The sequence below is a fragment of the Alosa sapidissima genome, chromosome 2, assembly GCF_018492685.1.
Source record: "Alosa sapidissima isolate fAloSap1 chromosome 2, fAloSap1.pri, whole genome shotgun sequence".
In the NCBI taxonomy this organism is placed as follows: domain Eukaryota; kingdom Metazoa; phylum Chordata; class Actinopteri; order Clupeiformes; family Clupeidae; genus Alosa; species Alosa sapidissima.
The window spans coordinates 5832187-6088619 of NC_055958.1; the positions used below are offsets into that span (position 1 = coordinate 5832187).

At 40.9% G+C, this 256433-nt stretch overlaps 6 protein-coding genes across 15 annotated transcripts; all 6 read right to left on the bottom strand.

Annotated features, from left to right (window-relative positions):
- Positions 1 to 29159: 29159 nt before the first annotated feature.
- fkbp7 (FKBP prolyl isomerase 7) lies at positions 29160 to 31187 on the bottom strand. Of its 2 annotated transcripts, XM_042084496.1 has the most exons (4): positions 30930 to 31187; positions 30601 to 30752; positions 29695 to 29822; positions 29160 to 29426 (listed from the first exon to the last, which is right to left on the bottom strand). In XM_042084496.1, the coding sequence occupies exons 1-4, from the start codon at positions 31139 to 31141 to the stop codon at positions 29262 to 29264; spliced, it is 657 nt and encodes a 218-aa protein (XP_041940430.1). In that variant the 5' UTR covers positions 31142 to 31187; the 3' UTR covers positions 29160 to 29261. The 2 variants fall into 2 exon arrangements, with proteins under 2 accessions (XP_041940430.1, XP_041940431.1); XM_042084497.1 differs by lacking the exon at positions 30601 to 30752 and having other exon boundaries at positions 30930 to 31050.
- A 226-nt stretch (positions 31188 to 31413) lies between these two features.
- On the bottom strand, positions 31414 to 34545 carry LOC121687971 (acetylcholinesterase collagenic tail peptide-like). Its single transcript, XM_042067225.1, has 13 exons — positions 34468 to 34545; positions 34323 to 34364; positions 34205 to 34231; positions 34030 to 34101; positions 33784 to 33849; positions 33680 to 33706; positions 33541 to 33585; positions 33405 to 33440; positions 32631 to 32711; positions 32423 to 32519; positions 32188 to 32315; positions 31927 to 32049; positions 31414 to 31658 (listed from the first exon to the last, which is right to left on the bottom strand). The coding sequence occupies exons 1-13, from the start codon at positions 34468 to 34470 to the stop codon at positions 31632 to 31634; spliced, it is 774 nt and encodes a 257-aa protein (XP_041923159.1). The 5' UTR covers positions 34471 to 34545; the 3' UTR covers positions 31414 to 31631.
- Positions 34546 to 37120: 2575 nt separating this feature from the next.
- On the bottom strand, positions 37121 to 191653 carry LOC121703967 (titin-like). Of its 7 annotated transcripts, XM_042084448.1 has the most exons (199): positions 191448 to 191653; positions 188949 to 189052; positions 188512 to 188715; positions 188051 to 188338; positions 187706 to 187803; positions 187397 to 187611; positions 186913 to 187177; positions 185249 to 185485; positions 185045 to 185140; positions 183949 to 184206; positions 183583 to 183648; positions 183228 to 183486; positions 183066 to 183141; positions 182724 to 182945; positions 182483 to 182625; positions 182205 to 182356; positions 181888 to 182115; positions 181532 to 181773; positions 180731 to 180951; positions 180450 to 180614; positions 180182 to 180350; positions 178358 to 180060; positions 177976 to 178257; positions 177604 to 177870; positions 177247 to 177519; positions 176576 to 176839; positions 176222 to 176482; positions 175766 to 176026; positions 175412 to 175675; positions 172004 to 172264; positions 171647 to 171907; positions 171286 to 171546; positions 171061 to 171202; positions 170800 to 170968; positions 170482 to 170713; positions 170003 to 170287; positions 169718 to 169828; positions 169435 to 169623; positions 166989 to 167027; positions 162832 to 166557; positions 162121 to 162399; positions 142549 to 142839; positions 142073 to 142360; positions 141740 to 141856; positions 141340 to 141613; positions 141079 to 141247; positions 140896 to 140967; positions 140531 to 140798; positions 140403 to 140429; positions 139846 to 140055; positions 139655 to 139732; positions 139536 to 139562; positions 139328 to 139384; positions 139183 to 139230; positions 138726 to 138782; positions 138202 to 138273; positions 137748 to 137819; positions 137454 to 137534; positions 136629 to 137090; positions 132256 to 132333; positions 131767 to 131808; positions 128620 to 128673; positions 128139 to 128540; positions 127762 to 128031; positions 127345 to 127620; positions 127117 to 127256; positions 126850 to 126976; positions 126473 to 126739; positions 125985 to 126257; positions 125489 to 125752; positions 125239 to 125378; positions 125013 to 125139; positions 124634 to 124900; positions 124253 to 124519; positions 123707 to 123973; positions 123453 to 123592; positions 123136 to 123262; positions 122451 to 122593; positions 121766 to 121889; positions 121294 to 121560; positions 121107 to 121204; positions 120612 to 120780; positions 120249 to 120515; positions 119872 to 120138; positions 119509 to 119787; positions 118901 to 119309; positions 118668 to 118792; positions 118311 to 118577; positions 117841 to 118110; positions 117386 to 117685; positions 116979 to 117281; positions 116707 to 116894; positions 116483 to 116597; positions 116102 to 116389; positions 115832 to 115983; positions 115575 to 115722; positions 115300 to 115477; positions 114970 to 115091; positions 114570 to 114857; positions 114154 to 114450; positions 113864 to 114050; positions 113642 to 113757; positions 113230 to 113529; positions 112825 to 113124; positions 112628 to 112733; positions 112297 to 112493; positions 111880 to 112185; positions 111508 to 111786; positions 111106 to 111405; positions 110694 to 110996; positions 110185 to 110577; positions 109781 to 110083; positions 109382 to 109681; positions 108979 to 109275; positions 108572 to 108856; positions 102835 to 103128; positions 102434 to 102733; positions 102038 to 102346; positions 101757 to 101947; positions 101233 to 101662; positions 100518 to 100826; positions 100254 to 100435; positions 99565 to 99694; positions 99167 to 99466; positions 98753 to 99073; positions 98351 to 98647; positions 97948 to 98247; positions 97514 to 97828; positions 97286 to 97434; positions 96995 to 97145; positions 96581 to 96862; positions 95966 to 96268; positions 95553 to 95855; positions 95152 to 95433; positions 94716 to 95015; positions 94300 to 94602; positions 93904 to 94212; positions 93525 to 93806; positions 93141 to 93440; positions 92732 to 93025; positions 89652 to 92618; positions 89238 to 89558; positions 88865 to 89149; positions 88457 to 88762; positions 87854 to 88321; positions 87494 to 87769; positions 86991 to 87290; positions 86594 to 86896; positions 86193 to 86492; positions 85811 to 86098; positions 85033 to 85335; positions 84646 to 84948; positions 84245 to 84550; positions 83862 to 84149; positions 83484 to 83774; positions 83082 to 83369; positions 82381 to 82971; positions 82191 to 82295; positions 81870 to 82067; positions 81475 to 81771; positions 80788 to 81375; positions 80402 to 80704; positions 62785 to 80271; positions 62088 to 62675; positions 61696 to 61998; positions 61299 to 61595; positions 60916 to 61203; positions 60494 to 60793; positions 60113 to 60415; positions 59681 to 59986; positions 57792 to 59558; positions 57339 to 57632; positions 56956 to 57240; positions 56554 to 56853; positions 54318 to 56429; positions 53901 to 54203; positions 53488 to 53793; positions 53101 to 53391; positions 52707 to 53006; positions 52317 to 52622; positions 51899 to 52210; positions 51517 to 51798; positions 50827 to 51420; positions 50349 to 50636; positions 49912 to 50211; positions 49523 to 49825; positions 49051 to 49353; positions 48349 to 48933; positions 47960 to 48259; positions 47562 to 47861; positions 46861 to 47436; positions 46456 to 46761; positions 45762 to 46355; positions 40489 to 45641; positions 40237 to 40393; positions 39596 to 40113; positions 39343 to 39496; positions 38644 to 38941; positions 37121 to 38464 (listed from the first exon to the last, which is right to left on the bottom strand). In XM_042084448.1, the coding sequence occupies exons 2-198, from the start codon at positions 189037 to 189039 to the stop codon at positions 38646 to 38648; spliced, it is 82527 nt and encodes a 27508-aa protein (XP_041940382.1). In that variant the 5' UTR covers positions 189040 to 189052; positions 191448 to 191653; the 3' UTR covers positions 37121 to 38464; positions 38644 to 38645. The 7 variants fall into 7 exon arrangements, with proteins under 7 accessions (XP_041940382.1, XP_041940388.1, XP_041940385.1 ...); XM_042084454.1 differs by lacking the exon at positions 162832 to 166557; XM_042084451.1 differs by lacking the exon at positions 136629 to 137090.
- A 29225-nt stretch (positions 191654 to 220878) lies between these two features.
- On the bottom strand, positions 220879 to 235693 carry ttn.1 (titin, tandem duplicate 1). Its single transcript, XM_042084461.1, has 4 exons — positions 235506 to 235693; positions 222303 to 234318; positions 222031 to 222218; positions 220879 to 221907 (listed from the first exon to the last, which is right to left on the bottom strand). The coding sequence occupies exon 2, from the start codon at positions 234271 to 234273 to the stop codon at positions 224470 to 224472; it is 9804 nt and encodes a 3267-aa protein (XP_041940395.1). The 5' UTR covers positions 234274 to 234318; positions 235506 to 235693; the 3' UTR covers positions 220879 to 221907; positions 222031 to 222218; positions 222303 to 224469.
- Positions 235694 to 239466: 3773 nt separating this feature from the next.
- On the bottom strand, positions 239467 to 240593 carry LOC121687978 (titin-like; the record flags this gene model as incomplete). The annotated part of the gene is made up of 1 exon (XM_042067238.1): positions 239467 to 240593. A coding segment is annotated over one exon (1098 nt), but the record flags the coding sequence as incomplete, so codon positions are not given.
- Positions 240558 to 252430, bottom strand: LOC121703979 (titin-like). 3 transcript variants are annotated; one of them, XM_042084492.1, is made up of 3 exons: positions 252274 to 252430; positions 242041 to 242139; positions 240558 to 241549 (listed from the first exon to the last, which is right to left on the bottom strand). In XM_042084492.1, exon 3 carries the CDS (start codon positions 241509 to 241511, stop codon positions 240594 to 240596), a length of 918 nt encoding a protein of 305 aa, XP_041940426.1. In that variant the 5' UTR covers positions 241512 to 241549; positions 242041 to 242139; positions 252274 to 252430; the 3' UTR covers positions 240558 to 240593. The 3 variants fall into 3 exon arrangements, with proteins under 3 accessions (XP_041940426.1, XP_041940427.1, XP_041940428.1); XM_042084493.1 differs by lacking the exon at positions 252274 to 252430 and adding an exon at positions 242242 to 242254; XM_042084494.1 differs by lacking the exon at positions 252274 to 252430 and adding an exon at positions 242210 to 242224.
- Positions 252431 to 256433: the final 4003 nt, after the last annotated feature.

Sequence of the window (256433 nt, forward strand, 5' to 3'; positions counted from 1 at the left end):
AGACCCACACCAATGCTCACCTCTGTTGAAAAGTTTGATGTTGTTTTTACAGGTGCTTGGTATGTGCTGTGCAACATTACATACCTCGCATTTGTCTCTAAGCATGCCACACAAATGGTTCTCCTTCTACCATCCCTGGACTTCATCAGCCCTTTCTCAACAAGCAGTCTTTACAAAAGTATCCTATCCTAAGGAACAACTTCACAACACCCTTCTTGCAACAGAAGACCTCCAGCATAACTTTATGAGCTCATGTGTCTGATGTCTATCAACATCAACTCTGTCAGGCCAATTACATCACATCAGCACTATTATGCAGTACGCGACAATCAATATACCACAACCACATGCTCAAATGTAAAAACTCAATTTTCTGAAAGAACTTTGACTTCCTTAAAATGTAAGAGGAATTTCCCTAAGTGCCTGATCTAAATGTCAATAAGACGTCAAAAAACATTTTTTGAAAAAGCACAATGTTTGTGTTACAGAGTGTAAAATAGATGTGAATAACAATTAATCATTTAAATGGCTGGTGAAAGGTCACGCCTCCCAAGAGGTGTGTACATTCTAGAATCTAATGGATGTGGGAAGCTAAATCTCTTCAGCAAATCAGACCTCTCAGCTCAAAGTAACTTGCATAGCAAGTTAGCATGGGATTCCAGAAGATGAGTATACTGTGTGGCTCGTAATGAACAACTGAATGGAATTCTAGGCGGTCTTATAACGGATAGCGAACATAAGGAATTTGAACTTACAACAAAAGTGTGACTACATCCCAGCTGTATGATGTCACATCAATTAACACATAAAACAGACTCCTAATCAACATACACAGATACAAATCTAAAAAATGATAGAATTTAATAAAAACTTAACCCTATAACTCAAATGAACATACTAAATTCCAGAGTAAATACTTTCACTGAATCCGCCCACAAGAGGTATTCAGCAGGACACTTGATGATATTAATGAATCCTGGTTTATGTGTGGAATAAATGGTAGTGTAAGGGGTGAATTTTAGTCTGAGTTTGTTTGTGAGGGAGGAAATGAGATCCATATCTGATAGAGATTACAAACTGCCCTCTTATTGGATGGTCAAAGCTCAGGGGTTGTGGGGGTGTTGACAGTTATTTTGGCCAGAGCTCAAAACCAGCCTTTTGGTGAGTGACTGTGCACAATGATTAAAAGAGTTTCAGCTGGGTTTCTTTTTCCATGTGGTGCATGTTAATAAAGAACAGGTCTTAAGTCGATAATTTTCGCTGAAATGATCTGAAACTTTTCACTCTGCTTTGCTCTGTATGGCTTCCATTAATCTATCTGCACTCTGCCATCTCACGACTGTGTCCAATCTGTAATACTTCTTTATTCCAATTCTGTAGGCAATTCATTCAAAGGCAATTCATTTAAACAATTGTAACAATATAATATCACAAGGTATTCCATCACCATAAAAAGCAAAGGGAGATGGAATCAGCACAAGGAGACTTTACACTAAAATACCCACTTTCATGGAGCCATGCATTTTGAAAAAAATATGCCTAGTTACCTAATATGTTCAAAACATGACAACAAAGGATAAATACCAGTTCTTAAATCATGTTAGGTTACACTTTTGTATTGGTGTAACAACCTACCATGACAAAGTGAAAGAAGGACATGAAATCAATTATTTTACAGATTTAGATATACTTGCATAAGCTACAAACAAGTTGCACTGGTCATTGAATGAATTATTACTACTACTATTAATGTTATTAACGGTGGAGTCAGGGATTTTAGGCTATTTCAATAATTTGTTAAATCGTCCATAATTTGTCTTGTCATTCAGCCTCCTCACGACCCGCTAGCTGCCCATTCCGTGAGTACACTGCGGCCCAGGCTCCAAAAACTGGAATCAAAGTGAGGGCAGCCTGTCCCCCAAACTAAAACAAAACCCTGTGTGAAGTTTCTCTGGGAATACTGAAGGGAGGAGTGAGCTACCTCATCATTTGGTCCTTGGTTAAAATATAATGTATATTGTTTTGGAAAAATATGTTTCCTAATAAATTTAAATGTAAACGTAAATATAAACAAACACAACTTCCTTTGCAATCGCTGACTGCACCTTTAAGTGAAAGTTTTCTGGCTGCCATCTATACACGGGTTTCCCGTTTACCAACAAAACTAGATGTGTGCGCAGCCGTGAGGCAGAAGACGCTTGGTGGCCGTCCACAAAGTTATAAACTTAACCTAAATAGTCGGCTGCTGTAAGCTACAATCGGATTTTATTGTATACCCCTGTTGTCTCAATGATAATAACATCTCATTTCAGACTATATTTCAAAGTTTGCCGTTCATTTGCATTATTAATATAACATCGTATTTTGTCATTTTTGGCGAAGACATGCATTCCGTTAGGGATATTGAACATATGTAACATTCTCTAACCATCGTGATTTCGAATTGGTGCAGTTTTCAGCACAAAAACTCATTTTATTCTTTTGCTCTTTTGCATTGCTCTATGCTGTTCTATGGTTTCTGCCTCTTGGTTGCGCAGGCATGTTTTCGTGACGTTGCATAGAAATCCATGTATAGCCTACATGTTCGAGCCATATTGAAAAGAATCAACCACAGTTTAGTTAACACTGTGTTAACTGTTAACACTGATTCTTTCAATGGAACATCATCTATTAAAATACCATATAGGATTTCGATCTGTAACATGTTGGGTGAAATGTAAAGCCCATAGTGTACTATGTGAGTACCTTAGTTCAGACCGCATGTGTGTCTTCGGGAAAAACTGAGAGAAACTAGAGGAAACAGCTGTGACCCATGTTCTGCGAGTGCTAACAGAATCAGGTGATTTACTTTCCATCAGACAGCAGCATGGGAGACTCCGGCAGAGGTAGAGGAGAAAGGCAGCTGTTCTCCCGTTGCCCTGCCCATAAATGGCGAGGCCCCTGGCCAATCTAAAACCCTAGCAGCAGGGCCTTGCAACGATCAGTTTTATATTCACCGGAGGGAGAGAGAACGGGGGAATGGTAGGCTTTTGTAATGCTGCTTCTGGCGTGCCAAGGATTGGATCATCGGCAAAATGTAGCCAGAAGGAAGGTAAAAGCTGCACGAGCTGCAGAGACCAGGATGAATCATAGCCTCCTGTTCCCTGCTTGTCTGCACAGTGTCTGGTTATACTGAGACACTCGCCATAATTTTAAGATTGACCCAAACTTGAAAGTATGTTCCACCAATTGAGCACACAAAGAGGGTAAAATAATTTACCTTCAGTGAAAGATGTAGCCTAGTGTTGATAATTCATCCAGGTAAGCTATAGATTGCAACTACTCAGTTGTTAGTGTAATGGATGCAAGCTAGCATACCGGATGATTCTGGAACGTTAGTAAAATCTCACTCCTCGACGCCTCAAGAGCAGCCTGGGCTTTTAGCTTGATTGTCAGCACGCTCGACGTCTGGGTGTGTGCAGGGCTGAACCGCGCAGGTTCCACACAACGCAGGTTACATTAGGCTATTGTTCTGGTATAGGGAACTATACATTGGTAAGTCCTTGTAAAGACTATGGACTGTTTTCTCTATTCATCAAGTTGTGGGCTTACATATCTACACAACTTTGTCCTTGTTACATTAGGCTATGTGATAACCTTGATTATGTCCACCAGCACCAATTCATACTAATTCAACCAACAAAGGGTGGGAGCCTGTACAAACTGTGTGCTCTGGCAACATCAAGGATAGGTAATATACTAATTCAACAAAATAAGGGTGGTCGCTAAACTAACTGTGGCTTAGGATAGGTAATATACTAATTCAACAAACTAAGGGTGATTGCTAAACTACCATAACTGGGCTTTTGGCAAAATTAAGGTAAAGTAAATATTTCAATTTCAGTTTCAATTTAATTGTACTTATAGAGGGCTAAAACATTACATATGTCTCATGGCGCTTTACAGAGTGTTAGACAATCAGAGAAAAGGGAAAAAAAGAAAAGAAGGCCCATCGGTAACAGGAGCGAGGAAAAACTCCCTAGAATTGGAGATACATATATTGTAGGAAGAAACCTCGAGCAGATCCACGACTCAAGGGTCTGCCTAGGGTCAGATATAGGACAGTAAGGTCTGTATACATGACAAATGCATAAGTATATAAGTAAATATACATACAGTTATGTTATACAACTAACCTGGGAACTATTATAAAGTAGAACAGGTTTCTTACTTTTGATGTTTTTCCCCCTGAAGTTCAAATTCATACATCTTGACAGAGGAAAGAATGAACACACTTAGATTGGAAAAATAGAGATTGATAATGTATTGAACTGTGCACTGAACCATCCACTTAAACACAATGGTGGATTTATCCAAAGGAATTTCTCATCTGGACAGGCTCCAGCTGCAGTCAAGCTCTGACTAGTTTCTTAAATTACCTATTCAGTAAACAGGCAGAGACAAAAAATTGCATGTGATAAGGAAATGATGGATGTGTTGACAGTTCAAACCAGCAAGAAAGAAAGAAAGGAGCGGGAAACTATTACCCAAATGGAGCTAATGGAAGAAGTCCAACTACGACCCTGTCTGGGTTTCAGTTGGCGTATAAATGGTTGTAAAGCCCCTTCTCTTGTCTCAAACTCTAGATCACCACAATAGCGATTTGCACCACAAAAATGATAAATGTGTTGGCAAAATGAAAAATAAACACGAAAAGGGAAGCAACAAGAAAGACCTTCAAAAAGGGGAAACTGCTAACAGACGGAATAACAGTGGACGTCCTGGCTCACTTTATGCCCAAGGAGGCGATCAAACAATTTTATGTGCAACTTAAATGTGTGTACCAAAGTTACCCCCTGAGTATTAGCTCCTTGGGGTAACTACCTATGTTGCCGATAGCAACAGCAGCTACTGATAACAGAAACATGCATGCTTTCTTTAGGGGAGGGAACTTAATAGGCAAAAGACTGGATGTGAATATCTTGATGTATGGAATGAATAGAGACATGTAAACATACACCTAAAATAAGCGGACATGCAAAAATTGAATATCTATGCGGAATGTTTTCATTTACTTTAGCTGCTTTACCAGGGGTTATCATAGAAACACATATGATGGCTTGTTGGAAAGGTGGGGTTGTTCTGAATCCAACAATACCAAATATGTACATATAGTATGACAAGTTAGGGTGTTCTGTCACTCAATGTATGAGGTGCCCAAAATGAAACACTGGCAAAATACATTCTCAAGTCCAAATCACATTATCAGTGGTGAGAAGAATGTTGACAAATCATCATATGAAACACAGATCCAATTGAATCAGGTTAAAATTGGAATGGAATACTGCTGGTCTGGACAGACAAAAGCTAACAATATTATTTTCCATTATTCAGTAATGACTTGACCAAAACAAAATTCAAGTGAATATAAATATTTTAATAAAGTTGTTCCATTCCAATGTTAACCTGATTCAGTTGGATCTGTGTTTCATATGAATTGTTTAATACTGGGAGATATGAAATGTATCATTATTAAATGTAAATATAGAGCAGCACTCACCTTGCAGTAACAATGAATTTGTCAACATTCTTCTCACCACTGATAATGTGATTTGGACTTAAGACTGTATTTTGCCAGTGTTCCGTTTTCTTTTATTTTGGACACCTCATACATTGAGTGACAGAACACCCTGATTCGTCATACTATTTTACATATTTGGTATTGTTGGATTCAGAACAACCCCACCTTTCCAACAAGCCATCATATGTGTTTCTATGATAATCCCTGGTAAAGCAGCTACAAAGTAAATGAAAACATTCTGCATAGATATTCATTTTTTGCATGTCCGCTTATTTTAGGTGTATGTTTACATGTCTCTATTCATTCCATACATCAAGATATTCACATCCAGTCTTTTCTAGTAGGTAAAACAACTTTCAAAGCTCTCAGAGCTTGTGTGATTGATCTGCACTAATTTATATGCCTTAACTCCAATACGGACAGGCTATATTTTAGTCCTTTTTTGGTTTTGGGGTGTATAACAATATCTGTTAATTTAACAATCTTAGCAGTAAAATATTTTTAGACAAGAATCCATTTCATATATGGGAGACCTTAGAGATGAGGAAAAACATTGTTGGGTTTAGTTCTACCTCCGGTAGGGGTTTTGAGAGAGACAAAGCAAACAATCCCATCAATTGCTGGATGAAACAGAACCTTCTAAATCTCAACCCAGACAAGCCAGAAGCCATCCTCATTTCCACCCCTAATATACTGCAAAATATACTGGTTACTTCACTTCCACCTCATGCTGAGCTAAGAAACCTTGGTGTCATAGTCGACTCTATCCTCTACTTTGACTCACACATCAAGAACATCACCAAAACAGCTTTCTTCCACTTGAAACACATTTGTAAACTCCGTTCCTCTCTCGCCCCACACTCATTCATGCTTTTTCACCTCCAGGTTAGATTACCGCAACACCCATTGGCATCTCATCCAAAAGAATCCAACATTCTGCTGCTAGGGTGCTCAGCCGCACTAGGCCATGGGATCAGATCACCCCCATCCTCCTTATTGGCTCCCAGTTCAATATAGCATCCAAAAGAAAATAATTCTTCTTGTACACAAATCTCTCCACAATCTGGCCCCTCCCTATATTCAAATCCCCCCCACCACCACCAACTTCGCTCCATGGGTGACAGGGCCTTCAGTGTGGCATGCCCTTAACTATGGAATGTCCTGCCACTAGCACTGTACATTTTGTACAACACTTCTCACCTTCAAAACCATGCTTATAATACATCTGTTCAGAATAGCCTTCCCCTCTGCTTCCTAACTTCATTCCACTGCCAAAACTGTTTTTATCCTGTTTCTTCATTTTATCTCATTTTTTTCTCACAAAGTTCCCTTTCCACTATGCCCTGTATTCTTGTTCTCTGTTGTGCAGTGTGTCTGTGCCTCTGTTTGTATGTAGTGTGTAGCGACTTGAACTTGTAATTGTACGATGCCCTCTGGGTTTGTAAAGTCTGCATATGTAATGTATACATCCATAACCTTTTAATTGTACGGTATCTTTGGGGGACTTTAACATCTTATGCATCAAATTAATTAATTAATTAATGTATTATTATTATTATTATTATTATTATTATTAACAATCACACACATCCAGAGAGTGGATATTAACCAACATGCAGTCAGCTGAAGTGAGCTATATAGGCTATGTAAACAACTTAAATAATTCAATAATCCAATCAAGTATTTTACCTTAACCGTGTTGGGGGGGAAACTTGATCTTGAGCTTGATCAGCTAATGATGATCAAGCTGGTCAAAGTGTGTTTGCATGATTTTTGATGGTTTCGCTGGTTTGTCCAGCTTGATCGTAGACCAGCTTAGTATGTTTTTGCATGACTTGATAGTTTAGCTGGTTTGACCAACATAATGTTTAAGCTAGTTTTGCTGGTGCTACCTAGCTAGTTTTTGCTGATACCAGCATGATCAACTTATGGTCACACCAGTATAACCAGCTGGTGGCCCAACCAGCTTGCTAAACCATCAATGTGTTGTGAGACCATGACCAGATAACCAGCTAACAGGGTTTTTATGATATAATTAAAACAGTGAAAGAAAATACATAATGCCTGAAGTACAATGGATGTGTAGTTAACAGGTCCGTCTTCAGGTGCAGAAATTGATCAGTGCTAACCTTTGAGTGCTGTGTCTCTTCATTAGAAAGTCACTGGTTATACACTCACCTGGTAATCCAAGATCAGGTAACACTTTGTAGTTCTGTCCTCAAAGATGGAATCTGCGCAATGAATTAAGAGGTGTAAAAGTTAAAATAACAGATTTATGCATACATTGCTATTTTTTTACATCCCATCGTCCAGGTTCTTGTTGGCTACATATGCTCTGAGCCAGCTTCAACTTCAGGAAAGCTAGCTTCTGCCTCGAAGGTAAGATTTTCTGAACGAGTGATATCTGCTGCTTATTATACACATATTTTATTATATATAATATATGGTTATATATATCATGGTTATGGTTAAATAACCATTGTTAGTCTACTGATAAACCTATATTTTGTGTGCAAATTGCAATGACTAGCACTGACATTAATGGGAGACAACCTATAAGAACAGTCTACCTTGCTTCCATTTTTCTTACCTAGCAGGCAGCTATAGCTCTGCGCTATGAATTGTAGAAGAGTAGTCTGCCTGACTTGCACGTGTATTATCCAAATTCACATTTCACCTAGCAGCTAGCTTCCGAAGTTACAGCCTAGGTGCGCCAAGAATTGCAGAAGAGTTCCCTGCCTTAACGTTTATGATAGTAGCCTAGCCTAAGAGTTGTACAGTATGTGTCCTTGATTTTTGACAGAAATTTTATTAGCTAAACCTAGTAGCCTACTCTCTAACACTCCACCAAACTGTAGCCTACCTGAAGCAGAATAGCCATGCAAACAAGTCAAGTCTTAGCGCCCCTCATACAAGACACAAGACAAATAGACTAGTGCGATTACAAGAAAAAGTCCTTGTATGGCTCTAGAGGCATTTCTTAGTAAAAGTTGGGAACAGGACTTTTTATCATAATTGTGCTGAATCCAACTAGCCCTGTTCCCAAGCAGAATTTTGAGTTTTTGACCATCTAATTAGCATAAACAAAATGGCGATTTTGGAGGGAGGGGTGTGAGGAATCAGTGATGCGTTGAGCAGTTTTCACCATCCTCTGCCGTGCTTTCCGGTCAGAGGCAGAGCAGTTGCCATACCATACTGTGACACAGTTGGTGAGGATGCTCTCATGTGCAGCGGTAGAGGTTTAGAAGTTCACCAGGATCTGAGGAGAGAGGTTGTGTTCTTTAGTCTCCTCCGGAAGAGACGCTGCTGAGCCTTCTTGACCGAGGTGTTGAGGGTCCAAGAGAGGTCCACAGAGATGTGGACACCCAGAAACTTGAACTGGTTACATGCTCCACCTCAATCCTGTTGATGAGAATGGGGGGTTGTTTGCTAGCTTTAGACTTCCTGAAGTCCACAATGAGCTCTGGTCCTCTTGGTGTTGAGAGCCAGGTTGTTCGGTGTTTCGCAATGTTAGGTGCTGGACCTCCTCCCTGGTTGTCTCATCATTGCTGATGAGACCTCTCCGTAGTGTCGTCTGCGAACTTGACAATGGTGTTAGAGCCATGTACAGTACAGGTATTCAGTTGTAGGTGAAGAGGGAGTATAAAGGAGGGCTCAGCACACGACAGTGTTCAGGGTGAGGGTTGAGTGGGTGAGGTTATCTAATTTAATAGACTGGTCTGTTGGTCCAGAATCCAGTTTCAGAGGGAGGTATTGATACCCAGTTCACTGAGTTTGGTGATTAGTTTGGAGGGGATAATGGTGTTTAATGGGGAACTGAAGTCAATGAACAGCATTCTCACATAGGTGTTGCTATTGTCAAGGAGGGACAGGGCAGAGTGAAGTGCCGTAAAGATGGCATCCTTTTCATTTTCATTATTATATGTGCCCTCTTATTTACTTACTTTTTTGTTTACTTGAATGTTATGTTTGTCTGTGGACTTAAATTGGTAAAATATGTCTTGTCTTCACCGTGGGATAGAGAGAAACGTAATTTCGATCTCTTTGTATGTCTGGAACATGTGAAGAAATTGACAATAAAGCTGACTTTGACTTTGACTTTGATCCTCTGTGCTCCTGTTCTGGCAAATTCTCTTGAGGCACTAGTTATAAAGTTATTCATCTAGCTATTACGGTAATTCACAGGACATTCAATCATTTTGCTAACACAACGGTTATGAAGAAATATGTGTAACACTTTATGGTAAAGGTACATGAATTATCATGAATTAATTCATGATTTATGCATTACTTCATTCCTTTATATGAATCATCAGGAATTGACATGAATTCATACTCTCATTCTTGATGACCTCATGTATGAACACCACATCAACTAAAGCAATAGGTGCGATGGGTACATCATTATGATTTATGATTTCTTAAGCATGATCATCATGATTACATGAATTTTAGGTTAATTGCTCATGCATTCATCATGTCTGTGGCCCCTCAACTAAAGTAGTGAATAATGACGTGTTTAGAGAACTCCAAAGTTATGTTCGAATCAGAATTTGAGCAGTGATGACCACATTTTTGGCAGAAATAAATAGTCATGATCATGCTTAATAAATCAAATCACAATAATTGCAACAGTTTTTAACAAATTAGCGCAGCGTGGTTATGACACTAACCAGCTTTAAGCACAATTTAGTATAACCTGGAAAATCATTGTGTGGTGGTCAATGTTGATATTGTGGTGGGCCGCCACAAATAAGTCAATGTATGGAAAAACACTGTAATGTGTTCATGTATGAGGTCACAAATGACAAACTATGAACTCAGTAAATTCCTGATTTGATTAATTAGATATTAATGAATGAAGTAATACATAAATCATGAATTAATTCATGCATGAATTCATGATAATTCATGTACCCTTACTGTAAAGTGTTACCAAAATGGGTAAAGGCCTATGTAACTTACTCTGAGACTACATACATTACCAACCTAATTTGCTTCAATTATGTAAAATGTCATGTAAATCAGGTTTTAAGGCCAAGTTGCATATACAAGGAATTTGGTCTCTGCATTCATCCTATCCGTGAATTAGTGAACACACAGGTCACACATTGAAGCACACATTAACCTGGAGCAGTGAGCTGCCTTGCTACAGTGACGCTCGGGGAGCAGTGAGGGGTTAGGTGCCTTGCTCAAGGGCACTTCAGCCGTGGATGTGGGCATGGGAGAATAGTGCTCAACCTTTCCACCACCCACATTTTTCCTACTGGTCGGGGATCGAACCAGCAACCCTTTGGTTTCAAGCCCAAAGCCCTAACCAGTAGGCCACAATTTTAAACTTTACATTTCATTACTACACTCTTGACCCTCAAAAAACATAAGTCTCATTCATCAAATACCGTGTGCTCAATAATAACATTTTAACAATTACATTTTTCAAAGGTTTTTTCAGGTAATTAGCATAGGCATAATACTAGATATTTTTTTCTTTTTTCACAGCCTGTATCCTTGATCTATTGGCCAAGGGAGATTTCTGTGAACAATATGAATTAATTTATATGGTATAATGACGTCCGCCCAAAGAAAGTGCCCAAAATCGCCATTTTGGCAACCATTTTGTTTATGCTAATTAGATGGTCATAAACTCAAAATTCAGCTTGGGAACAGGGCTAGTTGGATTCAGCACACCTTAATTATGTTAAAAAGTCCTGTTCCCAACTTTTACTAAAAAATGCCTCTAGGAAGCACATATCTCAAAAATATCACCTGTCTAAAACAATACTGGACAGAGCGGCATAGTCGCCAGTGTAGGCCTACCCGTGTGTGACACCAAGACATAAACAATTTCACAAACAGTAAAATAAAATAAACAAAAAACAAATTAATAAAAAATAATAAATCATTGACATTGCACATTGGTGACTCTCCTGGTATTTAACATATTAAACAACATTGTGCTCTTGAACAGACCATCACAAGTCAGGGGCTCTTGAACGTTTTTCAGGCAGGCCTGAGCTCAGGACTGGGAAACAATAAGGGGAGGGGGAGGGTGCCCCCCACCTTGCCATTCTAGTAGAGCTTCAGTTCACATAACAATTTCTAAGAGTATTTTTAAAGATAGGGCCACTAGTTATTTTTGTAGGGCATAGGCTATGTCAGTTTGTTCAGATTAACCTTAAAGCTGCAGTTGGCAAGATTTTTTTTAATCATATTCAGTGAAACCGACACTATGCTCCGACAGAACAACATAAATCAGCCGGTTTTAGAAAAAAACCTGCACTTCTACCTCCACCTAGAGCCTGTTATTTGTTTTGCAAAAATCCACAGCTCCCGGTTCTTCTGGTCCAATCAGAGCAGGGCTGTGTGAGATCTGACTGTCAATCACAGTCTGGTGCAGTCTGGTGCGCACTATTGAGCATGAACTCGAGAGGGTGCTCGGTGGTAGTGGGGGAGGGGCATGAGAGTTGTAAACATTCAAAATTTTGGCTAAGTCCCCTCAATTTGTCAGCAGTGTTCCCAACTATTTCAAATGAAAAGTAGCTAAAGCCAGCTCCAAAAGTCGCTAAATGTCGCTAGATGACGTCACGCACTAATTTGCATATTAATTACGTCAGCACATTGTACCCCCCCCCCCCCCCCCCCAAAAAAAAAAAATAACCGTGATGGCCCTCTAATTCCCTTTTACTCCTGTTTGCTTTTCTCCTACTCATATAGGCAACTTTAAGAGCCTTTAAATATATTTGATTTAATATACTTCTATATTTATTGATAGGTACACTTACTTTCTGTAGCCCATCATATAGACTACACTAGAGCATCAGGTGGCTGAAAAGCAGTCATTTCCAACCTATTCACTGCTGCATCTGCTTTGCACTGCTTGGAATCTGATTATAACGTGACCATAAGGTAGCCTACACGTAATGTATTACGGCAATGCCTATATTTTGGATATATTTAGGCTACATAATAAATGTCACTCGGACAGACCGATATAAATTTTTTTTTTTTTTACTCAGCCGACAGTCCTGCAACAACTTGCATTGACAACATTGAAGCTAGGCCTACATAGCCTAAAGTTTAAACGAATGCTATAGGTTTTTCTAACATGTATGTTCGATTAACTATCTGCTTTGCTTGTGAATGAAGTTGTAGCCTACTTCCTTTGTTCAATTGTTGAACGATGCTGGCAAGCGTGTCCCTGTTTCCCTGTCATCATGTCATTGCTCTCGTCTCGTTGACTCTTGTTGTAATTTCACCCGAAGTTGCTGCACCTTCCAATGAGCGTGGTCTGATGGTCTTAGATCTATAGAACATCTATATTCCTTGTAATAAAATGGGCTGATACTATATAGGCCAGTCATTCCTTTTATAATCATGGGGCAACGCTTTGGGCAAATTCGCGATGTAATTCACTAACGAAACAGGCATGAGAGGGGAGATTTTCTGACGTTTCAACAACGAAACAGAATTTGCCATCTTTGCGAGAAGATTTTTCTCACGCTTTGAGCTGCTGCTGCTGCAGTCAGCCTGGGCAAACCGAAGGATACAAAGACAAAACAAAAGTCGCCAGATACACGAAAAAGTCGCCAGATTTGTTGTCAGTCGCTAGATACACTTTTCAGTCGCCAGAGACGGCCAAAAGTTGCTAAATCTAGCGACAAAGTCGCTAAATTGGCAACACTGTTTGTCAGACTTGCCAACTGCAGCTTTAACACCTGCACACACAGATTTGTGAGGAGGCATTTTCAAACCTTTTACAGATAGATAGATAGATCTACTGTTAGGATCCATGTTTCTGGTGTTACGTTATGTGCTCTGCATCAACCCCTTTCACACTACAAGTCTTAATGCTCAATTCAGATATTTTGTTCAGATCAGATACATTTTTTTGTTTGGCTGTTCACATTACCTTTTAAAATGTGGCCTATATCAGATTCCAGTGTGAACTATTTGCGGTTTTGAACAGACCTGCATGTGCAAAAGAACAATAAAAATGACATCAGCTAACTCCCACGGTGCATAATTGTGACAAATGTCGATGTAGATTCACGTAAAAGTCGCATCAAATCTGCCTTGGTTGTTCACACTGCGGCTGCATTGAAAAAAATCAGACCTGGGTCTGATTCAGGACCACATATGGAAGTGGTCTAAATCTGTTTTGAAGAAATCAGATCTGGGCCAGATTTGAGTGTTCACACTACTTCTGTCTGACCTGGTCACTTGACCCCCAAAAAATCAGATTTGGGCCACTTTTGCCTGCAGTCTGAACAGGGTCCTATAGAATTGCCATGTGTAGCCTATTCAATTTCAGGTTTGACCTATCCAGGAGTGTGGAAAGATGTATCCACATGTTGACTCCAATTTACAGACACAAACATCTTCAAACCTCCTATTCTCATCTATTATCTATGTTATGTATCTGTTAAATGAGATTGTCCAGAAGGGTTACCATAATATTACCCTAGATGAAGTTAGATTTCCTTGTTTGTAACAAAACACCAACAGAGACTGCAGATTTGAAGAGGTTTTGGAATTGGATCGGAACTTTGGGTGTGGCCTCTTTGGCAGGTGAGGGGTTAAATTCTGATGAATATTCTTTGTTGACTACTACATATAACATTCATGCATTATTATTTATGATTATTTATTTTTGAAGACTGTTTGTCTCTTAATTAATTGTGTATAATAACAGCTTTTCAAGCCAGTTCCATCACTTGATTTTAATTGCATCACATAGTAGATTCTGCTTCACCAGAATGCTGAGAGCTGGGAAAGAAAGCCTTGACTCAAAGTTTTGTTGTGGGCATAGAACCTCATACTCTATTATTTTCAAACATTGCATGTCTGTTCCAAAAACCACATGCATGACTCACGTAAACTGGATAGATGAAATCCAGACCTGACTGAGGGCGAAGAATTATCCACATTTGAAAAGATCTTTGGAGCTGTTCGTGCTACCCAGCAGAGTGCCTGGTTGCCATGTTGAACATGCTCACTGATGTGGTCTCATAACTATGGTAGGCCTACGTTGCCTGTAGAAAACAGTTATTAGCAGTCTTCATTTAACCGCTGACTTTTACACCGAAGTAGGGTTGTAGCTTTCTGTACCAACTGCTAAACACTGGGGTGTATTTTACACCGAAGTAGGGTTGTAGCTTACTGTCCCAACTGTTAAACACGGGGGTGTATTTTACACCGAAGTAGGGTTGTAGCTTACTGTCCCAACTGTTAAACACGGGGGTGTATTTTCCCCCCGCTATTTCTCTCTTCATTTCATTGTATATTAAGTAGAGATGTTGTCATGAACATGTCCTGCTCAGTTTGCCAGGAAAAGCCAACTAAACTGTAGACAAAATCAATGCCCCTGGATGTGTGTAGAAGACAAAACTGTCAATTACTTCAACATGTTGGTCAGGTTTAATTATACGTAAAAGAGTGGTACAATGGAGGCCTATGGCAGTTGCTGAATAATGTCTAAGTTAACTTAACTTCCCCGAGAATGGAAACAATTAGCAAAGTCTGGGTCTCCAAGGATACAGCTGCCAAATACGGCAATAAACAATTTCTCGAGCCAGAGCTCACACACCATTATAATGTAATTCTCAACTTGCTTCGCCATCTACACTAGCTCTCCCAGTCTGTAGATTTTTCCATTGTAACATCACAATTCATCAAAAACTACATGGAGTTTTGAGGCCTACTTTACTTTTTGTTACCGTAGTAATGATAATAAAGGTGTAAAGAGAGTCAAAACGGCTTTAGTTGTTTTAGTTGAACATCATTTTATTAAAGTGAAACTAATTTTGTTGCACAAAATCATTTGAGTCAACAAACACTCAGAGACAGAAAAAGAAAAGTGAGTGTAGTGTTGGCCATAACTTCACTCCAATTCTCTAAGGTAATGTAATGCAGAAAGAGATTTCCTCCAGTTGAAAACTCCCCAATCTCTATCTCCTGCCTGTAATGTTCCCGAACATCACCTCCACACTAAACATTTTTCCACATGGCAGAGGAGGTTTGCCAATGCTGTAATCTTTTTTTCCTCTGCTAAGAAGCACTGGACTTTGCCTCTCTGCAAAATGCATTGACTTTTGGTGAAATGGAGTACATCTGAGGGTAATAAAGGACAGGACAAATCATACAGGAAAATATGAAACCAGACACTGCCATTTCTGCTCCAAAGAACCACTGGATAACATGACTTGTTGTTTTCTTAACTCCAAATACAGACGCATTGACATTTGACACAATTCAAAGTCAGCCATTTTAGCAACATTGTTTAGATGTATGTAATTGTTATACAGTGTCATACATACAGAAACGTAACATACGTTCCTAGTTCCTTGGGCAAATACTCCTTTCAGCAGGTGATCACAGAGCATTATGTACTGTTTATCTAATAGATTACATGGATTTGGAGGGGAGGGTGGTTAGGCCCATGAATATGGGTATAGGCTAGTGTGCAGTGTACACTCTGTGGTATGTTTCTGTCACGTGTGCTGTCCTCTGATACATGACTCTCTGGGGGTGTCCACATATGAACACCTTCTGTTGCAGAAGACACGTGGCGAACTTTCCATCTCCCCAAAAGAGACAAACGTCTTCCTTGAACATTTCCCTGTCCCTCCTTTGAACTTGTGCAGGACTCATGCAGCTCACTCTTCTCAGTTATCCTTTGTGTATATACGCAGCTTTTCCACTATAGTGTCAAATGATCCTTTGTTTAAAACATGTTCCTTAACATGTTCCACATCAATGCTAACGCTTTGGATTTTCTTTAGCTTCAGGAGTTCTTTATCAGCAGTGTTCACAGCTGGGGGAGAGACCCCAGTTCTCTATGAAAGCTGATCCCTCTCTGTGGTGTGATACCATCAGTCCTCACAGGTCTCAAGCATACTCACCTCCACCCCTGCAAAAAACTGTCTCAATCACTTTTTAACAGTGATTAACACCCCCCCAAGCTGATTACCAAAGCACTGCCAGAGCAAGTCTCAGCAGGGTCTACCAAACAGACCTGTCACACCGAGGTTGTCTACAGTGACAGACGAGGGCATAAACAGAAAACAAAACAGTCGTTTGTTACATTCTCTACAGAAAGAGGGAAGGGGCAATAGGGGGATGGTCCTGGCCCACCCCAAAGAAGCATTTATCACCAGTTTCCCTCAATGAACTCTATGTGACTTTTGGTCATCTTAGTCTCCTTTTAAGCCAGAGGAACAGTCATTCTGATCAGTAAAAGTGTTTTTGCCTGGTCCACACAACAAGCTGCGCAACAAAAACGCTGTTATTCTTGGGTGGATTTAAGTATAATACCCCTGCTCACTTTTACTTAATGCAAGTCGTAAAAATCAGCACTGTCAATTAAAGGGTAGAGGCGCTGGGGTAGATATTTGCAGGGTTACACAGCCAGAGTTTAGAACCACAAGTAAAATCGCATATGCACGGCTGCAGGGAAATGATTTGCGCCTAGTGGGAAATGTTAGCAGACGCTGGATCCCTGAACATGACTCACTGCTGAGCTATCTCGGAGGGGGGATGGAGGAGTCTTGGCTATAACGCTGGATGGGGGGACTTTTGTTTACTTTCAGCTCTAGTGTGGCTGAGGGGCTCCAGGAAGGGAAACACATGAGGGAACATGACTTTCTCGTCATACTGAAACGCTGAAAGGAGAGGTGAGGTCAGAGGTGACATTTCAACACAGGTTTGACGTTGGGGCTAACTGAGAAGTAATAAAAACCACCACCAAACAGAAAGGGGAAAAAAACATCTGTCATTACTCTTTCAACTCTGTTTTATTCTCTGTCTATTTAAGCCGTTGCATCATTGCTGAAAGACATCTTGAAAGATACAGTGTAGGCAGGTTCACTCACAAAGCTGTTAGTTGTGCTGTAATTATAGAGGAAACCAGTGTGCTGCCACCATTTTCAAAGTAAAAGTGTATCATCAGCATTAGTGTGGTATACACAGTAACTACACGATTGACAGCCTGTCTTTGAAAATGATATGTTTATTCCATAAATACTGTGTTTAATTAAAACAAATTAATGTCTATCCAAGTATGTAAACTGTAGTGATATGGCATGTTTGTATACAATTACAACAACTACCGTGTATTTCATGAACTTATCTCAGTTCTCATATGTCAATAGAGACACATGTGTAACCTTTATCTGTGGACAAGTTATATTTTCAAGGTACATATAACATTTTTCCTGTATCATCAATTGCCTTTCTGTTATTCTGGTAATAGAAAACAGCAAACGGGATAGAGAGAAAGACAAGAACTCTAGAAGGACACATTTCAACATATTTTACCAGGAGACTGCATCTCTCCGAAATATGATGATGAATGAGGTATGCAAAGCAAAAGCTTCATCTGGGACTATGAACTGCACAGCTCCCTCAAGAACACATGCAAGCGTATGTTTCTGGGGGTAAGCAAGAAGATCTCATCTTGATACTGTTCTGTTTTGATGCCCTCCAGGCTTGCATTGATGTAGTCAGAGATATGGCAATTGGCACAGAGTTCATTTGGCAACTTAAAAGGGCAAGCGGAAGAGAACACGCGAAAAGGCGTCAGTTTGTATTCGTAAAATTAATCTGACAGCATGCCCAAGGGAGGTACTCATCAATGAAGCAGGGAAATATTATGATATTATTTGCCATGAGAGATTATAACTATAGCTAAACACCCTTGCCCCATGGGAATAATCACATTCCTCAGCCATATTTCTTTTATCATTAATGACATATATGGGAAAAACAGTGTTGTGTGTGATGAACACCCAAGACCATTCCTAGTTGCACATTTGAAGAGAAAGGCCAAGTAAAACATTGAGCATGTACCATACTTTCTTATTAAGAAACAGAGTATCACTTAAGAAAGCTACTATTTGTAGTTCTGTATCACTGATTACTTTTTCTTCCTCATAATTTTGAACCATTAAGTCAGTAGTCAATAATTATTAAAGTAAAGATGTTTAGATTATATTGTGTTAAAAGTACAAAGACTGGGTGAGAATGAAGTGATTGTCCTTAGCGACTGTGACTGAAAACAATATTTAACTAGCATGTGAATGCCAGTGAGGCTTTTCAGCATGGGAAATTCAGCAAACTTGTTGCAGAGGCATAGTTTGTCTCTGCCTTGACCTACACTGACTCCTGCATCAGTGTTCTACAGTGTTCCAGCAATCAAGCTTCTCTCAAGTGTTCCCTCCAACGTGCCAGAAGCATGTCTCTACAGAGTCGGTTAATACATTCAAAAATGTGTTGGTTTAAAGCGATGTGTTGCTTCTTTCTTTATGTGCCTGATTGATGGATAAAGGGAGAGAGAGAGAGAAAGAGGAGGGAGAGAAAGAAGGGGAGAAGTAGCCCCGAGCAGCCTATCTTGCAAATAACTTATGGGTGAGTAATGACAGTCAAGCATAACAATATTTATACAGCTTAGTTCAGTCACTGTTCATACAAGTTAAACTCGTCTGCCATGCACTCTCGGCTGCACAGCACAGGGGCCACCTCCTGTTCACTGTGTGCTGTGCCATTGAAGCACAGTTTTGTGCTCTAAATTTATTATGGTTCATGAACGTTACAACTCTTTCTCTCTTGGAAATGTTCATGGTGTTCCCCTGTACTGCACTGTGGAGCTCTACTTCTGACTGTGGAACATTACTGGTCTCTGGCATTGTTTTAAGATTGTACCATTGGATTTTAGGGCTTATTGTCAGCAATGGTCCTGAAAGAACATTTAAGTCTTATCTCCAAAGGCTGAATATGTAGTCCAAAAACAATATTGTAAGATTGAGGGCATCCTCATGTTTAAAGTTTCACTTGATACTACTAGTGCCTGGCACATATAGACCTTCAGATCCTTCATGAGTCGTTTCATACTGTTCTTCAAACATATTGCTGCAGTATATCACAATACTTGTCTCTTAGCATTAATGGAGATCCTTAAGATTTGTCTGTGTGGGATCTTCTTTTTCCTTCACAGGGTAGAATTTCAAAGGGGCCACTCTGACAAGATGACACGGCAATGCTGCACACATTTTTCCGCTTTGGAGGAGCATTTTCCCCACTTAATCACTAGTGACTAGACCCTCCCCTGCATTTGGGCAGACTAGACTTGGTGAGGAGCGCAGATGGAGTTGAGTCACTCGAGAGTACAGGGGGTGATGTGGGAGCTGGGATTGTGGCTGCAGTTGGAGGAGCTGAGGTTGGGGCATGGGGCCTGGGGGTTGGAGAGTTAGAAAGGGAAATGCTATGGCCATGATGAATGGATAACAATGACCTCAGCTCAGAGATCTGTTCACCACATTGGGCTGTAGATGCTGGGCTAATTAAACTGTTTCCTGGAAGAAATGAGGCTCAACAAAGGGGAGGTGGGTTCATGGTGGGAGGGGCCTCTTGGGGTAGTGGGAGGTGCCAAGGTGTAGAGTTGCTGTCCAAGTCTTTTTCTAGAGGAAAAATAAGAAGAAAAGGCCAGTCCCATTTGTGTGTATGTACAAGCATCGGTCTGAGCATTGCATCTTTAACTCATTTGGCTGGCTTTGTTTTCATTTTTGTTTAGGTTATGTGTGTTGGGAAGCATGTTGTTGTAAGTTGGGCTCCTTCAAACCCCTGTTGAAGAACAAGACTAGAAGGTTGCTCAACAGAGGGGATTGTGCAAAATGGCTATAATGGATTACAGTTGTTGAGAAAAAAAAAGTATTTCATTTAGTCCACATTTGAATTTAAATCCTCACTCTATACCATGGTCTCGCAGGTTGTTTCAACACATAGTTGGTAATTGGGGGCCAAGCAGCGAAGCTGCGAGGACCTCATTGTGTTTCTACGTTTTCCTATTATTGGGGGCCAAGCAGCGAAGCTGCGAAGGCACCCATTGTGTTTCTACCTTTTCTTATTATTATTACGCTTCCGCAAAGGGAGTCTATGGCAGCCCATAGAACCGTCTGGTGAAAAGTTGTGAAATTTGGCACACTGATTAGGGACAGTCCCCTGATTCATGTCACCAAGTTTCATGTCGGCAACTCGAACCCTCTAGCGCCACCAACAGGCCAAATTTGGAAGTGTGTTCACTCATGTAACTTTTGACCCGTAGGTCCGATTTTCAAAAGTCAGGTATCGTTGGAATCCTTGGATCAAGCCGAGTTCAACGCACCCTACCACATTTTCCGCCTGGATGGATTTTCCGCCATTTTGGATTTCATCAAAAACACTTAAAATGTATCAGGGGTCACATACTTTCTCTGATTCCCACCAAATTTTACACAGATCATCTTCAGACCAAGCCTCACAATAATCATGTTTTACCCCCAGAAATCACTTTTCGTCTTTGGAAGTATTACCGTTCGCCCGTAACAGCCAATCAAAATTTGTGGCGAAGCTGCCAAACAGGAAGTGAGCTCATATCTCAGCAACCCATTCATCTGTCATAACCAAACTTAGTACATGTACTCAGGACCCAATCAGGGGGACGCTCAAGAAACCTGGTGACCTTTGACCTCTAGGGGGCGCTGTAATTAAGAAACATGCCTTTTGGCCTGTAGCTGCTGTTGTGCTTAGAATTAAAATGCACTAGTGGTTTCAGGTAATACTGTTGGAGGTCCTTAGGCCAACCCAGGCCAACTTGTGATGTCATCATAATTGATTCGGCCGCCATATTGGATTTAATCAAAAACATCAAAAAGTTTTCACAGGTCACAAATTTCATCTGATCTTCACCAAAATTGGCACAGACCATCTTCAGACCATAACCTATCAATATTTTGCTTTCTGGAACAATTGACAAAAGTAGTCTTCCGTAACAGCCAATCGAAATTGGTGGCGAAGCCACCAAACAGGAAATAAGCTCATATCTCATCAACCCTACTATGTATCATAACCAAACTTACTACATAGATTCATGACCCCATTAGGAGGACACACAAAACATTTGGTGACCTTTGACCTGTAGGGGGCGCTGTAATTAGCAATATTGCATTTTGATCTGTAGTTGCTGATGTGTTTTATCGATCTTTTATTTTTTGATGTGAAACTGATGACAACATGTTCCATCCAGTTCATTCTAATGCATGCATGCAACGGCAGGGCGGGGTGGGACAGGGTGGGACGGGCAGGGGTGATTAGGTGGGGGGGGGCTGGCTGGCGGAGGCGGAAGCAATACTCAGCCCTGTTTCAGCCCAACAAAGTCAGTTATGTTTTGATGTGACACTTGTTGAAAGTGTTGATCGCGGGTGTCTGAGTTCTATCTTGTCGCCGTGGCTACTCCGGCCTATTCTGCTTGGCCCCCTCATTGCTTCTTGCAGCTATATTTATTATTATATGCAATGGGAGTCTATGGCAGCTCATAGAACCGTATGGTAAAAAGTTGGGAAATTTGGCACACTGATTGGGGACAGTCCCATGATTCATGTCACCAAGTTTCATGTCGGCAACTCGAACCCTCTAGCGCCACCAACAGGCCAAAAGTCAGGTATTGTTGGAATCCTTGGACCAAGCCGAGTTCAACGCACCCTATGACGTCATTTTCCGCCATTTTGGATTTCATCAAAAACACTTAAAATGTATCAGGGGTCACATACTTTCTCTGATTCCCACCAAATTTGACACAGATCATCTTCAGACCAAGCCTCACAAAAGTTATCACTTTTTGTCTTCGGAAGTATTACCGTCCGCCCGTAAAAGCCAATCAAATTTTGCGGCGAAGCCGCCAAACAGGAAGTGAGCTCATATCTCAGCAACCCTTGCATGTATCAAAACCAAACTTGCTACATTGACTCATGACCCCATCAGGAGGACCCTCAAGAAATGGTGACCTTTGACCTCTAGGGGGCGCTGTAATTCACAAACATGCCTTTTAGCCTGTAGCTGCTGCTGTGCTTAGAATTAAATTGTACTAGTGGTGTCTGGTAATACTGTGAAAGGTCCTTAGGTCAACTGAGGGCAACTTAATCAATATCAATCAATATAATTTATTCGGCCGCCATATTTGATTTGATCAAAAACACCAATAATTTCGCACAGGTCACAAATTTCATCTGATCTTCACCAAAATTGGCACAGACCAACTTCAGACCATGCCTTGTCACTTCATTTATTTCTGTAACAATTGATAGAAGCATTCGCCCGTCACATTCAATCGAAATTTGTGGCGAAGCCGCCAAACAGGAAGTGAGCTCATATCTCAGCAATCGTTGCATGTATCAAAACCAAACTTGGTACATGGACTCATGACCCCATCAGGTGAATGCCGAAGAAATTTTGTGACCTTTGACCTCTAGGGTCACTGCAATTAGCAAAAATGCATTTTGCCTTGTAACTTTTGACGTGCTAGGCGTGAAACTTGCTTTGACAGCTTATGGCCATACGTCTGATTGCAGCATTGAGCTAACAGCATTTCATTGCCATGGTTACTCCGGCCTATCTGCTTGGCCCCCTCATTGCTGCTTGCAGCTATATTTTCATGAAAGTTTGCTTTCTGTCTTGGAGGACAAATAGTGCATATCATGAATCATATAGTATTATGTGTTTGTCTGCTCACTTGTACAGTAGCTTGACTATTATTCCATTATTCCAACTGCATAAACTTTGGTATTTTGGGCCACCAAAGCACAGATAATTTCCTTTAATTTTCCCTAGTGTGGATAATGCAAAAGATGTCCTTGATTGATATTGATGCTGACTGGTCCTCGACAAAGACCACTTAACTCACTAATGTTTCATCAGGGGTAATTTTTCCATTGAGCTCTGGGCAAGCCTTCACTCACTCCGCCTGGCGAGTGGCATTTGTAAAAGCAGTGTTGAAAACAGCCCAGGCATTAGGTTACTGAGTGGCACCGGGCCGTGATACGGTCAGGCGAATCATCTCTCATCATGTTCCCCACAAACAGGTGAGTGCACAGCGCACACACAGAGCACAGAGAGGAGGGCTGCATGCAGGCTTCAAGATGGGCTCTGTGCAGTGGGGAGTGACTAGAGAAGGCTCTTTAGTGGGGTGGATACTTTTTTTTTAAAAGAGGGAAGATCCAAGGCTCTCTTCTGGTAAAAAAAATAAAAGCCTTTACAGAGATGGATGGATATATCATAGTGAAAAACATGGACCACGTGTACAAAAAGAGCTGAGTAAAAGATGAATCATTGGGGAAAGAATGTATTTGGCTGAAACCCACGTGTTCAATCCAGTTCTACCAGAAAGGCTCAGGGAGCAGCGATGAAATTCAAAGATTTTAATCCACAATGGATTTTAAAAGTACAAGAATTAAAACCACTGAAAGGGTTAAAAGTCTAGTTTAAGGCACCGTCTTCCGTTCAGGTGTTGGAATGTCTAGACTTATGCAGATCCTGCCTGATAGTCGACAGTGGTGGGGCCTACCCCCTGGACAGATGGAGAGGGATGAAACAGTTTGTGGTGGGGAGGAAGGAGGGGACATCAAGGAAGATATATTAGAGGAGTCATTATAAAGACAGATGAAATCCGGTGATTGGACAAGAGTAATGAATGATTGACATAGTCTTATGCCAGAGTCTTCCTAGCAGAACTTGCGCTAAATTTTCCATTTTCAGTAGTGAGAAAATTAATTTTCAGGAAACTTCAATGATTTTTATCTAAATGTAATTTTTTTTTATATGAAAATTTCATCCAGCATCCATCCATCTCTACAGTATGGGTTAAGGTTAGATTAAACTATTGAAATTATACCACCCCTCATGGTTGTCAAGAGAGTCATTTTGGTGATGTTCAAATGGTGATGTAGATAACATGGATCCCATTTCAACTAAGTGCCTTGTTTAACATGACACTGGCACGTTTAGAGGCATGTGATGCAAAAACCACAAACTGGTCCACTGAGCACTGGAAAATGTCTGGGGGTCAGATGACTCACCCTTTACCCTGCTCTCGGCGACGACGAGTCAGGAGCGTTTCGCGGCACGTGCCAAAGCAAACCTACCAACCGACCTGAGTACATTGCCCATAATGAAAGGCTCTGGCTGCTGTGTTATGGTGAGCATTTTCCCAGCACTCATTCTCTAGAAGGACAAGGTAAAGGCCAAGGAAAACAGAGGGCACGGAGTGTGACCACGGCTGTCCTGTGGTGAAGCATTCCTCTACCGATGGAAACAGCCTCTTTCTGGACGTAACCACAGCTTGCCGCAGGTTTTTAGATGAGTATGAACACATTGAGAACTTTATTCTATTGCTGTTCTACTGACTGGATTGGGAACCATCTCAACATGTATTTTAACAGACTTTTTAACAGTGCCCATGGAAACATTTTTTCCACATTGATGGGATTTCTTGTGAAAGAATGGTGTCATATCCGCCAAAGTTGAGTTCCAGACACAAACAGTGGGAGTGCCAAAGCACGTCTAAGTCTTCTGACACGAAGGGAAAGCAAAATCCATACAAATGTCCAAAAGTACAAGCTATTAAAACTACATCTAAATATCAGATGAAAACATGGTAATTATTGACCATGCATTGGTCTTTATCCAGCAACATATAAGAATAGTACTTTTCATTTCCTATATCATATATCATCTTATATAGTTTCTTTCTTTTACTTAAAATCTTTCTTTTTGCATTAAGCATCTCCCCAAAAGTTGAGTACAGTCATATCAAGAAATGTATTTTAGCGTCCATTAGCTCAGCTGATACGATCTGTTCCGATTATCAATTTCTATTTTGTGCTCAAATTTGAAAAAGTAATCTTGGTAGTAATTAGACACACACATTCTATTACAGGGTCCTCTCAAAGGATACTTTAGTACATCCTGTAACAACAGATAAATAAGGTTCATCTTAATCCCAGATGAAAGATGCAAGCCTCTGATGAGTTCTTCCACTCTGGAGCAAACTGTAGTATTTACTCAGGTCCTCCTTGCCTTTTCTGTATCCTTCCCCCCTCCATGTAAACATGTCTGGAGACGTGTTTACACAGGAGCAGGAACTTTATAGTGTCTTTCCAATAAAGAGCAGGGCCTGTCAGGGTAGAATGGGAAGACTTGATATATGGATCACATGTGACAAAATAAAGCCCTGGAAAGGTGTCTGAACTAATACGGTGCCTGTTTTTCTTGACTCCAAACAAGTAACAACTTCCAAAGACTTGGTGATGATGTGAGGCTGACTTTCAGATGCCATTTTAGGCTTTCACTATTAAGGGTAATGACCCAAATGCATTTATATGCAGTTCAGTCATTACGGATGTTCATAACTGTTATGCTGTTATTGATGGGGCACTTTGTCTGTTGAGTAAGAAGTTTAGACATGCGGCTGGCTGAGCCAGCTCATCCTGTGGTTCAGCAGTCTTGTCATCGTGGCATGGGTGAATCCAGGAGGCCGGTGCTGGCGCAGTGTTCCCCAAGAAGAAGCAGTCTCATGTCCCCTCAGGTTTTGCTGTGGAGTGGACTGCAGCTGATGTTGTTTATGCTGCTGGGGTGCTTGATGTAGTGTTTTGTCTGCTGCCCTCGAGTCTTGTGCTCTCTGCGGCTTGTACCCTCTTTCACTGGAACTTTTCAGCTGTCTGATGTGGTCTGCTTCTATTGTTCCAGGACTTCTCCAGTATGTGTGTGTGTGTGTTTTCGGAGTGACCTTTCGAAGAGGGCCCAATTGCACTGTGGTTTTATACACACTATCTATGTGAATTTGAAGGTGGATTTTCTTCATGAGTAATGACTTTTCTCTTTCTGTTTAAAGTAGCTCACAGCTGCTGTCTGCTCTTCCCTGAGCTTGTTTGGATTGTGTTGTTAGTCTGTGTGCTGGAAAATAGAACACCATCCTGATGGAGACTTAATGTCTGTAACACTGCACTAATAAACTCAGGGATGCTCTTGTAAGTCAGTAAAGCCTACATTGCAGAGTCAGTTCTCTTTTGTCTGTCTGGAGCACTGTGTCAGTTCTCTTTTGTCTGTTTGTAGCACAGATTAAGAAGCAAGGCAAAAAAAATACTTTAAGATACTTTTATGCATATTTTTTTTTCTTACACTACCTAAAATAAATAAAAAAAACAGGGAACATTTTTTTGTCCCACCAGCTGTGATTTGGTAGAGTGTGCTCCAATCCCATGTTGTTCCGCATCTGTTTCTTTGACATCATACCTCCCAACTTTTTCACAAAGGAGGTTGGCCTTGGCCCCTGGAGCTGATGTTTTTAAGCACACGCACGTGCAGTTAAGTAGGTCTAACTTCATCTGATGAGATTCAGATTTTGACAAAGGAATGAGACAGCACCACTGTATATATCCTCTTCAATTTACTCTGCTTTACATGTATTTAGATACAAACTGGTGTAAACTGGTTGGAATAGACTGTGTGATGCAGGACTAAAGCATCCCACATATGAATGTCTAAATTTAGTGTAGCTTCATCAGCAGTTTCACTGAAGCCTTGTGTTGTACAATAGAAGTATTTTACTAGATAACAAAGACACCCTGTGATGAATCTTGCCCCTCACATTCTGTGGGTCTGATTTATTTAGCAGCATTCTGACACATCCTGCCTGCAAAGTCCTATGAGGATTATGCCAGTGGAATGAGAATGGATTTTAGCTTTTAAAAAAGATTTGAGGATGTTTGTGTATAGAACACGCTAGAGTAGTAAAAACAACATGGTCGACACTTTAGCAATAAGAACAACATAGTCCCTGGGTGGGAGGGACATTTGAAAAGTGTGGTGTAAAACAAATGATTTCCTTTTCACACTCCACTCTTGTTGGGATGGTCTGCAGCAGACTCACACAGACCTTTAATCACCACTGGAGAACCAGCTGAGTGTGTCTCCGCCCTGGGGGCACACTACCACAGGATCTCACATTCTGCTGCGGCCAATATTTACATCCCAAAGGACAGATGACAAAGGCCAGCTGAAGCACTAACGGAAACAAATACCCAGAATGCACCAGTGATACGCCATCTCCAGACCAATTCACACATTATCACTGTGCAGTTTGTGGACAAGTCAAAAACAAGTTTTAGTGGGATGGTGGTTTTAGATGGAAATATTGGTTAGACATAACACAATCCGAAATCTGATGTGAAAAAATATTGTCCACTATTGTTTTTCCTGTTTTTCTGTATTTGCCTTGAATTTTCAGTTTGGTTCTATTATTTGTCATATCGCCAAGGGACTTTGTAACCTTGGGAACTTGATTTAATATACTTCAGCATGAAGTCCAAGCACATTTTTGCTGTTTGTAAATGAGTCATAAAAGTATTATTTTTGCTGAACTTGTAGCAGAGGGACTATTGGCATCTGCAACACCAATTTCTATATGTTTACTAAAACTGCCTTTTGTTCTCAAGTTGTCTATTGCGTCAACAGGTAGTCTGTAATGTAATAAAGGAATACGTCACTACACTGTCAAAAGAAATCAGAGTGATGAAAACATTAATTGCAATGAGCATTGGGAATAAAGTGCATATTTAGAAAGCATATAGGTGACCCTATATATCTTTCAAACATGTTATTTTTGGTATGGTTTCTTCTTAAATTATATTCATAGCACAGGAGAGCCATCCACTGGCTTTCCCCTGTACTGCACAAGAGTTGACTCTATGAGGTAAAGGGCCGTGATCCGTTGTTTAAAATGGTTCTAAAAGAAAAATGAAGATATCACCTCTATTTTAGGAGCAACTCACGGGAAGCATAAAAAAAAAGATTTGAAATAAGTTGTTTTGATTATAATGTTTTGACTTATATGGCAAAGTGGGTCTGGCACAGAATGTGACTTTGTTAAGCCTGTTCTGCAGTGCCTGTTTAATTGAATTGTTCTTGGATTATGCATTGCTGGCATGTTTCAGGACAGCTGTCAACATGGACACATGGAGTACTTGGGGAGGAAATCTCAGGAATTCCTGTGGGTGGTCATCAGGCCAAGGCCAAATGGAGAGCTGCCCAGGGCTTTCACATTTGAAGGGGGTGTTGGGGGTTGCCTTGGCTGAGCACTGAATTCAGCCAGTCCAGTAGGCACACAACGGACAAAGGAGCAATGACACAGATGTACAGTAATGGGGCTGGTCGATGGCAAGTTTTTAACATATTTTAAAGGTTTATCTTTCAGCAGGAAGTGTGCTTGCTTCAGAAACTGCCAGTAGTGTCCATAGATAAATTTAGAGTGTGTAAAATAAATGCTCAAATGTATTCCACCTCGTCAGGCTTCAGTAGCAAAAGATACAAAGTGAGGATGTGCACACAAACGTTTCTGATTGGATTGCCACTAGAAAGGAGATGTCAGCAGTGTGTAGCATCTAGTGGTGATGTTGCGGAAATGCAACCACTTGAATGACACTTTAATTTATTTATATAATTTTTGTTTTTTACTTTTCTGTTGAAGGATCACATTAAATCCTACACACAGCTTTAAGAGCTGTTTCTCCCCCCCCCCCCCCCAAAAAAAAATGCAGCTGCATATTAAATTGTTCTGGCCTGTCTCATGAAAGTCCACTAATTAACATTGATTTCACTGGTCACTGGCATCCATATGTGTGCATAAATGTATGTTTGTGTGTGTGTGTGTGTGTGTGTTCATATTTTGTATGTGTGTATTTATATTCTCTGTGTGTAAGGGTGTGTTTATAAGGGGAAAAAAGACAAGAGGCCTGAATTACTGTCACAGTAGTGGTATTTCTGTAGGAAATCTGTGCAATTGTGAGGTTTGAAATGACATAAAAAACACAATTAAAAACTTGAGCACTTTGGTTGGAGGCTAAAGTTCATCATGTCCAAAGACATTGTACTCTTTTACAGATAGGGTTCCGTCTTTGTCAGCATCATTCCTGCGAAAAACATCTTTCACGACACCATCATAGAAGGTCTCTTCTTTAGTTTTGCCGGTGTTTTTCAAATCTTGTGTCTTCAGGTATTGTTTAATCTGCAAAAGAAAAAGGAGGCCCAAAACAATTATGTTTCTGTATGCACTGAAATACTGATAAAAAGGTTACACAAAATGTTATAATGTATAGCACAACTTTCCGACACATTATTGTCACATTAAGGACTGTTATATTAATCATAAATAGAGACTGATCTATGACATTATATGTATGTCTACAATCTAAAATATTGAGGAAATAAGGGCATTATTATAATATTATTATTGTAATATTATTATTCTCTGATAAAAGCTGAGCAATTATTACCTCCTCTTCGGTAAGACTCTTATCTTGGTCTTGGTCCATCTCTTTGAAGGCCTCCAAGCTACGTGGACCTCGGGCCACTGAGTAGAGCTCCACTTCAAAGATTACTGTCGCATTTGGTGGAACAGGGGCTAGACCAACCACAGAAATAATTGTGGAATCAGGCATAACTCAAGAAATCTTGTCAGATCTGTCATTCATTGAGTGAGGAGCTCTAACAATATATGTTTCAAGAGCTGACTTTGAGAGCACTCCCATGATTTTGTATTTACCAGATGGACTTGTTTCTGGAGTTATGTTGTTAAAACACTCAGGATGCTATATCTGCTCCTACACAAATCATAACCCCCCTGATTTTAAAAACAGTCCTCACTGAAACTGACCTACTGATAAAACTATTTCCATGTTAAATAATTTACTATAAGTAAATTACATCAATACAATTGTTTAATTGGGCCTACTTAAATAGAGAGAATGTTTAACCCATAAGATAACAAATGACTTGAACTGATGACTTGAACATTTACACCAGTGTAAACTGGTAGGAGACTGTTTAAATATAGGCCTAGGTATAGCAGCATAACTTCAGTCAAGAAAGGTCAACACTAATTACCTTCTCTTTCATGCTATAATTAACAGTGACCCTTTACTGACTCCATCATAATATCCATGGTGTGGTGTACACAAAACGAAAATATGGCATGTATTCTAAGCAAACGTTAGGATTAGAACAGCATCTCCAGGCTAGTTCAAAACGTGCAAGCAAACTCCCAAAGTAAATTGCTCCGAAAGAGTTGAGGATCATGCATGACGCTTCCCTACGGTTCTCCGGGTCAACATCTGGCCTATCAGGCGGTGGCGGTATTGTCATGCACATAATGATGAGCGGTTGCAGTCTGCGTACTATACCTTTCCCTTTCGATCCAAACGCTAATGAGGGAGGCACAGTAAGTTTTCGTTTCTCTCCAGCACACATCTCCATCAATCCCATGTCAAGGCCTTTTAATACTTGCCCAACACCCAAAACAAACCACTGAGGGTGTCCATCCTTCACTGACCGACTGAAAAGGAATGCAAGTGAGTAATTGAGTGCCTTGAACTAGACTATGCTGTTAAACATTAAAACAAAAGTTGGATCAAATGTTGCTGATGACAAAAATGTTCAAAATGAATAGCCTAGCCCATATAACAGTATAAAGATGGGTAGGGTAAAACACGGCGCAAAGGCCTTCGCATACCTGCAGTAAAACTTTGTTCCGTCCTCAAGGTATCCATCGTAGTGAGCATTTACCAAATCCCCTTTTCCACTCTTCTGTGTGCAATTTTCTGGTACGAACAAAACTTCTACTTTAACCTCATCCTTTATCTCCGTTGCTACCGCAGAAAACCGTGGCGCAACTTGGAGATGCAGGGCAAGAAATAAGTAAATAAATAACCTAGAAGAAGTCATGATGTCCGCTTGTGTGCGTGGCACGGCTTGACAGACTGATGACGCGACGGCAGCAGCACCATCCCACTTTCAGTCATCTCTTCCGCTTTCCTTTCACGATCCCCTCAGTCTCCTGAAGAGTGCAGACCAGCGCAGTGATGAGACGATGCATTTTGTTTTCTAACTTTATTGACGACGACTACTTGCTGTGGGTGACCTTGCTTGTTTAACGTTGTAGGCTACCCACAAGAGAGCACAAACAAGCAATAAAGGCAGACTATAGATTCAGCATGAATGTTGGAACATTTTATTCAACCAAGCACTTGATCTGTGAAACAGATGTGATATTGTGGAAGCCATAGTGATTATTTGATTGTGAATTATGGTGATCATTTGGAGAGCCAAGTGTTTATCCTTCATGTCTGAGCATTTCCCTGCTATAGAACAGAACACAAGTCAGTTTTTCTCTTCTCACAAGTGCCTTGTAATGGATGAATGGAGTTTTCATTATTCACGTCTTGTGCAATTTTTGAGGTACCTGCAGGCGTAGACAAAAACAACAATTAGTATTCCAATAGATGCCAATAGGCACAGAGTGGGCAAAGTATGTGTATTGTTTGTCTGTGACAAGATAGAGAGCAACGTGCAAGGGAAAAGTCTTTAGGGAGAGTGGAGAGGGCAGAGTGGGTTTGTGGTATTTGTTTACATTACATTACATTCTGGAATTACACTCGAAAGGAAATTCAGACTAATAACAACAGCCCAACTGACACTTAAAATAGAATAAGTATAAATAAATAACTTACTTGAACACGTTTCCATTTTGAATTTGTGAAGATGAATAATGCCCGAATATCCTTCCTTAAGACCATTGTATTTTCTGATTGTAAATCTAACATTTCCTTCTCATTGTTTGCAATAAGAATGTGCTAAAAGTAATACACGAGAGAAAGTTATTGCAGAGATGTGTTAGGCCAAAACAACCCATATTCACAGTACCTAAATGTATATTAACAAATTATAACAATTATATTAACAAATTGCTGAAGAGATCATCAGATACATACAGATACAACCCCGGTAGACTGTGGTAGTTGTTTATGAGGCTGCTCAGATGCATTAGCCCAGGAACAGTTGCACTGTGCTGTCACTCCATCGACTCCCTTTTCTCCTTTGGGCCCGGCTATCATTAGTACTGTGAACAAAAGCCATTTTGAATACACCATGTCTGCTTCTGTGAAGGCATCTTCAGGTGAAAACCATTGTCATGAATGAATTGGGAGCTAATATTATGCACCAAACCTCTTCCTGGTTCCCCTGGCCGTCCCGTCATCCCTGGTTTGCCCATTATACCAGCATATCCTGCCATGCCAGGTGGCCCTTCGTCACCTTTGATGCCCTGAATAAGAGATTCAAGTGTGAGAGAAATGTCATTAACAGTACATATCGTACCTATACATGTTTATGTAGCATGTATTTGAGACAACAAGCAGCAAAATGTGAGCTTAACTGTTCGGCCTCTTTTTCCGGCAACTCCCCTTGGCCCATGTAGGCCTTGTAATCCAGTGTATCCTTTCAATCCCATATCACCCTGTAATGGTGAACATTAAAGGTACACTATGCAGGTTGAGGTATTTTTGGCGACTGTAGAGCTCCCTCTAGAGTCACGATATATTTATATCATATCTGTTGTAAATATCAAACTTCTCGTGACTTACCCCCCCTGTACACAATGAAAATGTTTTTGTTGTGGAGATGAAGGATTAACAACAGGTAAAAGAGCTATATCTACTAACAAGGTCATGTTTCATGATTCTTGCCAGATTTGTTGGGCCGCCGTTATTGAAGTTGAAATTGTTTTCTCGGTAGCGATACGTTATGTTTATTCTGTGTCGTTATGATAGGTGAACGATTTGCCTATTACAAGTCCGTTTACCATCAAATTGGCTTCGTAAAGGTGAAAATCAATCAATAAACAATCAATGAATAAAGAATGAAAATGTTTTTTTTTTTTTTTAAACGAAGACAGCTTTCTCACAGATGTGTACAATTTGCCAATGATAATTTGTCAAATTGTACATCTCTCATTTAGATCTGTTGTGTTCATGACAGACAGACTGGAAAAAGTAGGGGAGGTGTAGTATAAGACACAATAACTATAAGTCAGGGGGGGTGTAATTGACATTACTGAAATCATGCCTCCACAACACCTCTTTATTGCTAAATACTTGAAGCTAAACATAAATGTAGATATGTAGAAGATACAGTATTAAGGATAGAGTACCTTGTGGCCTTTGGCACCTTGTCTTCCAGCCACGCCCTGCAGAAGTTTAAAGGCATATTAAGAAAATTTCACTTTTCAAGCAGTTTTATATATGTACTTGTACCAAATATACAATACTTTTGATTGATTTACTTGCCTTTTGACCAGGCATTCCTGGTTTCCCTTTCCATCCATTTTCTCCCTGTTGTGGTATGTCATAACAATAAATGCATGAGTGAAAAATGCAGAGAGAGCATTACCAAAACGTTTGAAGCAGAGAAGACCCGTATACTTACCTTGGAACCTGTTCGGCCTCTTCTTCCCTTGAAAGAAACACTAGGTGTAGATGAATTGGATATTATTGTAATTGATGATTATACTGTCTCCTTAAATACCTTACCTGTTCTGTTCCTGATTCACCATCCTCTCCAGACATACCAATCCAGCCTCTTTCGCCCTTTTCTCCCTGGATATCAGTGTGATCGGACAAAAACGTGTTAATTCATAAAAATTTGATGAAATTCAGTGTGACAAATTCTAATAAATTTGCCGACAAAATCCCGACTATGGTACACTCAGTGATCTTAACCTTAGGCGAAGTGAAAGAAAAAGCAGATCAAAATGGAATAAAGTATACGTTGTTTACCTTCTCTCCAGGTTGACCGATATTACCGGGGAAACCGAGATAACCCTTAGGTCCCATTTCCCCTGTCTCGCCCTGACATTTGAATTAAAAAAAAGTTATTAAGCTGTGTGTGTGTTTTTTTAGTGTGATTGAAATTAATGTAATGTAGATGTTGTATTGTTAGGGAAACTGATACCTGTTCACCCCTGGGTCCTCGACTTCCCTAAATCAATGGATAAACAGTGGTGAAAGATATTCTAACTCTGTCAGAGGTTTGAAATTCTATGGGTCACATAGGTCTATAAGTCACATACCTTTTCACCTTTTATTCCTGTTATATCCTCAGTTATGTCAATCTGAAAGAATAACTTTATTAAAGCTATTTTTTTTTAATTGTTATTATAAACCATGGCATATATATATAAAGAATATAAAATAAAAATAAAATATTATTGTCACCATCAGTAAAGACACTTGTGATTCAGGAGGAAAAGGAGGTGGTGGTGGAGGAGGAATGAAGACTGACCCATACACTGACATCCTATCTCTGCATTTGTAGTCTAAATGGAAATATGAGCAATTATTACAAACTGAGTTTCACATTCACTCACATACACTGCAAAAACTGCTTGTCTAAGTGCTATTAATCTTATGTTAAGATCAAAACATTTAGCTGGTATTGTTTTTAGTATGAAGAGACTTAGTGCTTTCTCATAAAATAATTTGACGTATAGCGGTAGGCATGTAGCCCCACTAGACTTTTACGGAAAATAAGAGTGTGGTTTCCGGGGGCCACTCCACACACTCAGCACACATTCACACGCACGCACACACATAAACACATAAACACACATGCACACACACACACGCTCACATGCACACACACACACACACTCACATGCACACAAACACACAGAGAGAAGCACACGTACAGTATACACAAAAGCAAACACGCACATGCACACACTCATTTACATACACATGAGTTGCAAGAGTAGGGGATGGAGTAGGAGATGGAAACAAATTGAGAAGTGTGATTTATTTTTGCAGAGAGAATGTGCAGGACTGAGTGGCGGTACATCTAGTTAAATTAAAGTTTGACTTATTTTGACGTCTCAGAACAAGCAAATTTGGCTGCCAGTGTGTTAAGCAATTTGTCTTGATAAGACACCTTAAAGGAACCATATGTAAGAAATGTATTTCATTTAATCATAAAATGGCCCTGATATGTCACTAGACATTAAGAAATCATTTTAATTTCAAATACCTTTATCACTGACAACAGTAGTCCAGCCAGGATATTGTCATTTAAAAAGTGAAGTTGCAGCCCTCAACTGATGTTGATGTTGTCATGTTATGTGTTGGCCTGATGCGCCACCCTCCACCTATCTACTAATCACAAAGTCTGTAGTGTTTCGGCATCCGGGTTGCCAGCTCTGCCAGTCAGGGGGGAGGGGGAGGGGATACACCGCTCTACAGTAATTTGAAAGTCATTGCAGTACCAGTTTTGGCCACAATCTTACGTATGGTTCCTTTAAAATATGTCAAACTTTTATTAAATTAAGTCAAAATGATCTTATGAGAGAGCACTAGGTTAGTCTCTCTCGCAATATCAATTAGATTTTTTAAGTTAATATAAGATTACAGTAATAAGACTTTTAGATATAAAAAAAAATAAAATTGTATTTTTTGCAGTGTAACCTCTGACTGCCTGCATTCAAAACATCAAACACTATCTATGGAGAAGGAAACCTTTAGAGGCGTACTCTGATAGCTCTTCAACCTGAATCTAATTTACTGCGCACTCTATCTGCTGGCATTTTGCTGACGGACAGAGCCTACATCTGCCAATTCTAAGACACTTTATGGCCTTTGCTGGCAGGTTCAGTCTGTGCAACAGCTTAAGTGATTAGAATGGAAAAGCCATAGCTTTTTGCATTTATTATTTCTGCTTATATCATAGTTTATGTCACACTCCCAAGCATAACAGGTTAAGTCATAGACAATTTTTTTATGTAAACATAAACAACATAGCTGTGTGTTCTGAATGTGAAATAAAAAATCTTTAACATACCAAAAGCTGATATTTTATCTGTAATAGTCAGTGTGCACAATAACACAATCTGAGGCAGCAGGTGGACCGGCTTACTCATATTGTAACCTCTAAATCTGCGAGAGGGCAAAGAAACAATGTACACACTGAAGAATAGTATACTGATATTGACTTTATAGATAACAGTTACATAGAAAATGCAAACCACGAATCTATTTTTCATGAACAAAATGTATTTTTGTTTTAAGACAATAATTAATACAAAGTATCATCACCTACCTCTCTAAGCTCTGTGCTCCTCTCATCCCCTCTGTGAGATATGGTCTGGGAGCAGGTCAGAGAATCCACACGGTGGATCTATGAGAGCCAGCACTCCAATAGAAACCACTTACCCTTATGCCATCTCACTAATGATAGAAGTGCAAACTAGGCAAACCAGCAAATGAAATACATCTGAGCTCTGCCAAGAAGACGCTGTGCCAGGTGATAGAAATAAATGCCTCGAGATGCTAAAAGGTAGTGGTCATTTAGGGACTTGAAATAAAGCCCTGGCACTGGTTTGGAATGGATATTGTGAAATAGTTTCATGATCAACTAAGTTAACATGATCTAGATCCCATTTCAGCATAAAGTCTATTTGGAACTTCTAAAATTGCAATAATTTTCTTTAATAATATGTCTTATGTGATGGTGTGTATTTTTATGAGAAAAATATGTCTTATATCTTGAATATGTCAGAATATGACCAGAAAATGTCAATTTAAGATTAATTTGATTCTATATACTTTATATAATTATGTAAAATGTGTTTGCAGTATAATGTAATTTATATTGATAATTGATAATTCAATAATGACTGAAGGATCATTTGAATGTTTTCATAGTTTGAGAGGGGTAATATAATATAATATAATATAATATAATATAATGTAATATAATATAATATAAAGTCTATAACTTGAAGTGTGTGTAAATTCAGGTTACTGTAACTTAACAAGCTGCTTAGCAGCTTGCCAGTGATAGTATAATAAATTAAATGAAGACACAAATACAAAACAATTATGGTGCTGCAATCATGCTTTATTAAATCAGTAATCATAAAACTCAAGGAGGTTGAATATATAAGTACTACATAAATAAGTTCAATCAAAGTGCAGGGCATTGTATACATGTATTAAGTCATGTTCTTAGCACAGCAGATGGTGAAACTGTGGCACTCTTGCTTGTTTTTTACCCTGACTACTGACAATGTGAGGTTCTAATGCTAACACACACTAACACAAAAACACACACAATTACCTAGCAATCCTCCAAGAGGTGGCACTGATTCTGCAAAGAAGCACTTAAATTGAATTTTGAAAAATAAATGGCCAGGTGATGTTACTTAGAAAATCCAATTCAAATGGTCCTATGCCAGAACCTGTGCACAATAAAATAAAATAAAAAAGGCTCAAAGTGCAGGCCGCTCGCACTTTGAGCATGTCATCAAAATGGTGGTATGACATAATCAGTCTGAACACAAGACCTAGTCGTCCTGCTTGCATGAGGGTAATATGCAAACAGCACTCAAGGTCTTATGATCATAGTTTTTAAAATCATATGTGTGTTGAAATATCAAATGCACAGATGCATCAGTGCATTTCATTGTGTCTGATTTAGTTTAACTTCAACAGGGAGCCTCTCTACCTGTTGAGGCAATCTTAAGACTTCAACTTATTGTTGAGGCACATAGTTTCGTTTCTAGTTTTTCAGGGTATTCGTTTCATGTGAAACTTTCTCCTGTTAAACATTTAGTTTCTTTTGTTTCAGTTATTGTCATAAATAACAATTCATACATTTTCCATAACCGGTAAATTCGGCTATATACATTATGTACATGTCACAGAAAAATGGTTCAAAAATCCTAGTCATAATTATCCAATATGGCACATTTTATAACAACTTTAGACTTTAGTCTAGTGTGGCATAAATTAATGTCAAGTTTGGTATAAAAATAGTTCATATTTACAAGAACAGAAATCCAGGTCTTTATCAAGTAATGAGTATTTCAACTCATTCAATAAATAAAAAGGCACTGAATAAGAAAGGAAATGGGATAGGGGTAGAATTTCTATTATGATTTTTCTCTTTTTTATACATAGATCAAATGTTGACATTGACTGCTGCAGTGTCAGATCCAGGCTCTTTGAACAGCTTGAGGGTGTATGCTCCAGCATTGTTCTCCTTCACACAGCGAGTGTTGTGAGATCCTCTTTTCTCCCCCTCCTCACTGGACAGTCCTCCCTGAATGGGACAACTCAATGAAAGGTGTGGACTCTCCTGAGAAAGCGCAGGGGACTGTCAAAATCTTTCCTTTTCCGAAGCTGAAATCATCCAGGAGAGCCCCATGTGTTTTTAGCACACCTAGACATCATGAAAGGAGAGGGAGGAGAAAACAAACAAACAAAAAAACAAAACAAACGAAGACGTAAACAATGTTAGAACACCTTCAGCACTTGTTTCATAGAGAGTATAATTCTTAGTTAGTATTTTGGTCACGAGCGGTGAATCTGACATACACAAGACAACGTTCACGGCCTCACCTTTACTGGTGTTGGGAGGTGGACCCCTCCGTATGTGAGTGAGTTGCTGAGACCTCCATTACACTGCTGGAACTCATTACAGTGCTGGAGCTCATTGCTACCATTGTTTCAGAGGTCATGGAGGACATGCTAGCAGACATGCTTTCAAATTTAGCTTCAGACATGCTGGAGCTGCTGAAGGATGACTCTTTCATTGATGAAGCCATGTGGACGGCCGCGGCAGATAAACTGCCCTGCAAACTCTCAGTAGCGGAGGCTTTCTCCATTACAATCATTTTGACAGGTTCCTCAACCAGAGCTGTGAGAGTATAGAAGCAGCATAGTGAAGCGAAGAAGCCTTTGAGCAGCAGTTGAGTTGTGAGTATTTACAGTTTTTTTTTGTCTTTAATGATTACATACTGTATAATATATAAAATATACCTCTGGTGTGCATTGTGAATAAAAGCATATATCATATGCATCATAATGTAATATTTAAATTACATTCAGTGAGTTGAGTTCAGTTGAGTTGAGATAAGCAACAAACATGAGGGTAGAATCGCATCATTCCCATAGATATATAATATACAGTAGTACAATAGTAGTTGTCTGCATGAAGCAGATGTTATTTGAGCGTGCACAAGTTTTTTCCCCTTAAAACTTGGGAAAGCATTATTCTTCTTTGGATGTGTTAGTGAAGCAAAGACACTGATGACTTACCAAGAACATTTAAAGATGCAGTAGCTGAGCACTGTCCAAACTTGTTCTGAGCTTTGACTGTGTATTTCCCACTGTCAGCAGCAGTGGCCTCCTCTATCTCCAGGGTGTACACATTCTTTGAACGGCTCAGTTTCATGTTTGATGTTACAGAGATCTATAGAGGGGGAAATATATCAAAAATACATATAAACACATGTAATTCAATGTGAAATGGGTACTGGGTAAACTATAATTGTGACATAATGCTACGTACCAGGACATTGTCTTTAAGCCACTCAACCTCAGGAGAAGGCTCTCCTGATACTTCACATTTGAATGCTACACTTTGTCCTGCATTGACATTCTGAGATTTTGGCTGGCTGAGGAATGATGGTGCATCGGAACGCGCCTCACTGATCGTTGTATCGAATTGGCACTTGACAGCCCCATGGTCAGTCTTTGCCTCACACGTGATGATTCCCTGATCCTGCTGACTAATGCTCTTGATTGTCAATGTATGGTCATTTCCCGATACTCCATATCTGTAGCTCTCTGAGTTGGCAACTTCAACTCCATTTAGGATCCATTTGACATTAGTAGCCCCAGGGATGTTTGCTTTCAGTGTCATTGACTGACCCACTGTCATGGTCATTTGGGTGTGGGATGCTTTTACTTCTGTGTAAGACTGGACTTCCTCATGAATAATTTCCCTTTTTGTGATTTGTTCAACGACTTCTCCCTTGGTTTCATACGTGGATACAGACTCCTTTTGAGTTTTCATCTGTTCGGATGCTATAAGCAGACACAACAATATTATACATATTTTATCAAGAACATCAACTTTTTGATAATTTCAATCATAATCATGTTATAAATTACATAACACTGTTAAATGTTCAGTGTGAAAAGCCTTACCTTTAACTGTGACAGTACAAGTTGAGGAGATTGAGCCAGCACTGTTTGTGAGAGTGCATTTATACATTCCACTATCTGAAACCTCAGATTCATAAATTTCTAGATAGACTGACCCATGCTCCTCAAAGATTTCATATTTCCCACCCTGGGAGAGAGTCTGAAATGACAATATGAATTTGAGTTAGGTAATTTCTCAGAACAATTTCAAAAAGTGATTGATACAATGATTCATAATACATAATACAACTGTACCTTTCCATCTTTCGTCCAAGAGATTTTGGGCTTTGGTTCTCCAGACACCTTCACAGTCAGCTTCACAATGCTATCTGAGGCTGCTGAGACATCTGTCAGACCCATGGTGAAAGAAGGCTTCTCCTTGGGAGTTGGAGACCTCGGAGACTTTGGAGATGTTGGAGACTTCACTCTTGGTGGTGACTTAACAGGTTCAGGAGACTTCACTCTCTTTGGAGATTTGATTGCCTCTGGTGATTTTACCCGTGGGGGTGAGGCAACAGGTGACTTCACTCTAGGAGGTGAGGCAACGGCTTTCTCCTCAGCTGATGGTTTGCGGATGGTGAGACTGAACTCAGCTTCCTGCTTGCCCTCGGAATTCTTAACCACAAGGGTGTAATTGCCTTCATCGGAGAGTTCAACAGAGGAAATCTCAAATGTAGACTTGTACTGTGTGGTTGAGACATGGTGGCGGTGAGAGGTTACAATGGCTTGTCCTTCCCGGAGCCAGGCCACACTAGGGGCTGGCTCACCATCAACGTCACATGAGAATCTGGCAGTTTCTCCCTCAGACACTGTCAGTGACAGTGGTTTGATGAGAATTGTTGCAGGGAGAGTTGGTTTTGTTTGCTCAACAGAAGCCTCTACTATTACAGTCTCTTCAAGGACTTGCAGCTTTGATTCAGAGGATGCATACTCTTCATGAGTCTCCACTGTTTCACTAATAGTCTCCACTTCACTCAAGGAAATCACTGAAGACACTTCTGTCTCTTCAAATGCTGCCGATTTTGAAGACACTTGGTAAACATCAGTTCTGGTCATTTTTGGGAGAGAGAGAACAGGAGGCTCCTCTTCTTGGCGAATAGTGACAAATGAAGAGTATCCTCCTTCTGCCACATCAAGAGTAGCATAATCAGAGGTCTCTCCCTTAGCATTTTTACAAACAACACGATAGGTACCACTATCTTCTAACTGACAATCCATGATTTGAAGGGTCAGAACTCCACTCACATTACTCATACGGTATTTATTGCTTGCATGAATCTCCTGTCCATTGTGGAGCCATTTGGCCTCTGTTTGTGACTGAGACTGGATGTTCAGAGTGAATTTTGTGTGCTGTCCAAATGGCACACGATGAGAGCGCATTCTTATTGTAATGCGTGGGGCATGGTCAAGACTGAATGGTTGTTGTGTCGTAACCTCAACTTTCTTCACAGATTTAATTGCCTTTTTCTTTGCCTCATACCTTGACATGTAGTCAACCTTTGCTGACAAGTCAATAGAGGCTACTTTCTCTGAGGAGGCAACACTTGGAGATGCGGTGCGTGGCTTCTCTGGTGCAGGTGATGGCTTCCTGGCTGCCTCAGTCTCAGCTGCAGGTGTTTTGCGAGGTTTAGGAGATGGTGATCGTCTCCTCTTTGGCATGGTTGTTGAAGATGGTAATGGGACATAAGGCATCGCGCCACCCTCAGACATTACTGGGGCATGAGTTGTTTTCTCCTTTTTAGTCACTCTTGTTTTATCCTCAAACTCCATGCGTTTGAGCTGACTCTTGTATGAAGTAATTCTTTGGGTGGTTTTCACTGAGCGGAGTAGCTCTTGGTCCTCCTTTTCTTCATATACTCTCTGCTTCTGCCTTGGAGGCCTGTAGGTAGCCTTGTCATGACGCTGGCGCAAGTCAATGTAGCTGGGGCCAGCTTCATATTTAGAGGGAATACGATAGGAGTCATATGTTGGGACCTCCTCGCCCTCTTCATCTTCTTCATACGCCACTCTCTGTGGTGATGGATGACGTAGTGCAGAAAGTTCAAAACGCACAGGGCTCAAACTAGGTGGAGAAGCAGAGTATCCAAGTTCAAGTTCGTCTTCAAGACGAAGCCTTTCTTCCTCTGTTTGCTTCATAGACAGATAGTCTTTGACTGGCAGAAGGAGTTCCTCATCAGACAAATCACCAAGAGACCTCCTCCTGATTCTGTAGTAATTCTCTATTTCTGGGGAAGGTGTACGATGTCTTGCTGGTCTTACTGTTTCGAGATCATCTTGAGAAACAGTTGGAATGTGCCATCTTGGCTTATACTGGTCCTTGATTCTTACAGGAATATCATAGAATTGCTCCCACCTTGAGAGGCGGATACGTTTGAGTCTCTTCTGCGGGATCTTGTCCATAGGCTCAGGGAATTCATACTGGTCACGGAGTTTCTTGTACCATTTCATGTCAGAGAAGGGCACAAAGTACTTGATCTCCATATCCTCTTCAAGTACATTTGGAGCATGCTCACGAGGTGGTGGTACAACATAGGGCATTCTCAGCCTCTTTTCCTCTGCTCTCTTTTTGCGCTCTTCCTTCTCTCTGGCTTCTTCAGCTTCAGACCTACCCTTCTTTGGTACCACTGCTGGTTTGAACATAGTGGCAGCTTCCCTCAAGGCCTGCTGTGCAACTGGGGTAAGAGGTGTGACATCAGCACCAGCAAGAATCATTGAGAGTCTTGCTCTCTTGTCAATGTCTTCTGTTTCAGTGTCTTTCTTCTTTTTCTTCTTGTCTTCAGCCTCATAGTCCTTCTTTACATGTGTGACACGTTCCACCTTAAGCGTGGCTTGGCAACTTGCAGACCCAGCAGAGTTTGTGGCAACGACTCTGTAAACTCCTGAATCTTCAGGTAGAGTGTCTTTTACATGTAGCACAAAGTAGTCCAAGCCCTCATGCACAACCTCGATTTGTGGACCGAATGCCAAAGGTGCGCCATCCTTCTCCCACCTCAGGTCTGGTTTTCCTGAGACTCTCACTTCAAAGCGTGCACTCTGGCCTTCCCTACAATCAACATTAGCAAGCAAACGTTTGAACATAGGCCTCAAAGTGTTATCAGCAGGAGGAGGACGAGGACTAATGGTGAGTCTTGCTTTGCAGCTATCATCACCATATCTGTTGCGTGCCACAACGCTGTATTCAGCATCATCATCAGCATCAACATTGTGAATCACAAGTTGATACAGACCCTTATCTGTTATGAATGTGTACTTCTTCTCATCATGGCCTGGTACGAGTTTCTGCCCAGATTTCAACCACATAACACGTGGCTCTGGATGCACAGTGATAGTGACACCAAAGCGAACATCCTCACCAATGTAAGCACGGCGGTTCATCAAAGGCAAAGTGAACTCAGGTGGTCTCTGGAGCAGTCTTGTTGTGTCAACTCTGCGCTTCACTTTCTTTACAACACGTGACGTGAAGAAGTCACGGTATTTTCTAACTCCATTGACAAAGAGTTCTCCATAGGCAGAATCCTCACCATATTCATTGACGGCCTTGCATCTGTAGGTTCCATCATCTGGTTTTGATACTCCCTTGATGGTGATAGTTGCAATTCCCTCTTCATCATCATAGGTGATTTCATACTTAGCACCCTCTTCAAGTTGTCTCACTCCGCAGTACCAAGTCACCTCGGTGTTACTGTCAAAGTTCTCAATGCTACAGACGAACTTCACCTCTCCACCTACATCTGAAACATTGTGCCTGATTGGTCCTGCAATAGGGCCGTGTTCAAATGGCGCAATCTTGGCTTTAGCCGCTGTTACACCTCTCTGACTTCTGATGGCCCCACCAGAAGCAACACGAGCTGAAGAAACAACTGTGTTCCACTCCTTCTTGACCATAGACTGGTAGTACCTCTTATGTCTTGTGATCTTGATTGTTTTTGTGCTCAGTTCCTCAGTGCTCTTTGTCAACCAAGGATGTTCCAGAGCTTGCGCAGAACTCATACGATGTTTGCGGTCTTTGGTAAGCAGTCTGTCGATGAAATCTAATGCATCAATGCTAGCTTCCTTGAAAGACTCATCATCAAAGCTGTACTCAGCATTTGAAATGCTGTCAATCATTTGCTGATTAGTTTCAGATGAAAATGGATTGAGTCCACTAAGAAGCACATACACCAAGACACCAACTGACCACATGTCTGTAACTGTGCTCACCATTTCATTTTGGTGGATTTCAGGTGCAGCATATTCAGCTGTAGTGAACTGAACTTTGACTATGTCTCCAGGTGTAAGTTTCATAGCCTGTCCTATCTCAATGATCTTGATGTTTGTGCCCTTTCTTGTGGTATACACAATGTTTTCTGGTCTGATGTCAAAGTGACCATAGCTCCTACTGTGTATATACTCAAGAGCTTCACAGACCTGTTTGATGTAGTTGACAATTTCTCTCTCATTGAGCTCAAAGTTGGCTGTGCCAAGGCGTTCAAATATGTCTACACCAGAGATAAAGTCATAGATCATAACTAATTCTTCAGCACTATCAAATGACTCATGAAGACACAGGAAGTTCCTGTGACGGGCAATATTCAGCATTGCAATTTCTTTCTTCACAAGGGCTTGATCTGCACCCCTGACTTTAACAAACTTGGCCATAAAGGTCTTCTCAGAGCTGATCTCAACACAACGGTGAACAATGCCAAACTGGCCACGTCCAAGCTCTTCAGCAATCATGTACTTAGTGTGCAAATTCTTGGCCTCAGAGTGTGGAGCTCTTCCTTTAGAGACAGGCGTGGTATCATCAACTTCTTCATCATAGTTGAGCACTCTTGATTTGTCTTCTTTGGTTACCACAGGTCCAGATGTTTCTGATGGTGCACTTAGACCAAACTTGTTCTCAGCAATAACGCGGAATTGATAACTTGTTTTTCCAAAGAGGTTGGTGACAGTGTAATGAGTGTCACGTGACTGTGCAACACGAATCCATCTTTCAGCAGTAGTGGCACACTTCTCTATAATGTAGTTGCTTACTCTGCTACCACCATCGCTGGCAGGTGCAACCCAGTTCAGAGTCACTGAATCTCTTGAGACCTCACTGGCTTTGATGCCACGTGGAGGATCAGGCACATCAGCTACATCAAGTTCAACTGTTTGCTGGTCAATGCCAAATCTGTTCTTTGCACAAACAACATAGAATCCAGCATCTTTCCTTTCAACTCCATTGGGGAACACAAGGGATGTGAATGATCTTGTTACAATGACTTGGTAGTATCCATCGTTGTCAATAAGATCTTGTCCCTTCTGCCATGTAATGACTGGATCAGGTTTGCCAGTGAATGGAATCTTGATGTTAACCACTTCACCACGAAGGGCTGGAATTGCTTCCTTATCCTTCAGATTCTTGGGCAGATTTATCTTGGCAGGAACTGTAAACAAAAGCACATTAACATTATTAACATAGTTAATAACACATTAAGTTAAGTCATATTTCAACAGTATGAATTCTAAATGAAAACACCATGTTAACCTAAATTCTGTAAACTTACCTTCAACATCCAGGGAGACTGTTGCACAGATTGATCCACCCTGGTTTGTTGCTCTGATCTGATAGACAGTTGAGTCTTCTTCATCTGCAGCAGTTATGACAAGCTGATGATAGCCGCCCTTGAATTCCTGCACTTTAATTTTTTTGCCATCAGACTGAATCTCTTTGCCACGTCTGAACCATTTCACTACAGGCTTAGGCTGTCCTGTAATTTTGCAAACAAGTGTTGCATTGCTCTTGTATCTGACACTCATGTTCCTGAGCTCCTCTTTGAAGGCAGGTGCACGAACATCAACATCAGTCTTGGGAATAACAGTAGGAGACACTTCACTCCATTCGCTATGTCCTCCCAGATTTTCACATTTGACACGGAAGTCATACTCAACACCTTCAGTCAGGCCCTTGACAGAGAACACTGTCTGGTGAATTTCATCACTTGTCACAGAGACCCATTCACCCTTCTTCTTATCCCGTTTCTCCAAGCAGTAAGTCTTGATCTTGGAGCCTCCATCACTAAGAGGTGGTCTCCAGGATACAACACAAGAATTCTTTGTTATAGCAGCCACAGAAACACTCAGTGGTGCTCCAGGCTTCTCTGTAAAGCAATAAAACATATACAGTATGTAAATATCCATACAATAATATTCTTGATATAGCATTGTTTTGGTCTAGTTAGTAAATTTCGCTGAACTTACCTAACTGACTCTTAATGAGGATTGGAGTTGGGGTTTCAAGTGCCTCACTATTGCCATATTTGTTTTGTGCAGATACACGGAAGTGATATCCAGCATTTTCAATAAGATTGGGAATGCGGCACGATGTTCCAGTGATGGAAGATGACACTAGTTGCCATTCATCACCTTCCTTGTCCTCATGTCTCTCAACAATGTAATTTGTGATCATCGAACCACCATCATCCTTTGGTGGTTTCCAGCTAATGATCACAGAGTTCTTCATTAGAGCCTCAAGCTTGACTGGACCTTCTGGCATGGCAGGTTTATCTGAAAAAATGAAAGACAGACATAATTAATTCCTCTAAATAATTTAACACATTAAATGGTGACAAGAGGACAAGTGAAAAAAGAATAATAATTGCATACCATAGATTTCAAGCTGGAATACAGTGTCAGCACTGCCAAAGTGGTTGTTGATGCGAATTCTGTATTTTCCTCCATTCACTCTGCGCTGCACATTCTTGAGAACCAAATGAGTGTAATGCTCTGTGTTCTCCATAATAATGTTCTCAGAGGGTTGCAATTGTGTTGCACCATGGAGCCACATGATCTTTGGTTGAGGACGTCCGATGTAGACAGCATGAATGCGCACGGTAGTGCCACATTCAGCATAGTATGTGCTCTTCAGAGGATAATCAGGATGGAAGCGAGGAGCTGCCTCCAAAACAAGGACACCTGTGGTCTCAGCTTCACCGGCCTCGTTAATTCCTTTGCAAGTATACTCGCCCTCATCTTCCTGTTGGTCTGCTACCACAACCAGTTGGTGGTTACGACCATCAGAACTCATTTCATATTTCATGCCCACCTTGAGTTCCTTTCCAAATCTAAACCATTTGATGTCGGGTACAGGTCGCCCAACTATTTGGCATTTCATGGTTACTGTCTGTCCAAGTTTTGCTGTTACCTCATCCATCTCTTTCCTAAGGCCTGGCGCTGTTCCAGCTGTTAAAGGCAATAATCAATTGTTAGACATCTATATTTTTGCATATCATATCATCTGTAAATCTTTTCCAAAAAGAAAAAAAATGTTATGTCACTTAAAGGGCCATCCAGGCCTAAAAACTTACTTGCAAGTTTGGTTTTAATGCCTGTGGCTGTTCTACGAGGTCTGCTGATTCCAGTTGCATTCTCAGCAAACACACGGAACTCATACTCAGTTGCCTCTTGCAGACCAGGTATGAGGAATTCTTTCTCCTTGATGCGCTGCTTGCTGCATTTCTTCCAGGTGCTTTCGATAGATTTTCTATACTCAACCCAATAACCAAGGATCTCCTTTCCACCATCGCATTCAGGTACTCCCCAGCGAATGGTGATGCAGTTATTGGTAACACTTACTATATCAATCTCACCTGGTTGACTTGGTTTGTCTGTAGGAAAAAGTAAATGTTACAAATAGGCAAAAAGAAAACAAAATTAAATTGAACAAGCTACTTATTAGTGAATGTAAAGATGATTGCTGACTTACCGAATGGATCTTTGCATGTAACTACATCTGAAGCAGGTCCAGGTTCACTCTGACCAATATCATTTTCAGCAACTACTCTGAACTGATATTCAGCATCAGCAGTCAGACCAGTTAGAGTGTACATGGTAGAAGCAATCTTCTTTTCATGGCGCTCCCAAGTTTCAGATGATGTCAGTTTGAACTCAACATAGTATGCTGTTATTGCTGAGCCACCATCTCTAGGCTTAGTCCAGGCCAGCGCAACTGAGCTCTTTGTGACATCCATAATTTCAGGTGGACTTGTTGAGGCTTCAGGTACACCTGTTGATATAGTTTAAATAAAAGAGATGCCATTTATTGAATGTTCTTTTAAACACATAAAAGGATGCTGTAATAAGGTGAGTACTCACAGATGGGGGTCTTTGGAACAAGAGCCTCTTCCGATTTGAGGGATCCACTGATACCAAACTGGTTCTCAGCGGTCACCTTGAAGTGGTACTCAGCACCTTCGTTCAGTCCCTTAACCACCAGTGATGTTTCAACCACCCTAGAGTCCACAGTGTACCAGGCCGTCTTAGGAACCTCACGCCTCTCCACAATGTAACCAAGGATTTCAGAGCCACCATTATCAGTAGGTGGTTTCCAGCATAATTTCACAGAATGTGCTTGGATTTCTTCATATGCAAGAGGGCCCTCTGGTGCATTTGGACGACCAATCACTTTAACCTTGATGCGCAGAACCTTCTTGCCACACTTGTTCTGGATCACAAGCTCATACAGACCAGAGTCACTCCTGTCTGCATTTTTGATGACAAGCTCACTGACATCTTCATCAGATACGAACATTGCCCGTTCTGAGACATCAGCACCATCCTTTGTCCATTTACATGTAGGACTTGGTTTACCCTTGATGGGCACAGTAAGTTTGAGGACTCCTCCTTGTCTGACAATGTAGACATCCTTGTACCTGGCCTCAAGATCATAACTTGGAGGTTCTGAAATAAACCATATTGATATGATTAGTCCAATATCTCCTATCAACTGACATTAATTATCACTTATAAAGAATTACAAAAAGGTCATGAGACAATAAAACTATAACATTTTCTCACCTTGCATCTCTGTTATGGTGACTGTTCCTGGAACTTCAGCTGCTTCACCTGGACCACCAGAATTGCAAGCCAAAACACGGAACTTGAATTCCTCCCCTGCAGGCATCTGGGTCAGTGTGTACTCACAGATCATTGACGGTGTTGTATTGCACTTGATCCAAGTCACTGAGCCAACCTTCTGCATCTCGATCAGATACCCTGAGACCTTTGCACCCCCCTCCTCATCTGGAGGACTCCAAGCCAGAGACACAGAGGTCTTAGTTGTGTCTGTGATTCTTGGGTTCTGAGGAGCACCAGGTGGATCTGTTGAAAGAATATATAATTTAATTATTTTGTCGTTGTCATTATTAAAATATAACTTAAAGTTATAAACTTATATGTTATATATATATATATATATATATATATATATATATTCATAAACAAATTATGTGGATGATAAATATGTCTTGCACAACAAATATGTACTTACCAACAATATCAGTTGCCACAGCACGTGGGGAGAGGAGACTTGGTTTGCCAACTCCTCTGGCATTAATGGCAATTACCCTGTGTTCATATTCAAGACCTTCAATCAGACCAGTAGATCTGTATCTGGTCATGGTCACTGGGTTCTTGTTAGCACGAACCCATCTGTCTGCTCTGACCTCCTTGCGCTCAATGATATAGCCAGACACAGAAGAACCACCATCTTCATCTGGTTCGTGCCAGGCTATGGTCATTCCATCACGGGACACGTCAAATACAGTTGGTCTGCCAGGTGGTCCGGGAATAGCTAAAGGAAGAGAACAGACACATTTTAGTTTCCTCATGTAGAACATAACTACTCTTTCAATATCTCCATGTGTGAAAACGTCTTACATGTAGAACTCTTGCACATCACAACATCAGACTGCAAGTAGTCTCCAGTGCCAAAGCGATTAATTGCTGCAGCTCGGAATACATATTCCTCTCCTTCAGTCAGTCTCTCAAACTTGAAGGTTGGTCTGCTGACAGAATCGGAGACAGGCACCCATCCAGGACGATGAGCTTCACGCTGCTCAACGACATAGCCACTGACTGTGGCTCCACCGTCTCTTATTGGTGGTTCCCAGCTGATCAAGACAGAGGTAGCATCAACTTCATCAAACCGGATTGGTCCTTTAGGCTCATCAGGTTTGGCTGGGTAAAAGAGAAATACAGGTAAAACACTGAAGCTCATTGATAACAATTACACCATTTTTTCTTAATTTCTCTGAAAAGATGAAGGCAGAGGATTTATTAGGGTTAGGTGATTTTATTAGCTTGAGCAGTCTTACCTAGAACAATGACTTTGATTATTTCTGTAGCCATTCCATGAGTGTTCTTGACTTCAAGAGTGTAGTCTCCAGTGTCATCAATAGTAGTGTCAAGCACAGTCAGCTTGGATGACTTTCCAGTGCTCTTCACCTTAACACGATCAGTTATCTTCACCTTCTTGTCACTGAAATACCATTGACACTTCGGAGGAGGTCTACCAACAATTGGCAGTTCTATCTCGAGAGGTTTACCAGCAAGGACACTGACTGCCTTCTGTGGAAGTTCTGTAAGGTCGATTTGTGGCTCAACTGTGAAACAGATGAAACAATAAAGTGAGTAGAATCATTGCACATGCATACTCTTAATGTGTTCCTATATAAAATGACAAAATAAAAGAATATAAATTTACAGAATATATTCATTATAAGTGTTATAAAGGGTACAAAATAACTGAACACATTATAATGAAGGGTAATAATGATATCATTGTAATATTACCTCTTTGTTCTTGAACAGTTACAGGTGCCACAAGTTCTTTGGGCTCACTTGGTCCTCTGCTGTTCACAGCACGGACTCTGAAGAAGAACTGGTCATTCTCAGTCAGAGAAGTAATAGTGTACTCTAAGTCTGTAATCTTAAGAGTGGTGACCTTCATCCACTTGTCTGTTCCAAATTTGCAGGCCTCAACAACATATGCTGTAAGTCTGCTTCCTCCATCGTGTTCTGGTTTCTCCCATGCAAGAGTTACTGTGGTCTTGGTTATGTCAATAACGTCAAGTTTATGTGGTGGCAATGGCACTTCACATACTAGCACAAGATCACCGGTTTCACTAGGCTCTCCAACACCGTAAAGATTTTCCGGCAAGACCCTGAAGTAGTACAGCATTCCTTCAATCAATCCATCAATCTTGTATGAGGTCTTGCTGCACTTGGATGTAACTGTCTTGTAGGCTCTCATGGATGCCTCCCTTCTCTCAATAATGTAATTGTTAACAGGGGCACCACCATCAACAGTAGGAGGATCCCATGTAATTACAGCAGATTCAGATGTAAGTTCCTTGATTTTAATTGGACCTGGTGGACCAGGAGTATCTGAAACGAAAAAATCAATACAATCATTACAGATTGACTGTGAATTCATGTACTGGAAACATATAAGATGTGACAAACATGAATATCATCATGTACCATAAATCTTGACAAGAATAGCGGCTTCCTTCTTGCCAGCAGAATTCTCTCCAGAGATTATGTATTTGCCAGCATCGTAGCGGTGCACCTTGTCAATTATCAGAGAGGCAGTGTGTCTAGTTATTTCAATAAAGCCACGGGTATGAAGGTCTGTGCCAGGCTTGCTCCAGGCAATAGTTGGTGCTGGTCTGCCAGTCACAGTAACAAAAAGACGAAGGCAACCTCCAGCCCTCAAGCAAACAGTCTTAGTCAGCTCATCTGGGATCTCTAGGTCAGGAATTACTGAAAGACAATGGCAGTTGAGATACAATTAAAATTATGACTTTTTTCATCATTATTTCATATCGATGCTTGTAACAAACTGGTTTGAATATCAACATACCAATTCTTTCAACAGGCTCTGTCTCTGCGCAGGAATCACTAAATTCACCAATTCCATTGACATTGACTCCAGCAACTCTAAAGTAGTATTTCTTGCCAGTTACAAGGCCAGTCACTGTGTACTCTGTGTTTCTCAGAGTCTTCTCATGTGTTTTGGTCCATACATCTTCATCTTCAGCTCCTTCCTCCTGCATTTCAAGGACGTATCCTATAACATCAGCACCTCCATCATCCAATGGTCTTGTCCAAGCCAGGCTAATGCTCTCTGCATGGGTATCTGTAATGCGTGGAATTGAAGGAGGAGCAGGAGTGCCTGGAAAAGTAAGCAGAGTGAAGTGTAAGTGTTTTCAGCTTAATTTCATAACCTGAGAATTGGTCAGCCTTAGTCTAGGAAGACTGGTAAGTCAGTAAATACTTACATGTTGCCTCTCTGCAGACAGCATACATGGATACTTCACTTGGCAAGCTTTCACCAGCAGCATTTATCGCTGAAACACGGAACTGGTAAATGTTGCCTTCTTGTAGGCTTGAGATCTTGAATGTTGTGTCCAAGAGCACAGAATCCTTGTTAACCTTGATCCATCTTATGCTCTTCCTTTCACGCCTTTCAATAAGGTAGCTAGTAACTGGACTTCCACCATCACTTTCTGGCTTCAGCCACTCAATGGTAGCAAAGTCCTTTCCAACAACAAGTAATTCCGGTGGTCCAGGTGGTGATGGCACAGCTGTAATAACGACCACAAGAAACAAGTGAGACTTTGCACTGTATTTTTGTCATTAAAATTGACAGAAAGAAAAAAAATACTTACTGAAGTTGTTCCTAGCAATTACAGCATGAGATTGCAGTGGCACACCCTCCCCATACTTGTTGACACCTCTGACACGGAAGAGATATTCACAGTTCTTGAAAAGTCTTCTGATTTCACATGTTAGGCCCTTGCACTCTGCTTCCATTACCACCCAGTTGAGTCTGTTGGTGTCCCTCCTCTCAACAACATAATGTGCAACAGCGTCACCACCATCTTCAAGAGGTGGTTGCCAAGTCAAGGTGCACTTATCCTCTGTAACATTGCTGATGACAATCGTATCAGCTGGCGGTCCAGGAGTGTCTACAAACAAATATCAATGGTGAGTTCAATTATCTTCATAACTCACTCAAGTCATATCAAGTTTCGATAGGCTATTTGATGTCATTATACCTACCAAGTACTTTGACGTTGACCTCAGCAGACTTGATTCCACTGGCATTCTTCACTGTTAGAATATATTTGCCAGTATCATTGCGATCGCAGAATTTGATGATTGCCAGGGCACGGGTAGCAGTGTACTGCAAAGCATACTTCTCACAAAGTTCCAGCTCCTTTGTTCCCTTGGACCAGAACGCCTTTGGATCAGGCTTGCCTCCAACAGCAGCATCAAGAACCAGATCAGAGCCAGCTCTTATCGTCACAGTGTCAGCAAGAAGTTTGCTGTCAAGGTCTGCCCTTGGAGGAGCTAAAAAATAAAAGTGAAATAAATAAAACGTTAAAAGGACTATTTCAAACAGCATTTAACAACATCAGAAATGATAGGTGGGAAAGGAATACTTACTGTATTCTGCTTTGCAAGTCACAGCTCCAGTTGATTCTGATGGCGTGCTTAACACACCATTAGCATTTTTGGCGATAACTCGGAATTCATAGACCTCACCCTCTCCAAGTGCAGTGACCTTGAAGTTTGTGTCAGTGACATTGGTGTAATTACACTTCAGCCAGCGACCTTCACCAGTGACAGTGTAAGGCTTGCGCTCAACAATATATCCTGTGATGGGGCTTCCACCATCGTTTAGTGGTGTAGACCATTTGATCGATACTGATGACCTGGACACCTCTGTTACTTCTGGTTTGCCAGGAGGATCTAGGCACAAGAATAAAATAGTATTTATACATTTATAAGAATGACGCCATGATGTAATTGAACAATAATACAACTACTACTTTTATAACTTTAAATTGTACACTTACCAACTGGATTCTGGGCAATCCTCTTCTTTGAAGCATCACTTGCCTTGCTAAGTCCAGCACTATTCATGGCATACACACGGAACTGATACTCCAGGCCCTCAGCAAGGCCTTCAACTTTATAGACGCACTCGAAGCATGGGATCTTGTTCTCCCTGACCCAAAGAATGGTGTTGCGTTCTTTCCTCTCAATCCAGTATCCAGTAACCTTGCTTCCACCATCATGGTATGGCTCCTCCCAGCGAATGCTCATGGTTGTAGCAGAAGCAGCAAATATCTCAGGTCTTGTTGGTGGACCCGGTGGAACTAAAGAAAAAGTGAACAAAACTTAGACATACTGATATACAGAATATCTACAGTGCATATGTATAAAATGAATAGTCTCTGTATTACAATTAATTTCAATTTTGACTGACTTACCAAATGGATGTTCTGCAACAATTGTTTCAGACTCAGTGGATTTGCTCACACCAAATCTGTTTTCAGCACAGACACGGAAGGTGTACTGCATGTACTTTGTCAAGTTTGTGACCATGAAGGAAGTGCGCTTCACACTGGAATTGATAAGTTGCCAAGCTGTGGATCCAGACTCGCGCTTCTCAATGATGTAGTTGGTGATTTCAGTGCCGCCATCATCCTCAGGTTCATTCCAGGAAATCACACAAGATTCAGATGTGATTGATGAAACCTCAACGGGTCCTTCAGGTGCACTAGGTCTGCCAATGACATTGACAGTGACAGTGAAGGTCTTTGCTCCAGTGATGTTTTCAAGGGTAATGAAGTATTTGCCACTATCACCTCTCATGCTCTCCTTGACAATTAGAGTAGTCCTGTTTTTAGTTGTTACAATTGATACTCTATCTGTTGACTTCATCCTCATTTCCTCAAGTTTCCAGGTCACCTTTGGAGCTGGCCTTCCACTGATGGGAACATCAATTTCAAAGGTTGCACCACCCTTGCATGTGATGAGCTGATGCTCAATTCCACTGAGATCTGCAGTTGGTTCAATGTGAGGCTCTTTGACAACAACTGGAGCAAACATTCCTTTAGGTTGACTAAAGCCTGCATCATTTTTGGCTTTAACACGGAATTCAAACTCTGCACCTGTTGGCAAGTTTTCTACAACATAGTTCAGAGTTTTAGTCTGACCGCAAACCATCCATTTCTCTGCGTCCTTTGCTTTACCCTCAATAGTGTAACTGGTGATGCGACTACCACCATCATGTTCAGGTTTGAGCCAGCAAAGAGTAACAGATGTATCAGTGGTGTCAAGAACATCCAGTCTTTTAGGAGCTGAAGGCTCTGCAGTGGCTATAACTGGATCTGTGAATTCAAACGCCTCTCCAAGGCCATGCTGATTTTCTGCCATAACCCTGAAGAAGTATGGAACTCCCTCAAGAAGTTCAGAAACACTCAGTTTAGGTAAAAGGCATTTTCCTGCAGCTTCTGTCCAAGTGCGGCGTGAAGCCTCTCGCTTCTCCACGATGTAATGATGAACTCGGGCACCACCATCATTAAGTGGAGGCTCCCATTTTAATGACACAGCACCTCTTGCAATTTCTGTGAAGGCCACATTTGTTGGTGGTCCAGGTGTATCTAACACCTTGACGGTAAATGTAATGGATTTAGAGCCACTGCTGTTCTCAAGGGTGGCAGTGTACTTTCCTGTGTCATTTCTTGAGCAGTTCTCCAGTGTCAATGAAGATGTGCCTTCTGTGGTACTAATTTCTGACAAGACGCCAAGCTCACCATCCTCTTTAACCCATGTGACAGCAGGATCTGGCTTTCCCTTGAATGCAATACTAAGACAGAGAGATCCTCCACTCTTCAAAATATGTGTCTGCTTGAAGCTTGCATCAATATAAATATCTGGTGCCATGACTCTGTCAACAGCTTGGGCTGGCTCAGGGATTTCACAGGTCTCTCCCTTTCCTACACTGTTCACACCACAGACACGGAGCCTGTAGTCAACGCCAGTTTCCAACCCAGTTACAACATATTTTGTTGCTGTGCACAAATCCTCGTTGACTCTCTGCCATCCCTCCTCCTCCTCCTCCTCTTCCTCCTCCTCTTCCTCCTCCTTCTTTTCCTTCTTGCTACCCTTGGTCATCTCAATTATATAACCTTGGATTTCCATTCCACCATCCCATGCAGGTTTGGTCCATTCCAAGCTGATGGATGTGTTGGTCGAATCAAATACATTGACAATGGAGGGAGCATCAGGGGTCTCTGTAGGCTCACAACATTTTATGGGCATTGATATATTGCTAGGCGTTCCAATTCCAGCATCATTCACAGCCATCACTTGGAACTCATATTCTACGTCTTCTGTGAGATGAGTAACACGGTGTGCAACTTCAGTGATGGGTTTTCTGGTCAAAACCTTCGTCCAGCGACCCTTCTTCTCACGCCTTTCAACAATATAATACTTGATCGGATTTCCTCCATCATTAGTTGGAGCTGTCCAGGCAATTGTTATACTTTCCCCATCAACCTCTGTTGCATCTGGTGTGCCTGGAGCATCTGGAGAGGCTGTAAAACAGTGGGGAAAAAATTGAATTGCACACATGTATTTGCAATGACTATACAAATGCATTTAGCCAAGTGTCAGGGATAATATAATGTCAAATATAATGTCAAAATATAATTCACTTACTGTATTGCATCTGTGCGATAACAGGTACAGAGTCCAGTGGTCTACCAACACCTATCTTGTTGACTGCTGAAACTCGGAACTGGTATTCATTAGTCTTGATCAGCTTTGAAGCGTTGTATGTACACTCCTCACACTGATCTGTGACAAGAGCCCATGAGATTTTAGATGTTTCACGCTTCTCAACAATGTAGTGGGTGACCTCAGAGCAGCCATCGTTTTCAGGAGGATTCCATGAAAGTGTTACTTTGCCCTCTGAGATATCTGAGAAGACGATGGGTCCCACTGGCTCTCCAGGTGTGTCTATGAACATATGCAAAGATATATGATATGAGATATCAGATTCAACAATGTAATGTTGCAGCCAAATTGCGAAACAAAATTGAAAATGTTAGGAATGCATACCAAACACTTGGACATTTATCTTCTCTCGTTTGGTTCCAGAGGGATTTGAGGCTTCTACAGCATATAGTCCACGGTGGGAACGATCAGAATCTCTAATAAATATAGAGCTGGATCCAGGAGCAGAGATGATGTCCATCATCTTCTTCGTGATTTCCACATCATCCTTGTACCATACAACCCTGGGTGTTGGGCGTCCAGAAATAGATACCTTGATCCTGATGTTATCTCCAGCCTTAACGGCAACTCCTTCAAAGTACTCCTGTCCAAATTCGATGTTTGGAGCAACTAGAAAGTAGAGGATTAATATAAAAACATTAGTACTTCAAACAAAACAATATATTTCTTGCTGAGGTTGTGTTATTTTTAGGTTATCATAAACTTACAGGTTTCGTCTCTGACCACAATGTAGCCAGAGGACTGAGAAGGTGGGCTCATGGTTCCAATGGCATTTCTGGCAGTAACTCTGAACTCATAACGTTCATTGCAAGCAAGTCCAGTCACAATGAATTCACTTTCAGGAATATCTGAGAAATTGCACTTGAACCAACGGCCTTGTCCTTGTCTCTTCTCAACGTTGTAGGCAACAATCTTGTTTCCTCCATCACGCTTGGGTGGATCCCATTTAAGAGCCACTGAGTTACTGGTAATATCAGTGTAGTCAGGTGTACCAGGAGGATCTACAATTAGATAAATGTCATACCATTGTTACAGTTTACTAGTTTTCAACAGCTGTGATGAATGCAATACAAAATCACATTGTAATATATTGACATATTATTTCAATCATTAAAAATCAATAATTAAATCACAGATTATTGCATCTATGTGGAACTTACCGACTGGAGAAACAGCTGTGTTAAACTTGCTGACATCACTCATGCGACTATGTCCAGCATCGTTCTGGGCGTACACTCTGAACTGGTACTCCAGACCCTCAATGAGCTCCAGGACTCTGAATTCTGTTTTGGTCACTAGAATTGTGTTAACTTTTTGCCACATGATGCTGTTCTTCTCCTTCTTCTCAACATGATAGCCAAGGACTGGACAACCTCCATCATATACTGGTTTGTCCCACTGAAGACTCATGCCATCATTGGTGATATTGAATACAAGGGGCATGCCAGGTGGACCTGGTGGTCTAAACTCATGCTTGGCAATGACACTTTGTGAAACAAGTGGGTCACTAGCACCATATCTGTTCTCAGCACACACTCTAAATTGATACTGTAATCCTTTGATGAGGTTAGGCACCTTAAATGATGTTCCTTCTACACTTGAGCAGGCCATCTTCCAGTCTGACTGAGAGGTGTCACGCTTCTCTACCGTATAGCATTTCACTTCTCCGCCACCATCATCATTTGGCTCATCCCAAGATATAGCAATGTGTTCTGCTCTGACTTCATCCAAACGAATGGGTCCAATAGGTCTAGATGGTGGTCCAAGAGTGATGACACGAATGTGGAATGAATTTCTCTTGAAGTTGTTGTCAAGAGTGAGTGTATATTTGCCACCATTGTCTTTAGTTACATTTTTGATCATTAAAGTTGCTTTGTTCTCTGTCCTCTTGAAGCGCACCTGTTCGCTTTCCTTGAGCGGCAGATTGTCCTTCAGCCAGATTAGCCTGGGACGAGGTTTACCCTTGTATGGCAATTCAATGTGGACATTATGTCCAAGGCGCACACTAATTTCTCCAGTTGGATATTCCTCAAGGCTTGCTTCTGGTGCAATGATGAAGTCCTTCACTTTGATAGGTCCAACTTCTGTGAAATCACTATTGCCCTTCTCGTTCTTTGAGCAAACTCTGAAGAACATTTCTGTGAGTTCTTTCAGCTTTTTAACTTCAAATTCAAGGTGCTTACTAGTACCAGCAGGTGCCCATTCTTCTTCGCCCTTGAGTTTCTTTTCAACAATATAGTCAGTTATAATGCTACCACCATCATAGTCTGGTTTATTCCACTGTAGTGTAACAGAATCTTTGGAAGAGTCTTTCATAGAAAGCTCTTTGACTACACCAGGAGTCTCAGTAGCTTTCACTGGTTCTGCAGTCTCGCAAGGATCGCCTATGCCATTTTCATTCTCGGCTAAGACACGGAAGAAGTAGGATGTCTTCTCAGATACCTCCTCAATTACATATGTTAATTCTTTGCATTTGTTTGTTACACTAGAGTATGCACGTTTGGAGGAATCTCTCTTTTCAACAATGTAGTTGGTGATTTCAGCACCACCGTCTAGAAGAGGTGGTTCCCAGCTAAGAGTGACTTTACCACGAGTGACTTCTTTGATTGTCAAATTTCTGCAGGCTGCTGGCGTGTCTTGAACTTTAACAGACACAGTGAGAGTTTTTGGTTGGCCTACACCATTATGAATCTCCACAATGTATTTGCCAGTGTCTTTTCTTGTGACTTCACGGATCACCATAACTGATGTTGTATCTGTGCTGTGAATTTCATAGTTTGGATCTTTGTCAATGTTTACATCATCTTTCTTCCAGGATGCAGTTGGAGCAGGTCTGCCCTTGAGAGGTACGATAATTTCCACATCATTTCCTGCCTTCACAATATAGTGTGTTCTCATAGCTACATCTGGATCAACCATGGCTTCCTCTGTAAAAAGAAAAAAATATAAAGTATGACATAATGTTTTCAACAAATCTCTGATATAGTGTAAATAATAGAAGAATAGTGTAAGTGTAAAAATTTACAGTGTTAAAATTGTGTCAGCATACCAAGAATATCCTTTGCTTGAACTGGGTCCTCCATTTCAATTGGATCTCCATGTCCAGCACAGTTGACACCACTCACACGGAAATAGTAATCAGTGTCTGGTTTTAGGCCTGATGCCACATACTCTGTCGTTCTCACTTCACCCTTACGGCTAATCACAGTCCATTCTTCTTCTTCTCCCACTCTCATTTCAACAACATAGCTGGTGATTTCACTTCCACCATCCCATTCAGGTTTAGACCATCCAAGAGTAATTGATGTTTTAGTAGAATCAACAACTCTAAGTTTGGATGGTTCAAGTGGTGTTTCTAAATGGAGGATGAAAGTTAACAATTAATTCATTAATTAACAATTAATTCATTAACAAATGATCAAGTTTCCAGAAAAGTTGTACTAAATTTAGGATAAGCTGGGCAGAGTAAAACAAAACTTACCAACTGGATCAGCTGCCTTATAGAAGTCAGACACCTCAGAGAATGGACCTTCACCAGCTTTGTTAATAGCACAAACACGGTATTGATATTCATTGTTTTCTGTGAGATGATAAACCGTGAGTGTAGTTTCACTAATTGGGTCTTTGAAGATCTTCTTCCAACGAAGACTCTTTTTGTTTCTTCTCTCAATTAGGTAGCCGGTTACCATACTGCCACCATCAATGCCTGGCTTGTCCCATACAACTTTCATGGATGTTTTGTTTGCTTCTGTGACCTCTGGTGTAGTAGGTTGTCCAGGGGTAACTACAGGAAGAAGAACTTATTTTAGTAATGCTTCAATTTGAATGCAGGTGTGTTAGTGCCTTTATGTTTAATTCTTACCGAAAGAATTCTTGGCAATAACAGGCTCAGATTCCAGAGTATCACCGAGGCCAAACTTGTTGACACCACGTACGCGGAAGACATACTCTGCACCTCTGACAAGTTTCTGAACTGATACAGTGCAGTCATGCAGTTCTTCAGAAATGGCCGACCAAACTACACGGCTTGTTTCTCGTTTCTCAGCAATATAATGGGTGACCTCAGCTCCACCGTGATCAGTGACTGGTTCCCATGCAATTACGATTTTGTCAGCTGTGACAGATTTGAATTCAATGTTACCAGCAGGAGGTCCAGGTTTATCTGTTAGGAAGAACACAAAAGAAACACATTAAGGCTTTTGCAGATAAACTAGAAAAATGAACGAGTGGTGTCTTTGAAAAAAATGAGGACACAGAAGTGTAGGTGGAGTATTACATGCATACCTAGGATCTGGATTCTAATTTGTGCTGTTGCTGTGCCCAGAACATTCTTTATTTTAATTTCATATGTTCCTGTGTTAAGACGAGTTGCATCCTTGATAAGAACGCCAGAGGTATCAGTGGTGTTCTCAATTGAAATAGTAGAAGTCTGTACCAACTCCTTGCCATCCTTGAGCCATTCAATTGTTGGCAAAGGCTTAGCGATAATTCCAACTTTGATCTTGACAGTGACACCTGCTTTATATTGTACAACATCTAAGTACTCTGGTGGAAGGTCAATGACTGGTGCACCTGGGGAAAATATGACATTGAACAAATATTAATACAAAGTATTCAATTACTATTGTAAATAATCTACAACAGGTTTGGAAAAGAATCAAGCTTACCAATTATGTCAACACAAGTTGCTGGTCCAACAATAAGTGAGGGATTACTGACAGAGCCAATTGCATTCTTAGCCATGACTCTGAAGTCATAAGATTGATCCAGTGACAGGCCTGAGACAGTGAACTTTCTCTCAAGTATGTTGGTGAAGTTAGCCTTCACCCATCTGCCATTTGGAGCCTCTCTTCTCTCAACCATATAGCCAGTGATCTTGCTGCCACCATCATAGGGAGGTTTCTGCCAGGCTAAGCTGATGGAGTTCTTTGTGACCTCAGTAACTTTAACATTGGCAGGGGGTTCTGAAATGGCAAGTCATATTTTTATGAAACATATTTGATATAATGTTTGGTGATAATAAATTGAACTCTACATAACAAAAGTGATTAGTGTTTCACTTACCACAAGCATCAATTGCAAGTATTTCTTCAGATGTTTTGCTTATCTTTCCAATACCAGCGGCATTTTCTGCTGAAACCTTGAATTCATAAATCATACCAGGGCATATATTTGTAATACGGATTTGAGTTCCAGGAATAGCTGTTTTGTTGACCTTCTGCCACAGGATGCTGCTTCTCTCTTTCATTTGGACATGGTATCCAAAAACAGGGTTTCCACCATCTGCAACTGGCTCATGCCAGCATACAGTGATGCACTCTCTTGAGACAAAGCTAGCCCATGGTGTTGATGGTGGACCAGGGATGGCTAGAAGAGAAATGTATGTATATTTATATAAACACACACACACAATACTAAAAGAGGTAAATAAAAATAGGTCATGAAGAAATACTTACTGTATGGAAGTTTCACCATCACAGGTTGTGAGTCAATGTGATCACTGATTCCAAAGCGATTTTCTGCTTTGATTCTAAACTGGTATTCCTCTCCGTTTGTCAGCTTGGTTACTTTGACAGCATTCCGTGCTACCTGGGAGGTTACTTCTGTCCAAGCAGGTGTGCTGGTTTCTCTTCTTAACACAACATAGTTTGTAACAGGACTGCCACCCTCATAGACAGGTGGAAGCCATTTCAGGCACACAGTTGTTTCGCCTACTTCACCAACCTCAACTGGGCCAACTGGTGGACCAGGTCTATCCAAAACCAGAATGTTAACAAACATCTTAGTTGTTCCAATCGAATTGGAAGCTGTGATATCATATCTGCCTGCATCACTGGCAATGCTTTCCTTTAGATCGATGAGGAGGCTTTCTGGTGTCATCTCATAGTTGAACCTCTTTCCTGTTTTTGCAGCAACATTTTTTCTTGCTATTGAAACCTTTGGCATTGGCTTTCCGGTCAGTGGCAGCTCAAACTTCAAATTAGATCCTGCTCTTACATATACAGTGTTTTTCGGATAGTTCTTCATGTCAAACTCTGGTGGATCTGAATAAAAGAAAATTATATGTTTAGACTCAAAAACAGGAAATACTGTACAAATTGAATTGTTCTGTTGGTCAACATTACAAATGAGAACTATAATAAGAACACTTACCAAGCTGATCTTTCACAATGACAGGAATGATCATTTCTTTAGGTTCACTGAGTCCAGCATGATTCTCTGCCATAACTCTGAAGAGGTATTCACCATTTTCTCTCAAGCCTTTAATAGTGTGTGAGTTTGTCTTCACTGTTGCACACTTCACCCATTTAGTTTGTCCTTTTTCCACTGCTTCAATAAGGTAGCCTGTAACCCTGCTACCACCATCGTGTTCTGGTCTTGACCAGCCCAGGGAGATGCTGTCCTTTGTCACACCAGTCACACCCAACTTTGCTGGTGCACTTGGTTTTTCAGTGATCTTAGTTCCATCTCTCTTCTCTCCAGGAACACCCACGCCATATTCATTCTCTCCAATGACTCTGAAGTAATAAATTGCACCCTCTTGCAAATCTTCAACTTTGTAGGACATCTCATGGCAACTACTTGTTACAGTGACCCATGCCTTTTTGCTTGCTTCACGTTTCTCAACATGGTATGCCTTCACAGGGTCACCTCCATCATTTTCTGGAGCTTCCCATGTAATTGTAGCAGAATCCCTTGTTACACCCTTTGCCTTGATGTTACGTGGTGGTCCAGGAGAGTCAAGGACTTTGACAACCATAGGCAATGAAGCAGTTCCAATTCCATTATCTATGGTAATGACATACTGTCCAGAGTCATTTCTTGTTGCATGCTCAACAGTGAGGGAACTGCTAAAGGCAGTGGTCTCCACACTTGCTCTGACCTTGAGGTCTACCTCCTCCTTGGCCCAAGTAGCTGATGGTGTGGGTCTTCCCTTAAATGGTGCAGTGAGTGTGAATGAATGGCCATGTGTGACAAGTAGTGTCTTGCGCATATCTATGTCAACATCAAATACAGGCTCATCCACTCTCTCTTTGGCTACTTGAGGTTCAGAGGTTGGAGAGGGGTCACTGTCACCAACTTTGTTAATTGCTTTGACAGAAAACTCATATTCTACATCAGTTGTAAGACCCGAGATAGTAAACTCTGTATTCTTTGTCAATTCAATAGCTTCTGTCCATTCCTCATCCTCTGTCTTCTTATATTGCACACTATATCCAAGGACTGGGGCTCCACCATCATCTGCTGGCTTGTGCCATGCAATTGAGATAGAGGTCTTGGTATAATCAACAATCTTTGGTTTTGTTGGTGGTTCTGGTATGTCTGCTTCATCTTCTGCTCTAGCTGGTGCAGATGGGTCACTATGAGGACCAGCACCAGCTGCATTTTCAGCATAAACACGGAATTCATACTCACAACCTTTACGCAGTTTTCGCACAACTGCTGTCACATCCTTGATAAGTTCTCTGTTATAGCGGACCCAGCGCATGCCGGATTTCTCACGCCTTTCAATTACATATCCAGTTATTTCACTGCCTCCATCACTTACAGGTTTTTCCCAAGTGATCTTCATCTCATCCCCTGTTATTTCTGTGATTTCAACACTTGATGGTGCACTTGCAATTGTGAAAGGATCACAGCATTTGATAGCTTCAGATTCAAGTGATTCACCAACTCCATATTTGTTTACAGCCCTAACTCTAAAGATGTACTCATTGTCCTGAAGAAGTTTTGTGACCTTGTAATAAGTATTTGTAACCTCTCCATGCACAAGAGTCCATGCAAGTCGGCTTGTTTCTCGTCGCTCCACTACATAATGCATGATATCTGCACCACCCTTTTCTTGAGGAGGTCCCCATGCCAATGTGCATTGCTCTGCAGTGATGCCAGTGATTGCCAGTGGACCAGCTGAAGGGCCTGGTTTGTCAATGATTGAGCAGTTCACAGGCATTGTTACAGTTCCACCAATATTTTGCAGTGTGAGTAAATACTGACCGGAATCAGTTCTTACACAGTCCTTAACTGTTATGGATGTGGTGGTGTCGGTAGAAAGGATTTGAATTTTGGCCCTGGGCTCAATATCGTGACCATCTTTTGTCCATGATGCCACTGGAAGGGGTCGGCCAACGATATCAGCATTAATTTTCAGAGTCTCTCCTGCTTTTACAACCACGACATCTCTGAACTTTACATCCATCATTATGCGTGGTGGCTCTACATCATCCTTGACTGTGATGGGGCCTGTGTTATAGGATGGCTCACTGAAGGTACCAGCAGCAGTCTTTGCAGTAACGCGGAAGTCATACTGTTGATCTGTTGTGAGCCCAGTAACATCAAAGTATGTTTCTGGCACATTGGTGAAATTGCATCTCATCCAGCGGCCGTCAGGAAGATCTTTACGCTCAATGATGTATCCAGTAACTTTAGCTCCACCGTCATACTCAGGCTTTGTCCAGGAAAGAGAAACAGACGTTCTTGTGATGCTAGTAACTGTGGGCTGACCAGGAGGATCACATGGATCTCTTGCAGCTACAGGCTCACAGACTTTGCTCACCTTTCCGATTCCAGCAATATTTTCAGCATAGACACGATATTCATACAACATGCCTTCCTCGATGCCGGTGACTTTGTATTCTGTGTCTTTGATCAGGCTTCTGTTCATTTTTGTCCACAAAATGCTGCTGCGTTCTTTACGCTCCAAATGATATCCAAGTACAGTGCTGCCTCCATCATTGACTGGCTCATTCCAGGTGACAATCATGTAAGCCTTAGTAGCAAATGAAACTTGAGGTGTAGAGGGAGGTCCAGGTTGCTTGCACACGTATTGTGCAGTGATTGCTGGAGAATCTTTGCCAGGACTCTTTCCATAACGATTGACTGCATAGATTCTAAACTGGTACTCAGAGCCCTGAGTTAAGCGAGTAGCTTTGATAGATTGTCTAGCCACATTAGTGGAAACTATCTGCCAAACTTGTGTGTTGGTGTCTCTCTTCTCAACAATATAATTACTGATAGAACATCCACCATCATATTCTGGTGGGCTCCATGACAAAGTAATGCTATCATTCGTGACAGCATCACATTTCACAGCAGTGGGTGCTCCTGGTTTATCCAGAACAACAATGATAACCCCAAATGACTTAGTGGCTGCGGTATTTGCAAGAGTGAGGTCATACTTTCCTACATGCTCAATGGTAGCTTCTTTGATGACAATCTTAGTTGAAGTTTTTGTGTTCAGAATTGTGGTGGAGGTTGTTTGTTTGAGAGGAAGATTGTCTTTCTTCCATGACACGACAGGTTTAGGTCTGCCTCTGATTGGAATCTCAACTGTGAGATCATCTCCAGCCTTTACACTATAAGTGCTGAAGAGCATGTGGACAGAGGGTTCAATCTCAATCTCTTTAGCAACAACTGGAACACCAAGTTCTTTTGGCTCGCTCTTGCCCTTTTCATTCAGAGCAATAACTCTGAATGAATATGTTTCATTTGGTGCCAGGTTTGGTACTGTTGCTTCCAAGACCTTGACTGTAGTGGCCACTCCCCATTTGTCAGTTCCCTTGGGCAACATTTCCACATTGTAGAACATAATTTTGCTACCTCCATCATGGGCAGGCTTTTCCCATGTGAGAGTTGCACTGGTTTTGGTGACATCAACAAGGTTGACTTTTCCTGGAGCCATGGGCACTTGAGCAACCTTCACTGGATTTTTAGTTTCTGCCATCACACCCATACCATACTCATTCAGAGCGCAAACCCTGAAGTAGAAAATACCACCCTCTTGGAGTTCATCGATCTTGAATGACGTGTGGGTACAGTTGCTTGTGACGGTTGTGTAGGCTTTCCTTACGGATTCTCGCTTTTCTATAATATAGGTACTTATTTTGGATCCACCATCTGTCAGAGGAGGCTCCCAGTAGAGAGTGACTGAGTCTCTCTTGACATCCTTCACTTCAAATTTCTGAGGAGCACTTGGTGTGTCTAAAATTCTCACATTAACAAAAGCAGATTTAGTGCCAGAAGCATTTTCAAGGTTCAGAACATACTTCCCACTGTCAAATCTGTTGACATTGTCAATAACAAGCATTGTATAAGAACTTGTGACTTCAATCTGTGCACGTTCGGTTAACTCTGCCTCTGCCTTTTCCCATTTCACAGAAGGCTCAGGTCGACCTCTAATAGTTACGAATAAGCGCAGTGAACCACCAGCACGGACAGACACAACCTTTCTGAGGTCAGCATCTAGTTCCATCTCTGGTGCCTCAACTTTTTCAACTGCAACGACTGGGCCATGGAAATCAGCAGGCTCTCCAACTCCCTCAGAGTTAAAGGCACAAACACGGAAGTCATATTCCCCATTTTCCTTGAGATTTTCCACCATTAAGCGTGTTCTCTGAATACCTGCTGGAGGTGTGCATGTGGTCCACTCTTCAGCAGCGACCTCTTTCATCTCAACGATGTAGCCTTTCATGTATGCACCACCATCAGTAGCAGGTTTAGCCCAGGAGAGTGACACTGTTGATTTTGTATAATCTACAACTTTGGGATGCTGTGGTGGACTGGGTGGTGTTGTCGCATTAATAGCTCTGTAGAACATTGACAAATCACTAACGTCTCCCACACCAGCTTCATTTTCAGCAGAAACGCGGAACTCATAGAAGTGACCTTCTTGAAGGCCTTTCACTCTGAAGAATTCATCTGTCAGCTTCTGTCTGTTGCATTTAGTCCATCTCACTCCATCTTTGTCACGTTTCTCAAGATGATAGCCGTTAATTTCTGCTCCTCCATCTGATTCTGGCTTAGTCCAGGTTAGCAACATTGAGTCCTTCATAATTTCACTTGCCTCAGGCGCAGAGGGTGCACTTGGTAGCATGTAAGGATTGCGTGCAACAACTGGATCAGACACAAGAGGTTCACCAACACCATATTTGTTGACAGCCATAACTCTGAAGATATATTCATCACCTGGCAGAAGTTTAGTCACATGGAAACTGGCACCTTCAACATTTGGTTCAACCATGCTCCAAGACAGTCTGCTGGTTTCTCTCTTTTCAACAATGTAATGAGATATCTTTGCTCCACCATCAAGAGCAGGCTCTGCCCAGAACAGTTTGCATGAGTCCTGCATTACTCCTGTAATACGCAGTGGCCCAGTGGGTGCACCAGGCTTATCAAGAATCTTCACAGTAATTGGTATTACTTTTGTTCCACCACTGTTGGTCAGACTGAGATCATAGTGCCCACTGTCTAATTTTGTGCAGTCCTTGATTGTAATGGATGCAGATTTCTGTGTAGTTTTCCTTTCAATTCTGAGTGCTCTTTCGATTTCCTTTCCTTCCTTTAGCCATGCAACAGTAGGAGTTGGTTTGCCATGAATATCTGCATCCATGACCAAACTTTCTCCAGCACTGACAACAATGACATCCTTATATTTTGGATCCATTGAGACACTTGGAGGCTCAATTTCATCTGTAGCTGTGACTGCACCAGTGCTGTCAGATGGTCCACTATAAATACCAGCTGCATTCCTTGCAATTACTCTGAATTCATACTGATTGTCCTGTGTTAAGCCTGTGATTGTAAATTCAGTCTCAATTATATTGGTAAAGTTAACTCTCATCCAGTGACCTTCTGGTAAATCTCTCTTTTCTACAATATATCCAGTAACTTTGCTGCCACCATCATATTCTGGCTTTGTCCACTGAATAGTCATTTGGTTCTTTGAGATGGCAATGGCTTCAGGGGTACCAGGTGGATCACATGGGTCACGAGCAACAAAACTCTCTGACACTTTGCTTGATCTACCAATACCCACAATATTTTCTGCAAACACTCTATACTCATAACCGGCACCCTCCTCTAGATTTATAATCTTGAATAGAGTATCTTTAATGAGTGTCTTGTTTAGTTTATTCCACATGATGCTGCTTCTTTCTTTATTCTCAAGATGGTAACCAATGACTGAACTTCCACCATCATTCACTGGCTCATTCCATTCAATGACCATTTGATCTTTCGTGGCAGATTTGACATAGGGAGTACCAGGTGGACCAGGGACTTTGTAAGGGTACTGTGACACAATTGCTTTGGAGTCCAAAGGAGCACCTTTTCCGTATCTGTTTTCAGCACAAATCCTGAACTGATACTCAGAACCCTTCTTCAGCTTGGTTACCTTCATAGTGGTTCTTGCCATATTGTTTGAAACAACTTGCCAGGTGGTTGTCGTTGTGTCTCGCTTTTCAATAATGTAATTTTTGATCTGACAGCCACCTGTATACTCAGGGGGCTCCCATGAGATGGTGACAGAGGTATTAGTCACATCAGATACTTTCACTGGTCCTGTTGGAGGTCCAGGCTTATCAAGAATTATGAGTCCAATCTCCTTTGTTGCAGTGCCTGCTGTATTGGTGGCTGTGGCTGCATATGTTCCAAACTCTTCTTTAGTGGCCTCAGTGATCTTTAAGATAGTTGATGTTGGTGTATTGGAAATACTCATTTTGCTAGATATTTTTACACTTAGTCCATCCTTTTTCCAAGTAATTTTCGGTTTAGGGCGCCCAAATACTGGGATTTCCAGCTGGAAGTCATCACCAGATTTCACACTGTATGTACTGAACTGTACCTTAAGGCTTGGCTCAATAGTCATGTCACTGGCAATCACTGGTGAAGCCAATGGTGTTGGTTCACTCTTCCCCTTCTCATTGTATGCCAAAATTCTAAACAGATACTCCTGACCTGTTGTTAGCCCTTGGACGGTTCCTTCACAGGTCTTAACTGATGTTGCTACACCCCATTTATCTGTTCCCTTTGGTTGCATTTCAATGATGTATCCAACAATTCTGCTACCACCGTCATGCTCTGGTTTCTCCCATGCCAGAGAGGCACTAACTTTGGTAACATCAGTCAGGAAGACCTTTCCAACTGGCATTGGAACTTCAGAGGCCTTTGAAGCAGTCTTTGTCTCAACAGACAAACCAATACCATATTCATTTTCAGCCATAACTCTGAAGTAATACATGGCACCCTCTGCAAGATTTTCAACTTTGAAGGTTGTTTTGGTGCATTTTGCTGTGACACCAGCATATGCTTTGCGCGTAGATTCACGCTTCTCAACAACATAATGCTTGATCCTGGCACCACCATCAATAAGTGGAGACTCCCAGACCAGTACAACAGAGTCCTTCTTAATCTCTGTGACTTTAAGGTTCAGAGGAGCACTTGGTGTGTCCAGAACCTTTACTGTCACAAATTCAGATACAGTGCCACTACTATTTTTAAGTGACAGAATGTATTTTCCAGAGTCTCTTCTGTCACAAGAATCAATTGAAAGTTGGGTGTGATGCTGACCTTTCTCAATCACTGCCCGCTCACTCAGCTCTGCTTCATCTTTTGTCCACTTAATCTCTGGAGCTGGCCTTCCCTTAAATGGTACATTAATTCTCACAGATCCACCAGCACGAACAATGACTCCTTTCCTCAGTTCAGAATCAAGCAGGATTTCAGGAGCTTCAACTCTTTCCTCTGGTTTGACAGTTCCAGGAACTTCAGCTGCTTCACCAACACCCAGTTTGTTAATTGCACAAACTCTAATCTTATATTCTTGGTCAGCAAGCTTGGTGATTTCAAACTTGTTGACTCTTAATCCAGTTGGTGGTGTGCACATTGTCCATTCCTCCTCTTCAGCCTCAGCTTTACACATCTCAACAATATAGCCCTGAATTGCAGTTCCACCATCAGTGAGAGGCTTTCCCCATGCAACAGTAACAGAGCTGCTTGTTGTGTCAATAACGTGTGCATGTGTTGGTGGGCCAGGTTTATACTTTGGATCACAAGCCTTGTAGTATGAGGTTGGTAAACTTGGCTCCCCAACTCCAGCTGCATTTTCTGCTGCCAATCTGAACTCATACTCATGATCCTCTGAGAGACCTGTAACTCTGAAGCACAAGTCTGTTACCTTTCGTCGGTTACACTTTGTCCATTTGATTCCTGCCCGGTCTTTCTTCTCAATGATGTAGGTGGTAATTTCACTTCCACCATCACTATCTGGAGCCGTCCAGCAAACAGTCATAGCATCCCTTGCAATGTTAGTTACATCGACAATTTGAGGTGAACCAGGGGGTACAAATGGATCTTTCATGATTACAGATGCTGAATCAAGTGGCTCACCAGCACCATAAGAGTTGAGTGCCATGACACGGAAGATGTACTCATTGCCCTCAAGAAGCTTGGTTATTTTGTATACAGTGGTGGTACAATCACTGGAAACAATTGTCCAAGCAAGACGGCTTGTTTCTCGTCTCTCAATTACGTAATGAGTTATTGGGTTCCCACCATCATGAAGTGGTGCCTTCCATGATAGAGTACATCTGTCAGATGCAACACCAGTGATATGAAGAGGTCCTTCACAGGGTCCTGGTTTGTCTAGCACCCTCACTTGGAATGGAACAGTCTGAGAGCCAGCCACATTTGTCAGCTGTAGAATGTACTCTCCACTGTCCTGTCTGACAGCATCTTTCACAATAATCATTGCTCTACTTTCAGTGTTCTTAATATCACATCTTATAGTGTTTTCCATGTGTTTCTCTCCCCTGAACCACTCAATTGTAGGTGGTGGCTTTCCATACACATCAGCATCAAGTTTAAATGTTTCTCCAGCATCAACTACAATAGCTTTAGTGAACTGTGGGTCAATTGAGAACTTGGGTGGTTCAACCTCATCTAGGGCAGTGATAGGTCCACTGTTGTAGGATGGCTTGCTGAATGTACCAACTGCATTCTTTGCTATTACTCTGAAGTCATATTTCTCACCCTCAGTTAGACCAGTGATAACAAAGTTGGTTTCAATGACATTTGTGAAGTTAATCTTCATCCAGCGTCCATCTGGAAGGTCACGCTTCTCAATAATATAACCAGTTATGACACTTCCTCCATCATACTCAGGCTTAGTCCATTGGATTGTCATGGAATTCTTGCTAATATGGATTGGCTCTGGGATGCCAGGTGGGTCACACTGATCACGTGCCACATATCCCTCAGAGAGTTTGCTGCATCTTCCAATGCCCACAATGTTTTCAGCATATACTCTGAACTCATATTCAATGCTTTCCTCCAGTGGAGCTGTTTTAAACTTAGTGTCTTGAATGAGTGTCTTGTTGACTTTGGTCCAGAGAATACTATTTCTCTCTTTACGCTCAAGATGATAACCAATAACAGCGCTGCCTCCATCTGAAACGGGTTCATTCCATTCTACAATCATATGATCCTTTGACAGATGTGAAACAAATGGAGTACCTGGGGGACCTGGCTCTCTGTAAGGATACTGAGCTACCACTGGTTTTGATTCCAATGCATAGCTCTTGCCATAGCGATTCTGAGCAATAATTCTAAACTGATACTCAGCTCCAGTTTTTAGTCTTGGTACTTTAAGGGATGTTCTTGCAACTGATGCTGCAACATTTTCCCATGTGGTGGTGGTTGTGTCTCTCTTTTGTACAATGTAGTTTGAAACAGAGCAGCCTCCTGTGAACTTTGGTGGATCCCATGAAATGGTGACACTTTGTGTAGTTACTTCATCAAACCTAACAGGTCCTGTTGGTGGACCAGGTTTATCCAAAGTGATGATTTCAATAGCTGTGTCTTTTTGACCAGCGGAGTTAGAAACATGAATGCTGTACATGCCACCATCCTCTCTAGCTGCTTCTTTGATGCTTAGTGTTGTGCAGTTCACTGTGTTGATGATGTTTACTCTTGAAGTTACTTTCATACCCTCCCCATCCTTTTTCCAAGATACAGTTGGTTTAGGACGTCCAGAAATGGGAACGTCAACAGAGAGATCTTTGCCAACCCGAACGCTGTAGCTGTTAAATACAGGTGATATATCTGGTTCAAATACAAGGTCCTTTGCTTGAACAGGAACAGCAAGGGTTCTTGGGTCACTCTTTCCCTTTTCATTGATGGCCATAACCCTAAAGAGATATTCCTCTCCAGGGTTGAGATTTTTGACAGTAGCCTCCAAGGTCTTGACATTTGCACAACCAGACCACTTATCATTGCCTTTAACTTGCATTTCAACTAGGTACTGAACAATTCTGCTGCCACCATCATGAACTGGTCTCTCCCATGCAAGAGATACAGTTGTCTTTGTCACATCAACAACATTCAGTTTACCAGGAGTTTGAGGAACTTCTGAAATCTTCAGCGGATCAACAGTTTCTACAGGCAAACCAATGCCGTGCTCATTTTCAGCCATAACTCTGAAGTAGTAACAGCATCCTTCTTGGAGAGGTTCAATTTTCCATACCACCTTGTGGCAGTTTGTTGCAACAGCGGAATATGTTTTTCTTGTGCTTTCCCGCTTCTCAATGACGTAGTTCTTAATTTTTGCTCCACCATCCAAAAGTGGGGGCTCCCATGAGAGAGTTATAGAATCCGATGTAATTTCTTTGACCTTCAAACTGACTGGGGCACTGGGTGTATCGAGTACTCTTACAATAATAATAGCTGAATTTGTGCCAGTAGAGTTTTCAGCAGTCACGCTGTACTTTCCACTATCATTTCTGTTGACTTTGTCAATGACAAGAGAAGTGTAAGTGCTTGTTACCTCCACCTGAGCTGTTTCTTTCAGTGGAAGCTCATCTTTCTCCCATTTAACAGTTGGTGAAGGCCTTCCTTTGATCGGGATGAACAGTCTGAGAGATGTCCCAGCTTTGATGTTCATGATCTTTCGGTACTCTGGATCGATGTCAAGATCTGGTTCTTCTGTCTTGTCTTCTGGCACTATTGCTCCAGCTACATCTGCATTTTCACCAACTCCTACCTTATTAATAGCACAAACTCTAAACTTGTATGCTTGTTTTACTTTTAGATTTTCAACAGTAAATCGGGTGTGTTTGACACCATTTGGTGGAGTGCACATAGTCCATACTACTGGTTTCTCTTCAGATTTCTCCTCTGATTTCTCCTCTGTTTTCTCTTCAGTCACTTCTTCAGTTTTCTCTGGTTCTTCTGTAGCTTCACAGGCTTCAACAATGTAACCCTGAATTTCACAACCTCCATCATAGATAGGCTTGCCCCATGCAAGATTGACTGAGGTCTTGGTCATATCGGTAACTTTAGGATTACTTGGAGGACCGGGCTTGAAGATGGGGTCCACGGCCTTGAAAAACACAGAAGGAGTGCTTGGCCCACCAACACCAACAGCATTTTCAGCAGCAACTCTAAATTCATAACTGTGTCTTTCAAGGAGTCCTTTGACTTTGAATGTTAAGTCTGTGACTCTTGACCGGTTGCAACGAGTCCATCTAACTCCTTCCTTGTCATGTTTCTCAATGACATACCCTGTGATAGGACTACCACCATCATTTGTTGGTGCTTCCCAGGTTATTACCATAGAGTCCTTCTTGATATTAGATATTTCAATTCCCTTGGGTGCATCAGGTGTCAAATAAGGATCTTTGATTACTACAGCATCTGAATGAATTGGTTCACTAACACCAAATTTGTTAACTGACATCACTCTGAAAATGTATTCATTTCCTTCAAGTAGTTTTGAAATTTTCAGGTAAGTGCTTTGAGCCTTAGAGTCAACAATAGTCCATATAAGTCTGCTTGTCTCTCTTCTCTCAACAATGTAATGAGAAATTTCACTGCCACCATCCTGTAGTGGTGCTTTCCAAGAGAGGCAGCACTGCTCACACGTGACACCAGTAACATTAATGGGACCTTCTGGTGGACCAGGTTTGTCCAGCACAGACACATTCACATTAACTGATTTTTCACCACCAGGATTTCTTAATAAGAGAGTGTACTGCCCACCATCAGCAAGCTTAGCCTCTTTAACAGTAATACATGCTTTAGTTTCTGTATTTCTTATTTCGCGATATATGGTATTTCCAAGTTCGGCTTCTCCCTTCATCCAGAGAATTGAAGGTGATGGTTTACCATGGACATCTGCATCAATCTTGAAGGAATCACCTGCATTTATCACAAGTGTCTGTGTGTACTCTGGGTCTATGCTGATACGTGGTGGCTCAATTTCATCCTTTGCAGTAATGGGTCCAGTGCTATATGAAGGAGGACTGAAAACTCCAGCAGCATTTCTTGCAATAACACGGAACTCATATTGCTGGTCCTCCACTAACCCAGTGGCAACGTATTCAGTTTCAATGACATTGGTGAAGTTAGCTTTCAGCCAGCGGCCTTCTGGTAACTCCTTCTTCTCAACGACGTAGCCAGTCACCTTGCTTCCACCATCATATTCTGGTTTAGTCCAAGCAATCTTAATAGACTCCTTTGTAATTTTAATGGCCTCAGGCTGACCAGGGGGATCACATGGGTCTCTAGCAATGTACCCCTCTGACAGTTTGCTGACTTTTCCAATGCCAACAATGTTCTCTGCATAAACTCTATACTCATACTCCTGCCCCGCTTCCAGGGCAGTTGTCTTGAATGTTGTGTCTTTGATAATTGACTTGTTCAGCTTAATCCAGAGAATACTATTTCTTTCCTTTCTTTCAAGATGATAACCTAAAATAGTGCTGCCTCCATCATTGACAGGCTCATTCCAAACAACAACCATGCTGTCTTTGGTTGATTCATGAACAGATGGAGTACCAGGGGGTCCTGGAAGTTTGAATGGATACTGAGCAACAACACATCCTGAGAGGAGTGCAGGGCTCTTTCCATATCTGTTCTCAGCCGTTATTCTGAACTGGTATTCTGTTCCTGTCTTCAACCTCGCAGCTTTGGCCTTCGTCCTTGCGAGATTAGCAGCTACAACTTGCCAATTTGTTGTGGCTGTATCTCTCTTCTCAACCATATAGTTGTTGATAGTGCAACCACCATCATACTCTGGAGGCTTCCAGGAAATAGTTACACTATCAGAAGTTACATCTTCTATTTTCACTGGACCAGATGGTGGGCCAGGTTTATCAAGAACAATCACTCCAATATCTGCTGTGGTCTCACCAGCAGTGTTTGTCAGTTTGATACTGTATTGGCCAACATCCTCACGGCAGGCTTCTGTAATTGATAGTGTCAACATTGTCTCAGTAGATGAAAAGTTCACCCTGCTAGTTCGCTTCATGGGGACTCCATCCTTAATCCAGGAGACAGCTGCCTTTGGACGAGCAATGTATGGCACCTCAATAGTCAAGTCTTCCTCAGCAAGAACACTGAATGTAGTGAATTGCAATTTTGGTGAGGGAGCAATCACAAGGTCTTTAGCAATAACTGGTACACCAATCACACGAGGATCACTTGTTCCTTTCTCATTCTTTGCTGAAACACGGAACATATATTCTTCACCAGGTGTAAGTCCTTTAATCACTGCCTCAGTAACACGAACAATTGCAGCTTGACCCCATTTGTCATTGCCTTTGCTCTGCATTTCAACAACATAGGCACCCACTCTGCTTCCTCCATCGTGCTCAGGTTTCTCCCATGATAGTGTAACACTGTTCTTTGTTACATCCACAAGTGTGATCTTTCCAGGTGGTTGTGGCTTTTCAGACACTTTAATTGATTCAGGAGTCTCTATTGGCAGACCAATTCCATACTCGTTTTCAGCCAAGACTCTGAAGTAGTAGTTACATCCCTCTTGCAAATTCTCTAGAGTATATGTTGTCTTGTGACAGTTAGCTTTAACAGTGGCATATGCTTTCCTTGTTGCTTCACGTTTTTCAACTACATAATTCTTGATCTTTGTGCCACCTTCATTCAATGGTGGTTCCCATTCAAGTGTCACAGTTTCATTGGTAACTTTGGCAATTTTAAGATTTTGTGGAGCTCCTGGTGTATCAAGAACTTTGACCTTCACTGTGACTGTTTTTGACCCTGAGCTGTTTTCAACTGTCAAATTGTAGTTACCACTATCAAATCTGTTGACATTTCCAACCACTAAAGAACTGAAAGATGAAGTACTTTCAATAGTGGCTCTGTCAAGAGGCTCGTCATTGTCTCTTGTCCATGTAGCCTGAGGTGCAGGTCTTCCTTTAATGGGCACAAAGAGTCTGAGTGTGCAGCAGGCTCTAAGAGTGACAGTTTTGCGAAGCTCGGCATCAAGCTCAACCTCCGGTGGAATTAACCTGTCCTCTGCTTTGGGAGTGCCAGGAACAGATGCAGCTTCTCCAATTCCCTCACTATTCATGGCCGAAATATTCACCTTATATTCTTCATTCTCTTTTAGGTTTATAATTGTAAATGATGTTGCCTTTAATCCATCTTTGGGAGATACAATAGTCCATTCCTCTTCTGCTAAACCAGCAGGACATGTTTCTATAAGATACCCAGTTACTTCAGAACCACCATCATATACAGGTTTATTCCAAGCAATAGTAATGGAAGACTTTGTTGTGTCCAAAACCCTTGGATTTCCTGGGGGTCCGGGTTCATACAGAGTGTCAGTAGCTTTATAGAAGGGACTTGAGGAACTGGGTGGGCTAACACCAGCTGCATTCAAAGCAGAGACTCTGAACTCATACTCATGTCCTGGGACAAGTGCTGTAACCCTGAACTGTAACTCAGTTACAGGCCTCTTGTTACATTTAACCCAACGCAGACCAATTTTATCTCTTCTTTCAATATTGTAACTTGTTATTGGACTTCCACCATCACTATTTGGGGCACCCCAGAAAAGTACCATGGAGTCCTTAGTGATGACTGATACTTCAGGAGTTTGTGGTGCATCAGGTGCAACGTATGGATTGTCTGCAATGGTTGGAGCGGACTCAAGAGGCTCTCCAAGTCCATACTTGTTGACTGCCATGACCCTGAAAATGTATTCATTGTCTTTCAATAATTTAGTCACTTGGAACTCATTTTCAGTTAGCTTAGAAGCAACATGTGTCCAGGCAAGCCTGCTTGACTCGCGTTTTTCAACAACATAATATTCAATATCAGCCCCTCCATCATCTGTTGGTGGAGTCCATGCTATCTTGCATTTTTCAGCTGTTATGTCTGAAACAGCAAGGGGTCCTCCTGGTGGACCTGGCCTGTCCAGAACTTTAACCTTGAATACATGCTTGGCAAAACCACCAACATTCGATGCGGTCAGAACAAATTCACCACCATCTTTTCTCAGTGAATCTTTGCTTATCAGTGTTGTTGTGAGGTCAGTCATTCTAATGTCCAACTTTGAGCTTCTTTCAACATCTTTGTCATCTTTAGTCCACGTCATGGATGGGAATGGTTGACCTGCAACATCAGCCTCTAACTTGAAGTTCTCACCAGCTCTCACAAGAACGACATCCTTGAATATAGCATCAACCATAATCCTTGGTTCCTCAACATCATCTTTGCAGACAATTGGATCTGATGGATCAGAGGGTTCACTGACAGCACCAGCTGAATTTCTTGCAACCACACGGAACTCGTAAGAGGCATCCTGTGTAAGTCCACTGACAGTGAAGGATGTTTCAATGATATTTGTGAAGTTGGCCCTCATCCAGCGACCAGCTGGTAGGTCTCTCTTTTCCACAGTGTATCCAGTTATCTTGAATCCACCATCATACTCTGGCTTTGTCCACTGAATTGTAATAATATTCTTTGACACATAGATTGGAACTGGCTGACTTGGTGGATCCACTGGGTCAAGAGCCAGCATGGCTTCTGAGGCATGGCTTGGTTTTCCGATGCCAGCCAAATTTTCAGCTAACACTCGGAATTCATATGCAATACCATCTTCCAGTCCAGAGGATTTAAATAAGTTTCCTTTAACTAGAGATTTGCTTATCTTGTGCCACACAATACCACTCCTCTCTTTCCTTTCCACGTGATATCCAAGCACATCACTTCCGCCATCATTGACAGGTTCATTCCATCCGATTGTCATTGTGTCTTTGGTGAAGGCAACAACCTTGGGGGTTCCTGGTGGTCCAGGAACCTTGAATGGATGTGCTGCAACCACTGCTTCTGATGTGATTGGAGGTCCTACACCATATCTATTTTTTGCTTTGACACGGAACTGGTATTCTACCCCTGTTGTTAAACGAGTTGCTTTGAATGTCGTTCTGATGATTTGCGTGGATAACTCTGTCCAAGTTTGACTATTTGTTTCTTTGATCTCTACAATATAATTATTAATTGGTACACCACCATCATTTTCAGGTGTCTCCCAGGAAAATGCAACATACGTTAGGGAGATTTTGTCCAACTTGATTGGTCCTTTTGGAGGTCCTGGAACATCCTGTACCTTGATTCCAAAGGTCTCTGACACAGTGCCAAGTATGTTCTTTCCTGTAACAGTGTATGCTCCAGTGTCACTTCTTAGACATTCATTAATGCTCAAGATTGTAGAAACATTAGTATTTTCCACATTTATTCTTTGTGTGAACTTTAGTGCTTGACTATCTTTCTGCCATGAAACTGTAGGTTTTGGGCGCCCTGAGACTGGTATCTCAACTTTTATGTCATCTCCTGCCTTAGCAATAATCATCTTCTGACAGATACCATGCAGGTCAAACTCTGGTCCTGAGGTCTGCTCCCTGATGACAACAGCCTTACTTTGACGTGGTGGACTACGACCAGAATGATTCACAGCCATGACACGGAAAACATATTCCTCATTTTCATTTAGATTTTTCACTGTGTAATCAAAGGCCTTCACTGTTGTCACATGGGCCCACTGATCACCCCCTTTCTTCTGAGCCTCAATAACATATCCTGTAATTCTACTACCACCATCATGTTTTGGTTTAGTCCATGTCAAACTTGCAGAATTCTTTGTGACATTTGTGATTGTGACAGTTTGAGGAGCAGTTGGTGCCTGAGATGCTCTGACTGGATCAACAGTCTCAGCAGCTTCACCAATGCCATATTCATTTTCAGCAGAAACTCTGAAGTAATATTCAGAACCCTCTGCCAGATCTGGGATTTTTACAAAGCATTCCTCACAGTTCATGATTACAGTGGCATATGATTTACGAGTAGACTCTCGTTTCTCAATGACATAATTTGTGATCTTGGATCCTCCATCAATAAGAGGCATTTCCCACTGAAGGGTAATGCTCTCCTTGTCAATGGCTTTAGGTTTCAAATTAATAGGAGGCCCTGGTGAGTCTAAGACCCTAACATTTATATTAGCAGTCTTCTTTCCAGCTGCATTTTCCAAGGTCAAGTCATATCTTCCAGCATCACGTCGACTGCAGTCAGGGATTACCAGGAGAGTGTAAGACTCAGTGACATCAATGCAGGCTCTCTGTTTAACTGGTCCTTCATCTTTTGTCCAACTAACAGTAGGAGCTGGTCTTCCTTTAATTGGAACAAAAATGCGGATAGATCCTCCAGCCCTGACAACAAGTGTTCTTCTGAGTTCGACGTCAAGCTCTAGATCTGGAACTTCCTCCCGTTCAACAACTTCGGTAAGATCTTCAATTTGTGTAGGCTCCCCAACACCCACACAGTTCACTGCACTCACTCTGAAGTGATATTTCACTCCAGTTTGCAGGTTTGGCACAACAAATTCTGCAATCCTCAGTACTCCTTCTTTTTTGGCTTTGACCCACTCTTCTTCTCCTTCTTTTCTATGTTCAACTATGTATCCAGTTATGTCACGTCCACCATCATCTAGTGGTTTACCCCAGTGCAGTTCAGCAGTGGTTTTTGTTGTGTCAGTAACTCTTGGGTTAACAGGAGGACCTGGGACATCTGTTTTTTAAAAGAAAATGTATATATGACAATACATAAACTTCAATGCATAGTGAAAATTCACAAAAAGTCATCAAGCAGGACACCTTATTCAGTAGAAAAGAAAGTAGGAAAAATACTTTTTACTGACCTGCTATACCCTTCGTCATAACAGGTATAGTTGGTTCACTTGGCTCTCCTAAGCCTGCCTTATTTTCAGCTGTCACACGGAATTCATATTCAACTTCTTCTGCAAGGCCTTTAATCTCAAAGTGAAGGTCAGATACAGTCTTCTTTGATGCCCTGATCCAACGCACACCTTTCTTTTCTTTCTTCTCCACAAGGTAACCTGTTATGTCACTGCCACCATCATCAGCAGGCCTCTTCCATGCAATGGTTACATTGGTTCCACTAACATTTTCAATTTCTGGCTTTGCAGGTGGACCAGGGGGGCCTAGAAAAAAACATTCACATTAGTACACTGTGACATGTAGATATAACAGAGCTCTGATTGTTATGGTTCTATGGCTAACTTACCAAAGTTATCAACAATCTTGACAGCCCCAGAATGTGATGGATCTCCAGCACCAGAATGATTTACAGCTTTGACACGGAAGATGTATTCATTGCCTTGGACAAGTTTTGTAGCAACATAGTGGCAGTCAGTGACCTGTTCGGCAAGAATGGTCCAGAGAAGGCGGCTTGTTTCCCTCTTTTCTAGAGTGTAATACTTAATTGCAGATCCACCATCTTCTGTTGGTGGTGTCCAAGTTAAGGTGACCTTTTCAGAGGAAACTCCACTGGCCTCAACGGGCCCAGGAGGACCTGGTACATCCAATACCTTCACCTTGACATTTTCTTCTTTAATGCCAAATGGATTACTTGCAGATATGGTGTACTCTCCTGAGTCACTTCTGCTTGCATACTTGATGTGGAGAGTAGATGATGTTTTGGTAGACTCAATCTGACATATATCTGAAGGTTTAAAGTATTTTCCTCCTTTAGACCAGAAAGAGGTTGGAGTAGGTTTACCCAAGATGCTTGTAGCAGTTATGACAATTGTGTCACCCGCTCTCACAGTAAGTCCCTCCTTAACAGTGGAGTCAATTATGATGGTTGGTGCAGCTGTTAATTAAATAAGAAGTAACAATGTTACAGAGGTAAAGGGACAAAACACAGAATATATTTACAATGAATTGTGTGAAACTTTATATTAGTTATTACCATATTCATCTGAACACACGATAGTGTCAGTTTGCTCAGATGGTGGGCTGAGTGCTCCAGCAGAGTTCTTAGCCCGGATTCTGAACTCATACTTGCATCCTTCCTGCAAGTCTGTAACAGTGTATGCGCAATCCACAACATTCATAATATTGGCCTTGACCCAAATTTTGGACGGTAGATCACGTCTCTCAACAATGTATCCAGTAAGTCTGTGTCCACCATCAGACTCAGGCTCGGTCCACTGAAGTGTTACTGTGCTCCTTGTAATGCTGATGACATCAGGTTTACCAGGGGCATCTGAAATACAAAATTAACATAAAATAAAAGTGCTAGGAACATTGATATAATTTAAATTAACCTCCTTAATCTAAAATGTGCAAAATGTTGTTACCTACCAATTGGGTCTAAGGCAACCATGGACTCAGTTGGTGCACTTGGTCGACCAACACCAGCTAAATTAATTGCCATGACACGGAATTCATACTCCAGACCCTCAGTGAAACCTGTCACTTTGAATTCTCTCATTTTCAAACTGGTCTGGTTAGCCCTCTTCCACAACATGCTGTTTCTTTCCTTGAATTCAACATGGTAGCCTAAAACAATAAAAAGGTTCAAGATGTCAAATACAAAAACATATGACAAATCATGTACATATGTCATTCATATTACATAGTCAAACTGCAATGTTGCTGAAAGATTGAAAAAAACATACATACCAGTGATTGGAGAGCCTCCGGTCTTCCTTGGATCATTCCAAGCCAGGTAGGCACAATTATGACGCATACTCATGATTTGAGGTGGTGGTGGTGCATCAGGAACATCTAGTAAATAAACATACCAAGTTAATTATTTTCACATTCTATGAAGATTATTGCTACTTATGGAAAAGTTAAAAAAATCACTTACTAAATGGATGCTTTGCCAACACTGACTCAGACTTGAGACCTTCACCAACTCCATACTTGTTTTCTGCGCACACTCTAAAGATGTATTCAGTTCCCTCATGGAGTCCAGTCACTCTGAATGTGGCTTCTTCGACACATGAAGCAATTGTGACCCACATGTTGGTGATGGAATCTCTCTTCTCGAGGATGTAGTTTGTGATTGGTGAGCCACCATCATCCTTAGGTGGACCCCACTTCAAAGTTGCACCATCAGCTGTGACCTCCTTGAATTTAATAGGTCCGACTGGAAGCCCTGGTTTGCCGACTACTCGGACAAATATGGTTGACTCCCTCGTTCCAAAACTATTTCTGAGAGTGATGGTGTATTTGGAGGCGTCACTCCTCTGGCAGTCACGAATCAGCAGAGTTGTATTCACTAATGTGGATTCAGCAGACACTCTGCCGGTATCAGTGAGATTTTCGTCCTCACCCTTGACCCATTTGACTGTTGGGGGAGGTTTTCCAATGAGAGGGATCTTCAAACGGACATTGCTTCCCTCCTTGGCAATGTAGCATAGGTTGGGCAAATCACGCAAATCACAGTTTGGTGGAACTATAACAGAGACATGTGAGTTAAAAATCATGAACTTGGAATATACTGTAATATATTATATCAACATCTGTGCAGAGTTGAGGGTAAATCATTATACTCATAAAACTCACCAATGGTGTCCTTTGCCACCAGACTGAGCTCCTTCTCAGGACCATCTCCTGAATCATTCACAGCCTTAACTCTGTATTTGTATTCTTTGCCCTCAATTAGGTCTTTGCCACTGTACTGCATATTCTTTGACCTCATAAGCTCCTTCCAGTTGTCATCACCATTGATAACCTCAACGACATATGCAATAATTCGACTGCCACCATCACTGATAGGTTTCTTCCAGGTAAGAGTGCATGATTCTTTGGTTACCAAGATGGGCTTGAAGTCCATGACTGGTCCAGGTTGTTCTGGAATAATATCAATTGTTTTATACATTTCCGCAACAACTACTAACACTCTTAAGTACACAGACACACAATTCACTCGTTGTGTTCATGCATTGGTCACATTCAATAACTCACCAGTGGCCCTCACAGCATCTGCAGTTTCACATGGCTCTCCAATGCCTAATTCGTTCACAGCCTTAACTCTGAAGCTGTAAGATCTACCTGCCTCCAAACCATCAATTTTCAATGATGTTTTCGTGCAGTCGTTTGAAACCAAGGACCAGGCCTTTCTCTCAGCATCACGCTTTTCAATAATATAACTTGTCACTGGACTTCCACCATCAATAAGAGGCATGTCCCAAAGAATTGATGCAGAATCTTTTGTGGTCTCCTTAACCATAAGATTGAGTGGTGGTCCCGGGGTGTCTGAGAAAGAAAAGGGAGTTCATACAGTGCTTGCCAAAACAATGCATTTGTTAGAATAAAACTTTATATCAAAATCCCAAGACTTACCGAGAACTTTGACTACAATTGTGTACATCTTCATTCCACGGGGGCTTTCAAGACTCAAAATATATTTGCCTGCATCATATCTGTTCACTTTTTCAACAATCACAGTGGTATCTAACTCAGTTGACTTTATGATGATTCCTTGTCTGTCCTTAATGTTGGTGTTCATTTTGGCCCATATCACCTTGGGTGCAGGGCGACCCTTAATTGTTGCATGAAGTTTCATTAAAGAACCAGCCTTCAACACCAGTGTTTCTTTCAGCTCTGCATCAAGTGTAGCTTCAGGAGCCACTATAATCAGACCAAGACAATGATGATTAGTGAAATAAATATCACTCATACAGTGTATTATTGTGGATATCACTGCAATGGCAATAACCACTTACCCAAAATATCTTTGACAATAGGTTTGTCTGGGACTTCACATGGCTCACTGAAACCCACTTTGTTGACAGCTGTCACACGCAGTTGATACTGAGAATTAGTCAAAAGGCCTGTGACAACGTAATAGGTGTCCTGGAGATTCTTGGGGACATTGCATCTTATCCAGTCTTTCATGTCTAATCTCTTGCACTCTACAAGATAGCCTAAGATTGGAGCTCCACCATCATTTGCTGGCTTTGTCCAGGATAGCCTGATTGTGCTGTTTGTTGTGTCCAAAACGGTTGGAGAAACAGGAGGACCAGGAGGGACTGTGGGAAAGAAAAAATAAGTCAATAATACTTTCAAGTATTGATATGTTAATGTCAAGTTAATGTCCTGTGTGTATTTCTGTATGGTTACTTACACACAGGATCCACTGCTGAGACACCAACAGAGGGTTCACTGGGTTTTCCAGGACCAGCCATGTTTACAGCAATAACTCTGTACTCATATTCAACTCCTTCTGAGAGCCCGGTAATCTCAAGGGTTCGCTCAATGAGTGGCTTTCTGTTAAGTTTTGTCCATTTCATTTCTTTTGTTTGTTTCCTCTCAAGCATGAATCCAGTGATGGGAGACTTTCCATCATCTGATGGTTCCTTCCAGCTTACTGTCATCTTCTCTTTTGTAACATTGGTAATTACTGGAGGATCGCACGGTCCAGGGGCAGCTGTAAGAATGTTTCACAGTCAGATTCATAAATTCTTTCCATGTATATATGCCAGCAAAAAAGTAACTAAAATGAATGACTTACTAAATGGATTCCTGGCAATAGCAGGATCTGTGAGGATGGCATCTCCAGCACCAAATCTGTTTTCAGCACGGACACGGAACTGATACTCGCGTCCCTCAATCAGTCTTTGCACTGTGCATTCAGTGACCTGACCACTGATTTTGGCAGAGACCTGGGCCCATTCAGCCCTGCTAGTTTCACGTTTATCAACAATGTAGTTAGTTATAGGTGAACCGCCATCAGCAGTGGGTGGTTCCCAGCTTAACTTGATAGTTTCTGCCAGCACCTCATCAAATTTGACAGAAGTTGGTGGTCCAGGAATGTCTAAGATCAGGGAAAGATTAATTTGGTATTACAGTATATGCGGGATGTAATGATTCTCCAAATACATGGTTCAGTTCAGATTTTTGAACTATGGTGTGGCTCATACTTTGTTTTTGGACACTAAAGACAACACTAAAGAACATAGAACATTTATTTAATTTCAAATATTGAATAAAAAATTAAGAACAAAGGGCTGTGTGTAAGATTCTGAAAGTTCAGAGTTATGCACTTGAATGCAACATTTTGCTTACAACGGCACTTGTTTTACACTGCAGTTTTCACTACTGAGCTTAATGATTTCAATGTCTTCAACAGCTATTTTAGTTAGACTTCTGCTGTTGCAGGTAAACTAGATGGGTTTCAAAACCATTACACCCTAACAAACACATTTAATTACAACTATATGTAAAGATGTGTATTACATTGCTTAATTGTCCTAAAGTTATATACAGTAGAAGAGCTTTTTTTTACTCACCTAAGACAGTAAGTGTTATTTCCTCAGTCTTGGAACCACTTGCATTTTCAGCAAGGATGGTGTACACTGCAGTTTGTTGTTTAGTCACAGAAGCCATCTCCAAACCATAGAGATTTCGCTTCTGCGTCAGCTTCAGATTCAAGTCCCCCTTTAAGACTTGTCCATCCTTACTCCATGTAACCTTTGGCATTGGTTTACCAAAGATTTCAGCCTCAAGACGGACATCTCTTCCAGCTTTAATAGGCTGCATCTTTTTCATCTGAATCTGGAGCTCTATTCTTGGAGGTACTGAAATCAGAAAAAAATATAATTGTAGATGAAGAGCATTAAGCAGATCACAATCACTATGACTAAACAAACTATACAATCTTTTTGTCTTTACCATTCTCAGCAGATACAAGGATGGGATCAGAGATCTCAGACGGTTTGCTCAAATTCACAGCTGTCTTTGCAATAACCCTGAATTGGTACTTGACATCCTCATCCAGTCCAGTAACCTTGTACTCCTCTCTTGGTACATTCTGGCTGCTTGTGTTGCAACGAATCCATGTGTCTCCAGGCAATCTCATGGCTTCAACATAATACCCAATGAGCTTGCTTCCACCATCATTCTTTGGTTTGGTCCAGACCAGTGTAATGCTGTTCTTGGTCACATCAAGAGGCTCTGGTTTACCTGGTGCATCTATAAATCCAAATAAAACAATCAATGTGGTAGTTTCCAGAGTTTAAACAAGTTATAATATGCAAACATCATCAAAAATAAAGAAATAAACCCCCACTCACCAACAGGTGTTCTTGCCGTAACAAAGTCAGACTTCTTGCTAGGTTTGCCCTGGCCAGCACGATTGATGGCAGACACTCTGAAATTATATTCCAGACCTTCAATGAGGCCAGCACATGGATATTCTGTTGTGCGAACAACAGAGTCATTAGCCTTAACCCAAAGCAAGCTGTTCCTCTCTTTACGCTCAATGTAGTATCCAGTAATAGGGCTGCCACCATCAGATTCTGGCTTGTCCCAAGCCACAAACATACAGTCTTTGTTGATTTTGGTGATGCGGCAGTTCAGAGGTTCACCAGGAACATCTAAAAAGGACAAATATGTGTGTGTTATCAACAAAGCCTCTGTAAATAATTCTAAGAGTGAACAGAAATCTTACTTAAAAAATAATTTCCTTACTGAAGGGGAACTTGGCAATCATTCTGTCAGATGTAATAGGATCGGAGACGCCATAGCGATTCTCAGCACGAACACGGAACACATACTCCTTTCCAGGGATAAGCTTCCCAAGTCTACAGCCAGTCTTGCCAGGGGAAGATACTGCTGTGACCCAGTCACCTCTACTGATATCACATTTCTCAACCACATAGTTTGTGATTTTGCTTCCACCATCTTCCAAAGGTGCATTCCAGGACAGTGTGCAGGCATCGGCATCAATGTCACTGACCTCAAATGGAGGCTCAGGTGGTCCAGGGATATCTGAAAGATTTCAGGTAAAATTGTCATTAGAATCTATTGGTTTGTTGCAACGTTCATTTTTAATTTCACATTCACATGATAATCACAATGCACAACAGTGCACAATACAAATGGGTTCTTGCATCAAAAAAGACCACTTATCTCGAGACAATTATACCCAAGTGCCCTTCTTAAGACATAACTGTACAAAAATGGTTACTGACCTCTAATGACAATTTTGATAGATTCTGTCACAGTGGCACAGCTGTTTTCAGCAATGAGGCTATACAGGCCACTGTCTGTTCTTGAAACATCTTTGATAATGAGTACACAGAGGTTTTGAGATTTGTGCACAGCAAGACGGCTGGATGAGACAACAGCATCCTCTCCACGTTTCCATTTGACCTCAGGTGCTGGCTTGCCAGAAACAACAGCTTCTACTCTTAGTTTGGCTCCTGCCTTTGCAGTCAGTGTTTCTGCCATGACAATCTTGGGGTCCACTGAAAAACAAAACATCACATTTCAGACACTGGGACTGTTTTTTCTTTAAAATATATGAATTTCAGTAAATAAACAGAACTTACACAATAGTTCCTTGATTTCATGTGCTTCTCTGGTCTCTGTTGGTAGACTGCAACCCATGATATTTCTTGCTGCAACGCGGAACCTATAATGCTTCCCCAGTTTAAGCCCAACCAAAGTAATGCTTAAACCTTTGACAACTGTGTATGGTGTCCAAGGTAACTCTTTTGGCTTGCCGTCCTCGTCCTCTTCTTCTTCGGGCTCAGGCTCAGGCTCAGATGCAGAAGCAGGTGCAGCTTCAGCCTTACCCTCACCCTCTGCTACTGCTTCACCCTCTGCCACTGCTTCACCCTCTGCTGTGGCTTCACCCTCTGCTGGCTTAGGTTTCTTTGGTGGTTTAATCTCCAAGTAATCAATCACATATCCATCGATCTTGGCACCTCCATCCCGCATTGGTCTAACCCAACCGATTGTTGCACTGTTCTTGGTGATTTCCAGTACCTCGATCTTCTCTGGAGGGTCTGGCTTGCCTGAGGAGAGGAAGGATATACACATACATTTTACTGAATGGTATTTTCCTTTTAAATATAGTTACTAGTAAGAATTAAAAAGGATTGCTAGATTTGAAAATTAAAGTTTTTTTCCTTCTCCCATGTAATACTTACTGACGGGATCCGATGCCAGATAGGACTGTGGAGATATTCTTGGCACGCCAGGACCATACTCATTGGCCGCTGTCACTCTGAAGTAGTACTCTGTGCCTGGCACAAGATTGCTTATCTTAAGAACCGTCTTTTCTACATCCACATTGGTGTTGACAGTTGCCCAGGTCTTTTTGTCAATTGGACGTTTCTCTACAATGTAATGTGTCACTGGACTGCCTCCATCATTATCAGGAGGAGACCATGCAAGTTTGCAGGAATTAACTGTGACATCTGTAGCTTCAACATTGAGCACAGGTCCAGGGGTATCTATTAACAGGAATAGCATACATGTCAGAATGCATACTTTTAAAAATGAAATGAAGTAGACAATCATTAAATGCATACTCATCACCATTTACCCAAACTTACCCAAAACTTTAACATTCACAAAAACAGCCTTTTCCCCAGCTGGACTGTTCACTTTCAGTGTGTATTTTCCTGTATCATCTCTATTAGTGTCAGAGATAACAAGGAATGTCATTGTGTCAATGATATCCACATGACCTTTCCTGACAACATTGTCAATGCCCATTCTCCTCCACAAGACTTTTGGTGCAGGTCTTCCTCTGACTGTAGCCACCAGTCTAATTGGGCATCCAGCTCTGACAGTCAAGCCCTTCTTCAGGTCAGCATCTATGTCAATCTCAGGGGTTTCTGTTTGTGGAAATGTGAAGAACAATTTAATATACTTTAATAAATTTGGTGAAATCAATTTGATTTTAAATACAGAACATTAACTTACCAAGAACCTCTCTGGGTACAACAGCTGCCCCAAGATTAGTGGCTGGGCCCAAGCCAATCTGGTTTTGGCAAGAAACACGGAATTCATAAGCCATCTTCTCGTCCAGACTTGAAACCGTGAATTCAGTTGCAATCAGCTGGGCGGCAACATTGCACCTCTTCCAACCCTCATCTGCCTTTTTGCCTGCTTCCGGGACTCTAATTTCAACTACATATCCAATAATCGGTGCACCACCATCATCAACAGGCTTGGTCCATCCAAGTGTAATAGATGATCTTGAGCTATCTGCCACCTTCAAATGACCAACAGGGCCAGGGGGACCTAAAAAGCAAAAGTGATGTAGTTTAATATATGCTTATGCTAAAATAATAAATAAATAAATAAATAATAATAATAATGAAAAGTTATACATACCAACAGCATCTCTGGCCACAAGTGATCTGGAAGGCTTGCTTGGATTGCCTACTCCAATTTCATTTACAGCCTTGACTCTGAACTGGTACTCATGGTTGGGCAGCAAGCCAGACGCGGTCATTGACGTATCAGAAAGATCTTTTGCCACGGGTACCCATCGAACAGCGTGTTGCTCCTTCTTCTGAAGAATATAGCCAGTGATGGGCTTTCCGCCATCATTAGTAGGAGCACACCACACAACTGTCATTTCATTCTTGCCAACTTTGGTAACTTCTGGTGCATCTGGGGCTCCAGGTGGACTGAAGAGTGTTCTTGCAACAATGGACTCACTCTCAACTGCAGGGCCAGCTCCCATCTTGTTTTCTGCACGCACTCTGAAACTGTATTCATTTCCTTCAGTAAGGCGAGCAACTAAAGCAGAGTTGGTAATAACAGCGGATGAATGAACAGACCAGACACCCCTCTGTGTTTCACACTTCTCAACTATGTAATTGTAGATGTCACAACCGCCGTCATCCTCTGGGATCTCCCAGGATAATGTGCATCTGTCCATAGAAATTCCAGATACTACTAGGTCTCTTATTGGACCAGGTCTGTCAAGCACATTCAACACAGCTGTGGCAGATGCAGTTCCACCAGGATTAGTAGCAGTGATAACAAACTTTCCAGTATCTGTACGTCTTGAGTTTGTAAGAAGGAATTTGGAGTATTTAACTCCACCTTCAATTGTAATCCTCGGGCTCCTGTGCAAATCAATAGTGGAACCCTCCTTGGTCCACTTGATATCTGGGTCTGGTGTTCCACTGACTTCAGCTTCAAAAGCAATAGAGTCACCAGCTTTAACCACAACTTTGCCCTCCAACTTAAGCTTGAGGCTTGGTTCCACAACAACTTCTTTTATAAGTGTTTCAGCGGTTGTCACCCAGTCACTCTCGCCTCCTTCGTTCTTTGTTTGAACTCTGAATTGATAGATTTGATTTTCAGCTAATCTGTCAACCATGAAGAATGTATCTTTAATCGCACCTCTGTGTAGTCTATCCCAGTCATCAGACTCTTTAGGTTTCTTTTCCACATGATAGGCAAGGTTGCGGCTGCCACCATCGTTCTCTGGCTTCTTCCATTTGAGGAAGGCAAATGTTTTACCAATTTCAGCAATCTGCAGGTTCTCAGGTGGTCCTGGCCTGTCCACAGGATCAACAGCAAGAATGGGATCTCTTGTCTCAATTGATGGCCCAGCACCAATCTTATTCGCAGCTCTAACTCTGAACAAATATTCACAATTTTGCACAAGAGGCGCCTTGATAAGACGTTTTGTGCAGTCATTTGACACCATGGTCCAATTCCTTTGGCTAGGTTGACGGGACTCAATAATGTAGTTTGTAATTTCTGTACCTCCATTGTCCTCTGGATTCTCCCAAGAAACCATACAGGAAGTTCTGGTCACATATGCAGTCTTCAAATTCTGGCATGGCCCAGGAATGTCAAGTACATTGACCACAATAGTGGCTTGTGCTGTGCCACTGCTGTTTTTAGCCAGAATGGCATATTTTCCATAATCTCCTCTGACTGCATCTTCAATGACCAGTTCAGCCAAGGGGTAGCTGGTGTTAATGTCAGTACGCTTGTCTCTGCCCAGCGCCCTTGCATCCTTTGTCCAGGTGATCTCTGGGTCAGGTCTACCCTTCACACGAGTCACCAAACTGATAATCTGTCCAGCTCTGACAGTCAAGAGGTCACGGCAAGACACATCAACAATGACCTCAGGAGGCACAAGGATATCCTTGGCAAGTACAGTCTCAGAAAGCTCTCTTGGTTCACCTTCTCCAATCTTGTTGGCAGCTCTGATACGGAACCTGTACTCCATGCCTTCCATAAGACCATTTACTCTGAATGCACAGATTGGAATGAGATCTGTGTTAATCTTGTCCCACTGAGCACTGCCAGATTTCTGGATCTCAACAATATATCCCAACACTGGGCTGCCGCCATCTCTTGTGGGTTTGGTCCAAACTAGGTCAGCATATGATTTGCTCCAGTCCTTCAGTTTGGGGCTCTGAGGAGGACCAGGGCGACCAAGAGGCCGCTTTGCCCTCATGGGTTCAGATGGAAGTGAAGGCACACTCACTCCAGCAATGTTCTCAGCAAAGACTCTGAATTCATAGCTGTTGCCCTCAAAAAGACCTGATACTCTGTATCTCAGATCCAGGACAGGGGTCTTGTTGACCCTAATCCATTTGCCTGTAAGTTCTCTGCGCTCAACAATATAGCCACTGATTGGGCTGCCACCATCAGACTCAGGTGCTTCCCATGACAATGTTACAGCATTTTCAGTGATATCAGAGCATGATGGTGGTCCCGGTTGACCAGGAGGATCAAACATGTGTTTGGCAATGGTTGGTGGGCTTTCTAGTGGGGCACCAATACCAATCTTGTTCTCTGCACGAACACGCACAATATATTCACGGCCCTTCTCCAGGCGAGGAACCTTGGCTTTTAAGCTCATGCTTCCCGAGCTGACGACTGACCAAGGCTCCCAAGGCTTCTTGACATCCTTTTTCTCAACTACGTAACTCATCAATGGAGTACCTCCATCATCCTTTGGTGGACGCCAGCTGATGACCATATGGTCAGGAGTAACCTCAAGGATGGCGACAGGACCAATTGGTGGACCAGGAACGTCAAGCACAGTTGCGTGCACAGCAACGGATTTGCTTCCGGCTGGGTTTGCCACAGTCAGAATGTACTCTCCACTGTCTGCGCGAGTACAATCGCTGATGCTTAAGGTTGTTGATGTTCCTTCAGTTTCAATTTTGAATTTGCCCTCCGTTTTCATTTCATTGCCATCACTAGTCCACTTGGCTGTAGGAGTAGGGATTCCTTTCATGATAGCTGGGAAGACAAGTGTGCCGCCAGCTTTGACAACGAGACCCTCAATAAGCTTCACATCAACCTCAATTGCTGGTGCCACTGAAAAGTTCAAGCATAAACACAGTAAAATAAGATGTAGGTCAAGTATTGTAAGAAATAAGCATTGAATGACGAGATAAATTGGATGGACTAATCAATGTAATATATCTTACAAAGCTTTTCTTGGCAGGTCACTGGAACACTGGTATCAGGTTGGCTAATTCCAATGGCATTTTGTGATTTTACACGGAATCTGTAAGTCTTGCCCTCTACCAGTCCAGTTACATGGGTCTTAGCGTCACTGACTGTTTTGAAAGTGACCCAGTCAGTTTGTCCTTCCTCTTGGTGCTCCACAATAAAGCCTGTAATTTCACTTCCTCCAGTGCGTTCTGGCCACTCCCACTGAAGCCAAACTTCAGTCTTTTCTACATCAGTATGATGCAAATTCTTTGGTGGACCGGGTGGATCTGCAAATAAGTATATGATAATAATCACAATTATTTGTGTAATTACAGAGCATTCTGTTGTGGAACTGTAAAATAATGTATTAACCATTGTGGTATAATTCTGAATGGTACTCACAAAGAGGATCAAGAGCCTTAATAGGCTGCTTGATTCCAATGAATTCACTTCTGCCAAATTGATTTTCAGCAGCCACCCTGAATAAATACTGAATTCCCTCCATCAGATACAAGGCCATAAGGCTAAGTTTCTTGCAAGCAGCATTGACTGGCACCCACTGGTCAGATGCAACATCTTTCTTTTGCACTACATAATGGGAAATCACAGCTCCACCATCATCCTCTGGGGCTTTCCAGGTAAGATAGGCAGATTCACTAGTGATCTCGGATATCATCAGATTGCGAGGAGGATCAGGTTTTTCTAAGAGAGACAAAATATTGTCAGAACACTGTGCAATGCAAACACTGCATTAAAACACATCACATTTTGATAGTTTATACATACTTAGGGTGAGCACTGCACAAGTGGCAGTCTTGGTTCCAGCTGCATTTTCCACAGTTATAGTGTAATTGCCACTGTCACTGCGATCACAGTTACGGATTTCCAATTTGCTTCCGGTTGCTGTGACCCCAATAATGCACTTAGCTGGACATTCCTCGCCATTCTTCTTCCATGTAACAGTGGGAATAGGCATACCCTTGATTGTAGCACTAAGCACAATGTCTGTTCCCACCATAGCAAGATGGTCACGAGACATATTGCCATCCAGATACAACTCAGGAGCCTCTGTAGATAGAAAAAAAAAGATCTGTAAAGTAATCTGCTTTGATCTGAAAGTGCTGAAATGTATTCAAATCGCTTTAGATATGTAGGATCAACTAACCAAGTCTGTCATGGACTTTAATGTCTTGCTTGACGTATGCAGGATCAGAGGCTCCAGCTGCATTCACAGCCTTGATCCTGAACCTATATTCATTTCCATCAATAAGATTGGTAACTACAAACTTTGTGTCCGGGCATTCTTCGGGAGTCTCGTTAGCCTTCTGCCATTCAACGGCACCTGGCTTTTGATATTCAACCAAGTAACCAAAGAGTTTGCCTTTGCCATCGTGACGAGGTACATGCCAAGACAGACTCACTGTATCCTTGGTCTTATCAACAGCTTCTGGCAGGACTGGAGGACTTGGAAGAACTAGAAGAATAAAGTGTGAAATTATATTAGAACTATTTTAGTCCATGCCCTATTTCAAATAAGGATCAAACATAAACAAAAACATACCAATTGGATCTTTTGCAAGGATCGGCTTTGAAGGTGGACTTGGGTCACCAATGCCAATTTCATTCTCTGCTGTAACACGGAATTCATACTGGCAGCCTTCAACAAGATCCTGCACGCGATACTGAGTGTTTGGATATAAAGGATCCCTTGTTGCACGACTCCATCTCTTTGCAGATGGCTCCTTCTTTTCAAGGATATAATTGATGATGGGCTTGCCACCATCACGTGGTCTGTTCCAAAGGATTAGGGCGTTGTCATGGTATACCTCCCTCACAGTGGGTTCAGCAGGTGCCTCAGGTACTCCTAAAAAATGTCACAACAATATTTTTAATTAGTTCATGGTTCATTCAAATCAGAATATTATCAGTATATATCAGTATATATAATTTTTAATCATGTTACAATTTGTTACGCACTGAAACGATCTTTAGCTCTCATCTCTTCAGACTCTAGTGGGTCACTGATGCCATACATATTCTCGGCAGAGATTCTCATGATGTATTCACGTCCCTCTTGGAGTTTGGGCACTTTGCATGTTGTCTTTGTTGTGGCAGATGTGACAGAAGTCCACATGTCTCTGTTGATATCTCTCTTCTCAACAATGTAATTGGAAATTTCGCATCCACCATCATCAAGAGGAGGCTTCCAAGAAATGACCATGTGGTCTCTGTGGACCTCCTCAAAGACAACTGGACCCTCTGGAGGCAATGGACGGTCTGCAGAGAAAACATATTTTAGCTTAATCTCGGGCCTCACAGAGAGATACACAGTTGTACTCTTATACATGAAATTCATATAGGGAAATGCTAGTATGTTAAAGAAACAATAATAATATGAAAAATAAAAACATACCAACAACAGTGACATTGCAAATGCCTTTGCGGGCCCCAGTGCTGTTCTCCACAGTCACACAATATCTGCCACTGTGTTCACGCTTAGCCTTCATGAGACCAAGACACATGGTAGTCAGAGTATTCTTGAACTTGATATGCTCATCTGCTTTCAAGTCCTCATCATCTCTCGCCCAAGTGACAGAAGGAGCAGGCTTTCCAGTGTACCGGCCCAGAAGAGCACAGCTCTCACCAACGCGAATGATTACTTTGTCACGGAAGTCAAGCTCGATGGTTGGGGGCTCTGAACAAAAGAAACCCAATCAAATATATCAGTGCTTTTAACGCCTCTCTCTGACATACATTTCAGTAAAAATGTTGCTTTATAAGGAAGTTGGTTATTTTAGAGAAAAAGAGTCCTACCTAGTTCATCTCTGCATGTGATTGCTTTAGTACAGAAGGATGGCTTGCTCTGCCCAATTTCATTCACTGCGCTGACACGGAATTCATAAGAGTCACCTTCCCGCAGACCATCATAGGTGTACCTCCTGTCCATCAGTTTCTCTTTGGTGAGTCTGATATATTTGTCTTTGCCAATCATACGGGCCTCCAAAATGTAGGAAGTGACCTCAGAACCACCATCACTCTTTGGTGGTTTCCAAGTGACACTGATGTGGTCTTTAGTAATGGCTGTCACCTGAAGTTCCTCTGGTCGGTCTGGCACAGCTGTTAAAATAAGGTATGAATTGAGATGAGATTAGAGAAAATTCATTTGTGTAAAGGTGGTTTGGCATGTATTTGTAAGCCAGTAAATCTTTCCCAATATTTCAACTTACTTATTGGATCTTTGATGATAATCTCTGCAGTTGTGCTGGTGAATGGACCCAGTCCAATGGCATTTTCAGCTGCAACTCGGAAGAAGTAGGCCTTTCCAACAATAAGGTTGTGTGCCACAGCACTGTGTCTGGAGAGGGTATAATGGAGTGATGTCCAAGCTTTGCGCTCAGCGTCACGTTTCTCAATCACATAATTGGTGATGGCAGAACCACCATCATCCTCTGGGAAGTGCCAGTTCAACTTGCACGAGTCACTGGTCAGGTGTTCTGGTGTGAATGGAATACCCACTGGACCAGGGACATCTGTGGATACAAAAAAGCACTTTAATACTGAAATATAGTTGGCCAACAGGGCATGTCAAGGGCATGACCATGAGCACTCACACACAGTTTCAAGGTCATCAGATGATCTGTGACAAATTTAGTTTTGATTTGATAAGGTTTTGGGAAACGTTTTTAAAAGTTTCTGAATAAATCCAAAATGGCAGCCATATAAATTTGGTTGGCAGGATTTTGGCAAAATAGGTTGTCATATCCTTGAGATATCCCAACATAACAGACATAGCATGGAGAAACACAATGGGTTCCAAAAAAGCTGATTTGCTTGTTACTCACCCAGAACATCAACAACGATGGCTCTCTTCACCTCTCCACCATCATTTTTCACGGTGATAGAGTAGGTTCCCTGGTGTTTCCTGGTGCACGGCTTAATTACCATAGAGGAGCTGATGGCAGTGGTCTCAACAACAGCATCCACTGGTATAGCACCATCATCTCTGTTCCATGTGACTATGGGTGGAGGCTGGCCAGTCACATAGGCTAGGATGCGAATGACTCCCCCAGCATGTACAACCATCCTCTCCTTCACTGACAGGTCGAGCTCGATGTTAGGGGCAACTAAAGAATCAACCAAATTGTCAGAGACTTCAGGTTGGCAACTCAGATGTATGCAGTTGTACCATATCATATTATTTTGTATTGTATTGTATTGTATTATATATTATATTCTTTATTAATCTAAGTACATACTTGTCCTGTCCTTGACTTCAAGAGCTTCAGGAATCTCGCCAGGTTCTCCAAGTCCAGCAATATTGAATGCCACAACTCTAAATTTGTAAAGGCCTTTCTCCTTTAGTCCAGTCACAACAAATCTGGTCCCTCTCACTTCTTTTTCTTTGGCCTTATCATAAAAAAAACAAACACTCATAAATGTACAGTTCAGGTAAACACTTTTATCTCTTAAAGACACTACAAAGAATTACCAGAGCAAAAGTATTTGTTTATAAGTTTAAGTTTAAGTGCATAGAGTTTATAACTTACCTTGACCCATGCCTCGGTGCCCTCTTCTTTGTACTCAACATAGTAGCCCTGAATCTTTGATCCACCATCTTTCAGTGGTGGGATCCATTCCAGATCAACAGTAGATTTGGTCCAGTCAATAACTTTGGGTGTAGGAGGTCCAGGAGGAGCTAATAAAAAAACAAGTTTTGTTACACTGTGAATTGAAGTTTGAGAAACATATTCAATTAACAACTGTAAAACACTCACCAATAGGGTCCCGAGCAAAGGTTGGATCAGTAGGCACACTTGGTGGTCCCATTCCAGCCACGTTCATGGCTGTCACACGGAAGAGGTACTCAGACCCCTCAATGAGATCAGTCACATGATGTGACACACCAAGAGGCATGGGCTTGATGGGGTCGCGAGTGACTCTGACCCATCGTTTGGAGGTGGTCTCCTTACGCTCAAGCCAGTAGCCTGTGATAGGGGAACCACCATCTGTATCTGGCTCCTCCCAGTTCACAGTCATTGAATCCATTCCGATACTTGAAAGAGTTGGCTTTTCACACTGGCCCGGAGGAACTTTTGGAGGGAAAAATACATTTGTTATTAGCATAATCAGGGAAAGGTTCAGAATAGTTAACCCTGAAACAAACACACAAAACAAGTTCCAATTGTCTGGAAATATGCATAATGCTTACGGCAAACATTTCTAGCTTGTTCTGGTTCACTGTCCAGTGGGTCACCAACTCCATATTTGTTCTGTGCCCTGACACGGAATATGTACTCATGTCCCTCCATGAGTCCCTCCACAGTCCAGATGCGCTCTTTGGGCTCACTGGTCACAGGGATCCATGTCTGACGGTTTGATACGCGTCTCTCAATCACATAATTAGTGATCTTTGAGCCACCGTCATCTTTAGGAGGTAGCCAGGACAGGGTTATCTGTTCAGCCTTGATCTCCTCAAATTTGATGGGTGCAGATGGTGGTCCGGGACGTCCTGAAAGGGGCATAAACCTTTTTACACCGTGGTATGTATGTCTTACAGTGTTTGGTATGTATTACAGTGACGGTTGAATTTCAGAGTATTAATGTAGGTTTACCCAGGACATTGAGTCTCATCTCCTTGGAGGCTTTGCCCAGGCTGTTGGTGGCTGTGATTGTGTAGAGCCCAGTGTCTTCTCTCTTGCCCTGCTGGATCAGCAGAGTGCAGCTATCATCAGACACAATCTTATTGATGTGCTCGTCATACTCCACCTCGACCTTGGCATCTGATTTGTGAGCTGGAGCCTTAAACCAGGTGAGGGTGGGGAAGGGGCACCCTTTGATTTTAGCCACGATGCTGATGTCTGCTCCTTGTTCAACTTCAAGGAATTCCTCGAGTTTAATGGATGGTGCCTCTGAAATAGATAATCAAGAAAGAATGTCAACAGAAAGTATTGGTATTGATGTAATCATGTCGTTTCAAACAGAATAGAAAGCCAGTTGTGCTGTCATGTACGAACTTGTCTGGTCTTTAACAATGATGGGCCCAGCAGTGGAAGATGGTCTGCTTGCTCCAACTTCATTGTGAGCCTTTACACGGAACTCATACTCTCCACCCTCAGTAAGATCTTCAGCCTTGAAGGTAAGTTCCTCAACTTCACGACGGTTGATACGTCTCCATGAGTCTTGCTCGTCTGTGTCACATGTGTCCCACCACAGCCTTTCAATACTGTAGTGGGTAACAGGGGCTCCACCATCATTCCTTGGTGGCTTCCAAGTCAGTGTGACAGTGCCCTTATGAACTTCTCTAATTTTGACTCTTGTTGGAGGATCAGGAGGATCTGGGGGGAGAAGGGAGGACAAATACATATTTCTAAAGATATGCCGTTTTGCATAGACGATGGCACAATTGATTAGTCAAGTGTTTTACTTACGGATTGGATCCCTGGCTATGGTTCCAGTAATGGTCTCATAGTATGGTCCAAATCCAAGGCTATTCTCTGCACGAATTCTGAACAGATATTCCTGTCCAACACTGAGGTCTGGGACAAGCATAGACAGGCTGGCACATGCTGGGTTAACCTTGGTCCAGGCTTTACCCTCAACAGTTTTCCTTTCAATGAAGTAGCTCTTGATTCTATCTCCACCATCATTTTCTGGTGGTTTCCAAGACAGTCTACATGTGCCACGGGTGACATCACTGATTTTCAGGTCTCTAATGATACCTGGCAGATCTACATGAAGATAAAATAACAAAGCAATATTGTCAAACTTCTGATCAAACAACAGAAAAGAAAAATGAAAATATGCGTTGTATATCTATTGTACTTACCAAGTACAGCCACCCGGACCTTCACATTCTTATGTCCAGCTGCATTTTCAGCAGAGATGATGAAACGTCCTGTGTGTGCCTGTCTACTCTCGGGGATTGTTATGACTGATGTTGTCTGAGTGTCTTGTACCTGTGAATATTGGTAAATTATGTTTGAAAAGAAAATGTCACAAATTGATGTTGTAGTGTGAACTAGGTGTGCAGCAGCCAATAACGTAATAACGGCCAATAACATTATAATTTCAATGTAATAAAGTAAGTTATTATAACATTATAGCGTATAGCTCTTAGCTGCTTTAAATATAAGAACTTGAGAGAATAAAGGTGGAATTTTCTAGTTCAATCTTATATGGTATGCTGTAATTAGACCTTCATCAGGTACATTTTTAATTATCAGGTAATTTACATTACATTGCATTACATTTTCAAAGGTTTTATTTTTTTAACCCAGCCAATAACGTAATAACCACCCAATAATGTAATAAGTTATTATTCAATAATAACTTATTACATTATTGGCAAAAAGTTATTACGTTATTGGTTGGTTCAGAAATGTCATTATATTATTGACAAGTTATTACATTATCGGCTTTATTACATTACAATTATTACGTTATTGGCCATTATTACGTTATTGGCAGTTATTACACTATTGGCTGCTACAAGGTGGTTAAACCAAATCTGTTTACCTCTACGTCCACTGGAAGAGTATGAACTTCATTCTTTTTCTCAGTTTCAGCAGCACCTTCAAAGTTCCAAAAGAACTTAGGCATGGGGCGTCCAGTGATGGTGGCTGGAATTTTGATGGGTGCACCAGCATGGATGGACACAAGCTCTTGCACGTCAACATCCACAATTATAGTAGGCTCCACTGGAGAACCAAAAATTCATAATTAGTTGGATATACACACTAACATTTTTTTCAACAATATCTCGCTTATCAAAAAACTTACAAAGGACATCCTGAACCATGGTATCGCCACTTCTTGCACTTGGTTCCGATTCGCCTGCAGCATTCACTGCAATGACTCTGAACCGGCACTTCCTGTTCTCTCTGAGATCAGGAACTGTGAATGTTGTGCTTGGAATCAGCTTTTCTGGCTTATTTGCTCTCTTCCATTCTAGGTCACCCTCTTCCTGGTACTCAACAATGTATCCTTTGATGGGACTTCCACCATCTTTCTCTGGTGGGTTCCATTTAAGTGTAACACTGTTCTTCGTTTTGTCTTCAATCTCTGGACTTGATGGTGCACTAGGTGTGTCTGTAAGATAAGTAAGAGTTTGTATTCAGTCACAAAACAGTCTAGGGAACATGCTTTTTAATCAACTATGTAAAAGTCATATAATCAAACTCACATCAAACTTCATAATATCAAATACCGGTAGCTGATCTATGCCATATTCTTCTCTTGTGCTTCAGTTATAAACAACTACAAATACTGTATTGGACATATACTCATACATCACCTTTAATTCCCAATCATGGTGTTACACTAGCCTAACCCATTGCACATTATGTACATTGTTTATTTTTTATATATTGGTTTTATATTGCTTGTTCATTGTTATCTGTATAATATGTCTGCATATGATATGCACAACATGTCTTGTCTGTAGATAAAAACCAACATGTAAAACAACTTTCTGGCTGAATGACATTCTACTTACTCTTTGCATCCACAGCACATCTGCACTCAGATGCCTCACTTGGGGGTCCAACTCCAGCGGCATTGACAGCCATCACACGGAACTGGTACTCTGAACCCTCAATAAGGCGAAGAACTTTGTACTCCAGTCCCTTAACAGCAGGCTTTGTGACTGGAGCTCTGTTTACGCGGCCCCAGTACACTGCTCCTCTCTCTCTCTTCTCCAGCCAATAGCCCTGAATCATAGATCCACCATTATCCTTGGGTGGCTCCCAAGAGACAACCATGGAACTGCTGGTGCATGACACAATTTTTGGATTCCTGGGAGGTCCGGGAAGACCAAATGGATCCTTCAGCTCAACCTTCTCAGATTCACAGCCATCGCTGATTCCAAACTTGTTCTCAGCCATGATTCTGAATTGGTAGGTACCATAGGGATTCATCTTATAGACCTTGAAGAGAAAAAATGTGAAGAGAAAAAAACTTTTTGCAATTACTTGACAAAAAAAATGCTAAAAAATAACAGAAAGTCTGGCAAAAACTAACCCCATATCGCCTGTCAACAACACAGCATGTCAGCTGCTCCCAGTCAGACTTCTTCTTGCTGGCATCTCGCCTTTCAATGATGTAGTTCATAATATCACTTCCACCATTGTCATCTGGAGCACTCCAGGTGAGGTAGCATGATTCCGATTTGATGTCAGAAATCACAATATCTCTTGGTGGTGAAGGGCGATCTGTAGGGAAAAAAAGACAATATTAGGAATTCAAGTACTATACAAAGACTTCTATAATTTCACTGACAAACTTTACTGGTAGTGTCATACCCAAGATTTCCACTTTGACTTTAGGTTCCGCTTTGCCATAGATGTTTGTAGCTGTAAGTACATATACACCAGTATCTTGTCTGACAGTCTCAGGGATACTGAGCTTGGCGTGAATTGTTGTTCTGTTAACCTCCTCAGTTTCTAATGTCATTGTCTCAGGAGGCTTGGCAATCACGACTCCATCCTTGGACCACTCGAAGGTTGGTAGTGGCAGACCTATTATCTCAGCTGGGATGTCAATGGCTGCACCGACCTTGACAATGATAGAGTCTCTCTTGAAATGCTTCAGCCATGTAACAGTTGGGGGAACTAGAGGAAACGAGAAATTAGTATTAGCTTAATATATCTTCCGTCATTTCATTTGATAAATAGGAGTTCATTTCTAGCTATACATACTTTCATCATCCTGAATGTGAGCAGAGATGGGTTTTGATGGCTCGCCATCTCCAACCTCATTGACAGCCTTGACACGGAACTTATAAGACATGTTCTCAGACAGGTTCTCCACGGTCAGAGTACAGTCCTTGCAGATTTGACGATTGGCAGGGTCGAACTCATCTGAGTCCTGTCTCATCTTCTCAACGTAGTAGCCACGAATGGGACTACCTCCGTCACTGCGAGGAGGCTCCCAGGAGAGGGTGATGCATGTCTTGCCTCTGTCAGTGTAATGCAGCTTCTCTGGAGCAGAGGGCACACCTGAAACAACAACAAAAAATCATGTTATCTCTCTTTTTTAATCATTTCATGATAAGTATCAAGAATCTCTAAAATGTCTGACAATGACTATTGCTCCTTACCCAATGGATCAGCCGCAAGAATAGGGCCCAACTCAACTGGTGCTCCAAGGCCATATTTGTTTCTGGCCACAACACGGAACTTATATTCCTCTCCGGAAAGAAGGCCAACGATGTCACATTTGCAGGCAGCAGTCTCCAAGGGCTGTCTGTAGATATGCATTTTAGCATCCTTTCTCTCCACAACGTAGCCCATTATATCACTTCCACCATTGTCAAGTGGATCTGACCAAGTCATAGATATAATCCTTTTGTTCACTTGAGTAGTCTTAAGATCAACCACGGGCCCAGGAACATCTGGTTTATCAAAGAAAATAGGAAAGATACAAGATTTAATAAGGCAAAACATGTAATATAGTGTAATCATATAGTTGGGCCGGTCGCCAATCGTGATGGTTGACCTACATCCCAATGGAAAGACACGGATAATTCTATAGGCTACAAAATGTAAAAAAAAGGCTGTCAGCCAGAGGGTGTAAAAATGAAGGATTGTATTTTGTACATGTATTTACCAAAAGCCTCAGACAGCAGTGGAATGGTAATCAGGATTTGTTATTTGTATGAGTTTTCCACTGTGCCCTCATAGCCTGGACTGTGCGATCGCAGCCCCTAACTTTCACTTTTCTTAGCCCATCCTCATAGTCGGCATGGCCGGTTATAACATGAGATGTGTAGCGTATGAGGTTGGTACAGACTATGTAATGTATGGAATATTGATGTATGGAATATTCTGCTGGTTGGTGCACACGCAATTTTTTTTAATGCGAATTTCACTGGATCAGATCTTTTTTTTTTTTTTTTTTTTTTTTTTTTTTTTTTTTTTTTATTTGCAAACATCATTGACATTACAGAAAATGCAACACTACGACATGCACATGAACACTACATACGACAAACAGACGTACATTACATAAACACATACTGTAACTTAACAAGACATCACATTGACTTGGCTTCCACAAACATAACACAACATAACATTAATAACAGAAAGGCTAAGGATGATTTGCGTCCAGGATGATTACAGATATGATTATCAGGGATGAAATTGATGACCGGAATGAAAAGAAGGGGGGATGGGGGGGGGGGTGCGGATGGTAGTTCTAAGAGTGTGAATGAGGTGGTGTTGGGATGGGGGTGGGGATGGGGGGTGAGGGGTAGTGAGTATGTGAGGATGTATGTGTGTGTGTGTGTGTGCGCATATGTATAAGGCTGGCTTAAGGCCAGGAGGAGAGAAGCTGGAACATAGAGAGGGAGGGTTTCAGAGGAGAGGAGTTGTAATTATTCTATTAATGATAAGTATAATAATAGGAATAACTGATTGCCTGGTTGATTGCCTGACTGATTGCCAACCTGGGCACCCATTAATGGCCACAGTTCCACCCAGCCCCTGCAGTTATACTGTGACGAGCTGACAGAGGGGAGGACCTGCGTGCCACCCATCGCCACAGGCCCCCAGCATATGCACACATCCCCCACTACCACGACCAACCACACCTCGCCCCCAGACCTTCACCCAACACGCCACTCTTGACCTAAATATGTACAGTATGTGAATGGCTAGGTTGAGGGGTCTATCTAGAGTGTAGCATTAAAAGAAGTGGGCATGCATGGTGAATATCTGTCAGGATTTCCCCATGCACACCACACTTACCCTGTGTAAGATGTATGCCTCCTCAATGTGTGCATTAAAATAAGTGAGGCATGCAGATAGACACCTGATGAGGCATCTACCTGCACTCCACTCTTACCCTAGCCCGTTTTGTGGTTTTTGTTTATGTATGTCACCTAACATGTAGTGCGATTAAAAGAGAGTAAAGCGTGCTGTGTGCTTCCAGGACAAGGCATGTGCATGAGCGTATGAGGAGGGTGCACACCGGGGGCCCAGGGCCAATAGATAACCCACAGGACCCAACCAATGCCAAAACCACACAGCGACCCGCCAGGACCGAGTCTCCCAAGCCATCCAATGGGGCCCCGTCAGAATAACGATGGGAGAGGCAGAGAGAAAGAGTGAAATTAGTAAAGTTATCAGAGAATGTAAATAAAAGGGGGAGGGAAAGAAGGGGGTGCTATTTATATTACTAATAATAATAATAATAATAATAATAATAATAATAATAATAATAATAATAATAACAACAACAATAATAGTTCCAGCTACCCTCCCCTGCCTAGTGTTCGATGATATGTGTATCTGTTGATGAAGTGTGTTATGATCGTGTGGAGATGGAACTCAGGCAAAGAGGGTCAGGACTGTAAGTAGGTGATAAAGGGGTACCAAGGAGAGGTTGTATCCTGAGTATTGATTAAGTTTGTAGTTGATAGATTTTCTAATGATATATAGTCTGTTAACAAGTTTTTCCAATGAGTGATGTGAGCTTTTTTCCTAGATTTCCAGTTCATGAGGATTGTTTTCTTGGCGATAGTCAGCGCTACCAGCAGTGTTTTATTGCAGGAGTTGCTTAAATTGACTGTGGATGTATCACCAAGTATGCATAAGGAAGGGGATGCTGGGATGTGACAGCCAAAGATGGAAGAGAGAGATTTTGTGACACTCACCCAGAAGTGGTTGATTGGAGTGCAATGCCAAACCGCATGAATGTATGTATCTGGGTTATTTTGTGTGCAGTGAGTGCAAAGATCCGAGCCAAACCCCATTTTAGCCAATTTATGTGCAGTGAAGTGGAATCTGTGAAGAACCTTGTATTGTATTAGTTGTAGATTACTATTCTTTGTCATGAGGTAGATGTTTTTGCACATTTTGGTCCAGAAGTCGGCACCGGGAGTAATTGATAAGTCTGATTCCCATTTGTGATATGGCAGGCCAATTGTTTTTTCTGAACGAGATATAATTTTGTAAATTTGGGAGAGTATTTTTTTGGGAGAGGGAATATTAAGCAGCTCTGAGATTGGTGGGGGAATGTCAAGGTTAGCTGTCTGGATGTTAATTTTTCCTAGGATAGATGATTTAATTTGCAGGTATTGTAAGAAGTGTTTACTCTCGATGCCGTGCTTCTGGACCAAACAGGAAAATGAGGCCAGATTATTGTCTTGAAGAATGTGTTGAAGGTGAGTGATGCCCTTTCCCATCCATGTGTGAAAGTTAAGTGTTTTTTTATTGACGGTGAAATCTGGGTTATTCCAAATCGGGGTGCGAATTGATGGTGCTATAGGTGAATCAGTGATGTGGTAGAATCTCCACCAGGCTGTCAGAGTAGCTGAAATTGTTGGGGCTTTGAAGGATGGATGTTTTTTGACCGACTGACTGCAGAAAGGGAGATCTGATATTTTAATTTCTTTACAGATTGTTTGTTCTAGGTCTAACCAGGTGTTGTCTGAGGGGGTGGGGTGTAGCCATTTGTGGATGAAGTGGAGCTGGTTGGCCAGGGCATAGTGCTGGAAGTGTGGGGCCTCTAGTCCTCCCATTACTTTTGGTTTTTGGAGAGTGGCGAGTTTGATCCTTGGGGTCTTATCTTTCCAGTAGAATTTAGTGATTAATGAATCGAGAGACTTAAACCAGAGGGTGGTGGGCTGGGTTGGAATCATAGAGAATAGATAGTTTATTTTGGGCAGTATTGTCATTTTGATTACTGAGATTCTGCCCATGATGGATAATGGGAGGTTCTTCCAGCGTTGAAGGTCATGATCTATTGAAGTGAGTAGAGGGGAATAATTTAGGCTAAATAAGTCTGACAGCCTGGGGGAGACTTTTATCCCTAAGTAAGTGATATAGTTAGTGCAGAGTGGGATAGGTGAAGAGTTGGCTGTCACATCCCAGCTGTTGGGATGTAATGGGAGAACTGCAGATTTATTCCAATTGATTGAGTATTCAGAAATTTTAGAGAATGTGTCAATGAGTTTGATGGTTTCTTCTACTGATGTTGTGGGGTCTTGAAGAAAGAGAAGAATGTCGTCAGCATAAAGACTGATTTTGTGGTGCATATATGGAGTCTGGACACCTTTGATGAGGGGGTTCTGACGGATGGCAGCTGCTAGGGGTTCAATGAAGATTGTAAATAGTGAGGGGGAGAGTGGGCACCCCTGTCTAGTTCCCCGGTGAAGAGTGAAACTTTGTGATGTTAGTCCATTGGTGATTACTGTGGCTGAAGGAGAGGTATATAGAAGTTTAATCCAGTTAATGAACGACTCCCCGAAGCCAAACCTCCCTAATGTGGAAAACAGGAAATTCCAGTTCACCCTATCAAAAGCTTTTTCTGCGTCCAGGGTTGCTATGATGGTATTATCTTGAAAATTTGTAGAGTGATACATTATATTTAACAGTCTGCGGGTGTTGGTGGATGAAATTCTACCTTTAATGAAGCCTGTTTGGTCTGGGTGGATAATGGATGGGGTGACCTCTGCTAATCTGTGTGCTAGCATTTTTGCGATTATCTTATTGTCCACATTGAGGAGAGAAATTGGTCGGTAACTGGATGGCATTGTTGGGTCCTTATTGGGCTTGAGGAGCAGTGAAATTGAGGCTGTGGTGGAACTAGTTGGAAGACGTCCTTTCTGTTTTGATTCATTAATCATTCTGATGAAAAGTGGAGCTAAGATGGTCCAAAATTGTTTGTAGAACTCAGCAGGAAAGCCATCCGGACCTGGTGCTTTATTATCGGGCATCTGTTTCAGGGCATCAAACAGTTCTTGTTGAGTTATAGGTGATTCTAGGTTTTTTATTTCGGTCTCATTGACTTGTGGTAATTCGATGCTGTTTAGGAAAGAGTCTATGAATTCCTGGTTGGGGTTTATTTCTGAAGAATATAGTTTATTGTAAAACTGGTAAAAAACATGATTTATTTCTTCAGGTGAGCTGGTTAGCTTCCCTGCTGAGTTCTTTATGACCGGGATTGTTGATTTTTCTTTGTTACGTTGGATTTGATTTGCTAAGTATTTACCTGATTTATTGCTATGGTGGAAGTTTTCCTGCCTTAGACGGTGAATCATAAATTGAGTGTGTTTATTGAGTATTTCATTGAGTTTGAATTTATGTTTCCTAAGTTTTGCCTGTGTTTCTTCAGTTGGGTTGCTTGCATTGGTTTCTTCTAACTGTTTAATTTTATTGTTGAGTTCTACTTCCTGTTCTTTTTCCTTCTTTTTTTTGTATACTGAATATGAGATGATTCTTCCTCTGAGTACTGCTTTTCCTGTTTCCCACAGAAGGGAAGGAGATGATTCAGGGGAGCCGTTCATTTCTAGAAAGAATGCCCACTCTCTCCCAACAAAACTGATGAAATTTGGGTCTTGTAAGAGGGATGTATTAAAACGCCATTTGCTAATTGGTCGCTGTTGGTTCGTTATGTTCCATTTAATTGTCACTGGGGCATGATCGCTAATGACTATGGGATGAATAGTTGAATCAGAGATATTTTTCATTATAGAGTTGCTGGTTAGAAAATAATCAATACGGGAATAGGAGTGGTGGACCGGAGAGAAAAAAGAGTAGCATTTGGAGTCTGGGTGCTGGATCAGATCTTGCTCACAACTCCGGTAGTCTATATCTCTTAGCTGTCCAATTCCATCAGGCCATATAGCCTATATAATATTTTATCATTCTATATAGAAAATTATACATTTATTTCTGTACAGACTTATGGTTATTAGTGTTTACTATACTCGACAATATCATCGTCCATTGCAATGTTTTACTGTACACATTGTCTAATGTAAATTAAGGGGAAATCGCCCAACTCAAAAATGTCATAACAACAAACAAGTAGAAACAAAAAAATCTTACCCATAACGTCCACTTTACAAGATGCAGACTTGGTTCCACTAGGGTTCTTTCCAGTGATCTGGTAATTGCCAAAGTCTGTTCTCACAGCATGCTTGATGAAAAGAGTGCTGTTCTTTCCAGCAGTTTCAATAACAACACGCTCTTTGTCGGGTTCAGCATCATCCTTGGTCCATGAAACCTCAGGCTGGGGTCTACCAGCAACAAAGGCAGGCAGCTTCAGACTCTCACCAGCCTTGATGATAACTCCGTTTCTCACAGCAACGTCTAACTCTACCACTGGAGCCTCTGTAACATTCAACACATTTAAGAGGTTAGTCTGAAGGGGGAAAATGCACACCAAAGGAAAATCAAAAATATTCACCAATGATGAATCTATTCTGATGACATGCAAAGATACTTTTGGTTACCTTCAGGCTCTTTCACTTGAACTTGTTCAGTCACTCCAGGTGGGCCATGGCCTGCGTCATTGACGGCAAAGACACGAATGATAATATCAGAGCCTTCTGTCAGTCCTGTTAGCGTGTACTTGCACTCCTTGCACCTGAACTCTGTGCAGCGGACCCAGTCCTTTTCGCCAACCAGGCAGCGCTCAATGTGGTAACCAAGGATGTCTCCACCACCATTGTACAGTGGAGGCTTCCAGGCGATGTCAACAGTAGTGTTGCTGGTGTCAACGATTCTCGGAATAGGTGGCCCAGGAGGCACTGAAATTAAATTAAGTTTGTATTAATGTTTATGTTTGTAAGATTGTATTAATGTTTATGTTTGTAAGAATGTTTGCATTCCTAAACAAGGATGTCTGCAACTTACAAATTTTGTCCATTGCCATCTGAGGATCAGTCTGAGGACTGAACTCGCCAGGGCCAGCAAGATTCTCTGCACAGACTCTGAAAATGTATGTCAGGCCTTCCATGAGTCCCTCTGCCTTGACTGAGAGTGCACTGAGGAGGTTGCGGTTCACCCTGGTCCAGTATTTGCCATTAATCTCACGCCTCTCAACCCAGTAGCCCAGGATTGGGCTGCCATTGTCTTTAGGTTCATGCCATGAGAGAGCCACACTGTTTGACGTAACCTCCCCAATTCTTGGCATGTTTGGTGCATCAGGTGGATCTGTATAACAAAGTCACAATTGAATTTATCATTTAAGTTAAACAAAGATACTAAAAATTATTTTCAAAAATAAATTTGAATAAAAAAACGGATTCTTACCAAACTGGTTTTTGGCAATGAGTGGCTCAGAAATGTATGAAGGTCCACATCCAAACTTGTTCTCTGCAGTAACACGGAAAATGTATTCCTTTCCTTCAATGAGCTTGGTCACAGGGTAGCTGCAGACCTTAACTGTTGAACTCACAGTGACCCAACCAATCTCCTCATTCTTGTTGTCTTTCTTCTCAAGAATGTAATTTAGGATTTCACTGCCACCATCATCCAGAGGTGGCTCCCAGTTGCATATAACTGAGGTGTTTCTGATCTCGTCAAATTCAAAGTTGACTGGCCTACCAGGCTTATCTGGAGGTTACAGGAAAAAAACAGGTTAGATTTCGATATAATCTTGACAAAAATCCATGAGAAATGGTTTGTTCTGTGCTTTCAAAATGGTGTTGACTTACCTTGGACGTTGATTTCACATGATGCTTTAGCAACACCATGGGGATTCTCCACCACAATAGTGTACTTGCCATGGTCCTTACGAATAGAGTCACGCACCATCAAGGCAGTCTCGCCTCTCTTGCTCTGGTCAAAGGACAAGCGGTCGATCAGAGGAGGATGGAACTCCTCTGGCTCGGGCTCCACCTCCTTTCCCTTCTTCTTCTTCTTCTTCGTGAAGACAGGAATCTCTACCTTCTTCTTGGTGGCTTCTTTCTGGACATTCTCATCATTCCTCAGCCATGTAACAGTTGGGTATGGCGAGCCAGAGATGAAGGCATCCACCCTGATCTCGTCACCTTTCCTGAGAGCCAGGCCACCCTGGACACGTGCATGCAGGGTGACTTTAGGAGGATCTGAAAAGAGACAATGTCACAGACCCTACGTTTACTCACTTACAACACTAAAAATCACTAATAAAATAAGCACAGGGACATTTCTCATTCTTTAAGACATCCATAACATATCTTACCAACAGGATCAGCTGCCTTGGTCAGAGGAGAGGGGCGAGATGGCTCACTGACACCAGCAGCATTCTCAGCACGGACACGGAACTGATATTCTTTGCCCTCAGTGAGGCCATTGACAGTGTATGAGAAACCTGGCTCCAAAGAGTCAACACAAGGTGCAAACTTATCGCCATCTTTCTCAATCATCTCCAGCAGGTACCCCTTGACTTGCAAGCCACCATCATACTCTGGTGCCTTCCAAGTAACTGTGATAGACTGAGAGGTAGGGTTGATGGCCTGGACATCAATGGGTGGGTCTGGACGCTCTGCAACATTTAAGAATATCCTTGTAAACATAACAAATACATTTAAACAATATCATTTGTGAGTCAATAGAGGTTGATTTTTAGTCATCTTAATCTCATGTTAACTTACGCTTCTGATCCTGAGTGATAACAGGGTTGCGGAGTACAATATACTCTCCAGCGCCAACCTTGTTGACAGCCTTCACACGGAAGAAATACTCTGCATTCACGTAAAGATCCTTGACTTTGAATTCAACAACATTGTCACCGAACATCACAGGCAAGAAAGTCTTCTTTGAAGCCTCTCTTCTTTCAAGCACATAGTGGATGATGGGGGTGCCACCATCATTCTCTGGAGGTTCCCATGTGATCTTGCATGAGTTCTTGGTGACTTCACAGGCATCAATGTTCTTACACTGTCCAGGCAGGCCTGTGCATTTACATAAATTACATTGTGATTTCGATTTACATACATTTTGATGCACTGCAAGAATTGCATTTCAAAAGACAAAATCTTCACACCCAAACTTACCAATGACTTTAACATTGACTGTGCCAGTGACAGAGCCAAGTGAGTTTTCCAGAGTTACTGTGTACACTCCAGCATCAGCGTGCACAACTTTGGGCATCTCCAAGTGTACAGTCTTCAGCTCACAGGACAGGGTGATCCTGTCATCAGTCTTCAGCTCGGTCTCTTCCTTCTTCCAAACCATTGTTGGTTTTGGGATAGCGGTGTATGGAAGCTTCAGATGCAGTTTCTCTCCCTCAATAATAACAATCTCTTGGGTCTCAATGTCAATTGTTGGGGATGCTTCAAGAGAAAAGAACAGAAAATGTACAGTCTAATATATTACACATTATGCTTGCTTCAATCTAAATAGTTTACTTTTTATTGACCACTTACAATCAGGATCCTTGGCAAAGACCTTGTCTGAAATCTCAGAGGGATCGCTGACACCAATAGCATTGATAGCACGAACCCTGAGAACGTATTGCTTTTCTGGAACAATGCCCTCTTCTGCCTTGAATTTCAGCTCCTTGACTGGACGAGAGTTGATTCTCATCCACTTCTCAGTGTCAGCCTCAGCAATCTCAACATGATAACCAGTGACCGGGCTTCCTCCAGTCTTCTCTGGTGGCTTCCATGTGATATTAATATGCTCTCTGCTTGCATCCTCAATCTTGACCTCAATTGGAGGTGATGGTGGACCTAAAATCAAACAATCATTAGCATTAGTAAGATGTTATGTGGTTTTCAAAGTCATCAAATGATTATTGAACAATTGCAGTTTAATTTAAAGTGCAACACTGAGAAACATACTTGTTGCGTCCTCAATTGTCAGAACCTCAGTTGGTTCACTTGCATCGCCAACACCAGCCTCATTCTCAGCACGGACTTGGAACTGGACCTCGGTTCCCTCGTCAACATCAGTCACCCTGTACTTGCATTCAGGTCCCGACGTCTTTCCAGACTTCATCCAGCGTGTTGCCAGTTTCTCTTTCTTCTCAATGACATATCTAATAAAGCAAAAACAAAACCAGTTACATTGTATTTCTCTCAAAGGCAAAGTTATCCTTAGTATATACTGAACAAGTTGAAAATTAAAGCAAGTGTAGACTGAAATATATGCATCTGTAGAGAATTCAAATACTTTGTAATTGGTCTTCCGCCATCACTATTGGGAGGCTCCCATTTCAGGTCAACATGTCTTTTCGTCACTTCAACCACAGTCAGGGCATAAGGAGGTCCAGGAGTAGCTGAAAAAAATGCATTGATACTTCTTACAAGGATGTCCACATTTTAGCTAAGCAGGACTACACATCTCAATAAATATGTATTTAGACTTACTAAATGTATCCTTGGCCAGAACCGAGTCCTCCAGCTCACAGAAGTCACTTTGGCCAACAGCATTCTCAGCTGCCACGCGGAACACATACAGTGAGCCTTCGTTCAGAGGCGTGACTGTATACTTGCATTCCTTCACAGTGGTGTCAACAGTCTGCCAGGCTTTGCGCCTGACATCTCTCTTCTCCACAACATAGTTGGTTATAGGAGAGCCACCATCTGAGTCTGGTTCAGTCCACTTCAGGTCAGCATCAAGCTTAGTGATGTTAGTCACCTGAATCCAGCGAGGAGGTGATGGAGGATCTAATAAATATTTAAACACAATAATCATTAATTTCTTCAAAGCAATATACTTACCAATGCATAACAATAAATAATGGTCTCTCAAGTTGATACAAGTTCACTTACAGAGTCTCTCCTTGCAGACAATTGGATCGCTTGGCTCGCTGGGTTCACTCTCACCAGCAACATTCACAGCCTTTATTCTGAAGGAGTACTCCTGTTTTTCCATGAGTCCTTTCAAGCAGTGTTCAGTCGTAGGTATATCTTCAGCAGCACGGACCCAGTCCTCAGTTCCACTCTTGAGGAACTCAATGGTATAGGACTCAATCTTAGCACCGCCATCATGCTCAGGCCTTGTCCACTGAAGAGATGCAAAGGTCTTGCCAATGTCTCTGATGACAGGCTTACCAGGAGCCCATGGAGGGTCTAGAGATAGAGATATGTGATAAGAGGCACAATGATTTATAATATACATTTTTAATGTTACACCACTGAAACTTTGAGTCTTTGCATTGCTTTGTTTCAAAAGGGAATATACCAATTGGATCCTTAATCAGGACTGGGTCAGTCTCAGTGCTTGGTTTTCCTGGCCCGGCAAGATTCTCAGCCAGGACACGGAATCTGTACTTCTTCTTAGTTGGCAGTCCTTTCACTCTGAAATTTGAATCAAGCCATTAACTCATAAAGCATCATTGGGGACATAATGTTGAGTGGCAACAGAGTCAAGTACGGATTCTAAATGTTCTCCCACAGCTCTTACCTAAATGTTGAGTCCTTGATGGGAAGCTTGTTACATCTGATCCATTTGTCATTCTCTGCATCAAACTTCTCAACCCAATATCCAATGATTGGGCTACCACCATCCTCATCAGGCTCAAACCATGTCAGAGTCACAGCATCCCTTGCAATATCAGAAGGTGTAACTCTAGTGGGAGCACCAGGAGGATCTGAACAAAAGAGCAAAATCCAATGTCATATAACTCAAAACAGCACAAAGTGAAAGCTCACCAAGAAATCAACACTTGAAAACATCAGAATATGATAGTTTACCGAATGCATATTTGGCCACTATAGGCACATGTTCTGCAGGAGCACCGATGCCATACTGGTTCTCAGCAGACACTCTGAAGACGTACTCCTTCAAGGCCACCAGCTTCTGGGCACTGAAGGTGGTTGCTTTGATAGTGGCAGAGAGTTTGGTCCACTCCTCCTTGTCCATGGGCCTCATCTCCACAATGTAGTTGGTGACAGGAGAGCCTCCGTCATCCCTGGGTGGATTCCAGGCCAGGGAGCAGGAGTGGTTGGTGATGTCAGAGATATCAAAGGCAGCGGGTGGGCCAGGTTTGTCTGTTTGAGGTCGAACACATGTCAACAACATATTCAAACTTAATCACTTTTGCATCATCTCCATGGTACAAAAATAAATTGATAAAACATTATGAGACAGCAATAAAGAAAACACGTACCAAGAATGTTGACATCAACTGTTGCAGTTGCACGGCCACTTGAGTTCACAGCCTCAATAATGTAGGTAGCAGTGTCACTTCTGGTTGTCTTAGCAATGCCCAGTGTGGAATGACCTGGTTTGGTGTCAATTGTGATCCTGTCCTCAGGTTTAAGGACAAGGTCAGCTTTGGTCCATTTAACCCGGGGTTCAGGCTTACCAAGCACATCAGCTGGGAGTTCGATCTTTGATCCTGCCTTGGCAGTCAGACCAGCAAGAAGTTTGACATCCAGCAGAATCTCTGGAGGTTCTGTTGAGTCAAACAGAGAAGTTAGTCACCTTTGTGACTCCTCACACAACACAATGGAAACTGTGACAAACTATAATTCAGGATAATCTCAATTTAGTGTAGAAAACAATACCTTTAGGATCAATAGCCTGGATTTCATCTGTAGCACGGCAAGGTCTGCTGGCTCCCAGTCTGTTTACTGCCCTCACACGGTAACCATACCACTGTCCCTCAATGAGGCCAGTTACTTGGTATCTAAGGAGAAGTGCAAAGCAAAATCACTATACAGTATATACCATGCAATTTATTTAACTCCTTGTGCCAATTCTGAAAACAAAAATGTCCTATGGGTTATAAATGTAGAGATACATGGCATGCCACTGGCTTCAGTATAATAGAAATAGTAAAAATAATACAAAATAAACAGTATTCAGACGTAACATTGTGTTATTTTCCCACTTACTTCAGCTCAGCTATTGGGTCTCCACAAGCTTCCCACTTGTCAGTTCCACGCTGGCATTTATCCACGATGTAGCCCTTGATGCTTGCGCCACCATCATACCTGGGAGGTTCCCATTGAAGGAAGATACCCTTAGAACTCTTGTCCCGCCATTTAAGGTTCTCCGGTGGATCAGGAACAGCTGTAATTTAAACACATGCATAAATTACTCATCTTCCAAAATTCACGATTTTTAAAAATGTCACTATGAAAAAATTGACTGGAAAGACTGGACATACTTGCTGGTGAGGAAACATTGACAGGCTCATCAATGTATGCTGGTTCACCAGGGCCACATTTGTTGCAAGCGGTAACACTGAACAAATACTCTTTGCCCTCGATGACATCAGTGACAGTGTACTCCAGGTCCTGCACGCCTGAAATTATCTACACAAAGAAATCAAAATTTTAGGCTTATGCAAAGTCAGCTACCAGAAGCATTACCAACAGCAGTGGGGTTTTTTCTACAAAAAGTTGAAAAAGCAGGTAAACTAACCTTGACCCAGGTCTTTCTGGACACTTCACGCTTCTCGATCTGGTAGCCAATGACAGGGCTGCCTCCATCGTGCTCTGGAGCCTCCCATGAGAGGTGCACATGGTGCCTGGTGACCTCAGGAACTTTGAAGTCCCTGGGTGCACTTGGAGAGGCTGCAAGATACAAGAGAAAGGACCATGAAATACATGAATACAATACAAAATGTTAAAATGCTATGTAATTTTGCTAGTGTGAAAATAATTTGTTTGGTTTAAGAGACAAGTAACACACCAATGACATTGACGTCGATCTCTCCGGAGATAGAGGTGACATCATTCTCCAGGGTCAGAGTGTATGTTCCTTTGTCTGGACGCACACTTGGGGTAATAACCAGTTCTGTGTAGTTCTGCTTAGTTGTCATGGTCACACGTTCATCTTGAGGACTCAGCTCCTTATCACCAAAGCACCATTTTGCTTTGGGTGTGGGGTAACCATTGATGGGGACACGGATTGTAAGAGCATGAGGAACCATAACCTCTAGGCCATCTCTGAAACCACTGAGGTCCATTGTTGGAGCAACTGAGAAGCCAGATTAAAGAAATGTGTTACTGAGCATTCCAATGCCATATACCTAGTGCACATGTGATGTTTCACAAATGGTGCAAGACTCACAATGTGGGTCGTCTGCCAAGAGGGGTCCCAGTGTGTCGGCTGGGTCAGAAACTCCAGCGGCGTTCTCTGCAGATACTCTGTACAGATACTTCTGTCCAGCCTTCAGTCCAGAAACCTACACAGACAGCAGATAAAATAAAACAGATACAATTTATTTTGATCTTCAATAACATCTGAACACATATAAAACCATCAAATCACCAAACAATCGGTTACATACGTACCTTGTAGCAAAGGTCTGGGCAGAGCCTAGCATTGCATCTCAGCCATTTGTCTGATCCCTCTTCACACTTCTGAATGATGTAGCCTGTGATCATACTGCCTCCATTGTTCATGGGAGTCTCCCAGTCAAGTTGCACAGAGTTCTTGGTTTGATGTGAGTAGTTGAAGTTCAGTGGTGGACTTGGCCTCTCTGTAATGACAAGCAAGTATATTAAGAAATATTGTAATGGACAGGAATGAAGGCAGAAACGTATGACATGTGAACTGAACTAACCAATGGGGTCCATGATCTTCACTGGATCAGTGGCAGCACTTGGCTGGCCAACACCGGCCTTGTTCTCTGCTCTGACACGGAAGATGTACTCCTTGTTTTCCACAACGTCAGTGAGTGTTGCGGTGTACTCTGAAGCCTTGGTCACCATTGCAGCTTCCCACTTCACAGCGGTCCTGTCACGGAGCTCAATGACGTAGTTCGTGATCTCAGATCCTCCATCAGAAAGTGGACGTTCCCAGAAGATACTGGCACCATACCTATTGACAACTCCAACCATAACGTTCTGAGGAGCATCAGGAACATCTGAAACACAATAATAACACATAAGACAATGAATATTTACATCGAACAATCAGACTTACACTAGGTATTAAGTATAGACGTCTACCATAAAAATATTATCTTACCAAACATGTTCTTAGCCTGAACAGGTTTGTCCGTAACAACGGTTTGTCCATTTCCGACTCTGTTGCGAGCACAGACGCGGAAGAGGTAGAAGTTGTCCCTGTTCAGTCCGCCAACACAGTATTCTGGAATGTCAGCACGATCAGTAGCCAAAGTCCATGTCTTGCGTTTGACATCTCGTCTCTCCACAACATAAGCAATGATCTTGCTGCCACCATCGTTCTCTGGTTCCTCCCAAGCAAGGCTGACCTCTCCATCAGAAGTGTCAACCACTTTTAGGTTCTTGACAGGCCCAGGAACATCTGGGGAAATAATGTTATTAGAGTGAATAAACTGCCTATGTTTCTTTAGCATCAAAGAACATGATCTCAGTTTATAGGATGAAAAAATCTAAAACGGCAATGGTCATAGTGTAATTACTTATTGCGTTTTGTTAAATGTTTCAGATGAGACTCACCAATGACATCCAGATTGATGAAAGCCTCTCCCTTTCCATGTTTGTTCTTGATCACGACCTTGTAACGACCCTGGTCTGCCTTCTTGGGGGCTTTCAGTCTGTACTCCGTTCTCTCTGCAGAGGTATCGACGTTCTGGAATGGCAAGCTGGAGTCATTGAAGAACCACTCAGCCTCAGCACGTGGGTAGGCATTATACGGAACAGACATGACGAAAGGCTTTCCAGCATCTGTCACCAGGTTCTGGTCAGTAGTTTTGATCTTTGGCACAGCTGTGGAAGTGAAAACACATGCAAATATATGTGAGTTGTTTGTTATGCTATCTCTGATGCTTATGTGTGACCTCATTATTACTTATATTAATCATTACAATATTATAATTATCTTACATATATGGTATAGTGAATAATAATTTTAAATACCAGGTAAATGCAACCATTAGAACAGACCAAATTAATCAACTAATACATACCAGCCAGCTCAAGCTTGGCTCTGGCGTCCTTGTCTTTAGCAACGATTCTGTACTCTCCCTGGTCGCGAGGTCTGATTTCACAGACTTGGAGTCGGTGAACTTTGCCCTCGCTCAGCATCTGGTACTTGTCACCCTGGACAATAATCATGTTGTTCCTCATCCATTTGACCTCCACCCTGTCTTTGTTCAGCTCAGCCTCAAACACAATATCTGAGCCTGGAGGCTCAAACACATCTGCAGGAGGTCTAACGATCTCCACAGGGGTCTCTATAATGGAGACAAACACAAGGATTGCTGTGAGCTTTAGAAGGGGACAACATGAAGAACCATAATGTCTATAAAATTGATTGTTCTTGCCTTCAACAAAGAGTCTAGCCCTGGTTCTTCTTTCCTCCACACCACAGGCATATTCACATTCATCGTCGGGTCTGCAGTTCTTGATGTAAAGACTGCATTTCTTTCCTTCCTTCTTGAATTTGTATCTGAAGGCAAGAGAGTAGAATGAGCAGATTGTCTAATCTAATCTGTAAAGATTCATCCTTCTCTTCTAGCATATCAACAGTTAGGAGTTAGCCGATAAATGGCATTACCTTGGTCCTTCACGGATCTCTCTACCATCTCTATACCACTTGACGCTAGCTTTCTCTTTGGACAACTTGCAGCAGAACTCAGCCTCCTCAAACTCTGTGATGGTCTGGTCCTTGAGCTGTCCAGTGAAGTCAGTGGGTGCCTCGCTGATGATCAGCTCGGCTGTTGACTTGTCGGATCCAGCCACAGCGGCGTATTCACCCTCATCATCCATGATGCAATCTTTAATGGTAAGTGTGTGTTTCTTGTTGTCCACCCTGTACAGGATACGCTTGCTGAAGGTGATCTCCTGACCACCCTTCATCCATTTCACGGTGACATTTGGTCTGTTCACCTTGCATGTGAAGGTGATGGTCTTCTTCTCCTGTGTTTCACAGTCCTCAAGAGGCTCAATAATCTTGAGCTGTTCCTCTGCACATAAAAAATTAAATGGAAGACGCAGTTATCAAAACAGAAGGATCTGCTGAAGCAACAGTGGCACTAGCACAGACCTTATTTGTCTGTTCATTGCAACTGTCGAGCTCTGGTACTGAAAATAAGATGCATATTTTTTATTTTTGATGCATATATTGTATTTTGCTTCACAGTATATAAATGAAGATGTATTTACCTTCTACAGAGACTTTGCAAGAACTGGTGGCTTGTTCACCACGCTGGTTTGTCAGAGTAATGGTGTACTCAGCCTCATCTGACTTTTCAGCGTTCTTGATTCTCAGGGAGAAAACGGTGTCCCTATGAGTCATGATGAATTTGCCACTCTCAAACATGGTCTCATTATTCTTCAGCCATTTTGCTTTGGCTCCATCAGAGTTGACCTCACAGTTGAGAGAGATCTCCATGCCCTCCTTCATGGGTGTGTCTCTGAGAGGTGTGATAATCCTGAGTTTCTCTGTAAAGAGATACAAAAATTAAACTAGTTTTTTTGGTGGAGACTATTTGAGACACATTGACAGTTTCATGGGCAGAAACCTACCAATCACAGTCAGGTCGGCTGATGCCTTGACTGTTCCAATGAAAGCGGTGTAGGCTCCCTCATCCTGATGCTCGCAGTTCTTGATCACAAGTGATCTTCTCTTGCCGTCACAGACAATGTCATACTTATCGCCAGACTGAAGCTCCTTGTCACCTCGGAACCATTTGACCTCGTATGTGTCTTTAGAGACTGAGCACACAAACTCTGCCTTTTCATCTTCAACCACCTCCGTGGGCTGTGGCCTGGAGATAAACTCGGCAGCCAGTTCTGGATAACAATATTTTTTATTATTTATTTACAAGTGAACACCATTAAAAAATATTCAAAGTACAGTATATTTGGAGCTGTACAGAAATACATGAAGAGAAATGTTTTACCATTGAGCTTCAGATTAGCTGATGTTTTAGAGTTAGGTAGTCTGCAGTTGTATTCTCCAACATCATCCATGCGCAGATCCTGAATAATAAGGATCCTCTTGCGGCCATCTTGGATCTGCTCGTATCTACCACCCTCAGGCAGCTCCTCGTCACCTTTGTACCAGACGACCTCTGCACTGGCCTTGGATACTTCACAGATCATTTTCACACTGTCTGTTTCAGATCCCTCAACGTTGGACAGATTCTTTGTGAATCTTGCCTCCTCCTCTGTAAGAATGACACATGATCATGATTAGTTAATCATTTACAGTAATAGTTGTTTATTTAAGCAAACAAAATAAATGATAGGAAATGACAACTCACCAACAACAGTCAGCATGCCAGAAGTTTTGGCAGTCCTTGCATCACATTCATATTCAGCTTCATCATCAAACACAGATTTGGTGACGACAAGAATGCGCTGTACTCCCTTGGCAATGATTTCATACTTCTTGCCCTTTCTAATCTCACTGCCATCTTTGAACCAGCGCACCTGAAACCAACCAAAGTAATGGTGAGAAAAGGACGGAGACAGGGACCATCTGGGAAATTGAATCCCTGTATAAGATTTGAGATAGATAGATACAGTATATAGATAGATAGATAGATAGATAGATAGATAAATGGATAGATGGATAGATAGATGGATGGATGGATGGATGGATGGATAGATACATGTAGATAGACAGATAGATAGATAGATAGATAGATAGATAGATAGATACTTTATTGATAGAAGAAGCAGAAGATAAAAAACACTAAAATACTAAAAATGTATGCTCAAATGTATGTAACATGAAATCTAATTTTCAGACCTACCTTAGCATTCTCGCGTGACACTTCACACTCAAATCTGGCAGATTCCTTCTCTTTAACCTCAACATCATGAAGAGGTTTGGAGAACTCAACATGGGGCGCTGGAAATATAAAACAATAATGTTATAATTATCTTACATCTACATGGTAATTTTGTGCTTTTATGTGATGAATAAAATACTCCGCTTACGTTCCACGCTGAGGAAGGCAGAGGTCTTAAACTCCTTGGCGTCACATGTATACATCTTTGATTCATCGGGGGTACAGTCTCTGATGATGAGTCTCCTGATGCGGCCTTCGGCCACCATGTCATACTTCTTGGTTTTGCGGATCTCCTGTCCCTCTCTCAACCACCTGACCTCTGCGTTGTCCCTGGAGACTTCACACTCCATGGTGGCAGTGGCCTCCTCCTCAACCGTCTGGTCTTCCAGAGGTTTGGTGAACTCAACAGCAGGTTCTGTGGAGAAAACAAATTAAAAGATGCTGGAGCTATGGCATATGACAAATGACTTCTTTTCATCCCCTCTGCTGTTTTATCTTTAACATGCCAGAAGTAAAACTTACAATAATAACCTGAGTTAATACACATTATGGTCTGTACATTTGATACTGATTAGGAGCCAATTAAATGAATTAAAGAGTTGGGGAACAAACAAACATACCATTCACATTGAGTTGTGCCTTGGTCTTGAAATCCTTTGCTGTCAGTAATACCTCTCCAGCCTCAGACAGTTTAACATCTCTGAGTGTGAGTGTGTGCAATCTGCCCTCTGACTTGGTCATAACCTGTTGGTGGTAATACAGTCAGTGACTGATCATTCAAAATTAACATTTTTTATTATCACATCACAAGATCACTGCTTTATCCATTTGCCCACTTAGAACTGTTGCATGAAAGCACTGTCTACCCTGAATATTCATTTGAACATTAAGAAAATGTGCAGCAGTCACATATCTCATAGTGTGATTCTTCAACTTGACACATTTTCTCACTCATTTACATACACACACACACACACACACACACTTAGGGGGTTAAAAATAACTCTAGGAACGCTGTCAGGGCTAAGCAGTTGACTCTTATCAGAGAAGCCTGCATCATGAACACTCCTGCTGTCGTGATAGGCCCCACCGGCGGCCCTTATATGCAGAAAACGTAGGCGCCAAAGAAGAACAGATCCCATGAAATGTTGTATAGTTACTGTACTGTTACTAGTTACTGTACAAACATGCTCTCAATATTTTCCAACATGAATGAAAAATGCTGTCATATCAGAACACCTGGACTAACTATCACTACATTCATAAGCAGTACTATGACTTTGCTTCATAACAATATGAACTTACTCTGTCACTCGGCCCAAGTTTCTGTCCGGCGAGGACCCATTCAACAGCTATTCCCTCGTAGGAAAGTTCACATTCAAAGGTGGCCGTCTCCCCGGCAGTGACTGTAACATCCTTCAGAGGCCTTGTGGCACTGATTGTTCGTGCTGTGGAATACGCAGAGGACATTTTAAGTCACCTCAGTTGTCCCCAGCCAAACCTGCAAATCTGTGACCGCTGATGTACATCACTCCTGCTTCAACCAGCCCATTGCTCTGGAATCCCAGGGCATCCAGAATAGCTGGGCACTCCACACTTATCACAGAGAATGCTTCTCCATTAGCATATTCATCTGTCTTACAATGCATTTGGTCAACTTGGATGGGCATGCTGGACAGTCTGCCAATCGTCTTCTACCTACTCTAGATAAGGACTGGAGCCCCTAAAATAGCCCTGACACCGGATTGGCTACTAACTTATCCCTGCCAGGCTATCTGCTGCTGTCACTCAACATCCTGGAGAATTTTCCTGGAATTCCAGTAGAAAAAAGGGTGTAATTGGGTGTAAAAAGGGTGTAATGATAGTAATGAAATTACTTCAGTATACGCACTAGGAATAATCTACTACAGTTTAGCTGTGTGTGTGTGAGAGAGAGAGAGAGAGAAAGAGATGGAGGGCAGAGGGCAAAGTTAGCATATGGTTGTCTCACCTTTAACTCTAAGCTGTGCAGTAGACTTGGCATTGGCTGCCGAGAAATCCACTGCACCAGCCATGTCCATGCGGACGTTGTAGAGGATAAGGATATGCTTCTTGCCCTCCTCCTTCTTCTCAACATCCTGAGGAAATACAACAAAAACAGAATTAATCTAAATTTCTAAATCTAAATGGAATTCATAATTCATTACACTGTTGATCATTTGCCTTAAGATGTGAAAACATTTTTCACACTGTGAGAACATATTTCACATTGCCTACAGAAGTCAAATGTGAACTATACTGTAAGTAGGTAACAAGCTAGACACTTACAGCAGACTGGTGCAGGGTTTCTCCCTTGAGCTTCCAATTGCCGTGGACATCTTCCTCAGAGATCTCAGTCTCAAATCGGGCAGTTTCTGTCTCCGTTACCTCAACACTGTACAGGGGGCGTACAACCTTGATGTCACGATCTGTGAAGAGAAAACACAAGAGAGTGAAAATATAAATAAACATCAAGATCACTGAATAGAAATGTAAGCACGAGGCTGTAAATAAATAAGTACATTAACTGGGCAGTTCATTACCTTCAATGTTCAGCCTAGAAGTGGTTTTGTCTGAGCCACAGTCGCATGTGTATTCACCAATGTTGGCCTTCTCAGCCTTCCTTACTGTAAGACTGCGCTTCTTTCCATCTGATTTAATTTGGACGTTCTTGGAGGGCACAATCTCCTTGCCATCCTTGAACCACTTAACCTCAGCAGAGCTCTTGCTGACTTCACACATGAGCACAACCTCATCCCTCTCGACTGCAGTATAGTCTTGCAGCTTGTTGGTAAAGTAAATGTCTCCCTCTGAAATACAAACAGTCACAGGCAATTAAATTACAATATTTAACGTGTACATGTTGTACATGTTAAATGTTTAAAAAAATATATTTTTACGGTTATGGAAAACCTGTTTCATTTCATTTTACATACAGGAAAACAGATTGAGTTTGTATTTCTAATTTTTTGTACTTGTGTTTTTCCAAGATACAGACAATAAGCATCCATAAGGCATTAAGACAATTTGAGACATATATTTACGTTTTGCCACTATATAAATAAAATTGAACAGAATTAAATATTCACCCAGAACAGTGAGCATGGCCTCTGAGGTCTTTCCAAGAGCCTCTGCTTTAATCAGGGCAGTGTCATCAATGGATACTTCCTTGAAAGAGAGGGTGTGGACCTTGCCAATCTCTGACATGTGCACCAATTTGGTAGGGTGCAGGCGCTTGTCGTTTTTATACCAAGCCAACTGAATTTTCTCATGGGAAAGCTCAATTTTAAACTCTGCAGTCTCGCGCTCCTTCACGGTGACATCCTTGATAGGCTTGACAAACTCAAGACGAATGCCTGAAAAGAACAATTTAATCAATATTACTCACATCGAACACATACCATAATACCTACTGAAACAACAGATATTGTCATTTGTTTTCACACTTTAAAATAATGTCAGCTACATACCTTGAATGACCAGTTTTGCTGTGGTTCGCTTGTCCTCAGCCTCAAAGACGTACTTGGCCTCATCCTCATAAGCAGCACCTTTCACCACAAGAGTGAATACCTTGCCCTCCTGGAGTATCTTAAACTTGTCGTCAGCTTTCAGCTCCTGCGAGCCTTTGAGCCAGCGGAAGGTTTTGGGTACTCTGGACACTTCAACCTCAAACCTTGCTTCATCTTTCTCGTATACGTTCACGTCGCTCAGAGGAGTGATGAACGTGATCGGAAGTTCTGTAAATTAGACAGAAATGCAAACACAATTGAACACACTGCAAATGCCATATTATGGCTACTGGACTGCCAGACAATCAATATGGTAATTCCTTTGTATGTGATGTGGTACCTTTCACTTTCAGATTGGCAGCACACTTGGCATTTGCGCCCTGGAAGGAGATCTCTCCAGTTTGGGCCACCTTGCAGTTGTACAGTGTGAGAGTGTGTTTTACACCTTCCTCAATAATTTCCACCTCCTGTTGAAAAGGAGAGGGGAAAAAATGCATTAACACTGTTCATAATATCACTGACATAACAAAGTGAATGTAGGCAAGAGTATAATCAGCAAGACTTACAGAGGAAGGAGTAAGGACTTCTCCCTTCAGTTTCCATTGGCCATGGACTTCATCTTCAGAAATCTCAACCTCAAAGCGGGCTGTCTCTCCATCAAAGAGCTCAACACCATAGATGGGCCGAACCACTTTGATGTCACGTGCTGTCATTGATAAAATAAAACGTACAAAAAAAAGCCCAAAGACGTTAGAGCTTTATAACAGCACTAAATTAGCAGTTGTTGGCCATGGTACAGTTTGATAACATGCTTACCTTCAATTTGAATGCTGCAACTTGTCCTGTCTGTCTCACAGTCACAAGTATACTCTCCCTCATCTTTGCTTTCCACCTTCTTAATTGTCAGAATCCTTCGGTAGCCTTCGGCTCTCATTGTCACCATCTTGGAGGCCTTGAGTTCGGTCGCTTTGTGGTACCACCTCACAGGGACGTCTTTACTTAACTCACAGTCCAGGGTGACTTCATCCTTCTCGACTGCTGTGAAATCTTGCAGTTTGACCACAAAACGGGCAGCACCCTCTGAAATACAGAACATTAACCTTAGAAAATAGTAATTCTTGTGTTGTTTGTTTCCAGGACTGCAGCCATTTGACTGTCAGGAAATTTACATGACATCTGCGAAAATATGTTGTTCCAGATAAACAACAAATTAAGAAAGACAGAAATTAAGAAATCAATAAAAAAAGTAAAGAAACAAGAGAAAGAAAGAAAGAAAGAAACTGAGAAAAAAAATGAAAGAAACCAAGGTTACCTATGACCTTCAGGTTTGCCGTTGTAGATATTCCTTTAATCTCTGCCTCTGCCTTAATTTGGCAGGTGTCATCTAGAGTGACATCCTTTATTTCTAATACATGTTTTTTTCCTTCAACATGGCTTACCACCGTTCGGCTCGGGTGGAGTTTTATTTCATTTTTGTACCATGTAATGGGAACATTCTCATGTGAGAGTTCAAGCTCAAACCGAGCAGTTTCAGTTTCCTTTACAGTTTGATCCGACAATGGTGTGACGAACTTGAGCCTCATGCCTATAATGTATTAATTCAGGGCATAACACATACATTTAGGTTTACTTAGCCTAAGGATGATATAAAACTACAGTGGATATTAAAAATATAGAAATACATTATATTAGCATAAAGTAAAAATTCTGTAACTATTGCAGTATTTAAAATTAATATGTAAAATGTACTACTATTTTAAGTCCAATGAAGCAAACAAACTGCAACATCAGAAAACTCACCCTCCACAATAAGATTGGACGAACACCTTTTGCCCATGACTTCAATTGTGAAAGTTTCCTCATCGTGAAACTCACACTGGTTTACAACCAATATATGTTTAAATCCATCATCAATGATTTCATATTTACTGGAAGATGTTATAATATCAGTGCCTCTAAACCACATGACCTTAGTCACTTCCTTATTGAGGGTACATTCAAACTTTGCCTGTTTCTTTTCATGCACAGAAACATTCTCCAAAGGCACAGTGAAGTCGATTTCCAGTTCTGAGAGGTGTGAATAGAAACAGTCCTCAGGGTTATTTCAATGCTTGGTGACAGTCTGGTTTTAAGTTGCCTTGAGTGACAGCATATTTCTGGTGGGCATATACACTTACCGTTGACAGTGAGCACTGCGCTTGTTATGGCATTCAGAGCCTGGTAAGACACTTCACCAGCTTGATCAAGCTGGACATTTTTTAGAGTGAGGAATCTCTTAGTTCCCTCCATTCTGATATCACATGTCTGATGAACAAACAGACAATCAAACAGAGCACATTATTTTCCCCAAAACAAGTGATTTATGTCATGCGATTTATTAAGTACATAATTATATTTCTTCTGGGAAATTAACAGACGGTTAAAAAAAAAAAAAAAAACCTTACCGGTGATCTAGTCAGAACTTGTCCCTTTAGTTTCCATTCTCCAGGAATATCATCCTCAGAGATTTCACATTCAAAGTGAGCTTCCTCTTTCTCAACCACTTCTACACTTTCCACGGGCTTCAAAATCTCAGCCTCGCGTTCTGAGAACAGGTAATTAAATCAACCATATTAGACCATATTCATTTGAGACCTTCACAACAAGAGAAAAAGACAGAAAAACTTACTAACCTCCAAGTGTCAGCTTTGCAGCATATTTACGTCCCTCAACTTCCAAGGAATACTCCCCAATGTCATCAGGGGATGCATTTTTGATGGTCAGAGTGAGGTCTTTGCCATCCTTTGTGATTTCAGTCTTGTCTGTGGGATCTTTTGGAACTTCTGTGTCTCCTTTGAACCACTTCCAGTTAGGAGTTTCCTTGAAGAGTTCGCATTTGAAGGAAGCACGAGCTTTGGGTTTGACATGCTGATCCCTAAGTGGCTTTACAATCCAGTCTTTGATGATTTCTGTGAGGTAAATATAGATAATTTGTTTTAAGGATTACTAATGAGAGTGTGATTGTGTTGTGATTGTAAAGTACTAATAAAACCCTGCAGTTGTGAATGTTGCAGCGTAATACCATATTGTCATTGAAGTCAAATTCTTACCAATTACTTTGACGTTTGTCTTGGTGTTAATGTCCGCCACTTCGCAACTGTAAACACCTGTATCGTCTTCATCACTTTTTTGAATTGTCACTGCATGTTGCATTCCGATGACGTTGATCTGGACCTTTCCAGGTATTGATTTCAGTACCTCTCCATTCTTCTTCCATATCACATCTCTCTCTTTGTTCAACTCACACGTCAGGTACAGATGCTGACCCTTGAGAGCAGATGTTTCCTCTTCAAGAGTCTTAGTGAACTTAACTGGTAGCTCTGTAATTGCAGAGAGAAAATAATCATTGTGAAACACTTTCATTAATAACCTGTACATTAACTGAGCTTTTCAGAGATTTTTTCCGCTTTATTTCTAAAAAGCTTACCTTCAACAACCAGCTTGGCAACAGATGTTGCCTCTTTGCCTGCATTCTTGGCAACACATGTGTATTCACCAGCATCAGAAAGCTGGACATCAATGATTGTCAGCTTGCGGTCCTTGCCGTCAGAAGTGAACTTGTGCTTAGGGCCCTCCCTCAAGTTGCTACCGTCCTTCATCCATGTGGTCACAGCAGTGGAGGGGGTCAACTCACACTCAAACACAGCAGAGGCACCAACATCAGACTCGGCCTCTTTCAGCACAATATCTTTCAGTGGTTTGGTAAACTTCAGTGGCACTGCCTTCAGTTTAAAACCAGCAAAAGGTGGCTCCTCTGGAGGTGGTTTGCCTCCACCAGGCTTCAGTCCTCTGCCTCTGCCACCCTCACCAGGGGATGGCGTTTGTCTCGCTGAAATAAGCATATTTATATAAATATACTTATCTGCCAATATTGGTCATTGTGAATTGCATTTTGTAAAAAGACTCACGTTTTAGTCCTCTACCTCTACCTGGACCTGTAGCATCATCCTTTGGCGTTCCATCTATAAAAACAGAGTTTATTACTATATATCCAACTCACAGGCCATGGATGTTGAGAAAGCCCAGCAGATATGATTATACTTATGAACACATTAGTAAGCAATTTTTCATGACATTAAAAGGTCATGGAATGAGAAACAATGATGGTGGGTATTTCTTTATGAATGAAGATTACGGAATGGAACACCAAGGACGACACAAACAACAACACAGTCATGACGGACAACACAGTTATGACACAAACAACAGAAATGCTGATAACAGAATGTCACAGACAAGGTTAAAAAAGATGAGGGGATGGAAAAATGGAAATTTAGATGGATGAATATTATTGGCGATGAAATGTGTCCATTGAGAGCGATGAGGAGTCAGTGTTGATATTTTTCAGCCAAACTCTCACCTCGCCTCCCACCAAATCCAGGGGTCTCAACAGCCCCCTCTTCCAGTTCACCTTCCCAGTCATCAGTTGGAACAAGATCCCATCCCCAGGAATCCTCCTCCTCCTGTACTTCTTCCTGGAGCTCTTCAACCTCTTCTTCATTCTGAGTTGAAATCTTTCTCATCTGCACTACTGCAGGTGACAACACTTTTGTTGCAGGCAACTTATTTTTCTCAGTCTTTATGACTTCTTCTGATGGTGAAGCTTTCTTTGGAACTTTTTTCAAAGTGACAGACTCAATTGAGTCCTTAGGTGAGACCTTCTTTGGCAACCTTTTGATGTCACCACTTGGTTTTCTCTCCATCGGAACAGATTCAACAGGTTTCGGTTTTAATTTCTCAACCTGTGGTGAAGGTGTCTTTTTCATCTCAATTTTCTTTGTGAGTTCAATTGGCTTCAGGGTAATTTCTTCTTTTTCCTTTGAATCTCTGCGCAATTGTCCAGCCTTTTTCTGTAAAGCTGGCTTCTCCTCTTCTTTTGGACTCATCTCAGTTTTCTTCACAGGACTTAGTTTCTTGGGACTTGGCTTTTGCTCTGGTTCACAAGGTAAATATTTATTTTCAGTGATCTCTGACTCTTTGTCTGGTGTTGCAAGTTTCTCAACTTTTATGGGTTGCTTCTCAGGCTCTTTCACTATTTCATCTTTTGGAGGTCGATCATCTCTCTGGAAGGCAATATGCTCTCGTTCCTTCTCAGGAGTTTTCTTCTCTGGTTTTAATTCACCACTCTCTTGTTCACCAGGTCTAACAACTGGCTTCAATTTGACTATTTCCTGTTCTTTTTCACTTGATGGTAATTTAGATATTTTCTTTGGTGCTAAGCCTGGAGCCTTGGGTTCCTCATCCATTGATGTTTTGGCTTTCTTAACAGCTGCCTTTTCTTCTACTTTCTGAACTTCACATACTTTATCTGAAACTGGAGGTTTTTCAGGAGCAGTGTCTTTAGGCGCATCTGGCTGTATTTTTTCTGCAACAGGCTTTTTGATTGTATCGCCTTCTACTGACCTTTCACTCTTTTTGAAGGTAATAGGTTCTCTTTCTTTGGACTCTTTAATACTGTCTTTTCTTTCTTTATCAGTATCTTGCTTAGCAGGCTTATCAAATGGCTTCAATTTTACAACTTCCGGTTCTGTTTCACTTGATGGTAACTTTGATATTTTCTTCCGAACTAAACCAGGTGCCTTAGTTTCCTCATCCTTTGGTTTGGTCTTTGATTTCTTGACACCTGCCTTTTCACCTGCCTGTTCATGTTGTTCAGTAAATGGAGGCTTTTCAGTAATACTGCTTTTGGCTAATTCTGACGGTATACAAAGAGGGTCTTTAAAGGTTTCATCTTTTAATGGCCTTTCACCCTTTGAGAAAGCAATTTGCTCTCTTTCCTTGCCATCAACTACACTATCCTGTACAGGCTTTTCAACCTCTTTAGATGGCAATGGCTTCAATCTAACAATCTCCTGTTCTTTCTCATCTGATGGCAATTTTGATATTTTCTTCCGAACTAAACTAGGAGTTTTGGATTCCTCCTCAACTTTTGGTGTCTTACTTTTCTTAATATCAACCTTTTCCTCTACTTTTTTATCTTTGGCAACTAAAGACTTTTCTTCTGTTCTAACCTCCATCTCCTGTTGCTTGACTGGAAACTGGTCACCTTGTTCTGTGGCTGGCTTGTCTTTTAATGTTCTCTCACTTTTATGGAAAGTGGCATGCTCTTTATCTTCACTTTTAATTGTTTTCTCAAACTCATGTCCATCTGGCTTATCAGGCTTAGCAAATGGTTTTAGCTTAACTGTTTCCTGCTCTTGCTCTTTCAGTGGTAGTTTGGTTACTTTCTTTTTCACTAAGGATGGGGTATCAGGTTGGTCTTCCTTGAGAGTCTTCTTCTGAGTTTTCTTGACATCATGTTTTTCCTCAGTCTTCTCATCCTTGGCGGTTTTGTCTACCACCTCTGACGATTTCTCAGTGGCAATCTTAGAAAGATCATCTGCAATTGTACTCACTTTTACTTGTTCTTCGGTTTTCTTCTCCAAAGAACTTGACATGGTCTCTGTTCTCTTAGTAACTCCGTATGGAATAGGGCTCTCCTCTGATTCGAAGTGACTTGTTATTGTGACTCCAGATACAGCCTCAGAATAAATCTCTGTCCTTTTTTCATAAGTTTCAGTTTTTTCAACTGACTTGAGTATTATTCCAAGCTGTGTCTGCTCTTCCACATGTGGAGGCTTGATAATTTTCTTCAGTGAAATGACTTCATGTTCCTTTTCTTGGTCCTTAGATGCTATTTTCGTAACCTTCTTTAGAGTTGGCATTTCAAATGTCTCTTCTTCCTCAATACGAACTTTACCTTTTTGTTTTGCTTTTTCTGATAATTGTACACAAAAAAAATGACAGAACGGTTGAACACTGACAAAACAGCACAGTTATGCCAAAGACAACACAAACTAAAACAGACCAAAAATATTTACCCTCATGACAAATAAGCTACTAAAAAACACATAGACAAGTGACAGAATTGAGGTATTCCATAAATATACAGACAAACTAGATGTTTGAATTTCAGAACTGATTCAATATTAAAATAAATAAAATAATATCTATATGTGTTATATCAGCATCCGTACATGTGGATATTAACATTTTAATTCCAGATATCATCATACCTTTCTTGACTGGTCCAGGGGCCTGTGTTGCATCTTCCGGACCTATTTCCAAAATTAAAGAATGTTTAATAATTTCAGACATCACTGACATTGTCACCAAGTGGTAGGATTCCTGTGAAGCTTGGTAAGCATTGTGTTAGTTGAAATTAGTACAGTGAAAATGGCGCACTAATAATAATTTAATTATAGTTGTGCACACTAATGCTTATAGTGGATTTTTAAAGATATTAAATCAACAGGTATAAAATCATCTGTAAAAAAGAAAGATGAAGGCTTCAAGAATTATTGAGAGATAAGTGAAGATCATATGTAAAAAGTAAGGATGTTATTTGCATTAAGAAAAAAAATAAGACTTTTATCAAGACATTCATTAGCTTGGAAAATTAACTGAAACATGTAACAAATACATTAAGTAGTTAGCTGCATGAAATGCCTACAAAAACACACACATATAGACAAGTAGACAAAAACACTATAAGAATAAGATACCTTCTGGAGGGGAAACCTTCTCTTTCATTGGAATTTCTGTTGGTGTCTTAGGTGAAGCTTTCTTCTCCACAGGAGTCACTTTGAAAAGAAGTATGCCAAGATATAATGGGTACGTGCAGGGCATGACTATACAGGTGAAGACTGGTTATGGGGTTATGTAAGGTTATGAATCTTACACACTAACAAAACAAAACTGCTTATGACAACAAATACACACACAAACACAGACACAACCACATAGAGTATGTACACATTGTACACTCTCACAATCAAGAGTAAGATATCAAACAAATCAAAAAGATTTTCCTTGGTGTTTTGTATACCTTTTTCAATTTCTTCTGAAACAGGTGCTGCTTCAACAGGTACACTGTGGTCTAAGAAGATTGACCATACATTTTAATAACACATTAAGAAAGAGAATTCTAAACAAAGACAAACACAATATAAAGAAGAAGACACATGGACACTACAAAAGTATTCAAAGAAATGTAAACAAACAGATCAAGGCAAAAATATGTAAAAAAAAAAGAGTTAAAAGAGTGGATTCATAAGAATGATGATGACCATGTAATGAAGAAGAAATGAAGAAGAAAAAAGAGGAAGACTGTACGTCTAAGAGTGCAGCCTAAGCTGCCTTTACAAATACCTTTCACAGGTGCAGTATGTTCTCTCAATGAATTTTTGCTCCCTTCGATTAGGGGTCTTCCTTCAATGCTTGCTATTTCACAGTGAGGAGACTTTTGAAGAACCTTCTCGCTCTCTTTGGAGACTGCTGATGGACTCGACCTAGTCTCAACATTTCTGCTGGCTGTGTCTTGCTTTTCAGGTAGAGAAGTTTCTTTTCTGAAGGTAACAGGCTTTTTTGGAGAGTAACAGTCTTCTTTCTTCTTGTGTGAGTCTTTGGTTTGTATAATAGTCCCTCTCTGATTTTCTTTACCTATGTCTACCTTGTGAGATGGGGTCTGTTTCTTTTGTTCTTCGAGAGAAGCTATTTTCTCTGTTTTGACAGGCTGCATACTGTATGGGACTTTTTCTCCACTGACTAAATTCCTTGTTGCAGACAATTCATCTACTGCTTTTTGATACCCTGCTGTTTCATGGATAGCTTCTTGAAGTGTATCTGTTTTCTCAGCCTTGGCTTCGACTTTGAATTCTGCCTCAGGTTCAGCCTTTTGGTACTGTTTGGGGGACTCCTGTTTCTCTAACACAGTTTCTTTAGACTTGACTTCAGATTTCAAATTTTCCCTCGGTTCAGCCTTTTCATCTTTTTGGTGATCTGATTCTTGAGCCATAGGCTCTGCCTTCAGGGTTGCCTTAAGCTTAGCTTTTAAGTATTTTTTCGGGGACTCCTGTTTCTCTATGATTGTTTCTTTAACCTTGACTTTAGGTGTCCATTCTTCCCTACCTTCATTCTTGTACTCTTTGGGGTGCTCAATTGTTTTTTGGATGGTTTCTTGCTCTAATACTAACTCCTGAGCCTTGACTTCAACTTTGACCTCTGTCTTAGTTTCATCCTTGATGAACTGTTTTGGGTATTCGACTGTTTCATGGATGACTTTCTGCTTTAAAACCATTTCTTGAGCCATAGGTTCTGCCTTAAGCTTAGCCTTTTGGTATTCTTTTGGGAACTCCTGTTTCTCTATGACTGTTTCTTTAACCTTGATTTCAGGTGTCCATTCTACCCTATCTTCATCCTTGTACTCTTTGGGGTGCTCAATTGTTTTATGGATGGTTTCTTGCTCTAAAACTACCTTCTGAGCCTTAACCTCCACTTTGACTTCTCTCTTAGTTTCATCCTTGAGGATCTGTTTTGGGTATTCTACTGATTCATGGATGACATTCTGCTTTAAAACCATTTCTTGAGCCATAGGCTCTGCCTTCAGGACTGCCTTAAGCTTAGCTTTTTGGTATTCTTTTGGGGACTCCTGTTTTTCTATGACTGTTTCTTTAACCTTGACTTCCGGTTTCCATTCTTCCCTACCTTCATCCTCATACTCTTTGAGGTGCTCAATTGTTTTGTGGATGGTTTCTTGCACTGAAACTACCTCCTGAGCCTTGACCTCCACTTTGACTTCTGTCTTAGTTTCATCCTTTAGGAATTGTTTTGGATACTCTATTGTTTCATGGATGACTTCTTCCTGTAAAACCATTTGGGTAGACATAACTACTGTACTGCCATCTGACAAATCTTCAAATGAGTCTTTGAGATCCTTCCTCTCAATCATCAAAGACCTATCCACAGGACTGGGAATTTCTTCAATTCTTGCAGAAGTTGTATTAACTTTGAAGATGACAAACGCAAGATTTCACCATGAGGCGGTGAAAAAAAACAGACAACATAAAGGGACAACAGATTATTATTATTATAAGGACAGTCTACCCAGATTTATTATTATTATAAGGACAGTCTACCAAGATGTATTACACTTAGTAATGGTTCATTAAGGCCTGTAGATAATACATTAAGCATCTTAATAGTTTAACTAAAACACTGAAGTACTATACACAGTCTGGGGGAATTCAATTCATAAGATGACTGAATTCAACTGGCTGGTTTCCAAGATACAGTAGATTAAACTCTTTGACTAAACTACAAAACAAATTCATGGACATCTATAGAGTATATCAGTGGCCCCAAGCCTACCTTCAGTATGAGTTATCTCCGTGTCCTTTTTAGGTTTAGTTACATCTACTTTCTCTGCTGGCACTTCTGTCTTTTTTAATTCAACAACTTTGAATCAGACAGACAGACAGACAGACATACAAACAAACATTACAGAGACAGAGAGACATGAGGAAGATGGAGCAAATACCACAATACCATGCATAGGCTCAAAGAACATTTAAAAAAAAGAGGAAACACAATGTGTGTTTTTTAAGATTACACATATGGGCACTATGCGTGCAATATTCATACAAAAGAGGATATTAAGATCAATAAAAGATGCATAAACACTAAAAAAGATACCTGTTGGCTTGGGAACTTCTTTTGGAGAAACAGATTCTTTTTGTTTCAGTGGTTCTACCTTAGGTTCCTCTGGTTTAGCCCTTTCTACCTTGGATTTCTCAACAGGTGAGGGCACAGGTTCTTTTGGTTTTGTTGGTTCTGCCTTTGTGGTAGGAACACAAGGAACACCTTTTTGTTTCACTGGTTCAACTTGTTTCTCAACAGTAGCAGGTTTAGGAACCACTGCTTTTGGTGGTTCCACCTTTGGTTTTTTAACTGGTGTAGAGACATCTTTTGGTGTCACTGGTTCAACCTTTTTTGCAACATGGACGGGCTTAGGTTCAGGTTTTGGTGTTTCCACCTTTGCTTTTTCAACTGGAGCAGGAACAGTCTCTTGTTGACTGATGGGTTCAACCCTCTTTGTTTCAACAAGAGGCTTAGGCGGTGCATGTTCCACCTTTGGTTTTTCAACTGGTTCTACCTTCTGTGTCTTTACAGCGGGTAGCGGTACCATCGTTTTTGCGGTCTCAACTGGTGCAGGTGTGGGTGCTGGTTTCTCAACAGGGGCTTGCAAAATTTCTTGCTGTTTCAAATCTGTTGCAACTGTTGTTCAAAAGAAATATTTGTACAACGGTTGTTGTCTTTTCCACCACAACATATACCTAGTCTTACTGTGAATACCTCATTGCAACATAGCATATAAAAGGCATAAGAAGTTAAAGAGAAGAAAACATTGACACCACAATGATAGGACAAATCACATGCAATAAAGAGTAGTTAACAAGAGAATAAGAAACCACAATGTAGAATTAAACAAAGAATAATTCTACACATATAAGAGCAAGTATGATACTAATGCTCTTATAAAGGCAATACCTTTAGGTGAAGCAATTTCTGGTTCAACTTGTTTCTCGACAGTAGCAGGTTTAGGAACCACTGCTTTTGGTGGTTCCACCTTTGGTTTTTCATCTGGTGTAGAGACATCTTTTGGGGTCAATGGTTCAACCTTTTTTGGTTTTTCAGCTGAAGGAGTGACCATTGGCAGGAAAGCCACCTCTTTTTTAGTATCTAAAGGTGGCTGCTTTGGAGCTTCTTGTTTCTTGAGAGCTTCTGGTGCTTTTGAAGAATATGTGTTTTAAAAGAGGCAAGTCGGGCAGACACACTTATTAACAAGTGAACATAAACATTTACCAGACATACACAACTATGCCATTTAGGCACAAAAGAAAGATTGCACACTGAAAAAATACATATACTTTGACAAAGAGAATGACATTACACATAGCTGAAAAAACATAATTAAGTAAAGTTAACACAAACTATTCAAGAAAGACAAGACATAGACACATATTTACACAAAACTGTAAATACAAGGAACACAAACACATAACAGGAAGAACACATATAGGAAACATTCCAACAATACCTTTAGTAGCTGGAGCCTTAGGTTCAGGTTTAGGTTCAGGCTTAGGTGCAGCCTTAGGTTCAGGTTTAGGTTCGGCCTTAGGTGCGGCCTTAGGTGCAGCCTTTGACTCTGGCTTGGGTTCTATCTTAGGTTCAGGCTTTGGTGCAGCCTTTGGTTCAGTTTTGGGCTCAACCTTAGGTTCAGGCTTTGGTGCAGCCTTTGGTTCAGTTTTGGGCTCAATCTTAGGTTCAGGCTTTGCTGCAGCCTTAGGCTCAGCCTTAGGTTCAGCCTTCACTTCCACCTTAGGTTCAGGCTTTGGTGGAGCCTTTGGTTCAGGCTTTGGTGGAGCCTTAGGTTCAGCCTTAGGTTCCAGCTTAGGTTCAGGCTTTGGTTCAGGCTTGGGCTCAGCCTTGGGAACAGCTGCAGGTTCAGGCTTGGATTCTACAACTGGCTCAGATGGTGCCTGTGGTTTAAATTCCATGGCTGGCGATACAAAAAGTTATTAGCAACTGAAACACCAGTAAAGAGAGAAAAGAGATGCAAGATTTAGAAGTAAGAGTGACCAAAAGCAAAGAATGCATCAGCATCAATGCATCATGCAACAATGAACAGTACAATAGAACACTGAAACATTTATGTTAGCTATCTGCTAACTGCATTTATTTCAGCACATATTGAACATACAACAAACAGACTTGACAAACAGAAGAGTCAATTGAACTTGAAGATAGCATGACATTCATGACGAACCAAAAGACAAACCAAAGAAATCTGTACATAAACTATAAACAATAAGTCATCATATCAAGACAAACACAAATACACTAAAACACATAAAGACAATACCTTTGGTTGGTGGTTTCTCTTTTTGTTCAGGAGTTTTAACCGGAGTCACCTTTTCTTCCACAGGCTTCTTGGCTTCAGGTACTTATATAAAGATATGACAATGCATATATTTTTCTAGTTGTCAAAAACTAACATTAAACAGGGAATGTTGTAAGTGAGGAAAACTGCTTGTAATTTAAAAAAGAAACATCTTCCAAGTAAGCAACAAACAATAGCAACAGAAGATATGACAAACATACACTCATAAGCAGAGAAGATGAAAAAGATGTGTACACAATACACACAGCTGAATACCTTTGGCTGGTTTTGCAGGTTCCTGTGACACTGCTGTTACAGGTTTCTCTTCTGGCTTCTTCACCTCAGGTACTTAAAAGACATTTGCGTTGTTAGATCTCAACAGCAAAGCTCATATTTGCGTTAGCATCTTAGCAATTGCAAGTTTAGGTTATAAAAGCGTCTGGAGCCAAGTGGAATTGAAATGGGGACAAACACACATACACACAAAACAATGCCACACAAAAATAAAGCTTGACACTAAGAATGAGTGACAGAAGATTATGGACAGAAATGACAACCAAAAACATGAAATATGAGAAGATTATGAACAAAAATGATGACAACAAACATGAAACATAAAAATTGTCAAAAGACAAGATGGAGACAGATGGGTTAGCAGCGCTACCAGCGTAATTTAACCATGTGCCATTAAGCTGCACTAAGCATAAGCAGCCATCTTTTCTCTTTATACCTTTCACTGGCTTTTCTTCTCTCACCCCCACCGTTGTTTTTGGAACAGTTTCCTCAACTGGTATCTTTGTTTCTGACAAAAAATGAGTGTTAACTTAGATGTGTGCAAGACAGTACATGAACATTTAGGAAATATTAATCTTTAAACATATTGGTACCAGTAGACAAAAACAGACAGCCATGACAACACAGCCTAAAGAGCAGTATCATTACAAAGATAGTACATAGAATGTATCCAAATTAAGCATACCACAGCTGCCTATGTTAGAAATTCATTATTTTATGTTGTAAGATATATAAGGTGAGTGACAGGAAAAAGAAAACAGAGAACAATAAACATGTTGAAAGAAAATAAGGTGTATTATTTTCAATTTCAAAGAACGAACACTTAGACACTTACACATACAACATAAATCACACAAATATTGTGACAAACAACAGGTAAAGTAGGGAATGAAGATGCTTTCCACTAGGGGTGGACAGTATATAGAGGTAGAAAACTACAAAGTAAGGTCCCTGTTGTACCTTTAACTGAAGAGAGCTCAACCACTGTTTCCTCTTGAACAGTCCAACTTTCAACCGCTAATATATTGGGAGATGTTGAAAAGGATTGGCGATACAAAAAAATGGGAAAATAAACGCATTATTTGACCATAAAGAAAAAGATTCTACACTATAACTTTTGACACCAGAAGAAATATATTTTGGTTATGGTCTAGTTTATGTTACATTGAAGGTTTCACTCAAATCCATAGATCAAACTGTTGTTTAGGTTGGTTAAACAATTAGTTTAAACAAAAAAAGCCTTAGTGAATGTCATGATTTTGGTGAAAGGATGATAAGAGATGAGGTTAATAAAGATGACGAAGATGAAGATGATGTTGATGATGATGATGAAGATGATGATGATTTTATGATCAGTGACATCAACACCCGAATGAATTAAAGCAATGAATGTAACGATGCATGTTAGACTTTGTACCTGTTATTTCTGTCTTTTGTTCGTAGTGATAGTATTCTGAAGTCTCTTCTTTTAAATTAAAGAGTAAAAATTACTCATATCATCAAAGAAAAAATCACTGCCTACAATAATTGTTAGGTATTCAGAACAAACGTCCCACTCTTACCTTTAAAACTAACTATAGAGGACACCTCAGGAACTTGTATTGATGTATCAGGGACATCTGAACATGTTGGACACAGTAAACACAGTCCAGGTAAATGTTACTGCCAACACTATTTTTCTATCTATTTATATTATTAGTGTTAGCTCAAAATATGCGGTCATTGCATTAACTAAGAGCTGGAAAATGCAGCAGTCTGAAAAATACTTACCTTGCGGAACCCTTCCTAAATTAACTTCTGTAAGAAGAGGCAACATACACTGTTACTAGCGTGTCATCACTACAGGGGGTAAATTAATAAGATGCCTACAACCGAATAACTTTACCGACCTTTGCCTGACAGATAAAGCTCAGCTGTGCTCTTAGCTTCACCAACGGGTTCCAATCGTGCGATCACTGAGTATACGCCTAAAAAGTTACGAGTGAAGACATCACAGATGTCAGCTTTTCTTTTAAATACAGTCTGTTAGATTAAGTATATTTAAATATACCAGTGCTAATATGTTTTTCTGTCTACACACCTTCATCTTCAGCGGTTACATTGCGGATGATCATAAAGTGACGTCTTCCTTCACACCTGAAGGTATACTTTGGGCTCTCTCTCAGTTCCCATGAGTCTTTGTACCAGGTAACAGTGGCATCGTCGAAGGACAGCTCACATTCGAAAGTTGCTGATTGTCGCTCTTTTACCACAATGTTCTGGATACGTTTGGTGAACTGAATTTGATCAGCTAAAATTAAATAATGAGACTAATGTTGATTTGTTCCAAATAATGATTTTAAAAACGTTTTAGACTGTATATATCTTGGCAGTTTAACCAAGACAGAGAGCGTCTAAAGAGGATGACCACAGAGGGCGACCAACGACAACATAACACATTAAACACAGACTGGAAAGAGGTTAGTGAACTAACAAAAAAACAGACATTTAAAACAAAACACTTCAAAACATCATCTAAAACAAATTAGCAGTGTTTAGAATTATTTGTTTTAATCATTGCATCCTGTAATGAGTAGAAATTTGGTTAGAAATACGAAGCTATACTCAGCACTTAATTAGTCTGCAAAACCTCCTTACCCAAAGGTGGCATCTGCTCTTTTGACTCTGTATGGATAAATATTGCTCAATCTTACTATTTGCTTTGAAACAGTAGTCAACATGTGAACTGAAACAAGAAAAACAAATGAAGACAAATGAACACTTACCTAGAACTGTCAGCTTTGCACTTGAGATGTGAGATCCACACACTATCCGGTAATTTCCCTGGTCTGATGACTGGCAGTTTTTGATCTTCAGTGTATGGCGATCACCTGACACTTTAACATCATATTTGCCATCACTTGACAGCTTCTTTGTGTCTTTGTACCAAGTGAGAGAAATCTCTGGGTAATTGATCTTAATCACACATTCAAACACGGCGTCCTTGTTTTCATGTGTGCTTTGATCTGAAATATCCTTCACCAGTGTCACAGGCTGCAATGAGGTAATAGTGTGTTATTTACAAAGACCACATTGATACACTTTGTGACTGAAGGTAACATTATAATTCGTATACAAGAATGGTAAAGACCTCCTGTTCCATCTTGCTCTGCAAATCAGCCATGAAAGCGGTCAAATCTTCATCGGATTCCTTTTCACCTGCCTGCAGTGACAACAGGTTATCAGACGTTATTTCATATTCACTCATCTTCTACAATCTTGGGGTTGTGACAACAGTGCATAACATGGAGATGGCGTAATCAATCTAACTTACCTCTGCTCTTTCTCTCTTCAACTGCTCAATAGCTTGGAGGATACCACGGTAGTCAGTGATTCCATACATGCGAGCATACTTCTCATATTCTTTGGGATCTACATTCCTCAGTAGCTCAACAATGTTAATTTCTTGAGCCTCCTTTGGACTTTTCTGCTTTGATGGTGTCCTACACAGAATTAACCAATTATTTAAATTAATGATGCCAAACAAATCCCCAGGAAAGTTAACAGATAAAGGAAAACCTTTTAAAGAACTCACTTCTTGAGCGTCACTGTCTCAGGACCAGTCTCCTTCCTCTCTGTAACATTCATGTCAGCACTGCACTCAATCTCTCCGTGTTTGTTAGATGCAACACATCTGTACTGTCCAGAGTCAGATTTGGTAGCCTCTTTGATTTCCAGCTTGGCCTCTTGACCCTTCTGCTCGATAGTGATGCGACCACCATGAGTAACCTGTCTCCACTTGCCCTTCATCCATTTCACGTTGGGGATTGGGTCACCACCAACTTTAGCAATGAAGGTTGCTGTGCCCTCTAAGAATAAGAATAGTCAAAGACACATTGTGATGAACCTATTTTTTATTGATTAATGAAAAAACATTATTAAATGTTTCATCGAAATGGCCAACCTACATAATTGCAACACTCTAAGGTACTTACTCTCAGTTACTTGGGCAGTCTTAGGCTCTTCAATAAAGAACAAGTTGTCAAGTCGCTTCACTGGGGCAGCAGCTGGAGCAGCTGGAGCCGCTTCAGGTTTAGGAGCTGCTGTTTTATCTGAATTTATAAAGATTAGGAATTAAATAAGACAACCGATAAGAAGCTGAGGAAAAATGTATCTGCAGACTCATATGCACAACATAAACATGAAAATATTCTCATGGTCAACAAAATGCAACCGAAAATAGACTGGCAGCCACTTGCATGTCATGACATGTTTCAGCTGCTTAAATTCAGAGTGGGCAGTCTTTTCAAAAATCAAGCAGAACCTACCCTTTATGGTGACTGTACACTTAGTAAATTCACTGCCGACATCATTTGTGGCCTTGCACAAGTAGTCGCCTGCATCATTTTTGGATGTGCGGAGGATTTGCAGATTGGGTGTACCATCCACAAAAGTGATTTTAATGCTGGCTGAGGATGCAAGTTCCCGTCTGTCCTTCATCCATTGAACTTTCAGAGGAGGAGATCCACGGACATGGCAGCTCAGGCTGAGCTTGTCACTCTCCATAACAGTCACTGACCTAAGAGGCTTGTCAAAGACTGGGGGTGTCTTTTGCTCTGTGAATAAATAAACAGGAGAAAATATTGATCATGATGGACACTTGCTACAGCTCAAATTTATTTATCAATATATGTCATAATAAAATATATCCATTATAGACTATTTAAATCTCATACACAGACAAACACACCTACACACACACACACACACACACACATACAAACTGGTGTGCATGGTCTCTAACCTGTGATGTTCACTGTCACATGGCAGGTGACTGTACCAGCTTCATTAGTGGCTTCGCAAATGTAGCTGCCAGAGTCTGAGCGAGTAGAGGACCTGATGCACAGCAGGGCCACGTTGCTCTTGAAAGAGATGTCAACATTGTCAGAGCTGGAGATTTCTTTGTTGTCTTTGCGCCAGCGGACATTGATGGGTGGTGAACCAGCCAGCCGTGCTTCCAACTTCACCAATTTACCCTCAGTGTCATCAATATTAGATGAGGGCTTTTTGGTAAAGCTTGGTGGGATTTTGCGCTCTGAAAAGATCGAAAAGGAACTAATGTTAGCTTATTTTTATGGGCAGAGAATTAGTAGACGACCACAAACAAGGACGTGTCAAATACCTTTCACACACACTTCAGCAGAGCAAGCATCCTTTCCAGTGTCATTACTAGCATGGCAAGAGTAAACCCCCAAGTCTGATTGACTGGCTTTTGAAATAACAAGATGTGCAGTGTTGTCCATACAGGAGATCCTGTAATTTCCTCCTGCCCGTATTTCTCTGTTATCCTTTGACCACGTGACTTTAATTGGTAAAGATCCAGTCATGTGACATTTTAATTCCACTCTGTCTCCCAGTAAAATTTCCACAGGCTTAAGTTTTACATCAAACAAAGGAGGATATCTGGAGTCTATTGGTTGAACTGAAGACCATGAGAGGAAAATGGGGAAGGATTAATAATTTGAATCATCAAGCCTTTCAGCAAAGATTTTCTTTAAATGGATCTCTTTGATAATGAAATTATACAGATGTGTTCTACGACTTTGCTGTATTCAAAAGAACAGATTTGTGATCATATGATAATGTGTGCCATCGGTTATTCAAAGATCCTTTATCTTCAAGCCAAGATTCCATTAGAGAAGATCCAACAGTAAAATGCCTGGCCACAAGAACACTAAACATATCATATCCGAGAACTAATTTCAAGTATGTAGTCAGAAGACTTAAACACTGACCTGCAGTCACAGGTTTCTTCGCCTTGTCTGAAAATCAATCATAATACAATGAAGGTCAACTGAGTATGAGTAAAGCGTTGCAGAATCTGAGTGAGAAGTGTGAATGATGATTCAACATTTCCTTTTTCATCCTACCACCAAATATAAATGATTTTTCTTATGCTGAACTTATACTGACCTGTAGTCACTGGTGCCCTCCTCACATCTGCATAATTCACAAAAAGGTTAACTATGAGCATTCACAAATAGTAGTATTTGTGTTTTAGAATACCAAAGTATTGTTTATCAAGGGCAAATATTCTGAAACTAACCTTTAGTTGTTGGTGGCTTTGCCATGTCTGAAAATCAACCATATATTAATTTATTGCTTAATGATCATTATACTGATACTGTGTCTATGACTATATTATATTCATATAATATAGAGAAACACTGTCTGTAACTCTTATGTCTGAAACATAAGAGCAACACTGGCACTGTGCTAGTACAAGGACATGTTTCATATCCATCTCAAGTACAAAAGAATGCTCTCCAAAGAAAATTCTCATTTAAATATACAGAGCACTTTCCAAATGCCAGTAAATTCCCGACAGAAAGGCAGTATTACACACCTGTCCCAAAGTTGATTTGAGCATAGCAGATATCACTTCCATAGGAGTTATTGATTTCACAGGAGTACCTTCCAGTGGTCTCACTGTTACTCTCATGAAGAGCTTCCAAGATGCATGAGTTACCAATGAGTTTTGTGTTGTATCTGTAAGAGCCATAGACCTGTTTGCCGTCCTTATACCAGGTGACAAACATCTTTTCAGCTCCGGTAAATGTGCACTCAAGACGCAGTTTTTGTTCCCTTGTCAAACTGTGGCTGGTTAGCATCTTCACAAATTGAGGGGCATCTGAGACATCAACATTAGAGAGGAAGGTTACAAAAATATGTAGAGTTGATTTATGCACAGACGCATGCACTGTTGTAGTCTGAAAGAACTGTTAAGATTTGTCATTAAGATTCCAATCCTTATATTGTCCATGACACTACTATTGAAATTGCTATAGCTCTGGGGTCAAACCGTTCATCATGCCATCATGCGTGACACAATCCTGTATGACACTAACCTGTTGCTGTGTTGACCTCAGCGTGACAGATGTCAGTTCCGTAAGAATTGCTAACTTCACAAGAATAAGTTCCAGGTGTCTCGTTGTTGCAAGGGTGCAGAGCTTCCAAGATGCAAGAGTTTCCAATGATCTTTGTGTTGTATCTGTATGAAGCATAGAGCTGCTTGCCATCCTTGTACCAAGTGACAAACATCTTAGGAACTCCCGTGAAAGTACACTCAAGTCTCAGATTCTGGCTCATTGGAACAGCAACATTCTGCAGTTTCTTCACAAAGCGAGCAGGTTCTACAGCAAACAAAGTAGTGTTGCATTGAGTAATGAGTCTTTGAATTTCTGAAACTAATAGAAAATATCTAATCTGGTAAGACTTAATAATTCGGAGATATCTATTAAAATTGATATCTGGAAAAATAATCAGTTGCAAGTCTAAAAAATTATATTTGAAGTGTCAACAAGAACAATAAAGATCCCTACAGCACATTCTGATCTTATTTACTGTAAATATCTGACTGATATAACTCCAAATACTTGGCGGCGCTTCTTTGGCAAACCAACCTGTCACTGCCGTGATCTGTGCTTGACAGACATCTGTGCCATAGGCATTGCTAACTTCACAAGAGTATCTTCCACTGGTTTCTTTGTTGCATTCATGAAGGCATTCCAAGATGCAAGAGTTCTTGGTGACTTTGGTGTTATATCTATAAGAAGCATAAAGCTGTTTGCCATCCTTATACCATGTGACAAACATCTTTGGTGCTCCTGTGAATGTACAGTGCAGCCTCAGCTTTTGTGTCATTGGGATGGTGAGATTCTGCAGTTTTGTCACAAAGCGAGCTGGTTCTATGGGGGAGAACACAATGAATAGATTAACTAAATATGCAAATGGGAAATGTTGGGGCATTCCCAATTTTAATACTATTGGAATACTAACATACAGTTTTGTATCCATGTGCGATTGATTGAATAACTCATAAGTAATAAGAATAGTAATCCTTGACTAATTTTACTAACCAGTGACTGCTGTGACTTGGGCGTAGCAGATGTCACTTCCATGTGCATTGTAAACCTCACAGGAGTACCTTCCAGTAGTGTCTTTGTTGGACTCATGTAAGCACTCAAGAACACAGGTGTTTCCAATGACTTTTGTGTTATATCTATATGAAGCATAAACTTGTTTGCCCTCCTTGTACCAAGTCACAAACAGTTTTGGAGCTCCAGTGAATGTACACTCCAATCTCAATTTTTTGCTCATTGGGATGGTTTGGTCCTTCATTCTTGTCACAAATCGAGCAGGTTCTAATAGGAAAGAATAGTTTGAATAATTAAGTCTTGACATTAGAGACGTTCCTTCCATTCACGTGCATTGAAGAGCAGGACTCCAAAAATCCGAATAATCATGCAAAGTTGTCATGGGATAAGGGTAGAACACCATATGCAAGTGATACAGGCTTCTTAACTTGTACCATATTGTATCATTAACTTCTTGAATCATTTGGAACCATCAATTCAGGCAGGACATATTAACACAACCAACAGTTAGATTAAAATAACCAACCAACTTCTTGACTTGTATCGTATCGAACAGCAATTTCAGGCAAGAAACACGAACACAATCAACAATCAAGTGTCAGGTATTTGAAACAACCAACCAACAAACCAACCAATATCTTCACTTGTATCGTATTGAACAGTAATTTCAGGCAAGACTCATGAACACAATCAACAATCAGGTATTTAAAACAACCGACCTATTGTCTTGTATCGTATTGAACCGTCACTTCAGGCAAAACACAGAGACAATCAACAGTCAGGTATTTATGACAACTAGCCACAAGAAAATCATGCATCTTCATGTCCGCTAATCACTTGACACTTGACGTGCAGTCTTTGTCATTCCGCAAGACAACAGACAAGTTACACACCTGTCACTGTAGTAACCTGGGCATGACAGATGTCACTTCCATAAGAATTGTTTACTTCACAGGAATACCTTCCAGGAGTGTCCTTGTTGCATTCATGAAGACACTCCAAGACACAGGTGTGACCAATGATCTTTGTGTTATATCTGTAGGAGGCATACAACTGCTTCCCGTCCTTATACCATGTGACGAACATCTTTGGTGCTCCCTTGAATGTGCACTCCAGTCTGAGTTTCTTACTCAAAGGGAAGCTAACATCCTTCAGCTTCTTGACAAAGCGAGCAGGTTCTAAGAACAATGATATTACCATGTTATCTCAGACGAAAGTATTCTCCAAAGGTTTCAATACATTTTTAAGGAATTTCTGCTTTTCTGCATAGCTATTATTGATGACTATAACCAATATGACTATACAAGGGTTAAAACCATTCTAAGATTGTATTAGAGGAAACCGAGATGTGTACCTGTAACTGGGATGACCTGAGCGTGACATATGTCTGTTCCATAGTGATTTGTGATTTCACAGGAGTACCTTCCTGCAGTCTCCTTGTTGCACTCATGCAGGCATTCAATAACACATGAGTTCTCAGTGACCTTTGTGTTGTATCTGTATGAAGCATAGAGCTGTTTGCCATCTTTGTACCAAGTGACAAACATCTTGGGGGCTCCCGTAAAAGTACACTCAAGTCTCAGTTTTTGGCTCATTGGGACTGAGAGGTTCTCAAGCTTCTTCACAAAGCGAGCACGCGCTGAGAGAAATAAGAGCATAAGAGCATTTATCTCACTGTTGGCTATCCTGAGAAAGTATGGAGGTTTTGAAAGAGTATTGTGAAAATAGACTAATTTTCATACATGAAAATACATCAAGAAGGAGAATTAAAACAAACCTGGTTCTGCTGTGATCTGGGCATGGGAAATAGCTGTTCCATAAGAATTGCTAAGTTCACAGGAATATTTCCCAGTTGTTTCTTCGTTTACATTATGCAGGCATTCCAATATACAGGAATTGTTGGTGGATTTGGTGTTGTATCTATAAGAGGCATAGACCTGTTTGCCATCCTTATACCAGGTGACAAACATTTTCTGGGCTCCCGTAAATGCACATTCTAGTCTTAACTTCTTGCTCATTGGAATGGTCATGTCCGTCAACTTCTTCACAAAGTGTGGAGCATCTGAGAATAACAATGTAATTTATTAAGTTGTCCAAAGATCCATGCTTATATTTTAAAGAGGTGTAAATGCTACTATATAAGCAAGATTTATCACTTATTCTGATGATGTAGTGAAATGGACTTGACTGACATACTGGTTGCTTTCCAAAACTTAACTTAACGCAAATTAACTGTACAAAGAACTTTATGGAAAAGAGTATCTATGAAAAATGTTCCAACACTTAGTACTCAACGAACCTGTTCCAACAGTGATATCAGCATGGCAGACATCTGATCCATGAGAATTGCTTATTTCGCATGAGTATCTTCCAGTAGTTTCTGCGTTACTTCCATGAAGGCACTCCAGGATGCATGAATTACCAATTAGTTTTGTATTGTGTCGGTAAGAGGCATAGAGTTGCTTTCCATCCTTATACCAAGTTACAAACATTTTAGGGGCTCCAGTGAATGTACATTCCAGGGTCATTTTTTCTCCAATATAGACCTGGATGTTGGGCAGCTTCTTCATAAAGCGAGGAGCATCTGAGCAAAATTTTAAATGTTTTGAATTATTATTATTATAAAGAGTTAAGTATAAATATGCTCTATAAGGGCTCTATTAAATGCACTATAATAAATAAAAAAAATATGGTAAATATGTATTTGAACTTACTCACAAAGAGTTTAAAGATAACATGATAGATACAATGTAGCATTACTATGTTGGAATCTGATCAATGTCCTAGGGTCTGGACGGCATACAAACCTGTCACTGTTGTAACTTGAGCATAGCATATATCAGATCCAAACTTGTTTGTTATTTTACAGGAGTATTTTCCAGTGGTATCTTTGCTGCTTTTTTGCAAACACTCCAAGATACAGGAGTTTCCAGTCACTTTGGTGTTGTATCTGTCTGAGGTAGAGAGCTGCTTGTCATTCCTGTACCAAGTGACAGACATTTTGGGTGCCCCAGTGAAAGTGCACTCAAGTCTCAGTTTTTGGCTCGATGGGATGGAAAGGTCCTTCAGCTTCATCACAAAGTGTGGAGGGTCTGAGAGAAGATTTTTGTTTATTTAATTAAATTTCAATTAAATATTGCCACCTCATTCAATAGTGTGCTAAAGAGTAGAAGAGTATCTGATATAATAATTCCTGATACTGACCTGTCACTGCAGTGACTTGAGCAAAGCATATATCAGATCCATATTTATTGGTGATTTCACATGAGTATCTGCCGGTAGTTTCAGCGTTGGCCTCATGAAGGCATTCCAGGACGCAGGAGTTCTGTGTGACCTTTGTATTATATCTATAGGACGCATAGACTTGTTTGCCATCCTTATACCATGTGACAAACATTTTTGGAGCTCCCTTGAAGGTGCACTGTAGTCTTAATTTCTTGTTCATTGGAACAGATAGATCCTTTATCTTAGTGACAAATTCAGGAGGTTCTGAGAGGAAAAATATGAAGAGATTAAAACTGGCCTAAGACCCAGTGCTACGAAGGCCTACACTTCACAGACAAACTGGGTTGCGTATTATTACGAGGTTAAAGAGGCCTGGGAAACTATAGGAACATTCTACATCCTGAGACAAATTTGTTTAGAAAATGTTTTAGCGTTATTAGAGTGGTAATGACTGAAACCTCTATATCAAACTTTTTTGAACAAGATGGCCTAAAATGTTGACTAGGACTTCAGTTATGCAGAGGATAATGTACGAACCTGTTACGGCAACAATCTGAGCATGGCAGATATCAGTTCCATATGCATTGCTAACTTCACAAGAGTAAATTCCAGTTGTTTCTTTGTTACAGGGATGTAGACATTCCAGGATGCATGAGTTCTTTGTGACTTTTGTATTGTATCTGTATGAAGCATACACTTGCTTTCCTTCCTTGTACCAAGTCACAAACATTTTGGGGGCTCCGGTAAATGTACATTCCAGTATCAACTTCTTGCTCATTGGGATAGTATGGTCCTTAAGCTTTGTCACAAAACGTGCTGGTTCTGTGAAAGATAATGTTGCGAAAAATAATTTAAGGGATGGTTGTCTAAGGTATCAACATTAAAAGTATATATTAAGTTGCAAATGGGAACATAGTAACCTTACTAGGATTTTTTTTTTACAACAAAAGGCTACACTAACCTGTTGCTACAGAAACCTGAGCGTGGCATATTTCAGTTCCATAGGAATTGCTGACTTCACATGAGTATCTGCCTGCGGTATCTGGTTTGGTGTCATGTAGAGCTTCCAAGGTGCAGGTATTAGCTGTAACTTTTGTATTGTATCTATAAGAGGCATACAGCTGTTTGCCATCCTTATACCAAGTGACAAACATTTTAGGGGCTCCCTTAAATTCACACTCAAGTCTCAATTTCTTGCCCAAAGTAACAGAGAAGTCCTTCAGCTTCTTCACAAAGCGTGCAGGTTCTGAGAAAAAGAAACATCTTTTTAAGTAAATCAAGAGAGGAGAATAAGAGATTCTTACAGAGAGGATCGAGTGAGGCATGCTATTTTTTAAGATCTTGAATTTAACTTTAATAGTACACCAGTGTTCTCCGTATTCACAAGAATATCCTCCATGCGTCCATGCTTTTCTTTGTGACTACATTAATTGGGGCATATTATATTGCCTTGATGGTAACTTGATAAAGTGGGAGTGGAACATTTCCATTGCTTATAGATATGATCCAATAAAACATGCAAAAAATGGTTTTGCAGTCAGAATTCGAAAAATTAGCTCAATGCATCCATGCATTTTTCATACCAATTGTTGTGACTATTGTGCTATTTAGAAATACTCAAAACATTCTCATTGTCTCAAGAAATCCTCACAGAAACCTTCTCATTCCGGAAGTTCACGACATTACACTGACCTGTTATCACAGAGACATTAGCATAGCAAATCTCTGTTCCATAAGCGTTGCTGACTTCGCAGGCATATATTCCAGGAGTATCTTTGTTGCACTCATGAAGACATTCCACAGAACAAGAGTTTTCTGTTACTTTTGTGTTGTATCTGTATGAGGCGTAGAGTTGCTTTCCATCTTTGTACCAAGTAACAAACATTTTTGGAGCTCCTTTAAAGGTGCATTCAAGTTGCAATTTCTGTCTCATAGGGATGGAGATGTCCTTCAGTTTTGTCACAAAACGAGCAGGTTCTAAGAGGAACAATATTTTTGATTGAATTATTTTTCAGCAAGATCCTTTAAATTCATAAGGAGTCCAGTTAGATAATCCAGTAAATTTAAATTCTGCAACTCATCCACTGTTATAAAAAAATGATGATTCCAAAGAAGTATCCATTACATGTAATATTGAATTGAAATATCTTTACAATTGACCTGATATAAAGATACCAAAAGCAGTAAATGGCTTAAGTAAGAAAAAGTTAAATTAGATAAAGAATTATCTACCTCACTTATCTGATGATTGGTATACAAACCTGTTATTACGCTGACTTGAGCATGGCAGATGTCGCTGCCAGAGGCATTGCTAACTTCACAGGAGTACTTTCCAGGAGTGTCCTTGTTGCACTCATGAAGACATTCCAAGATGCAGGTGTTCCCAATGAGCTTTGTGTTGTATCTGTATGAAGCGTAGAGCTGTTTGCCATCTTTGTACCAAGTCACAAACAGCTTAGGAGATCCAGTGAATTTGCATTCCAATCTCAATTTATTGCGCATTGGAATAGAAACATCTCCCATCTTCATCACAAAGCGAGCAGGCCTTGAGCGTCCAGGTGCTAAAAAGAATAATAACCAATAAAGTATACGTCAGATATTCTGATAAAATAATACGAGGATAGCTAAGACTCGGACATAGTAATCTTGTACTTCAATGCAGTGATACAGTACTGGTCCAGACCAAAAAGTGTCCAAGAATTGTCTCCTTTAATCATCTTCAAGAATAAGAATTGCTGAGATTTGCTCCCTAGTTGCAGCCTATGCTTCAATAATTCAAAATGAAGAGATAGTAAGATGGCATTGAACATTTCCTGTTATATACAAACCTCTAGAGGTGGTGAGAGGATATTGATAGTGATCATCACAAGAATTACCACGAGGAATCTCTTTATCTCCACTCTCTAATTCCAAGACAGTGACTTGAGCAAAACAAATGTCTGTTCCGCAAGAATTACTAATTTCACAAGAATATCTTCCACTGGTTTCTTTGCTGCTTTGAAGACATTCCAAGATGCACATGTTCTTGGTGACCTTTGTGCTGTATCTGTCAGAGCCATAGAGCTGTCTGCCATCCTTATACCAAGTAGCAAACATCTTGGGAGCTCCTGTAAACGTGCACTCAAGTCTCAATTTCTTTCTCACAGGAATGCAAAGGTCTTTCATCTTTGTCACAAACTGTGGTAGGTCTATAAGAAACAAGATTATTCTTGATGACAGTCTCTTATACAAGCATTTCAAGAATCTCCAAGGATTTTTTTAAGAGCAAAGAGAAATGAGAATACCTTTCACATTTAAATAGCAGATACAAGAGGCTGATCCTATGCGGTTTTCAGCTGTGCATGTATATTCACCGGTGTCAGATTTAGTTGTTTTTGATATTTTCAAATAAGTAAGGCCATTGGAGAACTCCATTTTGCATGTGGCAGAGGCATGCACTTTGTTGTTCCCTTTAAACCAGGATACTTGTATCTCTTGTGTACCTCCAATGTGACAACTAATGCAAACAGCATCCCCTTCTTTGACATCCTTTGGTGCCAATGTTTGAATGAAATATGGTGGTTCTACAGAGTAAAAAATATTAGGGTAGGTATGATGATTACGTATGTCTCAACAATATGTCATATATTATTGAACTGTAAAAATGTCATAGAAAAAGGACAAACCTAGCACAGTGATTTGAGAGTGACAGACATCAGTTGCAGCACCATTACTGATTTCACAAGAGTAAGTTCCTGAAGTCTCATGGTTGCTTTCAAAAAGGCATTCCAAGATACATGAGCTCCCTGTCACTTTTGTATTGTATCTGTAGGAAGCATATATCTGCTTGCCATCCTTCATCCATGTAACAAACATTTTTGGGCTTCCAACAAAGGTGCAATCAAGAATTAAATGCTTTCCCTTTTCAATAGAAATGTCCTTCAGTCTTTTCACAAAACGAGCAGGTTCTAAGAAGAAGACAAAAATCTCATTAAACTTAAACTGCAGTTTAGCAAATATGACTGTCTGCATGAAGGACATGTATGCAAACTGACCTTTCACCGTCAAGTTGACCTGGCAACTTTCCTCTCCCACATGATTACTGATCTGGCATAAGTATTCCCCAGAATGGGACTTGTCAATTTTATGCAATTTTAACATTGCTATGTTCTCTTTTAAAGATATTTCACAGCTCTTCCCTGGTAGTAGCTGTCTATTTTCCTTGAACCATTTCAACCTTAGTGGAACACTTCCTTGAACTGTGGCTGAAAACGTCACATTTGAGCATGGTAGTGCTTCCTGGTGTTGTGGTTTCACCACAAATGTTGGGGATTCTGCACATAAAACAAAATCTGATGTAAATGTCTTATTATGAAAAAGACAAATATCTTGATACCTAACCTGGCCCACACCACTGACCTTTTATAGTCAATGAGGCACTGGTTTCACTGGCTCCTGCTGAGTTTACAGTATGGCATTTGTATATTCCATCATCTGACAAACTCAGTTGAACAAGTTTTAGAGTGCAGATGTTATCAACATTTTCAATCTGATGGTTTTGCTGTCCATCTCTGATTTCAATTCCATTGTGATACCAAGAGATTTTTAAGGGTGAAGTGCCAGCAACTTTACAGTTCATTTCCATGGATTTACCCACAATGGCATGGCAGTCTCTCAATTTCCGGGTAAAAGTTGGTGCAATCATTTTGTCTGTAAGATAGGTATCACACATAATCTTAACTGGATGTACAGTATAAGTATAGCTACTTTGTGCAAACAAGTGTTCATTAGGGAAATGTTCTTTAGAAGATAAAAATGTACTAACCAAGGACAGTCAGGTGAACTTTGCTAACATCTCTGCCAACACTGTTTTTCACCTCAAAAATGTACTCTCCAGTGTCATTGCTATTTGTTGAAAAAACCTTAAGACTTGAAATCATTTTTGAGAAGGTCATCTTGTACTTCTTGCCAGATGACAGCTCCACTCCATCTTTGAACCATTTTGCTATCAGCTCTGGCGTTCCAGTTACAGTGCATTCTAATGTTGCTGTCTCACCAGCAGTTACACTGAACGATTCTGGTCTGTCCAAAATGGCAGCAGGTTCTGTAAATTAGATGGGAACATGATGGGTCTGTCATTTGTAACATTCCCCAATGCCCGAAGAGTAAAGTAAATAAAAGATTAGAAGATTTCAACAAACCCAGCACGGTAACTGTTGAAACACTTTCTGCAGAACCAGCATCATTTTTGAGATGGCAGGTATATTGCCCAGATGTGGGAGAGTGAGCCTTAAAGATTTTGAGGGTAACCTGGTTGTTCTCAAAGGACATCTTGAAGTTGTCACCATCTCTGACAATGTGATCTTTGTCTTTTATCCAAGAAACAGTCATTGGGTGGGAACCTCTAACTGTAGCCTTCAGAGTTATTTCTTCACCGTGTTTGGCTGTAACATCTGTCAGTTTTTTAACAAAGTAAGGAGGGTCTATATTGTAAGAAACAGAAAAGGGGAGATTAAGTATCCCAGATGTCAGACTTCAAATATGAAATGTTGAAATACTCCTCTACAATGTGACTAACCTCTTAGAGTGACAAAGACACTGCATTTTGCAGTACCTACTTGGTTGTTTGCTTTACAAACATATTCACCAACATCAGATTTCTCCAATCCAAGAATGTAAAGAGTCACTGAGTTTTCCTTATTTGCCATTATATACCGTTTGCTTCCTGTCAGTTTTGTATTATCTTTAAACCAAGTTATCTCAAAAGGTCCTGTGCCATTAAATTCACAATTAAAACTGACATATTTTCCTTCAATGCCTTCAACTGGTTTAGGAGCATGAAGAACTGATGGAGGGTCTAAAAATAATAAGAAAGAATCAGTGAGATGCACTATAGATCTTGCCAATATCTTGCAGGCATGTAGTTGCACTGTTCAGATCCACTATAAAACAAGGTAGGGCAGAACGTATGCATACTGCATACATTACATGACGAAACAGCATGATATGTTTTATACCATGTGCTCCATGCAGACTAAAATGACAAACACCTTCAAAAGTTGCACGACTAAAGATGTTGATCTCATGCTGCATTCAAAATGACAAAACTGCACCTCAGATGCCAGTTCAGCCAGGGGCGTCACCAGCCGATTTTACCGGGGCTTCAGCCCGGGGTAAATTGAGCTCAGCCCGGGTAGCCAAAAAATTTTTATTTAACTTTTTTATTTCGTTGTGCATTCTATCCCTCGTAGCCTGTTAGAATAAGGAATCCCGAACACTAAACTGACAAGGAGAAGCAGAACGGGCGGGACGGGGCGGGGCTGGGCTGGGGGTGGGAGAGCGGCAGAGGGTCGCTTCGCGGTCTGGTCAGAGATCAGTGGATCTGTGCTCTCAACTAACGTTACTGCTGTCAACTCACTCACTGGGTGGTTCAGCATCATAGGTTGCAGTACGTTGAGAAAGCAGACGTGACATGGCCAGCAAAAAACAATTGAAACTGTTTGGCTTTTTCAAACGAAAGGCAGCAAAGGGTAAGAATTCATGTTTGCAAACTGAAATATAAGCTTAGTCCTGTCCGACCAACTCCATAAAGGCCAGCTATTAGTGTTGTTTACCTATCCTATCGCTAGCTGGCTAGCAAGCTATCATTAGTAAACACTAAGCAGGAGTCAAAATTAACTTTTTGAAATGTGAATATCTACCATTCAGTATCTTGGATATCTTCTCTGACCAATGAAGTGGCAAAATTCCCCCACCATTTAATAGGTAATCCGTATTTTCTGTCTGAAATCTACCAACTTCAATATTTACCAGCATTTGTCTGGTGCAATTTTGAGCCCTGCTAGTAGGCCTAGGCTAAGCAAGCATTAGGCAACTGCAAGGCATCTGGTCAGGTTAATTGGCACGACACATTTCAGTGCTCGTTTTGAGAGAGAGATTTATTACACTCAGCTCTAAATAACTAAATTTAGCCAGAAGGGCTAAATGCTTTCCTCCGTTGTTGAACATTTGTACTGATGTTCTGAGGAGCAGACGAGGATGTTACAATCTCTAACACTATAGCAAAAAATTGCAGTTTTGATACACAGCAGGCCTGCAATGTAGGATTTTTTCGTAAGGGAGATGTTTTAACAGTGACAAACTATAAACCATTAAATATTTAGAGGGGGCTAAGAAAGCTTTCATTCACCCTGTAATGAGCCATAACCATCAAAGTGATTACAAAGCTGATGACATAAACATAAAACAGCATTAAAAAACCCAAGTTTCATGGGAATGAACATGTTCCATGGAAATGTGTTTAAATGTCCACTGAAATGTATGCAAATGCCCTATGCATAAGCATTTGTATCATTTGTAATTAAAGCTTAACATTGCAATCTCAAAAGTTATTTGTATCCTGCAATGTAGTATGTTTTTGTTGGTTTGCCACACACTGATCTAGCCTGGCCATTTGCCATCCCCTTGGTACGCTTCGCTTCTACAAGGGTCTGGGATTTCGGCTATTGACGAACGTTTGCAAGCTGGATGCGTGGACTCTGTAAAAGTTTGAAACGATTGGATCTGATTTCACCCAATCCCTAACGTTTGGCCGTGACGTATGTTATGCGCCAGCTCGATCGTGAAGTAAGCTACACTACAACGCTCAGAAATGGCTGAAGGTTGATGGTAAGGTTGAAGATAACATATTGTAACGCCGATGAGAAGTTAGGAGACGGGGAGGCTGATATATCGTTCCAAAACTCCGGTAGTTTATTTCCTATAGATGTACAGGCTAGTGCACGGGCAACAGGAGGTGTCCACTACAAAACAACAAACTGATCGCTGATAAATCACGGTCTCAATCACTCGTCATTCACACTCATCGGCCAACAACACAACGCAACACAACTCACTCGCACGTAATCCACTTCTAGGCTAGTGACAGACAAATGGTCAGAAAGGGCTTTAGTTTTTGAGATACCCCTACCGGAGGTAGAACTAAACCCAACAATGTTTTTCCTCATCTCTAAGGTCTCCCATATATGAAATGGATTCTTGGCTAAAAATATTTTACTGCTAAGATTGTGAAATTAACAGATATTGTTATACACTCCAAAACCAAAAAAAGGACTAAAATATAGCATGTCCGTGTTGGAGTTAAGGCATATAAATTAGTGCAGATCAATCACACAAGCTCTAAGAACTTTGAAACTTGGCATGTTTATAGTCAGGAAGTTGCTTCACCTACTAGAAAAGACTGGATGTGAATATCTTGATGTATGAAATGAATAGAGACATGTAAACATACACCTAAAATAAGCGGACATGCAAAAAATGTATTTATGAAAAAAATATCTATGCAGAATGTTTTCATTTACTTTGTAGCTGCTTTACCAGAGATTATCATAGAAACACATATGATGGTTTGTTGGAAAGGTGGGATTGTCCTGAATCCAACAATACGTAAATATGTAAATATAGTAGCTTTACCAGAGTAAAGAGTAAATATGTAAATATAGTAGCTTTACCAGAGATTATCATAGAAACACATATGATGGTTTGTTGGAAAGGTGGGATTGTCCTGAATCCAACAATACGTAAATATGTAAATATAGTATGACGAATCAGGGTGTTCTGTCACTCAATATATGAGGTGTCCAAAATTAAAGAAAGAGGGAACACTGGCAAAATACAGTCTCAGAAAATGTTCTCCCCCTCGGAACCAAAAACATTGAGAACCCCTGACATAAGGTAAGTGCTGCTCTATATTTACATTTAATAATGATACATTTCATATGTCCCAGTATTAAACCATTCATATGAAACACAGATCCAATTGAATCAGGTTAACATTGGGATGGAACACCTTTATTAAAATATTTATATTCACTTGAATTTTGTTTTGGTCAAGTCATTACTGAATAATGGAAAATAATATTGTTAGCTTTTGTCTGTCCAGACCAGCAGTGGACAGTAGAGCCTGCCTACTTCACCCCTAAGTAGCTAAACAGTTAGTTGTAGAAACTACTTTCCCTAGCTAAGAAAGTAGTTAGCCCTCTGACCAATGTTGCATGTGTAATTCAACTTGATTTGCATTTCAATGAAAATTCTCTGAATGAATGTCTATTCATTCCATGCATCAAGATATTCACATCCAATCTTTTCCAGGAGGTAAAGCAACTTCCTGACTATAAACATGGCAAGTTTCAAAGTTCTCAGAGCTTGTGTGATTGATCTGCACTAGTTTATATGCCTTAACTCTCATACGGACAGGCTATATTTTAGTCCTTTTTTGGTTTTGGGGTGTATAAGAATATCTGTTTAACAATCTTAGCAGTAAAATATTTTTAGCCAAGAATCCATTTCATATATGGGAGACCTTAGAGATGAGGAAAAACATTGCTGCGTTTAGTTCTACCTCCGGTAGGGGTATCTCAAAAATGTGGGGCCATTGTCACTAGCCTATTCTACTCTGACTAAACTTAGACGTCTTAGAACCCCCTATTCTATTCCCTCCCCTTAGCAATCGCTAACCTATCTATACCCCTAAATATTCCCTCCCGGACACCTCCCCCCAATCAAAACACATCAGAACTCATTTACACATTCCATGACACAGGAGGGAGGGAGACACAAACACACACACACACACACACGCCGGGAACACAGGGGAAAGCCCAACACGGGGGCAAATAGCCTCGGCGATACAATATCATCACAATTGTCAAAGCTAGATGTGATCATCATTGAAAACACGCCGCTTCATCCATACCGGTTCTGCCGCACATGCTGTAATTTAATATTGAGGCTACTGCGCGATACAAATAAAACGTTTCCCAAATCCCATAGGAAGTAGGGCCACGACATCTTTGCCCGAAATAAAATGTGTTAAACACTCCTTTTGTTCGGAGTTCAGTTCCTGAATATTTGGAAGCGTAGCCAGCACGGACTGAATTGCTTCATTAACTTATGCCATTGCCAACTCCTCGAGGACTACAATTCAAACACAGCGCAGAATCTCGACGTCGTCTCTCACAACTCCTGCCTCCTGCTCGCTGATTGCCGCGGAGTCGAATCTACCGCTGCGAACGAGGCCAATGGCCGGAATCCCAGACGGAGTCGTGGAGGGAGATGAAAATCGAGCGGAAGTACGTAAGAAGGCAATTAAGGCCAGGCCAACACTGATCTGATTCCATGATTTTTCTCTCATGCTTTTCTCTCTCTCTCTCTCTCTCTCTCTCTCTCTCTCTCTCTCTCTGTGTGTGTGCAATCCCATTTTAACATCAAACATTTTACTGTCTTTTTGGTAGATCTCTGGCATAGATCAAACAACAAAAGAGCAGTCAGATGATGGAGAGAGAAGGGAGATCAACAGAAGGAGGTGCAGAACATTTGCTTAATGATACATTACATGCAACCTCACACTTAAACGTGTATGTACCTAGTAATTCAATAATAAATACTTTGGGCAGTCTAATGTAGTCTGTTGTCTACTATAATAACACATTTTATGTACTGTATATATATATAAAAAAAATCCTCAGCTAATCTTTACATTTACATCCGGTCCAGCCGGGCTAAGCCCAGGTTGTCCTGAAAGTCTAGAAACGCCCCTGAGTTCAGCACAAAAGGCTCAACATCATATTGAGAATAAATGCTAAATTCTAACATCAGCATAACACAAGACATCCAGTATGAAGGGATTCATTCCTTATGTAGAGATATAACATCCAGGATTTGAAATGTGAAAGTCCCTTGATACCATCCAAATCAAGTTGGATGTCAAAAAATTCACAATCATCTCTGACCTTTGACAACAACGTTGCTGCTACAACTGGCAGTTCCTGTATCATTCTGTACTTCACAAGTAAAGACTCCGCTGTCTTCAAATCCAGTGGTCTTCGATTCAAGGACTGCTACTGAGTCAACGAATGATTTGCTGTAGTGTCCAGAATCAACCTTGTTGTTATATTTGTACCAGTTGATCCTTAAAGAGGGTGAGCCACTGACTTTGCATTCAAGACGCAGTGGCTCATGGAGCTTAAGAAATTGTGTGCTTGGCAGTTTCATTGTGAACTGGGGTGGTTCTGGAAATCAATAATGTGAGATATACTCTCAGGTCATAATATAGACATTTTAGCACTGCAAAAAGGAGTGCATGATGAACATTAATTCACTCAATAAGCAAGATGTATTGCATTGTCACCTTTTTCGCTATTTAGCGAAAACATAATGGCATAATAGCAATAACATAATGGTTTTTGATGTCATAGATTAATTTCTGTCCATATTCACCATGACTGATATGTTGCAAGGTTTATATTGTCCTATGAGTAACAATATTTTTTCAAATTCAATAGCATCATAGTCTAGATAGCATTATCCGACAACAATGCACAGCAGACACAATCTGAAGATGCTCCAAACTAAAAGTCAAGCTAAATCTCAAAGCCAATCTACCCCTCAGTAAAGGACAAGTACACTCTACAGTAACAACTTTTTGAAAATGTAATTTGAATGTGGAGCTGTAGGCCTATTCTGTTCACCACCAGACTATGGTCGGAATATTTTGTGTCTCTTGTAGTCTAACACAGCACACAGCTACTACCCAGAACCAATCAATACATTAAAACAGAGTAACTGAAATCCAACTAATTGAAATTACAAATAATAATATTCTTTGTTGTATGGCTTATACATAACTTGACTTAATCATGATTTGACTAATATGAAATGCCTGTAAGACCTGGGCTAATCATTTTAAATCTCATAAAACATACCATCTAACCTCTGACAAAATCCATCCAAGCAAATCTGTCGAGCTGTTTTCAAAATCCTCACCCTTCAGGTAATCAAACTCATTCACGCATTTTGTGAAACCATTGTCATAGCATCCTTTTACATCTATGTACTTTATATCAGAATATAGCCTAATTAAAATCATTGTTTTTTGACACTGCCTTCCTTCAAACAATCAACCAACCAACCAACATGTGTTGTATCAGAAATAAATCATGCCATGTCATGTAACTCAGTGTTACAGTACATCAAATCTATTACCTGTATACCCACTGACATATGCATCAGTGTTTCCCATACATTGACGTATTTGTGGCGGCCCACCACAATATCAACATTGACCACCACACAATGATTTTCCAGGTTGTACTAAATTGTGCTTAAATCTGGTTAGCATCATAACCACGCTGTGCTAGTTTGTTAAAACTATTGTATTCAAGTTAATTCTGCAAACCAACCACCACAAATGGAATTCAATACTGTGGGAAACACTGATGCATTGTCCTTTGGAGCAATGTTGTTGTGTGTTGTACAGCAGTAGCATACAGTTTGCTCTTGAAAAATATAAACTCTTAGACATTTTACACAGTAGTAAAATAGTACGCTGGGCACGGATATGCACTTACCTTGGACCATAACCACGCAAGAGTATTCTGTGCTTCCAGCATCATTTGTTGCTGTACAAAGATATTTTCCAGTGTCTTTGAGGTTAGCCTGAAGAATGTCAAGACTGGCAATCTTGTCTTCAAAAGAGAGTTTACAGTCCACAGTGTTGTGAAGCCTCTTGTTATCCTTAGTCCAGGTAAGAGTCACACCCATGTCTTCATCAACCTGACTCTCAAGATGCAGTGGGTTACCCACAGCTACATAAACTGAGTCAAATGTTCTCACAAAATTCGGTTTGTCAATGACTGTTACTTCCGTTGTGCACATAGATGTACCAATGGTGTTTGAAGCTTTGCACACATACACACCACTGTCAGTTTGCCTAAGTCTTAAGATTTCAAGAGAATGCTTGTTTTTTTCATAAAATATTCTGTAGTTGGTGCTCTCTGAGATAGTAGCATTGTTTTTGAGCCAGAAAACATCCATAGGTGAAGCTCCTGTAACTAAGAGTTGAATCTGTACTCGTTTCCCAACAAAGACCGTCATAGGATCAGGCTTAGTAACAAAAGTTGGAGGGAGGAGTTCTACAAAAGATCAAAGCATAGGACAATAAACTGTATTTGTTGCACATAATCCTTTCTGTGAAAATCCTTCCCTTTCCCAAGAAAGATCAGAGTTTAACCCATTCAAATAAATCTGTGAGATGCCTCACAAAGACATTATGGCAAAGCACACGCACACACTCCAAAAACTGCAACATGAACAGAATTGCCAACAATGCCAGACTATCCAGTATCCACGGCCTGCAAACACGGCGGCTTGCGTCAGAAAATAAACACTTAACTTACCAGACACAGTGAGGTAAGCTGAACACCTGTCACTGCCATTCTGGTTGGTGGCTTTGCAGGTAAATTCACCGCTGTCAGCATTGGTGGTCTTCAGGACTTCCAGCGAGGACTTATGTTGAGTGCTGATGATCCTGTACTGCTCACCCTGATGAATCTCTGTGCTAGACTTGAACCATTTGAAGTTGACATTTGGAGCATCTTCAATCTCGCAGTCAAACTTGGCAAGATCACCAACATTGACCTCAAAGGGTTGGATCTTGCGCCTGAAAACAGGTGGCACTGTTTTGTGGAGGAAGAGAAAAAGCAAAGTTACCCAGGCTGGAAAGATGACATCTTGCATAACTGGGAAAAGAATGAATACACACTCTAGTAATCCAGGGTGACTGTGAAAAGAACTGTTATTGTGAGGGAATGAAGAAAATGAAGAGTTGATGAAGAGTAATGAAATTATATGAAACCTCAAAGCATGCTAAAATTGATGGGTGAAACAAAGTGATTTAGAGAGTGGCGAAGAGTGAAATCTACTGTAGGAGTGATGAATACCTGGCAGTGAAGAGAAATAGTGGGAAAAATTATATGAAACCAAGAGAGTAGGAATGTGAAGGTGATATGGATTTTCATCCATGAATTAGTGATGATCTAATGGTAAACGCCAAAGATTAAAGTAAAACCTTGAGAAACTGTGATATTAAAACATCTCCATAATCCAACCTCTTGATATAACTGTGAGCCTTGAGGATGTGGAGGTCTTGCCAGCTTCATTCTCGGCCTCACAGACATATTCTCCTTGATGCTTGTCCTTCTTAACTTTGTCGATTGCTAACATGTATGTGTCACGAAATTTGGAACATTTGAACTCGACGCCAGATTTAACCAATTTTCCATTGAAGAGCCAGTTTACATTCTTAACACATTTTATAGTCACTGAAAATGTAACTTTACTGTCCTCCTCTACAGACATGTCATTCAGGGGTTTTTCAATGATAGGGTAATTTGCAATGTGCTCTACTGTCTTACTAATTGTAATTTCTTCAGAGAGAAATTCCTCTCTCAACTCTCTTTGTACAAAAACATCTACAGGTTGCTCAATGGGTATAGGGGCACATGGTACAGTTGTAGTTATATCTGCAGCACCTACATCTCTCTCACTGCCATTTACTGTCATTGATCTGATTTCTGGTTTAGAAATCTGCATGGCTTCCTGTACCAAAGGTTGTTCCTGAGCTACAATAGTTTCAAAGGAGGTTTTAGCTTCTGTCTTCACTGCAGCTGACTGCATTCTTGCAGATTTGATACCAGAGACACTCTCTGCGGTCTGCACCGTCCCCACCACAGATGTAAGCATCTCCTTCCTGGAAGCACTCTTGACCTGTAACCTTTGTGGTCTGTCCATTTCTAAGGTCCCAGGCTGTGCTGAGGTCAGAACCTGGTGTTCTTGATATACTATAGAATAAAATGCTGCCTGAAGTTCATTCTTCAGATCTGCAGTCTGAGGGTAGTCACCCTCAAACGCAAAACATATATCAATGGGTGTGCTTGTGGTAGTGATGAGATAGGTGAACATGGTGAATTTTGGCTCTTTGCGTATTATGGGTTCTTTAACTTCCACAACATCAAGTTTCTTCACAACATCGGCCAAAATAAGCTGTTGATCGCGAGCCACTGCCGACTGGAGGGCAGTCTTTAATTGATAACGGATGTCTAGGCTATGCGGTTTGGGTGCAGGAATGATAAATGTCAGCTCTTTGGGAAGAGTTTTGCTATCTCTGGACTCAGAGATAAACAGGGGTCTTTTGGGCTGTGTAGTAGCATGAACTTTTGTTGACTCAAACTCTGGTGTGTGCTTGGATATTTCCCCGATCATAACATGCTTTTCCTCCATTAATAATGACTGTCTCACTGACTGTCCCTCTTGAATCTGAACAGCAAAATCCTGCTCTGTAGACTCCAGTGCAACACTGCTCTCTGTGGAAACAGCCTTTTCTTCTATGTGTAAAGGTTGTGTTGGCATCTTGGGCTCTACTCCCATCTCACAAGTGCATTTTTCTGCTGTCTTCAGCTGGTCAGTGTGGCCCTCCTCAAGAACTTGTCTGTCTGAGATAGATGTTATGTGCACTATATTCCACCGATCTTCCTTTTGGCCTAAAGCTCTCTGTTGGTCAATGTCACAGGCAAATGGTGTTTCTTTCGGGAGCACCAAAGGCTCTGAAATTACTTGAAGAATATTTTGAGGTTTGGGTTCTTTTTTATAATTAGACTTAATGTCTGCAACTGATACATCTAGATCTTTGATGTAATCTGCTGTAAGCTCCATTTTTTCCTCTACATTTACGGCACGTTTCTGAGCTTTTCCTTGCCTTTTCCTAGCAGAGTGCTCATCTGGTTTCTGTGTTGTAAGTATAGCCTCTTTGGTTAATGGCCATTCTGCTTGAATAGACTGAAGATGTAAAGTTCCAGTGGGCTCTTTCTTAGGCTGCAGAGTCAAAGTGGTCCTTTCAGATGAAAACTCTGCCGAGTCCTCACAAATGACAGTTTTCTGTTCGTTTGTACAAGCTGAGTGGCGCAGTGTAGGACTCTTCCTGATATCGGCCTGTTCTTGGGCTGGTTTCTCACAGGTAAACCTGCCCTCTGAAAGTAGAACGTCTTGATCACTAATCACCTGCAAGTGTAAAATCTGCTCTTTTTCCTTCTGTGTGGTAACTGATTCAGCACTTTCTATTCCTTGTATTTTGCCAACAGGGTCAGATTTGAGTTCTAGCTTCTCTTCTGCAGTTAAAGCTGATAGGAATAATTTGTCTTTAAAAAGACCAGCTATCTCCTCTTTTGGCCTATGTACCTCAAATCCCTTCTCTTTAGACAACACATGCTTTACCTCACTGACTCCTGCAAGTGTTGGCTTTTTTAACTCATTACCAACTACACCTTGAGTGGTTTCCGAAGCAGTAAGGTCAGATGTATGGCCCTCTGAAACTGGCCAATTCTCTGAGGAAGTAGCAGAATATAACAATTTGACCCCTTCAGTAATTGTAAAACCTTTCTCTTCTTCGGGTTGAGGGATATTCTGATACTGTTCTCTCAATAAAGGAAATCTGGTTTCTACTTGACAGCCACTGACAGGGTATTTTGGTTCTTCTGTTGTTTCTGTTTGTTCCTCTTTGCTATCTGTAAAAGATTCAGCTCTTACCATTGAGAATCCAGTTATGTTCTCAGAGGTGGCAGACATCAACTTCGAAGGCAGTTCCCTGTCATACTCTAACTCAGTAACCTCAGGGCTTTTGATTCGTTCCGAGTGTTGTTCTATGAAACCTAGGTTTTCCTCAACGGCAGATGTGAGGGAAACAGTGTGCATCTGCTTAGCAGAGATGGCTACAGCTGGCTGTGGTATGGTTGGACCCATTGTCACTCTCTCTTGCACCTCATGAGACTGCAAGACTGCAGCCTGATGGGTCACTTGTTCCTTATGAATGGTGGCAGCAGAAAAATCTATCTCTCTTAAGGTGTCAACTTGCTCACTGGCAACAGTCTGTGTATCCTCAGTGCCAATGGTGTAGATCATCTGACGTCTTGCCTGCTGGTTTTCTCTGACTTCACCTGGTATATTTACCATGTACAGGCGAGACTCAGTTGATTGTTCAGTCACTGAAACTTTGTAACTTTTTTGTTTTTGAGTGACAACCTGTTCTTGATGCCATGGTACAGCAACAGTCTCTTGGAAGATAATAAGTTCAGCAATGCATGAAGCCTCTCCAAATAAGTTGAATGCCCTGCAAGTGTAGAGACCACTATCTTCCTGCTGAAGGCTTGTCATCATCATAAAACCAGAGCCATCTGGATTGTTCATTATTACACAGTACTTGCTAGGATGAATTTGATATCCACCTCTCAACCACTGAATTTCAGGCAGCGGTGTTCCTGTTACTCTGTACTGAAAATGTGCCTGGCCTCCAACTGTACACTGCACTGAGTCAATTTCTTTTGTAAAAGAGGGAGGTTGTCCTTTGGGTTTCTCTAACTGCCTTGAGTCTTTCACTTTCACATGCAAGTAAGTTGAACATTTTGACTCGCCATATTCATTGCGCATGATACATGAGTACTCTCCTTCGGTTTCTTCCTGCACCTTGGTTATTATTAATGTGTACTCATCTCTCTCTTGAATAAACTTGTAAACCGATGAAGAAACAATGACTTGGCCATTGTGCTGCCACTGAACGTCTGGTTTTGGGAATCCAGATACAATGACAGTAAACTTGGCAGTGTCCCCAACAGAAACAATTGCAGGTGAGAGTTTGGTTATAAATACTGGTTTCTCTATTTTTTGGGAAAGAGTACTAACATAGCTTTTTGACTCTGGCTCAAGATCAAATGTTGTGTGTTTCTCTTTCATGCTTATGTGGTCGTGTTTTTCCTCTTCTGTTGAAACAGCCAAGCTAGAAAAGGCTGAGCAAAAAATAATTCTTTTAACACACATTATTTACTAAATGATGTAACAATCCATTCTGATATACAATTCTGTCATGTAATCATGTTACATTCCAGCTAACATGCACAGATTTGAAGAATATATCTTCTTTTTAAAAGAAGTATAACACAAATATACAAAATGAAATATCTGACACAAAATTACATGATGTGTATTACACTGTCCTCCAGTAGGCACTTAAATGTCATGTTTATAATATTGATGGTTATAAGTGTCAACTATGAATACAAACTTGTCAACACAGGATACACCATTTCTGTACATGTGAGCCCTTAACAACACATATTTAACACTGCAGTCACCGGAATCATTCAGAAAAAATAGCACTTAATACAAATGCAGACAATTATGTTTGCACAATATTTTTATGTTTTAAATATGCAATTACCTCTTCCTTCTCCTTGGTCAGCCTCTTCCACTTTAGCTGCTGTAAAGAAAATAAAAAAACATTTTAGAGAAGACATGTAAGCCATTCATGCCACCTAAATTTAAGTGTGAACAAGTGAGTTTTGTCTATAATAGGAAATGCATTATTCCAAAGGGGCCAACTATTCAACCAAGTATTCCTATGTGAACTGCTTACAGCCTGTGTTTTTGTGTGGGTTTATATCCATCCAAGATGTCACTACCAAAGATGTGAATAGTGAAGAAATCTAATGAGTGTCCAAGTTCAGAAATTGACTGGTAAGGACTAAAGCATGCAATTGCCAACCTGTCTTCAGTTTGAGGGGAATGCTGCACGCACAGTCTCCTGCTGCATTGATAATTTTGCAAGTGCAGGTCCCCCATTGACCAATGCCCCCATTCTTTACATTTAAGCAGCAGATGGGGCCATCATGTCTCATTGAAAAAGACAAAGGCTCTTCGAGAATTAACAGATCATGGAGCCAAAGAACAAATGGAGAGGGTGCTGCTTTTACAACATAAAATGGTGACACCACGTCATCTGTCTGTTTGGCAAGAGTTTCAGGGGCAAGTTTCAGAAGGAGCTCTGGTAGAATGGCACCATATATACCCCTTTCTTCATAGGGAACAACGTCAGGGAAATAATGGCTGCTTATATGCCACTGCATTCTTTGGGAGGGTGGAAGAGATCCAAGATTCTTTAAGGTCTCCTGTTTTTCTTGCTCAGAGGTCTGTATAGTGGACTCTCTGTCACTTTTAGGTGCCTTACTTTGAGAATCACAAGGTACAGGAGTTTCTGCACTGGGGTTTGCTTCTTTAGCTGGGTGAGAATAAAGTTAGGGAAATTTATTAGGTATTAAATCCACCAATGAGAGGGTATTTTAGCACTAAACAAGGAGTTAGTGTGATGGGGAAATGATGTTAAGCCAGGCTTGTCATGGATGATCCTGTATTTATTAAATTGGTTATTACATTAAAAATATTACAATAGGTTATAGCTTCAAGGAAAATATTAAATGTTTAAATAGCACCAGCAGGATGGGATGGGATGGACCACAAAGGGAAAATATGAAAATATCCACCTTCCACTCTGAGCTGTGCAGAAGTTCTGTTTTCACCATTATTATTTTTTACTGAGCACCGATAGTTCCCCTCATCAGTCAGTTGGACATTGTGAATGGTAAGAGACAGCAAATCTCCATTTTGAGCACAGTTCACCCTCTCTGTGACTGTAACTTTGCGTCCATTATGATCCCACATAATATCAGTGAATGGCTGTCCATCAAAGGAACAGCTGAACTGAGCCAGGTCACCAGCGCTCACTCTGATATCACTCATTTTCAGAGTCAAGCTTGGACTTCCAGGAACTTTCTCCGCACTCTCCACAAGAGAGCTTCCAGTGCTCAACATAGTTTGCCTATCTAGAGCTTTGACATCTGAGCGGTGAAAAAAATGAAATTAGGCACTTTATAAAAATCATTTGTGAGTTTATGACTGGAGAGCTTTGATGAAAAGGAGGTCATGAATGAAGATGGAAGATGCATTGTAGCACCAAATCTGGTTGGTGCTTTTGATGTTGAAAGATTATTTCACAGCATCAAATGAGTTATTAAGCAAACAGACTCAATTGCAATGTTGCAATATCGATGCAATGTCAAAATAAATGTCAAAATGTCTGAAATAACATCCAAAACACTGTTACACTGTTAATAAGAAACCATAAACAAAAAGAAGATGTCCCAGATATGTGAAGATTCAAAAGAGACGTCCTGATGAAGATGCGTTAATCTGACCACAATTCAGTTTAACAGCTTTTGTTTAGCGCAAGAGTAGCTGTGTAAATGGCCTGTCCAGCAATATTGATATGCATTCATTGTCTAGCATGCTTAGAAAAAGCACCGACTATGATTAGTCTGGCAGTGTTTGTCTTCTCATCGAAATGAAAGACAGCAGTCTTTGTTGACTTTAGAAGCATACATCTGGATTTGGCAACCAAGATACACCAGGGTGGAATCAAGCCACTTTTCCGAAAGGCATCAAGCAGCTTGAGGTGGGCTCAATGAAAGTCACCAATTAGCTTATTTTTTACTATCAACGTGCTATTTGGATAGACTTGGTGAGACATGCAGCACTTGAGCACTTTTAATTCTTTTGTTTTTTTGCCATGTAAAGAAGTTTCCCATTGGAAAACAACAATTTTGATCATAATGTCCAAACAGTGGAGTGAGATGCATTATTTTTTTTGCTTTCTTTTTCTCAGGTGCAACTTATCATGCAAATTCTTCCATGATTTGGGTGCAAGTCAGTACCTACACACTTGCAAAAATGAATATAAACAAAGAGTGATCTGTATATTTTACAGATGCAAATAGAGGAACATTATGTAGATACTCAAGTAATTAAATACATTTAAGATACCAGGAACTCACCCTGAACAGTTAACTTGGCAGAACATGAGGCTGTTCCTGCAGAGTTGCGGGCAACACATGTGTACTCTCCCTCATCATCGGGGAAAACTCTGGAAATTTCCAGCTGGATATAATCATCATACTGAGTCATTTTGAAGGAGGCTGACTTCTGGATCTCCTGGCCTTTGCACTGCCAGGTGATAATCAAGTCTACAGATTTGAAAGAGGGAGAGGAGTCAGATCAGTAAACTTTCTCTGACTTTCCATGATTTTGTTAATAATTTAATAACATGCAATGTCTTACCATCTCCAGTAAAATTGCACTTGAATTTTGCACAATCTCCCTCATCAACAGTCATGTCGGAGATTGGGAAAACAAGTTGGGGAGGTGAAATAGGTGTAATCACCTCTGGCACTGAAAATAAATGACAAGAGGTAATTGATTTTAGAATTCCACACAATTATATATTTCTTTACATTTATTTTAAATTCTGCATGCATTTTTTTATCTGTTTGGCTATAAAGCTAGTATGACTAAACTGCTTACTTATTCTGCAGACAGAGACAGTGAAGCCATTTTAAATCTTACCTTCAACATGGAGAGCAGCAGAGCTTGTGGCCTCTCCAGCATCATTCTTTGCCACAATGCTGTAGACAGCTGCGTCCTCTGGGAACACCTGACTGAGCATCAGAGTGTGCTCCCCACCATCTTTAAAGATGCTGCACTCAGCCCCATGATACATTTGCTGACTGTTCTTAAACCAGGTCACCTGGGGCTCTGGGGTGCCCTTGACCTCAACCGAGAAGCGTGCCATTCTGCCGGACACCACCTTCAGTGGGTGCATCTGCCTAACAACCTGAGGAAGCTCTGCGGCTAAATAAGAGGATATTAGAAGAAAAAACTCAGCAAAGAAAATCACCAAACAAACTGGTAACAGCCAATGGTGCAGAAATCCTGACCTTTCAGAAAATATAATCATTCTCAGTAGCTCTGAAAGGCCAGGGATCATGCTGAGAACTGACCAAATAACTTTGAAGATGTTGAAGCTCACTTTTCATCATACTTACTCATGACATGAAGCGTGACCACACTCCTGTTCTTGCCAGCAATAAAGGTGTACTCCCCAGCATCAGTTCTGTATGTCTCAGTGATTGTCAGACGGTGGGTCTTTCTAATAGCCACATAGTTGAACCGCACCTCTGAGACAAAATTGATCTCAGTTCCATTCCTCAGCCAGCGTCCCTCAATGTCATCCTCACTGACTTCAAACTCAAATGTGCTTCTGTACTTCTCAACAACCTAAAACAAATAGTCAGATCTTAGAACAGTGCGAATGAAAAGAGCCTTTTTTTAAAAACTTTAGCTTGTACTGAAGTGATTATTACTGTGATGTCTGTCTCAGCAGGTTCTTTGATGACAACATCGCGGCCCTCCACGGTGAGGCGACCCTTTGACATGTTTGCACCAGCAACCACAGAGTACTCTCCAGCATCAGACATACGCACTGACTGAATTGTCAGGGAGTGCTGGAAGTTATCGGAGGCAGATCTGCACCTACACAAGAGATAACAATAACAATTAAAGAGGACTACTATTACTAAACAACAAATGTTCTTTTTTCCAAGACTACATATGGTGTGAAATACCTTTCAGACATTTCAAGTTCCTGTCCGTCTTTCATCCAAATCACATGGATATTCGGCTCAGACACTTCACATTCAAAGGTAGCCCTCTTCTTTTCAGTAATCTTGATGTCTTTGATGTGCTTTTTGAACTCAATCACACGAGCTGGGGCATAAAACACATAACATTACAAAATGCACGGCAGGTGCAAAATCTTCTATGAAATATTGTTTTAGATGTTACGTTACCTTCAACATAGAGTTTTGCAGATGTTTCAGCAGATCCGGCAACAAACTTGTAGTCTGCACTGTCACCAAAGTGCACGTTGCGTATGGTGAGAGAGTGAGTGAGTTGCTTGCTTCGGGTCTGGCACCTATCTGTGGACCGAATTTCCACACCATTCTTATACCATTTGTAAGAGATGTCTTCATGATTGACATTGACCTCGAATGTAATAGTGTCCTTCTCCTGGGCATTGAGGTCTTGAAGCATGGAGGTGATCAAAATGGCTGTGGGAAAAAAAGAATGAATTCAAAATGTTATGGGTTTATGGGATGTTGGATGTTACCACTGTAAATTGTTACATGGCTTTGAGGAAGTCAAACTTACGGCTAATTGTCAGTGTTGCAGAGACTCTGTCATTTCCACAGACAAAGGTGTACTCTGATGCGTCATCTCTGCTGGTGTTCATGATCTTGAGCTGGTGGAGCTTTCCCTGCACCACAATTCTGAACTTCTCACTCATCTCGATCTCCACACCATTCTTCAGCCAAGTGGATGGGACATTGAAGTGTGACACTTCACACTCAAAGGTCGCCACATGAGTCTCAGGAATATCCAGATTCTTCAGGGGCTTGGTCACTCTCAAAGCTGGAGGAGTAGAAAATGCTTAATAATCTGTCCATTGGTGTGAAAAAAATTGTTGCCCATATACAGTACATATTATTATTTCTTTGAAAAACTTACATTCAACATGTAGGTTTGCACTACACTGCAATTTTCCAACAACAGCTGAATACTCTCCAGCTCTGTTTGAAGTCACATTCTGCACGACCAATTTGTGAGATTTCCTTTCAGACAGAATCTGGTAGTCTGCGCTGGGCTTGATTTCAGTGTTGTTAAACATCCATTTCACAGGGATGTCATCGTGGGACAGACTCAGCTCAAAGGAGGCAGTGCCACCCAAGAGAGAGGTTGCATCCTTGGGCTTCTTTACAAATTTGATTGCTAAAGAAAATTAACAATAAGCAGGTTATACATAACTGCAAGCTCCACATTTTACCCACATTGTATCTCTAACATACAGCATGCCTGTTTATCCTTCCGTAAAAGGCAGAAAATGAGGGAGCAAATTTCTGTTAGTCATTTAGCCACTTAGTCACTAAACTTGGTCACTTAGCTAATGCACCACCACTTTTTTAAGGAAAGCAGAAGCTACCCACAGCCAGCTTTATTTGTATTTTCACAACAAACAAACAGCTAACAGAAGTAAAGACTGATGACCAAAATATTTGATTGCTGCATTCTGTTGCACAGAGGATAATTTAGATTAAGTTTCATAAGAAACTGCAAGGTGTGAAGGTATACTTGTCTAGCCTTTGCATATTGGTAGCAAAATCTTTCTTTTCATCTTTCTTTTTACAATTACAAGTACTTCATTAGTACTTCTACTCTGCCATAATAGTGTGTAAATTCTGGAAACATAGCATAGCAATAGTAACACTCTAGCCCTACACAAAGTGATCTGATGTGCCGAGCAAATTACCAGGACTACACAACCTAGGTTGTGTAGGGAAAGTAGGCATTGCTGATCTATGGCAAATTTAGAATCATAAAGGGGATTGGGGATGTGTGTTGGAGAAGCTTCCTGATGAAATAATGTGCTGTGTATGTAGGGGAGAGGGGTGGTGGGGCAAGTATGGTGAAGGGACTTACTATTGCAAGCAGAGTACTGTATGTATGATGTATGTGAGTGATGACAGTGAAGATATGTGTGTGGGCGGGAGGGGAGTGGAGCAGTGACTGTGTGTGTGTGTGTGTAGTGTGTGTGTTTGGGTAGGTGGGGGCAGTGTGCTGTAAGTATGTAGAGGATGTGTGTTGGAGATCCTGAAGACAATGTGCTGTGTATGTAGGGGGGGGGGGGGCAGTGTGCAGCAAGGAGTAGAGGAGGCTTACTGTAGCAAGCAGTGTGCTGTATGTATGTGAGGTGATGACAGTGATGATGTAAGTGTATGTGTGTGTGTGTGTGTGTGTGTGTGTGTGTGTTCTGACGTGTGATGAAATAAGAAAATAAATAAAAGGTCTGGAGCATAGGGAGAGGGATGTAAAAGTGCTAAAAGTCACGTAGGTGTGTGTGTGTGGGGGGGGGGGGTCATGTGTGCTGAGTAGTGAATGTGTGCAAAGTCAGTATAGTGTGAGTTCAGAGTTCGGATGGCCTGGGGATAAAAACTTCTCCTGAGTCTCTCAGTTCTGGCTTTGTGACTACATAGGCGTCTTCTTGATTTCAGCGGTAGGAATAATCCATTGTTAGGATGAGAAGAGTCCTTCAGAATCTTTTGGGCTCTTAGGAGTACTCTTCTGGAATAGATATCTTGTAGAGCAGGGAGTTGAGTTCTTATAGTACGTTCAGCTGAGCACACTACTCTCTGCAGAGTACTACAATCTCTAACTGTGGAGTTCCCATACCAGGTGATGATGCTACCAGTTAGAACACTCTCAACCGCTGAAGTGTAGAAGGCCTTCATGATGGATGTAGAAACTTTGAATTTCCTTAGCTGACGAAGGAAGTAGAGTCGTTGTCTGGACTTCTTCGGAACATATTGAGTGTTAACAGTCCATGTTAAGTTTTCAGTAATGTGGACACCAAGGTATTTAAAACTTGTGACTCTCACTACAGGTTGCCCGCTGATCATTAGTGGGGTGTAACTGTAGTTCTGCTGCTGCCTTCTGTAATCCACTACCATTTCCTTAGTTTTATTGACAAATATGCTCCTGTTTTTATTTTACCAAATTTCTAACGTTGTAGGATACACCGCTTGTTTGTGTATCAAATAGGCCATGGCTACGTTTTCATTCTATGCTCCTGATTCTTACGTAGCCTAAGTAAACACTATCACGGTATGCTATCATAGTTTGTCTATTGATATTGATTGGTTTCATCAGGTCCCTTTCCACAGGTGTATACAATCAAGCACCTAGATTATAAATGCATTGGTGCTTGTTTAATACTCCTGTGGAAAGGGACCTTATGAAAGCCATGAATAGGCTACTGTTGGACAATTGCAGACATTCCTTGTATTGTTTTGGTATAACTGTTAAACTTGTTTGCTTTTGCCTTTTAGGTTCCAGACCAGACCAGACCAGTGGTGATGACTGTGTAATGTATACATTACGTGTGTGCCTGTCTATGTGCACACCTGTCAACCATACATCTCTGACAATGTTGCTAGCAACACACCTACTGACATACATTCTTACAAACATGTGAACATATCTCAACATATCTGTGCACATAACATTTAACCATACTGAGACTTATCCGAGATCTACACTGAGACATTCTGAGAACTATATTGTTGTGTGAGGACTATACTATATGGAACTTGTATACTTGTGAATCATATTTGTCAACCATTCATACCTTTGAATCATACCTGTGCTGTAACATCTGTGAAACTTAGCTGTGCTGTTAGACCTCTGTTTTTAGACCTGAGCTGTGCTGTGGGAAAATTAAGATTCTAACCTAAGTTCTGTCTAAAACGGATCATGTGAAGGGCTGACTCTTTTATTCTTCAGTATATATCACCATCAAATTTGACCTATTATCATTAACTGAGGCCTCTAGCTGTTGCTGCCAGTTCAGAATTAAAACTGATAAATAGATCTGTCTTAGGATAATATGATTGGCATCATCAAGTTCTGTAAGAATGCAAATTCAGTAGACATCTTGTTTCTCCCTTATCATTATTGGTTAACTTTAAAATGGGTTTCAACAACTTTGATTTTCTTTACTTCAAGCTTGCATTGGTTGTTAAGTGTTCATTAGTGTGTTCTGAGTATCATTCTGCAGTACTGTATTAAAACAAAGAATGTTGATCAATATTGAATTGACAATGTATTTGTACTGACTGTCATATACTCTAAGCTAACATCTAACCAAGTAAGTGGTTTTCAACTCGAATACTGTTAGTCTGTGTAATCTGAATAATCTGAATAATCTGAATAATCTGAATAATCTGAATAATCTGCTGTACGTAATGCTATACACAGCAGTTTTTTGCATTTTTTGCATTTTCTAGTTTGTTAGTATTTATTTATTTTATCAAATACATTTATTGAATCTTGAATCTACTATAATGCTATTGTTCTACTTACTGTCAACATTCAGCCTGGCATTAGCAGTGAGTTTTCCCAGTTTGAATGCATAGACCGATTCATCTTGAAGGTTGCAGTTCTTGATCTTCAGGGAGTGCATCATGCCATCCATTGTGATTTCATATTTGTCACCTGGAATAATTTCCACGCCATTCTTGGTCCACTGAGAACCTTTCACATTTTCGTGGGTGAGTTCAAGGTTAAACTCTGCTTCCTGTGTTTCAATAACGTTCACATTCTTCATAGTCTTCTTGACTTTCACAGCTATTGAAAGATATTAAGCATTAGGACCAGCGCCTAAACAACAACAAAAATATCAACTCACATTGATGATGAATGAAAGTCTACAAGTACCTTCAACTTTGAGATGTGCAGATGTCTTAGAGTTGGCCACCTGGTAGGTGTATTCACCAACGTCCTGTGGTCTGGTGATGACTATCACAAGGCGCCTCACAGCACCCTTGTCCTCGCTGTGGACATTATCACTGTAGTCAACAGGCTGGCCATCCTTCAGCCATTTGCCCTTAGCACTGGCATTGGCGACTTCGCACTCAAACTCAGCACTCTGAGATTCTGCCACAGTCTGGTCACGAAGGGGTCTGTTGACAGCACCACCTGTATAATCACAGTAGTGCATGGAATGTTAGTCAAGCATTATCTGAAACACATCTGTGGTAATCCAATAACATCATAAAAGAAATTAAATGAAAAGCACTAAACAAAAACAACTCAAAACTCATTTTCAGTTGGCTGGACTGTCAAATCAGTAGTGAAAATGTTATTTTGATTCAATGTGTTAACCCAAAGTACCTGAAACAATAAGCTTTGCACTGGATGTCTTTTCACCAGCTGCAAAGGTATATTCCCCTTCCTCGTCTTTCATGGCATTGATGATTGTAAGGCTGTAACGTTTGCCTTTGGACTCCATCTTGTATTTGGCACCTGCTTTGAGTGGCTGTTTCTTCAGAGTCCAGAGGGCATCAATACCAGGGTGGGACAACTCCACCTCAAAAGTCACATTCTGGGTCTCAGTGCAAACACGTTCCTCCATATGCTTCACAATGGAAATTTCTACAAAGTAAAAAAGGTTATACATTCAATTACCATTAAGCCAAAAGATTGAGTTTGTGGAGTGAAAGTGTGTAAAAAAACAGAGGTGCCTACTTTGAACAGTAAGATTGCAGCTTGTGTCAGCTTTGCCAACAAACAGCTTATAGTGTCCCTCATCAGATGCATATGTCCTGCTAAACACCAGACGTTGTTTGGTTCCCTTAGCCACCATGTGGACTCTGTCACTTGCTGCCATCTTATTCTCGTTTTGGTACCATTTCACAGAGGTGATGTCAGCTGCAGAGATCTTGGTCTCCAGGACGGCTTTTGTGCCCTCAACTACAGTAACGTCCTTGAGTGGGGTCACAATGCCAATGGCTGTAATATAAATAAATAAATAAATAAATAAATAATGTTAACATTTAAAACGATGAACTTACATAGTTAAAAGGATAGACAGGGCTCTTCTTTGAAATCTTAATGCATACCGCAAACACCGCTTCAGCCGCGTATCAATCATGCATAAAGTACAAGCTGTGATACCGATATTCACTAATTTACTGATACAACATAAGGTGCAATCAAACAAAAATGGGTTTAGTAGTTAAAGAATTGTGAGCATACTAAAGTAGTAGTTAGTAAAATGATTTTGCCTTGTGATAAAATTAGCTTTACTTCATGTGCAATGAACTGGGCTTGATGTGTTGCATGTCATACATATATATAAGAGGCCAGTAGTTTAAGTATTACAAGTAACACATGAAGGATTCTTTAAGAAAACTTACTTTGAATGTTAAGTTTTCCTGATGTAGAAATATCCTGGGCTGGAACAACAAATGAATACGTCCCACCATCATCTCTGTTAGTGTCTTCAATAAGCAGCTTGTGAATGAGTTTGTCAACGACGATGTGAATTTTGTTGGAAGCAGACAGAGGTTGTCCATTTTTCATCCATGTTCCCTCAACATTCTCTTGTGAGAAGCGCACCTCAAACTGAGCAATATCACCCTCACAGACAGTCAGGTCAGTGAGGCCCTGCATCAGTGTAACAGGACGCACTAGAACAAAGCAAAAGTACCATAATTAGTGAGTGTATGAATTAAAACATATCATTGGTTCATCTCCTAATTGTGGTTACTCACATTTCATCTTCAGAGAAGCACTTGTGCTCAAATCTCCAACTTTGAAAGAGTATTTGCCCTGATCTTCCTTCTTGACATCTTTCACAGACAAACCGTGACGTCCACGGCGAGAGGACACAACATATTTCAAGCTGGGAGTGATCTCCTTGTTTTCAAAGTACCATGTTCCCTCAGCATCTTCACGAGACACTTCAACCTCAAATTCTCCAGAATATGTTTCAGGGACTTCAACACTCTCCAGTTTCTTCAGAAGTTCAAGTGGGGCACCTGCAACATGGAATTTAAATAACCTTAACAAACCGCCAGTGCTAGACATAAATATTCAATTTTACAATATTACATAAAATACATGAATTGAATATTGAGACTGACCTTCTACGTGGAGTCTGGCAGTAGTTTTCACCTGGTCATCCTCGATAACAACACAGGAATAGTCATCGTCGTCTTTCATGGTGATCATCAGAACAGACAGGAAATGTACGTTTCTGTCAGAGTGCGTCCTGTATTTGTCACCAGCAAAAATCTCAGCATTGTTCTTCAGCCATTTGACTTTAACAAAAGGCTCATTTGTTTCACATTCAAATGTCACAACTGTGTCTTTCTCTTTGGCATAGGCATCTTCCAGTGGTTGAGAGAAGGAAACAACTTGCTTTGCTAAAAGTAGGAAGACATACAAAATCAGCATTTTTACATACCTTTGAATGAACTAAAACTGAAAAGTATCTTTACTGAAAAGCTACAAAATGCACATTACCTTGGACCAAAAGGAATGCATGGCTTGAGGCCTCTCCAGCGATATTTATAGCTTTGACCATGATGCTAGCAGAGTCTTCTGCAGAGACATCTCTGATCACCAGCTCACAGACATGGTTTTCAGGCCAATGCCAGTAAATTCTGTCAGATTTCTCCAGCAAGACACCATTTTTGAACCACTGGCATTCTGGGTCTGGCCTTCCGACAACTCTTATGCGGAAACGCACCTCTTCAGTCTGAGCAACTGTCTGGCTTTGAATGCGCTCCTGGATCTTAGGAGCTTCCATACTGGGTGACAGAGCCAACTTTTCTGGTTTGATTGTGGGAATCTTGACTGTACCTTCTTCTAGCTTCTTCTTCTCAGCCTCAGACAACTGTTTGGTCCGGTGAAGAAGCTCCTCTTTCCTTTTCTTCAGCATTCCCTCATAGGATTCATCCTTTTTGCGCGCTTTCAGCTCGACTGCAGTAATGGCTTCATAGTAGCCTTCTTGTGTTCTGCGCTTGAATTTGCCTCTCAGCTCCGCTGTCTCCTCTGTTGATTTCTCATGCACAACTCTCTCAACCTTTCTAAGTTTGACAACCTCTTTTTGCTGTGAAACATCAGCTGGTTTATCAACTTTGACAACTTCAAAGGATACTCTGCCATGCTCAGCAGAGGGAACGACAGGTGCTGGTGCCTTAACTTCAGGGGCACGTCGCAAGATCGTTCTGAAGTCTTCCTTTTGTTCGATCTCCAGCTTCACAACATGCTCAGCTGTACCCTCTGGGTTTTCTGCCACAACTTTGACCTCTCCTGAATCGTAGGACTTGATGTCTACTATCTCAAGGTAGTAAATGCCATCATAGCGAAGTCTGAATCTCTTGCTCTTGCGAATGAGCTGACCATTAATGTACCAGTTCACCTTTGGAGTGGGATAACCGGTTACCCTGCAACGGAACCTGGCAGTCTCACCCTCGAGAACTCTTGCTGGCTCGGGGAGAAGCACGATATCTGGCTTTGTCTTCTCAGAATAGTCATCACCAGAAACTCCTGCAGGTGCTCCCTCATGGGCCATGCGCTCCATCTCTTCTATTCTCTGTCCCCTCCTGCCTTCTGGCAGCTGGGTTTCCTCAACAAGGCCCTTCTCGTCCTTCACAATCAGTGTTGCTGAGGTCTGGTCAACTCCATACTTGTTAGTGGCCCTGCAAGTGACCACACCACTGTCCCTGGGATATGCAGCTTCATAGTCAAGACTGCAATAGCCAAATTCATTCACCATGCGCAGCCTGTTGGCAGCAGCCAGGGGTTTCCCATCATGTAGCCACTCCACCATCATAGTGGGGTCACCAATAGGGGTCAGTCTGCACTCAAAGTGCACAGGTCCAACGCGCTTCAGTCTGACTGATGTCAGCTTCTTCTTGAAATGAGGCTTCTGTTGTTTCTCCTTGTCATAAAGGTCACCATCCTCCCATTGCTCTTGACCATAGCGAAGATGCAGTGGCTCCAATTCTGGAGCAGCAATCTCTTTGGCCTTGTATGTTCCCTTGGGAATAACAAGCCTTCTCGCCTCTGGAGGAGGCTCAGTGAACTCAACCTCAACATTGACCCTGCAGCGAGTGGTATCTCTACCAGCTCTGTTAATGGCTGTAGCAGTATACCAGGCAGTGTCCACACCTGCTCCTGAGGGAATTTGGAATCGAGACTCTCCTTTGTTGCCATCAATCCTAAAAAGAATCGTTTCAATATATTACTTTTAACATTTTAGCTTTTCACATTTCTGCTTGTTGTACCAAACATCAATTAACCATTTTGTGATGTCAAAAATACAAAAAATGTAGCACTCACTTAATATTAGGATGCTTGTGAGGAGAAATAATGTCACTATTTTTCAACCAGACAATATCAGGGAGAGGGTTTCCAATGGCTTTGACAGCAAGCTCAACCAAAGTGCCCTCCTTGACAGTGATGTTCTTCAGCTTCTCAATAAATTGAGGCTTAATCAAGTGTTCCTTGGCTATGAAAGACAAACATGTCAAGCAAAGGTGTGAGGATCAAAATAACATCTCAATTACCTAGATAGCAATGTGAAAATGTAAACTTTGACAAAACCTACCATCAACTGTCAGTGTCATGGAGACAGACGTCTTTCCAGCTCTGTTCTGAGCAACAACTGTCCATTCACCAGAGTCACCTGGCATGGCTGGGACCACAATTAAGGACTGAGTTCCATCTTCCTTGACGACAATTTTGTGGGTGTAGTCACTGACCACTTGTTGTCCTGTGTCAAGAAATAAACAGTGATTAAGGGAATTGTGAAATTACATAAAATAATAATTCCCTCATTAAAGCAAACCTATTAATCCTGTTTAATTTTAATTACATTTTGTTACTCACCATTGTGGAACCAGAATGTATCTGGCATGGGTCTGCCAACAACTTTCAAGTCAAATCTGGCTGTCTGTCCCTCAGAACACTTGAAGGAGGAAGGCTTCTGGACAAAAACAGGTTTGTACAACCTCTCAAGTTGGCTCTCATCAGTCTCATCAAGCCTACGTGCTGGGGAACGACCAGGAGAACGACCGGGGGAGCGGCTTGTGGAGCGAGGAGAGGTAGACCTACAAAACAAAACAAAAAAATATTTTTTGAGTGAATCTAAGTAACCTTAAAGAAATTAGGAGTTAGATAAGAGGATGCATACCATTTTCTTCTGTGTGTGCAGTAACCTAGTTTGACACCGTTTGCCTAAGTGGGTTAGGCGGGGATCACATTAGTCAGCGGCAAGCAGCAGGTTTCCTATGGTTCTCTATGGTTCGGCAGCGGAACAGTGGCAACGCTGGCGTTGAACAAGCTGAGTGTTGAACTTGGTTCAACTTTCAAAGCGCAACGCGAGCATATTCAATTGACAAACTGTTTGTGTTGCTTTGAAACGAGACAAAACTTATTATGGTCTGAGCGTTGCGTTACGTTTGCCGCTTGCCGCTGGCTGATGTGATCCTCGCCTTACACCTGTTAGCTTATAGCTTCTTATTGCACACGCAGAGAAGAGAAGGGTGTCATCCCCTTATCTAACTCTGGGTTAGACGGTAGATAAGCTAATTTCCAAAAAAGCTGGCACATTTCCTTAAGGTACACTAATATATTAATCATAATGTCTGGTCTAAATTGCAATATTTGTCATCTCAGTAAGAGACTTACCGGATTCTCTTCATGGCCTCTGGCTGTGGATACTGTGGCTGAGCAGCAGCAGCGGTGGGCTCAATGTACAACTTCCCAGAGCTCACAGCAGTGCCCTTCATGTTGCAAGCATAAGCAGTGTAGACACCCTCATCCTCTGGCAGCACCACGGGCAGACGCAGACTGGCTCTTCCGTCCTGGAGAAACTCCATCTGGTAACGGCCTCCGTGTCTGATGCGGTTGCCATCTTTGAACCAGGCAATCTATGATAATAAAGAATTACATGTTAGAAGTCTTATGAAATATTAAATCCTGGTCAGACATATGTATTCATTGCAAATGAATGTTGCCATTAAAGTTTGGTTTGCTGGTGGCACCTTGGGGAGGGGAGTGCCAGCCATTTTGCAGTGGAAGGTGACTCCCATTCCTTCCATGATTCTGTAGCTTTTCACGGGTGTGTCAAAGGTTGGTTGTGTGGCCTGATCTTCTGCAATCATAACCATCTCTTCTCTGTCTTCAGTGACAAGCATTTGATAGGTAATCCTCAAAATGCGAAGTTCAATCTCTTGGATTATTTTTTGCTCAAAGGCAGATATTTGGAATTCCTTATAAAAGAAACATCATATACAACATTAATACACAAAAATAAAAAAACACACTTCCACATCTCTTCTTGTACTGTAGTATGTCTTACCTGTCCAGTAACAAAGGTCATTGTCTGTGTTCTCTTCTCATATTCACTGACAACCACAGGTGGAACATCACCAACTCTGGGTTCCTGCACCATGGTCGTGGTCACTGTCGTCATTGTTGCTTCATATTTCTTCATGTATACTTCATATTCCTCTGTGAAGATAAAGACAGTGTAAGATTTCAACAAGAGGAATACGTAAAGCAGGTAATTATTTATTACTTATTTTACTGTTACATCCAAGGAAATATGGCCTGGATGCATCTTTGGATCATACTGACCTTCAGAGAGAAGCTGGGCTGAGGCAGATGCCTCTCCAAGCTGATTCTTGGCAATGATGGAGTACTCTCCAGCATCATCAGCAAAAGTCATGGAGATCTCCAGCTTGCAGTCTCCAGTCTCCTTATTGTAGGCCACTCTGTACCTGTATTCCCAAAAGTGAATGGAAATGTATCAAAGCAACAATATAACAAATTATAGACATCAGCTACACAAACATATGAAAAGTTCCCTAACAAGCACCTGTATCCTGTAGTAAGGGGCACTCCACTCTTCTTCCAGTAAATGTGAGGTTTGGGGCTGCCTCCGATCTGACACTCGAAGACAACACTCCCACCCTCCACAAGCTTCTGGACGGTGGGTTTCTTGATAAAGAATGGGGCTACAGTGGCTGCAGCTTCAACAGTCTCAGAAAAGCCGCTGGTCACAGACATAGTCTCTTCTTTTGCTTCAGTAACAGTAATCCTGAAAGCATTTAAAACACTTTTCATACTCTTGTCTTTCAATATTCTCTGATCATGAAATGAGGCAAAGAATAAATATGTACTTGGATTAAAAAGAGAGAGTGAGGCAAAATCCACTTACTGTGCCTCTTCATGGGCAGTTTCAATTTCCTCAGAAACAGTAGTTAACTCCTCTCTGCTCTCAATCTCTTCAGACACTAAAAGATAAGCTTGGTTTTAGTTTTGCTGGATGTGTTACATATAAAGACTAAAATTGCAATTAAACTAAATTCTGCCATTTTACCTTTCACAAGCAGGTAGCAAGATGTGCTGATTGTTCCAGCCTCGTTGGTAGCAGTGCAAGTGAAGCGACCACTGTCCTCAGCAAAGGCCTCGCGGATCACCAGACGTGCATATCCACCCTCATATGTAATTTGGAAATCAATGGAGCTCTCAATTCTGTAATCCTCCCTGAACCACATAATGCCTGGGGCCGGGTGGCCAGAAATCTGGCACTCCAATGTCACAGATTCTCCCTCAGTAACTGTCATATTTTTCAATCCCTATAAATAAAACATAGAATAGTTGTCATATTTGAAGCCCATTTTTTAAATCGGAAGCTTCTGCACATCAATGCTATGCACATAGACTGTACTTACAGCCACAAGTGTAGGAGGAACAGTAGCCTCTTTAGCTTCTGAGGGAACCATTGCCATCTCAACAAACTGTTAAAAAAAATCACAATTTTTATTATTTGCCCAAAATGGAGCATTTGAGTTATCTACTAGCAATTCAGTGGGATGGAGGAAGAGGTGATGATAATGGTTAAGATGGAGCTTCTGAAAGAGTATGCAGGGGATCAATAAGATTCAAAAGAACACAAGATGGTCAGAGGGAGGAGAAGGCAGGCAGACAGGTATCCTGGGTGTAAAGCGTTGTTGGTAAGCTCGTTAGGCTGGAAGAATGAGTGATAATTAAGGACGCTGTTAAACCAAGAGCGGTGGCATATCCAGACAAAGACAAACCTGAATGTCCCAATCGCCGTACTTTTGATCCATGCCACCTGTCAGTGAAGTGCCTATCTCTTTTTGTAACTGTGTTTCAAAACTGGTCTGATATCTGTCACCGACATCTTTAAACGGAGATGAGATTGGCTCAGGAGTCAGTCTTGCCTCCACGATCCTATGAGATGGTGGCTGGACATGCCTGATGATTGTTTGAGCAGCAGCGGTAGTGGACAACTCTTTCTGCAGAGTGGCAATAGCAGACCCTGCAATCGAAACCTAACCGACCCAAGAAGAATAGCATTACCATAACAGAATAACATGAAGACCGATTAGTCTCTGCTGTCCTAGAGAGTTAGTTGCGTTAAAGCTATGCCTACCATTTGAAAAAGCCCTGTGGATTAAAATATTAGTTCTATAGAAATATTTTGTAGAGCTAAATAAAGTTTATATAAATAAAGTTTATATAGGTTATTCATATTATGAAGGCACTAATGTTTCTAATGCAAAACAAATTTGTTAACTTGCAAACTAGATTAGATAGGGAATATGCACTTATTTCCCCCTAAAAAAACACTTTGATAGAAAAGGTTGTATGTCAGGCAAGCAGTAACCTACACTTGGCAATGTTCTCCACGTTCTATAATAAGATCATCACATGGCATCTGTTCACACTAAATCAGGAGACTGGCATTTGTACCGATCACTCCTGCTGCCTCTTATGAAGGCACTGCAAACAACTTTTATGCTCAACGCCATTTCATATGGTATATGTGTTGCATTTGGGATTTGGAGTATTTTTGATCATGGGGTTATTATTTTCAAATTGTTATAGACAAATGTTTATGAATCAAACATTTTCAAAATGTTCACATTCTTGAAATTACATTAGGACCAGACAAAGCTAAATAATGCTACTGACCACACTTAGGCAACTATTCTCAGACAAGGCCCTGTCAGAATACTGTGAGCCATTCACCATTTTGGTAATTTTCATCTGATTATTGTTATTGATTAGCTCTTTTCTTTCTCATTTTAATGTAAGTAACAGATGCCTTATACCATATGATGTGTACTATAAATACATTCCTGCTTGCCTGATTTTACCTACGCTTACCTCATAACTATGGTCAGGTTTAGGAACAGTAACTTTTGAAACTGTGAAATGTGGAACTGGAGATGGGGCAAGGCCAGTATCCATTTGGGTCTGAATCTAAATCAACAGAATCAAAGTTTTGTTGGAAACTTCAGGGGGAAACGATACACACACTTCTGAAATCATAAAAGCTGAACAAGGTAATTCTCATTTGTTTCCTCTAACCTGGGAGACATGAACTGTCTGTGCAGAGGAACCCATTTGCATAGCAGTGGGCATTGCCACAGCCTCTGTCGTGGTTCTGACTTGTTGCTCTGAGAAGAGCATGGCTTGCTGATTTAAGTCATGTTCTATGGCTTCCTCTTCAGTAAGGCCACCCTCAGAGTACATGGGCTTTCGGACACGCGCTTGATCAACAGCAGCTAGTACTGTTGCCACAGCTGCCTTTTTCCCAACCTCACCCTATAGACAACAAGCGGTTAACTGTCATTTTTTGCACACAGATTGTATATAATCCATGGCATCAGGCACAACCAAACATAAATTGACGAACAACAGCATATTTCTACAAGTACTGCAGCAGCAAAATGGTAGTGACATGTTCAAACGCCAATTTCAATACATCTTTCTAAACATCTCCCACCAAGCAGTGTCAGCAAGGCAGAAGTGTTTCAATTGTTTGTTTTCAATGTCGGTGAACTGCTTTCCTTGACGTGAGGCCACTTCATTCATGCTTTCCTGAAAAAGACAAACATGCCAACGCCGATCGTGTGAAGCGTAACAAAAGTAGTGTGATGAACCATGCAGAGATGATGGAAACTCAGTGACACTCGTGTTGACAAAGCTGCTCAACCTCCTCCTGTTCAGCAGCCTCACATGTGGTCGCATCGAAGAGAGTGCTATCAGAGTGCTATGAGAGTGCTATCAGAGGTGCGTTCAAATTCGGGAAACATTGGCAAACATTTGTGGCGAACAAGTTTTCTCTGAACAGTTACATTTGAACAACTTGGTGTTAACACTCCATTGTAATGGTAACTGCATTGTTACCTTTGTCAAACTCACGTCCATATCCACTAAATGTTCGCCGAGAACTACCTCCTCGTATACCCTCGCAAATGTTCGCCTACGTTGCCGAATTTGAACGCACCTCAAGTTTAACCTCTGTCACCACAGTATACCTCACTGAGAAGTTCTTCATCATCTTTTGATTCAGTAGGACTTTCTCCATTAAAACTTTCACTACTGGCTGCATTGGAGGGACAAGCCATATAATCTGAATTCATATCATCATCAGTTTCCACAATCTGTGTTTCGCCGTCAGATGCATCCATTTCCTGAGTGTTTGTATTCACAACATAGTCAGAATATCCCAAAAACAATATATATGATCTAAGACAAAACCCTGACAAAAAAACATACTCAATGATTAAAAAAATGACTTAAAAAGGGCAAGGCAAAAGTTTGAGTTTGAACAAAGCAACTCAACTACCTGATCTTGTACAGTGTCTACATGTGTTGTAGAATTGGTCTCTGTTATGAACTGCTGAGCTGAATCATCCTGTGGTTCACAGTTGGGAGCCTGATCAACTGTTGCTAATACAGTAGCACCTGCCACTGCATTCTCATCCACATCATGCAGGTCCTACCATTGGTGCCACGGGAGAGTAACCATAAGCATTGCATAAAATGTATGTAAAGACAATCACCATTTCAAAAGGACAAGAACAAAAATACACACACGAGGAAAGGAATATGCCACTGGATAAGAATAGGCCCCTGGACAGCATACCAAAAATACACAGTACACTCCGTTAAAAAAAAAAGACTGCCCAACTTTTGCCACTAGGTGACACTGCTACCTCTCTTTTAGTGAGAGCTAGATGACTCACCTCCATGGCAACAGCACCACTGACTTGCTGGCGTGTGGAGTAAGAGGCCTCCCAGTGCTGTTCCATATGCATCTGGCTGGAGGAAGTGGTCTGGACGTGGGTGGCTCCCGAGGTCATGGTGGTGTAGCTGCCCTCAGCCACGTAGCCCTCCTGCTTCCAAGGTGGAGGTACGTCCACGCCCGGGATGAGCTGCTTGCGGCCTGTGATGGGAGACTTCACCGGTCTGATTGGGGACACTGAGAGTCTCGAGGACGGGGACACAGGTCTGGGAATACAACGGCAAGGGTAGAAATGTTTAGACAAGAGTTTCAGTGAGAGATCCACAGGCATGGAATGCTAAAATATATAGTGTGTTCTGCCCACAGTGTCAACTGGTATACCAGAACAATGTCGGATTATTCACATGTAGTACAATGAACCACACATTAACATGGGGGATTATACCAGGACACACACATAATAATTAACATAAAAATCAGTTTACCTGACAGGGGTGGGGGTGGGTGCCTTCACGTGTCTCACGGGGGAGGGGGACTGGTGACGAGTGGCTGCAACTTTTGACACCATTGATGGGGGGGACCTTGAGGTTGGCTTGGGAGGCACACGTGGGGGAGTCTTGTGTGCCAGGTGCTGCTGGGTGACCTCCCCTCCCTCCATTTGCATTTGCATCATAGAGGACTCGAAACGAGCCTCCACTCTCTGGAAGTGGAGAACATGGGGGAGAGAAAAATCAGTACCTCTTCAACTTAACTCAAGTATGAGGTTGATACAAATTTATTGAAATATCTTTTACCTTCTCCACTCTAGTCTGACGAGTCTGTGAAGAAGAAGAAATCTGTGAAGATGAGACAACGGTCTTGGTCTTCTTAGCAGGCACTGCAACCTCTTCACCTGGTGATGAATTAAGAGATTCCATTAGACACCAATGGCTAAAGAACTCTGTGAACCTTTCTTATTCACTTATGGTATATGTAAATTGTATTTTTAGAATAAATGTTTACATCAAAGCATAATTATACACACAACTTTGTTCAAATTAGTGAAGTATTAATACATGGGAAAAAAGTTACAGTGTGGCTACTAAGCAAAAATGGTACAAATAAACAAACAAAATGTATCATGCTACCCCTCAACTTACCCTGAACGAGCAGTTCAGCAGTAGAGGTGGCACGGCCACTGCTGTTGGAGGCACTGACAGAATAGGTCCCAGAATCCTCTGGGAAGGCTTCTGCAATCAACAAACTGTATTGATCTCCATCTTGTACAATCTGAAAGTCAGCGGAGCTTTGAATCTCAGCTCCCTCCCTGAGGAACTTCACCACAGGTGTAGGGATTCCAGTCACACGAACATCCAGTCTCACTTGGCTTCCTTGTCTCACCGTAACACTCTGAAGTCTCTGAATGAAGTTGGGTGGCGCGGTCTCAGCTACAATCACACAAAAACACAACCCCCAAAAAAGAACATTTAAGTTTTGCTTAACTGGTAACTGGTTACTGGTTCATATTTTGCACTCACTTAACGGGCAGTCTCATAGTACTGATCTATTGATAGCTTGTGTATTTATCACCGTATATTGTACATAGTGCTAAAATTATCACCTGTAACAAGAAGTTCAGCGGTGCTAGTGGCTTGTCCAGCGCCATTGGTGGCTCTCACGGAAAATCTTCCACTGTGTGCGGCTGTCACAGCAGGGATCTTCAGAACAGCGCGGCCATCGCTGAACGAGATCTGAACGCCGGGCAGAGCGGCAGCGGAAAGAACCTGGCCATCACGAAACCAGCTCACCTCAGGAACTGGATTACCTGTGAGCATGAGTTGATATAAATTCATGTTAATGCACAATGACAGTTGCAGATATTGTAAGGATTTTTTTTTTTTTAAATGGTAGAATTTTGTATTTCATTAGGTGAGACATGGAAACCCATTCACTGTAAATGACTGTGTAAGATACTGTTTTCCATACACTGTATTCCCTGTAATGAACTGGGCATCTGCAATGTGATATGTGAGAGCAGCTGAGAGGCCTTCTCCTTACCACTAACTTGAGCCTCGAACGTTGCGGCACTACCCTCAAGTGCCACAACGCTCTGAAGCGGCTGTGTAAACGTTGGCGCCTGTGTTGACATGTTGGTAGGCACCCTGGCAAAGAAATTGGAAATGAATATCAACAAAAAGCAAATGACAACAAAAACATAAACACCATTAACTATACCATTCCAGTTAATCCGGCTGACACAGTTAACAATGAGAACATAAGTGGATTATATATAGCCTTGCTGTGGGGGAATTGAACTGACTAATCACTTATGTCACCCCCCAGCACCTGGCCCTTTACAGCCTGTCATCTGAGAGACCTGTGGCTCCATGGGCTCTAAGTGTTAGAACAAGCAGCAATTGACAGCTTATAGACATATTGGTAGCAACTGGAAACTGTGACCTCAAGCTTGGGAACAAATCAAAAATCCATATGGGTACAGGTACAGGTAAAAATGTACAAAACAGAAAACTTGTGTGCTGAACATAAAAATGAATCAAACTAAATGAAAAATAAGAACATATGATTCAGTTTCTGAATATAGGCAACATTTTCAAACAAGAGCTAGTGCCAGCAACAACACTGTTTGGTAATGTAAAACTGTGTTGATATGAGTAATGCACTGCCATGTGTCCACATTTACATAGGCTACTGCATACAGAGAGTGACATTTTATCTCTATTCTCACTTATAAGTCAACTCTAAGAACTTTGCAGCATCCCACATTATTCCTACTTTTTCCATTAATTTAATTTCTACCTTTGCAAATGTTCAGCAATTTTCACTATCTGCACGCGTATAGTAGAACATCTTTTAAATATTTGCAACAACAAAAACATATCAATGATAATGATGACCAAACTGTACTGATTAATTCATACATTTTGCTATTGTGAAAGATTTGAATACATAACTTTACAATAGCACATCCTTTCTTAATGGCTAGGATAGAAAGTTGTTTATGCAGGCAAACTCTTAATATATCTAGGGGGAAAGCCAATAGCTTCTGAAACGCACTGAAGTTATTGGGTAACAGAGCAGATCAGATGTACCTCTCAGAGATGGCAATGTGTGTCTTTTCACACATATGCTGTATTTAAGACAAGTTCTGTTTGTTTTCTACAGAGACAAATCATCATCACTTTCATGTGATCTTACTTAAGATAATGCAACTGTCACTGATCTCAACTGAAAAAATAAATAAAATAGAACTACTCATATACTTCAAATATTTACTCCAGCCAATAAGCTCTTTGTTATGGGTGATTTTTTTTAAATATCAACATTATTATATTACGCAAGATCTTACAGTAAAGAAGCAAACAACCAATAGGGAGAGCTTAGAGAGCCGACAATGAATCAGGGTAAAGCAGGGCTGTGTCTGGCACAGCCTGTGAAGTTATAATTAAACACAGAGCAATGCTGTGGAAAATGCAGTCCAAAATGGCTGGGTTTACTGAGAGGCCACTGCATGGAAGACACAAGATTAACATATTTTACAACATGTCACTAAATGTTTTATTAACAAAAACCTATCAAGCACTGATGCTCTTACATCAAAGACAGGTATTGCATATATTTGTTAAATAAATTATTTTAGTCCAAATATAAAAATAAAAATTAATAAAACAGCGACTACACTGAAAACCTCCAATACTTAAAAAATACATTAAAATCCTGATTCTTGAAATTATATTAACTGACACTAAATGCTTGCAATGAACAGGCCAACCCTGTCTGTATCCAATTACTTAGAACCAGTATCTATAATTAATATCTTCTAATGTCTTTTAATATCTCCAAATAGCAGGGCTTTATTAGATTGAACCCAATGGTCTAAAGACAACATATTTTCAAAAAACATCAGCAGCATATCTGAGAAACTGGAACTAGCCAAGTGTAATAAAATTTAATTGATCCAAGTTTCAATTTAAAATGTCTGAGGTTGGTACCACAGGTAAACACACGCTTCCGCCCAAAACACCTCAGCATTACTGAGCATTTCTACAACCATGTCACTTCGAGAGCAGAAGTCATTAGCAAAATGTAAAACGTTAACCATCAAAACAGATTCTATGGCTAAAGAATGATATTCACTATGACAGAAATGGCAGTCTCCAAAAATAAGTAGTCCCTCACTTGATTGACAGTCACCATGTGGCACATAGCTGAAGGTGCAACTGATAGCCCTACCACTGATTCCCTTAAAAAGACATTGCGGCCCAGCTGGGACACCACTCTAATGCTATCAGGGTCTATTCTTGGCTTTTCTGAATCATTGCACCAAATAATAACCTTGAAAGTTCAAAAACTTCTCATCTCTTCATTGTACTTTTTATCTAAATCATATTGTGATGAACATGTGTTTTCAACATGCCTCTCACATTTGCACATGCAACAGTTTAACAACTGCATAGGCATTCCCATAGAGCACAGGAGGCTGAAGCTGTCAACTCTATTTTAACAGTTTTCTGACATTGTGGATTAAAAGCCACTTACTTGTGTCACAAGGATGCCTGTCACTGATGGGACTTTGCCCAGAAGTCTATAGCTTCTGAAACAATCTCTTTATCCAAATGTGTTTCCAGAAATCCAAGGTGAGAACGGTTGAGCCTCGAAATATCCCCCAAAAACAAAACTACACAGAGTCACCGTGTAGTTTTGCTTTTTACCTTGCAATCCCTACACCCGAGGCAAGGCTGGGAATGCTCCAACTGCTCAGAAGTGCTAACATGGTTGTTTTACTTTTTATACCCCTGGTGAAAGCAGCATCACAACTGCCCTACCCTTGCCTATTGGTGGCCTGAGCAGATGCATGATGGGAAAGAGATGCCTTTTATGCAAGCTCACACCTGCTACTAACCACAGTTACTTTGATGCCGGCACTGTTAATAGTAGCTTGATACACCCATGAACCCACACTGTGTCAGAGGTGTTCTACTGAAGAAAAAGTTTTATTCCCTCACTGCTACATTTCACCATGCTTCAGTCTTTTGAAAGACACATTCAAGGAAGCATTCAGTAACCTGTGGATGACCAAAAGGAGAGAGAGGCTGTCACTGTCAGTCAAATGGAAGACAACCCCCCACTGCCTGAAAGGGGCAGATGCGGTTGTTACAGAATGGTGCTTCTCATGCTTGTTTTGTGTCCATTATCATTATTATACAGTGTAGATGCCTCTTGGGCAGAAACATGATGTCTAAAATTGGTGGCTATTGATTAGTCTTAGTTTTGCTTTGGCAGCAATAGATGCTTTATTTAAAAAAAATACAATATTGACACACTTCCTGGTTTCACAACACAGTTTTATAACATGGCCTTGGAAGACAACTAATACGTCTGGACACTTGCTCTTGCATTCCACACAAACCAGAGGATAGCATGGAATTCATTAGTTAAGTGACTTGGATACAGGTGAAAGTTTTTGGTTGATCATAAACTTAAGACACTGTGCACCAACACACACATACTTACTGTACTATCCAGTGAAATGCAAAACAAACATTTTGTAACATAATAGTCTTTAAAGGAATAGTACCTTGCTTAATAATAAATGCATTGCAAAATGCAAATTAGCCTAATTAAGTATAAGTAAGTATAAGTATATATACTTTTTTGATCCCGTGAGGGAAATTTGGTCTCTGCATTTAACCCAATCGGTGAATTAGGGAAACACAAACAGCACACAGTGACGTGATGCACACACTAATCCCGGCGCAGTGAGCTGCCTGCTACATCGGTGGCGCCCGGGGAGCAGTGAGGGGTTAGGTGCCTTGCTCAAGGGCTCTTCAGCCGCGGCCCACTGGTCGGGGCTCGAACCGGCAACCCTCCGGTTACAAGTCCAGAGTGCTAACCAGTGGGCCACAGCTGCCCCCGTGCAATTAACAATGCAGGTTAGCTTAAAACGATTGTTGATGTTGATATACTGTATATGGCCATGCATTCTTTGGAGCTTTCTTCTTTTTCTCATTCTCATAAATGTTTTTTACATTTATTTACTTTTTGGTGTGATCTAGTTGTTCGGGATGGGGCCAACGGGGTGGGGGGGGTGAGAGGGGTAAAGATGAGCAATATCAATAACTATAAGATCAACAACAATGATAATATGTATCATCGTTATAGTTGCTGTTGTGAAATTTTCCTTTGACCTCCCATTCATCTTGAACTACATGGTCATCATTCACTTGTTGTTATGGTCCAGTCAAGCAGATATGTCTGTCAGCTTGCGAGCCTGATTCAAGCCTACAGTTATGCAGACTCAGCCCTTGAGCCAAATCAAGGGTTCAAAGGTCTCTCCTTATTTGTCAAAATGTCCCACAAGACGGTATCCATGGTCCCAGTCAATTAAGCTGGTCACAAAGTTGTGAAACCTGGACTTTATTTTCACATCTTTAAGAGATGCATAAGCAATCAAAATAGTGCCAAGGATGTTACATTTCCTGTTCACAAGTTCACTGGTAATGTCAGAGGATGCAGGACTGACTCTAGTGAAGGATAAGAAAGACATCTCCGGATGAGACTAAAAAAAATAACCAGAGAGTCAGAGACACCAAGTAATTCAGATGGACAAGCCAAATCATGCATTATAAAATTCTTTTATAAACTGTATTAACAGCGAGGGATATAAGTATTGAACACGTCAAACATTTTTTCAGTAAGTACACTTCAAGTGAGGCTATTCGCATGACATTTTGTTACCAGTCTATGAGTGTGACCTCACTCCCAAAATTTAGTAATAGTGTCCGCCATTTTTCTTTTAAGCTAAGCTAACAGGCTGCTCTGCAGAGAAAGCTTATAAGTAACTATGATGGCAGATGGTAGTTTTGAAACTGATATGGCAAATGGGGATTCTGTAGATATGGTGCACGAATCCGCGCACTGTTCGAGCCACAATATAGTGCGGAACAGGAGGCCTGCAGCAAGACCTGCTTGTCGATTAGTAGGAAGAGCCCGGGTCGGCTCGAGCTGGGGCGGACTGGCTCTAGCGAAATCGTCTTGAAGGTCAGTAGCCTAACGTTACTCAAAAATTATCGCACAAATTAGTAGCACATTAGTTAAATGTCCGATATGCTAGCTTATGCTGTCAATTCGTGGGACATCTAACATGGAAATGTGTCAAATGTGATGTACGTGTGAACAAGCAGTCTAATGATGGTTCGCAAAATAAAATAAAATAAAATAAAATTTCTTTTTTGAAAGTACAGGACCTTCGATATACTGTATGGCCACAAGAATGAGTGTAACATAAAAACAATGATCGTTTTAATTTTAGAATCCTTATTAATGCCAAAATGTTACAACCCCAAAACAGAAAAAGTTGGGACGCTGTGTAAAATGCAAATAAAAACAGAATGTCATAATATACAAGTCTCGTAAACCCATATTTAGCAGCATAAAGGACATAGACAACATATCAAATGTTGAAAATGAAAATTTGGACTATTTCATGGAAAGTATATGTTAATTTTGAATTTGATGCCAGCAACATGTTTCAAAAAAAAGTTGGGACGGGAGCATGTTTACCACTGTGCTGCTTCACCTCTTCATTTAACACAATTCTGTAAATGTTTAGGAACTGAGGAGACCATTTGCTACAGTTTTGATAATGAAATGTTACTTTTGCTACCCATTACTCCCCGATATAGGATTTCAGTTGCTCAACAGTATAGTCATGCTTTTCATTTCATCATGCACCTAATTTGACAAATCAGGACTGCAGACAGGCCATCTTAGCACCTGGACTCTTCCTCTATGGAGAAATACTATTTAAATATATGCAGAATTCATTTTGGCATTGTTTTCCAGAAATATTCAAGGTCGTCTCTGGAAAAGATATTGCCTGGATGGCAGTATATGTTGCTCAAACCCTGTATACATCATTCAGAATTGTTTGTGCTGTGCTAAATGTGCAAGATGCCCATGCTGTTGGCACTAATGCTCCTCCACACCGTCATAGATGTTGGGTTTCAAAGTGAACACTAAAACAAGTTGGATAGGTTGGATACTTGGATAGGCCCTCTCCTCTTTAGCCCAGATGAGTCCTTGATTTCCAAAAAAATGGCAAACTTTGATTGGTCTAACCACAGGACCTTTTTCCACGTTACCTCAGTCCATTTTAAACAAGCTCAGGCCCAGATAAGAGGGTGGTATTTTCTGTATCATGTCTCAGTACAATTTTAGCTGTTACAATGTTGGCTGCCGTTTTTAAATTGATTTAAACTTTGCACATAGACAAAGGTTATCAGAGATTTTCCTGAGCCCATACAATGACAGGTCTGTTAACAGGCCATCCAATGTGTTTTTTAGCTCTTTCCCTTGTTTGCAAAGATTTCTCTGGATTCTCTGAATGTTTTAATAATATTATGTCCTGTAGATGATTAACTCCCCAAATACTTCACAATTTAATGTTAAGAAGCATTAAAATGACATCGTTTCATCATTTGTGCACGCAGGTTTACACATAGTGATCAATACCCCTACATCTTTACTTCTAAGAGTCCCTGCCTCTCTAGTATTCTCTTTTTCATACCCAATTGTGTTGCCACTTACCCTAATTAGTTGTTAAACATTCTTCCTTTTGTTTTCTTTATCATTACACAACTTTTCCAGCATTTTATTACCCCGTCCCAACTTTTTTTGAAACATGTTGCTGGTATCAAATTCAAAATTAGCATATATTTTCCACAAAATAGTAAAATTTGTCATTTTCAACATTTGATATGTTGTCTGTGTTCTTTTTGCAACTAAATATGAGTTTAAGAGATTTGCAGATTATTAGATTCTCTTTTTATTCATATTTTACACAACGTCCCAACTTTTTCTGTTGGGGTTGTACATTAATGAGTCCCTCTGTGTGCTTGTTCCTGGGGGGAGTGGCTTGGTAGGACAGCGAAGAGCAGTGAAAGGCAGGAAATTCTGCGAGTTATTTGGGGCTTTCATCCACATGAGTACAAAATAAATATTTGGCTTTTTCCTGGTCAAGAAGGCACCGACTTCAAGGATGACTCCACATTTCTACTACATAAATGAACCAATTTAAATACACATTCATCTTCCCAGTGGTGAAATGCTCCTTTAACTCAGGTAATCCACACATATAAAACAATCCAAACATTAAAGTCCATAAGTAGAGTTATTTGTAATAAAGTGGAATGACACAGGAAAAAAGTATTGAACACGCTAAGGCAAAAGCAGTACACCGAGGCAAGGAATGAGCTGGAATCTATAAGTAGTTAGAGAGTGATTATCCCTCCTATCTGTGCGAATTATTATAAGATGGGTTAGTACATATTGGTGTGCTATATTGGGGCCATTATATACTGATTGGGGCCATTATCTGCAAGTGGAAGGAACATCACTGCATCATCAACCGGCCATTCACTGGATCTCCACACAAGATTTCTGACCAGATAGTCAGAAGGATAGTCAGAATAGAAGCCCAAGAGCCAAGGACCACTCAGAGAAAGCTCCAGAAAGACTTGGAGGCAGCAGGTACAATTGTTGCAGAGAAAATCATAGGCAATGCACTCCACCACCATGGCCTCTATGCACGCTCACCCCACATGACTCCATTACTGAAGAAAAACATGTTGAAGCTTGTTTAAAGTTTGCTACAAGTATCTGGGTCTCCACCTGGACAATAAACTGGACTGGTCAGCCAACACTGACGCACTCTACAAGAAAGGGCAGAGCAGGCTGTACTTCCTGAGGAGGCTGCGGTCCTTCAATGTGTGCAGCAAGCTCCTCAGGATGTTTTACCAGTCTGTTGTTGCCAGCGTCCTCTTCTATGCAGTGGTATGCTGGGGAGGAAGCACAAAGAAGAAGGATGCGGGGCGACTTGACAGGCTGGTAAGGAAAGCTGGCTCTGTAGTGGGAGCTGAACTGAAGTGCATCACTTCAATATCTGACAAAAGGACCCTGAACAAACTGATCAACATCTTGGACAATGAGTGTCATCCACTCCACAGCACTATTGTAAAGCAGAAGTGCCTGATCAGCTGGAGACTTCGCTCACTGCCTTGCACAACAGACAGACTGAGGAAGTAATTTGTCCCCAGGGCCATTGAACTGTTCAATGTTTCACTTAAGAGAAGAGGAGAGCTAGACTTCTCCGCATAGTCTGTCTGCCTCTTCACCCCCATGTTTACTGTCTGTCCACTAGCCACTTTCTACCACTGTCTTTCTGCCTCACTGTTTGCATGCTATATTAATACATTTGCATAACCCCTCCCCCCATGCCACAGCCTAACTGTGGCCACACTTATACCTTTTCTTAATATAGTCAGGGTGCGATTTGTGTAAAAACCAGAGGGGGGGATGATTTTGAATAAGTTTGTAAACCCCCACCCACCCAAAAAATGTTTTTAAAAAAATGAACGAACGATTCATAGCCTAGTAATGTCATGGCTAACTAGATGTACCGCATAGCGGTACAATATATGACTGCCGCTCAGTCCTGTACATCCGTTCCGCGAAAATAAATCACACTTCAATTTGTCTCCATATTTTACTCCATCCCCCACTCTTGAAACTTTTGTGTATGCTTGTTTGGCATGCCTGAGTGTGTGTGTGCGGCTGCACAGAAAGTAGCCTACTGGTGCTGAAAAGGTGAATAGATTGTAGAATAGCCAAAGAAGATGTAGCATTGTTATAAAAACCTTTAAAATCTCTAAACAATCACAAGTAGGGCAGTTCATCACAGTTCATCCATTGCAACTGGATTGATGAAAGGTCACTTACACCTGTAGGCTACATTGTATTTGGGAAAAGCAAAAGGTATCAGCATAATGTTATTTATTTATTTATTTATTTATTTATTTATTTATTTTTTATGTATTTATAAACAAAAACATCTCTGTCAGTTCCATGCCGTTTTCAACAGCTATCAAAAACAAAGGTCATTTTTGGATGGATGGATTTTTTGTGAATGTTTCTTCTTCTACATAAGATTTTAGTCATCTTTAGTTCATGTAATACTTTATTGTCAATGCACAAATTAAGTAACAGTAGTCTGAAACGTTATTGTTAATGCACAAATTAAGTAACAGTGCCTAGTCTGAAATGAAATGCTGTTTTACATCTAACCCGTGGTGCAAATAACTGACATGTCCAAATGGGCCTTGATGAAATGCGTCGCTAGACTGTTCATACACATTTTAACGGGCCAAAGTTGAAGAGCTTTTGTCCGTTATTGTTCGTGCAAATATAGGCTGATTCATGTTCCCTTGCATTGTGTAACTGAGGTCCATGGCTAGTCTGGCTTTCATCAGACCAAGCTCAATCTTTTAAGAAATCAAAAAATAAATAGCGGGCAGATCAGGCTGGGTTCACCCAGCCTAGTCCATAGGCACCCGATATTGTTTAATTTTCCGATTGAGATATACACGCTCTGGATATTCTAAATGCAAAAATGCATCAGGGAGTTATGACAAAACAGTAACTAACAAACTAGATCCTAATAGAAAGCTGTTAGCTTCCCTAAGCTACAGGTAGGATTATAAGGTAGGCCTATTTACAACATAAATTGTCAATAGGCTATGCTGGCGACACAAATAAAATCTCCTTTGGAAACCAATGGCTTACGCCTTACAGTATCAAGCGGACTTAAACTGTCATATCATGGCGAAAAGTTGTAATAACATTCACGCAGCTCCATGAGTCAAGGAAAGCGCGAATGAAGTAGCCACTTCTAAATGGGACCCACTACACAGTAGCTTAAGGTGTGTTGCTAAAGCAGCCATAATGAAATGAAGGTGTCATTGTTTGGATACTTCACACACACGTGCTTTTTAATTTCACAAGACTACAACTACCAAGCTGTAATCAAAGCACATCGATTCCCCTCTCACACCATGCACGCACTTAAAACCTCTGACGAACGACGTCTAGCTCTACCACCGGTACGCTCAAGCCAATCCAAACTTTTCTCATCTGTTGTTCCTCGTTGGTGGAACACACTGCCAGTTCCTACAAGGGCAGGGACATCCTTTTCCACTTTCAAAAAACTCCTGAAGACCCAGCTCTTTAGAGAACATCTACTCTCATAGCAACACTTACAACAAGTCTTACTGATCCTACCACTCACCAGCCGTTTTAAACTGACAAGTAACTGTTAAAAACAGCACTCACCGACGCACTTATTCTTACTGTACTCTAATGTTTTTTTAAACTGTCCTTAAATTGTGAGAATTGTTCTAAAACTTACTGTTTACCATGTTGTTAGTCGCTTTGGTTAAAAAGCGTCAGCCAAATGTAATGTAATGTAATGTAATGTAATGTAAAAACAAAATAAACAGGCGTCTCAGTCTCACGCATGTATAGGCAAAACTGTATCAGACCGGTGTAACGTTGGCAAATCTTCCATTGCACAGAATGATTTTGTAGCACGTGCAATAAATGACAGTCGAAAGATACAAACAGTGCTGCTATCAATTTCCTTGGTATAACCACATTTATAGTTTTCTACAAATGCAATCAATCAAATGCCTCCATCACTCAACCAACGCTAACTGTAACATTACCTAGGTCCTTATTGATATTACAAGATTAACGTACCTGCAGTAAAAACCAAGCATATCCGATAAACATCCTCAGATTTATTTCGGCTTCAAGAAGAAATGGGAATTACACTTCATGTGAACATCGTCCTATCCTTATTAGATGTCCGCTGCGGTAAATTACAGTCCTTGTAGGAAGCGTCCATTGTTTTTTCCAACCCACTTTTAACTTCCAACAAAATTACGTCTCACTGCAACGATGCGCCATCTAGTGGACAAACGACTACTTATCGCCAATACTGAAAATGCAGCCATGATGATGATGATGAATATTTATTTTGTCTTTCTTTTAATCCTACTGAATTTGTAATTATGTATCGGCCGTTCTAATACCGATAGTATGTGGGTGCCTGTGTGTGTGCATGTGTATACAGTATGTGTGCACCGCCATTTACAGGCCAATGAGTGTACAGTCACTAAATGTACACATAACCTAATTTTTTTAGACCCCCCCCCATGGATGAAATTCTACGAAACTTGGCATACCCCCAGAGAATGCCAGGTTAATCATACACATAAAATTTGGTGCAGTTCTGAACATCTTAACTGAAGATAGGGGCAATTAAATCAGAATAATATTGCATTTTAATTTTTTACCGGGGGGTGGGGGTGCAAATCACAAATGAGTGATTATGAGCCAGGTTGATGTGGGCCCTTGAGACCAACATACCATAAAAGATTCTTCATCCTCAGTGCCACGGTTCAGGTAGTTATTTAGGAAAAACTGTTTTTTTTTTGCGGTTCGGGGGGCCCAGCCCGGGGGGTGGGGTGGTGGTGGTCCCCGGGGACGAAATGAAATTTTTCCGTAAAAGTCTAGTGGGGCTACATACCCACCAAATTTCATGTACCCCGGTGGTTCGGTGTCCCGGGTATCAATGACCAAAAATTCAGGGAGTAGATGACGGGAAAAATTCTTAAATTGTGTGCATGTGTGCGTGTACAAATTTATGCTTATGTGTGTGGGTGTGTGTGTGTGTGTGTATGTGCGTGCTTGTGTGTTTGCCTGCGTATGTGTGTTTGTGCATGTGCATGCATGCGTACATATGTCTACTGTGTGAGTATGTGTCATACGTATGATTACTGTAAATGTATGTGTGTGCGTGTGTATCTGTTTATGCACATGTGTGCACATGGAATGGGTTAACATGACCCCTGGAGGCAAACATACGGAAAAAATTGGTCATCCTAGGCCCTACAGTTCTCAACATATTCACAGAGAACTGTGTCTGCCCTACCCTCCTTTCGGGGGGTCCAGTCCAGCGGGGGGGGGGCTACAGATCAAAACGAAGAATGACGGTTCCATGCCCACCAAGTTTTGTGTACCCCGGTCTTTCAGTGTCCCGGGAATCCTTGTTGGTGTACGTCACTAAATGTACACAGAAATTATTTTATTGTAAGGCCCCCCATGAACGAAAGTACACAAAACTTGGCATGCATTCGGAGGGTGTCATAATGATCCTACACTTGTAATATCGTGCAGTTTTGACCTTGTCAGCCAGAGATATTGAGATGAAAACACCTAATTTTTTGCTTTTTAATTTTTAACTAGGTGGCGCTATACATGAAATAAGTGGTAATGGGATGGGTTGACATGCCCCCTTAAGACCAACATACAAAAAAAGGTGGACCTCCTAGGCCCTACGGTTCTCGAGATATTCACAGAAAACTGTCTCCGGCCACCTACAGGCCAGTTGGTGTATAGTAACATAAATTAATGTATTGTGTGGCCCCCCATGAACGGAATTCCACAAAACTTGGCGTGTATACAGAGGGTGTCATAATGATCCTACACTTCCAATTTCGTGCAGTTTTGACTATGTTAGGTCACAGATACCTTCAATTACAACACCTCATTTTTACTTTTTTGTGTTTAACTAGGTGGCGCTATACATGAAATGAGTGGTTATGGAATGGGTTGACATGCCCGCTTGAGATCAACATACAAAAAAAAAAATGGGCCTCCTAAACCCTACGGTTTTCGAGATATTCACAGAAAACTGTGTCTGCCCTACCCTCCTTTCGGGGGGTCCAGTCCAGCGGGGGGGCTACAGATCAAAACGAAAAACGATGGTTCCATGCTATCCATGTGGGGTTACATGCCAACCAAGTTTCGTGTACCCCGGTCTTTCAGTGTCCCGGGAATCATTGACGGAAATTTGGGCATGCGAAAAAGAAAAAAAAGGTCATAATAACTTAGAAATAATCTGTACTGCAAAAACGAATGTTGGTGGGTATTTAAACTATCTAGCGGGTGTTTTAACAGCTGCAAGAAATAGAAGCTTCATGGTTTTTATGTTCTGGTTCGTAAATTATTTTCATAAAACTTCAAGTTGCCCTATAACTTTACTCTCCAAACTCTTCACTGCACTGTAGGCAATTAACTGACAGTATGATAGGCTATTTATTTTCTGTAGGCTACAATAAACACATTTATTTTTTCAACTTCTGCAATATTACGCACTTGGCTACTGAACACAAATCAGCAGGAGAGAGAATGCACGTAGCCTACGCAGCGTGTAGCGCAATGTGTAGGCTATTTGGTTACCAACTAACACTGTTAGCCAATTCACTAAGACTTCAGTGCCATCATATACAACGTTTTTTTACACAACAAATACAGAAAGGATGGAGGCAGCAAAAGTAGAGAAGTCATTTCAGATGGGGCAAGAACAAGGTGAATTTGTATGCTTGTCAAAACGTAGTCCTACCCTGCATTAGAGGAGCTGATCATCATACCAAGCACACTCGCTGTTTAAAGTCAAACACCACAGTAAACTAAAACTAAAATGTTACAAAGGTGGCAAAAATAATATAGGGTATTATTATGACCGCCGCGCAGCGAAGCGGCGGTCATATAGGTTTAGTCAGATTTTTTTTTTTCTTTCTTTTTTTTTCTTTTTCGCATGCCCAAATTTCCGTCAATGATTCCCGGGACACTGAAAGACCGGGGTACACGAAACTTGGTGGGCATGTAACCCCACATGGATAGCATGGAACCATCGTTTTTCGTTTTGATCTGTAGCCCCCCCGCTGGACTGGACCCCCCGAAAGGAGGGTAGGGCAGACACAGTTTTCTGTGAATATCTCGAAAACCGTAGGGTTTAGGAGGCCCATTTTTTTTTTGTATGTTGATCTCAAGCGGGCATGTCAACCCATTCCATAACCACTCATTTCATGTATAGCGCCACCTAGTTAAACACAAAAAAGTAAAAATGAGGTGTTGTAATTGAAGTATCTGTGACCTAACATAGTCAAAACTGCACGAAATTGGAAGTGTAGGATCATTATGACACCCTCTGTATGCACGCCAAGTTTTGTGGAATTCCGTTCATGGGGGGCCACACAATAAATTAATTTATGTTACTATACACCAACTGGCCTGTAGGTGGCCGGAGACAGTTTTCTGTGAATATCTCGAGAACCGTAGGGCCTAGGAGGTCCACCTTTTTTATGTATGTTGGTCTTAAGGGGGCATGTCAACCCATCCCATTACCACTTATTTCATGTATAGCGCCACCTAGTTAAAAATTAAAAAGCAAAAAATTAGGTGTTTTCATCACAATATCTCTGGCTGACAAGGTCAAAACTGCACGATATTACAAGTGTAGGATCATTATGACACCCTCCGAATGCATGCCAAGTTTTGTGTACTTTCGTTCATGGGGGGCCTTACAATAAAATAATTTCTGTGTACATTTAGTGACGTACACCAACAAGGATTCCCGGGACACTGAAAGACCGGGGTACACAAAACTTGGTGGGCATGTACCCCCACATGGATAGCATGGAACCGTCATTTTTCGTTTTGATCTGTAGCCTCCCCGCTGGACTGGACCCCCCGAAAGGAGGGTAGGGCAGACACAGTTCTCTGTGAATATGTTGAGAACTGTAGGGCCTAGGATGACCATTTTTTTCTGTATGTTTGCCTCCAGGGGTCATGTTAACCCATTTCATGTGCACACATGTGCACAAACAGATACACACACACACACACATACATTTACAGTAATCATACGTATGACACATACTCACACAGTAGACATATGTACGCTTGCATGCACAGGCACATACTCAGGCACACACACAAGCATGCACACACACACACTCACACACACACACACCCACACACATAACATAAACATAACACAAACAATTAAGAATTTCTCAGAATTATGAACAGGCAAGATGGAGGTGGGGTTGTATAAAATTAATTTTACATGTGAAATCTATGAACTAATCATGTTTTGGTACTTCTTGTCTAGCAGATACCAGTGAGAATTGAGTGTGGATAATGCAATTTAGTGAGACAGAATCATAGAGGCCTTTCAGCGTGATTTCTTTTTGTGGAAAAAATGTGCTGGACTGGGCGGCGGTCATATTTTGTACCGCTCTGCGGTACATCTAGTTTGTCTACTACTGGCTGATTTATCAAACGAGTGCTTTCTCGTTCGTCCTCCGCAAACTACAGGTGTTTCGGTAGAGAGCCATTGAATAAGCGATGCCAAGCAATTTCTGTAACACTTTTTGTGACATTCAGCAAATATCTCCTCATTTAATGTAAGTTCCTTCGGACAATAGGCCTACATTCTACTCTACGTGCAGTTGTCCTCCATCTCAGTTGCATCAGTTTTCTAATTTTGAAGGTTCTAAAACATTATTATGCTTCACTGAATCCTTCTCGTTTTCTTTCATTTGTCCAGCTAACTTTTCCATTGAACCTAGCCATTTATGATGGATTACACACGACATTCTGAAATGTTCTGCACGATCAAGGCCAAATTAAGTTATCACGCAGCCACTGTGTCAGAAGCATCAGTGCTGACGGTGACGGTGCGTTTCTGATGTCAGGTTATTATGTAGGCTAGCCTACTAGACTGTTCTCATGTTGCAGCGCTTTACTTATATGAAGTAGCATTAATCAATATGAGGGCCAGAGGGGGATAAATGTTGTCCCCCCCGACGATAAAAATAATTTAGCAGAGGTAGGGATAGGAAAACCAGAGGGGGGGAAATCCTCACCATCCCCCCCTACAAATCGCACCCTGAATATAGTTATATATATAGATATATACCGGTATTGACTTTATTCTTGCACTGTTGCACTTACTAATTTGCACCATCACCATGACACTCACTCACACAGAGCACCTTACCTTACCTTACTATGCACAGAGAATCACAGGCTCAGTCCCTGCCTCAGTCATTGCAAGCGCCTCTTGATTGATTAATCACCCACTATGTGGATACTTTTTTTAGAATTGATTTAGATTAAGTGTTATTTAGTATAATTTGTATTTTAGTATATTCTTTATCTTCTACCATCCTTATTGCTTAGTTGTGTTTTTTATATTACATACTTTGAATTACATTTTTTTTCCGCTGTTAGTGAATGTGTGTGTGATGTCTGTATGCTACTGAGACCTTGAATTTCCCCTGGGGATCAATAAAGTATCTATCTATCTATCTATCTATCTATCTATCTGCTACACAACATTTGGACAAGCCTAAGAAATACTGAGAGAATGTTGTCTGGTCAGGCGAAAGCAAAATTGATACCAACAGTGAGGTTTAGAGGTGGAGGCATCATGGTGTGGGGCTGTTTTTCATCTCATGGTACTGGCAGACTTTTTCCGGGAGAATCTTGGCATCCACCAGGATGATGAGGATGAGACATGGCTAAACTTCCCAGCAGGACAATGATCCAAAGCATTCAGCAAAAGAAACTCTCAATTGGTTTCAGAGAAAGGAAATCAAGGCCCTGGCTTAAATCCAATGGAACAGTTCTAGAAGTTAACTAAAGATCAGGATTCACAAGAGGGACCACTGGAATCTTCAAGATTTATAGACTATCTGTTGAAAATAATCAGCCAAAATCACACCTGAATACTGCGACTGATTAGTTTCGTCATATAGATTAATTACAGATATAGCAGTAATTACAGATAAAGGCTTTTCCACAAAGTATTTAAGAAATTTCAGTAGGCGCATTCAATTCCTGTGTCATTCCACTTTATTACACATAACTCTACTTGTGGATCTTAATGTTTGGATTTTTTTATATGGGTGGATTAACTGAGTTAATATTAATGTACGGTGAAAATGTCATGCAAATAGCCTCACTGGAAGTATACTTACTGAAAAAAATGTTGACGTGTTCAATACTTATTTCCCCCGCTGTACATTGTTATGTTATTTCATGTTTAAAGCGTAACTTTCGCCAAAATGCATCCTAGGATGTTTTTGTGAATGTACCCGAGTAAAACTTTCGTTTAAAAGCATAATTACGTCCAAATGGCCTTCTGAATGGGACACTAAGAAGGCTCGACACAACATGAAACCTTGATCGGAGTCAGTGTCTCTACACGTGAACTCGAGCATTGAGAACATTGTTCGTGTACACAGAGTTTACTAAAAGAAAGGTTTTTGCCTGGCGATGCCCAAAAGACATTGGCCAAATCTCAAGTCATTGCAAGAGGTGCAAGTAGAGATTTGAGTTTGTGTAACCAGAGCATTCACTTTCGGAGGAACATTATGGAATATATAGGGCTACTGAATATCCCAGTTTTTAACATGTTTGTCTAAAATCTTTTATAAAATGTTCTTCAATTCAGACTGCAAAATGCCTGTTGTCACAAGATGGTCTGGTAGTAAACATGGTGTTGACATAGACGTAATATCTGCCACATTCAGTACGCAATCAGTTCATCTAGTAGATGCTGTGCAAGGTTTGATGAGAATGTGTTCAGGAGAAGACTTCAAAGTGTTCACCCAAACAGTGTGTGGAAGGAATATTTGATGTTTGACTACATATGACCTTGACTGTTGACCCTGTGACTTTGAGTACATAATCAGCTCATCTGGCTTTAATAAGGATTTGTGCCAGTTTGATGAAATTCCTTCAAAGTGCCCTGGAAATATTGTACTTAATTAGATATATATATATATATATATATATATATATATATATATATATATATTAGGGCTGTCAAAATAACTGATTAATTTCGATTAATTAATTTCAGAAAAAATAACTGATTAAAAAAATAGCGCAGATTAATCGATTCCGTATGACCTTTGACCCCGAGCCGTTCTAGTCAGTAACTATTAGACTGTAAAATGGAGAGAGAAGAAAATGTGCTGCCTAAAAAAGTTTTTGAACTTTAATGTCACTAATGCTGATTATTCAATGATTCATTTGAATTTAAATATTTAAAATACTTTCACAGCAAAAATTATATATGCGATTCATTTAGATTAATTAATCACAGAGTATGTAATTAATTCGATTAAATTTGTTCGATCGATTGACAGCCCTAATATATATATATATATATGTGACCCTGCAAGGCGAAACCAGTCGTTTTGGTAAAATTGACAAAATTAAGTTAATGTGCTCACATGAACGGCCATTGACTAAGCTTTCCAACGATATGTATATCGAGGGTATTGCAAAAAGTATTGCTAAGATAACAGCATCCAAAGTTGGCATGGTTCTCCTGTCACAATACGCCAGAAGAGGAGAAAATCACCTTTTTAAGTAAATTGTCATGTGCGATAGTGTGAGGACACAGCTATTATTTGCCTTACGGTAGCGTGACTTTGAAGCGGATGACTGACCGAGTGAGTGTCTTTTTCTGCCCCCTAGTTAATACCTGGGACGGTCATAAGGTGTCACTATAGAATATAGTTTATGTATTTCGGGGGAAGTAAGGGGAGAAGAAGTTCTATCAGAGCCCGTCTACGGAGAGCCTCCTCACTCTCTATTAATCCCATAGAAACCGAATTTGGTTCACCTAGATGGCGATCGCGGGCGAGTTTATTATTTATTGTTTTCACCTATTTAACAACTGAAACCCTCAGATTTTATTTTATTTTTCGCAAAATGGATATGGATTATCAATCAAAAGTGAAATAATCCGGGAGTCATGTCCTTTCTTACAGGTTGGGTCGTTGTTGCCCATAACACGCTAGCATTGATGCTATGCTATGCTATGATCATGCTAATGAATGACGTCATTGACAGGTTTGAAAGGGTTTTTAGAACAATTAAGTGACTTTAAAAAATATAATACTCAACCAAGTGTATTGTCTTTGCCTCCCCTTTCGAATACAATATTCAAATTACTTGAAAAAAAATTATATCCCAAGAAAAGTGGATTTTGAGGGGGTACAACTCCATAGACCTCCATTCATTCTGCGCCCCTAGATGCAGTACCACACCGGAAGCGTTCCGAGAGTGAAGGTTCTCCCCTTATTAGACATTCTCTGGTTCTATGTACAGATTGTGTAGGCTATAGGCCCACTTTTAAAATGTGCTACTGCTACGTCAATGGAAAACTTCTCCTGATCCGTAAAATGACGCCAGGATATTTCTAAAAGTTTGTGCTTTTGACCGTTCGTGCCCTGAAAGGCAAGTCTTTCACATTCATATTCGGTTACATCTGCCAAGAACGATAGAGAGCTTACACATTGAGTAATGAGTAGCCTAATGAGTAGGCGTGGCGTAGACAAATGCAATGACTGCTAATGTGTTTAATCTTCACCTAAATAAAGTCAGGGTTTAACAGTCAAAACGTATGTTTATCCATGAAATTTGTTCACAATATGAAAGTGTAGACTGTATACTGCCGAATTATGCGAAAACGTGAAGTTCGACATTTTAACCTGTACGTTTGTTTATCGTGGATTTTCTCAAAATAATTCGGGGTACATTTCGCATCTACATGATAAAGATTTAGTTATTTTCAAAAAAAGAAATCTTTATGGAATCAATTTTGAACAATTATGCTAATTTAAACAACCTTTCACCAATAACAATGTTTTCATTTTACAAAATATTAACTAAATGAATTGTAGACCCCATATTATTGACTGTCTCCGACTACAGATTCATGCGTTCAATTTGACTAAACATAATGTTCTAAAAGTCTAACAATCTATTTTTTGGAGATTAATTTTCTTTAATTAACATCAGTTACATAGAATGTCTATTGCAGGGGGAGTGTGTGCATCAGTTACATAGAATGTATTATGCAAGATTTAAGTTTTTAAAAAATATAATTGTTGTCCATCTCAAAGTTCTTGTCAACACTGTTAACTCTGTTATAAAACCGCTTACAGCTCATACACACAGCGTTGCAGTGCTGGAGACGCATCCCGTTCACTTTACATGGTCTTACGTCATCCGTTGTAATCCTATCGAATTTAAAGTTGCTTCAGTGACTGTAAAGACAAAAGTTCTCTTGTGCAAGACATAATTTAAAAAAGGTATCACATTTGCTAAATATATATAATTTACCGAGTTTGTCTCGGTAAATTATATATATTTCACGACATTGTGTCATGTAAGGTCATTGCAAAATCTAGAGAAATGTGTGAGGTGGTCAGTGGGGTACAGTTGAGACACACTTATTGATAGTGTTATTACTTGAACATTCCATTTGTACTGTTCGCCATATGTTCCTGTGTCACATATTTTGTTCATGATGTATTCTTTTAACCAATGCTAATGACATGAACGAATTTGCACTAAAAACACTTTGCAATTGCTATGTTTTTATTTATTCAATTTTGCAACAAACGGTTAGTTAACTATACATCATTAAAATGGGTGTCTCAACTGTACCAGGTAGGCTGTTTCAGCTGTACTCAACATGGGTACAGTTGAGACACTGTCAAGACAAAAATGCACCTTATGTTTATGAGCTAATTGTGAAAAATATAAACTACTTATGGGTATTATTGATTGATAATATTTTAGTCTACAGGAAATGGCATGTAGAATGTCATGGGGGAAATCACTTCTTTTCAGAATTTTGTTTGATTTTGTGTGGGCAAAAAGTGTCTGAACTGTACTCAGTCTAGCCTACCTATGATGTGCTACATTTTTCAAAAGGGTTCTTGACTGTTGTAGAAAGACTGATATAGAACTAGTTCTGTACATGGTCCCTGTCAACTAAGAAAGAAATGGCTGATCTTCAATGCAAAATCAACATTGGTTATTAATCAGCAACCATTCATCCAGTGTTGCAAAGGCACATTCTGTTGTTTACTAATCTGATATCATTTTAAGGCTAACTGAGAACCCTTGCAATTATGTAAGCACATAGTGTAGCCTAATCTGAAAACTACTAGGCCTACAAATAACAGATGCTAGCCTACTATTGCTGAGTAGGCCTATTATATGCTATAGCCATGTCTAGGGAGGATGTGCATTTCTGGCAGTTCAGCGTCAAAGAAATTTAAATGTAAATTCAATGTATTACATGTACGTATTATTAAGCACAGCCCTGGGCAAGCGTGCGAAATTTGATGAAATATGTCAACGTGGCAGGCAAACCAGAAATGTGCGCCGAATGTGTTCAGTAACAAGCACACATTATGCATGCACATTAGCAGAAGCTACATAACCTTAGCTAACATTAACCCTAACCATCCCCGAGGGTTTGACTTGGTGGGTGAGCTATTTTAGTTTGTTTAGACAGCAGAACTAAAAGGCATGACGTTCACACACTAGTTAACTTGAACTAACTATCATTTAGACTGAAATATCCCATTACACAACACGGTCCTCGAGGAGATCTTACCTGGCTTTGAATAGTAAGTTGTCGCTTAGTTTTTTGTCATATGCAAGCCATTGTAATCAACACTTGGGCGATGCAGGGTGCTGAGTTCGCGTGCATAATGTCATGATATCCAAAATATTTGCGTGTGACCTAGCTACTCTGTGATTTTCTATTCTCTTTGTGTTTGCCAATTGAACCACATAGCTGCTGGAGAAAGTTCTTCTGATATGAGCTGACCGGTATGCTGTGAACCGACTGACTTCTAAACGCCGTCATGGTGACTTGATCAACAACTATAAGTAATGTAGGACTACTGTAGCCTACTGTTGCCTAGTCAGGAGAACACATATTCTACATTAGGCATTTAATTGTCTGACTCGCAAATTAACAAATGCAACTAGTAGGCTAACACAACAAACTAATTATTGGTAACACTTTATAATAACTACACACAATTCATCAGCCTTTGTTACTTATTATGACCGCCGCGCAGTGAAGCGGCGGTCATATAGGTTTAGTCAGATTTTGTTTTCTTTTTTTTTTTTTTTTTTTCTTTTTCGCATGCCCAAATTTCCGTCAATGATTCCCGGGACACTGAAAGACCGGGGTACACGAAACTTGGTGGACATGTAACCCCACATGGATAGCATGGAACCATCGTTTTTCGTTTTGATCTGTAGCCCCCCCGCTGAATTGGACCCCCCAAAGGAGGGTAGGGCAGACACAGTTTTCTGTGAATATCTCGAAAACCGTAGGGTTTAGGAGGACCATTTTTTTTTTGTATGTTGATCTCAAGGGGCCATGTCAACCCATTCCATAACCACTCATTTCATGTATAGCGCCACCTAGTTAAACACAAAAAAGTAAAAATGAGGTGGTGTAATTGAAGGTATCTGTGACCTAACATAGTCAAAACTGCACGAAATTGGAAGTGTAGGATCATTATGACACCCTCTGTATACACGCCAAGTTTTGTGGAATTCCGTTCATGGGGGGCCACACAATACATTAATTTATGTTACTATACACCAACTGGCCTGTAGGTGGCCGGAGACAGTTTTCTGTGAATATCTCGAGAACCGTAGGGCCTAGGAGGTCCACCTTTTTTTGTATGTTGGTCTTAAGGGGGCATGTCAACCCATCCCATTACCACTTATTTCATGTATAGCGCCACCTAGTTAACAATTAAAAAGCAAAAAATTAGGTGTTTTCATCTCAATATCTCTGGCTGACAAGGTCAAAACTGCACGAAATTAAAAGTGTAGGATCATTATGACACCCTCTGAATGCATGCCAAGTTTTGTGTACTTTCGTTCATGGGGGGCCTTACAATAAAATAATTTATGTGTACATTTAGTGACGTACACCAACAAGGATTCCCGGGACACTGAAAGACCGGGGTACACAAAACTTGGTGGGCATGTACCCCCACATGGATAGCATGGAACCGTCATTTTTCGTTTTCATCTGCAGCCCCCCCGCTGGACTGGACCCCCCGAAAGGAGGGTAGGGCAGACACAGTTCTCTGTGAATCTTTTATGGTATGTTGGTCTCAAGGGCCCACATCAACCTGGCTCATAATCACTCATTTGTGATTTGCCCCCCCCCGGTAAAAAATGAAAATCAGTAGGATTAAAAGAAAGCAAAAATAAGTATTCATCATCATCACCATGGCTGCATTTTCAGTATTGGCGAGAAGTAGTCGTTTGTCCACTAGATGGCGCATCGTTGCAGTGAGACGTAATTTTGTTGGAAGTTAAAAGTGGGTTGGAAAAAACAATGGACGCTTCATACAAGGACTGTAATTTACCGCAGCGAACATCTAATAAGGATAGGACGATGTTCACATGAAGTGTAATTCCCATTTCTTCTTGAAGCCGAAATAAATCTGAGGATGTTTATCGGACATGCTTGGTTTTTACTGCAGGTACGTTAATCTTGTAATATCAATAAGGACCTAGGTAATGTTACCGTTAGCGTTGGTTGAGTGATGGAGGCATTTTATTTATTGCATTTGTAGAAAACGATAAATGCGGTTATACCAAGCAAATGTATAGCAGCACTGTTTGTATCTTTCGACTGTCATTTATTGCACGTGCTACAAAATCATTCTGTGCAATGGAAGATTTACCAACGTTACACCGGTCTGATACAGTTTTGCCTATACATGCGTGAGACTGAGACGCCTGTTTATTTTGTTTTAAGTGCGTGCAGGGTGTGAGAGGGGAATCGATGTGCTTTGATTACAGCTTGGTAGTTGTAGTCTGTGAAATTAAAAAGCACGTGTGTGTGAAGTATCCAAACAATGACACCTTCATTTCATTATGGCTGCTTTAGCAAAACACCTTAAGCTACTGTGTAGTGGGTCCCATTTAGAAGTGGCTACTTCATTCGCGCTTTCCTTGACTCATGGAGCTGCGTGAATGTTATTACAACTTTTCGCCACGATATGATAGTTTAAGTCCGCTTGATACTGTAAGGCGTAAGCCATTGGTTTCCAAAGGAGATTTTATTTGTGTCGCCAGCATAGCCTATTGACAATTTATGTTGTCAATAGGCCTACCTTATAATCCTACCTGTAGCTTAGGGAAGCTAACAGCTTTCTATTAGGATCTAGTTTGTTAGTCACCGTTTTGTCATAACTCCCTGATGCATTTTTGCATTTAGAATAGCCAGAGCATGTATATCTCAATCGGAAAATTAAACAATATCGGGTGCCTATGGACTAGGCTGGGTGAACCCAGCCTGATCTGCCCGCTATTTATTTTTTGATTTCTTAAAAGATTGAGCTTGGTCTGATGAAAGCCAGACTAGCCATGGACCTCAGTTAAACAATGCAAGGGAACATGAATCAGCCTATATTTGCACTAACAATAACGGACAAAAGCTCTTCAACTTTGGCCCGTTAAAATGTGTATGAACAGTCTAGCGACGCATTTCATCAAGGCCCATTTGGACATGTCAGTTATTTGCACCACTGGTTAGATGTAAAACAGCATTTCGTTTCAGACTAGGCTACTGTTACTTAATTTGTGCAGTAACAATAATGTTTCAGACTACTGTTACTTAATTTGTGCATTGACAATAAAGTATTACATGAACTAAAGATGACTAAAATCTTATGTAGAAGAAGAAACATTCACAAAAAATCCATCCATCCAAAAATGACCTTTGTTTTTGATAGCTGTTGAAAACGGCATGGAACTGACAGAGATGTTTTTGTTTAAAAATACATAAAAAATAAATAAATAAATAAATAACATTATGCTGATACCTTTTGCTTTTCCCAAATACAATGTAGCCTACAGGTGTAAGTGACCTTTCATCAATCCAGTTGCAATGGATGAACTGTGATGAACTGCCCTACTTGTGATTGTTTAGAGATTTTAAAGGTTTTATAACAATTCTACATCTTCTTTGGCTATTCTACAATCTATTCACCTTTTCAGCACCAGTAGGGTACTTTCTGTGCAGCCGCACACACACACTCAGGCATGCCAAACAAGCATACACAAAAGTTTCAAGAGTGGGGGATGGAGTAAAATATGGAGACAAATTGAACTGTGATTTATTTTCGCGGAATGGATGTACAGGACTGAGCGGCGGTCATATTTTGTACCGCTATGCGGTACATCTAGTTAGTTAATGGTTTGTTCATCATTAGTAATTTCTTGTTCATACATAATTTATCATTAGTAAAGCATTTGTTCACACAATTATAAATGGTTTGTTCATAGTAAATAAGCCTATCCAAAAAATATGTTTGTAAGTAGGTCTACATGATTTATACTTAATAAGTAATGAAACAACCACTTATAATGAAATAATTTTCTTATTATAAATCAGTTGCAAACTATTACAAAATGCTTTGTTCATCATTTGTAAAGCATTGTTCCTATGTTAATTCTCATGAATAAAGTATTTGTACACACAGTTATAAATGGATTGTTCATAGTAAATAAGCCTATATCTAAAATATGTTTATGAATTATCGTTTGTTGTATCGTATCGTATGTATTATCGTATGTTTATGAATAATACTTAATAAATTATGCAATATACACGTGCACTAATGATTAGTTAGGGTGAGGATACATATTTTATAAACCACTTCCTAATTCTATAATTCATGATTAACTCAGGGGTTACAAGTGGTTAGTTAATGATAGTTTGTGAGCTCATCTAAAGTGAGGACGTTTTATGCCTTGCAACACATTTACAAATGAGTAATAAAGTTTACACTTGCATTTATTCATTTAGCTGACACTTTCACCCAAAGCGACTTACACATTTCAATGAAATTAAAGGGCAAGGCCACATTGGTGGACGCCAGGGATTGAACCCCCAACTTTATGGGTTAATGCATGTTAACCCAGCTCCCTATCCACTACACTACCTCTGTCCAGTGGTATTACAACAGTCAATTCAAAAATATAATTTAGATATGCGTGTTTAAAGGCTAGAGTCTTTTCACAAAGTGAAACAAAGTTGTGAGTCTGGTATTACCAGGCCATTAAAAAAAATCCCTCATGACTTAAATGTAACTTTACTCCTTCTCATTTTGGGAATTTCTATCTTGCCCCACCCCCTCTCCACACACTGTTCACCTGCTACTGGCTGCTGCAGCCGACAGATTAGCTAGCTTCTTTGCATTATTATGAAGAATTGTCCCACCCCAAGGTACATTTGGTTCTGTACCCTTATACTCATGGACTGATGCCTGAATTGGCCCACCTGGGCTGGGATTGGTCGAAATGTAGATCCAAAGCAAAAATCCCAATCCAAATGTTCTTGTATCCAGATCTGTGTCTTCACACAACCCTGTCTCGCAGGTCTACGGACAATTCTCCTGACCTTGTGGCTTGGTTTTCACTCTGACATACACCATCAACTGTGAGACCTTATATAAAGAGATGTGTGCCTCTCCTGCTAGTGTCCAGTGAATTCATTTAGGCAGGTGGACTCCAATCAAGTTGTAGAAGCATCTCAAGGACCATTGATAGAAGTAGGAGGCACCAGAGCTCAATTGCAAGTGTCATAACAAAGGGTCTGAATACTTATGTAAATGGTATATTTCAGTCTTTTATTTTTTATAAATTTACGAAACACTCCAAACACCTGTTTTTTGTGGAGTGTTGGACTATTGTGTGTAGATTGATGAGAAAAAAAATAATTGAATCCATTTTAAGATCAGTTTGAAAAATAACAAAATGTGGAAAACTTGAAAGGGTCTGAAAACTTTCCAGTTGCACTGTATAGTACAGGCCAAAAGTTTGGACACACCTCATTTCAATGCGGTTTCTTTATTTTCATGACTATTTACATTGTAGATTCTCACTGAAGGCATCAAAACTATAAATGAATGCAAAGTTATTTGGCACAGATGAATATTTGTCAAGTTATGGCTTGCTGAATATGGTATTAAATTTAAAATAAATAGCAACTTTGAAGAAACTAGAATATAAGACATGTTTTCAGTTATTTCACACTTTTTTGTTAAGTACATAATTCCATATGTGTTCATTGATAGTTTTGATGAATCTACAATGTAAATAGTCATGAAAATAAAGGAAACGCATTGAATGAGAAAGTGTGTCCAAACTTTTGGCCTGTACTGTATATGACATAACATAAGAAATGGGAAGGGACTCTTTCTGGACACACTTTAATTTGGAATATGTTAATTTGTACAGACTTTGCAGACTACCAACTGCCATTAAACCTTTCAACATCAAAAGGTTGAAAATACAAAAGAACAGTTACATTTTCAACAGTCTAACTATCATGAAGAGTAACAAAACTGAAGCTTAACCCAGATGAACAACATTGGCAGTGTAAACAGGGGTTGATCCGTCCTCCACAGCATTATGTATCCTTTTTCTCTTGTCTAGACATGCTTTCTCCCATTGCCCTAGAGAGCCTGAAGGCTTTCAGGCCTGTTTTTTAATAACTGCTGAGCTTTGCGGAGATGAGAATTTTATGACTGTCTCAACAGGTGTTTTGTTAATTTTTTGTCATGACTGGTGAATGTATTAAAATAACGGTTTGTGGTTAAACCCATAGAATCAGCTCCACGGCTTGTCTCTCTCTACTGTATGCATATCAGCGCAGGACAGCCTGTTGTAAACAGTGGGTGTTTCGTTGTGAGTTGTGTTCTAGGAGCATTATCAGAAAATAGAGAGTGGGAGGGGACAGGTTAAGGAGACCTCTCATAATGATGTCAGGCAGCTCTGAAAAAACAGCTCTTTAGATGTCTCATGTGCAGCTCTGGTATACCCTGCTAGAAGTGTACAACAGTGTTCTACTTTCTGTTATGTTTTCACTGTAATAAGACATAAAACATTGAAAAAAACTGAATGATAGTTTCTGAACAGTAATAAAAGGCATAGTGATACTGTCTGTATTACAGTCTAACCAAAAATAAACAGCTACATATAAAAGTGATGCGCCTATTGGTGCAACTTTGAACATTCAAACAGTATGTTGCTTTGCCATATTTACATGGAGGTTATTTTGGTAGACTGGCAGTGGGAGCTTGAGATGTGATTTATACAAGAGGCCATTTCTGTCGCGCTAGCCGGGGTTTTGCAATGGTGTAGAGTCTCTGAGGGGGATGGCTCATGTGTCAACTAGGGACAGCTGCTGGTCACTAAATCCAGGCCTGGGAAGCCTATAACAGCCTCCCTGATCATTTCCTAAGGAAAGGCAGAGGGGCTTGGACTGATAGTGAAGAGCAATAAAGGCGGAGAGGGAAACAACCAAATGTGGTCAGGGTGTCGATTAACTGGAATATCAATTTGGCTTTTGGTAGCAACCAATGCAGTTTGTTTTGCAAATCAGTTCTTCAAGAGAAAGGGTCTTATAGTGTATAGTTAATATAGGCACGATATTTTTAACAATGAATAAGTTTAACAATGAATAGTCTATATGTTTCTATACTTTACATAAATGCACAGTTACTTTACAACTTCACAAACATTACAGGGTATTATTGTTACCTGTATATGTTGTCTTAATGCAAAAAAGTCATGACAGTGACACATACCCAACTGACAGGCAGCAGCAACTGCGCCTCCCTATAGATGTCATCATGTTTACTCATGAATATTCAGTAGGCGATTCAAGGGGCAGTAAGTCAAGCTGGGTCTGGCAGGATAGAAAGTCTGTTTTACCACCATATCAAAAAAAAAGAAAAATATTACTTCCAAGGTAGACTTGGCTGCACAAAAGCAAAAACATGGTATTGCCGCCCTAATTTTATCCTAACTTATATTATAGGCACCGATATGTGAGTTGAAGCTCACAAATGGCCTATCGTACCATAATGGATTCATACGATTTAGGATCTTATATGCTGTAAAATGTTTGGAGTGGCCTATGAGAAGATAATGAATCTGTGCTGAGTTAATGTTTTTTAATTTCAGTTTTTTTATTAACATTCTAACATATAATATATTAGGTGAGATGAAGGTCAATTAGACAGTGTTTCTCACCATACAGTAGGATTTTCCTCATTTTAGTGAGGAAAATGTGTCGTAAATGGAAAAACTGCATTTAGGGAATAAAAAAGCCTCTAAATAAAAGCAAACGCCTCTAAATAAAAGCAAACGCCTCTAAATGCCACCTACGTCAAAAATGAGATAAAGATGGTGAGTGAATGCTCTCCACACATAGTATACGTTAATCAAAAAATTTAACTTCAAAATCCACTAAATAACACTCTTCCTGTTCTGAAATATCGCTTTCTAGGCAAAAACCTATAGAAACCGGATTTTAAATGCTCATTTAAAAGAAAAGTTTAGAGGGTTTTGCATCTGAAGTATTCAAATGTATAGTGTATCTGGATTCTTGTCTTACTGTTTCAAAAATTCCATTGGAATATATATTCAATACCATTGTAGTAGCATGCCTCTTTTTTTGTTACAGAAAACAACAACTTTTACCAGAACATTTATCGGTCTGCAGTTGCATCAGCATTTAAAGAGGGGCACTGTTTTTACAGCAGTCCTTCACCACCATCTGCTGGAAATACAGAGTGATTGAAGAGTGGGCAAGGCAAGGTATGCTATGTACAGTAGTAATACAACATGAGTGGAAGTGGGGTTGGTAAAGATGATCATCATGGCTGTAGACACAAGGGTGGAAGTAATCAGCCATGGGGATATCCTTTACCAACCCTAACCATAAGTGTCATTGCTTTTAACTGCAGAAATGAAGAAATGTTAATGTCATTCAGTGGTCCTTGCCCTGCCTATACTTCAAAGACTGCTTATCACATTCAAGTAACACCCTTCTCAATATGTGGTATTTTCCTAAACACAGCCCTTCCACAGATGTGGCCAGTAAGAGATATATCACTTTACCTCTCCCAGTTGCCCTGTGTATCACAGACACCTTCATACATCTACATGAGGCTACATGACATGAGGCTTTTAATTTGGTACAGAATCTGATATGTATGAGTCGGTGTGTTTGTGTGTTGGGGGTGGGGTTCTGTTTTGGGGGAGGTGGTTGTAACTAACATGTCCATATTTAGACTCACTCATCACAAATCAGTTTATCAAATATAACATAAATTGGTATGATACTGAATGTTCAGTAGTATCATTGGGAGACTGGTAGCACAATACACACCCTTCATGACTGATATTTATAGTCAAACTTCATGCCTCATTCTAACTTGTACTATATCTTAACATCATTTAGATATCACATGCCTAACTTTAATGCATGGGGTGATTAAGCAATTATAATATATTTCATAAAAAAATACAGTACATAGGTGGATCTAAAAAAATGTGAACATCATGGAAAAGTTCCTTTTCCTCCTGTAATTTATTTAAAAAAGTACAACTTTCATATAATCTACATTATTATACATAAACTGAAATATGTCAACCTGAGAAGAGTAAAAACTCTGACAATGATTTCCTGAGCCTTTAATCTCTCCACAATATTCCACAATATTCATTTTTTTAGATGCATACATATGCATTTTGTACTATGTATTGTACAAACCCACACCCTATTCATTTAACCTCAGCTCACCTGGGAATGGTGTGAGGTACTAGTACTAGTGATGGACTGTTATTATTATTGTTGGATGTTCTGCCATATGCAGATCATAATGAAACAAATAAATTATGCCTGAAGAAATAACTTTAATAAAAGTACATTTCAAAAATAGTTATATACATCACACATCATCATTGCTTAAAATACAGATGGAAACATTCAGTGTTTTTAAACTCATTTGTATTAGTTTTTCCATTTTTTTATTAGTCTTATTTCAATATACACAGAAAACACCAACATATCGTCTGTCAATTTATGACATACCATTAGTGTCAGATATGTTTATATTGCACATTTACATTAACCCAAAGTGCTTTACAAGCAAAGTTGAGGTTGAACCTCACTTCAACCACCTATCCGGGTGTTGTATGGCAGAGATTTTGTATCAGAAGGCCTGAGGTGGAGAGTGAGAGAATCACAATGGGGGATGAGGTGACGGATGGATGGAATGGGCCAGTTTGGGAATTTAGCCAGGGCATGGGATGGGGGAACTCCCTGCTCTTAACGATGAGTGCCATGGGACCTTTTTTGACGTGAGTCACAATCTCAGTTTAACATCTCATACGATAAAGGACATCTACAGCAGTTGTTCTAAACCTTTTAACACCACCACCACCATCACCATCATCAGGTTGGTATTCACCCCCCCCCCCCCCAGCCTCAACCTACATGCTTCCTGCACATTTTGTTTTTTTAGCTTTAAAGCTGTGCTTAAGAGTCTAGAGTAAGAATAATGTTACTTTTCTCTGAGATCTCCATAAGTGGTTGATGAGACTTCTGCTTTACCAGCTATCACAGGCGTTCCAAATATGTAGGACAATGTTATCATGTTCATAACAGCAATTCCTGACCATACACAACAATGCAGAGCTGTAGCAACATAGTCACAGTGAACTAGCCTATATTATCATGTCTTAAATATATTAGTCCACAAAGGCGTCTATATCACTACGGACATTTTCAAAATTACTATTGTTAATTTATTGACACTACGGACATTTTCAAAATTACTATTGTTAATTTATTGACACTATCCTTGAACAGTCTAATGTGAACAACAACAGTATTTATATGTATCTGTGTTATCATTCAATGTAGAATGAAATTATGTTATTTTTTCACACAGTCTGGCACCTCAACAGAATTCTTCATGGCCCCTGTGGGAATCCCAACCAGCAGGTTGAGAACCATTGATCTACAGCACAGTGCTCCCATCACTGCACTGGGGCTTTGGGGTTGTTATGACAGGAGGGAAGACTGCCATCTACTGGCTCACCAGCACCACCTCAAGCTGCAACTTTGTTTTCCCAGGTTTCCCATCCATGTTCTAAGCCCACTCCTGTTTTGGTCATTTAACAGAGACAGAGTATCTATGGGTATGGCAGATGGCTACCTCAGATCTCTACCGTAGTCTGACCCAGTCTCATTTCAGGAGGAAATTAATCCACAAGTCTGTGGAAACCTTACAGTATATTACTATTCTGTCATAAAGTATTAATGGATCATTTTTAAACATTTTACTTGTACTCATTCTGACAGTATTGACCTATGAGTAAGCAGTGTATTTACAAACTCGCTCAGACCAGTGGGTTAATCCACTGTCTATGTGATCCACTAAGCTACAGCCATCCATTTCATGAGTCATGGGAGTTACTTTTGCACCCCTACATTCCTGTTTGCATACAGTATGGTTTATAGTTATATGAAATTATGAAACAGACAGACAACCAGAACTATATGCTGAAATCATGTTTTATTAAATCAATAATGATAAAACTCAAAAGTTTGCATATAAGTATTAAATTGCTAAATCAAACCTGACCTAACTTGACTTGTTAAGTCTTTTCACAGCATATGTTGTTGCTATGGTAAAATAGTTGCCCAAACGACTAAAAGGTTGAAATTTTACACGTAACACACACATGCGTGCACGCACGCACACACACAAGCATGCACACACACACACACACACACACACACACACACACACACACACAGAGAGAGAGAGAGATAGAGGATGCACATAAGGCTCTGCAAGTAAGTACAAGATATACTTTCTCAATCTATGGCCCAGTGATGTTTTTCAAAGCATAACTGCAGCATTTTCAAGCATACAGATATTCCTTTGCCAGAAACCTTTGCTCAGGAAGTGCGAGCCGTCACATTTTGAGCATGTCATCAAAATGGCGGTAGGACAGTCAGCCTCAACACAGGGGGCTTCTACTTGTTGATTTTGTTTTTTTAGGCTTAGGATTCATGTCATGCTAAACATTCTGTTATAAAACAAAGTTATTTTTGTTTCAGTTAATGTGGTCATACATGACCATTTATACATTTCCCATAACAGTTAAACTGGGCTGTACAGTGTGTGCACATCACAGAAAAAAATGATCCGAAGTCATAATAATCCAATGTGGCAGATTTTATAACAACTCTGGAGTTTAGTCTTTGGTATACAGTCATGTCAAGCTCATATTTACAAGAACAGTGATCCAGCTATTTATCAATCACACAACTTGTGCAAAGCCATCATTTTTTAAACAATGTTTGCATTCAGCATCTCTGATAAACAGGCTGCTTGGTCCAACATTGGCTGTAATGTCAACCAGCAGCTTGTCAAGCTCCTTTCCATCTTTGTATGATGTAAAGAGGTAAGGACATAGAGATCCTCGGTATTTTCAATAATGCTATGCTAAAGTTTGATGTTTTCACTTGATTTGATAGTAAAGGTAATCTTTTTGCTGAGGACAATTTCAGGTGTGGCTAAAAGGAAAGTAGAAAATAGATGTTTGATAAAATACTCTTTTACAGTTGATCAATGTATGAACTTCATTAAAATTTTGAAATATTTTAGCATATTGAAGTGCATATTTTTGAAAAACTTACCACTTTCATGATGTGGCCAGAAGACTGGGAAGGTGGACCGACAGTGCCAATGACATTTCTTGCAATCACTCTAAATACAAAGCAATCACCAGCAGACAGCCCTGTTACACCTTAGCCATGGTTCATCCTTGGCACCTCTCAACACTTCGACTCTTACTGCAATTCCCATTTGAGGATGACAAGTAGACCTGAAACCAACACCCGATTAAGATTTTTAACATTTGTGTTTCCAAAATGCATGATTGAAAAAAACAAATGGTGCTATAACTTACCAACAGGAGAGATGGCCAGTCTGCGCTTGCTTTCCCTTACTGACAGGACTGAGGCCAGCATTGTTCTCAGCATAAACTATGAAGGAGTATTCCAGACCCTCAATCAGACCAATGGCTTTGCATTCTCTTTTTTCAATAACTGTTGCATTGACCTTCAGCCATAAAAGGCTATGTCATTTTCAGGGTGGTAGCCAGAGATGGGAGAGTCTCCAATGAAGCTTGTTGCATATAGAGCCATATTAACATTTGTCCTGTGCTGAGTGAACCTGGTGGTTTGTATTGATGCTGGGCAACCATATCCTCAGAATGTCTTTTGCAATCACAGATAGACCCAGTGATTAAGGGTTACTCTTGCCTTTGTCATTGAGCTGTGATTCTGAATGAAAACTCTCCTGCAATGAGTTCATCATTGGTTACCTCCAATTCTTTTCACTGTAGTAAACAAAGAACATTTATCAGCTCCCTTTGGTCAGTATTTCCACAGTGTAGCCTGTGGTTTTATTGCATAATGGTCTGATTTTTCCAAGAGTTGCAGTGTGACAAGTTCAACAAGATATTCCTGGGGTTATAGGTGCTTGGGATACTTTGACTGGTTCAGGAGTTACTGAAGCTCTTGGAGATCAGAAACAATTACAAAATGCTTCATAAGTATATTTTTTGGGCTTTTTGCCTTCATTTGTATAGGACAGTGAAGAGTGAGACAGGAAGTAAGTGGGAGAGAGAGATGGGGTGGGGTGGGACCGGGATATGACCGTATGTCGGATTCGAACCTGGGTCCCCGTGGGCACTTGGACCCTTATATGGTATGAGCGCTGCAGCCTGTTGTGCCACAGCGCCCCCCTGCTTCATACAATTATGTGTAATAGTTGTACATGTCATTATTATAGACTCATTCTTCTCCATAATGAAGGTGCTTCCATAATAGTTGCACAGAATCTGTTTCCTTGATCTCAAGCTCTCAGGTGCATTTGGTGAATCCAAAACTCTCACAATAACAAAGGCTGATTTGGTGGTCCAGTTATTTCAAAACATATTTACCACTTTTGAAGTATGTCAACATTGTGAATGACGAGCATTGGCTATGAATTCAAGAGTTAAATTAGGGCATGCTCTGTCAAGGTACCAATAGCCTGGCTCCCCCTTAACCAAGGTTAGGTATTCCTCTGATGGTGACAAATGGTCTCAATGATGCACTTGGACAGACACTGGCCATATTTCTAATGTCTGCATCCAGTTCAGTGGATTCTGAACTGGATGCAGTTTTTTCTGCAGTAATCACACTTGAAGGGTTCCTCTCCAACTCTTTTAATATTTACAGTAAAGATGTGGGAGTTGTCCTTTGCATTGTGCTTCAGTTCATTCAATGACTATAATAGGTTAGTTTGTTTGCACTGAAGGGTGGGGTGACAATGGTACGTTAATCTTCTGAGACTTCTTTCACTTCAACCATATATATAGACACATCTGGATCTGATGCAAAACCATCAGAGTAGTGCTTGAGTGGTGAGTCACTGGGATTATTTAGAGAACGAAGAGGACATGCTGCAGCACACAGTTGTTATAGTCTGGTGACTTGGTGTTCACACTCTCAGCATTCTCAGTAGATACTCTGAATTTATAAAAATGTCCATGTGTTAATCTGGCAGACAAATTAATGAGTTGTTTACAGTTGCATTTTGTCCAAAAGATTCCTTCATGTCACATTTTCCAGGACGATCTTTGAACTTCCCTCATCTTCGGGGCAGAGACACAGTGATTGAATCCCTTGTTATGGCACTTGCCTTCGGCTCAGATTCCATAAGTTCAACTATATGTATTCACTGCCATAACTGTAAAGATGTTGCCTACTTGTTTTGGCAAGAGTTTGGTCATTTTGTAACTAATAGATTTTGGATTCCACAATGGTCTAAGAAAGAAGATATATCTCCCTTCTCTCAATAATATTATTGGGTATGCTTGAACAAACATCATATGTTAATGGGCCGATGGAGGAAGCATTTCTTTACTGTGATAAAGTAACGCTCAAATGGCACTCAGTTGATCCAAATGTATCACTGATTTTAACATTAACTGGGTCAGCTTTTGTGCCTTCAATTTAGCTGAGATTAAGTGCAAAATGTCAAACATCTACCAACTACTACTGCTACTATTGCCACCACTACTACCACTATCCTACTACCACATAGGAAAGTAATGGTCTTGGATCACTTTTTCCTATTTCATTGTAGGCTGAAACTCTGAAAAGATATTCCTGACCTGCACTAAGCCCAGTGACTACTCCCTCACAAGTCCTACTTGTTGTTGCCAAAATCCACTCCCCAGATTCTTTAGGCTGCATTTCAACATAGTATCCTAGAATCCTACTTCCTCCATCAAAGTCTGGTTTCTCCCATGACAATGAGACAGTGTGTTTAGTGACATCAGTTAGGGTCACCTTACCCACAGACAGAGGGGCCTCTGCTATTTTGACTGCATCCTGTGTTTCAGCAGGTAAACCAACTCCAAATTCATTTTCAGCCATGACTCTGAAGTAATAAAAGTCACCCTCAACAAGATCTCCTATACAGAAAGTTGTCTTAGTGCACGTGGTTGTGATATTGGTATAACATTTTCTGGTTGAATCACGCTTGTCCACAACATAGTTCTTGATTTTGGCTCCACCATCAATAGCTGGGGGCTCCCAAGTCAGAGTGACATAATTCGTTGTTACGTCTTTGACCGTGAGATTCAATGGTGGTCCTGGAGTGTCCAACACTTTAACATGAACAAATGCTGATTTAGTTCCACTGTTATTTTCCAAATGTAGGGTATATTTCCCAGCATCATTTCTATCACATATGTCAATTGATACAACAGTGTAATCAAGGCCTTTTTCAACTTGAGCCCTCTCAGGAAGGTCCCCAAAATCTTTGGTCCAGTTAATTTCTGGAGCAGGGCGTCCTTTGAAAGGTATCTTGATTCTCATAGATCCCCCAGCACGAACAACAATGCCCTTCCTTAGATCTCCATCAAGCTTGATCTCCGGCACAAACATTTTGTCTACAGGTTTCACTGTTTCAGGTAGGGCAACTGGTTCACCAACTCCTTCTTTGTTAATAGCATGTATCTGAACCTTATATTCCTGGTGCTCTATGAGCTTAGTGATAGTAAATGTAGTGGCATCCAGCCCACTTGCTGGTGTGCAGATGGTCCAATCCTCCTCATCTGCTTTGCAGATCTCCACAGCATATCCTTGAATTTCACAGCCACCATCATAGATTGGTTTACTCCATGCCAGGGAGACAGAATTTTTGGTGGTATCAAGAACATAAGCATTTGTGGGTGGACCAGGTTTAAATGTGGGGTCACAGGCCTTGAAGTAAATAGTTTCTTTGCTTGGTTGTCCAGGTCCAGCTGCATTTTCTGCTGAGACCCTGAACTCATACTCATGATCTTCTGTGAGTCCTGTCACTCTGAAACGAAGATCTGTTACTCTGCGTTTGTTGCATTTTGTCCATCTAACTCCAGCTCTGTCTCTCTTCTCCACGATGTACCCAGTTATTTCGCTGCCACCATTATTCTCTGATCGGCTCCAGCACACTGTCATGGAATCTTTTGAGATGCTGGTGATTGTGATATCTTTAGGTGGATCAGGAACGACAAATGGATTTCTTATAATCACTGGTGCAGATTCCAGAGGTTCACCAACACCATACTTGTTAACAGCCATGACACGGAAAATGTATTCATTTCCTTCTATGAGCTTGGCTACTTTCAACAGAGTTGCTTCCCAGTCACTAGAAACTTCAGTCCATGCAAGATGACTGGTTTCTCTCTTTTGGATGATATAGTGAGAAATACTACTGCCACCATCATGTTCTGGTGGAAGCCAAGACAGTGAACATTTTTCACATGTTACACCAGAGACAATCAGAGGTCCTTTTGGAGGCCCTGGTCTGTCAAGAACTTTCACATTGTATGATACAGTTTCAGTTCCAGCTTCATTGGATAGACGGAGAGTGTATTGTCCTCCATCAATTCTAATGGCATCTTTAACCACAAGTACTGCTTTAAAGTCTGAGTTCTTGGTTTCACATCTAGCAGACATTTCAACTTCCACATCACCCTTGAACCACTGAATTGTGGGTAATGGCTTACCTAGCACATTCGCTTCTAGTGTGAATGTGTCATCTGCATTTACAACCATGATCTGGCTGAACTTGGAGTCAATATTGCATGTTGGTGGTTCAACCTCATCCTTTGCTGTGATTGACCCAGTGCTCTCAGACGGTTTGCTGATAGTACCAGCTGCATTTTTGGCAATTACCCTGAAGTCATACCTAGAATCTTCTGCCAGTTCTTCAACATTAAATTCTGTTTCTGTAACATTTGTGAAACTTGCCTTCATCCAGTGACCATCTGGAAGGTTCTGTTTCTCCACAACATATCCAGTGATCATGCTGCCGCCATCATACTCTGGAGGAGTCCAGCGCAATCTAACTGAGTGTCTGGTCACAACAATGGCCACAGGTGTCCCAGGTGGATAGCAAGGGTCACATGCTACACATCCCTCTGAAACTTTGCTGCATTTGCTAATACCGACAATGTTCTCAGCATAAACTCTGAACTCATACTCTATACCCTCTTCCAATGGGGATGTTTTGAATTTAGTGTCTTTGATAAGGCTTTTGTTAACCTTTGTCCATAGAATGCTATTCTTCTCCTTTCTTTCAAGATGATAGCCAAGAATAACACTGCCACCATCTGAGATGGGTTTGTGCCATTCCACAGTCATGGAATCTTTAGTATATGTTGACACATATGGAGTACCTGGAGGTACAGGCTCATTGAATGGGTACTGGGCGAGAACAGGTTCTGAATCAATAGCATGACTTTTGCCATATCTGTTTTCAGCATAAATTCTGAATTGATATTCAGCACCAGTTTTCAGATTTGTGACCTTTAATGTTGTTCTTGCAACTGTAGCAGACACTGTAACCCAGTCGATGGTGGTTGTGTCTCTCTTCTGAACAACGTAATTTGAAATTGGGCAACCTCCAGTGTACGCAGGTGGGTCCCAAGACAGGGTAACACTTTCTATACTGATATCCTCTAGCCTCACTGGGCCTGTTGGTGGACCAGGTTTGTCAAATGTTATGACTTCAATACTGGCATCAGCCTGTCCCAGAGAATTGGCTACAGAAATATTGTACATGCCATCATCATCTCTTGTTGCTTCTTTAAGGTTGAGAATGGTATGGTGTTCACTGTCTGTAACATTCACTCTTGTGGTCTGTTTCAGAGCTGCACCATCTTTAGTCCAGGTGATGGTTGGCTTTGGATGTCCAGCAATTGGAACTTCTATTTGGAGATCACGGCCAATTTGTACACTGTAAGTGCTCAATCTGGGAAGGACAGCAGGTAGAATGACTAGGTCCTTTGCTTCAACAAAGCTGCCAAGGATTCTGGGATCACTCTTACCTTTATCATTAACAGCAATGACCCTAAATGTGTATACCTGACCCTGAGGCAAATTAGTAACTAGAGTTTCAAGTGCCTTTACTTGAGCACACAAAGACCATTTGTCAGTGTCTTTTACTTGCATCTCAACTTCATAGTGGCTTATCTTGCTGCCTCCATCATGATTAGGTTTCTCCCAGGCAAGTGAAATACCTCTCCTTGTAACATCCACAATGGTTATTCGGCCAGGTGGTTCTGGGACCTCTGAAATCTTGAGAGGCTCAGGAGTTTCAGCTGGTAACCCAATGCCCAGTTCAGTTTCAGCAAGAACTCGGAAGAAATAGCTGCAACCTTCTTGAAGTTGATCTACCTTCCATGACATTTTGTTGCAAGTCACAACTGGAGAGTATGCCTTTCTTGTGCTCTCCCTCTTCTCTACTATGTAATGCTTTATCTTAGCTCCACTATCTAAAGCAGGTGATTCCCAAGTAAGAGTGATGGAATTCTTGGTGATTTCCTTGACAGTTAAGTTCTGAGGTGGACTAGGTGTGTCAAGCACTCCCACACGGATAAAGGCAGATTTAACACCACTTGCATTCTCAACAATCACTATGTATTTTCCACTGTCAAATCTATCAACGTTTTCAATAACAAGGGAGGTATAACTGCTTGTTGTGTTGATTTGAGCGGTTTCATTCATTTTACCATCAGCTTTTCTCCATTTCACTTCAGGCGCAGGACGACCTCTGATTGGAATCAATACTTGCAAGGTACTTCCAGCTTTGATATTGATCATTTTTCTGAGGCCAGCACCAAGGTCAAGGTCTGGTGCCTCTAGTTTTTCCTCAAGGAGTACTGGTGTAGGCAGATTAGCAAACTCACCGGCACCCATCTTATTTATGGCACAGATTCTGAATTTGTATTCATGTTTTTCTAAAAGTTTTGTCACCTCAAATGTTGTCTGTGTGATTCCTGTAGGTGGGGTACACATTGTCCATTCATCTGCGGTCGATTCACAGGCTTCCACAATGTATGCTTCAATTTCGCAATCACCATCATAGATGGGTTTACCCCATGAAAGTACTACAGATGATTGTGATATGTCAATTACTTTAGGATTATTTGGAGGTCCTGGTTTGAAAACCGGATCCACTGCCTCCTGGTAAGAAGTTGCCTCACTAGGTGGTCCAACTCCAGCTGCATTTTCAGCCGACACTCTGAATTCATAGCTTCGGCTTTCAGTCAGCCCTGTAACTCTGAAGCGGAGGTCAGTCACAACACGCTTGTTGCATCTTGTCCAGCGCACCCCATCTTTGTCACGTTTTTCAACAACAAATCCAGTAATTGGGCTGCCACCATCATTATTTGGTCTTTCCCAGGTGATAACCATGGAATCTTTTGTGATATTGGACACTTCAACACCTGTTGGTGCACTTGGTACAACAAATGAATTAGTAGCAATGACTGGATCTGATTCCAAAGGCTCACCAATTCCATACCTGTTAATAGGAATTACTCTAAAGATGTACTCATTACCTGGGTGAAGTTTTGTGATTTTCAGATTAAGAGTCTGAACTTCAGAGTCCACTACAGTCCAGACTAGTCTGCTTGTCTCTCTTCTTTCAACAATATAATGGGATACATTAGCTCCCCCATCTTGTTGAGGTGGTTTCCAAGAAATGCAGCATTTTTCACTTGTCACTGCATAGATTTGAATTGGTCCTTCAGGTGGACCAGGTCTGTCTAAAACTTTGACATTGATATTCACAGACCTTTCTCCACCAATATTCTTTAATAAAAGGGTATATTGACCTCCATCTACACGGATCGCCTCCTTTAAGTACAGAAAAGCAGTGATGTCTGTGTTTTTAATCTTAAGACGTGCTGCATTTGTGAGCTCTTCACCACCCTTTAGCCAGTGGACTGTAGGCACAGGTTTTCCTTGAATACCAGCATCAATTCTGAATGACTCTCCAGCATTTACCACAAGGACTGAAGCGTATTTAGAGTCAATGTCTATCTGAGGTGGATCAACTTCATCCTTTGCTGTGATTTCTCCAGTGCTTGGAGAAGGCACACTTGCCACTCCAGCAGCATTTTTTGAAATGACACGGAATTCATACGTCTTCTCCTCATCAAGGCCAGTGACTGTGAATTCTGTTTCAATAATGTTATTAAAATTGGCTTTCATCCAGCGACCATCAGGACACTCTTTTTTCTCAACCAAGTAGCCAATGATTTTGATACCACCAATATAATCTGGTTTGGTCCATCTGAGGGTCACATCACTTTTGGTAACAATGACTGCTTCAGGCTTGCCAGGAGGTTCACAAGGATCTCTGGCAACTTGTATTTCTGACACTTTGCTGGCTTTGCTCAAACCAACAATATTTTCTGCATACACTCTGAATTCATATTCAATACCTTCTTCAAGGCCGGAAACTTTGAATTTTGTTTCAGTAATAATTTGTCTGTTCTGCTTCACCCAAAGAATATTGTTTTTCTCCTTACTTTCAAGGTGATATCCAAGAATCTTGCTTCCACCATCACTGTCTGGTGTGTCCCACAAAACAAGCATGCTGTCCTTTGTTGCAGATTGTACAAAGGGAGTGCCAGGAGAACTTGGTACAACAAATGGATACTGAGCAACCACTGCTTCAGACACCAGTACAGAACTCTTTCCATATCTGTTTTCTGCAGCAATTCTGAACTGATACTCACAGCCAGTCTTAAGCCTGGCTGCTTTAGTAGTTGTTCTTGCTACAGTTGAAGACACAGTCTGCCAGTATGTTGTTGAGGTGTCTCTCTTTTCCACAATGTAGTTATTGATAGCGCAGCCACCATCATATTTAGGAGGTTGCCATGTCAGGGTCATGCTATCAGCTGTCACTTCATCAATCTGGATGGGACCAGTTGGAGGACCAGGTTTGTCCATAACAGCAACGTAAATGTCTGTTGCAGCCTCACCTGCTGTGTTTGTAAGTTTAATGGTGTACTTGCCAACATCATCTCTAGTTGCCTCCTTGACTACAAGATGTAGGTTGTTATTAGTGAATTCTGCATTTACTCTTGTGGTTTCTTTCAGAGTAAGACCATCTTTGAGCCAAGTGACAGAAGCCTTTGGCTGAGCTGCATATGGCACATCAATTTTAAGGTCATCACCAGCCATAATACTGAATGTGCTGAACAATAGCTTGAATGTTGGTGTGATAACAATATCTTTAGCCACTACAGGCACTCCTAATAGGCGGGGATCACTTATTCCTTTGTCATTGGTTGCTAAAATGCGAAACGAGTACTCTTCCCCTTGTATCAGTCCAGTCACTACAACTTCTGTTACTTTTACAACTGTGTACTGTGTCCATTTTTCTTTGCCTGTTCCTTGCATCTCAACAATGTATCCAGTGATACGACTGCCTCCATCATGATCAGGCTTCTCCCAAGAGAATGTAATACTGGTGCTTGTGACCTCTTTAAGAGTAATTTTGCCAGGTGGAAGAGGTTTTTCAGAAACTTTAATAGAATCATCAGTTTCCACTGGCAGACCAATACCAAATTCATTCTCTGCCATCACCCTGAAGAAGTAGCTGCAACCCTCTATCAAATTTCCGATTCTCCAACTTGTCTTGGCACAGCAGGAATTTACAGTACAGTAGGCCCTCCTTGTAGATTCACGCTTTTCCACAACATAGTGTGTTATCACTGAACTGCCATCAATAATGGGAGGGTCCCATGCAAGGGAGACAGAATCTTTTGTAATCTCCTTAATAGTAAGATTTTGAGGGGCACCAGGAGCGTCAAGGATCCTGACATTTACAAATGCTGTTTTTTCTCCAGCGTAGTTTTTCACTGTCAACATATATTTTCCACTATCAAAACGGTCAACATTTTCAACCATGACTGATGTAAATGATGATGTGTTTTCAATATTGGCTCTCTCCAGTGGCTCACCATTTTCCCTTGACCATCTGATCTCAGGGGCGGGTCTTCCTCTAATGGGAACAAACAGTCGGAGTGTGCTGCAAGCACGGAGGCAAACAATCTTTCTAAGCTCTGCACCCAGCTCAATTTCAGGAGGAATGGGCCTGTCCTCTGCTTTTGGTGTTCCTGGCACAGATGCAGGCTCACCCACCCCTTCACTGTTAAGTGCTGCAATGTTGATTTTGTATTCCTGATTTTCCTTAAGGCCTGTAATGGTAAATAAAGTTGAAGTTAATCTATCCCTTGGAGAGACAATTGTCCATTTGTCTTCCTCAGGTAAGCAGGTTTCCACCATGTATCCTGTAATGTCAGATCCACCATCATAGACAGGCTTGTTCCAAGCAATTGTAATGGAGGACTTTGTTGTATCCAGAATTCTTGGATTGCCAACTGGTCCAGGTGGGAACACTGGGTCACATGCCTTATAGAATCGACTTTCTGGACTTGGTAAACTAAAACCTGCATCATTCTCTGCCAGAATTCTAAACTCATATTCATGTTCTGGAGTAAGTCCAGACACTTTAAAACGTAGATCAGTCACACTCCTCTTATTGCATTTGACCCAACGAAAACCATTCTTATCTCTCCTTTCAATTACATAGGTAGAGATATTGCTTCCACCATTATTCTCAGGGTGACCCCAACAGACAACCATTGAATCTTTAGTAATGGTAGTCACCTCAGGTTGTTTTGGAGGATCAGATGGTACATATGGATTGGTAGCAAGTGTTGGTACTGATTCAATGGGTTCTCCAACTCCATAGGTGTTCACAGCCATTACTCTGAAAATGTACTCTTTGCCGTTTAGCAGTTTAGTTACCTTGTAACGGTTCATCTCTAAATCTGATGCCACATTTGTCCATGTAACTTTACTTGTTTCACGCTTCTCAATTATATAGTGCTCTACCTTGGCACCACCATCATGTGAGGGTGGTAACCAGTTCAAGACACATTTCTCAGAAGACACATCAGAAACTTTGAGCTCATCAGGAGGCCCTGGTCTGTCAAGTACCTTAACGTTAAACACTTGCTGAGCAAAGCCACCAGGGTTTCTGGCTGTCAGCAGAAACACACCACCATCTCTTCTCAAAGAGTTTCTGTTACTCAGTGTTGTGGCAAAGTCTGTACTTTTGATTTCTATTTTTGCTGCGTCGTCCAACTTTTCTCCATCTTTGGTCCAGGCTACAGATGGTATGGGTCTTCCTGTGACAGTGGCAGCCAAGGTGAAGACATCACCTGCTTTCACCACCACCACATTATTGTAAATAGTTTCAATGTCAATCCTAGGCTTTTGGATATCTTCTTTGCATGTGATGACCTCAGAAGCTTGAGATGGCTTGCTGATAGCACCAGCAGAATTTCTTGCCAGAACATGGAATTCATAGGATTCATCCTCAATGAGATCACTAACAGTGAATGTTGTTTCCATGATGGTGCCAAAATTAGCTTTAACCCAGGAACCATTTGGCAACTGCTTCTTTTCTACTGTATAACCAGTGATTGAATAACCACCATCGTCTTCAGGTTTTTCCCAGCGAAGGGTCACTTCGTTTCTGGTAATATTAATAGCCAATGGTTGACTTGGAGGATCCACTGGGTCCAAGGCAAATGTCATGTCTGATAGTTTGCTTGGTTTGCTCAAACCAGCCATGTTCTCAGCTATGACACGGAACTCATAGGCAATTCCACCCACAAGACCAAATGATTTGTAGAGGTTTCCGACCACAAGGGCCTTGTTAACCTTCTTCCAGAGGATACTGTTTTTCTCTTTCCTCTCAATGTGATAACCCAAAATTGGGCTTCCACCATCAGATGGAGGCTCGTTCCAACTAATGGTCATTGCAAGTTTAGTACAGGTAACAACCTGGGGTGTTCCTGGTCTTCCTGGGACATCAAATGGATAAGCTGCAATAACTGGCTCTGATGTTATGTAGGGACCAACACCATACCTGTTCTGGGCTTTAACACGGAACTGATATTCAATTCCTGTTGTCAGACGAGCGGCCTTAAATGTTGTACGCATAACTGTTGCTGATAGCTTTACCCATGATGTTTCTGTGGTCTCTCTCATCTCAACAATGTAATTGTTGATTGGAACTCCGCCCTCAATTTCTGGGGCCTCCCAGGAAAATAGAATGTAATCACAAGAAACTTCATCCAACTTAATTGGTCCTTTAGGGGATCCAGGAATATCATGTATTTGAACAGTGATAGTGTCTGTGACTGTTTCAATGATGTTCTTTCCAATCATAATGTACTCTCCACCATCATCTGTCTTGATCTCTTTGATGCTCAAGATAGTTGAGGTTGCTGTGTTGTCAATGTTAATTCTCTGTGTCTGTTTAATTTCTTCACCCCCCTTCTTCCACACAACTGAGGGTCTTGGACGGCCCAGCACAGGAATTTCAACTTTCAAGTTATCTCCTGCCCTGATGACCACTGTCTTCTGGTAGACTGATCTGAGGTCAAACTGAGGTGCGGCAGTTTGTTCCCTAATTATGATTAGCCGACTTTCAAATGGGTCGCTCTTTCCGGACTCGTTCACAGCCATGATTCTCAATGCATACTCTGTATTTTCTTTTGTAGATTTGCAGATCTGTTTCAACAAAGAATATAATTACTTTTATATAATTAATATGTATCTATCAAATTGACTGCTAAAATATGCCTAAATACTCTTTATTATGACTTTTTGCTTTCAATAGACAATGTTCCAGAAGAAGCGAACAACAATTAGAGAGCTTATAAAGCCAAATGGGTTAGAGAGAAGTAGAGTAATGTCTAGTAAGCTATATTTAAACACAGAGTAATGCTGTGGAAATGCAGTCTACAATGGGTAGTCTTTTTGGCTCTTCAAGGCCAGTGTATGGAAGACAGAAGTATGAAATGAATCTTTGTTATAGTTATTCCATATATTCGGTAGGTAAATACATAGACAAGCTGTATTAAAACAAAACCCATTAAAGAACACAAACTATCAAGTCAAATCCAAATTATTCAGACACAACATGCTTGCAATGAGCTGGTCAAATCTGTATCTGATTACTTAGTAGGCCTAACAACAGACATCTATATTTAGCATTACGCATCTAAAACTAAGGTAGACTATTTATTATCATAAATAAATAATCATAACTATCTCCAAATGATGTGCCTTCATTAGATTGAACCCTGTGGTAACATTTTCTTAATACATGAAAAAGTCAAAAGCCAATATGTTCAAAAAACATATGTGAACATATCTAAAAACAGGAACTAGCTAAGTCTTATAAAATGTAATTGACATAGATTCAATATAAAAATGTCTGACGCACCAGTAGACCTATGTGTAAAAAGTTCCACCTAAAATGCCTCAACAATACTAAGTCATTAGTATTCTGTGGCTAACAGACAGCTATGGCTGGGGAATGACTATTCACTGTGACAAAAATGGCACGCTGTCACTTGATTGACAGTCACCATGTGGCACATAGCAGAAGGTGCCACTGATATCCCTACCACTGACTCACTTCAAAACTGGGACACCGCTCTAATGCCACCAAGGTCTATTCTCGGCTTTTCTGAAACACTGTCCCAAATACAAACACTAAAAAATAAAAATCTGAGAAATCATTGTAATTTTTAGAAATAATCTCTGGGTTAGCATGCATTGTATTCAACATGCGTCTCACATTTGCAAATGTAACAGTTCAGTAACTACACAGACATTCCTATAGAGCCCAGGAAGCTGAATGAACTTTACTTTAACATACTTTATCTATGAGATTGGTAAAAGTTTCTTACTTGTATCACAAGGATGTCAGACCTGCTCTCTTTATCCAAAAGTGTTTCGAGAAATCCAATGTTGAAATAATATATAAAGATAAAGGAAATAAGTAAGTTAAGATAATAACTATTGTTTTGAGTATTGTTTTGTTTTTTACCTTGCTTTATACACCTGAGGCAAGGCTGGACTGGGAATACGCACTGCCCTAAAGTGCTGGTTGTATTTAGGCTACACCCCTGAGAGCACCATCACAGCTGCCCGACTCTGTCCTATTGGTGGTTTGGGGCAGATGCATCATGGGAGAAGTGTGTCTTTTATGTGTGTCATGTCACGCTTGTTACTAAGTACCGTTACTTTAATGCCAGCCCTGTAAAAGCTATAAATCCTTGAGTGTCATATCTGAACAGGAAAACAACGACTGATGAATTCATGTTTTTCTGTTATAGGTCATGCCTAAATTAAACTACTTCCCAACTCAAGCATTTCAGGTATCATTTCAGCATGAACTGTTCATTCTAATGTTTACTGATGTCATTGTCTTGTTGGAGAAAAACATGAACCATAAACATAAACTTACCGTAAACATCAAAAAATTCCTAAATGTCACACAAGGTCAAAGTCAAGGCTCTTTTCTTCTGTGACCCCTCATTGGTGGAATAATGTACCCACTCTTTGTTTTAGCAACAGTGTTAAAAGTGTTAAAGACTTATCTGTTTATGTAGGTCTAAATTAATTGTTATGGTTTGTATGATTATTGTGTTTATTCTGTTAAATGTCATCTATTCTAGTATAGGTCTGCTAATATCGGGATTTTTTTTTTATTATGGTGTATGTCATTTTAAGGGGCTTCGGACAAAAGTAATGAAAACCCTAATGTATCAGTCGCATCACGTTGGCATTTGCCCCTTCTCACCTGTTTGTCCTCTCTCTAGGCTACTTTTAGAATATTTTAACAAAGCCAGATTTAAAAATAGTATCCTAGGCTACTCTTTACACATTTTCTGTAGGCCTATGACTGTAGTCTAATATTTAAATTAGAAGCATTTATTGGTGGATTAATAGGTCATTTATAAGTTATTTTCATAATTTCTCTTTTTAGTAAGCCTACCGTTTTTAACAATGGCAAATTAATGAAATATTGTATTACTTTTTCAATGACACCTGCGGTCCACTTGAACAGTGATAATAGCCTACTGTATCTTTATTCAGCCGACAGACTCGTAAGCTGTGATAGCTTGCTTGATTTTTAAGTCCACAGAATTATTTGGTTACCTACTAGTGAATTAAGTTGTAGGCCTAGCCTAGTTTCATTTGTTTGTGTTCGTTGAACAATCCTGGAAAGCTTGTTTGGCTACAGTCATTCCTGAAGATTCGGGGTCCATAACGTCTTTTCCTGATGAAAAGCGCTTGATATAAACATGTGGTAAACACAAACACTAACCAAAACGTTTAGGACCTTCCCAATTTAATCCTAAAATAAATAGGATTTAGAACGTTTAGGACCTTCCCAATTTAATCCTAAAATAAATCTGGCAGCATGCTGAATGCATTTCAGTAGCATTGGTCCACTTGAGAATGTATTTTTTTTTTTTCAGCGGTGCTTTGGTGCCACCTCTTGGAGACTAGCCTAGCCTACTGTCAGTCACTCACTGAAGTCACTGAGAGTAGGATAGCCTAATGTTTATAACATTACATCACGTAAAATCAAAACTATACGCGGAATAGAGAAGTTGCATTGCATCTCACTGGTGGTGAGCAACAGACCAATATGTGTTGCGTGCTGTTGGAGATTGCACGTCAATTGTCAATGGATGAACTACAGATTGACGAACTAAGCTGTACCAACATATCATGTATCATGCTTATCATTGTTTATATTGTGCTAGCCATAGGCTATGGAGCTGTAAAAAAGGATCATTTTAAGAACCAATGCGCTTAAAGTGACAGTGCACCTTATAAAGTAAACCTTACCTTTGTGGTTACTCATTAACTTTGTGATTTATGTTATATTTAATATGCCTTTAACTTCATATGGGATGGGCATTTTTAGGCTTTTCCCCCGAATTCTTGAATTTCCCCCTTGGGGATCAATAAAGTATTGTAACGTCGGCGCACAAGACCTTGTTAGCGTTCTCCCACGCAGGGCATGCTGTGATACGGGGGTGAACATTTGTGGGGTTTATGTCTGTATTTCTCCTTAGTTTTGAGTGTAATGTTAGCGTCTTTATTGTAACATGTTTCCCTTTTAGTTCTCCCTCGTGTGTGATCCTTTTTGTGTGGGGGGCTGCGTCCTCCCCTGTATGTGTAGTGTGTGTGTCTGCTTGACGTGCCCCGTGTGTATTGTGTCTTTGTCTGTGTGCTCTCGTTCTCAGCTAATAAACCTTTTGATTGGACAACTTTGTGTGTCGCTATCATATCTATCTATCTATTTATCTATCTAGTGCTGTGCCTACTGTTCCCAACTAGTTTGGAGTACTGACACAGAGTACTGACACAGAGGTACAGAGGCTAGAATATTGTTTTTTATTTCAAGCATCTATGAACTGACTTCATTTCAGCTCTCCAGGTCACTTGAGATGACATAGAAACACAACCGAGCCCTAGCACCAGGTCTTGTGAAGCTGTGTGCAAAAGTAGATCAATATAGAATAAAAAAAATGAGTGCTTTGGACCATTTTTTGCCAAGGTAAGCTCATGCGTTTTGCAAAATGCCCTATGGAAACTCCCCATAGGACTTTTGGGTTGCCAAAATGCAAACTGACAATAAAAGCCTTACTGTGTGACAACCTCTTGTAGAAGCATACTGTAATCCTGGTCTCAAATGAAAGGTAACACCGTGTGGTTTCTTGTAGGCTATTTTATTATTATAGAATGACTAGGGCTGTAACGATACACCAACCTTATAAACATATACATAAATATGCAAATATTTAACCTTATGCTGAGGGTGGAAAACTACATTTCATTCAAATATCCAGTCCACTCCAACACATATTTGACACTGGAATTATACATATCTAAGAATTGTCAATGACCAGTTGCATTAAACAAACAAAAAACATAAATACTTATATTTCAAAAGGGTTTAATTTGTAGGTCGCATTAAAGAAACAGTTTACCCTGACTGTGAAACTACCAAAATAATCATATTGCCTTTACACTGATCAGATCACTAATGGTAACTGTTGTTCTTTCAGATCCATGCTCATTGGAAAGTTTGAGGATGTATGTGCCAGCATCGCTTTCTTTGACACCAGTGATGATGAGTGTGGTGAGGTCTTCTGTTGGATCAATGTGGAATCTGCCACTTTGCTCCTCACCAGGCAGTTTCTTTCCTGAGCGGGACCACTCAATGTGAGGGATGGGCTCTCCAGAGAAAGCACAGGCAACGGTAAGGACTTTCCCCGTTTCACTGTTGATATCCTCAGGGAGGGCTTCAATTCTAGGTGCTGAACCTGGATTGTTAGAAGAAAAAGTGATCATATTACTAGATAGAGTAGTAACAATGTTGGTGGCACACATGGCACAACTGGAAACATGACCTTAGCTGTCTTACTGACAAATCATCTCTCCTTGCCCACTGTGCAACATGGCTCTCATGGAGGACCACACTCTACATGTGAGTGACTTGACATTATACTGCTTTAACTCATGGCGTAAATTTACTCTGATGTCATTGAGGACATGCTGGATAGTATTGAACTTCCTCTCAGCCATGCTGGAACTGCTGAATGAGGTATCTTGAACAGGGCTCTCTGTGTGGATAGATTTGGATGAGAAAGTGGAGCTTTATTTCATGATCATCATTTCAGATGATTCTTGGAATCCATGGGTCATGACCTCGGACATTTTAACAGATTTTGCCATGTAAGTGAATTAATGTTAAACTACAGGTCTATTAAAATGTTTAAAACAATAGAGTTGATTTGAATTATAAAATGTAAAAAAAAGATAGTAGTAAATATGTAACTTACGTTGAATTGCCATGTGCGTTGCTACAAAAGCTGTTACTTTGGAGTATGCTCTGGAACACTTGGCCAGTGAAAGAGAATAATGTTTTGGACATGTCTCCCTTCTGTAGTAATCTCACAGGTGTATTCACCTTGGTCACTCTCAGAGACGCCATAGATACTGCCTTGTGTCATTTTTTTCCTGCCTTTGTACCACACAACTTCCTTCACCACCATGTTTTCAGCAACACAGTATATTTTCACTTTGTCCTCAGAAGCCTCTGCTATAAGCTGCTGAACAATCTTTGGTGGGGCAGTTTTGGTTGGGGACTTTACCCATTTAGGTGACAGGACAGGATCTAGTGATTTGACTCTGGGTGGGGATTTCACCCTTCGTGGTGAAAGAATTGGTTCAGGAGATTTGATGATCGTTGGAGATTTCACCCTTGGTGGTGATGTAATGGGCTCTGGAGATTTAACAGTTGGGGGGGATGCCACCCTCTGTGGTGGAGTCACTGGCTCTGAAGACTTGACTGGGCTTGGTGACTTCAGTTCTGATGGTGAAGTAAATGGTTCTGGTGACTTCACACTCTCAGGTGATTTGACTCGGGGCTCTGGTGAGGTTACTTGAGAAAGTTCTGGGGATTTTACCTCAGGCTCAGGGGATTTCACACTTGGAAGTGGGGCAGGAACCTCCTGTTTAGGTGGTGGTTTACGGAAGGGCAAGGAAAATCTTGCCTCTTGTGTGCCTTCTGAGTTCTCCACCATCACTATGTAGTTGCCCTCATGAGAAATCTCAACCGAGATGATTTCAAATGTAGACTTGTACTGTGGTGTAGTCACCAGGTAACGGTGAGAGGACACAATGGTGGTTCCTTCGTGCAACCATGTCAATCTTGGTGCTGGTTCACCATCAATATCACATGTGAATCTGGCTGTCTCCCCAATAGAAACTGTGGTTGACTGAGACTTTGTGATTATTTTTGCAGATAAAGTGGCCTTAATCTCTTTGACTTCTTCAACTACTTTTGTTTTTGTCTTTGTAGCAACACATTTTTCAGGTGATGAGTAAGATGCAGAATACAAGTATTCAATTAAAACATGTCTAATAGGTAAACTTTCTGCTGCAGCATACTCTAAAGCCGACACCTCATGTCATTCCACAAAGTTTGTTGAGGTTTCTTTGACCTCAAGGTAAGTTCTGGAAGAGGAAGAAGGTCTAACTGATGATATATGGTAGTAGTCAGTAGTTGTGACGTCTGGGATAAATGTTGCAGGCGCCTCTTCATCTTTCCGGCGAGAGGAATATGTGGAAAATTCTCCACCTGAAACATCAAGAGTGGTATAGTCGGATGTCTCGCCCTTTGAATTTGTGGCGACAACACGGTATGTTCCACTGTCCTCTGCAATGCACTGGCAGACCTTTAGAGACAGAACTCCACTTAGATTTGTAATCTGGTACTTGCTACTTTCCTGAATTTCCTTTCCATTATGAAACCATTTGATTTCTGCTTCTGGCTTGGCTTGGACATTCAACATGAACTTTGTATCCTGACCACATGGCACACGATGAGAACGCATTCTCACAGTAATACGTGGAGCATGATCAAGGCTGAATGGTGCCTGTGTAACAACCTGGTATTTTATCTCAGAATTAAGAGCTACTTTTCTTGATTCATATCTTGACATGATGTCAAATCTGGAAGATCTCTCAAACCTTGAGGATGACCTGGATGACCCCTCTGTTGAAACAGGGCTAGGAGAGCGAGGACGTGTTCTGTCAGGGGTTGGTGATCTTCTCTTGATAGCCTCTCCCTCAACCTCCACTGTGGAACAAGCTCGAGGAGGTCTTATGAATTCAGACACTGGACGCATCAGCTCAATGTATGTTGGTGACAATGATCTTCTTCTTCTCAGAAACTTTGCAATGGTAGGATGCTCTTTCTTATCCTCATGCTTCACCTCAGCCATTTTCTCAGCTTTTGGTGATGCACAATGCAGTGAAGATAGCGTACTGGACTGCCAGTTGATTTGGGAGGGTGAGAAGCCTAGTTCAAGCTCCTCCTCAAGCATCTGCTTCTCCTCTTCAGTTCTCTTCGAGCTGGAACTAGCTAAGTGTAATAACATTTAATTCAATATAAAACTATCTGATGTACTTATTGGCCTATGTGCCAATGGTTCCACATAGAATCCCTCAACAATACTAGGTCATTAGCACTCTTTGACTAACAGCATATTCACTGTGACAGAAATGGCACACTGTCACTTGATTGACAGTCACCATGTGGCACATAGCAGAAGGTGCCACTGATATCCTACCACTGACTCACTTCAAAACTGGGACACTACTCTAATGCTATCACTGTCTATTCTAGAGGTTTTTGGAACATTGTGCCAAATAATAACATTGAATGTTCAAAATCTGAGACTGAATTAAATTGTTATCTAAATCATCTTTGGATGAATGTGTGTTACATTCAACATACTTCTGACTGCAAATGTAATAGTTTAATAGTCTAACAACACAGACACTATAAAGGTCAGAAGGCTGAACCTATGAACCTCACTTTGACATATCTCTGAAATTGGTGGAGTTTCTTACTTGTGTCACTGATGGATCTTTGCCCAGAAGTCTACAGGCTCAGTAACAATCTCTTTAGTAAAATGTGTCCCAAGAAATCCAATATGAGAACTGTTGAGCCTGAAAATATAAAATACATGACATAAGTAAATAAAATAGCTCAGATTCACAGTATTGTTTTGCTTTTTACCTTGCAATCTCTACATCTTAGGTAAGGCTGACCTGGGGAAATTCACTGCTCAGAAGTGCAGGCTGCATTGGCGGAGTCAGGTTATATGCTTTCCCTCCCCCCTCTCACAGTCTGCATTCATGACATACTGTGTCATGTATGCAACTCTGGATGACCCACAACTTCCTCAAATTAAACACTGACAAAACAGAACTTGTCCTGATTGACCCCAAACCCCTCCTTTCCAAACAAAATCCATGGCTCCCACATCAAACCCTCCACAACAGTACGCAATGTTGGTATCATTCTAGACCCCTCACTCAGCTTCAAACTCCACATCCACTCACTCACCAAAAGTGCTTTCTTCCAGCTGTGTAACATCACACACATCACTCCACCTGAAAGATGCAGAAACACTGGTCCACACATTCATCATCTCCTATCTTGACTACTGTAACTCCCTACTCTCTGGTATCTTTAAAAAAAAAAAGCAATAAATAAACTTCAGTATTTTCAGAACTCATCCACTAGAGTCCCCACACACACCAAACACTCTGCCCACATCACTCCCATCCTCTGTGAACTCCACTGTTTACCCATCTCCTCACGTATCCAATACAACACCTACTGACAACAGAAAGGGCATCCTTGAGGGTGATGATACAAAACACTGATACAATTTTTCCCCATTGTGAATGTCACCCCACTTTCTGTAGATATCATTATCTAGAATGCACTTTTTTCAATTGCTTTAAGGTTGTATCAGCGATTTCAGGCCCAAAAAAGCCCAAACATAAATAATCACATTCATCTAATCTTTCCTAACGACCCGCTAGCTGCCAGTACCATAAGCAGGCCGTCAAAAAAAATGTGTCTCTGTAGGCAGCATAGGCTCCGAGATCTGTACACAAAAACAATTGCTACCAACAAGGGTTGGCAACTAGCCTGGAAAATCCAGACCCTGGTAATCTAGAAAGATTAAGGGTCTGGCCACGGCCCCATCTGTGGTGCAACTGGCTGGGGCACCTGCACCGTACGCCGGCGACCTGGGTTCGATTCCGGCCCCGTGGTCCTTTTCGGATCCAACCCCTGCTCTCTCTCCCATTCGCTTCCTGTCACTCTCCACTGTCCTATCATTAAAGGCATAAAAAGCCCAAAAATATATATATACTTTAAAAAAAAAAGGGTCTGGCCACGAACAATGTAATGGCCCAACTCGAGGGGCAGCACCAAGCATGCATTTGAAAATCTCACTGCACGCAATTGGATAACACTACGACCAATGTTTACTGACCTCCAACGTTGCAGCGCTGTCGTCATCAGTTTAGCTCACCTCTGGCCCGCCTGTATCAGATACGCCGATTTGATTGGTTCCCCAGGATGCAAAGGGTAAAAGTAACGTGCATCATTGCTCATTGCCAGAGTGTTTTGCAGAGACAATTCCATTGCGAGAACTCTGGATTTCCAGGGTAGTTGGCAACCACTCAAAGGCAAAATAAAGTGTTTCAACCAATAACCGACGAGATGCGCGTTTAGGAGAGTTTCAATTGCACGGGAGGGAGGGGGAGGGAGTAGCGAGCTAGCTCTCTGTTTTGTTTGAACATCAACAGAAGTGACGTATCCCCGTTATCGCTGATACAACCTTTAATACTACACCCAATTAGCGGAATCCCTTGGCTCTTTTGCAACATGAAACACTTCAGTCTATTCCAGTATTTTTTTCCCTCCACTCCACTAGATGTTGAAGTTTTCCTTCAACATCTTACACACAAAATATTTGCATATCATAACATCACCCATTTACAGCACCCATTACAGATAGATAGATAGATAGATACTTTATTGATCCCCAGGGGAAATTCAAGAACCTCATATAATACCATAACCCCATACAAAATCTGCAAAACCATAGGCCTACACTAATTCTCAGCTTTTGAATCAGTTTTCAATTTCATAAAAACACTTTTTGCAAAACAGTGTCTCTTCCTCTTTTTCCTCTCTGTCCTACATTGCCTTCAAGGATACAAGGGCTCACCTGTTGCCAAGTCTTTAGGACTGATTGTTGAGTTTATAATTGAGCACCTAAGTATTTTCCTGATGGTTGTGTTTAAACAATTGGTTCATGGGTGTGCATTTTTAAAGGTAGTGCCTTGACACGGCAAAGAGGACATTGTTTAATTTTTCTGTCTAAAGTAGAGAAATGTGTTTAGTGTTTTGTAAATCAATGTGTGTAGTGTCTTGCAAAAAGTTTGATGCTGATAATGTGCTTATAGTTGAGCAAATCTGGGCTGATGTTTTGCCCCTTGAGTGTAAGGTTTCTCTAACTGTGGTATACTTTTGATTTTAGTGTTTAAGCAATTGTAAAAAAAACTGTAAGCAACCACGGGGGCACCAAGGGGCCTAATAGAGAACGTAGAGGGACCCCCATATCATATAAAATGATTATACCTGATGATTATCATCTTTCAAACTCGTCTTTTTTTTTAACTGTGAAGCACTTTGGAAGGAAATGTGCTATACAATTATTTAGTGACTTACTAGTCAAAGTCCAAGGAGGTCTGTGTGGGTGTGATCACATTGAAAACTGACCAGTCACAATGCCTCCCTTGGTTCCCTCCCCCAAACTGTCCAAGTCGAGGTTGACACATGAGAGTGCAGAAATAAATTGTGCAAGCAGATCTAATCTTGGAGGAAACGTGTGCCCTCCGGTGGTTGTTTTGTGCACTTGCAACTACCTGTACTGTCCCCAGCTGTTGAATTTGTGCAAAGATAGAATTTGTGCGTATTCCAGTTACCGGTAATACCTGCAATTGTAAAATAATATTATTTTCTTGTGATTTTATCACTTGGGTCTTTTGACTTGATGTTGATGCCATATCTAGTAAGTTGAGTTTTTACTAGAAGATTACTCAGAAGAATTAGAAGAATTTCAAGTATTTCCACTTATGATTTCCAAGTCCAAGAATGATCAGAATTTGCATAGGAAACAAATGATGGACACCCAGCTATAAAAATACAAGAGTAGCCTATTATTATTAGAGTGCTGTTATCCGATTTATTCTTCTCATTATTATTATTATAATGCTTTTTCTACGACGGAGTATTAGGGCCACACATGAAGGAAAAAATATTTTTGCCATGACGAGATTAAACTCGCCATTAAACTCGACATTTCGAGAATAAAGTTGAAATATCATGTCGACTTTAATCTCGACGTGTCGACATTAAACTCAACATTGAGAATAAAGCTAGTTTGGAGAGAGAACGACCGCTGCTCGGGACGATTGAAAGGGAGGACGAATTAAACATTCCAGTTTTCTTTGACTGCAACAATGATTATAGGCCTATATTATGTGAACAAAACATAAAACATTAACCTCCGTTGCTCAGCCAAATACTTTCCTATAGGTCCTTATCACGGAGTTACAGGCGATAAATGCGATGGTCAAAAGTAGCCTAAATGTCATTAGCGGTTTAATTATTTATTGTAGGCCTATTATTAAAGAGTGTTTTTCATCTGGGTTCAACTTCATGCTTATGCACTAGACTAGGCATAATAGGCGCTCTCCCCAATCCTAGAATTTCACATTGCTTGTTTGTAATGGATGCAAAACAGTATTGCTGAATGTCTAGGGACGAATGAAGCTGTCCTCCCGACCACCCCATGTAGCCTACATGCGCACATATGCACACATAGTGCATAAATAAAGTATACATGCACACATATTCCCTCACGGGATTAAAATAGTATATATGCTTGCTTAGGCTATACCTATGTTTATTGCAGGTGAGACATGGAAAAGCAGTTTTAGAGAAATTAGTTAACCTATGGAGAGTGACGGCCTGTGGTTCATGAAGGGCAGTTATTTGAATGTGCGGTGGCCTTACCCACGTAAAACAGAGTAAAATAGCATTTTGTATAGAAACATATCATTGGATACATGTATTATTCTAGCTTTATTACACGGCTCTTCAGAGTGCAGCAGAAAGTTCCATTCACATGAATGGGCCTTCCCAACGTTCGGGCCTATGTTAAATCTACATAAAATCACCGGCAAAGCATTTAATCACCGCTGTCAATGGCAACGGGTTTTGTGCTTCTGATTAATGTCTTTCATATCACTACGCAAGGACTGGAACGTCATTCAAACGTGAAAGCAGACGGTTGATCAGCTGTGTTCTAAAGAATGTTTGATTCAAGTTCAGCAGCGTGTGTTGTTGCGAACTATTTGTTTCTCAGCAAATGCCACGATGAACGATAACAAATAGGCTAATAGCCTCCGCTGCGCGTCGGGGTCCTGTTCGCCCTGTCGGGACTTATGTTCCGATAATTACCGGCGTTCTATACATTATCCCTTACTTATTACACGGCTCTTCAGAGTGCTGCAGAAAGTTCCATTCACATGAATGGGCCTTCCCAACGTTCGGGCCTATGTTAAATCTACATAAATCACCGGCAAAGTATATAATCACCGCTGTCAATGGCAACGGGTTGATTAACGTCTTTCATATCCCTCCGCAAGACGCCTGTTCGCTTATTGCAATGGAATTTCATTTAAAGGGAAAACAGAGACGGTTGATAGTTAACTATAGAATCTTTGGGTAAAGTAAGCTAGTAAGACGTTGCCACGCAACACCTGAAACTGTCAAGTTCTATCTGTGTGGCGAACTATTTATTTTGTCAGCAGAAGACACGAAACGGTAGCAAAATAATTTTAAAGACCCATTGTGTTAGGTTTCTTTTCTCGTTTTGGCAAGTAGCCGTGTAATAAGCGGGATAATGTATTGTCCGCCGGAAATTATCAGAAAATAAGTCCCTTCAGGTCGAAGCAAAACCCCTCCGCTGCGCGTCGGGGTTCTGTTCTCCCTGTCGAGACTTATTTTCTGATAATTACCGGCGGACAATACATTATCCCTTACATATAGCCTAAACGGCATAGTGCATGGTATTTCCAACCGCGAGGTACAGCACTTCACGATGACGGCAATGAGTAGTTAACAGACAAGACGCAATCTATCTGAAATAACACCCATTTGATTTGAAGCCCATTATTCATGTAACATATTGTGTGTTCGTGTAGGCTAGCTTAAACTGTGTATGCTATGTTTAAACTGTATTGCGAGTTTAATGTCAGCATGTCGACTTTAAAGTCGACACGTCGAGATTAAAGTAGATATGATATTTCAACTTTATTCTCGAAATGTCGAGTTTAATGTCGACATGGCGACTTTAAAGTCAACATGTCGAGTTTAATCTCGCCATGGCAAAAATATTTTTCTCTTCATGTGTGGCCCTAATACTCCGTCGTATTTTTCTGTGTTTAATGTGGCTTCAACCGCTTAACATAAAAACTTCATTCAAACTGTGTTGCGTAGGTCTTACTTATAGGACAGGTGTGCAATGTGTTTTTCATCTTTATAACTTTTATACTTTTTGAACTATTAATTAAAAACTATTATTCCACTGCTTGGTTGAATTTCCCATTGTCCTACGTAATTTAGAACGACCATTAACCGTATGTTATTTGCACACCTATGAATCCATTTTTTGGCCATATCACACTTGTATATTTATTCTCTGAACTCGTTGTGAAGTTTAAATGAACCGTCACGTTGCATCCGAGCTGTAAAATGCAGACGTTCAGAACATAGTAACATTGTAGCATATGACGGAGGTGGCTTTTAGCTAGATGGATGACAGCAGGCTAGGTAAAATAGCGATGTTTCAAAGCTAAAGTTCATCAGAATCTTGGGATATGCCCGCTTGACAACGGGAGAGATAGAACTAACGACTGGCCTTTGGCCGTAGCAACTATCCATTTAGAACTAGTAACGGCAGTTTGTCTTGCAAGTTGAGAAATTAGTTGATATGTGTCGGAAGAAAGTAGTTCTACCAGAAAGACTCAGTAGACAGAATAGAATCAGTTGACAATTTAATTAGTAAAGGAACGGCTTGGATACAAGCATGATAAGAGTCCTGAATAGGTAACAGTCTTTGGCGTAGGCCCCATCTCGGATCCGTCCAGCGATGAGCGGATCTCGTCTCCTGCCGATTGATGAAGGCAGGGGCGGGGAGCCTACCCCCAAAAGGATGAGTGATGCCCGCCAGATAATTACAAGATAATTTAAACAGCATGTCTGGGCAGGGGTGATGAGGTTGTGCCAGGACGCCGACAGAATTTTAAAGTGGCTAGGTGTTAACCATTTAACCTAGGGTTGCAATGGGGCCCGCAGCATGCTTTCGCTATAGTGGAATTTAGAAGCTTGCATCTAAATCCCACTATAGCGAAATTAGTGGGATTTAGATGCAAAGAACCGGCATCCAGGGCCACCTGGACCAAACTGGGCAACCAGCGAAAGAACCGGCATCCAGGGCCACCTGGACCAAACTGGGCAACCAGCGTCTAGGGCAACCTAGACGAGCGTCACGAGCCGGGCAACCGGCATACGGTGCGACCTGAACCATGAGCTGGGCAACCAGCGTTTAGGGCAACCTAGGCCGATGTGATGGCCGGGCGACCGGCATCCAGGGCAACCTGGACCAAACTGGGCAACCAGTGTCTAGGGCGACCTAGACGTGCATCACGAGCCGGGCAACCGGCGAGAAGTGACCTGAACCATAAGCGTCGAACGAGCTGGGCAACCAGTATAAAGGGCAACATGCCTATGGCTGAGACTAAATCACCACAAACTACCGGCATGCTGGGCCCCAATATGTTTCAGCGAGTGCAAGGCGAATGCAAGAATGTAACCACCGCCACCAGGATTTGTGAAGGTAAAATGAGGTACCCGAGTTAACATAGGAGAGCAACTTCTGAGCATCGAAAATGTCAAGAGGAGTTAGTTTGATGCATCCTGATGGATGACGTGGATAGCCCTTTTTGGGCGGCAGTCTTGGCTGCGCCGATGCGGAATGAGTGAGAAGTGAACCTCTTTGGAAAGAGGTTACATTTAAGCAGCACATTAGCTAGATGGCTGCTGAAAATCAGCTAAAGTGTGAGCCGTAGTTTAAGGTAGTGAACGGGGACCAGGGAAGCAAAACATGGTTAGGGTTAAAAGGTTAAACATGATTTACTCAGGATCAATGCAGGGGAATAGAGCTTGTGGTTGCAGATGCTTGGGACCGGAGCAATGAGTTAGTCGATATGGGTGCTTGAGTATATTCGCATCAAGACATGTGGTTTAATATTTAGGATAGATGAGCATTATGACTAGTTTTGTGGAAGACTAGTGCTTGTGAAGCCAGATGTGTGTTCTAGTTCGATAGCTCACCTGCAGCGGCTAGAGTGAGATGAATGCATTGAGCTGCAGACCCAAGGCCAAGATAGATGCGTGAGAGCTACACCTTAGCACTTGCTCTTGGAAAGCCCCCCAAAATAAGATGGGCAGCATCAGTAATGCGAGGGAAGCACAACCTTGCGACGTAGACAAAGGACTTCTCAGGACAATTCATGCCTGTATGTGACGGGAGGAAGAAACATATGTAACTGAAATATGACAAGACAACGAACAGATGAGTGCTGGGGTACCATTGGTGCTTATGCATCTCAGAGTGCAGAGGAGCTCTGAGTGACGTAACGAGAGCTCGCTATACCAGCCGCACCAACTGTGGCAGGATAGTACAGTTTAGAACTGGCTGCTGGAGAGACAATGAGTAAAGGTAGCAATGAGGAGAGAATAAGCAATACATATCGCCCAACTGGATGCAGAAATTATATCAGTCATGCGCCAAGCACTGGCCCCTGAGTGATGAGTGGAGGGGTGTGCATACACGTGACATTACCTGTGGCCGGCACATTTTTAATCAAAGCGACTGACAATGTACCCTGGGAATCCAGAGTTCTCACGGAAGCGTTTGCTCAGGGAGAGACTCGAGTCTGGCAAGGAGTATGATGCACGTAACTTTGGTTCCGCGCGATGCAAGGGGCAAATCATATCTGTGTAGCTGGTATACCGGGCCAGAGGCGATCTAAACAGATGACAGACGTAGTGTAGATTGCGTGCAGTGAGATTTTCAAATGCGTGCTTGGTGCCGCCCCCTTGAGTTGGGACATTACGTTATTTGTGGCCAGACCCTTAATCTGTCAGATTGGGTCAGGTCCTCCAGGCTACTGACAATGCGGTAAACAGGTTAAAGCCAAAACAATTCTCCCACAATGCCAGTGCAATTAAAAACAATTTAGAAGGTAGAGCACAATAACAAAAAGTGCATCAGTAAGTGCCGGTTTTACACAGACAAGATTCAGTTCTAGACAGGTGATAAGTGCCGGGATTAGGAAGGCTAGTTTTGAGCTGTGCTACAAGAGGAGATATCCTCGAAAGATATCCTGGCCTTCGGGAGAATTGTGAAGACGGAGGGATGACCCCACTCCAGTATGAACTGGAAACATGATCCACGCGATTGTGTGATTCCGTGAACCGGCACTGCCATCCCTGTAAGAAAGTAGATGTTAGTGTGATATGTGGAACTGCTTCTCCATTGACGAACTGCATCCCCTCAACGGAAGAGGGGAGGCATGATGCACCTGCAGGGGTTAGCAAATTAAAGATTGGGAGGAGAATGTAAAAGGAACTTGCACATCCTCCCTGGCACAATCACTTTGGGTGAGCATATCTGCCAAATAGGAGAATGGAAATTAGAGTATACACTATTTGCAGAGGATCCTGCTAAAACGGCAATTCGAGTCAACAATCAATGTGACGGATGGCGTGACTAGATGGGCTGAAATCACATGGACACGCATAGACCCGTTGTGTTTAAAGAGTGCATGAAGGGCACAGCATTGGCCTGAAGGAGACTTGAATCTGCCAGTGATGATGGACCGCTCCGTTTGATCTGCGAGAAGGAAGGAGTGGTTAGACAGGTGACATGTAGTATCGTCATCGGTAAAACAACCAGCCAACTGCTACGTTGGTAGTCATGCTCAACGAACTTCCAGCATAGGCCACCACTTAAACCACAACTAGCAAAATGCTAAATTGCTGACATAATCATGAACAGCCGGTAACCATTAACACCAATATATAGAGTGCTGAAGCGACTCACTGGTGGGCAGTGAGCAAAAGTGAGGCCTGCTATAAAATTCCTAGGGACCCAATACACAATCAGAAAAGACATTTCAAACATACAAAAGACGCTAGAAGGATATGTTAAATACACAAATGACACAGCTTCTTAATTAAAAGCTCAACCAACACCATGTGGGCATGAGCCCATCACCGTGGCGTCAGCTAATGAACAATGACAGTACGGGCATTGAAAAGAAAACACCCATAATTGCCTAGATAATAGCTTGTGACATAGGCTGCTGGCAATTGATGACCATGGGCCGGCGTGCAGTCATTTTGGTTCAAGCTTTGGTGTAAGACCCCCCAAAATGGAGAACCCAGATAGCCGAGAACGTTGGGGATTTCACAGCATACCTGGGACATGACAGATCAGTGGTAGCTGAGAGTAGTTTGATCAACGACAACTAGCGATCAACAGCCCGTGCCACATTGAGCAAGCTGAAGCGCAAACTCGCATACAAGACCGACTGAGGAGGACTTGAGCAGTGCATGCAGAGAATCACCCGAGGAAGGCCGTGTAGACTCCCCACCAGAAGGTATGGGACGCAATCCCAGATGATTAAACAAATGCAACGAATGAACTGGCTTCCCGCAGCTATGCACAAGGAGTGATACCTAAACCGAAGTTCCAGCAGACGAGTAGCCTAGCCTAAAGCCTACGCAGCCCAACGAGCCGCGAGGCAAATTAAGAGGCTACACAAAAAAAACAACTGGTTTGACGACGCTCAACCAAGGTAGACATCGAGATAACCACAGTGAGTGTAGAACATCAATTAAAAAGGTCTTGGGTTGGGTTCAACGGCAGCGTGGTGCAGGCTAGCAATTAACAGCACAAATTGCAGGGATTATGAAATCAGCAGGAATTATTGTAAGAAGGGCCTAAGTGAAAGTTAAACCGTGTCAGTCAAGTCAGTTTGTTTGCTGCCCGCCGAATAGCGTTGGCAAGCAGGTTGCATGACTGTGGGTAGAGTGTAGCCCAGCTCGAGGAGCTTGGGAAGAGAGCACAATAACCTTACCAACCAGACGCTGAAGCTTGAGAAATCGTTGGCGAAACGTCATGGGCCTGCAACAGAGTTGCGTGGGGACGGTGACCCAGCAGTAGGTTACCGTGAAGTGAAGGCTGCAACAGCGTGAGTGACTCCGATATGCAGAGATTAGCGATGAAGTGTCATGCAGTGGCCCTGACCGAAGGACGCACATGTCTGAACAGCGCAGCGAACGAGCGCGGTTGGATTGTAACAAGTAACGCCACTGAGGGCAGAAGGGGCGAAGGTAAAAATGCAGAGAGCCCAGGTCCACGCGGAAGCCTGAGCTAGGACGTCAAAGTCGGCGTACTGAGAAGCAAAAGCAGTGTTAGGTGGAACATATTTAAAGAGCCCACTGAATTCCTATAGGCTAGCGCTGATTGAATGAGTGAATGATCAGATTGCAGGGCTTTCCCGAAAAGTAGGCAAAGCTAAGATTGGCTCCATGTAAGCATGGGAGGAGTAAAGCTACACTACGAGTCTTCCTAGTAGAACTTTCGCTGAAGCTATCATTTCTACAAACAAGACAGTTTTAGCGATAAAAACGTTTAAATTGTAACAGGAAATGAACACAACGCAAGTGGCAACAGTGGAATAAGCGGGATAATGGACTCCACGGTGGTCTGTTCACAGAAGTTAATGCACGGTCAAGGTTGTAAAACGGCCCCGACGCGAAGCGGAGCATTAACTTCTGTGAACAGACCACCGTGTCGTCCATTATCCCTTACTTAAACATTTCCCCATAGACTTAACATTGGCCATTATGACATCACAATACGGCCATTAAGCAATTCGAATCCTGTGCCAGGTGTTCAGGCCACCTGCAGCAACTGTCTGTCTCAAGGGATGGATCACATTGTACATGGTATGCGCTGGGGTTGCTCTTGGTTGAGGTAATGTCTCAAATATTTTTGTTGTACTTGCCGCCGGGCTCAGTGCAAAATACCAATGACTTACAGCACGCCGCAGTCAAAGTTCAACATGATTGGACTTTGACCGCGGCAAGCGCAAGAGCGGCAAAGTGGCAAAATGCCGCAGACCAATTGCGCACGCAAGCCAAAGAAAGTAATGGGTTTCATAGCGCATGCTGCGCGTAATGTGAAAGGCCCCTCAGGCTTTAAACATACAATCTAGCTCTCTTAAGACTACAGATCCTGTTCAACTGTTTCCTACAACTGTTTCAAAATAAAAGTCCTCACTACAATAATTCCCTATTAAATAATTTACACTACATTTAAACTATTCCAACTGTCAGTTATCATCAACTATGACTCCCGCCAACTGTTTCCTCTGCCCACAACTGTTTCAAAATAAAAGTCCTCACTTAAATAATTCACTATTAAATAATTAAACTATTTAAACTATCCAACTATTTAATTGTTCAGCCATTCCAACTGTCAGTTGTCATCAACTATGACTCCCGCCAACTTTTTTCTCTATCTGCTTGGATTATATTTTAAACAACATTTAACAATATTTTATTCAGCAGCAATTTTTGCATTTTCATACACTCGTGAGTCCCTGATATTACATTCTCTAGTTATTATTATTATTATAATTATTATTATTATTATAGCCCCAACAAAGAGCTTAGAAAGAGTTAGCTGAACAGCTAGTTCGGTGCTACCCAAAATACATTTGTTTGGGATGGTCATGTTATGTTTCAGTCTTGATTGTCACACCAATCAGTACAAATCCAATGTATATTTCATTATATTTTTCCAATTAAAAGTCCAAGAGCCTTTTTTGTTATTTTGGCTCACAGGAAAACACTTCAAACCAGAGCCTTATCGATAGAGTTCAAACCATATCAGTGCATAGGATTTCCAAAACCTTACTGCATTTAGTTGTAAAATATAGGATTTGTGGCAAGGTGGGGACACAGTCAAAGAAGTTGGCAGTTAACTCACTAGTCTGAGGTACATCTTATATCACCTGTCATGTGTGCCATATCCACCCTTGAAAGGTCCCTACCTCAATGTCTCTGCATGCCCCTTCCATTACTTGTAAAAGAGGCATGCAGGTACAGTATGTGGTATATATATACTTTTCATTGGCACAGTATGTGGTATACATATACTTTTCATTGGCACACTTAAATAATTTTAGAAATGGGGAGTAAAGGGGCAAATACAGAAATGTACAAATGAACACAATAACTTACCTAAAGTCTATTTGTAGTGCCAAGTCTCAGACTGATTGGGGACCGTTCGTTATTTATAAACGGGGTCACCGGAGGAAAATAGGGGAGGGTCATGTCTTTTTATTCTTTGTTAAGGGGAGGGTCACCTAACTTTTTTTTGTCTAGGAGGGAGGGTCACCCATCTTTTGTATTAATGAAAACAGCAAAAAATCAAAGTGGCTTGTGTTATATTCTGCTCCTTCTCACTCACTCGGGCTACAGAATATGTTAATTCTGCCCAACGGGGCAATACTTTTATTAGTTTTCTGGGACACGTATACAATCAGTGCAGTCACCTCTTGCCCTGTCTCAGGTGTCACCCTTTAACAGGCCCGTGGGACAACAATTCCTATTGTTACATCCTTTCTCTTTTTTTTTTTTTTAACTGTGTGACTTAATAAATTGTAACAATGTAAACATCTCTGTAAGGCACAACTCATTCTGTAAAATAAATCTCTTCTTAAGATTAGGTAACAGGAACAATACTCCACTTTGATATCCACTCAGAGTTAAACACAAACATTTCAAATTGAAAGTAGAAGTTCTGGAGGATCCAATACATAACCCTTTGACTACAAACATGTTTGTAACAAACAACCCACATTATCATTTTTTTTTTTTTCATCCCCCAAAGTCCGTGAGTGGTCCACAACAATTAACTTGTAAAGTCCATGTAGCGCTGCGGTCTGACCACTGTACGACCAGCCCTTGTGATCACAGGTCCGTCTGTGGCACCAAGAGTAGCTTTGTCACCCAAGTCTGCGTCTGCGTGCGTGTGTGTGTCAGGGGTAGTATCTGTCGGAATGACAGTCTCTAGGTCCATGGGGTCACTTAGGGCCGGTTCAGCAGCACGCCTGAGGTGTTTCCGATTCCTCCTGAGGACACCACCAGACTGTAACTGGACGTCGTAGGATCTCGCATCCACAACTCTCAGTACCTTGCCTGGTCTCCAGACAGTATGGGGTTCAAACGGCTGTATTCGCACACGGTCACCTGGTTTCAGAGAGTCAAGGTCTCTGGCTGATCTGTTATAGTAGTCACTCTGGCGCTGTTGATTACTTTTCAGAGCTCGCTGTGCCTGTTCCACTTTTGGCTGTAGAAGGCTTGCCTTTGTGGGCAGCAGTGTTCTGGTCCGGCGGCTAAGAAGTCTTTGTGCTGGACTAGTGTCCAGTCCTTGTGATGGTGTGTTACGGTGATCCAGAAGAGCCAGGTAAGGGTCTTTCCCAGCCATTTTTGCTTTGAGCAACAGTCTCTTGGCTGTCTTGACTGCCGATTCTGCTTTACCATTGCTCTGAGGATGCCCAGGCGACGAAGTCTTATGGAGGAATTCCCACCGTTTGCTAAACCTATGGAACTCGTGTGAAGAGTATTGCGGTCCGTTGTCCGAGATGACAATGTCAGGGATGCCTTGCCTTGCAAAGTGGGCTTTTAGTTTCTTAATCACTGTTGTAGATTTTGTGTCTGAAAGATAATCTATTTCCCAAAAGTTGGAATAGTAATCTACTGTGATGAGATAGTCTTTGTCGTCAAATGAGAACAGATCCGTGCCCACCTTGGAATAGCCCATGGCCTATTAGGTATCTCGTGTGAGATCAGTGTTTCTCTTTGTTGTTTGTAGTCCACTGACCTGCAAATGTCACACTTGGCTATATAAGTTTTGATCTGGTCATTCATGCCGGGCCAGTAGACACACTCTCTGCCTCTCCGTAGGCACCCTTCCACTCCAAGATGAGAAGAGTGTAACTGGCAGGTGATGTCTCTCTTTAGTGCATCGGGTATGACAACGCGTTCACCCCGGAACACTACTCCATCTTGGTAGCTTAGTTCATCCTGGAAAGGGTAGTATGGCCTAATGTCGCTTGAAGTCTTTGTCTTGTCATTTGGCCATCCCTGTAGTATGGTTTCGATCAGAGTCTGCAGTGTTGAGTCCTCTTTTGTGGCAGAACGAATGGAACTGAGGCTGTCTGCC

Coding starts and splice junctions, on each gene's coding strand:
- fkbp7 (XM_042084496.1), bottom strand. CDS start 31,141: ATGACTTCTTCTAGGTTATTTATTTACTTATTTCTTGCCCTGCATCTC. Junction 30,753..30,929: donor GGAACAAAGTTTTACTGCAG/GTATGCGAAGGC, acceptor ATTCCTTTTCAG/TCGGTCAGTGAAGGATGGAC. Junction 29,427..29,694: donor AGAGTCTTACCGAAGAGGAG/GTAATAATTGCT, acceptor TTTCTTTTGCAG/ATTAAACAATACCTGAAGAC.
- LOC121687971 (XM_042067225.1), bottom strand. Junction 33,441..33,540: donor CAGGAATGCCTGGTCAAAAG/GCAAGTAAATCA, acceptor AAACTTCTGCAG/GGCGTGGCTGGAAGACAAGG. Junction 32,712..33,404: donor AAGGTGCCAAAGGCCACAAG/GTACTCTATCCT, acceptor TCACCATTACAG/GGTGATATGGGATTGAAAGG.
- LOC121703967 (XM_042084448.1), bottom strand. CDS start 189,039: ATGTCAACACAGGCGCCAACGTTTACACAGCCGCTTCAGAGCGTTGTG. Junction 140,799..140,895: donor AGAGCAAGATGGAACAGGAG/GTCTTTACCATT, acceptor ACCTCATTGCAG/CCTGTGACACTGGTGAAGGA. Junction 95,434..95,552: donor CACATGCAGAGATGAACTAG/GTAGGACTCTTT, acceptor TCTTTTGTTCAG/AGCCCCCAACCATCGAGCTT.
- ttn.1 (XM_042084461.1), bottom strand. CDS start 234,273: ATGGCTGTGAACGAGTCCGGAAAGAGCGACCCATTTGAAAGTCGGCTA.
- LOC121703979 (XM_042084492.1), bottom strand. CDS start 241,511: ATGCTTGAGGAGGAGCTTGAACTAGGCTTCTCACCCTCCCAAATCAAC.